Source organism: Nycticebus coucang, chromosome 9 (assembly GCF_027406575.1).
Source record: "Nycticebus coucang isolate mNycCou1 chromosome 9, mNycCou1.pri, whole genome shotgun sequence".
Lineage (NCBI taxonomy): Eukaryota > Metazoa > Chordata > Mammalia > Primates > Lorisidae > Nycticebus > Nycticebus coucang.
The window spans coordinates 81,445,173-81,656,384 of record NC_069788.1 but is presented as its reverse complement, the minus strand read 5'-3'; the positions used below and the strand labels follow the sequence as shown (position 1 = coordinate 81,656,384).

The 211,212-nt window shown below is 44.5% G+C and overlaps 3 protein-coding genes and 1 pseudogene across 3 annotated transcripts; 2 read left to right on the top strand and 2 right to left on the bottom strand.

The window, feature by feature from the left end:
• Nucleotides 1-40,463: 40,463 nt before the first annotated feature.
• Nucleotides 40,464-141,881, top strand: DYNC1H1 (dynein cytoplasmic 1 heavy chain 1). The gene is made up of 78 exons (XM_053603869.1): nucleotides 40,464-40,869; nucleotides 55,272-55,359; nucleotides 59,031-59,204; nucleotides 59,442-59,697; nucleotides 60,080-60,266; nucleotides 61,473-61,744; nucleotides 61,836-62,063; nucleotides 64,195-65,271; nucleotides 66,018-66,197; nucleotides 68,839-68,988; nucleotides 71,300-71,446; nucleotides 73,126-73,266; nucleotides 73,620-73,796; nucleotides 73,928-74,038; nucleotides 74,123-74,242; nucleotides 76,723-76,962; nucleotides 79,514-79,669; nucleotides 79,937-80,050; nucleotides 81,593-81,703; nucleotides 81,788-81,997; nucleotides 82,180-82,326; nucleotides 82,803-82,969; nucleotides 83,061-83,234; nucleotides 85,160-85,325; nucleotides 85,408-85,596; nucleotides 85,686-85,880; nucleotides 86,767-87,049; nucleotides 87,255-87,355; nucleotides 88,646-88,805; nucleotides 91,418-91,661; nucleotides 92,122-92,305; nucleotides 92,587-92,799; nucleotides 93,782-94,020; nucleotides 94,407-94,563; nucleotides 97,464-97,691; nucleotides 98,389-98,619; nucleotides 98,873-99,013; nucleotides 99,297-99,530; nucleotides 99,620-99,826; nucleotides 99,912-100,033; nucleotides 100,810-100,975; nucleotides 102,679-102,842; nucleotides 108,213-108,342; nucleotides 110,923-111,056; nucleotides 111,514-111,628; nucleotides 111,722-111,883; nucleotides 111,961-112,175; nucleotides 112,268-112,472; nucleotides 114,713-114,886; nucleotides 114,984-115,103; nucleotides 115,341-115,461; nucleotides 122,266-122,461; nucleotides 123,074-123,191; nucleotides 123,273-123,488; nucleotides 124,512-124,724; nucleotides 124,861-124,988; nucleotides 128,329-128,482; nucleotides 130,317-130,463; nucleotides 130,554-130,704; nucleotides 130,860-131,113; nucleotides 131,209-131,343; nucleotides 131,433-131,527; nucleotides 131,710-131,884; nucleotides 132,064-132,139; nucleotides 133,892-134,052; nucleotides 134,439-134,550; nucleotides 134,654-134,714; nucleotides 134,810-134,933; nucleotides 135,061-135,174; nucleotides 136,024-136,194; nucleotides 136,419-136,636; nucleotides 136,747-136,850; nucleotides 137,652-137,863; nucleotides 138,170-138,323; nucleotides 140,505-140,647; nucleotides 140,775-140,943; nucleotides 141,193-141,320; nucleotides 141,518-141,881. Exons 1-78 carry the CDS (start codon nucleotides 40,614-40,616, stop codon nucleotides 141,644-141,646), a joined length of 13,941 nt encoding a protein of 4,646 aa, XP_053459844.1. The 5' UTR covers nucleotides 40,464-40,613; the 3' UTR covers nucleotides 141,647-141,881.
• LOC128595252 (uncharacterized) lies at nucleotides 42,846-43,041 on the bottom strand (annotated as a pseudogene).
• Nucleotides 141,882-157,551: 15,670 nt separating the features above from the next.
• Nucleotides 157,552-157,972, top strand: LOC128594388 (immediate early response 3-interacting protein 1-like). Its single transcript, XM_053603143.1, has one exon. The coding sequence runs from the start codon at nucleotides 157,599-157,601 to the stop codon at nucleotides 157,845-157,847; it is 249 nt and encodes an 82-aa protein (XP_053459118.1). The 5' UTR covers nucleotides 157,552-157,598; the 3' UTR covers nucleotides 157,848-157,972.
• Nucleotides 157,973-185,133: 27,161 nt separating this feature from the next.
• Nucleotides 185,134-190,910, bottom strand: HSP90AA1 (heat shock protein 90 alpha family class A member 1). The gene is made up of 11 exons (XM_053603117.1): nucleotides 190,726-190,910; nucleotides 189,945-190,106; nucleotides 189,480-189,846; nucleotides 189,003-189,136; nucleotides 188,237-188,557; nucleotides 187,875-188,040; nucleotides 187,545-187,735; nucleotides 187,262-187,409; nucleotides 186,827-187,095; nucleotides 186,198-186,531; nucleotides 185,134-185,950 (listed from the first exon to the last, which is right to left on the bottom strand). The coding sequence occupies exons 2-11, from the start codon at nucleotides 190,104-190,106 to the stop codon at nucleotides 185,841-185,843; spliced, it is 2,202 nt and encodes a 733-aa protein (XP_053459092.1). The 5' UTR covers nucleotides 190,726-190,910; the 3' UTR covers nucleotides 185,134-185,840.
• Between the last annotated feature and the right edge of the window lie 20,302 nt (nucleotides 190,911-211,212).

Sequence of the window (211,212 nt, the reverse complement as noted above, 5' to 3'; positions counted from 1 at the left end):
GGAGTTTGGGGGAAAAAAAGAAGTGTGTTTGCTGAGGCCTAAAAAATGGGGGTCCCTGTCCAGCCCTGAATGGGAGAATCCTGTATTACCCTGTCCCTTTTGGAATTATTTTTTGTAACAAAAATCTACAAAATCATTCACAAGCCTAAGGCCAAGTAAGACAAAGGTTAAACCACACCAGCAGATCATCAATTTACTTAACAGATCTCTTGAGGTGGGGTATATGTCTGATGTCTGGTCTCTGATTAACAGACTCCTTAACTTGAACCATTCCAAACCTTTATGAAAGCACATATAATGAGAATAAGATGGAATCTGTCAGGCTAGAGCAGACATCACAAAACTAGTCTGGTCAGTTTAAGTCCTGCCTGACCTTCACCCTGGTTTCCCATTCTTACTGTTTTGTAAATTTAGCTCCCACTCTAAAGATGCCTATCTTAAGTAGTTTAGGTGGATTAATTGAGGAGATTAACTTTTAAATTAGAATATTGTTTATTGTTTGTAAGTCATGAGTTCTGCCAATTATTAAGAATTAACATAGTCTGGGTGGCACCTGTGGCTCAATGAGTAGGGCACCAGCCCCATATACTGAGGGTGGTGGGTTCAAACCCAGCCCAGGCCAAACTGCAACAAAAAATAGCCAGGCGTTGTGGCCGGTGCCTGTAGTCCCAGCTACTTGGCAGGCTGAGGCAAGAGAATTGCCTAAGCCCAGGAATTGGAGGTTGCTGTGAGCTGTGTGATGCCACAGCACTCTACCAAGGGCAATAAAGTGAGACTCTGTCTCTATAAAAAAAAACAAAACATAGTCTTCACTTTGAACTTAAAAGTATAAAACTGTAATGTTAAAAATGAAAGAACAGGGACAGTGTCTGTGGCTCAGTGGGTAGGGTGCCAGCGCCATATATGGAGGTTGGTGTGTTCAAACCCGGCCCCTGCCAAACTGCAACAAAGAATAGCCAGGCGTTGTGGTGGGCGCCCATAGTCCCAGCTACTCTGGAGGCTGAGGCAGGAGAATCACCTAAGCCCAGGAGTTGGAGGTTGCTGTGAGCTGTGTGACACCACGGCACTCTACCAAGGGTGATAAAGTAAAACTCTGTCTCAAAAAAAATGAAAGTACAGGGCCAGGTGTGGTGGCTCACCCCTATAATCCTAGCACTCTGAGAGGCTGAGGTGGGTGGATTGCCTGAGCCAGAGCAAGACCCCGTCTCTAAAACCAGCCAGGTGTTGTGGCAGGCACCTGTAATACCAGCCACTTGGGCGGCTGAGGCAAGAGAATAGCTTGGTTACATCCGAGAATCAAAATCCCCAATGACTATAGAAGAGAGCCAGACACCAATGCAAATCACACGAGGGCATTTATTCAGGCTAGAGCCAGGGGTGCCGGCGGCGTTCCCAGATGCAACTGGGGCCGAGAGCCCTGGGCTCCTCTCCCGTGGGGGTTTTATGGAGTCGTTATGGGGTGAGGGGCTGGGAAACAAAGCAAGGCCTTAGGTTCATTTATCTCTTATGCTGACACTAGAATTTAAGGCTGATAGGGTCCCATTATGCACTCGGGGAGATAGGGTCACATCCCGGGAGATAGGGAGGGGTGCGGTTTACTACCAAATGAAACAAAGGATTTTCAGGTTGCTTTTAAAATGGAGGACAAAAGCCTGAAATGATAAAAAGCCCAAAATGGCATCACTGGGTCCTTCAGCTTGAGCCCAAGAGTTAGCGGTTGCTGTGAGCTATGATGCCACAGCACTCTACCAAGGGCAACAAAGTAAGACTCTGTCTTAAAAATTAACAACAAAAAAGAAATAATAGAACAGAATAGTACTGGGGAGGCTACTGTCACTATTCTCCAGAATCCCAGCCTTCTGACAAAAGTTTCATACACCTATCCCCATCTCTGTGGATTAGCTGACAGTGACAAGCAGTCGGACCCTCTTCTTCAGGTAACATTTTGACAAAGCTTCATTTCTTTTTTTATTACTTTTTTTTATTTTTTCATTTATTTAACCAATTAAAATCAAAGACTCTTTAAAGCCATCTATAACCTATAAGCTACTGCTTCAAGATGTCCTGGCTTTTCAGGTCAAACCAATGTATGTCTTCCTTATACTGATTTTAACTTTATGTATAAGTCCCATCTCCCTGAAATGTATAAAACCAAACCGTAACCCAACCACACTTGAGACCACTTGTTCCAGGCTTCTTGGGCATGGCTCTCCCAGCTGCAATCACACATATTTGGTTTAGAATAAACCTCTTTAAATTATTTTACAGAGTTTGGGTTCTTTTTCATGGACTAATGAAAGAATGTGTCATAAAATGTTCAGGCAGAGAGATCATGATCCCAGGAGGGAGACCTGCAATCAAAAGTTGTGTGCAAATAACACCAAGTATTCCCATAAAAGTAGATAAAAATGCATGCAGCTGGTAACTGAAAGAAATAAATTCGCTTTCGCCTAATAAGCTCCTTTGGATATCTGTCCCAGGCCCTGTACTGATAAAGGGCACACAGAGGAACCAAGTAGGGCCCTGCTAGCCTGTGAAGGTACTCAGCATTTAGGTCTGATGAGTCACGCACTCCACCCCCAATCCACATAGGCACCTACACAACTGCGTGTAAAGTGAAAGCGGGGTGGAGAGGTCATCGCAGCTTAAACATTCCGCGTACGTGGGTAACGACCCAGTGCTTGGAGTGCAAGCTAGTCCGTGACACAAATAAGGAAAGAGCCAGGGGATCCAGAGGCGGTTGCAAGGACAGGACCTTAGAGACAGGGAAGGGACGTTGGTGGAAGGCCCAGGGGCCCACTATAGATGCTTTATTCTCCAGGCAAAAGAGAGCCGGTGACAAGCCTTATCAGGAGCAAATCCCTCATTTTCCGGCTGGCTCAGAAAGATGACGTGAGAGGCGCGGAGACTGCGCCAACGAGGGACTACCCTGCTAGTGCCCAGTACGCTGGCACCCGAAGGACCCCTAGTATCCCGAGAAAGCGAAATATGCCGAACACAGACAAGAGGATCAGGAAAGTCTGACACTCCCTCCTTGTACGAAATCCCGCCCCCTGCCCTGAATGAGCCAATCAAAATGTCTCTCCTTCCTGTATGTGGGGATTGGTCTGAGGGCACACCAGAGCAAAGAGGACTGCAGAACACATGACCATAGTGACCTCGGGTCGCGTGGCTAAACCTGTGTTGGGCTAGAGTGGGGTATTTAACTGCGGCCAAGAGACTGAGGCTCAAAATGGGTATTCTGAGACTGCCGGATGGAGGCACAAAACTGGTATTCCGCGACTGCAGGGATGAGGAAAGGACAAGTTGGACATGAGCATGGCTGTTGCTTCACTTGCCAAGTAAAGGGCCCGGTACTCCTACCAGAGTGACTTGGAATAAGTTACTCTTTGGGCCTCAGTTCCTTTGCGCGTGAAACGGACACTGATGCCTGAAAAACAAGATCACGCCGAGGCTTACGTGAGGCAGGGTGTGTGGAAATGCCCTGCCGTGCGTGGAGCGGGCGATGGCCTCGTGGGAAGCAGCAGACTGGGCAGCAGGCACCTGCTCCATCTGCTCGGAAAGCTGACTGTGGGTCAGGTTGTTAAGCGGTGCAGACCTCCCTCCTCAGCCAAATGTATGTGGCTGTGGACCCTACGCCAAGTGGTTCCTGCACCTTGAGAAGCGAGGGTGGGCAAGTCGACTGGGAGCATCAACCCCTTCTATGCGCAGCGGACTGACCCAATCCCCAGCGACACCCCTTTCCCCCTGCTTCCTGGCCAAGACATTGATGACCCTGGAGGATGGAGCTTGTGTTTCCCAGGCCCCTCTTCCCAGTGCATCAGAGCTACCTGGCTTCTTGATCCCTTTACATCAGGGGCAAGAGGGCCTCAGACCAGAGCCAGAAAAAGAAGCAAAGTAGAGGGAGGGAAAAACCTGAAAGGAGGAGGATGAGAAATGGGGAAAGACCTAAGGAGAAACAACCCCTCTCTTCCATGCTTAGTTCTTTTAATTCAGCAAATATCAGTTAGACAGCTGCTTGGTGTCAGGCACTTTTCTAGGCCTGGGCATCTTGCATTAAACAAAAGAGGCAAAAATCTCTACCCTCATAGAAGTTAACTTCCAGTACCTAGACACAAACAAGATAATCCATACTACTAATATGCTGAAGTCATTGAATGCTACAGGGAAAAAACTAAAGCTGGGAAGAGGGGTAGGAAAGGTAGGATTGGGAGAGATTTACACAAGGGGCAGGGAAGGCTTTTCTGAGATGGTGACTTTGAAGAAGGCGAGGGAAGAGCATTGCAGGCCAAGGATGGTGGGAGCTGTTGATCATGCAGTGGTGTGAGTGTGGGTTTGAGTGGTAGGCATGGTCAGAAAGGTAACAGGTGGCCACAAAAAGGACTCTCAGTGACATAAAGGCATTACAGGATTCTAAGGACTGACAAGATCTTCCCTGTACTCTGCTGCTCTGTTGAGAATAAATTCTCATTTACCAGGGCAAGAGCTGGAAGACCAGTTAAGGGGCTATACAGATAATACATTTCAGAGATGAAGGTGGTGTGGCCCACAGTGGATATTCTAAAGGTAGGAGTGGATGGATTATCAGGTTCAGATTGAGAGCCAAAGACCCACTATGCTGGAAAACTAACTCTTCCCCTTTGTAAAGGTGCTTCCACTTCATTTACACTTCAAGTGTCCATTTCACAGTCTTCCAGATTGCCTCCCTTCTGTTCCAGTGGTTCAGGCAACCAACCAGTTATGGTGGGTGGGGATGGAACTGGTTCCCTGATCACCCCTCCATCTGCTCTAGCATCTGCAGAGTCCACCTTACTCCATTCTGCTCCACATGTGATACAGCTTGTCCCACTCCATGTCCAGCCTCCCCTCAGCTGCTTCTGTGGCCTACTTTAGAACTGAGGAAACATGCAGCTGCTCTCAAACAGTTGGGTGGCCTCAGCCTCCTTTCCAGACAGTGTCCAGTGGCCTCTTTGCTGTTCTCACTGAGCTAAATCCCTCCAAACTCCACTCCAGAATAAGAAGGATCTATGCCATTTACCCACCACACTCAAAACTGTAAAGTCTGTCTTGCTCAGTAATGTTCCCAGCTCAGCTCTCTGAGCTCTAAGGCTGCCATACAGGGTTGTACAGGTCCTTAGGGAGCAGTGGGGTAAAATTGCCACCCTGAGTGTCCTGGCTTGGGGCTGAATAAAAAGGAGTTGAGGGGCACCTTTTCCAAATTTTCATGACAGTACCACTGAGCTACCATAGGCCTTGTGTGTATGCATAAATTACAAGTTCTTGCAACTCAGAATCACCTCTGGAAAGTCAACAGCAAAGGTTTGACTCACTCTGTTATGTTGTAACATAATTCTTCCTAAAAGGAATGGTCTAGCTGTCTAAATGAGCAGAAGTTAACAAAGGGAAATGATGCTGGTAAATAAATAAAATATTATCCTCTTTATTTGTTGAGAGGTCCCTGTGAAAGGGAAGGAATATTGCACCCTAGCACAATACCCATGACCTGGGCCTCCAGAGGCTTATCCATTACAGTTCAAGGTTGCAGAAGGGCCCCACCTGTTACTCTGTCCTCAGTTCTGAAATGGAGCTATATTTCCGTCATCAGACCAGTGTCTAGAAACTCTGGTGCTTCAAATCTCAAAAGGCCTGTGGTCTTCTGCGAGCATAATTAAAGAGCTGTAACTATCAGCCCAGGGATGTGATTATCATAGCCTGGGAGGGGCCTGCACTGTGGATTCTTCACGGCTACTTCTGAACCCCTTTCCCCAAGTCTGGAAGCCACCCATCAACCTGGTCAGGACTGGAAAGTCTGAGCCCCAAGATGAATGGCTGACAGCATTAGAACATCCCCTGATTTACCTTTTTTTAAAATAGACTTTTTTGGTAATAGTTTACAGAAAAATTGAGTAGAGTTCCCATCCTGCCACACACACAGTTTCTCATATTATTAATATCTTACATTAGCATGGTACATTTGCTACAATTAATAAAACAATGGTGATACAGTATTATTAACTAGAATCCATAGTTTGTTCAGATTTTCTTAGTTTTTCCTTTTTCTGTTCTAGTATCCCATGCAGGACAGACACCACATCACACTTAGTTGTGAAAGAAAATATTACCATGAGAATGTGACCACTTCTCACTCCCTACCATAGGAACGTGACCACCTCTCACTCCCTACCATAGGAATGTGACCACCTCTCACCCCCTACCATGAGAATGTGACCCTTTGTAACTGTTCCAGAAGATAGCCCCAGGCTGAAACAAATGTTTAACTGTTAATCTTGTCTTAAGACAGTTGAATAATGAACCAGAGTTCTTCTTATCTGGAAAGCCCCTGCTATGTCTGTTTCCCCTCCCTACTTTATGGTTAGAGCCCCTGCTATGTCTGCTCCCTCTCCCTACTTTATGGTTAGAGCCCCTGCTATGTCTGCTCCCTCTCCCTACTTTATGGTTAGAGCCCCTGCTATGTCTGCTCCCCCTCCCTACTCTGTGGTTTTTGCCTTTATAAGCTTGTAAAATCTGCTGTTCGGGGCTTAACTCCTCGGCTCCTGAGAGAGTCACGGGTTAGGCCCCAGCATGCTGGAATAAAAATAAAAAAAAAAAAAACCTCGTGCTGATTGCATCAAGTGTCGTCTCTTGCGGTTGATTGGGGGTCGTATTAACCCAGGACAGAGTGGGGGTCTTGTCCCAAGTCTTTCAGTTGTACACCTCACTTTTTAAATTGAGAAGGTGCAGTTTTGAGGGAGGCGATTAAAGAAGCATGTATTCGCTCAATGCTTCCTTAGCTGGGAAGGAATGCTAGGGATGGTGGCAACTGCTCAGAGCTGGTTTTGGTGTTCTGCCTGACAGTTGACAGCTGAGCAGGTGCTGCATCCTTGCATAAAGGCTTCACCCTCTGTAGTGTGGCTTCTCAGAACTGCCCTGCCTGTTGGGAATCATGGGAAGTTATTGGTTAGCAGGTAAAGAATTTCACGTGGGATGAAGAAAATGCCTGGGAATGGACGGTGGTAATGGTTCACAACTTTATGAATTTACTTAATGCCACTGAATTATACACTTAGAAGTGGTTAAAATAGTAAATTTTATGTGTAACTATGTAAATTATAATTTTTTTAACGCTGAAGAAATAAAGATGCAATTTATTTTATTTGAGATAGTGTCTCACTATGTCGCCCTGGTAGAGTACCGTGGCTTCACAGCTCACAGCAACCTCCAACTCTTGGGCTGAGGTGATTCTCTTGCCTCAACCTCCCGAGTAGCTGGGACTACAGGTACCCACCACAACATCTGACTATTTTTTTTTTGTTGCAGTTGTTTAGCTAGCCCAGGCCAGGTTTGAACCCGCCACCCTCAGCATATATGGCTGGCACTGTAACCACTGTGGTACAGGTGCCGAGCCTAAGAGGACTAAACAAGACTTCTGCCTTTTGCTTTTCAATAAAGAAAACCTGTTTATTTTTAATAACACAACAAAATGGCCACTTGGAGGCCTTACATTCTTCATGTAAGATTCATTCCCATACCAGGCATCAGTAATCAGTGCCTACAAAGCTAAAGCACCGTCACCATTACTATTACTCATAACAATAGGGTTAATAAAAAGCCTGCAGGCTAAGTGCCTTGGTTCACACCTGTACTCCCAGCGCTTTGGCAAAATGCCCATCTCTACAAAAAAAGAATAATAATAATTAGCTAGGCTTGGTGGTGTGTAGTTGTACTTGGGAGGCTGAAGCCAGAGGACCATTTGAGCCCAGGAGCTGGAAATTATAGTGAGCTTTGATTACCACTGCACTCCAACCTGGGCAACAGCAAGACCCCATCTCATTTATTCCTCATCCAGCCCCAGAGGCAGGTACACTCGTTAACTACTTGTAAAGAAAGGACTAGAGGGGTTAAGGGACTTACTTGTCCAAGGTCACACAGCTTGTGGTGGCAGCACTGGGATACCTCTAGAACCAGGGCTCTCTCTTACCACCTACCACATTGCCAGCAAATCATCCTAAACAACTCCAAAGCCATCTTCTTTTTGTTTGTTTTTCAGACAAAGGCTCTCTCTGTTGCCCAGGCTAGAGTGCCATGGCAGCAGTCTAGCTCACAGCAACCTCATACCCCTGGGTTCAAGTGATTCTCCTGCCTCAGTCTCCTGAGTAGGTGGGACTACAGTTTCCCACCACGACACCTGGCTAATTTTTCTATTTTTTGTAGAGGTGGGATCTCACTCTTGTTCAGAATGGTCTTGATCTCCTACCCTCAAGCAATGCTCCTGCCTTGGCCTCCCAAATTGTGAGGATTATAGGCGTCAATCACTGCCACTGGCCTAGAGTTGAAAAATTCTTTACGGTCGGTCAACAGTCATGTACCATCACCACATAGATTCTATGTTAATTTGTGATTTGCCCTAAGCTGCAGTATTACTGCAGTAGTTTTTTTAAGAGACAGAGTCTCACTTTGTCACCCTTGGTAGAGTGCCATGGCATCACAGCTCACAGCAACCTCCAGCTCTTGGGCTTAGGCGATTCTCTTGCCTCAGCTCCCAAGTAGCTGGGACTACAGGCACCCTCCACAATGCCCGGCTATTTTTTTGTTGCACTTTGACTGGGGCTGGGTTCGAACCTGCCACCCTCGGTATATGGGGCCGGCACCCTACTCAACTGAGCCACAGGTGCCATCCACTGCAATAGTTTTTCTTTTTTTAATTTCAGATTAATATGAGGATACGGACGATTAGGTTACATTGATTGTGTTTGTTAGGTAGAGTCCGTACTGCATTGTTTTCCTTTCTCCATCCATGGGAAGATTACATATCCTTATTCCATTTACATCATTCTTGACCATATGACTTGTTCTGACTGATGAAATGGGAGTGGAAGGGACAGGGGGCCAGCATGTGATTCTTCACACAGCTTATTTCCTTTTGCCATAAAATGGGTAACGCTCCTGAGAGAAGCTGTTGCATCAGCCTGGGTCTTGGAATAAGATGACCTGGAGCAAAGTTATAGCCAAACTTTGATGAAGATGCAGTGGAAGCAAGAAATGAACCTGAGTGTTCAAGAAATGAATGTGAGTGTCAGCAGAAGCACAGCCTAGCATCTTCTGATTGGCATTGTTACCCTTACACTCGTTGGTGCTCTGTGTTAGAATTTGCTGTACTTTGTTCTATACTAAAGGGCAAAGACCATATTAAAAACTTCTACCTCCTTATAACATTTATTGCTGTCACAAACAGATGGACAGAAAGAGAAGGCAGAGAGCAGAAATTTGTGTGCAAGGAAGCCATGAGTCACCATTCAGAAAGCCCCAGGGAGTTGGTAGAGGGATAGGCATCCCTGACCTGATAATCTGGTGAGTTCTTCAAGAGGGACAGAAGATGAAATCTTACAGTTTTGACCTGAAACTTCTGCAGTTGTCAGAGACACCTAGAAGATAAAGCCAACTTTGCAAATCCCTCACATTCAACAATAAGGCTATGTTCCATTTCAGTATAAAGATAATCACAGAATGTCTACATTAGGACACAATCAATACATTGTGATCACACAAGTAAGGATTTACCAAAAGTTTATAACTTTGTGCATATCAGACCCATCAGATTTTTGGCCCATTCTGTTTTATAGAGGGCACAGTGACAGACAGATTTGCCAGTCTTATAAGGACACTAGTTATTGGATTTAGGCCCCACCCTCATCCAAAATAACTTCTTTTTTATTTATTTATTTATTTATTTATTGAGATCCAGGAATGTAAGATTTTGTTTCTTTTTTTTAAGAGAGCGTCTCACTTTGTCACCTCCTGTAGAGTCCCCTAGCATCATAGCTCAGAGCAACCTCTAACTCTTGGGCTCAAGTGATTCTCTTGCTTCAGCCTCCCGAGTAGCTGGAACTATAGGCACCTGCCACAATACCCAGCTATTTTTCTTAAAGATGGGGTCTTGGTCTAGCTCAGACTGTCTCGAACTTGTGAGCTCAGTCAATCCACCCCCCTCGGCCTCCCAAAGTGCTTGAATTACAAGCGTGAGCTACTACACCTGGCCTTGCTTTTTTTTATTGTTGGGGATCCATTGAGGGTACAAAGAATCAGGTTACACTGATTGCATTTGTTAGGTAAAGTTCCTCTTATAATTGTGTACTACCCCCAAGAGGTGTGTCACACACTGTGACACCCCACCCCTCCCTCCTTCCCTCTCTCCGCTCTCTCATTCCCCCAACCCCCACCATGTACTAGGTGATCAATTGTCCTCATATCAGAGTTGAGTACATTGGATTCTTGCTTCTCCATTCTTGTGGTGCTTTACTAAGAAGAATGCATTCTGCCTCCATCCAGATTAATACAAAAGATGTAAAGTCTCCATCTTTTTTTTTTTTGGCCCGGGCTGAGTTTCAAAAAAACCAGCATATGGGGCCAGCACCCTACTCCTTTGAGCCACAGGCACCGCCCAGTCTCCATCTTTTTTAATGGCTGAATAATATTCCAAGGTATACATATACCTACAGCTTGTTAATCCATTCATGGATTCGTGAGCATTTAGGTTGTTTCCACAATTTGGCAATTATAAATTGAGCTGTGATAAACAGTCTAGTGCAAATGTTCTTATGATAAAATGATATTTTTTTTTCTTCTGGGTAGATACCCAGTAATTGGATTGCAGGATCAAATGGGAGGTCTAATTTGAATTCTTTGAGGATTCTCCATATTTTCTTCCAAAAAGGTTGTAAAAGTTTGCAGTCCTGGCTCGGCTCCCGTGGCTCAAGCGGCTAAGGCACCAGCCACATACACCTGAGCTGGCGGGTTTGAATCCAGCCTGGGCTGGCCAAATGACGACGGCTGCAACCAAAAAATAGCCGGGCGTTGTGGTGAGTGCCTGTAGTCCTAGCTACTTGGTAGGCGGAAGCAGGAGAATCGCTTGAGCCCAAGAGTTGGAGGTTGCTGTGAGCTGTGATACCATGGCATTCTACCCAGGGCGACAGCTTGAGGCTCTGTCTCAAAAAAAAAAAAAGTTTGCAGTCTCACCAGCAGTGTAAAAGTGTTCCCTTCTCTCCACATCCATGCCAGCATCTGCAGCTTTGAGATTTTGTGATGTCAGTCATTCTCACTAGGGTTAGGTGATATCTCAGGGTGGTTTGGGAGAATAACGTCATCTTAACTTGATTACATCTGCAAAGACCCTATTTCCAAATGAGGTCACATTTGTAGGCATCACATGTTAGGGCTTCAACATGTCTTTTGGGAGGAAACAATTCAACCCACAATGAATGGCCTCCCAAATTCCCAGATACTCCATCAAGTGACCCTTTTTAAGGATGCATCAAGAACCTTGCAATTGGCTAGGTGCCTGTAGCAAAGTGGTTACCGAGCCAGCCACATACCTAGCCTGGGCCAGCTAAACAACAATGACAACTGCAACAAAAATAAAATAAAATAGCCAGGCGTTGTCCCAGCTACTTGGGAGGTGGAAGCAAGAGAATTGCTTAATCCCAAGAGTTTGAGGTTTCTGTGAGCTATGATGCCACAGCACTCTACTGGGAACAACATAGTGAGACTCTGTCTCAAAAAAAAAAGAAAGAAAGAAAGAAAGGCTCGATGCCTATAGCACAGTGGTTACAGCACCAGCCACATATACAAAAGTTGGCAGGTTCAATCCCAGCCCGGGCCAGCTAAAACAACAATGACAACTGCAACCAAAAATAGCCGAGCGTTGTGGCAGGTGCCTGTAGTCCCAGCTACTTGGGAGGCTGGGGCAAGACAATCGCTTAAGCCCAAGAGTTTGAGGTTGCTGAGAGCTGTGATGCCACAGCACTCTACCAAGGGTGACATAGTGGAACTCTGGCCCCACCAAAAAAAAAACCAAAACCTTGCAATTTGTTGCCTTGTCTCAAAGTCTTGAGGAAATGAAGAAACACATTGTAGCCCCATAAACATTGCAAAGGCCTGGGAGAAATTAGGCAGGTTTAGCATGTAGGTGGTGTGAGTGGTGCTGATTGAACATTTGTGACATTGAAGAAATAAGATTAGGCAGCTCCTTCACAAATAGGTTTTGATGCATTTGTTTACTTAGTTACTGGGCAATACATTTTTTTTTTAATTCTGTTCATTTAGAATCACCCTGTGATTCACTGGTGGACAGAGAAGTACCCTGTTCCTACATTCAGGCCCTGGATAGTGACTCCCCACCCTCAACAAGCACGATACAGTTTTAAGCACTGGCATATGCTAAGATTTTGCAGTTAACCAAAGACCTCACCCTCATGGGATTACAATTTGGTTGAGGGACACCAACCATAAAAACAAGAAGCACAGGGCTGGGCACAGTGGCTCACACCTGTAATTATAGCACTCTGGGAGGCAAGGCAGGTGGATTGCTTGAGCTCATGAGTTTGAGGCCAGCCTGAGCAAGAATGAATCTCTAAAAAAAAAAAAATAGCCAGGCGGCTAAGGCAAGAAGATCACTTGAACCCAAGAGTTTTTTGCTATGAGCTATGATGCCACAGCACTCTACCCAGGGTGGCAAAGTGAGACTCTGTTTCAAAAACAAAAACAAAAAAACAAGAAGCATAAATATGTATCATGCACAGAAATGTGCTCAGAAGAAAAATAAAGCCTGGCAGGGAAGAGCAATGAGGGTGAACTACCAAAGTGGCAATGAAAATAATTTTATGGTTGGGGAGTCACCACAACATGAGGAACTGTATTAAAGGGTCGAGGCATTAGGAAGATTGAGAATAACTGCTTTAGAGGGTAAGCCAAGGACCTCTTCCCTCCAGGAGAAATAAGAAGCCCTGGGAACATCCAAGTACAGATCTGATGACTCAGACCTTTGTTCCCTCTGTTGTGCGGAGAACAGCCTGAGGGCAGCTCTTGCCACACCAGAAGGGTTTGAGCCAGGGTAGCAGTAGTGCAGGTGGGGAGAGATCGGGTTTTTAAAATATTCAGGGAGAACATTAGGGCTTGCTATTGCAGAATGAGAGGCATTGAGGGTAACACCAAGGGCTTTAGCCTAAACATCAGAGTGAGCAGTAATGGCTGGCTGAGACCAGAATTTCTGGGGGAAGAAGAGGGTGAGGGGAATCTAGAGTTCAATTCCAGACAGAGAACAGATAGGACAAATAGAAAATAAATAACAAGATGGAACACCCATCCATCCATAATCAATCTCCTCTCAAAAGTAGAGATAACCAGATACATTTTTTTTTAAATTGAGACAGAGTTTCACTTTGTCACCTTCGGGAGAGTGCTGTGGCATCATAGCTCACAGCAACCTCAAACTCTTGGGCTCAAGAGATTCTCTTGCCTCAGCCTCCCTAGTAGCTGGGATTACAGGTGCCCACCACAATGCCCAGCTATTTTTGTTTGTTTGTTTGTTTAGCAGGCCCAGGTTGATTAAAACCCACTGGCCCCAGAGCATGTGGCCTGCACCCTAACCACTGATCTATGCCCCCCCATACTTTTTTTTTTTTTTTTAAGCAAGAGTAGAAAATATGCTACCTTCAAGAAACCCACTTTAAATAAAAAAGTACAGGCCGAGCGCAGTGGATTACACCTGTAATCCCAGCTCTCTGGGAGGGCTAGGCGGGTGAATCACTTGAGCTGACAAGTTCAAGACCAGCCTGAGAAAGAGTGAGACCTGGTCTCTAAAAAATAGCTGGGTATTGTGGCAGGTGCCTGTAGTCCCAGCTACTTGGGAGGCTGAGCCAAGAGGATCACTTGAGCCCAAGAATTTGAGGTGTGAGCTATGATGCCATGGCACTCTAACAGGGGCAAGAAAGTGAGACTCGATGACCAGGAGGGTGGAGCAAGATGGCAGCCGAGTAACAGCTTCCTTGCATCTGGGCACCGTGAGTCTGGGGATATAGGACTCCAGGCATCTCTGGCTGGTGGGATCTGCCTATCATCACCCCTGAGAGGATACAGGGAGTCAGCGAGAGACTTCTGGACCCCAAGAGGAGGACTAAAACAGTGGAAAACCGGCAAGTGGTCGCGTGTGTTCAATCCGCCTAAACCCGCCCGCAACTGTAAGTTCAGTAGCAGCGAGACTGCAAACCAGAAAGGCCTTACCTGTGAACTGTTTTGGTGTCTTTGGACTTGGCACTCAGCTGAACTGCCTTGGGGAGAGCCTGAGCGGGAGTGCGGAGAACTCTGGCCTTTGTCTAGGGCCCCAGTCTGAGCCGCTGAGCCAGACGGAGCTAATAGAGTTTGGCTCTGGGTCACAGGCAGACATTGTGAGCGATCTGCCCTGGCAAGCTCCGCCCTCAGGGTCGCAGAGCTGGAATTGGGTGGGAGCTGGTAACCCAGCGACCAAGTAGCCTAAGGGCGGGGTCTGAGCTGCCTTGCAGCCCTAACCCTCGGGGGCAGAGGGAGACCAGTTTTGACACACAGGGTAAGTGGATAGCCACTTCAGCAGTGATTCCAGCAACAAGCACTTCCCTGAGAAAGCTTCTGCTCAGTAAGTGAACAAGTTCAAAGTGCCTTTTAAGTGGGCTGAAGAGAGATTTAGGGTGTCTACCTGCTGGGGTTCGAGAAACTAGCAGCCTCCAGTCGTATCAGAACTGTGATTAACATCTCATACCCCAGAAGACCACGTGTTGCCCAGACAATATTCAATTCCATATACATACTGCTTTGTTTTTGGTTGCGTGTGTGTCTTTTTTGTTTGTTTGTTTGTTTGGTTTTTTTTCTGGTTTGGTTTTTTTTTTTGTTTATTTTGACGTTCTAGATTGTTGTTTTGTTTTTTAAGTTCAACCTTTTCCATACAGATCCTTTTTCTTTCTCAATTTTTCTAGTTTAATTATAATTTCCCATTGCTGCCTATTTCAATAATCAGAACTTCATTTTTGTTAGTGTTTCTACCACTATTATTTGGTTTTTCCAGCCAATTTTATCCCGTAAAGTTTTCTGTTTGCTTGTTTTGGTTTGATTTATAGCATTTTTGTCTTTCCTCTCTACTTGGTGGAGGTGGAGTACTGTGTCTGATCAGGTTAGCAAAGAGCTGCTGAACTCAAGTGAACCACCCCACTTGGCACCCCCAGAAGGTGTTTTTTTTTTTAAGGTTGTATCAAAGTACCCTACTGTACACCTATATTGCTCTGTCTCCCTCTTTCTGTGCCTCTCTTCTTTTTGTCAATATTCCTTTCACCCAACCACTCTCCTTTCTCTATTTTTCTTTTTTTTCATTTTTTTTTTTTTTTCTCTTATCACTCGGTCCTCATTTCTTTCATCGTTTTTTGCTCTTAAACCTTCTCACCCTTCTGGTCCTGTAACCCTTAGTCCACAGGCACAAGAACTTAAAGAGCAAGAGGAATTGAAAGGAAAATTAGGGCAAGTAAACAGATAAAAGAAATCACCCATGAGGAAGAATCAGCAGAAAACTCCAGGCAACATGAAGAACCAGTCCAGAACTACCCCGCCAAGGGACCATGAGGTAGCTACTGCAGAGGATTCCACCTATACAGAAATGTTAGGAATGACAGAAAGGGAATTTAGAATACACATGTTGAAAACAATGAAGGAAATGATGGAAACAATGAAGGAAACTGTTAATAAAGTGGAAAATAACCAAAAGGAAATTCAAAAACAGAATCAAATAAGAGATGAACGATATGAAGAATATAAAAAGGATATAGCAGAGCTGAAGGAAATGAAACAGTCAATCAGGGAACTTAAAGATGCAATGGAAAGTATCAGCAACAGGTTAGACCATGCAGCAGAAAGAATTTCAGAGGTAGAAGACAAAGTTTTTGAGATAACTCAGATAGTAAAAGAGGCAGAAAAGAAGAGAGAGAAAGCAGAACGTTCACTGTCAGAATTATGGGACTTTATGAAGCGTTCCAACATACGAGTTATAGGAATTCCAGAAGGGGAAGAAGAATGCCCCAGAGGAATGGAAGCCATACTAGAGAATATTATAAAAGAAAATTTCCCAAATATCACCAAAGATTCTGACACACTGCTTTCAGAGGGATATCGGACCCCAGGTCGCCTCAACTCTAACCGAGCTTCTCCAAGACACATTGTGATGAACCTCTCCAAAGTCAAGACAAAAGAAAAGATTCTGCAAGCTGCCAGGAGTAAGCGCCAGTTGACCTACAGGGGCAAATCCATCAGATTGACCTCAGACTTCTCTAATGAAACTTTCCAAGCAAGAAGACAATGGTCATCTACCTTTAATCTACTTAAAGAGAACAATTTTCAGCCCAGAATTCTGTACCCTGCTAAGCTAAGCTTCAAAATTGACGGAGAAATCAAATCATTTACGGATATACAAACATTGAGGAAATTCGCCACAACAAGACCAGCTCTACAGGAAATACTTCAACCTGTTCTGCACACTGACCACCACAATGGATCAGCAGCAAAGTAAGAACTCAGAAATTAAAGGACAGAACCTAACCTCCACACTGATGCAAAAGATAAAACTAAGCAATGGACTCTCACAAAATAAGACGAATAGAATACTACCACACTTGTCAATTATCTCAATAAATGTTAATGGCTTGAATTCCCCACTGAAGAGACATAGATTGGTTGACTGGATTAAAAAACACAAGCCATCCATTTGCTGTCTGCAAGAAACACACCTGGCTTCAAAAGACAAATTAAAGCTCCGAGTCAAGGGTTGGAAGACAATTTTTCAGGCAAATGGAATTCAGAAGAAAAGAGGAGTTGCAATCTTATTTTCAGACACATGTGGATTTAAAGCAACTAAAGTCAAAAAAGACAAAGATGGTCACTTTATATTGGTCAAGGGAAAAATACAACAAGAAGACATTTCAATTCTAAATATTTATGCACCCAATTTAAATGCTCCCAGATTCTTGAAGCAGACCTTACTCAGTCTGAACAATATGATATCTGATAATACCATCATAACAGGGGACTTTAACACTCCTCTTACAGAGCTGGACAGATCCTCTAAACAGAAATTAAACAAGGATATAAGAGACTTAAATGAGACTCTAGAACAACTGTGCTTGATAGACGCATATAGAACACTCCACCCCAAAGATAAAGAATATACATTCTTCTCATCACCCCATGGAACATTCTCCAAAATTGATCATATCCTGGGACACAAAACAAATATCAACAGAATCAAAAGAATTGAAATTTTACCTTGTATCTTCTCAGACCATAAGGCACTAAAGGTGGAACTCAACTCTAACAAAAATGCTCGACCCCACCCAAAGGCATGGAAATTAAACAATCTTCTGTTGAATAACAGATGGGTGAAGGAAGAAATAAAACAGGAAATCATTAACTTCCTTGAGCATAACAACAATGAAGACACAAGCTACCAAAACCTGTGGGATACTGCAAAAGCAGTTTTGAGAGGAAAATTCATCGCTTTAGATGCCTACATTCGAAAAACTGAAAGAGAGCACATCAACAATCTCACAAGAGGTCTTACGGAATTGGAAAAAGAAGAACAATCTAAGCCTAAACTCAGTAGAAGAAAAGAAATATCCAAAATCAAATCAGAGATCAATGAAATTGAAAACAAAAGAATCATTCAGAAAATTAATGAAACAAGGAGTTGGTTTTTGAAAAAATAAATAAAATAGATAAACCATTGGCCAGACTAACGAGGAATAGAAAAGTAAAATCTCTAGTAACCTCAATCAGAAATGATAAAGGGGAAATAACAACTGATCCCACAGAGATACAAGAGATCGTCTCTGAATACTACCAGAAACTCTATGCCCAGAAATTTGACAATGTGAAAGAAATGGATCAATATTTGGAATCACACCCTCTCCCTAGACTCAGCCAGGAAGAAATAGAGCTCCTGAACAGACCAATTTCGAGCACTGAGATCAAAGAAACAATAAAAAAGCTTCCAACTAAAAAATGCCCTGGTCCAGATGGCTTCACTCCAGAATTCTATCAAACCTTCAAGGAAGAGCTTATTCCTGTACTGCAGAAATTATTCCAAAAAATTGAGGAAGAAGGAATCTTCCCCAACACATTCTATGAAGCAAACATCACCCTGATACCAAAACCAGGAAAAGACCCAAACAAAAAGGAGAATTTCAGACCAATCTCACTCATGAATATAGATGCAAAAATTCTCAACAAAATCCTAGCCAATAGATTACAGCTTATCATCAAAAAAGTCATTCATCATGATCAAGTAGGCTTCATCCCAGGGATGCAAGGCTGGTTTAACATACGCAAGTCCATAAACGTTATCCACCATATTAACAGAGGGAAAAATAAAGATCACATGATCCTCTCAATAGATGCAGAAAAAGCATTTGATAAAATCCAGCATCCTTTTCTAATTAGAACACTGAAGAGTATAGGCATAGGTGGCACATTTCTAAAACTGATTGAAGCTATCTATGACAAACCCACAGCCAATATTTTACTGAATTGAGTAAAACTGAAAGCTTTTCCTCTTAGAACTGGAACCAGACAAGGTTGTCCTCTGTCACCTTTACTATTCAACATAGTGCTGGAAGTTCTAGCCAATACAATTAGGCAAGACAAGGAAATAAAGGGAATCCAAATGGGAGGAGAGGAGGTCAAACTCTCCCTCTTTGCTGACGACATGATCTTATACTTAGAGAACCCCAAAGACTCAACCACAAGACTCCTAGAAGTCATCAAAAAATACAGTAATATTTCAGGATATAAAATCAATGTCCACAAGTCAGTAGCCTTTGTGTACACCAATAACAGTCAAGATGAGAAGCTAATTAAGGACACAACTCCCTTCACCATAGTTTCAAAGAAAATCAAATACCTAGGAATATACCTAACGAAGGAGGTGAAGGACCTCTATAAAGAAAACTATGAAATCCTCAGAAAGGAAATAGCAGAGGATATTAACAAATGGAAGAACTTACCATGCTCATGGATGGGAAGAATCAACATTGTTAAAATGTCCATACTTCCCAAAGCAATCTACCTATTCAATGCCATTCCTATCAAAATACCAACATCATACTTTCAAGATTTGGAAAAAATGATTCTGCGTTTTGTATGGAACTGGAAAAAACCCCGTATAGCTAAGGCAGTTCTCTGTAATAAAAATAAAGCTGGGGGCATCAGCATACCAGATTTTAGTCTGTACTACAAAGCCATAGTGCTCAAGACAGCATGGTACTGGCACAAAAACAGAGACATAGACACTTGGAATCGAATGGAAAACCAAGAAATGAAACTAACATCTTACAACCACCTAATCTTTGATAAACCAAACAAGAACATACCTTGGGGGAAAGACTCCCTATTCAATAAATGGTGTTGGGAGAACTGGATGTCTACATGTAAAAGACTGAAACTGGACCCACACCTTTCCCCACTCACAAAAATTGATTCAAGATGGATAAAGGACTTAAACTTAAGGCATGAAACAATAAAAACCCTCCAAGAAAGCATAGGAAAAACACTGGAAGATATTGGCCTGGGGAAAGACTTCATGAAGAAGACTGCCATGGCAATTGCAACAACAACAAAAATAAACAAATGGGACTTCATTAAACTGAAAAGCTTCTGTACTGCTAAGGAGACAATAACCAAAGCAAAGAGACAACCTACACAATGGGAAAGGATATTTGCATATTTTCAATCAGACAAAAGCTTGATAACTAGGATCTATAGAGAACTCAAAGTAATCCACATGAAAAAAGCCAACAATCCCTTATATCAATGGGCAAGAGACATGAATAGAACTTTCTCTAAAGACGACAGACGAATGGCTAACAAACACATGAAAAAATGTTCATCATCTCTATATATTAGAGAAATGCAAATCAAAACAACCCTGAGATATCATCTAACCCCAGTGAGAATGGCCCACATGACAAAATCTCAAAACTGCAGATGCTGGCGTGGATGTGGAGAGAAGGGAACACTTTTACACTGCTGGTGGGACTGCAAACTAGTACAACCTTTCTGGAAGGAAGTATGGAGAATCCTCAAAGCACTCAAGCTAGACCTCCCATTTGATCCTGCAATCCCACTACTGGGCATCTACCCAGAAGGAAAAAAATCCTTTTATCATAAGGACACTTGTACTAGACTGTTTATTGCAGCTCAATTTACAGTCGCCAAAATGTGGAAACAGCCTAAATGCCCACCAACCCAGGAATGGATTAACAAGCTGTGGTATATGTATACCATGGAATACTATTCAGCCATTAAAAAAAATGGAGACTTTACATCCTTCGTATTAACCTGGATGGACGTGGAAGATATTATTCTTAGTAAAGCATCACAAGAATGGAGAAGCATGAATCCTATGTACTCAATTTTGATATGAGGACAATTAACGACAATTATGGTTATGGGGGGGGAAACAGAAAGAGGGAAGGAGGGAGGTGGGTGGGGCCTTGGTGTGTGTCACACTTTATGGGGGCAAGACATGATTGCAAGAGGGACTTTACCTAACAATTGCAATCAGTGTAACCTGGCTTATTGTACCCTCAATGAATCCCCAACAATAAAAAAAAAAAAAAAAAGAAAGTGAGACTCTGTCTCAAAAAATAATAATAACCTTAAAAGTACCCTCTAAGAGGCCAGGTGGGAGGATCACCTGAGTTCAGGACTTCAAGCCCAGCCTGAAGAAGAGTGAGACCGCATCTCTATTAAAAATGAAAAAATTGGGATTAGAGCTACACCAAGAGAGAAGGTTGAAGAACGTACATCAACCCCGCTGAGGCAAGCTATGACCCCAAGGATACAAACAAAAGGTACAAAATCCATCACCAAGTGGATGTAAGTCCCCTCCCCCATGAGAACGGCTCGGAGTACCCCACAAACAAACAAGCAGAGTTCAAAGGTCCTTCCACTATACTCCATGGGAGAGACCCTCTAAAAACTGGACCTAACTCCCCTACTAGGGTGTCATGGCATTCTCCTGCCAGGCATAAAACTGTACAAAATTGTATATATATATAAATGTATAAAACTGTATATAGGAGAGGAGGAGCAAGATGGCGGCCGAGTAACAGCTTCCTTGCATCTGGGCACCGTGAGTCTGGGGAGATAGGACTCCAGGCATCTCTGGCTGGTGGGATCTGCTTATCATCACACCTCTGAGGATACAGGGAGTCAGCAAGAGACTTCTGGACCCCAAGAGGAGGACTAAATCAGTGGGAAAATGGCAAGTGGTCGCGTGTGTTCAATCTGTCTAAACCCGCCCACAACTGTAAGTTCAGTAGCAGTGAGACTGCAAACCAGAAAGGCCTTACCTGTGAACTGTTTTGGTGTCTTTGGACTTGGCACTCAGCTGAACTGCCTTGGGGAGAGCCTGAGCGGGAGTGCGGAGAATTTTGGCCGTTGTCTAGGGCCCCAGTCTGAGACGCTGAGCCAGACGGAGCTAATAGTATTTGGCTGTGGGTCACAGGGAGCCATTGTGAGCAATCTGCCCCAGCAAGCTCCGCATTTAGGGTCGCAGAGCTAGAATCAGGTGGGAGCTGGTAACCCAGCGACCAAGTAGCCTAACGGTGCGGTCTGAGCTGCCTTGCAGCCCTAACCCTCAGGGGCAGAGTGAGACCGGTTTTGGCACACTGGGTAAGTGGATAGCCACTTCAGCAGTGTTTCCAGCGACAACCACTTTCCTGGGAAAGCTTCTGCTCAGCAAGTTTACAAGTTCAAAGTGCCTTTTAAGTGGGCTGAAGAGAGATTTAGGGTGTCTACCTGTTGGGGTTTGAGAAATCAGCAGCCTCCAGTCCTATCAGAACTGTGATTAACATCTCATACCCCAGAAGACCACGTGTTCCCCAGACAATATTCAATACTGCTTTGTTTTTGGTGGTGCTTTTTTTTCTTTCTTTCTTTTTTTTTTTTTGTTTATTTTGATGTCGTTGATGTTGTTTTGTTTTTTAATTTCAACCTTTTCCATACAGATCCATTTTCTTTCTCAATTTTTCTAGTTTAATTATAATTTCCCATTGCTGCCTTTCTCAATAACTAGAACTTCATTTTTGCTAGTGTTTCTACTGCTATTATTTGGTTTTTCACCCAATTTTATCCCGTAAAGTTTTCTGTTTGCTTGTTTTGGTTTGATTTATAGCATTTTTGTCTTTCCTCTCTACTTGGTGGAGGTGGGGTACTCTGTCTGATCAGCTTAGCAAAGAGCTGCTGACCTCAAGGGAACCACCCAACTGGGCACCCCCAGAAGGTGGGGTTTTTTTAAGGTTGTGTCAAAGTACCCTACTGTACACCTATATTGCTCTGTCTCCCTCTTTCTGTGCCTCTCTTCTTTTTGTCAATATTCCTTTCACCCACCCCCTCTCCTTTCTCTATTTTTCTTTTTTTTTTTCTTATCACTCGGTCCTCCTTTCTTTCATCCCTTTTTTGCTCTTCAATCTTCTCACCCTTCTGCTCCTATAACCCTTAGTCCACGGCATGAGAACTTAAAGAGCAAGAGGAAGTGAAAGGAAAATTAGGGCAAGGAAACAGATAAAAGAAATCACTCATGAGGAAGAATCAGCAGAAAACTCCAGGCAACATGAAGAACCAGTCCAGAACAACCCCGCCAAGGGACCATGAGGTAGCTACTGCAGATGATTCCACATATAAAGAAATGTTAGGAATGACAGAAAGGGAATTTAGAATACACATGTTGAAAACAATGAAAGAAATGATGGAAACAATGAAGGAAACTGCTAATAAAGTGGAAAATAATCAAAAGGAAATCCAAAAACAGAATCAAATAAGAGATGAACGATATGAAGAATATAAAAAGGATATAGCAGAGCTGAAGGAACTGAAACAGTCAATTAGGGAACTTAAAGATGCAATGGAAAGTATCAGCAACAGGTTAGACCATGCAGAAGAAAGAATTTCAGAGGTAGAAGACAAAGTTCTTGAGATAACTCAGATAGTAAAAGACGCAGAAAAGAAGAGAGAGAAAGCAGAACGTTCACTGTCAGAATTATGGGACTTTATGAAGCGTTCCAACATACGAGTTATAGGAATTCCAGAAGGGAAAGAAGAATGCCCCAGAGGAATGGAAGCCATACTAGAGAATATTATAAAAGAAAATTTCCCAAATATCACCAAAGATTCTGACACACTGCTTTCAGACGGATATCAGACCCCAGGTCGCCCCAACTCTAACCAAGCTTCTCCAAGACACATTGTGATGAACCTGTCCAAAGTCAAGACAAAAGAAAAGATTCTGCAAGCTGCCAGGAGTAAGCGCCAGTTGACCTACAGGGGCAAATCCATCAGAGTGACCACAGACTTCTCTAATGAAACTTTCCAAGCAAGAAGACAATGGTCATCTACCTTTAATCTACTTAAACAGAACAATTTCCAGCCCAGAATTCTGTACCCTACTAAGCTAAGCTTAAAAATTGACAGAGAAATCAAATCATTTACGGATATAAAAACATTGAGGAAATTCGCCACAACAAGACCAGCTCTACAGGAAATACTTCAACCTGTTCTGCACACTGACCACCACAATGGATCAGCAGCAAAGCAAGAACTCAGAAATTAAAGGACAGAACCTAACCTCCACACTGATGCAAAAGATAAAACTAAGCAATGGACTCTCACAAAATAAGACGAATAGAATACTACCACACTTATCAATTATCTCAATAAATGTTAATGGCTTGAATTCCCCACTGAAGAGACATAGATTGGCTGACTGGATTAAAAAACACAAGCCATCCATTTGCTGTCTGCAAGAAACACACCTGGCTTCAAAAGACAAATTAAAGCTCCGAGTCAAGGGTTGGAAGACAATTTTTCAGGCAAATGGAATTCAGAAGAAAAGAGGAGTTGCAATCTTATTTTCAGATACATGTGGATTTAAAGCTACTAAAGTCAAAAAAGACAAAGATGGTCATTTTATATTGGTCAAGGGAAAAATACAACAAGAAGACATTTCAATTCTAAATATTTATGCACCCAATTTAAATGCTCCCAGATTTGTGAAACAGACCTTACTCAGTCTGAGCAGTATGATATCTGATAATACCATAATAACAGAGGACCTTAACACTCCTCTTACAGAGCTGGACAGATCCTCTAAACAGAAATTAAACAAAGATATAAAAGATTTAAATGAGACCCTAGAACAACTATGCTTGATAGACGCATATAGAACACTCCACCCCAAAGATAAAGAATATACATTCTTCTCATCACCCCATGGAACATTCTCCAAAATTGATCATATCCTGGGACACAAAACAAATATCAACAGAATCAAAAGAATTGAAATTTTATCTTGTATCTTCTCAGACCATAAGGCACTAAAGGTGGAACTCAACTCTAACAAAAATTGAAAATAAAAGAATCATTCAGAAAATTAATGAAACAAGGAGTTGGTTTTTTGAAAAAATAAAATAGATAAACCATTGGCCAGACTAACGAGGAACAGAAAATTAAAATCTCTAGTAACCTCAATCAGAAATGATAAAGGGGAAATAACAACTGATCCCACAGAGATACAAGAGATCATCTCCGAACACTACCAGAAACTCTATGCCCAGAAATTTGACAATGTGAAGGAAATGGATCAATATTTGGAATCACACCCTCTCCCTAGACTCAGCCAGGAAGAAATAGAGCTCCTGAACAGACCAATTTCAAGCACTGAGATCAAAGAAACAATAAAAAAGCTTCCAACCAAAAAATGCCCTGGTCCAGATGGCTTCACTCCAGAATTCTATCAAACCTTCAAGGAAGAGCTTATTCCTGTACTGCAGAAATTATTCCAAAAAATTGAGGAAGAAGGAAACTGCCCCAACACATTCTATGAAGCAAACATCAACCTGATACCAAAACCAGGAAAAGGCCCAAACACAAAGGAGAATTTCAGACCAATCTCACTCATGAATATAGATGCAAAAATTCTCAACAAAATCCTAGCCAATAGATTACAGCTTATCATCAAAAAAGTCATTCATCATGATCAAGTAGGCTTCATCCCAGGGATGCAAGGCTGGTTTAACATACGCAAGTCCATAAACGTTATCCACCATATTAACAGAGGGAAAAATAAAGATCACATGATCCTCTCAATAGATGCAGAAAAAGCATTTGATAAAATCCATCATCCTTTTCTAATTAGAACACTGAAGAGTATAGGCATAGGTGGCACATTTCTAAAACTGATTGAAGCTATCTATGACAAACCCACAGCCAATATTTTACTGAATGGAGTAAAACTGAAAGCTTTTCCTCTTAGAACTGGAACCAGACAAGGTTGTCCTCTGTCACCTTTTCTATTCAACGTAGTGCTGGAAGTTCTAGCCAATACAATTAGGCAAGACAAGGAAATAAAGGGAATCCAAATGGGAGCAGAGGAGGTCAAACTCTCCCTCTTTGCTGATGACATAATCTTAGAGAACCCCAGAGACTCAACCATAAGACTCCTAGAAGTCATCAAAAAATACAGTAATGTTTCAGGATATAAAATCAATGTCCACAAGTCAGTAACCTTTGTATACACCAATAACAGTCAAGATGAGAAGCTAATTAAGGACACAACTCCATTCACCATAGTTTCAAAGAAAATGAAATACCTAGGAATATACCTAACGAAGGAGGTGAAGGACCTCTATAAAGAAAACTATGAAATCCTCAGAAAGGAAATAGCAGAGGATATTAACAAATGGAAGAACATACCATGCTCATGGACGGGAAGAATCAACATTGTTAAAATGTCTATACTTCCAAAAGCAATCTACCTATTCAATGCCATTCCTATCAAAATACCAACATCGTACTTTCAAGATTTGGAAAAAATGATTCTGCGTTTTGTATGGAACCGGAAAAAACCCCGTATAGCTAAGGCAGTTCTTAGTAATAAAAATAAAGCTGGGGGCATCAGCATACCAGATTTTAGTCTGTACTACAAAGCCATAGTGCTCAAGACAGCATGGTACTGGCACAAAAACAGAGACATAGACACTTGGAATCGAATTGAAAACCAAGAAATGAAACTAACATCTTAGAACCACCTAATCTTTGATAAACCAAACAAGAACATACCGTGGGGGAAAGACTCCCTATTCAATGAATGGTGTTGGGAGAACTGGATGTCTACATGTAAAAGACTGAAACTGGACCCACACCTTTCCCCACTCACAAAAATTGATTCAAGATGGATAAAGGACTTAAATTTAAGGCATGAAACAATAAAAATCCTCAAAGAAAGCATAGGAAAAACACTGAAAGATAGTGGCCTGGGGAAAGACTTCATCAAGAAGACTGCCATGGCAATTGCAACAACAACAAAAATAAACAAATGGGACTTCATTAAACTGAAAAGCTTCTGTACAGCTAAGGACACAATAACCAAAGCAAAGAGACAACCTACACAATGGGAAAGGATATTTGCATATTTTCAATCAGACAAAAGCTTGATAACTAGGATCTATAGAAACTCAAATTAATCCATATAAAAAAGCCAACAATCCCATATATCTATGGGCAAGAGACATGAATAGAACTTTCTCTAAAGATGACAGACGAATGGCTAACAAACACATGAAAAAATGTTCATCATCTCTATATATTAGAGAAATGCAAATCAAAACAACCCTGAGATATCATCTAACCCCAGTGAGAATGGCCCACATCACAAAATCTCAAAACTGCAGATGCTGGCGTGGATGTGGAGAGAAGGGGACACTTTTACACTGCTGGTGGGACTGCAAACTAGTACAACCCTTCTGGAAGGAAGTGTGGAGAAACCTCAAAGCACTCAAGCTAGACCTCCCATTTGATCCTGCAATCCCATTACTGGGCATCTACCCAGAAGGAAAGAAATCCTTTAATCATAAGGACATTTGTACTAGACTGTTTATTGCAGCTCAATTTACAATCGCCAAAATGTGGAAACAGCCTAAATGCCCACCAACCCAGGAATGGATTAACAAACTGTGGTATATGTATACCATGGAATACTATTCAGCCATTAAAAAAAATGGAGACTTTACATCCTTTGTATTAACCTGGATGGAAGTGGAAGACATTATTCTTAGTAAAGCGTCACAAGAATTGAGAAGCATGAATCCTATGTACTCAATTTTGATATGAGGACAATTAATGACAATTAAGGTTATTGGGGGGGAAGCAGAAAGAGGGACGGAGGGAGGGGGTGGGGCCTTGGTGTGTGTCACACTTTATGGGGGCAAGACATGATTGCAAGGGGGACTTTACCTAACAATTGCAATCAGTGTAACCTGGCTTATTGTACCCTCAATGAATCCCCAACAATAAAAAAAAAAACTGTATATATTCTCTACCTGCAATTCTGTGCTCCCAGCACTCCCCTCCACTCTCACTCTGAGGTCTGGCGGCCTGTCCCCCAGGAGTCCAGATTCTTGGGTGATTTCTTGAGGGGTGTGGACAGGACCTGGACTGCAGCTGATCAGTGCTGATTCTGTGGCATGGGAGTAAGGAGAGGACAGTTGGCTGAGAGGGACCCACACCAGACCAGCAGTGCCCCGAGGCACAGAGCAGCAGCCATTTTTGGCAACAATAGGGCTCACCCCCGGATATTCCAAAGTCACATCCCCTGTCTCTCTGGGCAACCAGAGGAGGCCGGGCATCTTCTCAGGTGGCAACCATGATGGAACAGATCTGGAACGGAAATGAAGGCCCCATTTAGTAAAGGGTTTGCCTGTGGCGGTACCGGCCTGGGTGGACCATGGGGAATAGAAAACACATGTGCAGAGCCGGGAGATTCCCAGGGTTGGGCTGACCCAGAGGACCGCTTTACTGAACCTAAGACGCACCCGGCACTCAGGAGATCGTCATCCTACAGACAAAGGAAGGCAGGAAGATAGAACTGACAGCTAACTGTGCTGCGAATACAAACCTGCAGGAGCAAAGACAGGGCCTGAGGCCCAGGTTCTGGGAACTCAAAACAGCTTCTCTTCTGCAGGGGAATTTAGCATGGACAGAAACAAATTCCTGCAAAGTTGTTCTGATCTGTCAGTAACATCAATCATGGGCAGAGCTGGAACTGAGTGAACACCCCCCAGCCTCCATCTAGCACCAGAGGTTGTCAGGCTTCACCTCTCCCTGCTGGATAGAGGTAGAGAGCAGCAGCCTGCTTGAGCAGACATAGATTTCCTTGTGCTTCAGGCAGGTGCAAACCCCTGGAGTATCTGCTCATTGGAGGCAACTGGGTCACAGCCCTGCGGGGTTATCAGTGACTGGGTGTGAGAGAGGTGCAAGGTGGGGAAGGAGGCATCAACCTTCCCAGACTAATCTATTTTCTGGGTGGGTCCTCCTGACTTCACGGAGCACGGGAGCATGTCATATTTGAGTTGCCAGAGACCTTTTCAACTCTCCCACCTGAGACAGGTGCTCACTGAGACAATTGATTTGGACCTCTTGAACTGAGCCAATCTGAGGACTATCCAAGTGGTGCCCTGGGTGTGTGGTTGTAGGAAGGTTCGATTTTCCTTTTCCAATTGTTACCTGTGGGGGGCGGGGTGACTTCATTGCTGGTATTTCTCCACAGCTGAGACTTAAACCCACAGTAACTGTTTGACTAGGGTCAGACAGAGACCAGCTGAAAACAAGATAGAGCCACTTAGCCCCAATACACAAACAGGTCCCCAGTTTCTCAGGCCGTAGAACTGTACGGATCCTCGACAAAGCTCCAGGGTAAAAGTCAAATGGTGTAAAATAATCATGGAGCGGAATCAGTGGAAAAACTCTGGTAACATGAATAACCAGAATAGATCAACACCAACCCCCCAAGGAAAGATATGGCAGATGTAACTGAAGATCCCATTCATAAACAGCTGGCCAAAATGTCAGAAATCGAATTCAGAATTTAGATTGCAAACAAGATTAATAGAATGGAGGGAAATTTGGAATTAGAAATTCGAGGAGCAATTTAAAAGTTAGAATTAGAAATTCGAGGAGAAATTCAAAAGTTATATCAAAAATTTAACGAATTAAAAGACAGAACCACCAAAGATTTTGACACACTGAAGCAAGAATTTGAAGCCCTCAAAGATCTGAAAAATACAGTAGAATCCCTTGGTGACAGAGTGGAGCTAGCAGAAGAAAGGATTTCTGACATTGAAGACAAAGCTTTTTTTTTTTTTTTTCTTTTTTTGTAGAGACAGAGTCTGACTTTGTGGCCCTCGGTAGAGTGCCGTGGCCTCACACAGCTCACAGCAACCTCCAACTCCTGGGCTTAAGCGATTCTCTTGCCTCAGCCTCCCGAGTAGCTGGGACTACAGGCGCCCGCCACAAGAAGACAAAGCTTTTGAACGCTCTGAACGCTCCCAAATTCACAGAGTGGAGCAAGCAGAAGAAAAGATTTCTGACATTGAAGACAAAGATTTTGAATGCTGCCAAACTCTCAAAGAGGAAGAGAAATGGAGAGCAAAATTGATCATTCTCTCAGAGAGCTCTGGGATAATTCGAAAAAGGCTAATATCCGCCTCATTGGAATCCCTACAAGTGATGAAGTGGACTCGCAAGGCACAGAGGCCCTTCTCCATGAAATTATGAAAGAGAATTTTCCAGACATGCCAAGAGATTCTGAAATTCAGACAGCAGACAGTTGCAGAACCCCAGCTCAACCCTAATAAGACATCCCCCAGGCACATCATAATTAACTTCACTAAAGTTAATATGAAGGACAAAATTCTGAAAGCAGCCAGACGTAGGAAATCCATTACCTACAAAGGGAAGAATATTAGAATGACTGCGATCTCTCTGCTGAAACCTTTCAAGGAGAAGAGGGTGGTCATCGACTTTTAATCTCCTAAAACAAAATAACTTTCAACCCCAGATGCTGTATCCAACTAAACTGAGTTTCATTTATGATGGAGAAATTAAATACTTTAATGACATTCATATGTTGAAGAAATTTGCCATAACCAAAGCAGCTCTTCAGGATATTCTCAGACCTATCCTCCATAATGACCACCCCAATCCTCTACCACAAAAGTAAACTCACTCAGGAACTTTTGATCAAACTCCAACTTCCACAGTGGTGAAAGGATTAAAAATGTCCACTGGACTTTTGAAAAACTTGATACCCAAAATTTTACCAGACTTACCAATATTCTCCATTAATGTGAACGGCTTAACCTGTCCTCTAAAGAGGCACAGGTTGGCTGACTGGATACAAAGACTCAGGCCAGATATTTGCTGCATACAAGAATCACATCTTACCTTAAAAGATAAATATAGTCTCAGGGTTAAAGAATGGTCGTCCATATTCCAGGCAAATGGTAATCAGAAAAAAGCAGGTGTTGCAATTCTATTTGCAGACACAATAGGCTTTAAACCAACAAAAGTAAGGAAGGATAAGAATGGTCACTTCATATTTGTTAAGGGTAATACTCAATATGATGAGATCTCAATTATTAATATCTATGCACCCAACCAGAATACACCTCAATTTATAACAGAAACTCTAAGAGACATGAGCAACTTAATTTCCTCCAGCTCCATAATAGTCAGAGATTTCAACACTCCTTTGGCAGTGTTGGAGCGATCCTCCAATAAGAAGCTGAGCAAAGAAATTTTAGATTTAAACCTAACCATCCAACATTTCGATTTAGCAGACATCTACAGAACATTTCATCCCAACAAAACGGAATACACATACTTCTCATCAGCCCACAGAACATACTCCAAAATAGATCACATCTTAGGTCACAAGTCTAACATCAGTAAATTTAAAGGAATAGAAATTATTACTTGCATCTTCTCGGACCACCATGTAATAAAAGTTGAACTCAGTAACAACAGGAATCTGCATACTCATACAAAAACATGGACGTTAAATAACCTTATGCTGAATGATAGCTGGGTCAGAGATGAGATTAAGAAGAAAATTGCCAAATTTTTGGAACAAAATGACAATAAAGACACGAATTATCAGAACCTCTGGGATACCGCAAAGGCAATCCTAAGAGGGAAATTTATAGCACTGCAAGCCTTTCTCAAGAGAATGGAAAGAGAGGAAGTTAACAACTTAATGGGACATCTCAAGCAACTGGAAAAAGAAGACTATTCCAACCCCAAACCCAGTAGAAGAAAAGAAATAACCAAAATTAGAGCAGAATTAAATGAAATTGAAAACAAAAGAATTATACAACAGATCAATAAATCCAAAATTGGTTTTTTGAAAAGGTCAATAAAATAGATAAACCTTTAGCTAACCTAGTGAGGAAAAAAAGAGTAAAATCTCTGATTTCATCAATCAGAAACGACAAAGACGAAATAACAACAGACTCCTCAGAAATTTTAAAAAAACTTAATGAATATTACAAGAAATTTTATTCTCACAAATATGAAAATCTGAAGGAAATTGATCAATACTTGGAAGCACGTCACCTTCCAAGACTTAGCCAGAATCAAGTGGAAATGTTGAACGGGCCAATATCAAGTTCTGAAATAGCATCAACCATACAAAATCACCCCAAAAAGAAAAGCCTGGGACCAGATGGCTTCACGTCAGAATTCTACCAAACCTTTAAAGAGGAACTAGTACCTACATTACTCAACCTGTTCCAAAATATAGAAAAAGAAGGAAGACTACCCAACATGTTCTATGAAGCAAACATCACCCTGATCCCCAAACCAGGAAAAGACCCAACAAGAAAAGAAAATTATAGACCAATATCACTAATGAATATGGATGCAAAAATATTCAACAAGATCCTAACAAACAGAATCCAGCAACACATCAAAGTAATTATACATCATGACCAAGTTGTTTTTTTTTTTTTTTTTTTGTAGAGACAGAGTCTCACTTTATAGCCCTTGGTAGAGTGCCATGGCATCACACAGCTCACAGCAACCTCCAGCTCCTGGGTTTAAGCGATTCTCTTGCCTCAGCCTCCTGAGTAGCTGGGACTACAGGCGCCTGCCACAGCACCCAGCTATTTTTTTTGTTGTTGTTGTTGTTGCAGTTTGGCCAGGGCTGAGTTTGAACCCGCCACCCTCGGCATATGGGGCCGGTGCCCCACTCACTGAGCCACAGGCGCTGCCCGACCAAGTTGGTTTTATCCCAGGATCTCAAGGCTGGTTCAATATAATTCAGCACATAAACAAATTAAAAAACAAAGACCATATGAGTCTCTCAACTGATACAGAAAAAGCTTTTAATAATATCCATCATCCCTTCATGATCAGAACGCTTAAGAAAATTGGTATAGAAGGGACATTTCTTAAACTGACAGAGGCCATCTACAGCAAACCCACAGCCAATATTGTATTGAATGGAGTTAAATTGAAATCATTTCCACTTAGATCAGGAACCAGACAAGGCTGCCCATTGTCTCCACTGTTCTTTAACATTGTAATGGAAGTTTTAGCCATCGCAATTAGGGAAGAAAAGGTGATCAAGGGTATCCACATACGGTCAGAAGAGATCAAACTTTCGCTCTTCACCGATGATATGACTGTATATCTGGAAAACACCAGGGATTCTACTACAAAACTCTTAGAAGTGATCAAGGAATACAGTAGCATCTCAGGTTACAAAATCAACATTCATAAATCAGTAGCCTTTATATATACCAACAATAGTCAAGCTGAAAAAACAGTAAAGGACTCTATTCCATTCACAGTAGTGACAAAGAAGATGAAATATTTGGGAGTTTATTAATAAAGGACATGAAAGATCTCTATAAGGAGAACTATGAAACTCTAAGAAATAGCTGAAAGTGTTAACAAATGGAAAAACATACCATGCTCATGGCTGAGAAGAATCAACATTGTTAAAATGTCCATACTACCCAAAGCAATATACAATTTTAATGAAATGCCTATTAAAGCTCCACTGTCATACTTTAAAGATCTTGAACAAATAATACTTCATTTTATATGGAATCAGAAAAAAAACTCAAATAGCCAAGACATTACTCAGAAATAAAAACGAAGCAGGAGGAATCATGCTACCAGACTATACTATAAATTGATGGTGATCAAAACAGCATGGTACTGGCACAAAAACAGAGAGGTAGATGTGTGGAACAGAATAGAGAATCAAGAGATAAACCAGCTACTTACTGTTACTTGATCTCTGACAAGCCAATTAAAAACATTCAGTGGGGGGCGGCACCTGTGGCTCAGTTGGTAAGGCGCCGGCCCCATATACCAAGGGTGGTGGGTTCAAACCTGGCCCCGGCCAAACTGAAACCAAAAAATAGCCGGGCATTGTGGCGGGCACCTGTAGTCCCAGTTACTGGGGAGGCTGAGGCAAGAGAATCGCTTAAGCCCAGGAGTTAGAGGTTGCTATGAGCTGTGTGAGGCCACGGCACTCTACCGAGGGCCATAAAGTGAGACTCTGTCTCTACAAAAAAAAAAAAACATTCAGTGGGGAAAAAATTCCCTATTAATAAATGGTGCTGGGTGAACTGGCTGGCAACCTGTAGAAGACTGAAACTGGACCCACACCTTTCACTATTAACTAAGATAGACTCTCACTGGATTAAAGATTTAAACTTAAGACATGAAACTATAAAAATACTAGAAGAGAATGTAGGGAAAACACTTGAAGAAATCAGTCTGGGCGAATATTTTATGAGGAGGACCCCATGGGCAATTGAAGCAGCTTCAAAATTACACTACTGGGACCTGATCAAACTAAAAGGCTTCTGCACAGCCAAGAACACAGTAAGTAAAGCAAGCAAACAGCCTTCAGAATAGGAGAAGATATTTACAGGTTATGTCTCCGACAAAGGTTTAATAACCAGAATCCACAGAGAACTCAAACATATAAGCAAGAAAAGAACAAGTGATCCCATCGCAGGCTGGGCAAGGGACTTGAAGAGAAACTTCTCTGAAGAAGACACGTACACGGCCTACAGATACATGAAAAAATGCTCATCATCCTTTTTTTGTGTGTGTGGTTTTTTTTTTTTTGGCCGGGGGTGGGTTTGAACCCGCCACCTCTGGCATATGGGAGTGGCACCCGACTCCTTGAGCCACAGGCACCACCCAATGCTCATCATTTATCATCAGAGAAATGCAAATGAAAAGTACTTTGAGATATCATCTAACTCCAGTAAGATTAGCCCATATCACAAAATCCCAAGAGCAGAGATGTTGGCATGGATGTGGAGAAAAGGTAACAGTTCTACACTGTTGGTGGGAATGTAAATTAATACATTCCTTTTGGAAAGATGTTTGGAGAACACTTAGAAATCTGAAAATAGACCTGCCATTCAATCCTATAATTCCTCTACTAGGTTTATACCCAGAAGACCAAAAATCACATCATAACAAAGATATTTGTACCAGAATGTTTATTATAGCCCAATTCATAATTGCTAAGTCATGGAAAAAGCCCAAGTGCCCATCGATCCACGAATGGATTAATAAATTGTGATATATGTACACCATGGAATATTATAGCCATAAAGAAAGATGGAGACTTTACCTCTTTCATGTTTACATGGATGGAGCTGGAACATATTCTTCTTAGTAAAGTATCTCAAGAATGGAAGAGGGTGGCGCCTGTGGCTCAGTGAGTAGGGCGCCAGCTCCATATACCCAGGGTAGCGGGTTCAAACCTGGCCTCAGCCAAACTGCAACCAAAAACTAGTGGGGCATTGTGGTGGGCTCCTGTAGTCCCAGCTGCTCGGGAGGCTGAGACAAGAGAATCGTGTAAGCCCAAAAGCTGGAGGTTGCTGTGAGCCGTGTGATGTCATGGCACTCTACCGAGGGCAGTAAAATGAGACTCTGTCTCTACAAAAAAAAAGAATGGAAGAAAAAGTATCCAATGTACTCAGTCCTACTATGAAACTAATTTATGGCTTTCATATAAAAGCTATAACCCAGTTATAACCTAAGAATATGGGGAAGGGGGAGAAGGAGGGGAGAGAGGGGAGAGGATGGGCAGAGGGAGGGTGATTGGTAGGATTACACCTGTGGTGCATCTTACAAGGGTACATGTGAAACTTAGTAAATGTAGAATATAAATGTCTTAACACAATAACTAAGAAAATGCCAGAAAGGCTATGTTAACCAGTGTGATCAAAATGTGTCAAACTGTCTATAAAACTAGTGTATGATGCCCCATGATCGCATCAATGTACACAGCTATGATTTAATTAAAAAAAAATAGAAAAGGGTGGCACCTGTGGCTCAGTCCGTAGGGCGCCGGCCCCATATACGGAGGGTGGCAGGTTCAAACCCGGCCCCGGCCAAACTGCAACCAAAAAATAGCCGGGCGTTGTGGCGGGCGCCTGTGGTCCCAGCTGCTCTGGAGGCTGAGTCAAGAGAGTCGCTTGAGCCCAGGAGTTGGAGGTTGCTTTGAGCTGTGTGAGGCCACGGCACTCTACCGAGGGCCATAAAGTGAGTCTCTGTCTCTACAAAAAAAAAAAAAAAAAAGAATAGAAAAAAATTAGCCAGGTGGGGTGACATGTACCTGTAGTTCCAGCTACTCAGGAGACTGAGGCAGGAGGATTACTTGAGCCCACAAATTTGAGATTGCAGTGAGCTACGATGATGCCACTGCACCCTGACGCAGCAGAGTGAGACTGTCTCAAAAAAAATAATTAAAGAATGGAAAAAGAGAGATAGTATGCTAACACTGTTCCAAACAGAGCTGAAGTAGCTAAGTGACTATGAGGCAAAGTAGATTTTAGAGCAGACAGTGCCACCAGAAATAAAAAGGAACATTTCAAAATGATAAAGAGATCAATTCAGGACAAGGACACAACACTGATAAATGGATAAATGTTGATGTAGCCAATATCAAAGTTTCAAAACAGAGCAAAAATGTATTGATTTGCAAGGACAAATAAATAAATCCACAATTATAATTAGAGATTTCAACACCCCTCTCTCAATAAACGATAGAACGAGTACATAGAAAACTAGTAAGGAGGGCGGTGCCTGTGGCTCAGTGAGTAGGGCACCAGCCCCATATACTGAGGGTGGTGGGTTCCAACCCAGCCCCAGCCAAACTGCAAAATAATAGGCGGACCTTGTGGCAGGCGCCTGTAGTCCCAGCTACTTGGTGCTGAGGCAAGAGAATCGCCCAAGCCCAAGAGCTGGAGGTTGCTGTGAGCTGTGACGCCACTGCACTCTACTAGGGTGATAAAGTGAGACTCTGTCTCAAAAAAAAGAAAGAAAGAAAGAAAGAAAACTAGTAAGGATATAGAAGACTTGAACATTTTTAACTAACTTGACCTAATTGACATTTTTTTAGAATACTTCACCCAACAACAGCAGAACACAGCTTCTAAAGTGGGGATTCAGCAGGACAGTCAATGTCTGAGGCTGGCGGGGCGGATTCCTCAGACAGGAATGTCGATAGCAAAGGAGACAGAGAAGGGCAGCAGTGACTAGGTGGACCAGGAGAGCGTGGCTCCCAAGGGCGGGTGAGGAAAGTGTGTACAGGAAGAGTGCCCACCGCGCCCACCCTGTCCAGGTCAAGCAAGGCGAGTCTGAGAACTGATCACTGGATTTGGTCACGTGGAGGCTGCTGGTGACTTTGACTAGAGCACCAGCCCAAGAACATGGCATGAGGTTGGAAAGCCCATCTGTCTGTTCAAGGCGGAGGGAGAGGCAATGTCCAGGAGCTCCTATTTTCAAGGAGCTTTGCTGCAAAGGCAGCAAGTGATGGAGAGGTGCTAGCGTGGGTATGGCAGGGTCTCCTCCCCCCCTCCCCTTTTAAAGAAGGGATGCCGTTAGAGTAGGTCTGACATTGGTGGAAAGGATCCAGGAGGGAGAGAGAACATTTGGGAGCAAGGAGAGAATTTCAGAGGTGATATATGCTGAAATGGGATGGGGTCCCGGGCACGCATGGAGCAGCGATCTTGGCTGGAGACTCAGTCTTTGGTAAGAGAAAGGGTCACCAGAGAGGAGGGGCCCAGGCAGTGTCCGAATCCTCCCAGGGCCTGTGGCAGGCAGTTGCTCTTAATCCAGCGGTCAGGAGAGCCTGGTGTGAATTATCCTGTTAGAGACAAGCTTCACTGACGTCTTCCCCCTGGGCAGTGGGACGCGGGGTGGTATGTCCCTTCTGGTCACTGTTACTACCTTCTCTGTGACCCTAGACGAGGGACCCAGGTGACCTCGGGAAGAAAAGCCGGGCGATGCAGCCAGAACTGACCGGCAGTGGTATGGGGAGCAGGCGCCGGGGCGCAGGCTCCACCCGCGTGCGTCCTCCCCTCCCTCACTAGAGGGCGCCAAGACAAAAAGCTGTTCCCAGTCGGTAAACGCCAACCTGCAGGTCTCGACGCCTCCAGGAATCAGATTCGGTTTCAGCCTCGTCCTGAGGCTCTCTTGAGAGAACCAGGTAGAGAAGCGTTTCCATGAAACGCGCATCGTGGAAAAGTGTCTTGTAGCCCGTGAACCCCGGGAAGCTCCAGCCGAGCCCTCTAGCAGCGTCTTGGCAGCCCGAGTGATGTGGCGTGACTTAAAGCAGTGAGGAAGGTCCAAATCCAAACTGTACGCTGTGCTTCTTGGGCCCCATTCCTCGCAGGCCAGGCATTGATTTCACACCAATTAACAAGAGCCCGCTTTGGTCCAGGCCTGCTGGCTCTGAGAATCCTGAATTTAAATTTGAATTTCCTACTGCTAGAAGTGGGGGTGAAATTAACCTATGGAATGAGTGAGCCCCACGTGGAATTCTCAGGGAGACAAGGTCGCAGAGCCTGAAGGTGATGGGCCAGCAGGGGCTCCACTGAGGGTCCTGGTGCTGCCCCGGAGAGGGACCTGGAGAGTAAGGATGAGGCTAATACTGAGAACCCATCTTGGAAGTGAGGAGCCACCATGTGTGGTATTTTAAAGAGAGGGGTGGAGAATGGACACAATCTCATCCAAGACATTTCAGCCACTATCATCCCACATCAACGTAGAATGAATTCTGTCATCAGCACTCCCTGCCCACTACCAAATGAAAGCAGATTTTACTACCAACAGAAGAAAACCGGGATGCCCAAACAAGCAAGAGCATGGAAGAGGGCAGTTGTTGGTAGAGGGCCCCCATCCCCACCAAGGGTCAGCTTGGGATGTGACTGGGCCAGAGTCCTGTGCCAGGAGGCAGAAGGGGCACCTCAAAAGAAGCTCCCCTCACCCTTCAGCCCTGGGGCAGCCTAGCCAGCCTCTGGGATAATACACTTAGAGTGTGCAGCATCCTGTCAACAACAGGCACCCAATCAATGCTGACCATTCTTCTTATTATATGTTTAATACATGGCTCAGCACCCATAGCACAGTGGTTACTGCGCCAGCCACATACACTGAGGGTGGCGGGTTCAAACCCGGCCCGGGCCAGCTGAGCAAGGACAACTACAACACAAAATAGCCAGGTGTTGTGGTGGGCATCTGTAGTCCCAGCTACTTGGGAGGCTGAAGCAAGACAATCTCTTAAGCCCAAGAGTTTGAGGTTGCTTGGAGCTGTGATACCACGGCACTCTACCAAGGGCAACATAGTGAGACTCTGTCTCAAAAAAAAAAATGTTTAATATAATAAACATCTTTAAAAAAAAAAAAAAGAAAGAAAAGCAGCTGAGGGACGTGGCTCATGCTTGTAATCCTAGCCATTTGGGAGGCTGAGGTAGGAGGTTTCTTGAGCTCAGGAGTTCAAGACCAGTCTGAGCAAAAGCAAGACCCCCATCTCTAGTAAAAACAGAAACACAGAGTCATTTATTCAGTGAGAGAAGCTTGGGTGTCTGAAGCAGGAGGATTGATTGAGCCCAAGAGTTTGAAGTTACGTGAGGTATAATGCCATGGCACTCTACCCAGGGATACAGAGTGAGATTCTGTCTCAATCAATCAATCCATCAATAAAAGAAAACATAAAAGCAAGCATGTTGAATTTACAAATCTTCATAGACTGACAGTTCAGATTCCACCAATTTCCATCCCTTTAGGAGTAATGAACACTTTTAGTTTTCAGCCTATCATATGGGGCTTCAAATCTGGAGCCTGCTGTCTGTTCCCTTGGCTTCAGGCCAGATTGCAGATGCTTGAGTCCCTTGGATGCTTGAGTGGCTATGTCTCCCAAGCTCATGCTGACTCATGGTGCAGCCAGCATGCAGTTTTCTTCTCTGCTGGGTCTCTGCTGGTTTCTGAATCTCAGATGTTGCATGGCCTATTCAGAATTTACTGACCTGTACTAATATATTTTCCTCTTTGTCCCTGTTCCTACCCAAATAGGATATATGTAGGGAAACCCTTAGCATAATGCTTAGCATGAAGTGAGCAATCATGTTAGTGTTTTGGGGGTGTTTGTTATTATTCGTGATTATTATGATCATAGCACAAACTCATTGCAATTATTTTATTTTTTTCCTGGAAGATTATTAGAACTGCTTGGGAATATCACCTAAGGGTGGCCTGATGAAGGGCAGGAGGATGGGGTATTAATTTGTCTCCTTTTCCATAAGGTCCTTAAAACAAGAATCATCTGATTAGTCTCTGTGTTCCAGCAGCCCGTGGGGTTTGGCACCCAGTAATTAGGTAAGGAATAAGCATAATATATGTTCCACATTTTTCCAAAGATGATTTGGGAGAATCAAATCATACCATCATCATTCCACCAATCAGGGTTCAGCTGTCTGACAGTGCACTTTGATACTAAAAAACACCTTTGGCTCTCCTCCCTCTGCTCAATTTAGGAAGCAAGTTATGAGTTTAAACTTTCAAAGGCAAATTGGAAGAAACTGCCATCTCTAAAGTACAAATGTGGGCAGCTTGTTTTCTGGCCTTTATGTAGTCTTGGTGTCCAGGAGAAGGTCCTGGTGGAACATAACTAGGGGAAACCTTAGTGAGCAGGTAACTCAGGCCTTGCCTTATCATAAGGGACCCAGATGCTGAAGCACACAGAATAACAATGCCAGCTCTGGGCTGCTGGAGGAGCATCACTGTTGTAGGAAGATGCTCTCATGTAGGTCTCCCTCTTGGTCCTTAGCATCCTTGGTGGAAAAGATTTTGTCATTAGGAGCCAGGTCCCATCGCAGCTTGGTTTCACACGTCGTTTCAGGTTGTCATTCTTGGTTTAACCTCATACTTCTGCAGTTGGCGCCCCAGCCACAACTTGCAGGCCACTCTGCCTTTGCAGAGCTAGTTCTTCGGCCAGGAACCTCTCTCTTTCCAGCCCAGCAATGTGACCTTCCCCTTAGAAAAATAGTGTCGCTCCTGCTGTATATATCTAACAAACCATCTATCGTGCCTACATTTGGGACTTAATACGGAGTCATTCATTCAGTGAGAGAACACAGGCGAAGCGCCCAACACACGTCAACTCTCGTCATTTAACATCGCTCATTCGCTGTTTACGGAGTTTCTGGGGGCTCTGGGGTACTCGCTGCGTCTAACAGCAGTGAAAAAGTTGCACACGGTCCCCGACGGCCCCACATCTACCGGGTGTAGACTGAATCTGCACTTTCTGAGATAACCTTGCGGGGACTAAGGGCCCCGCCCCGCACTTGGACCACAAGTCCCAGAAGGCCGCGCGGCCGTGCCGGGACCGCCCCGCGCACGCGCGACGTCGTGACGGTACCGCGAGCGGGCGCCGGTGGCTGCGCCTGAGGCCGGCGGGCGGGCAGGGGCTGCCTTTAGGGCGGAGCCAGCTCCTGCTCACTCAGTCGGCCGTGAACTAGCGGACCGTCAGCCTTTCCGCGCCCGTTTCTCTCCCTAGCTCGCTCGCGCGCCTAGTTGCCTCTTCAGCGCTCCCTGCGGGTCCCGAGCACGGCGCCATGTCGGAGACCGGCGGCGGCGGCGGTGAGGACGGCTCGGCCGGCCTGGAAGTGTCGGCGGTGCAGAACGTGGCCGATGTGTCGGTGCTGCAGAAGCACCTGCGCAAGCTAGTGCCACTGTTGCTGGAGGATGGCGGCGAGGCGCCTGCCGCGCTGGAGGCAGCGCTGGAGGAGAAGAGCGCCCTGGAGCAGATGCGCAAGTTCCTCTCGGACCCGCAAGTCCACACAGTCCTAGTGGAGCGCTCCACCCTCAAAGGTGCGGGGCCAGGGCCCTGGGCGGCCTCCGGGGCTGCAGTCACCCACGGGAAGTGTTCCTGCAGAGGGCGGGGTCGGCAGGGTCCCCACGGAGGGCAAGAGTGGCCAGGTCCTCCAGGGCCGTAGATACCACGCGGGCCGGGCGCCTTGCGGCCGCACGCACCCACTGGGATGAAAAGAGTTCCTCACGTTCGCAGACACCCTACGGGAAGAGCCCCCGTGGCCACAGACACCCCAGCGGCTGGGTCCCTCACGGCTGCGCACGCCCCGCGAGCCAGGTGCCACACCCGGGCCTCCCTCTGGCCACACCCACTGCCAAGGCTGGACCCCCGCCCGGGGTGTTCCCTTTCTGGTCCGGAGAAGGGATGAAGGTCTCGCTGTCACCCAAAACAATGGGGTCGCTTTGTCTGCTCCGGCCGCTCAAGATGGCCGAGTTGGGTGGAGACAGCGTCTCCCTAGTCTTAGCGCAGGCGGAGGCCGCATCCCTGCCTTCAATGTCACATGAGCTTTTCGGTTTCGATTTGTGTATGGGCCAAACCGGGATCGGGAAGGATGTGTCAGGGGCAGAGCTGCGGAGTGGTGGGTGGCCTGGATTCTCGTTCTTAGGTCGTCTCTGTTTGGGGAAGAGGTCATGGTGGGTCGGAGGGGAACCTAGACGGGCAGGTGTCCCAGCCCCTGCCTTGTAGGGGTTCAGAGCCTGAGGCCCACAGAATGACAGTTCCTGCCCTGGTTGCTTGCGAAGCATCACTGTTGCACGTAAATGCTCTCACCTAGGTCTTCCTTTTGGTCCTCACAGCCTCCTTCCTGAATGGGTGTATCCCTGGATTTTATGTGTAAGGAAACTGAGGCTCGTGTTAGATGAGTCACTCAATGTCACTGGCTAATCCTAGTCCTTAGACTAGACACAGCAGCTCAGTTTCTAGTCTGTTGCTTGTCTTAACTGATCATCCCTTATGTTTGTGTAATGCTTATGATCCTAATGATAACCCTGTAATATTTTGCGTTTGATTTTTTAAAAAGATTCGGGTTAAGGAGGCAAAAGGTTTGCATTTTCCAGCTATCTCCTCAAATAGTAATGTCCACAAAGTAAGGCTAGATCCATCTTGAGAGTCTGGAACCGGTCTGGAAGGTTTCTCATTGATTCTTTCAAATCAGTTTGTAGCCAATATTGGGAGCCCATATAGGAATGATGTCAGAAGTAAATTTTAAGCTTAGCACCTAGGTAATGGATATTGTTTGAACATGCTTGCCAGTAAGTTGCTTCTTTTTTTTTTTTTTTTTTTGCAGTTTTTGGCTGGGGCCAGGTTTGAACCTGCCACCTCTGGTATATGGGGCTGGCGCCCTACTCCTTTGAGCCACAGGCGCCGCCCCAGTAAGCTTCTTATAATAAAAAAAAAAACTAACCTGAATGGTTCTGTCATTAAAAGCACCTATAATGTCTTAGCTCAAGCCTTAGCACACACACTTGTGTTTCTTTCTGATAGTTTGTTTCTTTCAAAGTCTGTGTTTACTCAGAAGATGCTTCACTGTAGCCTTAGTTTCTGCAGAGGTTAGGAAAGTGCACAAGAATATGTTTCTTAGATCCACATGGAATGCTCAAAGCAAATAAACCGTTCCAGCATCTTTAGAATATTAATGTTGTTTAGGGCTGTTTACTGTTATGTTTGGGATTATGTATTCCTGCATGGGAACCATTAAGTGTTCAAAAATTTATTTTTAACTGATCTCTTTTTTCCAAACAAAATACCCATTATAGAGAATTTATACAAATAAAATAAAAGTCACCTGGAATCCTGCAACCCAGATACAACCAGTGTCAACATTTTGGTATATGTCTTTCTGGTCATTTTTCTTTTTCTTTTTTTAATGTTTCAGTATTTTATTAGCCAATTTTTCAAACATACAGTACAGCTAAAAAGAATATACAGTGATCACCCATATACTCACCATATACATTTAAAATTTTTTTTCTTCTTCACATGTAGGGAATTGTTCATAGGGAGGCCACAAGTTTTGTGCCCCTTATGACCACAAATTCCTGTTGGGTGCATTGTGTTTCTGATCATTTTTCAGTGCTTATACAATATTGTATACTTTTTTTTTTTTTTTAGAGACAGTCTCATTTTGTCGCCCTCAGTACAGTGACATGGCATCACACAGCTCACAGCAACCTCCAGCTCTTGGGCTCAGGAGATTCTCTTGTCTCAGCCTCCCAAGTACCTGAGACTCCAGGCGCCTGCCACAACGCCCCACTATTTTTTCGTTGCAGTTTGGCCGGGCCGGGTTTGAACCCACCACCCTCAGTATATGGGGCCGGTGCCCTACTCACTGAGCCACGGCACCACCCCAGTATTGTATACATTTTAATCTGGATTTTTAAAGTTATTTTGAGTAGTTTGACCATGGCTAATTTTTTTTGTTGTTGTTGAAACAGAGTCTCATTATGTCACCCTTGGTAGAGTGCTATGGCATCACAGCCCACAGCAACCTCAAACTCTCGGGCTTAAGGGATTCTCTTGCCTCAGCCTCCCAAGTAGCTGGGACTACAAGTGCCTGCCACAACACCTGGCTATTTTTTTGTTATTGTTGTCATTGTTTAGCAGGCCCCAGCCAGGTTTGAACCCACCAGCCCCGGTGCATGTGGCCGGCGCCCTTACCCAGTGAGCTCTGGGCACCAAGCCACCATGGCTAATTCTTGATCATCTTTTTATCACACAGTTTATGTATTGAAATCAACGTTCTTGTTTTACCTTGGCTTGTAATTTTTTTTATGAAAAAAAGTTTTATTCTTCTAAAGTGATTAACAATAATTGACTTTTCTCAGACATCTTAGAATTGAACTTTATTAAAATTATTGGTAGGGGGTATATTTCTGTAATACACTGTCCAGTACAAATTATCTCTGTATTTTCTTTATGGGTATGTTCTCTTTTTTTCAGCAGAACAAATATCCAGGCATCAAAATCTTGGCTCCATAATGACTTGCACTTTTGAAAGTTGAGTAAGGAATGAGATTATCTTAAATTGAAGTCTTACCTCATTCTTATATTTATACAAATCCCTGAAGGGGCGGCAAAGGAGTAGGGTACCAGCCCATATGCCAGAGGTGGCAGATTCAAACCCAGCCCCGCCAAAAACTGCAAAAAAAAAAAAAGAAGAAAAATTCCTGAAATAGGCTCGGTGCCTGTAGCTCAAGTGGCTAGAGCACCAGCCATATACACCGGAGCTGGTGGGTTTGAATCCAGCCCGGGCCACCAAACAATGATGATAACTACAATCAAAAAGAAAAAAAAAAAAAAAAAAAAAAGCCAGGCGTTGTGGCGGGTGCCTGTAGTCCTGGCTACTTGGGAGGCTGAGGCAAGAGAATCGCTTAAGCCCAAGAGTTGGAGGTTGCTGTGAGCTGTGACGCAACTGCACTCTATGCAGGACGACAGCTTGAGGCTCTGTCTCAAAAAAAAAAAAAAAAAAAAAAAAACCCTGAAGTATTTCTAACATTTCAACTTGTCTACAATTAATTTTCATTTATAAAAATCTAAGAGAAGATTTAAAACCTAATCCAAGTTTATTTTATATATACTCTCATTGGTCTTATTAGCATCCTGGCTACACTAGGACCACTTAGTCCTTGGTAGGAGGGATTTCTTCTGTGTGGTTTTTATGAGTTAGCCTTATACATTAAATCAAATATGTACAACCGATAGTTAATTACAGTGAAAAGGTAGGCTTGCATTAATAGAGGAAACAGTTCTGAATTGTTTAAACTGAATAAAGACCAGCACCTAGCCAGGCATGGTGGTTCATGCCTATAATCCTAGCACTTTGGAAGGCTGAGGCAGGAGGGTCACTTGAGCAATGTGACCCTGGCTCTACCAAAAAAGAAAAAAAAAAAAAATATATATATATATATATGTATATACACATACACACATACATATATATGTAGAAAAATTAGCTTGGATTGCAAGAGGGACTTTACCTAACAATTGCAATCAGTGTAACCTGGCTTATTGTACCCTCAATGAATCCCCAACAATAAAAAAAAAAAAAAAAAAAGAAAAATTAGCTTGGTGTGGTGGCACATACCTTTAGTCCCTGCTACTTAGGAGACTGAAGCAGGAGGGTCACTTGAGCCCAAGAGTTTGAAGTTGCAGTAAGCCATGATGATGCCACAGCACTCAAAGCACTGGGCAAGAGGTTCTATCTGAAAAAAAAAAAAACAAAACAAAAAACCTATTACCAATGGTGAAGTCATGTGCTTTATTTAATAAACGGGAGAAACTACTTTTGCTTCTATTTATCCTCTAATACATTTTTAATGGAAAGACATTTCCAAACACTCATAATTGCATGTAGAATTATTTTTATATAAAGCTATATACATTATTTTTTTAAAGCTATACCAGCTAGTTGTAACCTTTTGGTAAAGTACAGCATTACAAGACCAGGCACCATGGCTCATACCTGTAATCCCAGCATTTTGGGATCCTATGGCTCAAGGATTACCTTGAGCCTAGGAGAGTTTGGGACCACCCTGGGCCATATAGCAGGACCCTGTCTCTATAAAAAATAGGAAAAATTAGCCAGACCTGGTGATATGTACCTGTAGTCCCAACTGCTTGGGAGGCTGGGCAGGAGAATTGTTTGAGCCCAGGAGTCTGAGGTTGCAGAGCGTTATGCTGCTGCTGCTTCTATACTCTAGCCAGGGCAATAGAGTGAGACCTTGTCTCAAAAAAAAAAAAAAAAAAGCATATTACTCAAGGCTGTACTTTTTTTTTTTTATTGAGACAGTCTCACTTTGTGGCCCTGGTAGTGTGCTGTGGTGTCATAGCTCACAGCAACCTCGAACTCTTGGGCTTAAGCCATTCTCTTGCCTCAGCCTCCCAAGTAGCTGGGACTACAGGCGCCCACCACAACGCCCGACTATTTTTATTTGTTTTTGTCGTTGCAGTTGTCATTGTTTAGCTGGCCCAGGGTGTATGTGTCCGGCACCCTACCCACCAAGCCACAGGTGCCACCCATATCAGCTCATTTTGATACTGAAGAATTAATTGTAGGGAGAGGGAATGTTGTATTACAGCTCCTCATTTTAAAAAGAGAACAAAACAAAACTTTGTCTCTAAAAAACTAATAAAATAATAAAAAGAAAAATGTCAACATTAATGTCAAGAAAGTTGGCATACAACCCCTCACTGCTAAATCTGACTAACTTAAAAAAAGAGTGAACTCTCCTTTCTGTAATCCCTGGCCTGTAGGAAATTACCTTCTTCCTAGTATACTTATAAAATTGTGACAAAATGGGTACTCCTTACTTAATTAGGCATTTTACAATGTTAATGACATTTTTGTAACACTTTTTACTTGAAATGCATTTTTTAGTTACATTTTATTACCAGGAGGGGTTGGGTGGTCTGTTCCTGTGGTAGGAACGTACAATGATAGATAGGCTTATATTCAGATTCGCAGCTGATGGGCTGACGGTTCCTTTGCTTGTCTGAGCTTCTTCAGCTTGTGAATGACCAAACTGGGACCAGGTCCTGAGTTGGCTGGTTTATTTGCATGAATGTGTGTTTTTTTCTTACACTCAGGTTTCTTAAGCTTGGAACTTTGCTTTATGACTGAAATTAGTGGCTTTGGTGAATGCTTACATTTGGAATTACTGTTTTTTTTCCCCTGAGATGGTAATTTAGGGATTTCATCTTCATAAGTGCAGAGATGGCAAAGGACTGGAATGTGAAAGAAAACTAGAGCAAGATACAGTATTCAATTTCATAGAGATATAGTGGTGTAGAAAATTTTATGAGGAATGTTTTGTGGGGGTTTTAAAATTATTTTACTGGCCATGCATAGTGGCTGAAGCCTATAATCCTAGCACTCTGGAAGGCCAAGGCAGGAGGATTGCTTGAGGTCAGGAGTTCAAGACCAGCCTGAGCAAAGCAAGATCCTGTCTCTACTAAAAATAAAAAAAATTAGCTGAGCATGGTGGTGCATGCCTGTAGTCCTAGCTTCTTGGGAGGCTGAGGCAGGAAGATTACATGAGCCAAGGAGTTTGAGGTTGCTGTGAGCTGAAGTAAAACTGTATCAAAAAAAAATTATTTTTCTAAAGATTTAATTTTCCTGAAGGGTGAAGGGAAGTAGACTGATGAATAAAAAGTTTAGTATTGGCCGGCACCTGTGGCTCAGTCGGTAAGGCGCCGGCCCCATGTGCCGAGGGTGGCGGGTTCAAGCCCGGCCCCGGCCAAACTGCAACCAAAAAATAGCCGGGCGTTGTGGCGGGCGCTTGTGGTCCCAGCTACTCGGGAGGCTGAGGCAAGAGAATCACTTAAGCCCAGGAGTTGGAGGTTGCTGTGAGCTGTGTGAGGCCACGGCACTCTACCGAGGGCCATAAAGTGAGACTCTGTCTCTACAACAAAAAAAAAAAAAAAGTTTAGTATTTATTTCTGGTTTTTGCTTCCCCCCCCCCATGAACAATAAAATGATTAACAGGACACATTTATCTTTTTCTTTTTTTCCTTTTCTTTTTTTTTTTTTGAGACAGAGTTTCACTATGTTGCCCTCGGTAGAGTGCCGTGGCATCACAGCTCACAGCACTTCAAACTCTTGGGCTTAAGTGATTCTTTTGCCTCAGCCTCTCAAATAGCTGGACTATAGGTGCCCGCTAAAACACCTGGCTATTTTTTGTTGTTGTAGTTGTTGTTGTTGTTGTTTAGCAGGCCCAGGCCGGGTTCAAACATTCCAGCCTGGGTGTATGTGACCAGTGCCGTAACCACTGAGCTACAGGCACCGAGCCAGGACACATTTTTCTATAAAACCATACTGTCTTATAACAGTAAGTACCTACTAACATAGATTCTCACCATCCCATGCTGTCATGCTATAGGTAGGACCCTACACCCTTTATAGGACAAACCAATCTGCAGCAAGATGAATGTGAATATACAGTATAACATAGTAAATAAAATTTATGTACAGCAAGGGGAAAACAGTAACTTTTTTTTTTTTTTGTAGAGACAGTCTCACTTTATCACCCTCAGTAGAATGCTGTGGTGTCACAACTCACAGCAACCTCCAACTCCTAGCCTGAGGTGATTCTCTTGCCTCAGCCTCCCGAGTAGCTGAGACTACAGGTGCCCACCATAACACCCAGCTATTTTGTTGTTGTTGTTGCAGTTTGGCTGGGGCCAGGTTTGAATTTGCCACCCTTGGTATATGGGGCCGCCTCCCTACCCACTGAGCCACAGGCGCCACCCTAGTAATCACTTCTTTCTAAAAAGTAAAGATGAGTCAGGCACAGTGGCACATGCCTATAGTCCCAGCTATTCAGGAGACTGAGGTGGGAGAATTACTTGAGCCCAGGAGTTTAAATTTGTAGTGAGCTATGATGGTACCTGTGAATAGCCATGCCACTCCAGCCTGGGCAACATAGCAAGACCCTATCCCTTAAAAAAAAAAAAGTGAAGGATAGAAAGACCCTATTCCTTAAAAAAAAAAAAAAAAAGTGAAGGATAGAAATTGTTGATCCGCAGTGTAGAATATTAGGTTGGAGGCAGCAGGAGAGATTGTCCAGCCCTCGCCTTTCATGAATGAGGAAACTGAAACCCCAGAATTTTAAGACACGGTTAGGAAAAAATGTTCTAAGGAAGATTCTGAAACCAAAATCTAATCTCCCTGCAGTTCCCTCATATCCATTAAAATGGGAGTGTTTGTTTTAATCTATTTTATATCAATTATTTCCTTTGAATTAGTGTTAACTTAAAAACTGCTAATCTGAAGTACTTGGGTAGTCATAACTTACTAGTTTTGTATTCCTTTTTTTCTGGAAATATCAAAGTGAATTCCATGTGATTGTACATTATGTACAGGTATTATATAGGGTTTAATGTTCCCTTTATGCTCCTAAAGAGAGTATACCAGGGACGTCTTTGGATTAAGGAGAAAATTCAAACTGTATAACCATGTTCTTAGCCTTGCACCTCAGCAGGCAGTGGTTGTAGCAGAGAAGTCATGGCTCCTTAGGAGGACAAAAGGCAAGTGACCTGGTGACAAGAGAAAGCACTAGAGACAGAAAAAGGGGAAAACCGAAGCAACCACATGAGGGAAATAAAAGAGGACATAGATGACAGTGATCAACCAAAATAATGTGGTATTAGTATGTTCTAGATTTTAACGGGGAAAAAGAAAATAAAAGATAAAAAAGAGAACCAGGAACACATAACAAGTAACCTGATTAGTGTATGTAGGCCACAGGAAACGAATGGGTTTGTCCTCAAGGTGGGGAAGAAACCTGCTCTGTGACTGGAAAGAAGTTGAGAAGGAAGAGTAAATGAGGGAAGGACCAGGTGCAAGAGCCAGCAGCCTCATTGGCCACCCCACCTGTGTGCTCTGTCCTTTCCGGATTGCTGCTCACCACACTTTGTGGAAGCATGAGGGTCTGCTCTGGAGAGGGTGGTGTAATTCTTAAGGTAATTGGACTTGCACCTTTTTAAATATTTCATTAAATAAGACATAATGCTCACTTAATTCACAGAGTAGTGATACAAATTGCTAGTAGTTTGAAATACATTAAACTGTCTTTCAAGAGAAGTATACACAGATTAGGCAGCTCCTGTGGCTCAGTGGGTAGGGCGCTGGCCCCATATACCCAGGTGGCGGGTTCAAGCCCGGCCCCAGCCAAACTGGAACAAAAAATAACTGGGCGTTGTGGCAGGCGACAGTAATCCCAGCTACTCTGTAGACTGAGGCAAAAAAATCACCTAAGTTCAGAAGTTGGAGATTGCTGTGAGCTGTGACGCAACGGCACTCTACTGAGGGCGTTAGAGTGAGACTCTATCTCTTAAAAAAAAAAGAAGTAGGGCGGCGCCTGTGGCTCAGTTGGTAAGGCACCGGCCCCATATACCGAGGGTGGCAGGTTCAAACCCAGCCCCGGCCAAATTGCAACAACAACAAAAAAAAATAGCTGGGCGTTGTGGCGGGCGCCTGTAGTCCCAGCTACTGGGGAGGCTGAGGCAAGAGAATCGCTTAAGTCCAGGAGTTGGAGGTTGCTGTGAGCTGTGTGAGGCCACGGCACTCTACCGAGGGCCATAAAGTGAGACTCTGTCTCTACAAAAAAAAAAAATAAATAATAATAATAATAAATAAATAAAGAAGTATACACAGATTGGTGCTACATCCCATTTTGAACATCTCTAGAAATTCGATAAATTCTCAGAAGTTAACCAAAGTGTCTGCAAGTCTTTGTAATGTGTATCAATATAGTTTGCAGAAAAGGAACTCATGAGATGGGCCCAATTCTTTCTGTACTGGTACTTTGATTCTTTAACGGTACGAACTATATTGGTCTATTATGTATCTAATAGCAGGAAACTGATTCATACTTTACTGAAAGTGATATTATCTGATAAAACATGCAGATTGTGTTTGTATATAAAGCTTTTAAGCACAACAGAATCAATAACCTTTGTTATTAAAAATTAACAATCAAGTATCTTCTCTAAGTAATTTTTAAAATGCTTCTATGGAAGTAGAATGTTAAATTACTATTATTTGGAAAATGTAACAACTTATAGAGATGTAATTTATAGAGGGGCAAAAGTTTAAATTATTTGATAGCAGTTTATATAATAATGTAATAAGTTATATGTGTAAAACATATATATGTAAAATTGGGAGTATAACTCCCAATAGGAGTATAACTATAAATGGGAGTCAAATATATTCCCATTTTTAAATACAGACTTCATCTGATCCCAGTATTTATAGAGAACATGCATAAAAAGACTAATCCAAAATGTATACTATGACTGATTAATAATAACTTCCATAAATTATTGTCATCAAGAAAAGTTAAAATTTAACAGAGCAGGAGGGAATATCTATTTGCATTATCATTGTCTGAGGATTATGTCACTGGGTGTGCCTTCCTTCGCCAAAGCAGCATTCTACTGCATTGCAGTATTTCTATTGCAGAACTGGAACATTTGCCACACAGCCATGACTCATCGCTTGGAATGATGCCTGGTTCCCTTAACCCTGTTTGCATTAGGAAGTGCAGGCAATATGCTTGGATGCCATGTCCAGACTGCAGGTTTTCTATGTGATTTCATTTGTGTTGATGGATGAGTCTTTATCTGGGGGGGAAGAAATGATTTGAAGCTAACATATCATAGCTGTGTGCCCACAGTCCTAACTACTTGGGAGCATTGCTTGAGCCACAAGAGTTTGAGATCAGCCTAGGCAACAGAGGGAGACTCTGCAGGAGAAATCAAATGATTTCTTTTGGTGATAATAGATTGTTACTTTTTTATATATTGTGTGGGTATTATTTCTGTAACATTTTATGTAAATCATAGAATAACAGTATTATTGAATGTTCAGAAAATTTAGAGAGAAAATATTTCAGTCTCACAACCCTGACAGCTATTTCAATTTGGGAATATTTCTTTATGCTTTTTATCCATATGTTTGTATTTTACAAATTGCAATCATAATGTGTGACTGATTTCAGGCAGTATGATTTCTCTTGTGATGTGACCATATTTGAGTGTTCAGAAAAATAAATTGAGGGCGGCACCTGTGGCACAAAGGAGTGGGGCGCCGGCCCCATATACCGGAGGTGATGGGTTAAAACCCGGCCCTGGCCAAAAACTGCAAAAAAAAGAAAAATCAATTGATTTGTTTAGGAGTTTTTGACAGGCATTTACAAAAATAGGAAGTACTGGAATGTTCTGCCACCTAGTCCTTTTCTTTCGTAAAATCATACCAAGGAGAATTGTTGTCATTGTAATAGATACACAATGTAATATTTTATGCTTGTTAGTATGAATTTTGTATTTATCTCTTATGAAAACTATTAATAACAAAGCAAATAACAGCTTTTGCTCAGGCCCTATACATCCAGATTTCATTGTTTTTAGTGCTTTTTTTTTTTTTTTTTTTTTTTTTGTAGACACAGAGTCTCACTTTATGGCCCTCGGTAGAGTGCCGTGGCCTCACACAGCTCACAGCAACCTCCAACTCCTGGGCCTAAGCGATTCTCTTGCCTCAGCCTCCCGAGTAGTTGGGACTACAGACGCCCGCCACAACGCCTGGCTATTTTTTGGTTGCAGTTTGGCCAGGGCCGGGTTTGAACCTGCCACCCTCGGTATATGGGGCCGGCGCCTTACCGACTGAGCCATAGGCGCCGCCCTGTTTTTAGTGCTTAAAGAAATATTTTAAATCGCCTAATTCAGTATTCTACCCCCTCTTTACTGCCCATTTTTATTTTTTTACTTTATTTATTTAGGGACAGTTTCAGTTTGTCGCCCTCTGTAGAGTGCTGTGGCATCACAGCAACCCCCCCAGCTCTTGGCCTTGGGAGATGCTCTTGCCTCAGCCTCCCGAGTAGCTGGGACTACTAGTGCCTGCCACAATGCCTGGCTATTTTTTGTTGCAGTTTGGCTGGGGCCGGGTTCGAACCCACCACCCTTGGTATATGGGGCTGGCGCCTTACTCACTGAGCCACAGGCACTGTCCTACTGCCCATTTGAAGCCCAGTGGAAGAAAAATTGCTTTCCCAAGGTCACTTAGCTCCTAAGTGATACGACTTGATCCCAGGTTTTCTGACTGTAAAAGCTGCCCATTTCTATTATGTCATGACTTTACAGTGAAGATGAACCATGTATAAAATAATCACATTAAATTAATCCATAGATTGGGTGGCATCTGTAGCTCAAGCGACTATGGCACCAGCCACATACACCAGACCTGGCGAGTTCAAATCCAGCCCAGGCCTGCCAAACAATGACAACTACAACCAAAAAATACCCAGGCGTTGTGGTGGGCACCTGTAGTCCCAGCTACTCGGGAGGCTGAAGCAAGAGAATCACTTAAGGCCAGGAGTTGGAGGTTACTATGAGCTATGACACCATGGTATCTACCCAGGGTAATAGCTTGAAGCTCTGTGTCAAAAAAAAAAAAAAAATTAAATTAATCCATAGATTAGCCAGGCATTGTGGTGGGTGCCTGTAGTCCCAGCTAGTCGGGAGGCTGAAGCAAGAGAATCACTTAAGCACAGGAGTTTGAGGTTGCTGTGAGCTGTGACAATACAGCACTCTACTGAGGGCAACGTAGTGAGACTGTGTCTCAAAAAATTAAAAAATCTATAGATTATAATTTTGGCTAACACACATATTTCCTACAGTATGTCATTACAAAGATAATTTGATTACGTTTAGGCACCTGGTGAATTAGTACTAGATGTAGAGGTTTGGATCATTTTCCTTTGTTGCACATTTTTAATTTTAATTTTGATTTTTTTTTTTTAGAGTCAGAGTCTCACTTTGTCCCCCTCAGTAGAGTGCTATGGCATCACAGCTCACAGCAACCTCTAGCTCTATGTGAGGGGTTAGGTGATTCTCTTGCCTCAGCCTCCCGAGTAGCTGGTACTACAGGTGCCCGCCACAACACCTGGCTATTTTTTTTGTTGTAGTTTGGCTGAGGCCAGATTTGAACCCACCACCCTTGGTATATGGGGCTGGCGCCCTACTCACTGAGCCACAGGTGCCGCCTGACTATTTTTTTTTTTTTTGAAACAGAGTCTGACTCTGTGACCTGAATAGAGTACCATGGCATACTAGCTTACAGAAACCTTAAACTCTTGGGCTCAAGCAATCCCCTTGCCTCAGCCTCCCAAGTGTCTGGGACTATAGGCTCCTACCGTCTTAGTAGAGATAAGGTCTTGATTTTATTCAAATTGGTTTCAAACTCCTGAGCTCAGGTGATCCACCTACCTTAGTCTCCTAGAGGGCTAGGATTACAGGTGTGAGCCACCATGCCCAAACTTTATTTTAATTTTGATTTTTAATTATTTAGAAATTTGGGCTGGGTGCAGTGGCTCATGCCTATAATCCTAACACTCTGAGAGGCTGAGATGGGTGGATTGTGTGAGCTCAGGAGTTCGAGACCAGCCTGAGCTAAAGTGAGACCTCATCTTTAAAAAAAATAGCCAGGCATTGTGGTGGGCGCCTGCAGTCCCAGATACTTGGGAGGCTGAGGCAGGATAATCACTTGAGCCCAAGAGTTTGAAGTTGCTGTGAGCTGTGATGTCACAGCACTCTACCAAGGGCAACTCTACCAAAGTGAGACTGTCTCAAAAAAGAAATTTGATTCACATGCATCTTAAGCGTATTTTATCAAATTCCAGTAAGTTTTTATTTACTTTTTCCCTTTGGCCCCCAAATTCCAGTAAGTTTTTAAAAATAACTACTATGTGCAGAGTGTTGTGCTGTGTGGAGTCTAGCATGGTTCCTGCCTCCTGAAAGGTCAGGGAGCAGACTCTGACAAATACTGTAACAGAGCAGGGGGGAACGCTATGGGAATGCCTTTCAGTGACCCTGGGTGTGTTTCTCAGTAGCAGTTTTTTTGATTGAGGTTTGCTCTGAACCTGGCTCTAAAGAACACAGGCCAAACTACATACTAGTGAGGAGCTTGGACTTTTGAATTCTGTTATACTTTGTTGCTTTCCACCCAAGTGTATGTGAGCAATTTACTTACAGTCTTACCTCAAAAACAGGGATAATAATAGTCATTCCCAACCCTTACAGTTAAATGTATGATATATATATATAGAGAGAGAGAGAGAGAGAGAAAAGGAGTGTGTGTGTGTGTGTGTGTTAAGACAGTCTTACTTTGTTGCCCTCCATAGAGTGCTATGGCATCATAGCTCACAGCAACCTTAAACTCTTGGGCTTAAGCAAGTCTCTTACTTCAGCCTCCGAGTAGCTGGAACTACAGATGCCTGCCACAACACCCAGGTATTTTTAGAGACAGAGTCTCGTTCTTGCTCAGGCTGGTCTCAAACCCATGGGCTGAGGCAGTCTACCACCTTGGCCTCCAAGAGTGCCAGGATTAGAAGCATGAGCCACTGTACCCAGCCCTTAATGTTGATACATGTAATGTGCTTAGTAAAATGCCTGTCACACATTCAGTGAACAACAAAGCAGAATATACTTGGGGGCAGGGGTGGAAAGTGACTTTATGTGTTCAGAGCACAGGGGATGATACTACTGGGATGATGAGAACATAGCCATAGCCAGCACAAGCTAACACTGCACAGCCAGGCCCTATTCCAGATGTCACATGTGTCAACTCAGTCATCCTTCCAGCAACCCCTAGGTATGCCAATACCACCCTGTTTTCCAGACAAGGAAATGGAAGTGCAGAGAATTAACCACCTTGCCCAGGATCACATGGCAAATAAGTGACCGAGTCAGAAGGGGTAGTAATGGGTAGGAAGGGAAAAATAGGGAGCCCCAAGTTGTATAGGGGTTTAAATGGGGGGGGTGAAGAATATAATTCTCTAAGCAGTTGATAAATAAGAAATTGGAAATATTGATATGAATTTGACATAATATTTATTATGATTTTTAGAGGATGTTGGCGATGAAGGAGAAGAAGAAAAAGAATTCATTTCCTATAACATCAACATAGACATTCATTATGGAGTTAAGTCCAATAGGTGAGTCATGAATATGCCACATCTCAGATTATAAATTTGTGAGAATTAATGTGAATCTTAATTGACTCAGACAAACACATTAAGAAAATACTCAAAAGCTTTCTGCTCTTTAAATTTAGTATCTTATCTTTGATTTCATGTCTTCAAATTAGGAAGATTTTCGAGTCAATATAAATTTTGAAATATTTTTCTTTTAATGGCCGTATCATAGCATCTACCTTATGTTTAAGCTATAATGTACTTAACATATCTAATAATTCTCTCAGATTATGGTTGGCTCTCTGTATCCAAGGGTTCTGTATCTAAGAATCAACCATGGATAGGAAATACTCAGGAAAAAAAAACAGTAAAAATAACAACAACAACAACAAAAATAACAGTATGATAATAGAAAATAATACAAATATAGTATAACAGCTATTTATATGGCATTTACATTGTAGTGGGTATTTTAAGTAGAGATGATTAAAGTATATGCAAGGATGTGTATAGGTTGTATGCAAATATTGTGCCATTTTATATAAGGGACTGAAGCATCTTTAGATTTGGGTATCCCAAAGGAGTACTGGTACCATTCTCTTGATGATACTGAAGGATGACTGCACATCTGATTTTTATTATTACAAGTAACTAGTAAACGTTCTATATACAGGTCTGATTCTTTTTTTTTTTTTTTTCTTTTTTTTGAGACAGAGTCCCTCTATGTCACCCTTGGTGCAGTGCTGTGGCATCTCAGCTCACAGCAACCTCAAACTCCTGGGCTTAAGCGATTCTCTTGCCTCAGCCTCCCAGGTAGCTGGGACTACAGGCACCCACCACAGTGCCTGACTATTTTTTGTTGCAGTTGTCGTCGTTTAGCTGGCCCGGGCTGGATTTGAACCTGCCAGCCTCGGTGTATGTGGCTGGCACCGTAACCACTGTGCTATGGATGCCAAGCCCTCTGATTCTTTTTTGTGTAACTCCTAAAGATAGCATTACTAGTTCAGATGCAAAGCATCAGTATGGTTTTTAATGCATGTTGTCAGATTTCTCACCTTCTAGACAGGTTGTACCAATTTATATGTCAGTGGACATATCCAGATTTACATATGTGAACATTATAATTGATTCTGCATTTTTTTCTTTAAACTTTTTGAGAGATAATTGCAAAGTTGTAGAGGAATTACATGAACAGTATATAGAAGTCACAGATATCAGTAGTTTACATGTGGTACTTTACATTGTCATTTCCCCAGTTGAGTGTAGGCATCATGTTTCTTTATCCCTAAAATACTTCAGTGTATATTTCCTAAGAACAAAGACATTCTAATTCATAGCCTCAGTATTATTATTAATTTAGGAAATGTAATATTGCTCTATTATTCTCTAATTACGGTACGTGTTCAAATTGTCTTAATAATGCCCTTCATAGCAATTTCTCCTGATTCAGAATCTAATCCAGGATCACACTTTGCCTTTAGTTTTCCTATCTTCCTAATCTTCTTTAATCTGTAGCAGTAATTCAGCCTTATTTTTGACAAGTACAAATCAGAGGGGGTTTTTTGTTTTATTTTTTATTTCAGATTAATATGAAGGTGCTATATAATTTACACATGAAAGATTAAAGTCAGAGTTGTAGCCTTGTCCTACATCCAGGGAGCTTACACATCTCCATCCTTTGTACCCATTGAGTGGAAAGCTACCAAACTCCCTCCCTGCATCCCCCTTTCTCTGTGTGAGTCTGTGATTGTTAATCTCCTAGTTTCAAATTGGTATTAAGTACATGTGATGCTTCTTTTTCCAATGTTAGGTGAATGTTCTCTAAATTTATGCAGGTTGTTAAAAAGGATGGAAAATCTCCATTTTTTATGGTTGAATAGGATTTCATGGCGTGTGTGTATTAATCCATTCTTGTGTTAATGGGCGCTTGGGTTGTTTTCACATCTTTGTGATTGTTCAGCTAAGAACATTCAAGTACAAATGTCTCTGTTGTAAAATGTCTGTTTTTCATTTGGGTAAATGCCTAGTAATGGGATTACAAGATCAGATAGTAGGCCTACTTTTAGTTCTTTTTTTTTTTTTTTTTTTTTTTTGAGGCAGAGTCTCAAGCTGTCCCCCAGGTAGAGTTCCATGGCCTTACAGCTCACAGCTCACAGCAAACTCAAACTCTTGGGCCCAGGAGATTCTCTTGCCTCAGCCTCCCAAGTAGCTGGGACTCCAGGCCCGCTCCACAACGCCTGGCTATCTTTTGGTTGCAGTTGTCATTGTTGTTTAGCAGGCCCCGGCCAGGCTCGAAACCGCCACCTTCAGTATATGTGGCTGGCACTCTAGCCACCGAGCCACGTGCACCGCCTGCTGTTAGTTCTTTGAGAAATCTTCATAGGTCTTTCCATAGAAGCCATACTAGTTTGCAGTCCCACCAACAGTGCATGAGTATTCCTTCTGTCTGTGCCAGTCAATTGTTGCTTTAGGACCCTGCGATATGGGCCATTCTCACTGGGGTTAGGTGATAAAGTTTTGATTTGCATTTCTTTGATAATTAGAGATGACGAGTATTTTTTCACATGTTTGTTGGCTAGTCTTCTGTCTTCCAAACCACTGGTCTTATGGAACATCCCCCAGTCTGTCTGTCTGGTATTTTTCCATGATGAGATTCAGGGTATACGTTTTTTAGCAAGAATACTATTGTAACTTGGTTTCTTCTCAATGTTTCACATCAGAAAGCTTCATTGACTTTTTAGAGTAATATAAAGTATTATATATAAAGTACTGACTGGCAAACTGGGAAATTAAAATATTAATTATCTTGAAGCCGTTGATTTAACCAACTTTGAGTGCCTATCATGTGCAAGGTACGGCAGTTGATACAGAGTGATATCCAAAGAAATAAAATCTGGTTCCTGTTCCCAGGAAGATTATGGTCTCTTATGGAGAATGATTGACAGGTACACAATTAACTATAATAGTTGGCAAAATACCATGGAAGCGTGGAGATTGGAGAGATTACAGAAGACTCATGAAGAGATCACCTGGAATTGAGTTTTAAGGGTTAGAATTTCAGCAAATGAATATGGATTTCTGTTGTTGTTGTTTTTTTTAATTTCAGGTTAATGTGAGGGTAAAGACAACTAGTTTACAATATTTGCATTTGTTAGGGAGAGTGCCTCTTGAAGTTGTGTCCCACACCCAAGAAGAATATGGATTTCTTAAGCAGAGATACAAAGCACACGTTTAGGTCATAGGACATCTAATTTAAGTGTTTTCTTGGGGTGGGGAAGAAGGTACCATGTTGAGGAGGGCCTGGAATGCCCTCTTCTCATTCTGATCTGTGAGCAACTTCTATTTAATGAAACTGATATCTGACTTAGTGCAATAAATAAGTGGTGCAAATTAGTATAAGATTTAAGTCCTTTGTGGCTTGTAAGTTACTAGGGCAGATTAGTTTTAGGTAAAGATTATTTATTAGACCCCCATGTGAGACAAGTTAACTTTTCTTGATTTCATGGTCACATGCTACAGCCATAACATCGATACACTAGTTCTCACATAGTAAGTAAAGACAGACCAGCAGTTCATTTCCCTAGTAGAAAAGCAAGCAAAAATTTAGTCTTTCTTAATACGATTTTTAAAATGAAAAGATGACTTAAGAATGAGATTCTTTGTTCTGATTTCTTCTTTTGCTTTCTTTTTAGCTTGGCATTCATTAAACGTACTCCTGTAATTGATGCAGACAAACCAGTATCTTCTCAACTTCGAGTCCTCACACTCAGTGAAGATTCGCCCTATGAAACGTTGCACTCTTTCATTAGCAATGCGGTGGCTCCTTTTTTTAAGTCCTATATCAGAGAGTCTGGCAAGGCAGACAGGTAAAAACCATTTTTCTTTCTATGGTTTGAACATCATGTTTCACTCAGTGTTCACAAGATAGTATGGAGGGTGATTATAAGCCTTCAGAATCAGAAAGGGAGTAGTAAACCAAGAGGATATAAATCCTTTGAGCCCGTGAATATGTACATTATTAATACTTGACAGACAATATTAATAGAATTTCTTTGGAGACCAATATAGTACATTAAATTTTGAGGTATTTCATATCTTTTTAGGGATGGTGATAAAATGGCTCCTTCAGTTGAAAAAAAGATTGCAGAACTTGAAATGGGACTCCTTCACTTGCAGCAAAATATTGAAATTCCAGAGATCAGCCTGCCAATTCATCCAATTATTACAAATGTTGCAAAACAGTGTTATGAACGTGGAGAAAAACCAAAAGTCACAGACTTTGGAGATAAGGTTGAAGACCCAACTTTTCTCAATCAGTTACAATCTGGAGTTAACCGCTGGATCCGAGAAATTCAAAAAGTAAGAGCACAGGATTGAAAGTTATCATGTAAAATATGTTACTTTTTAATGTCTTTGGGAACATTGGTCTGAGTTTTTGTCAGTGAGACAAATTCTATGGTAACTTGTTAGTGATATTTCTTCTTGGTCCTGGGATTGCTCAGTGTAAGACAAGTACTGATCTAGGTAGAATGGTCAGGATACAATTTGAGATTAAACATTACACTTAATTGAACATTAATCTTAGCAGTCTCATGCCTTTAATTTCAAATTAAACCACTTTTTATTTACAGGGCAGGAAATCTTGAAATATGAAAATTAATTTATAATGCATATGTTTAGTTAATCATACTTTCACCTTTGTTAAAAAGTGATACCCTTAGATGTCATTTTATCTTCAAAGGTGACCAAACTTGATCGAGATCCTGCATCTGGAACGGCCTTACAGGAAATTAGTTTTTGGCTGAACTTGGAACGTGCATTATATCGCATCCAAGAAAAACGAGAGAGCCCAGAAGTTCTCCTGACTCTGGATATCTTGAAACATGGCAAGCGTTTCCATGCCACCGTCAGTTTTGACACTGACACAGGTAACAACTAGAACTAATAATCTGATCAGTAAGTTATGAGATCTTATTTGATAATTTAGATGAAAACTAGTAGGTGTACTATCCTGTTTACTTCCTCTCTTGCATCATGTCTCATCTTTCCCTCAGTTCTTGGTAATGAAAATTATTTTCCCACCTACCTACCTTTCCCCTGAGAGGTTTTGAGAACATAAAATAGTTTTTGGACATGAGTATAGTGAGCCCTCAGCGTTTCCCTCCCATTTCACAATTGCTTGGTTCCTTGGGTAGGCTGTGCTTTTTTGGTATAAAGTCAAGTGTGCTTTTGACAGTCCAGGTGGGAAGCTGGTTTAGTTTAGGCAGAAGTTATTTGCCCACAGGGCTGTGGCAGGAGAGCTGATCAGTACTGCTTTCTCTTCCTTTTTTTCACTAGCCCCTTTCTTCTTCTCTGTCTTCCTCCCTTTTCTGATAAGTGGTCGAAATAAATTTAGTTTTGTGAGTGGGGAACAGTGTAAGTGATGTTGCATTAGCATGTACTAAGCACACAAATATTTGAATACCAGGCATTGTTAATTGTTGGGCATTTCTGTACAGCTCTATGCCCACAGGAGACATGTTAGAATAAGTACTTAAGATGTAATAGTTGTCATATATTATCTGTCCTCCCCAAAAAAGTGCGAGAAGATTCCAAGGAAAAGTCTTTGATCACAATTGTACATATTACCTGGCATTCCCTATGTTGAAATGCATACTTTTATTTTGTTAAACACCTCCAAAACATTTATTTCTTTCCTAATATGTATTTTATTTTATCTTATGTCATAGGAAGTCAGGAAATAGAATAAGACCCAATTACTTTTATGATTCCATGCCCATAGTAACACATTCACCCAACTAGAAGTTGGGTATAAAATTTAAATTTTGGCGTTCTCAAGGATAAAATTGTAATTTTCCTAAACATATTATTTAAAATATTTATATAATATAGAAGCCAAATAACCCCAAAATCTATGAGGCTACCACCCCCTCGCCTTTAGAGTGTATATGAATTGTCCCATAGTCTCACAGTGCAAAAATGGGGCTACACTTGGGTTATCAAGATGTTCTTTTTTCAATATCATAAAGTTTCTATGTCCCTAGGTCTTTTAGAACTTCAAAATATTCCACTGTGATGATGCATTTAAATTTATTATTATGTGAAAACCATAAACTATTTCTCTGTTAATATAGGTCTAAAACAGGCTTTAGAAACTGTGAATGACTACAATCCTCTGATGAAAGATTTCCCTCTGAATGATTTGCTGTCTGCCACTGAGCTGGACAAAATAAGGCAGGCGCTTGTTGCAATTTTCACTCATTTGAGAAAGATCCGAAACACAAAATACCCCATTCAGAGGGCACTGCGTTTGGTGGAGGCAATTTCAAGAGACTTGAGTTCTCAATTACTGAAAGTATTGGGAACCAGAAAATTGATGCATGTTGCTTATGAAGAATTTGAAAAAGTAAGTTCTAATATTTTAGAAAATCAGCCTCAAGGCACTAAGGTGAAAGTATGCTTTAATAATAAGCTTCCTGTCTTAAATTATATCCTAGGTTATGGTAGCATGCTTTGAAGTTTTTCAGACTTGGGATGATGAGTATGAGAAACTTCAGGTGTTGTTGAGAGACATTGTCAAAAGAAAAAGGGAAGAAAATCTGAAGATGGTGTGGCGTATCAATCCTGCTCATAGGAAGCTTCAGGCTCGCCTTGACCAGATGAGAAAATTTAGACGTCAGCATGAACAGCTGAGAGCCGTCATTGTTAGGGTCCTGAGGCCACAGGTGTGACTGCATTCTAAAAATTTGTACTTGCATTGTTTTAATACCTTTTGTTTTTTAAGCACTAACTACTATCTATGTTGCACTGCTGAGTACTTCCTTAGTTCCATTTTTGTCTTGATACTATCTTTAAGATCTAGGGATTCTGTATTATAGCATTTCAGTTCAAATCTTCAGTGTTCTCCATACATTCATCCCTTCTCCCATTTTGCGTGGAACCTAGAGCCAGACTTCCTGGGTTTTAGTATTTTTATTCATTTATTTATTTATAGAGACAGTGTCTCTCTGTGTCACCCTGGGTAGAGTGCAGTGATGTCGTCTTAGCTCACTGTAGCCTCAAACTTCCTGGGCTCAATTTCTCCTGCCACAGCTTCTCTAGTAGCTGAAACTATAAGTGTATGCTGCCATGCCCAGATAATTTTTTTTCTTTTTTTGGGGGGGGAGGGGGCAGAGTCTTACTGTGTAGCCCTTGGTAGAGTACTGTGGCATCACAGCTCACAGCAACCTCAAACTCTTGGGCTTAAGCGATTCTCTTGCCTTAGCCTCCCAAGTAGCTGGGAGTATAGGCACCCACCACAACACCCGGCTATTATTTGGTTGCAGTTGTCATTGTTGTTTAGCAGGCTTGGGCTGGGTTCAAACCTGCCAGTCTCGGTGTGTGTGGCTAGTGCCCAAACTACAGAGTTGCGGGCACCAAGCCTCTATTTTGTTGTTGTTGTTGTTGTTTTTGTTTTTGTTTAGCAGGCCTGGAGCAGGTTCGACCCAACCACCTCTGGTGCATGGGTCTGGTGCTCTAACCATTGAGCCATGGGCACCCAGCTTTTTTTTCTATTTTTAATCTATAAAGTATGGGTAATAATTGTATATGCCTGAGGTTTATTAAAGAATTAAATGATTTCCTTTTTGTACATACTTTTTTCTCTTCTTAATTTGTTCTTTATTCTTCACCAACTCCTTTCTTTGAAAAACCTAGTCCAACAAAATTATATGGTTAGATAACCTTTATAGTACAGAATTAAAATATACCCAGTATTTTATTTGGCTTTGTTGAGTTGTAGTTATAAAATGTTTGACTAAAAGTTTAAAAAACCTGTATTGCTGACTGGTAATTTTTGTGTGGCATATGCAACAAAATAAAAACCTTCATTTGATAAACATTTTTTTTTTTTATTAAATCATAGCTGTGTACATTAATGCGATCATGGGACACCATACACTGGTTTTATAGACCATTTGACATATTTTCATCACAATGGTTAACATAGCCTTCCTGGCATTTTCTTAGTTATTGTGTTAAGACATTTATATTCTACATTTACTAAGTTTCACATGTACCCTTATAAGATGCACTGTAGGTGTAATCCCACCGATCACCCTCCCTCCACCCATGCTCCCCCCTCCCCTCCCCTCCCTCTCCCCCTTCCCCATATTCTTAGGTTATAACTGGGTTATAGCTTTCATGTGAAAGCCATAAATTAGTTTCATAGTAGGACTGAGTACATTGGATACTTTTTCTTCCATTCTTGAGATACTTTACTAAGAAGAATATGTTTCAGCTCCATCCATGCAACATGAAAGAGGTAAAGTCTCCATCTTTCTTTAAGACTGCATAATATTCCACGGTGTACATATACCACAATTTATTAATGCATTCGTGGATCGATGGGCACTTTGGCTTCTTCCATGACTTAGCAATTATGAATTGGGCTGCAATAAACATTCTGGTACAAATACCTTTTGTTATAATGTGATTTTTGGTCTTCTGGGTATATACCTAGTAGAGGAATTATAGGATTGAATGGCAGGTCTATTTTTAGATCTCTAAGTGTTCTCCAAACATCTTTCCAAAAGGAATGTATTAATTTGCATTCCCACCAGCAGTGTAGAAGTGTTCCCTTTTCTCCACATTCATGCCAATATCTCTGGTCTTGGGATTTTGTGATATGGGCTAATCTTAACTGCAGTTAGATGAGATAAGCATTTTTTTAAATTAAATCATAGCTGTGTACATTAATGCGATCATGGGGCACCATACACTGGTTTTATAGACCATTTGACATATTTTCATCACACTGGTTAACATAGCCTTCCTGGTGAGATAAACAGTTTTTTATGACAAATTTTTCTTTTTTAGGTCACAGCAGTTGCACAACAGAATCAAGGAGAGGTGCCTGAACCCCAAGATATGAAAGTAGCTGAGGTTCTCTTTGATGCAGCTGATGCAAATGCTATTGAAGAAGTAAACCTTGCTTATGAGAATGTTAAAGAAGTAGATGGGTTGGATGTTTCCAAAGAAGGCACAGAGGCCTGGGAAGCTGCCATGAAGAGATATGATGAGAGGATTGACAGAGTGGAGACCCGGATCACTGCTCGCCTTCGAGATCAACTTGGCACAGCCAAGAATGCCAATGAGATGTTCAGGATTTTCTCCAGGTTCAATGCGCTGTTTGTCAGGCCTCACATCCGGGGAGCCATTCGTGAATACCAGACCCAGCTGATCCAGCGTGTGAAAGATGATATCGAATCTCTGCATGACAAGTTCAAGGTCCAGTACCCACAAAGTCAGGCCTGTAAGATGAGTCATGTTCGTGATTTGCCCCCTGTGTCAGGTTCTATCATCTGGGCTAAACAGATCGACAGGCAGCTGACTGCCTACATGAAACGTGTGGAGGATGTCCTGGGCAAAGGTTGGGAGAACCACGTGGAGGGGCAGAAGCTGAAGCAGGATGGAGACAGCTTCCGCATGAAGCTCAACACACAAGAAATCTTTGATGACTGGGCGAGGAAGGTACAGCAGCGCAATCTCGGCGTCTCAGGGCGCATTTTCACCATCGAAAGTACTCGAGTTCGGGGCCGAACTGGAAATGTCCTTAAACTAAAAGTTAACTTTCTACCTGAGATCATCACACTTTCAAAAGAAGTCCGAAACCTCAAGTGGCTTGGTTTCAGAGTCCCTCTGGCGATTGTGAACAAGGCTCATCAGGCAAACCAGCTCTACCCATTTGCTATCTCACTGATCGAAAGTGTCCGTACTTATGAGAGGACCTGCGAGAAAGTGGAGGAGCGAAACACCATTTCCTTATTGGTAGCTGGCTTGAAAAAGGAAGTGCAGGCTTTGATTGCAGAAGGCATTGCATTAGTGTGGGAGTCCTACAAACTTGATCCATACGTACAGCGCTTAGCGGAGACTGTCTTCAACTTCCAAGAAAAGGTGTGTTCTAGTCTAATTAAATGCCCTAGTAATGAATCAGGCATAGTTCAAATGTTACTTCTTCCATAGAGGGCATGCATAATTGATGTAGCATAAGGCCTTATGAGCTGAGAGGGAGAAGGAACTGTCTTGCTCACTATGGCATTGTTGGTGCTGGGGCTTCAAAGAGCCAGTAAGTGATACCCTGAGTTTAGAAACCAATGGAGGATGTGGGCATCCTCCATTGGTTTCTAAAAGAAAGAAAGAAACTAGTGGAGGCTGAAGGACGCTAAAGTATGACAGACCAAAATGAGAGCTTTGTTACAAATATAGCTGAATGGGAGCATGGCTCAAAGTCTGCTGCCACGAGCCCTTGCAGTGATGTACTCAGGACTTAGACGTCTTCCCAGTCTTTAACACAACTGGTCAATTGTAGACCAGCAGGCCAGAGTGTGTGCTTCTGTGAGACTTGTTCCCAGGGCTGGGAGGAACACACTTACTTCCTTTCCCTAGACTTACCAGCCAGAGGCCACCCTTCCCATGAGCAGGAGTGAGTAAGGGGAGAGAAACTGATGATGTTCCTTACATTTCCCTTCTCATTGTGGGGACACAGAACTAGGGGGTCAGTGTTCTCACCTCAACATCTATGATTACCTGTTTATGGAGAACTTCTCTGCCTCGAAGCATTTGTTAATTATCTGAGAAAAAAGTGTAAAATAAATCAACAGTGAGTGGGTGTTTTAAATATCAAATATTCTTTCCTTCAGGTGGACGATCTGCTTATTATTGAAGAAAAGATAGATCTGGAAGTCCGTTCCTTGGAAACCTGTATGTATGATCATAAAACTTTCTCAGAGATCCTGAACAGAGTCCAGAAAGCGGTAGATGACTTGAATCTTCATTCCTATTCCAACTTGCCCATCTGGGTCAACAAGCTGGACATGGAGGTGAGGGATGGGATTTTGAGTATGTTTCCTTTTTCTTCTACTGACCATTGGAGTGGACCATGTTCAGTAAGTTTCTTAGTCACTAAAAAGGATTTTTTCTTAGGAATTCTCTGTAATAGGCTGGGCGTGGTGGCTCACGCCTGTAATTCTAGCACTCTGGGAAGCTGAGGTGGGTGGATTGCTTGAGCTCACGAGTTCAAGACCAGCCTGAGCAAGAGTGAGATCCTGTCTCTACTAAAATAGAAAAACTGAGGTAAGAAGATCACTTAAACCTAAGAGTTGGAGGTTGCTGTGAGCTATGATACCATTGTACTCTACCTAGGGCAACAGCTTGAGACTCTGTCTCAAAAAAGAAAGGGAAATTATCTGTGATAGTTTCACTTCCCCTCCAGAACTTCTAACCAATGCACAGCTGATCTGTGGTCCTCAGTCCAGTTCTAAGTTGGACAAAGGAAGCTATGGGGGAGGAGAAAGTGGTCCTTTTCTTTGCTGGATATTTGACAACTTCTGATTTGGCCTTCCCTGCTCCTCTTATGATTGAGGTTGCCTTTCATAGCCCTCTGGGGTCCTCCTAACAACCCTGCCCCTTCCCGCCACTAGCATTAGAAAGGAGTCCTCAGCTGCAGAACACTCTCATTCCTGATGTGGAGAACCCTGGCTCAGCCCTGGAAAGGGGTAGGGAGGAGGTGGAGAGAGTGTATGTGGCGCAAGTGCACATCTTGGAAAAGAGGATTGTTTTATAGCAAAGGTTTCAGGTTATGCTTGGTCAGTTCCCAAACTGTTCAGGGTTTCTTTCCTTTTCTCTTTTCAAATGGAAAAATTAGTTGTAGTATATCCACATAATGAGTGAAAGTTAACAAACCCCACTTTCCTGAACCCAGAAATGGTCTGAAAGCCCCTGATTTTGTTCAGCAGCCCTCACCAAGTTCCCAGGATTGTTGATGGTGACTTCAGGCAGACTGTTAACAAGGGCTTACAGATAATCCTGTTTGTAGGATCAGAGAGAAGGTTTTATTTATTCATTTTTTTCTTGATACAGAATCTTACTGTCACCCCCGGTAGAGTGCTATGGCATCACAGCTCACAACAACCTCAAACTCTTGGGCTTAAGCGATTCTCTTGCCTCAGCCTTCCTGGGACTACAGGCGCACAACGCCTGGCTATTTTTGGTTGCAGTTGTCGTTGTTTAGCAGGCCCTGGCTGGGTTCGAACCCGCCAGCCTCGGTGTATATGGCTGGCACCCTACCCACTGAGCTATGGGCACCGCCAGAAGGCTTTTTTTTTTTTTTTTTTCTTTGAGACAGAGCCTCAAGCTGTCACCCTGGGTAGAGCGCTGTGGCATCACAGCTCACAGCAACCTCTAACTCCAGGTCTTAAGCGAGTCTCTTGCCTCTGCCTCCCAAGTAGCTAGGACTACAGGCACCCACTACAACACCTGACTATTTTTTGGTTGCAGCCATCATTGTTGTTTGGTGGGCCAGGGCTGGATTTGAACCTGCTAGCTCAGCTATATATGGTTGAGCCTTAGCTGTTTGAGCCACAGGCGCCGAGCCAGAAGGCTTTATTCATGTTAAAATAAAATGGCTTCATAGCCAGGCATTGTGGCAGGTGCCTGTAGTCCCAGCTACTTGGGAGGCTGAGGCAAGAGAATCGCTTAAGCCCAAGAGTTGGAGATTGCTGTGAGCTGTGACACCACAGCACTCTACTGAGGGCAACCTAATAAGACTCTGTCTCCAAAAAATAAATAAAATACAGTAAAATAAAATGACTTCATCTCCAAATTATAGTTTTTTCAGTTTTATCTCTGAGACTGCCATGAAAAGAATTTTGTCTATTTCCTACTATTTTAACAAACACCAAGACCTTCACTGCATCTGCTGCATTTGTATTAGTTTTTCCTTGCCGCTTACAATTCGGAAGCTTAGTGATTCACTTATTCCAAAGATGGAGAAAACACAGTCAGCCCAACTGTGGCAAGTTATCTGAGATGGGAAGAGGTGATGAAACAAGACTCTGAGAATGGGTTTGAATCCACAGCCTGGGCCTGCCAAACAACAATGACAACTACAATCAAAAAAATAGCTGAGAGTTGTTGCAGGCGCCTATAGTCCCAGCTACTTGGGAGGCTGAGGCACGAGAATCGCTTAAGCCCAGGAGTTGAAGGTTGCTGTGACCTGTGATACCATGGCACTCTACCTAGGGTGACAGCTTGAGGCTCTGTCTAAAAAAAAAAAAACACAGGGCGGCGCCTGTGGCTCAGTGAGTAGGGCGCCAGCCCCATATGCCGAGGGTGGCGGGTTCAAACCCAGCCCCGGCCAAACTGCAACCAAAAAATAGCCAGGCGTTGTGGCGGGCGCCTGTAGTCCCTGCTGCTTGGGAGGCTGAGGCAAGAGAATCGCGTAAGCCCAAGAGTTAAGAGGTTGCTGTGAGCCGTGTGACGCCACGGCACTCTACCTGAGGGCGGTACAGTGAGACTCGGTCTCTACAAAAAAAAAAAAAAGAACAGACTCTGAGAATGAAGAGATGAAGGATCATAGTAACTTTTATCTTTGACCTGAAACACCTACTGCTTTCTAATTAACATGCTTTGTGAGTTAACTTGTGGAAGAAATACTGTTCTGTGACACTACTCTTTCTATAGATTGAGAGAATATTGGGCGTTCGTCTACAAGCTGGCCTAAGAGCTTGGACGCAGGTTCTTCTTGGACAAGCTGAAGATAAAGCAGAAGTTGACATGGATACAGATGCCCCACAAGTCAGTCACAAGCCTGGTGGAGAGCCAAAAATCAAAGTGAGTATCTCCTATGGCATCTTATTTGCTAGTAAGTGATATAAATTCTTCCTGTAGGAAGTACTTGTGAAAAAGTCACTTTACAGTGGAAGAAGCTAACAGATACCTTGTTAACATCACCAGTGTGGTGGCGTATCATGTACTACCCCCTGTTATCATCTGATGAGAATGCACTTCACCTCTGTGGTCTTTTCCCTAGAATCCCTCAGTCTCCTTTCTAATCGTAAGAAAAACATGAACACACAGAGTGAGGGTCATTTTACAAAATACCTGACCAGTACTCTTCCAGAATGTCAGAATCATAAAAGACTAGGAAAAACCGAGAAAGTGTCACAGATTGGAAGGAATTTAAGGAAATGTGATAACCAAATATAATTTGGTATCTTGAATTAGATCCTGTGAATCTGACTGATGTCTGTATCTTAGCTAATAGAACTGTGTCCGTGTTTTCATCATACCCTGTTTCCCCGAAAATAAGACAGTGTCTTATTTTAAGATGTGCTCCCAAAGATGAGCTAGGTCTTATTTTCAGGGGACATCTTATCTTTCCTGTGAGTAGGTCTTATTTTTGGGGAAACAGGGTATTATGTAAGATGTTAATGTTAGAGAAAGTTGGTGAAGGGTATGTGGAAACTTTTTGTACTTTCTTTGCAGGTCTCCTACAAGTCTAAAATAATGTCAAAAAAAAGAAGTCTTAAAAAATGAAAAATAAATTTTAGGAAAAAGCCTACACAGAAGGAAAAAAACTATTTACCAAACATATATGCAGTAAATTATTTTTAAAACTAAATATAGTCTAAAACTAAATACAAAAAAAAAAAATGTTCAACCCATGACACTAAAATGTATTCCACTATTTTAACAAAAGTCCAAATCTAAGTCTTGGAGAAGAGTGTGATAGCCCTGTGGTCAGTGTGCTGGTGGGCAGCAGTTTGTGTCTCCAAAGCTGTCTGCTTCCCATTTGTATCAAGGATTAGTCAGCTGGAGCTTAGCAAGCTTTCTAGAGGATTCAGTAATTCTGTTAAATAGAACTGTCCAAGTAGGTCCTGTCTGCTGCCATGGATGATGCTTACAAAGATGTCCACCTTACGGTTTAGTAAGCCATGCATTTTTGTTATATTTGTATTAGTGTTTGTGTCATATTTAAAGGCTTCACGAACAGAAGCCTGAAAGAACTGTGCAGGTGTAAACAATGATCTGGGAGAAGTAATTGACATTTTTCTTTTCCTACCCAGACTTTACCTTTTTCTTTTTTTTCCCCTAATGCTTAGAAAATGTTTTCTCTTGAATGTTACTGGTTTCACTTTTGAATATTATCATGAGGTATTCATCACAGAACATACTTTTTAAAATACTGAGTCCCTAACTACAACTCAGACTTTGGACTTGACTTTACGAATGTAAGGTTACAAATATTAACCCAAAATTTTTTCCAAAAGGGCACTTTTAAAGGATTAATCAGAGAAGGCAGGAAGGAAAGCAATAAGGGTAGACGGTAGGTTTCATGTTGTAAATAAAATTTAAAAATTTAAAATACCGAATCCCAGGAAGCAAATTGAGTGTTTCTAAGTTGATACACTTACAGTCTTGTGCTTTTTATGACATTTTGGTCAGCAGTAGACTGCATATATGATGGTGGTCCCACAAAATTATAATACCGTATTTTTCCTGTACCATTTTTACATCTGAATATTCTAAATACACAAATTTACCATTGTTTATAATTGCCTATAGCATTCAGTACAGTAATATGTTGCATTCAGTACATTCAGTACAGTGCAGGTATGTGGCCAGTGAGCAATAGACTATAGTTAGATTATGCGTGTGTAATAGGCTCTGCTATCCAGGTTTATATAAGTACACTATGTGATGTTTGCACAAGGGCAAGATCACCAAACACTGCATTTCTCAAACTGTGTACCTTTATCTAGTAGAGACTGAATTGGAATTCTTGATTAGCTTAAAGCCCTAGCAGATGGTACAGACTTACCTCAGCTTAGTCTTCAGTCAGTACTAATGTGTGCCCAGTAGCTGATACTGATCATTTGTTGCTGCAGCAGTGTGCCGGTATTTCAGGTCTCAAAGTTGTTGTAACCAGAAATCCACATGTATATGGTCAGATTAGACGGTGCTTCCTTCACTGGGCACAAATGACAGCATGAAATTATACAAGACAATTCCTAATAATAAGTGACAGACTCTGTAGTCCAGACTTAAGTAGTTTAATAATTTAGGGACAGAAGGTGTTAAGTATCAAAACCATTTTATTGAAATAGATTGCCAAGTAAAAAATGAAACCTTTCTTTCACAGAATGTCATTCATGAGCTAAGAATAACTAATCAGGTAATCTATTTGAATCCGCCAATTGAAGAGTGCAGATACAAGCTGTATCAGGAAATGTTTGCCTGGAAGATGGTCGTACTTTCTCTCCCCAGGATCCAGAGTCAGAGGTACCAGGTAAGCCTTTGGGGACTCAAGGCACTCCTCTTCTAACCAGGCATCTCCTAGGTCTCTATGACACTTCTCCATGGTGCCTCTTTAAATCAGGTCTTGATGTGTCTTTTCAAACTCCAGACTCTTGTTTAACATCCTAAGGAAAGTTAGAGGAGGCCTTGTGTGACCTTTTTTCCCAATTTAGTGACTTGGCATTTGTAGCTTGTCTCAATAGTCTTCTTAGACATTCTCTCCATAAGTTTCTTTGGAAATCTTAATTCCTGCTTCTCCATTCCTTCTCCCTTTTTAGTAGGGGAGTTTTTTGTTTGTTTTTTGTTTTTTTTTTAAGAGACAGAGTCTCACTTTATCACCCTTGGTAGAGTGCTGTGGCATCACAGCTCACAGCAACCTCCAGCTCTTGGGCTTAGGCGATTGTCTTGCCTCAGCCTCCTGAGTAGCTGGAACTATAGGCACCTGCCACAATGCCCAGCTATTTTTTTTTGTTGTTGCAGTTTGGTCAAGGCCGGGTTCAAACCCGCCATCCTCGGGTTTGTATATGGGGCTGGCACCCTACTCACTGAGCTACAGGCACCACCCAAGGGGAATTTTTAAACATACACAAAGTAGAGAGAATCACATGAGCCCAGCTTTCTTTATCAACACATGGCTAATTTTATTTCATTTGTATTTTCTTCCTAGTTTCCTACCCCCACCAGATTGTTTTAATGCAAAGCCCCGATAATTATATAATAAAGCAAATGCCCAGATTACTACTAAGGCAGTCCCCAGCTTATGAATAAGATAAGATTCTATAGGCATTTTTTTTTTTTTTTTTTTGAGACAGAGCCTCAGGCTGTCACCCTGGGTAGAGTCCTGTGACATCACAGCTCACAGCAACCTCCAACTCCTGGGCTCAAGCAAGTCTCCTGTCTCCGCCTCCCAAGCAGCTGGGACTATAGGTGCCCGTCACAACGCCCAGCTATTTTTTGGTTGTAGTTGTCATTGTTGTTTGGTGGGCCCAGGCTGGATTCATACCTGCCAGCTCTGGCGTATGTGGCCTTAGCTGCTTGAGTTACAGGCGTCGAGGTTTTACTTTCTATTTGTAATAAAGATGGTGTCTTGCTCTTGCTCAGGCTGGTCTCAAACTCCTGAGCTCAGATGGTCTACCTGCCTCAGCCTCCCAGAGTGCTAGGATTACATGCGTGAACCTCCATGCCCAGCATAGTTTTTCTATTTTTAGTGGAGATGTGGTCTTATTCTTGCTTAGGCTGGTCTCAAACTCCTCAGCTCAAGTGATCTTTCTGCCTTGGCCTACCAGAGTGCTAGGATTACAGATGTGAGCCACCTTGCCCAGCCTTCAGTTCATTTTAATTAAGTAAAAGGTGATGCTAAGATTACCATTTCTCTTTTTTTCTTTTTTTTCAGATAGAGTTTCACTTTGTCACCCTTGGTAGAGTGCCGTGGCGTCACAGCTCACAGCAACCTCCAGCTCTCGGGCTTAGGCAATTCTCTTGCCTCAACCTCCCGAGTAGCTGGGATTATAGGCGCCCGGCTATTTTTTGTTGCAGTTTGGCTGGGGCTGGGTTCAAACCCACCACCCTCAGTATATGGGGCCAGCATCCTACTCACTGAGCCACAGGCGCCACCAAAGATTGACATTTTCACACACAGTACTTACATTCTTTTTGGCTTTGGTTGACTAGGTGGGTGTACATTATGAATTGACTGAAGAAGAGAAATTCTATCGGAATGCTTTAACACGGATGCCTGATGGTCCCGTTGCCCTGGAAGAGTCATATTCTGCTGTCATGGGCATCGTAACTGAAGTTGAGCAGTATGTCAAGGTAACAACTTCCTAATTTTGTTCAAATATGTTAGTTTACCCTAGGCAAGAGTACAAGATATAAAGAATATGGAGTTGGAAGATCTTGACAATATACTATTATAAAAATGTATAAAACTAATTCACTAAAAAATGCGCTTACTTAAAAACAGTGAACGATAGGACAAATCTTTTCGGGTTTTAACTACGGTTTTTGAGAACAGTAAATTTTATTTTGTTGATAACATTCTTATACTCTGAAGTGACAGTGTTTCTAATTGTGATCAAAGAACATTAACCTTTTTAATAGAATATGAATATAGTATATGATAACATACAAAATGAAAAATGGTTATTTGTATTCATCATTTGCAGGTTTGGCTTCAGTATCAATGTTTATGGGATATGCAAGCTGAGAACATCTATAACAGACTCGGGGAGGATCTCAACAAATGGCAAGCTCTCTTGGTCCAAATAAGGAAGGCCAGGGGGACTTTTGACAATGCAGAAACCAAGAAAGAGTTTGGACCAGTAGTTATAGATTATGGCAAGGTGAGCTCTGCTATCTTATTGAAGGGTGTCAGGGTAGCTTTTAAAGGAACATTTCTGACTCAAATTCAGCTGAAGTATAACTGTGGCAGCAGGAAAGGACTAATGATGTGTTTGTGCTGCTTCACCTACAGGTACAATCTAAGGTGAACTTGAAGTATGACTCTTGGCATAAGGAGGTTCTCAGCAAATTTGGGCAAATGCTAGGATCCAACATGACAGAATTCCACTCCCAGATCTCAAAGGTGAGGAGGTAGGATTCTGTCAAGGTAACCAGTCTATTGGTAAACTTCAGCTCCTTAATAAAGTATTCCCCTTCCTCTGAACAGTCTCGACAAGAGTTGGAGCAGCACTCAGTGGACACGGCCAGCACCTCTGATGCAGTGACTTTCATCACCTATGTGCAGTCTTTGAAAAGAAAGATCAAGCAGTTTGAGAAGCAAGTTGAGGTGAGCTCCATGAATATTTAAAATTTACACTAGACTTCTAGTTTAATTTGGCTTTTGTAATATTTTACATTCTGAGGCAGTGCTCTAACTCAATCTCTAAGGTATTATTTTCTTAGAGTAGGGGACTACCTCTGTTATAAACATTCTTTAAAATTCAGGACAAATGGGCATCTGCATTTTTAAAATTCTGCAGGTGATTCTGTTTTGAGATAGAGTCTCACTTTGTCACCCTTGGTAGAGTGTTATGGCATTATAACAGCAACTTCAAAATCTTGGCCTTAAGTGAATCTCTTGCCTCAGCCTCCCAAGTAGCTGGGACTACAGGTGCCCGCCACAATGCCCTGCTATTTTTAGAGATGGGGTCTCTCTCTGGCTCAGGTCTCAAACCTATGAGCTCAGGCAGTCCACTTGCCTTGGCCTCCCAAGTGCTGGGATTACAGGCGTGAGCCATCACACCAGGCTGCTGGTGATTCTTATGCACAGCCAAGGTAGAAAGCCATTGTTTCTGCCTTTTACAATCTTCCAAGTGGGGGCGGTGCCTGTGGCTCAAGGAGTAGGGCGCCGGTCCCATATGCCAGAGGTGGCGGGTTCAAACCCAGCCCCGGCCAAAAAGAAAAAATCTTCCAAGTGGGAGCCACAGGGCGCAAACTCAGCCCTGGCCAAATTGCAATAAAAAAGTAGCCAGGCATTGTGGTGGGCACCTGTAGTCCCAGCTGCTCAGGAGGCTGAGGCAAGAGAATCGCCTAAGCCAAGGAGTTGGAGGTTGATGTAAGCTGTGTGACACCATGGCACTCTACCGAGGGCAGTAAAATAAGACTCTGTCTCTACAAAAAAAATAAAATAAAATGAAATCTTCCAAGTAAATTTTAGGTTGAATATTATGGCTCACACTTATAAGCCGAGTGCCGTGGTAGGATTGCTGAGGCCAGGAGTTTGAGACCAACCTGAAGAACATAATAAGACTCAGTCTCTTTGTCTTTATCCTCCCCCCCATTTTTTTCTTTTTTTTTTCTTTTTTTGAGACAGAGTCTTACATTGTCACTCTTGGTAGAGTGCCGTGGCGTCATAGCTAATAGCAACTTTAAACTCTTGGGCTTAAGCAGTTCTCTTGCCCTCAGCCTCCCAAGTAGCTGGGACTACAGGACTCTGCTATAACACCTGGCTATTTTTTCTTTTTTAGAGACAGAGTCTCACTTTGTCACCCTCAGTAGAGTGCCGTGGCGTCACACAGCTCACAGCAACCTCCAACTCCTGGGCTTAGGCGATTCTCTTGCCTCAGCCTCCTGAGTAGGTGGGACTACAGGCACCTGCCACAATGCCCGGCTATTTTTTTTTGTTGTAGTTTGGCCGGGACTGGATTTGAACCCGCCACCCTCGGTATATGGGGCAGGCACCCTACTCACTGAGCCACAGGCGCCACCCTATTTTTTTTTTTTTTTTTTTTTTAAGAGATGAAGTCTTGCTCTGGCTTAGGCTGATCTCAAACCTGTAAGCTCAGGCAGTCCATCTGCCTAGGCCTCTCAGAGTAGTAGGATTATAGGCGTGAGCCTCCTGGCCCCCAAAATGTTTTAATTTAAAAAAAAAAAAAATTTTTTTTTGACTTGGCCCCTGTGACTAAAGCTGCTAAGGTGCCAGCCACATATACCTGAGCTGGCTGGTTTGAATCCAGCCCTGGCCTGCCAAACAACAATGATGGCTGGAACCAAAAAAAAAAATAATAGCTGGGCATTGTGACGGGCGCCTGTAGTCCCAACTACTTGGGAGGCGGAGGCAAGAGAATCACTTGAGCCCAGGACTTGGAAGTTGCTGTGAGCTGTGATGCCACAGCACTCTACCCAGGGTGACAGCTTGAGGCTCTGTCTCAAAAGAAAAAAAAATTCTTTTTTTTTTTTTTTTTTTTAAATAAAATCTTTGGCCCAACGCAGTGGTTTATATCTGTAATCCTAAGACCTTGAGAGGCCAAGGCAGAAGGATCACTTGAGTTTAGGAATTCAAGAGCAGGTCTGCACAAAATAGTCAGATCCCATTTCTACATTAAAAAAAAAAAAATTAATCAGGATGGTGATCCACACTGATAGTCCCAGCTTTGGGAGGCTGAGGCAGGAGGAACTCTGGAGTCCAGGAGTTTGAGGTTGCTGTGAGCTATGATGATGCCACTACAATCTAGCCTCAGGCAACCTAGCAAGACCCTATCTCAAAACCAACTTTTTTTACATTAGTTGTTTTCAAGTCATCAAACTTGAATAAGATGGAATGAAAGGGTGAATTTATATCCTTTTCAGAGCATCTGGATGCACCAGTCTGTAACTCTCCTAGTCATATTGGACTCTCAGAGTCCACAGATTACCACAGTAATCCTTAGAAGAAAAGCAAGTGTACTGATCTGTAGCCATAAAGTGCCTTCTATCTCATGGGGCTCTCATAATAGTTTCAATTATTGTTGTAGAAGAAAAATTCCGATTAATTTTTGACTTTCAAAGCTCTACCGCAACGGTCAGCGATTGCTAGAAAAGCAAAGGTTCCAGTTCCCGCCTTCCTGGCTTTATATTGACAACATTGAAGGAGAGTGGGGTGCCTTCAATGATATCATGCGGCGGAAGGACTCTGCTATTCAACAGCAGGTGGCAAACCTGCAAATGAAGATTGTCCAGGAGGATCGAGCCGTGGAGAGCCGCACCACTGACCTTCTAGCAGACTGGGAAAAAACCAAGCCTGTCACGGTAAGTCTCACCTGCTGTGCTCCAAGAGATTCCTAACCCTTCAGTGTAAGTTAGTGGACTTTCTTTCAGGCTTACAAAGCCTTGCTGTAACTTAGCTTTACAATATTGAAGACTTTTTTTTTTCTAATTAAAAAAGTAGTACTTGTATACAGCAAATATGAAGCCAACTTAGATCTCTTTTTACCCAGGATGGCAATCATTTAAGTCAGGAGATGGTTTTATGGTTTTGTGGAATAAAGTTTTTCTGTTCTTAGATTACTCTCTTATTTAGGCATACTTAAAAATTATACTTTTTTAAAAAATTATGCTTTAATTTCTTATAGACACAGGCCAAGCCTCATACTGCTACTGCTAGTTTTATATATTGTGGGGAGGCAACGTTGTCATCGTTATTGTAGCTATGAAACCTTCCTGTACCCAGCACCTACCTTATAACCACTTTTCTTCATTCATTCAAGTATTTATTGAGCACTGACCAAGCCCTCCTGGAATCAGGCTCCAGTAGGGAGAGACAAAATAAAAACAAATAAGAAAGGCATGTATTTTGAGTCAGATGGTGATAGTGCTGTAGACAAAAGTAAATGGGAAGGTGCTGGCTAGGGTGAAAGAGGGTGTTGGAATTACTACTGTGTCTGGGAAGGCGACACTGAATGGAAGAGCTGGCAGATCATACTGATGACAGCAGCACAGGTGAAAGCAAGTAGGTAATTTGGTCTACTAGGAGCGGAATTCCATATTTTATTCATTTAGACAGATGGGTGTAGACAAGAAAAATGGAATGGATGATAAAATATTTTGAATGTTAATGTGGTTTTCTGATTTGGGGATGTAAGTTTCCACAGTAGGCCTGGTGGCTGAGTTGTCCTCCCATGATGCTCTACTAGCTAGTGTTCTGTCCTACCCACTTCTGTGTTTGTGCTGCAGTTGAGCCCTTCAGGTTCTTCTTATGTTTTATTTTGGCTCAGTGGTCCTTATTTTTAAAAAGTCTCTGCTTTTGGCTTGGTGCCTGTGGCTCAAGCGGCTAAGGCGCCAGCCACAAACACCTGAGCTGGTGAGTTTTAATCCAGCCAGGGCCCGCCAAACAACAATGATGGCAGCAACCAGAAAAATAGCTGGGCGTTGTGGCAGGTGCCTGTAGACCCAGCTACTTACTTGGGAGGCGGAGGCAGGAGAATCACTTGAGCCCTGGAGTTGGAGGTTGCTGTGAGCTGTGATACCATGGCACTCTACCGAGGGCAACAGCATCTCTGCTTTTACTATTGCTTAGGTTGTGAGCGCTCACTCCAACAGGGGAATGAGTGTTAATCAATAGCAAGATTCTGCTCACCAAAATTTGAGTATTTTTTTCTCACTTCACCTTGGTACCAGTAATGTGTCATAACTAAAGTAAATTGTAAGACGGCTCCTGTGGTTCAGTGGGTAGGGCGCCGGCCCCTTATACCAAGGGTGGCGGGTTTGAACCCAGCCCTGGCCAAACTGCAACAAAAAAATAGCTAGGTGTTGTGGCAGGTGCATATTAGTCCCAGCTACCTGGGAGGCTGATGCAAGAGCGCCTAAGCCCAGGAGTTGGAGGTTGCTATGAGATATGACACCAGGGCACTCTACCGAGGGCGATAAAGTAAGACTCTGTCTCTAAAAAAAATAAAAACTAGGGCAGTGCCTGTGGCTCAAAGGAGTAGGGCACTGGAGGTGGTGGGTTCAGAACCCAGCCCTGGCCTCCCACCCCCAAAAGAAAACTGCAACAAAAAAATAAAAAATAAAAATGTTAATTGTATTTTGCTTTGGTAGAAAACGGTAACATTTTATGTAGTTCTCAAAAGTCATTAAAATGGAAGTGTGTAAATAGAAATTTAATGCTGAAGTAGAGTCCATTTCCGATGATTTTTCTTTTTTTTTTTTTTGTGGTAGAGACAAAGTCTCACTTTATCACCCTCGATAGAGTGCCATGATGTCACACGGCTCACTGCAACCTCCAGCTCTTGGGCTTATGCGATTCTCTTGCCTTAGCCTCCCAAGCAGCTGGGACTATAGGCACCTGCCACAACGCCCAGCTATTTTTTGGTTGCAGTTTGGCCGAGGCCAGGTTTGAACCCGCTACCCTGGGTATATGGGGCCGGCGCCCTACTCACTGAGCCACAGGTGCCACCCTGATTTTTCATTCTTCCCCTGAGTGACTGATATGACAACTGTGTGTGGCTGGCAAGCTCACAGAGCTTTGTCCTCTTGGACGTTCAGAGTGTCCACCTGAGACCAAGACTATGCTGACTTTTCTCTGCCCACCTCCTGGGGTACCAGGTGAGACAAAGGCTGAATCAGGAGATGGTTCACCATCGTGAGACTTTTATTTATGTGAATTATTGACATAAAACTTACACTCAGCACTGTGAATGCATTCTAAGTACACATCCTATGGAATGTTCCCATATGAAGATATGTTCAAGGAATCAAAAATTTCCAGAAGCCCAGCAGGCCCCCTCCACTATTTTAGAGCCCAAGTATTCCCTTCTTGCAGAGACTGCACTGAAATTCTCTGTGCTTGGATTGCTTTCAGGGCAACCTTCGCCCAGAAGAAGCACTTCAGGCTCTCACCATATATGAAGGTAAGTTTGGCAGGCTGAAGGACGACAGAGAGAAGTGTGCAAAGGCCAAGGAAGCTCTGGAGCTGACAGACACGGGCCTGCTCAGCGGCAGTGAGGAGCGTGTACAGGTGAGAGCCACTTTAAGCAAGAGAATTGCTTAAGCCCAAGAGTTTGAGGTTGCTATGGTACTCTACCCAGGGCAGTAGCTTGAGACTCTGTCAAAAAAAAAAAAAAATAGTTACAGACTTTAGGAACTCTGGTAATAAAGATAGAGGACATCGGGAATCCTCCCCATCCTGTCTGTGCTGTCAACTTGAGTCATATCCAGTGGCCTGCCAGTTTCTAAAGTGACTTCTGTTTCCAAAGCTAAACTGCTTTGCTATTCTCAATCACAGGTGGCCTTAGAAGAATTACAGGACCTTAAAGGCGTTTGGTCAGAACTTTCTAAGGTTTGGGAGCAAATTGATCAAATGAAGGAGCAGCCCTGGGTTTCAGTACAGCCCCGAAAGGTACATCTTATAAAAAATAGATGCTTGTGTATATTCATGCATTAATAGTTACAGATTTGAGGCCAGGAGTAGTGGCTCGTGCTTGTAATCCTAGTATTTTGGGAACCTGAGGCAGGAGGATCATTTAATGTCAGGAGTTCAAGACCAGCCTGAGCAAAGCAAGACCCCGTCTCTACTAAAAATAGAACAGAACTGGGCGGCGCCTGTGGCTCAGTCAGTAAGGCGCCGGCCCCATATACCGAGGGTGACGGGTTCAAACTCAGCCCTGGCCAAACTGCAACCAAAAAATAGCCGGGTGTTGTGGCGGGTGCCTGTAGTTCCAGCTACTTGGGAGGCTAAGGCAAGAAAATCGCTTAAGCCCAGGAGTTGGAGGTTGCTGTGAGCTGTGTGAGGCCACGGCACTCTACCGAGGGCTCTGTCTCTACAAAAACAAACAAACAAACAAAAAAAAAAACGAACAAAAATAGAACAGAACTTAGCCAGGTATGATGGCACAAGCCTGTAGTCTCAGCTACTTGGGAGGTTGAGGCAGGAGGATCTCTTGAGCCCAAGAGTTTGAGGTTGCTGTGAGCTAGGCTAAGGTGACACAGTGAGACTCTGTCTTTAAAAAAAAAAATAGGCGGCACCTGTAGCTCAGTGGGTAGGGTCAGCCTCATACACTGAGGCTCTCAGGTTCGAACCCATTCAGGACCAGAATCAACAATGACAGCTGCAACAAAAAAAAATAGCCAGACGTTGTGGTGGGCGCCTGTAGTTCCAGCTACTTGGGGAGGCTGAGGCAAGAGAATGGCTTAAGCCCAAGAGTTTGAGGTTGCTGTGAGCTGTGACATGATGGCACTCTACCCAGGGCAACAGCTTTTGACTCTGTCTCAAAAAAAAAAATACAGATTTTGGGCGGCGCCTGTGGCTCAAGGAGTAGGGCGCTGGTCCCATATGCCAGAGGTGGCGGGTTCAAACCCAGCCCCGGCCAAAAACCACACACAAAAAAAAAAGATTAAAAATAAAGCATTATTTAAAAAAAAAAAAAAAAAATACAGATTTTAGGAACTCTGTAAATAAAGTTGGTTTATTTGTGTTGAGTTCACAAGGTATCACTTAATGTCCTGTATGTCATTTCCATTATTCATTATTCTTAATAATAGAAATGACATACAGGACATTATTCTTTAAGAATAATGGAAAATTTATTTTAAAATATTTTGTCACTTAGACTCATTGCCTATAGCATAGTGATTACGGTGCCAGCCACATACACTGAGGCTGGCGGGTTCAAACCTCGCCCAGTCCAGCTAAACAACAATGACAACTGCAACAAAAAATAGCTGGGCGTTGTGGTGGGCACCTGTAGTCCCAGGTACTTGGGAGGCTGAGACAAGAGAATTGCTTAAGCCTAGGAGTTTGAGATTCCTGTGAGTTGTGACGCCATGACACTCTACCAAGGGTGACATAATAAGACTCTGTCTCCAAAAAAAACAAACATTTTTTTTCATCATTTAAAGGAATGTTGATAAAGTAAATAATATCTTCTGTTTCTCTTTGCAGCTTCGACAAAATTTAGATGGCCTCTTGAACCAGCTGAAAAACTTCCCTGCCCGATTGCGGCAGTACGCATCCTATGAATTTGTTCAGAGGCTTCTGAAAGGTTACATGAAGGTAGGTGAGCAGTGCTGCATAGTGTGAATGTACATTAGAAATACACCTGCACAGATGATTTTGTTCACTTTATTTTCTCCACAGATAAATATGTTGGTGATTGAATTGAAATCTGAAGCACTTAAAGATCGCCATTGGAAACAGCTGATGAAAAGGCTTCATGTTAATTGGGTTGTTTCTGAGCTAACCCTTGGCCAAATCTGGGATGTTGACTTACAGAAAAATGAAGCTATTGTCAAGGATGTACTGCTTGTGGCACAAGGAGAGATGGCTTTGGAAGAATTTTTGAAGCAGGCAAGTTAATAGGACTGGATGGCCACTTTTATGTAGTGCTTTGGGATGTTATATAGATCTGAGTTATGTAGAAATGGAGGCTTTTCATCCTGGTCCTTTTTGTTCCCATAATGCAGGGTCCCTTTCTCACCCCCCTGGATGTCCATATATAGATAACATGCCCGGTTTTTATTTCAATTCAGATAAGAGAAGTGTGGAATACTTATGAACTAGACTTGGTTAACTATCAGAACAAATGCCGCTTGATTCGCGGCTGGGACGATCTCTTCAACAAGGTCAAAGAGCACATCAACAGCGTGTCTGCCATGAAGCTCTCTCCATACTACAAGGTACCATTGTTGGGGAGACTGATCAGAACATTCTCTTGCACTTTCACTATAATGACTCTCACTGACAGTTACTAGATGTCTGTTCTTTAAAATGTGATTCAAGGCTCGGCGCCTGTGGCTCAAGTGGCTAAGGCACCAGCCAAATATACCTGAGCTGGCGGGTTCGAATCCAGCCCTCCCCACCAAACAATAATGACGGCTACAACCAAAAAATAGCCAGGCGTTGTGGGGGGCGCCTGTAGTCCCAGCTTCTTGGAGGTAGAGGCAGGAGAATCGCTTGAGCCCAGGAGTTAGAGGTTGCTGTGAGCTGTGATGCCATGACACTCTACCCAGGGCAATAGCTTGAGGCTCTGTCTCAAAAATAAATAAATAAAATGTGATTCAAATCCTAAACTGTATTTTTTCAGTGAGTTTGAATTTGAGTTTTTCAGTGAAAAGGTTAGCAGTTGACTTCTGCCCTGTCATTTACCCACCAGGTTTTTGAAGAGGATGCACTAAGCTGGGAAGATAAACTGAACCGTATCATGGCTCTCTTTGATGTATGGATCGACGTACAAAGGCGGTGGGTCTACCTGGAAGGCATCTTCACAGGTAGTGCAGATATCAAGCACCTGCTGCCAGTGGAAACCCAGCGGTTCCAGAGGTATGGCCTCTAGCCAGGGAGACAGAGATTGACAGTGGCATGTAACCACTGTTTTCACAGAGGCTGATAGATGTTTTAATTTGTTTTGTAGTATCAGCACGGAGTTTTTGGCTCTAATGAAAAAAGTATCCAAATCTCCCCTTGTTATGGATGTTTTGAACATTCAGGGGGTACAGAGGTCACTGGAAAGACTGGCAGACCTGCTGGGAAAAATCCAGAAAGCACTGGGAGAATACTTGGAAAGAGAGCGATCATCTTTCCCCAGGTAAGATACTTGTTTTGAGTTGGCCTAAAATAAAGCTGAATTTCAGTTGTGCTTTGTTTCAGCCATCTTCTCTCCCTACTGGATCTGTGTGTTGGTCAGTTCTGACATCAAGATTGTGTTAGCCAATAATCATGTTAATGAATACCATTTCTTTGTCATACATTGATTCTTTTTTTTTTTTGAGACAAAGTCTCACTATGTTGCCCTCGGTAGAGTGCCATAGCATCACAGCTCACAGCAACCTTCAACTCTTGGGCTTAAGCGATTCTCTTGTCTCAGCCTCCCAAGTATCTGGGACTACAGGTTCCTGCCACAACACCCAGCCATTTTTTGGTTGTAGTTGTCATTGTTGTTTGGCCGGCCCCAGCTGGATTTGAACCCTCCAGCTCCGGTGTATGTGGCTGTTGCCCTAGCCGCTGAGCTACACGCCCTGAGCCCACATACATTGATTGTTAATTGTACCTACTAATTCTTAAGTTTTCTACGTGGGATTTAGTAAGCATAATTTTTTAATTTTATTTATTTATTTTTGAGACAGTCTCACTTTGTCACCTTCAGTAGAGTGCCATGGAGTTCTAGCTCACAGCAACCTCAAACTCTTGGGCTCAAGTGATTCTCTTGCTCAGCCTCCCAAGTAGGTGGGACTACAGGTACTTGCCACAATGCCCAGCTATTTTTAGAGACAGGGTCTCCTTCTTGCTCAGGCTGGTCTCGAACATGTGAACTCTAGGTAATCCATCTGCCTCGGCCTCTAGTGAGCTTTATTAACACTATCATCCATTCTCCGAGGGACCTTGCATCTCTTTAATATTTAGCGCTCTCTTTTTTTTTCTTTAAGTGGCATTTCTTCCTTTCTGAATAGTTTGCTCTGATTGATTAAATCTGTTGTTTTTAAAACGACTTAATGGTCGGGCACCGGCCAGGTACACCGAGGCTGGTGGGTTCAAACCCAGCCCAGGACAGCTAAAACAACAATGACAACTGCAACAACAACAACAAAAAATAGTTGGGTGTTGTGGTGGGCACCTATAGTCCCAGCTACTTGGGAGGCTGAGGCAAAAGAATCGCTTAAGCCCAAGAGTTTGAGGTTGCTGTGAGCTGTGACGCCACAGCACTCTACCCTGGGCCACAGCTTGAAACTCTGTCTCAAAAAAATAAAAAAGAGTTAATGGGCCAGGTGCAATAGCTCATGCTGTAATCCTAGCACTCTGGGAGGCTGAGGCAGGTGGATTGCTTAAGTTTAGGAGTTTGAGACCAGCCTGAGCATGAGGGAGACCCCCGTCTCTAAAAAATAGTTAAACATTGTGGTGGACACCTATAGTCCCAGCTACTTGGGAGGCTGAGACAAGGGGATCGCTTGAGCCCAAGAGTTTGAGGTTACTGTGAGCTGTGATGCCATGGCATTCTACTGAGGGTGACAAAGTGAGACTCTGTCTCCAAAGGAAACAAAAAAAAGTTAATGACATGAATGACCATAAATTTTATTGAATTCTTACCTCAAGATCTTGTAGGCTCAGTGCCTATAGTGCAGGGGCTGGGGCACCAGCCACATACACTGGAGCTGGCGGGTTCGAATCCAGCCTGGGCCTGCCAAACAACAATGACAAGTACAACCAAAAAATGGCCAGGCATTGTGGTGGGCTCCTGTAGTCCCAGCTACTTGGGAAGGCTGAGGCTGGAGAATCACTTAAGCTCAAGAGGTTGAGGTTGCTGTGAGCTGTGACACCACAGCACTTTACCGAGGGAACATAGTAAAACTCTGTCTCAAAAAAAAGATCTTGTAGTCTAATTGTGTATCTTTTGCCAGTGGCTGGAAGAAATGGGGATGTGATCTGAATTCAAACTAGAGAGTGTACAATTTTGCCTTGATTCACCTCACTTGTGTGTATGAAATTTTAACAATTTGAATACTGTTTTCATTTTAGATTCTATTTTGTGGGTGATGAAGATTTGCTTGAAATCATTGGAAATAGCAAGAATGTAGCTAAATTACAGAAACACTTCAAGAAAATGTTTGCTGGAGTTTCAAGCATCATCTTAAATGAGGATAACTCTGTTGTCCTGGGTATTTCATCTCGGGAAGGAGAAGAGGTAGTGAAATTTATGTTTGTAACTCAGAAAATGTCTCTCATATTTTTACACATCTTAATTCTTAAAATTTTATTTATTTTAGGTTATATTTAAAACTCCTGTGTCAATTACTGAACATCCCAAAATCAATGAGTGGCTCACACTGGTAGAAAAGGAGATGAGAGTCACCCTGGCTAAACTTCTTGCTGAGTCTGTTACAGAAGTTGAAATTTTTGGTAAAGCAACTTCAATTGACCCAAACACCTACATCACTTGGATTGATAAATATCAGGTAATCTACAGTAGAAATAGATGGGCTAAAAATGAATGCATTCGACTAATCTGTAAGATGATCCTTTGGGATTTTGTCATGTCTTTCAGGCCCAACTTGTGGTTTTGTCAGCCCAGATAGCCTGGTCTGAAAATGTGGAGACTGCTCTGGGCAACATGGGTGGAGGTGGTGACTCTGCACCCCTGCACTCTGTGCTGAGCAATGTGGAGGTCACCCTCAATGTGTTAGCAGACTCTGTTCTCATGGAGCAGCCCCCACTCCGAAGACGGAAACTGGAACATTTGGTTAGTCTCATGCCTGCCTCCTTCCTCACCAGTTAGGCTTTTATACCTTCCACTCAAGGAGTTAATGGAATTCATGCTTGAAGAATGTTTCAGTTAACATAAAGGGGAAATGTAGATGGCATATGGGTATCTTCTGAGGACAGGTATTTGACTCTCTCTCCCTGTTGAAAGGTAATCTTAGTGGCATATAAAAATTATGCATCATTGTAGAAAGAAAGGGACCAACCTTGATTAGAGTCTCCTGCTCTTTCTGAGCTTCTCCTCAAAGAGGTAGCCATAGCAGTGTGGGCAGCCCCAGCTCCAGGCCCCCAGTGGGCACCAGGCCGTTAGGATAGACATCAGAAAGCCCAATCTTCGATCACATTTTACAATAGATGCAGAATTTTTATTTAAAGTGAGGTGTTTGCTTTTGCTGCATGCAGCTCCTGATTCTGTGCAATACCATCCCATGAGTAACATTTCTGTTGTCTCTCGAAGTGAATTTGTGTTTTGCAATATTTACTGAAAGCCATTACAACTGGACTTAGAATCTCAATTTAATGGGCAGTGCCTGTGGCTGAGTGAGTAGGGTGCCAGCCCCATATAACGAGGGTGGCAGGTTCAAACCCGGCCCCCCACCAAACTGCAATAACAAAACAAAGAGCTGGGCATTGTGGCGGGTGCCTGTAGTCTCAGCTACTCGGGAAGCTGAGGCAAGAGAATCGCCTAAGCCCGGGAGCTGGAGGTTGCTGTGAGCTGTGATGTGACAGCACTCTACTGAAGGCAACAAAGTGAGACTATCTCTAAAAAAAAGAATCCGAATTTAAGTTTAACAATGCATGAACCAGAGAATACACTGTATTGGTTTAGCTTCTGATAAAGTTTTAAAGTGATTCTCTTTCTTCAGATTACAGAGTTGGTTCACCAGAGAGATGTTACAAGGTCCTTGATCAAAAGCAAGATTGACAATGCCAAATCTTTTGAATGGCTCAGCCAGATGAGATTTTACTTTGACCCGAAGCAAACTGATGTGTTACAGCAGTTATCAATTCAAATGGCAAATGCCAAATTTAACTATGGCTTTGAGTACCTTGGTGTTCAGGACAAGCTGGTCCAGACCCCTCTCACCGACCGCTGCTATTTGACAATGACACAGGCTTTGGAGGCCAGGCTGGGGGGTTCCCCATTTGGTAAGATACTCCAAAAACTTAGATAAATGGAACCATGTTAATAAAAACTCAAAAAAGATTAAGCTAATGATTTGCAATATTACACAGTATTAAATTTACTTTGATTTTTGAAATAGTTGCTTTTCAGAGTTCTTTTGAAGCTAAAGATAATGTTCTTAATTAGATAATGGACTCAAATACTCAATTACTTTCCTTTAATTAATAGGGCCCGCTGGAACTGGGAAAACAGAGTCTGTCAAAGCCCTTGGCCATCAACTTGGACGGTTTGTTTTAGTTTTCAACTGTGATGAAACCTTTGATTTCCAGGTGAGAAGTGTTATGGGCTCTTCTTAAAATATACTGACCTTAAGGGGCCGGTTGGGAATATCAAGTTTGCACTGGTCTCAGAGACATCAGCCTCACAGCTTATCTGGTTTATCTGGCCTTCTGAGTCTTTGCAGGCATTATTGTGAACTGTTGGAGGCATCCAACAAATGTACTTTGAAGTTGATTTTAATTTCATATTTTCAAAGTTAAATCGTCAGTATAATATGTCATTTTTCTAAAATATCAATACTTTGTTGGAAGTGATGGCTCATGCTTATAATCCTAGTACTTTGGGAGGATGAGGCAGGAGGATTGCTTGAGCTCAGGAACTTGAGACCAGCCTGCATAACATGGCAAGACCCTGTCTTTACAAAAAAGCAAAAATATCGAGGTTGCTGTGAGCTGTGATGCCACAGCACTCTACCAAGGGTGACATAGTGAGACTCCTTGGTGAAAAAAAAAAAAGTCAAAAATAAAACTAGGCATAGTGGTACATGTTTATAGTCTCAGCGACTAGGGAGATTGAGGTCCCTTGAGCCTAGTAGTTCCAGTTTGCAGTGAACTTTGATGATGCCACTGTGCTCCAACCTTGGAGACAGACCGAGGCCATATCTCTATTTGAAAAAAGAAATCGACTTGGTGCCTGTGGCTCAAGCAACTAAAGTGCCAACCACATACATGTGAGCTGGCAGGTTCGAATCCAACCCGGGCCCACCAAACAACAATGACGGCTGCAACCAAAAAATAGCCGGGCATTGTGAGAGGTGCCTGTAGTCCCAGCTACTTAGGAGGCAGAGGCAGGAGAATCGCTTGAGCCCAGAAGTTGGAGGTTGCTATGAGCTATGATACTACAGCACTCTACCCAGGGCAACAGCTTGAGGCTCTGTCTCAAGGTTGCTGTGAGACCTTATCTCAAAAAACAGGAGCAGGGTGGAAGTATTTTCTTATAGTCCTGGAGGCTGGGAAGTGACAATGTGCCAGCAGGGTCCAGTTTCTGGTGAGGGTTCTCTTCCTGGTTGCAGAACCTGCATTGCCCTCACATGGCCTTTTCTGAGAACATGTGGAGAGACAAAGCACTGGATCTCTCTATGTTCTTGTAAGGGCACCAGTACTATGGGATCAGGGTCCCATGCTTTTGACCTCCTTTAACCTTAATTACCCCCATTATAGTCTCTATCTCCAAATATAGCCCCAGGAGCATTTGGGTATCAACATAGGAATTTGGGGCAGGAGGGGATACCTTCAGTCTATAATAAGTGGTTTTAGCTTCTTTCTTCCTCTCCATTTCAGGCAATGGGACGTATCTTTGTGGGGCTATGCCAGGTGGGTGCATGGGGCTGCTTCGACGAGTTTAACCGCCTGGAGGAGCGGATGCTTTCAGCTGTGTCACAGCAGGTGCAATGCATACAGGAAGCACTACGTGAACATTCTAACCCCAACTATGACAAGAGTAAGATTGCTTTTTCACTTTAAAAATTTCTTAGAGAACGTAGAGAGATTCCATCATGAACTAATTTTCTTTCTTTCTTTGTTTTTTGTTGTTTTTTTTTTTTGAGACAGAGCCTCACTTTATGCCCCTGGGTTGAGTGCCATGACGTCATATCTCACAGCAACCTCCAACTCCTGGGCTCAAGAAGATCCTCTTGCCTCAACCTCTCAAGAAGCTGGGACAACAGGCGCCTGCCACAATATCCAGCTATTTTTTAGAGACAGGGTCTGCTCAGGCTGGTCTTGAACTCTTGAGCTCAACCTGCCTTGGCCTCCCAGAGTGCTAGGATTACAAATGGGAGCCACTACACCCAGTCCATGAACCAATTTTCTATCTCTTTGAGGTAAATGGCAGGTTTGGTGGCTCAGGTGCCATAATCCTAGCACTCTGAAAGGCCAAAGTGGGAGGATCCCTTGTCAATAGTTCAAGACCATCCTGAGCAAGAGCAAGACCCTGTAGCTACTAAAAATAGGAAAATTAGCCAGGCATTGTGGCAGGTGCTTGTAGTCCCATCTACCTGGGAGGCTGAGATAGGGCTCTTGAGCTTCAGGGTTTGAGGTAGCTATGAGCTATGATGATGCCACAGCACTCTAGCCTGGGCAATGGAGTGAATCTCTCTCTCAAAAAAAAAAAAAAAAAGAAAGAAAGGGCTGGGCGCAGTGGCCAATGCTTGTAATCCTAGTACTTTATTTTATCTGTACTCCTTAACCACGACTCAGTATACTGGGTTATGTACTGAGGATTTAGCTCACAGGAACTCCCTGTTGCAGGCTGTGTACTGAGTCATGGTTAAAGACTAAAGATAAGAGGCCCAGGATAAATGTTGCATCAGCATTTGTGAGCTTGAGCTCACAGGTTCGAGCCTGGGCAAGAGTGAGACCCCCATCTCTAAAAATAGCCTGGTGTTGTGGTAGGTGCCCATAGTCCTAGCTACTTGGGAGGCTGAGGCAAGAGAATCGCTTACGCCCAAGAGTGTGCCCAAGAGTTTAAGGTTGCTGTGAGCTATGACACCACAACACTCTACCAAGGGCGAAAAAAAAAAAGTGAGGATTTAGCTCACAGGAATTCCCTATTCCAGGCAGTGTACTGAGTCGTGGTTAAATACTAAAGATAAGGCTCGGCACCCTTAGCACAGTGGTTATGGCACCAGCCACATACAGATGGGAGCTACTACACCCAGCCATGAGGCCAGTGGGTGTGAAACTGGCCCAGGCCAGCTGAGGCAACAATGACAACTGTAACAAAAAATAGCCGGGCATTGTGGTAGGTGCCTGTAGTCCCAGCTGCTTGGGAGGCTGAGGCAAGAGAATCACTTAAGCCCAAGAGTTTGAGGTTGCTGTGAGCCGTGATTCCATGGCACTCTACTAAGGGCAACATAGTGAGACCCTGTCTCAAAAAAAAAGAAAAAGAAAAAAAGACTAAAGATAAGAGGCCCAGGGTAAAGTAGCATCAGCATTTGTAGTCCTCATTCTAGGGCAGCACTGTGCAGGTTCCTAATGCTTAGAACAGCCAACAGCCTGTGCAGTTTTTCTTCAGCTAGACTAGTAGTTCTCAACCTTCCTAATGCTGCGATGTATTTTCATTGTTCCAAAGGGATCCCGACCCACAGATTAAGAACCACTGAGCTAGACAAAGCCCAGTACTCCCTTATGCATCTATGCCCTCCACGGATTTTACTGCAGTGAGGGTTTCAGCTGGTGTGGGCCCTCAGTACCTCCTTTCTTTCCTGCATCATCTGAGAGCCACCCTCTCCAGCCATCCCTGTGGCCAGACTGTTCTGACATCTGGTTTTTGGAAGGAACCCTCTATCACAATAGGAATAGCTTTTCTGGGAGGCTCCAAGGGCTATTCTCCTGCCTTGTACAACACCCAGTCCCAGGCATGGCGGGGGGGCAGCAGTAGGTGCTAGAGGAAATAAATACGACAATGTTGCATAGGTGTGAAATTCTGTCTTATGTGCACACTTTTATTTCCTGTTATTCCATAATAGTAGTAACTTGTTACTTTTACTGTTCTTTTATTTCCTTTTATTCCATAATAGTAGTAACTCGTTTTAAGTGAATTCCCCATGCTTCCTGAATAAAACCAAAGGAGTGTCAAAGAAAGCAGCATCTGTGTCTGTAATAAGTACTCTCTTATAGAATGAATACACTTTGTTCTGAAGTAGTTCAGAGGGAGTTGAAGGGCTTTTGGGTTTTGTTTTTGCTGTTCCTAGAAAAGATGATTCTCTTGATCTAAGCCAGTTATGTGGCACTGCTTCGTTTTATTTTTGTACCATTATTGGACAGCATCTCTGTTTTTGACTTGCCCTAGTGATATTGAATGTTGTATTACACCAAGAGAATAGTAGCCCCTGCTTCTGATAGCTTAATCTGTGACACATTTCATGTACATGAGGTTTATGAGACCAGGTCTGCCTGGTGGGCCCTTTAGAAAGGCCAGAGAGCAGCCCCTCCAGGAAACCTTCTCTTCTGTTCTCCAGGAGGGGAACAGGTATTTTATCTATCATTTAGAAAAATTTTAGAATGGTTTTTCCAACATCTTGAGTTTTAATGCCATCATCTCATTTTCAGCCTCTGCCCCCATTACTTGTGAGCTGCTAAATAAACAAGTCAAGGTGAGCCCGGACATGGCCATCTTCATCACCATGAACCCTGGCTATGCAGGCAGGTCAAACCTTCCTGACAACTTGAAGAAGCTCTTCCGGAGCTTGGCAATGACCAAGCCTGACCGGCAGTTAATTGCCCAAGTCATGCTGTATTCACAGGGCTTCCGGACTGCTGAAGTGCTTGCCAACAAAATTGTCCCTTTCTTTAAGTAAGTAATAATTTTGTTTGTAACATATGTTAAATGTGCTCATTTAACCTTTAAATTTTTCATTGTAATTATGACACATCTTTCAAAATACCCATCATTTCTCGATGCTGCTGTTTATAGCACATTATTTTTAAAGAAAACCTTCTTTGGCCAGGTGCGGTGGCTCATGCCTATAATACCAGTACTCTGGAAGGAGGCTGAGGCAGGTGGATCACCTGAGCTCACAAGTTTGAGACCAGCCTGAGCTAGAGTGGGCTAGCTAAAAATAGCTGGGCATTGTGGCAGGTGCCTATAGTTCCAGCTACTTGGGAGGCTGAGGCAAGAGGATCACTTAGCCCAAGAGTTTTGAGGTTGCTGTGAGCTATGACGTCATAGCACTCTACTGAGGGTGACCAAATGAGACTCTGTCTCAAAAAAAAAAGAAAGAAAGAAAGCCTTTTTTTTTTTTTTTCTTTTCTAGACTATGTGATGAGCAGCTGTCCTCTCAAAGTCATTATGACTTTGGTCTTCGGGCTTTGAAGAGTGTACTTGTAAGTGCAGGCAATGTGAAGAGGGAGAGAATTCAGAAGATCAAAAGGGAGAAAGAAGAACGAGGGGAAGCAGTTGATGAAGGAGAAATTGCTGAAAATCTCCCTGAACAAGAGGTTTGCATACATTCTTTTGATCTTTCAAACTCTTCACATTACTTAAATTTACCTTCCAACAATGAAGTCATGCCATATGTATGAGTTCTCATTGTGTTTCTGTGTCCTGGGGTGACCAGAAGAGACTGATATTAACCCAGTAAGTCAAGTGCACGGATGTGGGCGAGTGATGGATCACACACTCTTGTTCACTAGCAGTTACTGATCATGCCTCCTGGAGGTGGGGCAGGAAGTTTGTGAGCTGTGCTCCACCTCCTGCAGCTCAGTCCTCTCCCCTGTAGATTCTCATACAGAGCGTCTGTGAGACAATGGTGCCAAAGCTGGTGGCAGAGGACATCCCACTGCTCTTCAGCCTCCTGTCAGATGTGTTCCCTGGAGTCCAGTATCACCGGGGTGAGATGACTGCCCTTCGAGAAGAACTGAAAAAAGTATGTCAAGAGATGTACTTGACATATGGTGATGGAGAAGAAGTTGGCGGAATGTGGGTTGAAAAGGTAACTGGATCGTTCTGTTGGCTGCTGCCCTTACAGACCCTGCTGGCATTCGTGTTCAGTAAAGGCAGCTGTGGGCTGTTTTATGAAACTTTGTCCACAAAGGCCAGGGAGCTGCATAAGGTGGCTCATGAAGATTTGCTCAAAGCCTGTGCGAATCTTTCCTTTATTTAAAGGTAGAGATAGCAAAACTTACCTAAAATTTGTACTTACATGGTAGAGATGATACTCTGAAAATGCTAACTAGAGACATGGTTATAGTGGACTTCGTTAATGCTGGTAAAACCTCTGTTTACAAGACTTTCCAATACCATAGATTAAAAATCTAAATTGATAAGTATATGGTTTATATTTTATATTGGTTTCTTTCCTTTCTCTATGTGATTCATTTAAGAAAATTTATTATTCATGCAAACTGTATCCCATTTGGTCTCTTCTTGTCCTTTTTTTTTTTGAAGCAGAGTCTCACTTTATCACCCTCAGTAGATTGTCGTGGCATCATAGCTCACAGCAACCTCAAACTCTTGAACTCAAATGATTGTCTTGCCTCAGCCTCCTAGGTAGCTGGGACTACAGGTGCCAGCCACAATGCCAGGCTATTTTTAGAGAGGGGATCTCACTTTGGCTCAGGCTGGTTTTGAAATCCTGAGCTTAAGCAATCCACCTGCCATGGCCTCGCAGAGTGCTAGAACTACAGGTGTGAGCCACGGCACCCAACCCTGATTGTCCTTATTGAGGCTGCTCAGTACCTATTTCCTGCTCCACTGGCTCTAGCTTTCCTGACTTATTGAAGAACTCCCCACAGTTGAGAGACTTTTGTTTTAGGTGTGGCCTATGTAATGTCTCTCCAATTGGAGAATTGTAGTGTTTACCTGTAAGACTCCATAGAACATATTTCTTTTTCTCCTCATCACAAGATGTAGCTAAAGAGCCTTTTCATTCTTTCTTTGAGATGGTCACTTTGTTGGTCTGTTGGACCCTGCAGGTTCTCCAGCTCTATCAAATCACCCAGATCAATCATGGCCTAATGATGGTGGGGCCCTCAGGAAGTGGGAAGAGCATGGCCTGGCGCGTTCTTCTGAAGGCTTTGGAGAGGCTTGAGGGTGTAGAAGGGGTTGCCCATATCATCGACCCTAAGGCCATCAGCAAAGACCACCTCTATGGAACCCTGGACCCCAACACCAGGGAATGGACAGATGGGCTCTTCACACATGTGCTGAGAAAGTACGTCTGCTTTGATAAGTATTTGCATCCTACTGACCATGGGGCCTAGGCACTCTATTCTCACAAGAGCAGGACAGTTATTTTTCTAACCAATACCTAAACGAGTTAAAGGTCGGTTCAGAAACCTTTATAGGGTGAACATTTTTTAATTTTAAAACCTTGATTTTGTAGCCGGGCGTTGTGGCGGGCGCCTGTAGTCCCAGCTGCTCGGGAGGCTGAGGCAGGAGAATCGCTTAAGCCCAGGAGTTGGAGGTTGCTGTGAGCTGTGTGAGGCCACGGCACTCTACAGAGGGCCATAAAGTGAGACTCTGTCTCTACAAAAAAAAAAAAAAAAAAAAAAAAACCTTGATTTTGTTGACAGTTGTTTTAAAATTCTTCCAAACCAGGATTATAGACAATGTGAGAGGTGAGCTGCAGAAGCGCCAGTGGATTGTCTTTGATGGTGATGTCGATCCTGAGTGGGTTGAGAATTTGAACTCTGTGTTGGATGACAACAAGCTCCTGACTCTACCAAATGGAGAGCGCCTCAGCCTTCCACCCAATGTAAATAGCCTGACCTTGTGCCTGGGGGTTAAATGTTCTGTTCTAGTCAACTAAGATTCATGTGCTAGCAAAGTGCAGGTCTGGGAAGAGTGTCCACATTGTAGCAGTTAGCTATGTAAGTAACTCTCAGGTAGAATCGCAACTACTAGGTTTTTTTTCTCATTCCCTTGACTAATACTTTAATAGGTTTTTGTTTTGTTTTGTTTTGTTGTTTTTTTTTTTTTGTAGAGACAGAGTCTCACTGTACCGCCCTCGGGTAGAGTGCCGTGGCATCACATGGCTCACAGCAACCTCCAGCTCTTGGGCTTACGTGATTCTCTTGCCTCAGCCTCCCGAGCAGCTGAGACTACAGGCGCCTGCCAGAACGCCCAGCTATTTTTTTTTGTTGTTGTTATTGTTGCAGTTTGGCCGGGGCTGGGTTTGAACCCGCCACCCTCGGCATATGGGGCCGGCGCCCTACTCACTGAGCCACAGGCGCCGTCCACTTTAATAGGTTTTATTATCCATTAGGCTTTCTGTCATTCATTGAGTATTAAGCACACTCTATAATTATCAGTTAACCCTTCCTATAACCCTGTGAGGTGGGATTGTAGTTAGGATTTCCTGAGTTATTATTCATCAAGGAGCTGGCAAAATGAAGGCTTTAGAATGGAGCTTTCAAGACTATCCATTGATACAGGTGCCTGAGCACGCCACCTAGTAGACCAGTAGGCATGGCCAGGCCTAGTGTGGATTTGCATTCGGCCAGACCCTGTTCTAGAAGCTGAGAACACAACAATAGGCAAACAAAATAGACAAGTCCTTTGCTCTTGGTGGGACTTGTTTACAGTCTGATGTACAAGATGGAAAAACTAAAGAAATAGTGATTTAGTGCTAAGGAGGAAAAAATAACCTAGAAGAAAGCTATCAAGTGTTGGTGAGGGGTGGGGGTTGGGATTCTGGAAGGGAAGGGCTTCCCTGAGGTGGTGGTGGTTTGAGTGGAGACTTGAGGGAGCTAAGGGGCAAGCCCGGGGCTCCTGAGTATTCCAGGCAAAGGAACAAACAGCAGTAGTAGCAAGTCTGGGGAAATGGTGCTTGGTATGCATGAGGAGAGCAGGGGGCAGTTGGCTGGAGTGGAGAGAACTGGAGATAAAAAGTTGAGGGTGAGACCAGAGAGGAAGGGGCCAGGTCAGGGCCTCTAGAGGTCACTGTGAGGGCTGGCCTATGTACACTGTATGAGCTAGAGCCAAAGGAGAGTCTCAGATAGGAGTGACATACCCTGGTTTCTGCACAAAAGTCCCTCTGGCTGTAGGTTAGAGAAGGAAGAGGGCAGGGTGGAAGCAAGGAGGCCAGTGGAGCCTACCTCAGTTCTCCAGCACCAGCAGTGGGACTGGGGTGGGAGACCAGCAGTAGCACAGGTACTGAGAAGTAGATGATGTGACTGCAGTTTAAAGGTTGTGTCGGGCGGCACCTTTGGCTCAGTGGGTAGGGCGCCAGCCCCATATACTGAGGGTGGTGGGTTCGAACCTGGCCCCAGCCAAACTGGAACAAAACAAAGCCAGGCATTGTGGTGGGCGCCTGTAGTCCCAGCTTCTCAAGAGGCTGAGGCAAAAGAATCGCCTAAGCCCAGGAGTTGGAGGTTGCTGTGAGCTTTAACGTAACGGCACTCTACTGTGGGTGATAAAGTGAAACTCTGTCTCTAAAAAAGTAAATTAATTAAAATAAAGGTTACGTCGATGGGATTTGCTGATGGACTAGATGTGGGTAGGAAGGAAAGGATGACAGCAAGCTTTTTGGCCTGAGCAAGTAATGAACATGAGCCTTTATCATGAAGGGTCATAATTGGTGTTTATCATCGCTTTCCAGAAACCAGCTGTGTATTCTTAGTACTGTCTGGAAATGTGCGCTTACCCAGACTCATCAAATTCTTTTTTTTTTTTTTTTGCAGTTTTTGGCCGGGGCTGGGTTTGAACCCCCCACATCCGGCATATGGAGCTGGTACCCTACTTCTTTGAGCCACAGGCGCCGCCCTCATCAAATTATTTTTTCATAGCTGATTATCCTTTACATTCTAACTTTTGTTACATGGGAATCAATTGCCTCATGTAGCAATTAGAACGCCAAGGTTAAGGCTTTGGGATCCACAGATGGAGGCAGTAAACTGCTTGTAAATGTTTACCCAGACTCATGAAATTCTTTTTTCATAGCTGATTATCCGTTATATTCTAACCTTTTTTTTTTTTTTCCATTTTTTGGCTGGGGCTGGGTTTGAACCCGCCACCTCCAGCATATGGGGCTGGTGCCCTACTCCTTAAGCTACAGGAGCCGCCCTACATACTTTTGTCATATGGGAATCGATTGCCTCATGCAGCAATTAGAGCACCAAGGTTAAAGCTTTGGGATCCATAGATAGGAGCAGTAAACTACTGCTAGTAAGTGCTGGTCTGAACCTCAGCCGTAGCACTTTCTAGCAGTAGTTTACTGCCCCCATCTGTGAAATGGAAATAACAGCATGCCAGTTGTTGTGGTGAGACCTGAGCAGTCCAGGCACGTGAGACATTAGAACAGTACCTAGCCTGTGAGAAGCACCCAGTACATGTCCCCTGCTAATGTCACCCTAGGAAGACAATATTGCTTCCATCCTCCAAGAGCTCTTCTCACTGTGGGAATGTGAAACTTTATGGTCTGACCTGCTTTTCTCCTTACCACTCACATTTTTCCTGCCCAGATTCTTGTGAGAGAGGGTAGTGGAAATTGTAGTGAAGTAAACTGTACAGATGGTAGATACAGATTTTTAATGTAAGTGAAGTGCATGAAAGGGTATATACACACCCTTTCAGTATGTATATAGGTAAAAGAATTTTACTATCCATGTTTCTACCAGAACTACTTCATTAAGTCTCTTCGTGTTTTCTTTTGAGGTGCGAATAATGTTTGAAGTGCAGGACTTGAAATATGCAACCTTGGCCACAGTGTCGCGCTGTGGCATGGTCTGGTTCAGTGAGGATGTGCTGAGCACTGATATGATCTTCAACAACTTCCTGGCCCGGCTGCGCAGCATCCCACTGGACGAGGGGGAGGATGAGGCACAGCGGCGGCGCAAGGGCAAAGAGGATGAGGGTGAAGAGGCTGCGTCCCCAATGCTACAGGTACCAGGGCTGCACACACAAGCAGGATATACCAGTCAGCACCTGAGCAGTGAGGTTAGACTGCTCCATTCCACAAGAACATGGGTGGCATAGTGCTGTCCATAAATGGTCACTCACCACTTGTCTGGTCCAACTGGACACTTAATTGGGTTCTGTATAATCAGTGTTGTCTTCCACAGGCCTCTAAAGAAGCCCAGCTACAGCTGCTGCAAAAGTTAAAAGACACGTATGGGAAAATATAAAGAATACTTTTTGTTATTTTTTCTCTGTAAATTGTTGAAAAATTATCCTTTTCTGTGTTCAGTGATGAAAACCAAAGTTCCTAGAAAGCACAGGTTTGGGGAACCACCAGGGTGAAGGAATGGGGGTTGGTCGTTGAAGCTTCATCCAAAATTATTTTCCCAGACAAGATGCAGTGGCTTATGCCTATAATCCTAGCACTCTAAGAAGCCAAGGCATGAAATTGCTAGAGCTCAGGAGTTCAAGACCAGCCTCAGCAAGAGCAAGACCCTATCTCTGCTAAAAATAGAATAATTAGCTGAGCAAGGCTGAGGCAGAAGGTTGCAGTGAGCTATGATGCCACTGCACTCTACAGAGGGTGACAGAGTAAGCCTCTGTCTTTTTAAAAAAAAATTTTTTTAATTTTTCTCCCAGCTTTTCAAAATAATAATTAAGCACTACTTATTCCCTTTTCTAGATCCAAAGAGATGCAGCAACAATCATGCAGCCATACTTCACATCCAATGGCCTGGTCATCAAGGCCCTTGAGCACGCCTTCCAGCTGGAGCACATCATGGACCTGACACGCCTGCGCTGCCTGGGCTCTCTCTTCTCCATGCTACACCAGGCCTGCCGCAACGTTGCACAGTACAATGCCAACCACCCCGACTTCCCCATGCAGATCGAGCAGCTGGAGCGCTACATTCAGGTCAGGGAGAGGCACAGGGCTCACAACTGAGGTGGTCCACAGGTGGCCTTGGGGTTCTCTGATCCTCCAATGTCATGACCACATGGGTGTGTTCTCTTCCCTGGACAGGGTCAAACTTTGTGAGGGTCTGGGAAACGTGGAGGGTGTCTGTGATCCAGGACCACTGAAACCACTGTCTTCAAGGTTAAGTCTGTCAGGGTGTGTCTTCTGTTGAAATTTTGTAAAAATGAAACTTTGATTCCTCTTTTAATAGCGATATCTGGTTTATGCCATACTCTGGTCCTTGTCTGGAGACAGCCGGCTAAAAATGAGAGCAGAGCTGGGTGAATACATCAGAAGAATCACAACTGTACCACTGCCCACTGCCCCCAACATACCAATTATTGACTATGAAGTAAGTGTGTGTGTATTGCAGCCTTTGTTTCTTGATACTTGCCATGTTGGTTCAGTTCATTCTGGGGCAGTCTGACTTTGTCTTTGGACTTTCACTTTGTCTTTTCATTTCATATAAGGATTTTATGCTTTAATCTTTATATGATAACAAGGAATGCAGATTAATTTAACCATCCATCCTTATTTTGAAAGTTCTGGTTTAACTGGTGTTGAAGTGAGCAAATCTTGTAAGTAAGGAAGTGTTTTGGCCCCAAAATGACCTGTGCCTCCTTTTCTGTGTATAGGTGTCCATCAGTGGAGAATGGTCTCCATGGCAGGCCAAGGTGCCTCAGATTGAAGTGGAGACACACAAGGTGGCAGCCCCTGATGTCGTTGTGCCAACTCTGGACACAGTCCGCCATGAAGCCCTCTTGTACACTTGGCTGGCCGAACACAAGCCATTGGTCTTATGCGGCCCTCCTGGGTCTGGCAAGACCATGACACTCTTCAGTGCCCTCCGGGCCTTGCCTGACATGGAGGTAAAGAGTCTGGGAGGTGGACACAGACCTTTAGGCATTGAAATAAGGGATTTGTCTTAAAACTTCATTTTGTATCTTCCCTTCCAAAGGTGGTGGGTCTTAACTTCTCAAGTGCTACTACCCCAGAGCTCCTTCTGAAGACTTTTGATCACTATTGTGAGTACAGGCGCACACCCAATGGAGTTGTTTTGGCTCCTGTTCAACTTGGAAAGTGGCTAGTATTGTTCTGTGATGAAATCAACTTGCCAGATATGGACAAATATGGAACACAGAGGGTCATATCCTTCATCAGACAGGTTTGTTTATATCCAGCAGGTCCCTCCTCCCCCACGTTTCTTGTTTGTATTTTGCTCCTAACATGTTACATGTCTTTTCCTTTAGATGGTGGAGCATGGAGGCTTTTACCGTACCTCAGATCAAACATGGGTAAAGCTGGAGAGAATCCAGTTTGTTGGGGCCTGTAATCCCCCCACTGACCCTGGAAGGAAACCCCTCTCACACAGGTAAATGCCACTCTATAGACTCCTGGCTTCACTCACACACACTTAGTTCCGGGAATGCTGTACTTACAGCACAGCAAAAACTTGTTTTAATTATAACATTACCAAAATACTGCTGATTTTAGGGTTCTCCCTAAAGTGGGTTACTTGCACTTGTGCTGTATTATAGGAAAACACATTAAAAGCATTACCTTTTGGATAGTAGTGAACACCTCCAGACCCATCAGTAGGACCAAGATAAAGCTGAAATACACCTGACTTATTTTCCCACTTTTTTTTTTTTTTTTTTAAATAGACAGGGTCTTCTGTTGTCACCCAGCAAGCTGGGTGCAGTGGTGCAATCACAACTCACTGTAACCTGGAACTGTTGGGCTCAAGCAGTTTTCTGGCCTCAGCTTCTCAAGCAGTTGGGACTACAGGCACACACCACCACTCTCGACTAATTTTTTAAAATATTTTGTTGCCCAGCCTGGTCTCAAACTCCTGGCCTCAAGTGAGAGGAGAGGGGCTCTCAAAATGCTGGGATTATCAGTGTGAGCCACCATGCCTAGCCTATTGTCTCATCTCATTCTTTTTCAAGTATTTTGAGTCTTCTGCTGTGTATCTGAACACAGGCCTGAGTAGTATGTTGTGATCTCAGTTAATCTTGATGTCAAGCCTGTGTGTTAGGAAGTGGCCTCCAATTAGAGCCCAGGCCAGAGTGACTGTGTACAGGCACACTGCCCCTTCCTGGAGCCACTGTTAGAGAAGAGGTACTGAGCTGGGCTGTCTCTGCACAGGTTCTTGCGTCATGTCCCTGTCGTGTATGTGGATTACCCAGGACCTGCCTCCCTAACACAGATCTATGGCACCTTCAACCGAGCCATGCTGAGGCTCATTCCATCCCTTCGGACATATGCAGAGCCACTCACTGCTGCCATGGTGGAGTTCTATACCATGTCTCAGGTACACAGACTTCTTTACTACTGCAGAAATTGTTTTCCCCTAGTAATTGAAGCACTCAGTTGAAAGATTGGGCTTTCTTCAGAGCTCTTGAACTAAGAGACTTTCTCCAAAGTCCCTTATTAAAATCATTTGTCTAACTAGGTACTACAGTAGCTCACGTTCTTGTTGCTATTCCTATTCTATAATCTTATACATATATTATAAAAATAGGACTATATTACACAGTTTCTGAAAGGATATGTTCACTTTTCACATATCAAGTGTCTGCTCTTGTGCAACATATGTAATTGCTACATATTTGCCAAATTCCTCTCAGTGGGCTTGGACCAGACATACGCACACCAGCCAGTGCCTCTTTCCCCGTACTCTCAAATCAACATTTAAGAAGTGGCTCAGTGAGTAGGGCGCCGGCCCCATGCCAAGGGTGGCGGGTTCAAACCCAGCCCCGGCCAAACTGCAACAAAAAATAGCCGGGCGTTGTGGCGGGCGCCTGTAGTCCCAGCTGCTTGGGAGGCTGAGGCAAGAGAATCGTGTAAGCCCAAGAGTTAGAGGTTGCTGTGAGCCGTGTGACGCCACGGCACTCTACCCGAGGGCGGTACAGTGAGACTCTGTCTCTACAAAAAAAAAAAAAAAGAAGTACTCATTAAAAAATAATCTATGAAAAAAAGTAATCTCTGCCCATTTGATGAGAAGTGATTCCCATAGTTTTGATTTGCATTGCTCTGTTAAGCCTCCCATGTTAGCCCTTTTACTGAGAAAGTTGCCACTTTTCCTGTTGACATATCTGTTAATGTTCTTTGTAAGAATTTGCCTTTCATGGATTGCAAATTTCTTTCCCAGTATTTAATTGTCTTTTTAGTATTTTCAGAGGATTTTTTTGTAGTTTCATTGTTTTAAACTTTTAAATCTTTAAATAAAATTTATTTCAGCATAAAATGAACAACTTGGCTTTAGCTCTGTTCTAGACAGTTGTTCTAATTTTTGTTTTGTTGAGAAAAAGTTTTGCTCTGTTACCTAAGCTGGAGTGCAGTGTCATCATAGCTCATTGCAACCTCAAACTCCTGGGCTCAGGTGATCTTCCTGCCTCAGCCTCCCAAGTAGTTAGGACTATAAGCGTGGGCCACCACATGTGACTAATTTTTCTTTTTCTTTTCTTTTTTTTTTTTTTTGATACAGTCTTGCTTTGTAGCCCTCGGTAAAGTGCAATGGCATCACAGCTCACAGCAACCTCAAACTCTTGGGCTTAAGTGATTCTCTTGCCTCAGCCTCTCAAGGAGCTGGGATGACAGGCGCCTGCCACAATGCCTGGCTATTTTTAGAGATGAGGTCTCGCTCTTGCTCAAGCTGGTCTCAAACCTGTGAGCTCAGACAATCCACCCACCTTGGCCTCCCAAGTGCTGAGATTACAGGCATGAGCCACAGCGCCCGGCCTAATTTTTCTTTTTAATTTTTGTAGAGGCAAGGTCTACTGTGTTGCCCAGATCACTGTTGCCAGTGATCCTCCCACCTTAGCCTCCCAAAGTGCTGGGATTACAGACATGAGCCACTGTGTCCAGCCCCAACATTATTTTACTAATTCATCCTTAAATATTCCAGGGTCTAGACTCTGTAATGTAAAAATGTTTTATAGCATTTTACCTCTTAACCACTTTTCTATGTCTTAAAATATTTACCTGTAACTTCTACTTTTCCCTTTCCCGCAGGAGAGATTCACTCAGGATACACAACCCCACTATATCTATTCACCCCGTGAAATGACTAGGTGGGTAAGAGGGATCTTTGAAGCACTGAGACCCCTGGAGACTCTGCCTGTTGAAGGCCTCATTCGGATTTGGGCACATGAAGCCCTCCGCCTCTTCCAAGATAGGTAAGGGAAGCCAAGGATACATTTAGTTACATTCTTTCCTACTTTGAGATCTTACAAACTCCAAACTAGGATCTGGGCTGCCCAGATTTGAACCAGGCCAGGCTGGTAGTAGAAGGTAGTGGAGGCAGTCAGGCAGCCTTGCATCTTGACAATGATCACAGCCACCCCCAATATGACAGGGCTGCAGTGCGCTGGGAATGCCTGCCACTGTTTGGTTACTTAGGTGTGGCTCTTTACTGTCTAGTAGGACAATGCAAGGTAACAACAGAGCACGGTTCACTAGTGAATGAAGACGCCTTCCAACAATTACTTAGTGTGTGGTTTCCATAACCACCACTCCTCTTCCTTATTCTCAGTCTGTACTCTCATCACAGGGTTTGCAGCTGTATCTCTGGGATCTGTATCTTTTTATTTTGTTGGCCACTTGCATCAATTCTTGCCACTTCAGTTTTCTACTTAAGTGATTAATCCTTAGGAGAAGGAATTACTGGTGGCCAAACGATCAGCGTTGCTAGAAGGTTTTGTGGTTTCAGTCACAGTCTCACAGTAAACAACAGTCTTTTTACTTCTCAAGGAATCTCCAAGATTAATTGACCTTTTTTTTATTAGTACCTTTTCTTGCATTCTTCATAGTTCGGTACAATCTTTGTTTTACAATAAAATTATTAATTTTTCATTTTTCTTATATATTTAATTTCACCTATTTTAGTATTATAGTTCTTCATTATATTTTGGGCTCATTTTTACGTTAGTGACTAGTTAAATTTATGTGTTTTAACTCCAAACTTCAAATGAACACTAAATCTCGATTTACTGTTTAATGCAGCAGTTTTTTTTGTTTGTTTTTGAGATAGAATCTCACTTTAGCGCCTCCAGCCTAGTGCCCTGGTGTCATAGCTCACAGCAACCTCTAATTCTTGGGCTCAAGCAATTTTCTTGCCTCAGCCTCCCTAGTAGCTGGGATTTAAGACACTCGCCACAATGCCTGGCTATCTGGGGTCTTGATAGCCAAGCGTTGTGGCGGGTACCTGTAGTCCCAGCTACTTGGGAGGCTGAGGCAAAAGAATCGCTTAAGCCCAAGAATTTGAGGTTGTCGTGAGCTGTGACGCAACGGCATTCTACCCAGGGCCACATAGTGAGACTCTGTCTCAAAAAAATAAGTAAATAAAAGAAATGGGGTCTTGCTCTAGCCCAGGCTGGTCTCAAACTCCTGAGCTAAGGAGATCTGCCCACTTTGGCTTCCCAAGCTGCTGGAATTACAGGTGTGAGCCACCATGCCCGGCCTTGTTTGTTTGTTTGTTTGTTTGTTTGTTTGTTTGTTTTTGAGACAGAGTCTTACTTTGTTACCCCGGGTAGAGTGCCATGGTATCATAGCTCATAGCTACCTCAAACTCTTGGGCTTAAGCGATTCTCTTGCCTCAGCCTCCCAAGTAGCTGGGACTACAGGCGCCCACCACAGTACCCAGTGGGTCTCACTCTTGCTCAGGCTGATTTCAAACTCCTGAGATCAAGCAGTTCACCTGCCTCAGCCTCCCAGAGTTCTAGGATTACCAAGTGAGCCACCAGGCTTGGCCTTAATGCAGCAAGTTATCTGGAGCAATGCTCTGCCTATGAACCAGGTTACTCAGAACAGCAGGAGGAGCTGCAGAGCAGGAGGTGGGTAGGGGAGGGCTTGTGATGGCAGGGCAGGGGTCCTCACTCCTGAGGGAGTGGGAGTGTGCCACTCTAGGAGATAGCCCATCTACAGGAGATATGGTCCTCATGGGACAAATTCCTCTGGCCATTTGTAGTCTCAGTTTTAGGTAGTTGGTACAGTTAGTTAATAGATATTCTCCCAGAAGATGTTAAGACAGTGGTTCTCTCCAGGCTAAGAAATATGTGTTTGGCAATTGTGCCTCTGGACCAGTTATTCCGGCAACTTTTCTGGTCTGTGCTACACAGAGAATTTCAGAATATTGCCTAGTTGTACATCACTGGTTTTCAGACCAGACTTTATGGAGTTCCTGGGTTTCACCTATGTACCTCACAAAGAGCTGCTGCAAGAAATGAATGAGGCTTGACAGACTATTGAGCCCCCTTTTTTTTTTTTCTTTTTGCAGTTTCTGGCCGGAGCTGGGTTTGAACCCACCACCTCGGGCATATGGGGCGGGTACCCTACTCCTTTGAGCCACAGGTGCCGCCCAAACCCTGTTTTTATTACATATTAGAGTTCTGTTTATAAAAGTTCTTTTGGGAGAGTTGGGGGGTTGTGAGCTACCTTTACTCCCTCTTTTTTTTTTAGAGACAAGAGTTTCACTTTGTCGCCCTCGGTAGAGTGCTATGGCATTACAGCTCACAGCAACCTCCAGCTCTTGGGCTTAGGTGATTCTCTTGCCTCAGGCTCCCAAGCAGCTGGGACTACAGGCACCCGCCACAACGGCTGGCTATTTTTTTGTTGCAGTTTGGCTGGGGCCAGGTTTTAACTCAATACCCTCAGTATATGGGGCCCATGCCCTACTCACTGAGCCACAAGCACCACCCTACTCACTCTTTTTTAATGAAAAAACTGAGCCATGGAGGCGCCAAGCCTAAAATATATTTTAGAAGAGTGTAAAAGTGTATTCTGTTGGCTTGGCACCCATAGCACAGTGATTAAGGCACCAGCCACATACACTGAGGGTGGTGGGTTCAAACCCAGCCAAGGCCAGCTAAAAAACAACAATAGTGACAACTGCAATAATAAAATAGCCAGTATGGTGGCCGTCTCCTGTGTCCCAGGCTGAGGCAAGAGAATCGCTTAAGCCCAAAAGTTGGAGGTTGCTGTGAGCTGTGACGCTATGGCACTCTACCGAGGGCGACATAATAAAACTCTGTCTCAGAAAACAAAAAATGTATTCTGCTTATTTATTCTTGATAACTATAACCATAGCTCATATTTCTATAGAAAATAGCAATAGTTTCTCTCAGTTTTTTCCATGGTTAATTTTATTTTTGATGTTAATAGAGGTGAAGGTTTTAGGAGAACTTTTCCTTTTTAGATGCATCTAAAATATAATGGTATGATTTTTTTTTTTTTGGAATAATAGAAAACATTCTAAAGTCGGATAGTGGTTGATGGTTGCCTTACTATGTGAATGTACTAAAAACTATTGAATTGTACACTTTAAATTGGTAAGCTTTATAGTATGTGGATTATATTCCAAAAAAGTTATTAAAATTTAATGATATCATAGATTTATTGGCCCTTTATTCCCTATTTCCTCTCTGATAATTGAACTATTTGGTATGTTGCATGATTTTGAGAAACTAATAATAACTCAAATCCCTTAGAACTTGGGCCATTTTTCCTCAGTTTTTCTGATTAAAATGGAGTATTAAATAGATGTAGGTTTAGGTGTTTATTTCCTTATAGTGGCTAAAAACTTTTCAAAGAAATACTGAGTTATCTTGATACTTATACAAGCAGGCAACAGTAGATTCTAATATTTCAGTTTTTGAAATAGTCCTTTCTTCTGGGTTCATGTTAGTAACTGAATTGTCTCCACCTAACAGTAGAGACAAAACTCTTTTAGCAAAAATATTATATCTATCACTCGGACTGCTTTGGGCAATTTTTTATAAAGAATATATTTTCTGAGTCATTGATTATATATATAGAGAGAGAATTTTATCACTTTTTTATCTCAGATTGACTTAAAAATTTTTGACTGATATAAATTTTAAGAAATTTCTTCCCTTTTACTAGCAGATGTCATTGAAGTCCATGAAAAAAGAGCTATGAGAATGGGTAATCATTTTAACTTGTTTCTGAAGACCTAAGAAATAAAAGTCACATAGTGGATCTCCCACAAAATGGAAAATCACTTCAGTCTCCATACGTTAAATATAAATATATATAAAATAATGACACTTTATGCTTTCATTTTATCTGAAATTCTGGAAAATACAAACTCATCTATAATGACAATGCACATCAGTGATTGCCTGTGGCCAGGGTAGAGGAGAGAATCAAACTGCCTAGGGGCATGAGGAAGTTTTTGGGATGACTGATGGATAGGACTGTCTGGATTATATTTTGTTACATAGGTATATAATTGTCAAAACTCATAAACTATGCACTTAAATGGACATAGTTTATTGTACGTAAATTATATCAGTAATGTTGACTAAAAAGAAAATTAAGACAGAGAAAAAAATTAAGCCACACGCCACCCTGTGGCTCAGTGGGTAGGGTGCTGGCCCCATGTACCGAGGGGGTTCGGTATATATAGTAGGTTTGAACCCAGCCCTGGCCAAACTGCAAAAAAAATAGCCAGGTGGTGTGGCAGGCGCCTGTAGTCCCAGCTACTCGGGAGGCTGAGGCAAGAGAATCGTCTAAGCCCAGGAGTTAGAGGTTGCTGTGAGCTGTGATGCCACGGCACTCTACCAAGGGCGAAAAAGTGAGACTCTCTGTCTCTACAAAAAAAAAAAAAAACACTGAGCCACAGGCCAGGCACAGTGGCTCACGCCTGTAATCTAGCACTCTGGGAGGCCGAGGCAGATGGATTGCCTGAGTTCACGAGTTCAAGACCAGCCTGAGCAAGCGCAAGACCCTGGCTCTAAAAATAGCCAATGTTGTGGCAGGCACCTATCGTCCCAGCTACTTGGGAGTCTGAGGCAAGAGACTAGCTTAAGCCTAGGAGTTTTTGAGGTTGCCATGAACTGTGATGCCACGGCACTCTACCAAGGGCTACATAGTGAGACTCTGTCTCAAAAAGAAAAAAAACTGAGCCACAATATACTTTTTACAGATTTCCTATAAGTAGCAGAGGAAATTTAGTTAGATTCAAATGTAGCAATAACAGTTATGCTTGCAAGTTCATCTTGGCTTCAGGAACCCTGTAGCTGTCTTTATTGGACCTTCACATGGTAGCCTGCATAGTCATTCATTCATATTGTCACCTTCTCAGAAGATACCCCCATGTGTCAGTACAGTTACAGTCTTGTCTGTTTGCTTTTTGGTTTTCTTTATAAGCCCTGTATCTCCAAAATTTCCATATTGCAGTTTCCTGTTTTTGTTCCCTTAATGCCCCCATAATATTTGGAGCATTTACATTAAGCAAACTTAGAAACCAGAATTATATTTTCATTTTTTAAATCAATATAATTAAACATTTTTAGAGGAGTTTTTAATTGCCAAGATGCCATAGTTCTGAGAGTTTTTGTATATTTAATATCAAAATTTCAGATTGCTTAAATTGTTGTGAGTTCAGCTTTTTGGTTCTTCCATTAGTAGAAAAGGAAAATGTGTAATAATGCAGCCCTCGAGTCACCCATAACACCCACCAACATGGTGCTCTCTCCCCATGGCCTCTGTTTACTCTAATACTTGGCTGCTCTCCTTCCGAACAGACTTGTGGAGGATGAGGAGAGGCGTTGGACTGACGAAAATATTGACATGGTTGCTCTGAAGCACTTTCCTAACATAGACAAAGAGAAAGCAATGAGCCGGCCAATCTTGTATAGCAACTGGTTATCAAAGGTAATAACAAATTTGCATTGTTTCAGAAACATTTCCTTTTCTTCTATCCTTTTCTTAGAATTATCTCCTAATTAATAAATCTTTGCCCTTAGCCGGGCGTTGTGGCGGGCACCTGTAGTCCCAGCTACTCGGGAAGCTGAGGCAAGAGAATCGCCTAAGCCCAAGAGTTGGAGGTTGCTGTGAGCTATGACACCACAACACTCTACCGAGGACGACAGAGTAAGACTCTGTCTCTTAAAAAAAAAAAAATCTAAAGTGCACTGTGAATGAAGCTGTGGTTTCAGCAATGAGGCACTAAAAATTTACAATCATGGAAATTTAGAGCATAAAATTCGAGGAGTATAGGTGCCAGTACCGTGATTCTTCTGCCCGATGGCTACTCCAAGGGCAATGAATGGATTTCTGGCTTTGGAAGATGTTGCTTCCACATGTCTGCAGAGAAAGACATTTTGCTTCATAGATTTGCTTTCACTTTCCTTGTGATGAATATGGAGCAGTTGTGAATAATTTGTGTGAAAATATTTTATACACTAAAATACTAGATGGAGCTGACATTTCCAGCATAGCTGTGAGTTGTCCTATTTCTGAAAAAGATGGGGAAGTTACTAAGTTAGAATCTTGATGATGCATTTCATTCAGAAGACTTTAGAGATCAAAAGGTACTTGAGGCCGGGCACAATGACTCAGACCTGTAATTCTAGCACTCTGGATTGCTTGAGCTCAGGAGTTTGAGACCAGCCTGAATAAGAGCCAGGTGCTGTCTCAAAAAAAAAGAAAAAAAGGTGTTGTGGCAGGTGCCTATAGTCCCAGCTACTCAGGAGGCTGAGGCAAGAGGATCACTTGAGCCCAGGGGTAGGAGGTTGCTGTGAGCAGTGTGACGCAACGGCACTCTACCAAGGGCCATAGAGTAAGACTCTGTCTCTACAAAAAAAAAAAAAAGGTTTATCATGTCTGAGAGCCTTAGAAGCTAGAAATAGCAAGGAAAGTTTGTTCAGGGCAGCACCTGTGGCTCAAGGAGTAGGGCACTGGCCCCAAATAACGGGGGTGGCAGGTTGAAGCCCAGCCCCAGCTAAAACTGCAAAAAAAAAAAATTTTTTTAAAAAGAAAGTTTATTCAGTGTTACTAGAATTTTCTGTATATTCTACACTCTAGATATCCATCCTTTCTCTCCTATAAGAAACATCTCACAGTGGCTTATCTCTTCACTCTCTTTATAGGACTTTTGAAGAACGAATGTTCTTAGTCCATTTCTAATTAGCGTGTATATGGAATGAACTATGGGTTCACTTGCAGTTTTTTCCTGTGGGTGTCTATCTCAGCACTGTTTATTATACATCTCTTTACTCTGCGGTGTTACTTTGTCATTGCAGGCTTCCCTATGTGCTTGGGTCCATTTAAAGGCTTTGTCCTATTGATCTGTTTGTCACTTTCTGTGCCACAGCCACATGGACCTGTGATAAGTCTGTTGATAGGACAGGCTTTCACATTGCTGCTTCTTTCCTCTTCCAGAGAAAATTTAGAATTGGCTTGTCAAATTACACCAAGACAATACCCACCGTTCACCACTGAGATTTTTTAGTAGAATCGTTTTTTTTTCTTTTTTTTTTTTTTAATTAAATCATAGCTGTGTACATTAATACTACTGAGATTTTGATAGGGACTACTTAAACCTATGTATCAGTATGGGTAGAACTGATTTTTTTTTTTTTGCAGTTTTTGGCGGGGGCTGGGTTTGAACCCGCCACCTCCAGCATTTGGGGCTGGCGCCCTACTCCGTTGAGCCACAGGCGCCACCCTCTTTTTTCTTTTTTATTAAGTCATAACTGTGTACATTGATGCATTTATGGAGTTCAGTGTACTGCTTTGATATACAGTGTAAAATGTTTACATTGAACTAAGTAACATCCATCACAATTATATTCATTTCATAATAGTTTTGAAATGTACCATTGGATCATGTACATTAGGTGAGGTCCCCCCAAATACTCTCCCTTCTCCCATATTCCCCCTCTCTCTCCTTTTCCCTTCTACTTTCTGGACTATAGTTATGGGTTGCCATTCATATGAGTGTGTAGGTGGTTATATATTGATTTCATAGTAGTATTGAGTACATTGGATACCTTTTTTTTCCATTCTTAAGATACTTTACTAAGATGGAACTGACTTTTAATAATAGCGTGGTTTTTCTTTATGGGGGCAAGACATGATTGCAAGAGGGACTTTACCTAACAATTGCAATCAGTGTAACCTGGCTTATTGTACCCTCAATGAATCCCCAACAATAAAAAAATAAAAAATAATAGTGTGGTTTTTGCTCAGTGATCACAGTCTGTCTCATATTTAGGTCTTCTCTGATTCTGATTTTCAAAGTTCAGCTTTCTCTATAAAAATTTCTTATGCTTTTAGATGCATTCTTAGCTAATTTATATTTGTGTTGCTATGTTGTAAATGGTATCTTTTTTTGCTGGGTTTTTCAACAGTTTATAGTACATGGAAATACGGTTGACTTATGTGTAATAACTAAGGTCATTTTTTTCCTAAGTAATTTGTGTATTACCTTTTTTTTTTTTTTTTTTGTAGGATTACATCCCTGTAGACCAAGAAGAGTTAAGAGATTATGTCAAAGCTAGGCTAAAAGTTTTCTATGAAGAAGAACTTGATGTTCCTCTGGTCCTGTTTAATGAAGTACTAGACCATGTGCTCAGGATTGACAGGTGGGCTTTTTTGTTGTTGCAGCCTAAGCTGCTTTCGAATTGGTGTGTGGTGTGTGGATGGGCCTGTGCATCCTCCTGCTCTTGCACTTTAATCTTCTCTGCCGAGCAGCTTCCCCTTTCTCTTCAAAGTTCAACTTAAGTGTCCTAAGCTTTGATCTCAAGCAAAACTTCATTTTTCCTCCCTCAGCACTATCTACCTATCATAGTTACAGGTCTGCTAGAACTGGGTCCATCTCTTTTTTCATCAGAGAATTCAGTGGGCAGGACCATGTCTTCTTGATCTTTGCATTTCTACTAGATCTGGCAAATAATAGTAGCTCAGCAAATGTTTAATAACAAATTCAAGTTAATACATATTCAAAATATAGACACAGTCCTAAAAACTTTAGCACTTGAGTGTCAAAAGGGGAATGAGGCATATAAGCCTTAAAATTTATCAGTTCTGGTAATGTTTCAGAATATTCCGTCAACCTCAAGGCCACTTACTTCTGATTGGTGTTAGTGGAGCAGGAAAAACTACCCTGTCACGGTTTGTTGCCTGGATGAATGGTTTAAGTGTCTACCAGATTAAGGTAGGTTTGGTCGGTAGCTTCTTAATCTCAGCAATAGATTCTTGATGTGTGCACATAGCTCACTGATGAGAATGGGTCCAACTGCTTCTATAGGTCCACAGAAAGTACACAGGAGAAGACTTTGATGAAGATCTTCGGACAGTATTGAGACGTTCTGGCTGCAAAAATGAAAAGATAGCATTTATAATGGATGAATCCAATGTATTAGATTCTGGATTCCTAGAGCGAATGAATACTCTTCTGGCCAACGGAGAGGTAATTAAGTGACATGTTGCAGCATATTACATGTGATACCAGTATCAGTGAATCACAGCAATATGCTGCTTCCGTAGGTCCCTGGTCTCTTTGAAGGAGATGAGTATGCCACATTGATGACTCAGTGTAAGGAGGGGGCACAGAAGGAAGGTCTGATGCTAGACTCCCATGAGGAGCTCTATAAGTGGTTCACCAGCCAGGTCATCCGCAACCTCCATGTTGTGTTCACCATGAACCCATCCTCAGAGGGGCTCAAGGACCGGGCAGCCACTTCACCAGCGCTTTTCAACAGGTACCCTGCCATCCCCTGAGTCAGAACAGTGTCCTCCCAAGGGGGAAAACCCTACTCTTGGTAGCTCTTCTGAAATGTGGCATAATTTTCAGGTGTGTGTTGAATTGGTTTGGTGACTGGTCCACTGAAGCACTGTATCAAGTTGGCAAGGAATTCACAAGTAAAATGGATCTAGAGAAGCCAAATTATATCGTGCCGGATTACATGCCGGTCGTGTATGATAAACTGCCACAGCCGCCATCACATCGGGAAGCTATTGTAAACAGCTGTGTGTTTGTTCATCAGACTCTTCACCAGGTGGGTTCAGTTTTAGATCAATATGTAAAAAAGCAAAACTAACCAAAATGCTAATGTAAAAAAATTGATAGAAAATTAAACTATGGTACTTTTTATTTGACATTATACTATTACTGCAAAAGAAATTCTTACTTCTAATTTTCTTATCTGTTTAATGATTTGATGACATTTCATTCTTATCACTAGTCTGAAGATTGTAGAGCCATCTATAACCCTTTTTTCTTTGGTAGAGACAGTCTCACTCTGTCGCCCTCGATAGAGTGCTTGGCGTCACAGCTCACAGCAACCTCCAACTCCTGGGCTTTAGGCGATTCTCCTGCCTCAGCCTCCCAAGTAGCTGGGACTACAGGCACCCACCACAACGACCAGCTATTCTTTTGTTGCAGTTTGGCCAGGGCTGGGTTCGAACCTGCCACCCTCGGTATATGGGGCTGGCGCCTTATTCACTGAGCCACAGGTGCCACCCTTTATTTATTTATTTATTTTTTGTGTGTGTGAAACAAGGTCTTTCTCTGTTGCCCAGGCTGAATTGCACTGGTGTGATCATAGCTCACTGCAACCTCAAACTCTTGAGCTTAAGCATTCCTCCTTCCTTAGTAGTCCTGAGTAACTGGGACTACAAGCATGCCCAACTAATTTTTTCTTTTTTTTTTTTTTTTTTTTTGGATAGTGAGGTCCCACTGTGTTGCTCAAGCTAACCTCAAACTCCTAGCCTCAAGCCTTCCTCCTGTCTCAGCCTTTCAAATTGCTGGGATTACAGGCATGAGCCACCATACGCAGTTAATGCTTTACTTTAAAGCAATCGTCTCTGCCTTTCTGTTCCTACTGCCACTATGTGTTCAGATCTTTGTTCTATTCTCTAAACTAGAGATCAGCATACTTTCTCTTTAAAGGGTCAGACTGTGACTGTTTTAAACTTTGTAGACCAGAAAGGTCTTAGTACAACTTCTTAGCACTTCCGTTGTAGTGCAAAACCTCCAAAGACCATATATGTAAGCGAATGGGTGTGGCTTTTGCCAGTGAAATTTCATTACAGAAACATGCAGCAGGTAGGGTTTGGCTACTGGTCCATCTACTCCTGCCTCCCAGAAAAGCTTTGTAAAACCCACTTTGAGCTTGTGGGTGTCCTATTTCCCAGTGCTCAGGCAGACTGTCTCTATTGCCCCTAGAGTATAGTCCAGCTCTGGTTTCCTTTGGTAGTCCAACCATTGTCCTGCTTCATACATCTTCCTTCTAGCCAGAGAGAACCAGACCAGAGCTTTATCACATAAAGCTGCCCTTGCCCCTCTCTTGCTTGTGTTGTTTCTTACTTTAGTATCCATTGAAAATAAGCAATATGGCCAAGTGTGGTGGCTCATACCTGTAATCCTAGCCCTCTGGGAGACTGAGGCAGGAGGATCCCTTGTGGTCAGGAGTTTGAGACCAGCCTGAATAAGAGTGAGATCCCATCTCTACAAAAAATAAAAAATTAGCTGGGCAGGGTGGCACATGCTTGTAGTTCCAGTTACTAAGCTACTAGGGAGGCTGAGGCAAGAGAATTGCTTGAGCCCAGGGTTTGAGCTATTATGATGCTGCTGTATTCTAGCTAGGGCAACAGAGAGAGACCCTGTCTCAAAAAAAAAAAAAAAATGTGGGCCAGGTGCCATGGCTCACGCCTATAATCCTAACACTGGGAGGCTGAGGCGGGTGGATTGCCTGAGCTCACAGGTTTGAGACCAACCTGAGCAAGAGCGAGAGCCCATCTCTAAAAATAGCTGTGGCAGGCATCTGTAGTCCCAGCTACTTGGGAGGCTGCAGCAATAGAATCACTTGAGCCCAGAGTTTGAGGTTGCTGTGAGCTATGATGCCATGGCACTCTACCAAAAGTGTCAAAGTAAGACTGTCTCAAAAATAAAAATGTGGACCAAAAAAAGTATAGAAGCAGGCATAATGTTAGTTACATTTACATAGTAATTAGCAATTTACAGAGCCTTTTCATATAAAGAACATCTCTAAGGTTGGCATAATCACCAACCTCAGTGTAGAGAAGTTTAAGGCTTTGAGAAGCTTAGAGGCTCAGGGGCTACTTGTGAGTACAGATTGGTTAAACTAAGGCCCAGCTCGAGTGTTCTGGCTTCTGAGGGCTTGGTTCCTTCTACCACATCACACTGTGGTCTGCCACGGCAGAATAGGTAAGAGTTTTTTGAGGTTCAGTTTCATTTTCCTGAAGAGTGAAAAGATTTAACTTTATTTTCTGAAAGGCTAATGCTCGGCTGGCAAAGCGAGGAGGCAGAACGATGGCCATCACACCCCGCCACTACCTGGACTTCATCAACCACTATGCCAACCTATTCCACGAGAAACGGAGTGAGCTAGAGGAGCAGCAGATGCACTTGAATGTCGGGCTCCGAAAGATCAAGGAGACAGTTGACCAGGTATACCTTGAGCACCCATTCCGTTGCATGAGGGAGGACCCCTTTCAAGGTAATTTCCACACATTTCTACTTTACTAATGTGGATTTTGCTCTTTAGGTAGAAGAACTGCGCCGTGACCTGAGGATAAAGAGCCAAGAGCTTGAGGTAAAGAATGCAGCAGCCAATGACAAGCTGAAAAAGATGGTGAAAGACCAACAGGAGGCTGAAAAGAAGAAGGTACTGTCTTTCTTTGATTTCAGGGAACTGTGGTGTGTATGGACTGAACACTTTTAGTCTCTAATGAGAGAGTAGGAAATTTAGTTTGAGTGGTAGTCAGAGTTTAACAGGTGTGTGTATGTGTGTTGGCAGAGTTGTTTAGGAGAACACTGCCAACACATGTAAAGAGTGTTGATTAGGATTCACTTGGCAAATTAACCAGTGTTTAATCATACTTACGTTATTCTTCCTTTCTAGGTCATGAGCCAAGAAATTCAGGAACAGCTGCATAAGCAGCAGGAAGTAATTGCAGACAAGCAAATGAGTGTCAAAGAAGATCTTGATAAAGTGGAACCTGCCGTCATAGAGGCCCAGAATGGTATGAAGGTGTTGAAAGGGGGTTGACTTTCTAGAAAGAATGCTGTCCCTCAATATCTCTGTAGAGTCAAGGTGACTGAATGTGGCTTCCCTCAAAGGTTTCAGTCACATACATTTACAAAAGTACTATTAGTAAATATTTGAAGCCTTTTTTAAATACTTAAAATTGTCTTCATTTTCTTTTTAATTAATTCATAACTGTGTACATTAATGCAATTATGGGGTACAATGTGCTGGTTTTATATACAATTTGAAATATTTCCATCAAACTGGTTAACATAGCCTTCATGGCATTTTCTTAGTTATTGTGTTAAGACATTTATTTATATTCTACACTTAGTAAATTTCGCACATACCCTTGTAAGATGCACCAATTACTCTCCGTCCATCTATCCTGCCTCCTTCCCTCTCTTTTCTCTCCCCTTTCCCGTTCTTCTTGGGCTATAATTGGGTTATAGCTTTCATAGGAAAGCTATAAATTGGTTTCATAGTAGGGCTGAGTACATTGGATACTTTTTCTTCCATTCTTGAGATACTTTGCTAAGAAGAATATGTTCCAGCTCCATCCATGTAAACATGAAAGAGGTAAAGTCTCCATCTTTCTTTAAGGCTGCATAATATTCCATGGTGTACATACACCACAATTTATTAATCCATTCATGGGTCAATGGGCACTTGGGCTTCTTCCATGACTTAGCACTTATGAATTGGGCTACAGTAAACAGTCTGGTACAAATATCTTTGTTATAATGTGATTTTTGGTCTTTTGGATATATACCTAGTAGAGGAATTATAGGATCGAATGGCAGGTCTATTTTTAGATACCTAAGTGTTCTTCAAACATCTTTCCAAAAGGAACAATGTTTGCATTCCCACCAGCATTATAGAAGTGTTCCTTCTCTCCACATCCACGCCAACATCTGTAGTTTTGGGATTTTGTCATGTGGGCTAATCTTACTGGAGTTAGATGATATCTCAAAGTAGTTTTGATTTGCATTTCTCTGATGATTAAGGATATAATGAGCACTTTTTCATATGTCTGTATGCCATGCACCTGTCATCTTCAGAGAAGTTTCTCTTCAAGTCCCTTGCCCACCCTGAAATGGGATCACTTGTTCTTTTCTTGCTAATACATTTGAGTTCTCTGTGGATTCTGGTTATTAAACCTTTGTTGGAGACATAACCTGCAAATATCTTCTCCCATTCAGAGGGCTGTCTGCTTGCTTTACTTACTGTGTTCTTTGCTATGCAGAAGCTTTTTAGTTTGATCAGGTCCCAGTAATGTATTTTCAGTGTTGCTTCAATTGCTCAGGGGGGTCCTCCTCATAAAATATTCTCACAGGCCGATTTCTTCAAGTATTTTCCCTGCACTTTCTTCTAGTATTTTTATAGTTTCATGTCTTAGGTTTAAATCTTTAATCCAGTGAGAGTCTATCTTAGTTAATGGTGAAAGGTTTGGGTCCAGTTTCAGTCTTTTACAGGTTGCCAGCCAGTTCACCCAGCACCATCTGTTAAATAGGGAATCTTTTCCCCACTGAATGTTTTTAATTGGCTTGTCAAAGATCAAATAACAGTAAGTAGCTGGGTTAATCTCTTGATTCTCTATTCTGTTCCATACATCTACCTCTCTGTTTTTGTGCCAGGACCATGCTGTTTTGATTACTATCGATTTATAGTTTAGTTTGAGGTCCAGTAGTGTGATTCTTCCTGCTTTGTTTTTATTTCTGAGTAATGTCTTGGCTATTTGAGGTTTTTCCTGATTTCATATAAAACGAGGTATTTTTTCAAGATCTTTAAAGTATGATAGTGGAGCTTTAATAGGGATTGAATTAAAATTGTATATTGCTTGTCTTCATCTCTTAAAGTAAAGTTCCCTATAAAGCTAGTCTATTTATTACCATGGTAAAACCCCTCTCATAAGAGAAAATTGACAAAATAAGCTTTGTGTTGATACACAGTTTTCAAGGATCTGTTATAATTATATCACTATCAATGCCACATTGTTGTGCTGAATTTCACCAAGAAATACCATAAAGCATTCAGTATTGCCATTGTGTAATTATTTCTAAAAGTATTCTGGTCATGGCCAGTGGCTATTAATGTAAGTATTGAAAACAGTTGTGTCTCTCTCTTTTCCCATTCCTTACATGTCTATGAAATGCTATAGAATGGGTGGTCACCTGTTATTCTATTTTAGTTTGTAATTTATGCAGTGACTAAGAGCATTCTCCTTGCCCACTGGTGTTTAAACTGTTCCATGTAATCTAATTATTTGTAGTTTTATTTATTTATTTTTTTTTGTAGAGACAGAGTCTCACTTTATGGCTCTCGGTAGAGTGCCGTGGCCTCACACAGCTCACAGCAACCTCCAACTCCTGGGCTTAAGCGATTCTCTTGCCTCAGCCTCCCGAGTAGCTGGGACTACAGGCACCCGCCACAACACCTGGCTATTTTTTTGGTTGCAGTTTAGCCGGGGCCAGGTTTGAACCCGCCACCTTCGGTATATGGGGCCGGCGACTGAGCCACAGGCACCGCCCCGACAACTTCTGTATTATAGCAAATCTAGAATGTCTTTGTTGAAATGGTATAAAATGGTGCTTGATAGACGCATATAGAACACTCCATCCCAAAGATAAAGAATATACATTCTTCTCATCACCCCATGGAACATTCTCCAAAATTGATCATATCCTGGGACACAAAACAAATATCAACAGAATCAAAAGAATTGAAATTTTACCTTGTATCTTCTCAGACCATAAGGCACTAAAGGTGGAACTCAACTCTAACAAAAATGCTCGACCCCACCCAAAGGCATGGAAATTAAACAATCTTCTGTTGAATAACAGATGGGTGAAGGAAGAAATAAAACAAGAAATCATTAACTTCCTTGAGCATAACAACAATGAAGACACAAGCTACCAAAACCTGTGGGATACTGCAAAAGCAGTTTTGAGAGGAAAATTCATCGCTTTAGATGCCTACATTCGAAAAACAGAAAGAGAGCACATCAACAATCTCACAAGAGATCTTATGGAATTGGAAAAAGAAGAACAATCTAAGCCTAAACTCAGTAGAAGAAAAGAAATCTCCAAAATCAAATCAGAGATCAATGAAATTGAAAACAAAAGAATCGTTCAGAAAATTAATGAAACAAGGAGTTGGTTTTTTGAAAAAATAAATAAAATAGATAAACCATTGGCCAGACTAACGAGGAATAGAAAAGTAAAATCTCTAGTAACCTCAATCAGAAATGATAAAAGGGGGCGGCGCCTGTGGCTCAAGGAGTAGGGCGCCGGTCCCATATGCCGGAGGTGGTGGGTTCAAACCCAGCCCTGGCCAAAAAACCAAAAAAAAAAAAAAAAGAAATGATAAAGGGGAAATAACAACTGATCCCACAGAGATACAAGAGATCATCTCTGAATACTACCAGAAACTCTATGCCCAGAAATTTGACAATGTGAAAGAAATGGATCAATATTTGGAATCACACCCTCTCCCTAGACTCAGCCAGGAAGAAATAGAGCTCCTGAACAGACCAATTTCAAGCACTGAGATCAAAGAAACAATAAAAAATCTTCCGACCAAAAAATGCCCTGGTCCAGATGGCTTCACCCCAGAATTCTATCAAACCTTCAAGGAAGAGCTTATTCCTGTACTGCAGAAATTATTCCAAAAAATTGAGGAAGAAGGAATCTTCCCCAACATATTCTACGAAGCAAACATCAACCTGATACCAAAACCAGGAAAAGACCCAAACACAAAGGAGAATTTCAGACCAATCTCACTCATGAACATAGACGCAAAAATTCTCAACAAAATCCTAGCCAATAGATTACAGCTTATCATCAAAAAAGTCATTCATCATGATCAAGTAGGCTTCATCCCAGGGATGCAAGGCTGGTTTAACATACGCAAGTCCATAAACGTTATCCACCATATTAACAGAGGCAAAAATAAAGATCACATGATCCTCTCAATAGATGCAGAAAAAGCATTTGATAAAATCCAGCATCCTTTTCTAATTAGAACACTGAAGAGTATAGGCATAGGTGGCACATTTCTAAAACTGATTGAAGCTATCTATGACAAACCCACAGCCAATATTCTACTGAATGGAGTAAAACTGAAAGCTTTTCCTCTTAAAACTGGAACCAGACAAGGTTGTCCTCTGTCACCTTTACTATTCAACGTAGTGCTGGAAGTTCTAGCCAATACAATTAGGCAAGACAAGGAAATAAAGGGAATCCAAATGAGAGCAGAGGAGGTCAAACTCTCCTTCTTTGCTGACGACATGATCTTATACTTAGAGAACCCCAAAGACTCAACCACAAGACTCCTAGAAGTCATCAAAAAATACAGTAATGTTTCAGGATATAAAATCAATGTCCACAAGTCAGTAGCCTTTGTGTACACCAATAACAGTCAGGATGAGAAGCTAATTAAGGACACAACTCCCTTCACCATAGTCTCAAAGAAAATGAAATACCTAGGAATATACCTAACGAAGGAGGTGAAGGACCTCTATAAAGAAAATTATGAAATCCTCAGAAGGGAAATAGCAGAGGATATTAACAAATGGAAGAACATACCATGCTCATGGATGGGAAGAATCAACATTGTTAAAATGTCTATACTTCCCAAAGCAATCTACCTATTCAGTGCCATTCCTATCAAAATACCAGCATCGTACTTTCAAGATTTGGAAAAAATGATTCTGCGTTTTGTATGGAACCAGAAAAAACCCCGTATAGCTAAGGCAGTTCTCTGTAACAAAAATAAAGCTGGGGGCATCAGCATACCAGATTTTAGTCTGTACTACAAAGCCATAGTGCTCAAGACAGCATGGTACTGGCACAAAAACAGAGACATAGACACTTGGAATCGAATTGAAAACCAAGAAATGAAACTAACATTTTACAACCATCTAATCTTTGATAAACCAAACAAGAACATACCTTGGGGGAAAGACTCCCTATTCAATAAATGGTGTTGGGAGAACTGGATGTCTACATGTAAAAGACTGAAACTGGACCCACACCTTTCCCCACTCACAAAAATTGATTCAAGATGGATAAAGGACTTAAACTTAAGGCATGAAACAATAAAAATCCTCCAAGAAAGCATAGGAAAAACACTGGAAGATATTGGCCCGGGGAAAGACTTCATGAAGAAGACTGCCATGGCAATTCCAACAACAACAAAAATAAACAAATGGGACTTCATTAAACTGAAAAGCTTCTGTACAGCTAAGGAGACAATAACCAAAGCAAAGAGACAACCTACACAATGGGAAAGGATATTTGCATATTTTCAATCCAACAAAAGCTTGATAACTAGGATCTATAGAGAACTCAAATTAATCCGCATGAAAAAAGCCAACAATCCCTTATATCAATGGGCAAGAGACATGAATAGAACTTTCTCTAAAGATGACAGACGAATGGCTAACAAACACATGAAAAAATGTTCATCATCTCTATATATTAGAGAAATGCAAATCAAAACAACCCTGAGATATCATCTAACCCCAGTGAGAATGGCCCACATCACAAATTCTCAAAACTGCAGATGCTGGCATGGATGTGGAGAGAAGGGAACACTTTTACACTGCTGGTGGGACTGCAAACTAGTACAACCTTTCTGGAAGGAAGTATGGAGAAACCTCAAAGCACTCAAGCTAGACCTCCCATTTGATCCTGCAATCCCATTACTGGGCATCTACCCAGAAGGAAAGAAATCCTTTTATCATAAGGACACTTGTACTAGACTGTTTATTGCAGCTCAATTTACAATCGCCAAAATGTGGAAACAGCCTAAATGCCCACCAACCCAGGAATGGATTAACAAGCTGTGGTATATGTATACCATGGAATACTATTCAGCCATTAAAAAAAATGGAGACTTTACATCCTTCGTATTAACCTGGATGGACGTGGAAGACATTATTCTTAGTAAAGCATCACAAGAATGGAGAAGCATGAATCCTATGTACTCAATTTTGATATGAGGACAATTAATGACAATTATGGTTATGGGGGGGAAAACAGAAAGAGGGAAGGAGGGAGGTGGGTGGGGCCTTGGTGTGTGTCACACTTTATGGGGGCAAGACATGATTGCAAGAGGGACTTTACCTAACAATTGCAATCAGTGTAACCTGGCTTATTGTACCCTCAATGAATCCCCAACAATAAAAAAAAAAAAGAAAAAAAGTTATTGTAAATGCCTAAATTAAAAATTATGAAAAAATGAAAAAAAAAAAAAAAAGAAATGGTACAAAATGAACCGGGTATGATAGCTCACACCTGTAATCCTAGCATTCTGGGAGGCTGAGAAGGGTAGATTGCCTGAGCTTGCAGGTTCAAGACCAGTCTGAGCCAGAGTGAGACCTGGTATTGTGGCGGGCACCTGTAGTCCCAGCTACTTGGGCGGCTGAGGCAAGAGAATTGCTTGAGCCCAAGAGTTTGAGGTTGCTATGAGGCCATGGCACCATACCAAAGGCAACAATGTGAGACCATCTCAAAAAAACGTGGGGGGGGGGATTAATGAGGACTTGTGAAGCATTTGAAAGGTAATTGCCTGCTTTTTAAGGAATGCTTGTGGTTTATACTTAATACTGTAAGATCTTTATAGTTATTTAAAATTCCGCTACTTCTGCCACTGTAGAAGGTTTAATACAGAAATCACACATTTCTCAGCTCTGCTGGGCATCTGTCCCTTCTCTCCTTAGAGTTGGAGGTTGCAGCTGTGTTTGGTTCACTAACTACATTTTGCTCTGTCTTCTTCCACTCCTGTTTCTGACCAGCTGTGAAGTCCATCAAGAAGCAGCACTTGGTGGAGGTACGGTCCATGGCCAACCCACCTGCCGCCGTGAAGCTGGCACTCGAGTCCATCTGCCTGTTGCTGGGGGAGAGCACCACGGACTGGAAGCAAATCCGCTCCATCATCATGCGGGAGAACTTCATCCCGACCATTGTCAACTTCTCCGCAGAAGAGATCAGGTGAGTGAGTGAAATCCAAGGCTATTGCCAGGAATGAAAGAAATTGTCGAGAGTGTTGAAGCCCTGCGAGGTGGCTCACGCCTGTAATCCTAGCACTCTGCAAGGCCAAGGCGGGTGGATTGCCTGAGCTCACAGGTTCAAGACCAGCTGAGCCAGAGTGAGACCTCATCTCTAAAAATAGCCAGGCATTGTGGTGGGTGCCTGTAGTCCTAGCTACTAGGGAGGCTGAAGTAAGAGAATCGCTTAGGCCCAAGAGTTGGAGGTTGCTGTGAGCTATGACAGCATGGTACTCTACCAAGGGTAAGAAAGTGAGACTCTCTCTCAAAAAAAAAAAAAACAGTGTTAGGGCAGTGCCTATGGCTCAGAGGAGTAGGGCACTAGCCCCATATGCCAGAGGTGGCGGGTTCAAACCCAGCCCCGGCCAGAAAATGCAAAAAACAAAAACCAGTGTTGAGAGCAGCATTTTCAGCTTTCACCTAAGCTGAGGGTCAGTTTGGCTCATGTCCAGGGGCCATTGGGGCAACAAGTGGGGTGCTGACTCTAGTCCTGTACATTTGTTTCTCCTTTATTCTTGTCCTGCAAATGTTTACAAATGTAATTTCTCTTTTCCAGTGATGCCATAAGGGAGAAGATGAAGAAGAACTACATGTCCAACCCAAGTTATAATTATGAAATTGTCAATCGGGCTTCCCTGGCTTGTGGCCCTATGGTGAAATGGGCAATCGCACAGGTGATGAGCATGGCCGGGAGCTGCCCGGTAAAGGGTGACCTCTTTTTCTGTTGCTAACAGCATTGGATTTGCCCTTCCCAGCTTAACTATGCAGACATGTTGAAGAGAGTGGAGCCCCTACGTAATGAGCTGCAGAAGCTGGAGGATGACGCCAAAGACAACCAGCAGAAGGCCAACGAGGTGGAGCAAATGATCCGAGACCTGGAAGCCAGCATTGCTCGCTACAAGGAGGAATACGCTGTCCTGATCTCAGAGGCCCAGGCCATTAAAGCAGACCTGGCAGCTGTCGAAGCCAAAGTAAGATCATCAGAGACAATCTGATGTCTGTCCTGCCAGCCCAGAAATCCTGTCTATCAGAGTCATTAACATGATGTGCTTCTTGGCTTCATTCGGTGGAAGCCAAGGTGAACACACTTTTATGGACTGCATGGACCATACCGGTCTCAGTGAATTAGCTCTCTCTCTCTCTTTTTTTTTTTTTGTTTGAGACAAGAGTCTCACTATGTTGCCCTCTGTAGAATGCCATGGCATCACAGCTCACAGCAACTCAAACTCCTGGGCTTAAGAGATTCTCTTTCCTCAGCCTCCCAGACAGTTGGGACTACAAGTGCCCGGCACAATGCCCAGCCATTTTTTTATTGCAGTTGTTTAGCTGGCCAGGGCCGAGCTCGAACCCACCATCTCGGTGTATGTGGTTGGCACCTCAACCACTATGGGCTATGGACGCCGAGCCTGAATTAGCTCTCTTATCTTTTAAGGCCCTGATGACATTTTTCCTGGAAAATATTAAATACTGAGTGTTATTAATAAGTGGTGTTAATTAGGATAGCTCAATGGCAGCTGGACAGACATGAATTATCCCACCCAACGCCCTGCTGTCTGCTCTAAACCTGCTTGTTCCCTGGCTTTGAGGGCCACTGTGTCAGTGTCCTCTGTCCTCTGACTACTGTCAGGCTCACTCAGGCCCACGCTGTCTCATCCTCATGACAGGCTCTTTTATCTTTTGTCACTGGTGTCTCTTCCTTTCAGCCTCATCCAGATGTCCTTCCACCTCAGAGGCCTTTTCTTTCTACTCCCCTCTTTCTGCTCATGCAGATGCCTCAAGGCCAGAAGAGAATTATATGTTCCCAGCTTCTGCCTGATGAGACCCTAAGATGTGTGTGTTCATTAATTGTATATGATTTGGGTCTCATGCCATTGGGGTGTGAGCAACTTGAACACATTTCTAGCCCACCCAAAGCCCTGCACATGATGTGGATGAACAGACTTGGAGCATTCAAAGTGCTGGTCCCTGAGCATCTTGTTTAATGTTCCTTTTAGGTAAATAGGAGCACTGCTCTTCTGAAGAGTTTGTCCGCTGAACGTGAACGATGGGAAAAAACAAGTGAGACTTTCAAAAACCAGATGTCCACCATTGCTGGGGACTGTCTCTTGTCAGCTGCATTTATTGCATATGCAGGTTACTTTGACCAGCAGATGCGTCAGAACTTGTTTACTACCTGGTCCCATCACTTACAGCAAGCCAATATCCAGGTAACAATCCATAGAGAACTCTAAAAATATGCACTAACGGTATGAGCCAAACTGATGTTTAGTAAACTGTCACAAAGTCTTCTTGAGAAGAGCCTCCATTGGTAGTTCTGGAAAGATAACCAACCTTGCCTTTCAGTTCCGCACAGATATTGCAAGAACAGAGTACCTTTCCAATGCTGATGAGCGCCTTCGCTGGCAAGCCAGCTCCTTGCCTGCTGATGACCTGTGCACAGAAAACGCAATCATGCTGAAACGGTTCAATAGGTATGTACCGGGCACCAAAAAGAGGCAGTGGGAGATTTTTATGTGTGGTGATCCCAACTTTATTTTTTTCAAAATACACCTTGTTTGAATAAAGGAATAGGAAATGGGAGTGGACATGCAGTGCTGCGGGTTAGTGCTTGTCTCTGTGGTAGGGAATGTGCCATTCTCGTCTGAATTATTCTGCAGTGAATACTTCTTGTTGGAACCTTCTAAAATTGATTGGCATGATTATGGGTAGGGGTGAACATTAAAACAATCCTCTTGGGCAGCACCTGTGGCTCAAGGAGTAGGGCGCCAGCGCCATATACTGGAGGTAGCGGGTTCAAACCCAGCCCCAGCCAAAAACTGCAAAAAAATAAAAATAAAAAAAAACAGCCGGGCGTTGTGGCAGGCACCTGTGGCACCAGCTACTCAGGAGGCTGAGGCAAGAGAATCACTTAAGCCCAGGAGCTAGAGGTTGCTGTGAGCTGTGTGATGCCGCAGCACTCTACTGAGGGCGATAAAGTGAGACTCTGTATCTACAAAAAAATTAATAATAAAACAATCTTCTTTTTGTTGTCATACCATATTACAACTGAAAGAATACAAAAAAATCTCAAAACATTACAAGAACTGAAAATACTTAACTAGTTATGGGGGAAATTGCTACCTGATTTTCTGTTTAAGAAGGCCAGAATAAGAAGTGAAATGTGGGCTTGGCGCCCATAGCACAGTGATTACGGCACCAGCCACATACACCAAAGTTGGCAGGTTCGAACCCAGCCGGGGCCAGCTGAAAAACAACAACAACCGTAACAAAAAATAGCCGGGCATTGTGGCGGGCGCCTGTAGTCCCAGCTACTTGGGAAGCTGAAGCAAGAGAATTGTGTAAGCCCAAAAGTTTGAGGTTGCTGTGAGCTGTGACACAACAGCACTCTACCGAGGGCAACATAATAAGACTGTTGTCTCAAAAAATAAAACAGAAATGAGATGTGACCGCTAGCGAAGGTGGGCTAGGTGCTGACATCTAAGGTGCATCCTCAGGACCTACCCATGTACAAGGCACCTCACTTTCTAGAGCTTAGGTTTCCTCCATAGCGCTCTTCAACCTGGCACCCTGGGTGCTTTTTCCTTTCTCTCTTTTTTTGTTAATTGAGACAGTCTCACTTTGTCACCCTTGGTAGAGTGCTGTGGCATCATAGCTCATAGCAACCTCCAACTCTTAGTCTCAAGCAATTCTCTTGCCTCAGCCTCCCAAGTAGGTGGGACTATAGCCACAACGCCCGGCTATTTTTTTTTGGTTGCAGTTTGGCCAGGGCTGGGTTCGAACCCACCACCCTCAGTATACAGGGCCGGCGCCCTACTCATTGAGCCACAGGCATCGCCTTTTATTTGATTGTTTGTTTAGCAGGCCCAAGCCGGGTTTGAACCCACCATCCCTGAAGCATGTGGCTGGTGCCCTAAGTACTGAGCTTATGGGCGCCAAGTCTCCTTTTTGTCTTTTTAAAAACATGTCCCAATGGGCCAGGCGAGGGAGCTCACTCCCGTAATCCTAGTACTCTAGGAGGCTGAGGTGGGTGGATTGCGTGAGCTCACGAGTTCAAGACCAGCCTGAGCAAAAGCGAGACCCTGTCTCTACTGAAAAATAGGAAAACTGGGCGGCGCCAGTGGCTCAAGGAGTAGGGCGCCGGTCCCATATGCCGGAGGTGGCCGGTTCAAACCCAGCCCCGCCCAAAAACCACCAAAAAAAAAAAAGAAAAGAAAAATAGGAAAACTGAGGCAAGAGGATCACTTGAACCCAAGTTGGAGATTGCTGTGAGCTATGATACCATGGCACTCTACCCAGGGCAACAGCTTGAGACTCTGTCTCAAAAAAAAAAAAAATTTTCCCAAATTTCTTCCTAAGCTCATCTAAACATCTTAAAACCTTTAGCGTACCCTGCTGTATACCACTGTCTAAAGGACACGAAGATGACAGAGACTTTACCAGATGCTGTTTGACGTTAATGGGCAAACTCTCAATCCCATACCTGGACCAAAGGGTCTCAGTGTCTTGCCGGGCAGTACTGATGACAATGTTGATGAATCAGTACAATCTGTGTGCAGGGCTAGACCTATCTGAATTTAATCTAGGTTTTTAATCGATAGTAGCCTGGCACACGTGAAAAATGGTGACTCCAAGATGAAATGTGTACCAGCAAAAGACTGAGAATAACTCAGATGTACCCCACTAAGAGTCAGCTAACAGATGGGTGCTGGGTCATCTTTGCAGGACCTTTAAATAGAAGTGAGCTGCAAATGGCAGGTGCGTAGCGGAGGGGTGCCCCTCTCCCAGCATACTGTGCTCACACACATCCGGTAAAACACCTGAACTTTCTCTGTAAGATACCCTAGAAACTGGTGAAGGGAATTTGGTGACCAAGGAATGGGGTCAGGAAGGCAGGGGCCAGGTTATTCTTCTAAGCATGTACCCTTTTATAGCTTCTGAAATTTTTAGAAGCTTATGTGTTATATTGCTCGTTTTAATTGTTCTTAATCAGTTAGACCCTGGGCAAATCACAGTAGCCTCCCTGTGCCTCCATTTGCTCATTTATAAAATGTGTCTGTCTCGTAGGGTTATTGTGAACATTGAATGAGATATACCTATACCTTCACAGCATCCCTGGCAATTCACTCTTTATAATATTTGTTCTTTTTTTTTTGTTGTAGAGACAGAGTTTCACTTTATTGCCCTTGGTAGAGTGCCGTAGCGTCACACAGCTCACAGCAACCTCCAACTCCTAGGCTTAGGCGATTCTCCTGCCTCAGCCTCCCGAGTAGCTGGGACTACAGGCGCCCGCCACAACGCCCGGCTATTTTTTTTTTTGTTGCAGTTTGGCCGGGGCTGGGTTTGAACCCACCACCCTCGGTATATGGGGCCGGCGCCCTTACTCACTGAGCCACAAGCGCCACCCTATAATATTTGTTCTTGATGCCACTGTGGTATTGGTGTCAGTACCTACTCTCTAGGAGTAGTGTCTAGAAAGGTCATGACACACGGAAGCGTAATAATTCTGTCATAACATAATGTGGTTGGCATGTGCAGTATGCTGTGAGAGAGAACATTTGTCCCATAGGGAAAAGGATTTTTAACTATGGCCTATGTAAGGAAGTATGTGGCCTGGAAGTGCTTCACAAAGATGACTCAATGTGAGCATTGAGCATTTAAGTCATTTTTGTCTTTGTTGGTAAATCTGGAAATGTCTCTCGGAACCACTCTTGGATAGCTGCAGTGACCTTCCCATCTGTCTTGTCAGTGACTTTGCCAAGCATCTTCTTTTGCTTTCCCTCTTGGATATTTCAATTATGGCCTCATCCTCAGGTATCCACTGATCATCGACCCCTCTGGCCAGGCAACAGAGTTCATTATGAATGAATACAAGGATCGTAAGATCACACGGACCAGCTTTCTGGATGATGCCTTCAGGAAGAATTTAGAGAGTGCACTGAGATTTGGGAACCCCCTTCTGGTCCAGGTTTGTGTTTGCCCTTGAATTCTTCAAACACTGTCCATAAGCCAGGCTCATGCCTGTAATCCTAGCACTTTGGGAGGCTGAGATGAGTAGATTGCTTCAGCTTAGGAGTTCGCAACCAACCTGAGCAAGAGCAAGACCCCAGGTTCATAAAAAATAGAATAACTGGACTCAGCGCCTGTGGTTCAAGCGGCTAAGGCGCCAGCCACATACACCTGAGCTAGAGGGTTCGAATCCAGCCCGGGCCTGCCAAACAACAATGACGGCTGCAACCAAAAAATAGCCGGGTGTTGTGGCAGGCGCCTGTAGTCCCAGCTACTTGGAAGGTAGAGGCAGGCGAATCGCCTGAGCCCACGAGTTGGAGGTTGCTGTGAGCTATAATGTCACGGCACTCTACCCACAGGGACACTTGAGGCTCTGTCTCAAAATAAAAATAGAAGAACTAGCTAGGCATTGTGGTGGATGCCTATAGTCCCAGTTACTTGGTAGGCTGAGGCGGAAGGTCACTTAAGCCCAAAAGTTTGAAGTTGATGCCACTGTACTCTACCCAGGGCAACAGAAAGAGATTATATCAAAAAAAAAAAAAACACATACTACTCAGGAGTGAATTCCTTTTAGGATTGCATTTAGTTTTTTTTTTAACATAGTGGACATGAAAAAAACTAATTTATAAGACTTCAATATCAAAATAAGAATAAAGCTTTGAGATTGTTCTAGAAGGAATAAATTCAACAAATCAGCATTTGCATTTAGAATTCTAATTAGAGGGTCTAGATCAGCACTATCCACCAGAACTTTCTGCAAGGGTAAGACTGTCTTATGATTTGCATTGTTCAGTGTGGTAGCCACTAGCTACAGGTGGCCATTGAGCACTTCCTATGGCTAGTGTAACCAAGAACTGAATTTGTTTTGTTTTGTTTTGTTTTTGAGACATAGTCTCACTTTGTAGCCCTCAGTAGAGTGCGATGGCGTCACAGCTCACAGCAACCTCAAACTCTTGGGCTCAAGCGAACTTTTTGCCTCAACCTCCAAGTTGCTGGGACTATAGGTACCCACCACAATACCTGGCTATTTTTAGAGATGAGGTCTTCCTCTTGCTCAGGCTGGTCTTGAACCTGTGAGCTGAGGCAAACCACCCACCTCAGCCTTCCAGAGTGCTGGGATAATGGGCGTGAGTCACCATGCCCAGCCTAAGAACTGAATTTTTTTTTTTTTTTTTTTTTGGACTTTCAATGACATATATTTATTTTACCTTGAAGTAGGTTTTACTTTCTAAAACATGTGTTCAAGTGCCTCATGGTAGTTTTATTTATTTATTTATCTGAATTAATTTAAATCCAAGGAAAGGCCAGGTGCAGGGGCTCATGTCTATAACCCTAGCACTCTGGGAGGCCAAGGCAGGAGAATCACTTGAGCTGAGAAATTCAAGACCAGCCTGAGCAAGACCAAGACACACTTCACTAAAAATAGAAAAATTAGCTGGGCATTGTAGCAGGTGCCTATTGCCCCAGCTACTTGGGAGGCTGAGGCTGGAGGATCACTTATACCCAAGAGTTGGGGGTTGCTGTGAGCTAAGCTGATGCCACAGCATGCTTGCCTGGGGCAGCAGAGTGAAACTCTGTCATAAATAATAAATTTATTCATTCAAGTAGGCAACATGTGGAGGCCGTATTGGACAGTGCAGGTCTAAATGGCAAGGTACCTCCCGGGTGTATTTATCTAAAGTAGGACAACAAAAAGGCAAACAAAAAAAGTAAAGTAGGAACCAGCATGCTGTTTGGGTGAGGATAAATGTTGGAAAACCCTAACCTTTAGATTCTACCCATGTGTCATACAGGATGTAGAAAGCTATGATCCAGTTTTGAACCCAGTACTGAACCGTGAAGTTCGGCGAACAGGGGGGAGAGTGCTGATCACTCTTGGCGACCAGGACATAGACCTGTCACCATCATTTGTCATCTTCCTGTCCACCCGGGATCCAACTGTAAGGAATGGGACACTTCCCACAGGGAAATGTAGCACAATTTGGTTTTATAGCCAAATTAACAAAACAGACTGTTCTCTGTTTTGGCAGGTTGAGTTTCCACCAGATCTCTGTTCCCGGGTTACTTTTGTAAACTTCACGGTCACCCGTAGCAGTTTACAAAGCCAGTGTCTAAATGAAGTTCTCAAAGCAGAAAGACCTGATGTGGACGAAAAACGGTCTGATCTTCTTAAACTTCAAGGTACTATCTGTGGCTCTTAGATTTTAGATGGTTGGTGCAGGTCGAGGCTGAACGTCTAAGGGACTAAGATGTTCCAGGTTCATGCAAACACTTCAGAAAGCTTTCCTTTTGAATCACAGCATTAGGGCAAACTCTGGATGTTTTGTTTATTTAAGGGGAATTTCAGCTACGTCTACGTCAGCTTGAAAAATCTCTACTACAAGCTCTGAACGAGGTGAAAGGACGCATTTTGGATGATGACACTATCATAACGACTCTGGAGAACCTGAAGAGAGAGGCTGCTGAGGTCACCAGAAAAGTAGAGGAGACAGACATCGTCATGCAGGAAGTGGAGACTGTGTCCCAGCAGTACCTCCCCCTCTCCACTGCCTGCAGCAGCATCTACTTCACCATGGAGTCTCTCAAACAGGTGAGCACCCCTGGCTGCAGGGAACAGTTCATGGGCTCACTTTTATTGGGTTTGCCCGGGTGATTGCCTAACGGCTACTCGCTGCTTCCTTTCAGATACACTTCTTGTATCAGTACTCACTCCAGTTTTTCCTGGACATTTATCACAATGTCTTATATGAGAACCCGAATCTAAAGGGCATCACTGATCACACACAGCGCCTCTCCATCATCACGAAAGACCTCTTCCAGGTAGACAGCAAAGCTCTCAACTGTTTCTGGGTGTAGGAGGTGGGGGCAGAATATTTTGAGGGGAACAATGTTTCCTGCTTTTATCCCAGGTGGCATTTAACCGAGTGGCTAGAGGCATGCTGCATCAAGACCACATTACCTTTGCTATGCTTTTGGCAAGAATCAAGCTAAAGGGCACGGTGGGGTAAGGTTGCCGCCGTATTCTTATCTCTGCAATAAAATATGATCAATTTGCAGGTTTTCTACTCATGTTGTATGATAGGATACATTCTATTATTTTTTGTTTTTCTTTAAATTGTGACTGTTATTTTAGTGGCAGTGAAATGAAAATAAGAGACCCTGGCTAACCTGTTGCACCCTTTCCAGGGAGCCCACCTACGATGCTGAATTCCAGCACTTCTTGAGAGGGAAGGAGATCGTTCTGAGTGCTGGTTCAACCCCCAAAATCCAGGGCCTGACTGTAGAGCAGGCAGAAGCAGTTGTAAGGTTGAGCTGTCTTCCTGCATTTAAAGATCTCATCGCAAAGGTTCAGGCAGATGAGGTAATTATTCTTTTGAATGTTCCCAGTGAAAAATATTGGCTTTATCCCAGGAAACTGGCAATGAGGAATTGCATGTTATGTAAAACCCAGAACATTGTATCTGCTGTCATGTCAGGCATGGGTCAACCTCTGCCCCTGAGGCCAGCCCTGCTCCAAGGATCCCACTGTTGTCTCCCCAGCAATTTGGCATCTGGCTGGACAGCAGCTCCCCAGAGCAGACGGTGCCTTACCTCTGGAATGAAGAAACACCTGCAAGTAAGCGCACATCCAGCCCTCTCCCCACCACTCCCCTCTCTTGTTTTCTCTCTAGACCTGAATGTAATGTTGGCTTTTGCTACTTAAAGGAACACTTCCAAAAAATAAAGTTACCGATTCCCAAAATAAGTATTTCACTATTAAAACTTTTTTTTTTTTTTTGAGACGGAGTCTCACTATGTCACCCTCAGTAGAGGGCTGCAACGTCACAGCTCACAGCAACCTCTAACTCTTGGGCTCAAGCAATTCTCTTGCCTCAGCCTCCCAAGTAGCTGGGACTCAGGCACCCACAACAACACTCGCCTATTTTTTTATTGTAGTTGTCATTGTTTAGCAGGCCCAGGGTGGGTTCAAACCCACCTGCTTTGGTGCCCTAACCACTGAGCTATAGGCCCTGAGCTGGGTTTGAACCTGCCACCTCTGGCATATGGGACCACACCCCACTCCTTTGAGCCACAGGCGCTGCCCACCCCAACCTTTTTTTTTTGAGACAGTCTCACTTTGACACCCCCGGTAGAGTGCTATCCTAGTTCACAGCAACCTCAAACTCTTGGGCTCAAGCAATTCTCTTGCCTAAGCCTCCTGAGTAGCTGGGGCTACAGGCACCCGCCATAATGCTAGCTAGTTTTTAGAGATAGGGTCTCGCTCTTGCTCAAGCTGGTCTCAAGCTCATGAGCTTAGGTGATCTGCCCACCTCGGCCTTCCAGAGTGCTGCGTTTACAGGCATGAGCCACCTTACCTGGCCGTATTGAAACTTTTTAGGAGGGCAGCGCCTGTGGCTTAGTGAGTAGGGCACCATCCCCACATACCAAGGGTGGTGGGTTCAAACCCGGCCCCGGCCAAACTGCAACAACAAAAAAAAAAATACTTGGCAGCGCCTGTGGCTCAAGGAATAGGGCACTGGTCCCATATGCCGGAGGTGGCGGGTTCAAACCTAGCCCCAGCCAAAAACCAAAAAAAAATAATAATAATACTTTTTTGAAAACCACTGGCTTCTAGGTATAAGTTGGCTTTGTAGAAGGTCAAAAAAATCCTAATTCCTTTTTCAACTCATGCTTAAACACCAAAAGAGAAAGTTAAAGTAAGTTAAAAATCAGGAAATGGGCTGAGCGTGGTGGCTCATTCCTGTAATCCTAGCGTTCTGCGAGGCCGAGGAGGGTGGATTGCCCTGAGCTCAGAGCTTCAAGATCAGCCTGAGCCAGAGTGAGACCCCGTCTCTACCAAAAAAAAGCCAGGCATTGTGGCTGGTGCCTGTAGTCCCAGCTACTTGGGAGGCTGAGGCAAGAGGGTTGCTTGAGCCCAAGAGTTTGAGGTTGCTGTGAGCTATGATGCAATGGCACTCTGCCGAGGGCCACAAAGTAAGACTCTATCTCAATTAAAAAAAAAAAAAAAAAAAGAATAAATAAAAAAAAATCCTTTCAAACTAAGACAATTGTGAGCAAAATTCAAAAAATGAAAATAAAAATAAATAAAAATCAGGAAATGGCACCTTGTCCTATGGAGACATCCAGGTGGTAAAGGGTTGTCATAGGTGTGTCTAGAGAGTTTAAGGAAGGCATAGGAGGTAGTGGCAGATTCTCCTGGATCAGAGAGAACCAGAAGGGACATTGCGATTTCCTAGATGTGGTTTGAGCTGAGCCCTGAACACTAACTTTTTGCCAAGTGGATGTAGTGGGAAGAATAGTTCAGGCAGGGGAGGGGCACTTCCAAGTCTCTGTTTTTACTATTGTTTCTTTACACACCTCGTTTCAGCACCCATCGGGCAGGCCATCCACCGCCTGCTCCTGATCCAGGCTTTCCGGCCCGACCGCCTACTAGCCATGGCCCACATGTTTGTTTCAACAAACCTCGGAGAGTCCTTCATGTCCATCATGGAGCAGCCACTCGACCTGACCCACATCGTGGGCACGGAGGTAACAAACACTCCCAGTAGCATTCTGCAGGAGCCCTGGCATCTGCTCTTCCTCCTGGCTGCATGACTCTTCGCAGGCTAAGAACCCGCTGTGGATTCTGAATCTGCCCAGCTCCACGGTACCCACACTCAGAATGTCTTGTCAGGGCCATCATTCAGGGCACTCTTTTTTTTTAGATGATGTATTTCTTTCTTTCTTTCTTTATTTTTTTTTTTTTTGCAGTTTTTGGCTGAGGCTGGGTTTGAACCCGCCACCTCCGGCATATGGGGCCAGCGCCTTACTCCTTTGAGCCACAGGCGCTGCCCCCATTCAGGGCACTCTTAATCTTGACAGGCATAAACTGGCTGCTGCCTGGCATCTGACTTTTCTGCCTTCTTCATTTGCAGGTGAAGCCAAACACCCCTGTCCTGATGTGCTCTGTTCCTGGTTATGATGCCAGTGGGCATGTGGAGGACCTGGCTGCGGAGCAGAACACACAGATCACTTCAATTGCAATTGGTAAGGGAACTTGATGGGTTACATGGGCTGAAACCTCCCAGAGTCCATGGTAGCCATTGAAGTCCAGGGCTGCTGTTGCTAACTCTGGGCTTCCTTATTTTAGGCTCAGCAGAAGGCTTCAACCAAGCAGACAAGGCAATAAACACTGCTGTGAAGTCAGGCAGGTAGGCCTGTTTACTTTTGTTTTTAGAAAGGCTTACTCCCCAGCATTCAGGCAGGAAGCTTGCCATATTGTGCAGCTTTCACTTTGTGTGTGCAGATGGGTGATGCTGAAGAACGTGCACCTGGCCCCAGGGTGGCTGATGCAGCTGGAGAAGAAGTTGCATTCTCTGCAACCTCATGCCTGCTTCAGACTCTTCCTCACCATGGAGATCAACCCCAAGGTGGGTGGGTAAAGAGGGTGGATGATGTTAAAGGCTGGTGTGACTTGTGTTTAGCTTGTGTATATGTGTAGCAGAGCAGACCCAGTGTCTGAACCAGAGCAGTGACAGAAGCCACATTCTCCTTTAGGTGCCTGTGAATCTGCTCCGGGCGGGCCGCATCTTCGTATTTGAGCCACCCCCAGGGGTGAAGGCCAACATGCTAAGGACCTTCAGCAGTATTCCTGTGTCACGGATATGCAAGGTAAAGGTCTTGTGCTTAGCTGGGCACAGTGACTCACACCTACAATCCTAGCACCGTGGGTGGCCAAGGCAGGTGGATCACTTGGGGTCAGGAGTTCAAGACTAGTCTGGGCAATAGCCTGACCCTTTCTCTATAAAAAATGGAAAAATCAGCCAAGTAAGGGGTCTAGCTCCTATAGTCCCAGCTACTCAGGAGGTGAGGCAGGAGAATCCCTTAAGCCCAGGAGTTTGAGGATGTAGTGAGCTATTGCACTCCAGTCTGAGTGATAGAGCGAAGCACTCATGCTCCTGGTGTTCTGTATATAAATCCATAAGACATCACGAGGTGGTTTTACTTTCTAGCTGTAGGCTAAATTTCCTTCTTGTGAACAGCTTGAAAGATAAAAGCCCATGTGTGTAGAGTTTGGTCCCAGATGAGCAGAGACACCCACAGTGAAGCTAGAACTCAGAGTTGTGCCCCAAGAACATGGCAGGTTCTCTCCTCCCAAGCACAGCAAGGCCAAGCAGAGCCCTCCCAGATGCCAAGTGAAGACTAAGGTACTTGGGCAGGAGGAAAGGGATTGTGGCCTCCTGTATTTTTGCCTCAGTTCTATCTGTATTTCCTAGGTACTATTTCATGGTGTGCCGTAGTCCACCTTTTCTTTTCTGAAATCTGTCCTCTCCTATTTCACTTTATATTGGCTGAATAAATTTTCTCAACTCTGTCATTGGATCATAACGCTACCAATAGGAAAATCAGCATCAGAGAGCTCTTTCTAGGCTTAGACTCTGATGTGGCATCTACGCCGTTGTCTGAGAGGGAAAGGGCTGCTGCTTCTGATGACTGTCCTTGGTCACTTTCCTCACCTAGTCTCCCAACGAGCGTGCTCGCTTGTATTTCCTGCTGGCCTGGTTCCATGCCATCATCCAGGAACGCTTACGGTATGCACCGCTGGGATGGTCAAAGAAATATGAGTTTGGAGAATCTGACCTACGGTCAGCCTGCGACACAGTGGACACATGGCTGGACGACACAGCCAAGGCAAGTGTGTGCTATGCCCCGGCAGTGAGCATGTACTTAGGGAGGAAAACTCCAGGTTATGGCGATAGGAAATGGACTTAGGAGCAGCCATGGGGCTGTGGACAGTTGGGGATCCCATGATGGACATGTGAGGGGGATATCTGTGCCTCCTACAAGGAGTTGCGAGAAACTGCTGGGGCTTCCCTTTGACTGCACACATGTAACCCAGCCTTTCCTCACCCCAGGGCAGGCAGAACATCTCTCCAGATAAGATCCCATGGTCCGCACTGAAGACTTTGATGGCTCAGTCCATTTATGGTGGGCGTGTGGACAATGAATTTGACCAGCGTCTGCTCAACACTTTCCTAGAGCGTCTGTTCACAACGAAGAGTTTTGATAGCGAGTTCAAGCTGGCATGCAAGGTCGACGGGCATAAAGACATTCAAATGCCAGACGGCATCAGGTATATAGCTCCCTGCCAGGACTGCAGGAGCCGTGACACCTGGACCATCTATTGTCAGTCATTCCTAGTACTGTCCCTAATGCCCTTTTCCAAATGTGCTGGTTTTCCAGGAGAGAGGAGTTTGTGCAGTGGGTGGAGCTGCTCCCTGACACCCAGACGCCCTCCTGGCTGGGCCTGCCCAACAATGCTGAGAGAGTCCTCCTCACCACCCAGGGTGGGTAGATATGCTGCCCCTCGGGAGCCCTTTCTCTGCCCTGTGGCTTAGTGGGCCTCGTGTCCATCTCCCCAAGACCACCAGCTTTCTTCGCCACTTACCAGCTGTTCCCAGCACCACTCCTGAGGTGGGCAGAGAAAATGAGTATCTTCTGCAACATCATCTCAGTTCTGGAGAAAAGTCTTACTATTTATATAAATAAGTTTGGAAGTTGTATTTAGATTTTCATCTTCTTTTCAGAAATAGTGACCTTTTTTTTTTCAGCAGTTAAAGTACCTGGTATTAAGTGATATTTTAAAACCATTAGTCTCTTTCCTAGAATATATTTTTAGTAGGTTTTTTTCCCTTTTTTTTTTTTACTTATGAGGTGTTTTTCTCTTCAAGATTATTCATGTACTTTGAGCCAGAAGGCAGCTGAGAGATTAATTAATCGGTGGTTCTCCAAATGTGGTTCCCTAGACCAGCAGCATCAGCCTCACCTAGAACTTCTTAGAAATGCAGGTTCTCAGGCCCCACCCTCAGTCAGAACTGGGGATGGGCCCAGCAAGCTGTTCAGTCTCATCCACCAGGTGATTGCACCCCTGCCACACATCCCCACATCCCTGCAGAACTGTTTCTAAACTAAACTTCTCTTATGGGAAAAAGGCCCAGAAAAGACAAGGGATTTGCTGAAGTCCATACAGCTAGTTAATAAAACAGAATCAAAGAAATCATTTCAGGCCGTCTCTCCAATTTAAGTCCTTCTTTTCCTCTTTGCTGTCATGCTTGTCCCCTGCCTCCATGCTATGGATCACGGCCTAGGCGTGGACATGATCAGCAAAATGCTGAAGATGCAGATGCTGGAGGATGAGGATGACCTGGCCTACGCAGAGACCGAGAAGAAGACAAGGACAGACTCCACGTCTGACGGGCGCCCAGCCTGGATGCGCACGCTGCACACCACCGCGTCCAACTGGCTCCACCTCATCCCCCAGACACTCAGCCATCTCAAGCGCACTGTGGAGAACATCAAGGTAGCCAGGGAAGGCGGGTGGGCAGCAGGCGGCCCAGTGCATCCCCATGAGATAGGTAATTGATTCCAGAAGGAAGCAGCAGGCGCCCTTCCTCTTCAGAGTGTTGTCGAGAGCTGTGGGGTCAGGCAGGGCCATAGGAGGCCTCAGACCAGCTCTGGTTCACATACGGTCTGGTTCCAGATCAGGCTCAGGAGTGTTAATAATTTGGGGCAGGGTGTGAATTCTGGGCTCTGCCCCAAGGCTGAATGCTGAAAAAAGGACCTCTTCCTTAATTCCTGTCCTTCTCTTCTCTTTGAATGATTTTAGGATCCTTTGTTCAGATTCTTTGAAAGGGAGGTGAAGATGGGAGCTAAACTACTTCAAGATGTTCGCCAGGATCTTGCAGATGTTGTTCAAGTGTGTGAAGGGAAGAAAAAACAGACCAACTACTTGCGTACACTTATCAATGAACTGGTGAAAGGTATTTCAGAAATTAGGACTCCTCTAGGCACCTGAGAGCTCAGGCCAGCAAGGCCAGGTCTTCCTTCACCTGGGGCCATAATCTATCCTCCAGCCACCCCCCCACCCGTGCTGCACCTCCCTCACTGCTTAGAGCAGGACAGGCTCCTGAATGTTGATGAAGTCTGTAAACACCACGTGGTAGCAGCCCCTGGCCAGGCCTGGCACTAGTATCCCTGTGAAGGCTTCCCTCTGAGAGCAGTTCAGTGCTCTTACCGTTAGGATATGAGGAGGGGTCCTTAGAAATGTCTAATAAGACTCATTTTCTTTCATACTGGTTCACTGAACATTGACTAAAATCTTTATGCAACTTCTGTGATTAAGGACTTCCTGGACAGTGAATGGGCAATGTGGTTGCTCTTGCCCAGTGAGGACTGGTGGAGTGTTGGGCCCATAAAGAACAGGCATGGACCAGGGCAGGAGAGGTGAAGGAGGGTTGAATCACAACTGTGGAGAGCCCTCAGGATCTTCCCATGTGCCCCAAGAATCTAAATTGTCAGGAACACTGAACCATTTGTGTGATTGGAGTTTTTAGTTTTAGACATGATTATAGACCTCTAAACATTCACACACAGACTAATTTGACCCTAGGAATTGTACTAGGCGGGGCATGGTGACTCACACCTGTAATCCTGGCACTCAGGCAGGCCGAGGCAAGTAGATTGCTTGACCGCAGGAATTTGAGACCAGCCTAAACAAGAGCCAGACCTCATCTCTACTAAAAATAGAAAAACTGAGACAAAGGATTTGTTGAATCCAAGACTTGGAGGTTGCTGTGAGCTATGATGGCACAGCACTCTTACCCAGGGTGAAAGCTTGAGACTGTCTCAAAAAAGAAAAGAAAAATTAGCTGGGTGTCATGGCAGGTGCCTATAGTCCCAGCTACTGAGGACGCTGAGACATGAGAATCACTTGAGTCCAGGAGTTTGAGGTTTCTATGAGCTATGATGTCATGATATTTAACCCCAGGGCGACAAATTAAGACTGTCTCAAAAAAAAAAAGGGACCAGGCACAGTGGCCCACGCCTATAATCCTAGCACTCTGGGAGACTGAGGTGGGTGGATTGCCTGGGTTCACAGATTGGAGGCCAAACTGAGCAGGAGTGAGACCCCAAGCTCGGTGCCTATGGCTCAAGCAGCTAAGGCATCAGCCACATACACCTGAGCTGCTAGGTTCGAATTCAGCCGAGGCCCACCAAACAACAATGATGGCTGCAGCCAAAAAATAGCCAGGTGTTGTGTTGGGCACCTGTAGTCCCAGCTACTTAGGAGGTGGAGGCAGGAGAATCGCTTGAGCCCAAGAGTTGGAGGATGCTGTGAGCTATGATGCCACGGCATTCTACCCAGGGCGACAGCTTGAGAGACCCCCATCTCTAAAAAATAGCCAGGCATTGTGGTGGGCACCTGTTGTCTCAGCTACTTGGGAGGATCACTTGAGCCCAAGAGTTTGAGGTTGTTGTGAGCTATAACATCATGGCACTCTACCAAGGGTGATGAAAAAAGAAAAGTAAAAGAAAAAAGGCTTGGCGTCTATAGCTCAGTGGTTATGGCGCCAACCACATACACCAAGGCGGGTTCAAATCCAGCCCAGACCAGCTAAACAACGATAACTGCAACAAAAAAAATCAGGTGGTGTGGCGGGTACCTATAGTCCTAGCTACTTGGGAGGCTGGAGCAAAAGAATTGCTTAAGTCCAAGAGCTTGAGGTTGCTGTGAGCTGTGACGCCACGGCACTCTACCAGGGTGACATAGTGCGACTCTGTCTCAAAAAAAATAAAATTAAAATAGCCAGGTGTTGTATCCTGTAGTCCCAGCTACTTGGGAAGCTGAGGCAAGAGAATCGCTTAAGCCCAAGAGTTGGAGGTTGCTCTGAGCTGTGACACCACGGCACTATGTCTCAAAAAAAAAAGAAAAGAAATTGCACTATACTGAGACACATTCTGGACCATCTTGAGGGTAGAACAGATACAGAGGTGATGACAGCCTGTCCAGGGCATATGGTGCAACCAGAGAAGGGAGGTGGGTGGGGCATGCATGCGGGCATGGTTTGGTGTGCACAGGCACTCACAGATCGGCCCCTATCTGTGCTGGGGGAGTTGTCAGAACTTAGGCTGGGCCTGGGATCTCTTTGCCTTGCTTTCAGGAATCTTGCCTCGAAGCTGGTCACACTACACGGTGCCTGCTGGCATGACCGTCATCCAGTGGGTGTCTGACTTCAGTGAGCGGATCAAACAGCTACAGAACATCTCATTGGCAGCTGCATCTGGTGGTGCCAAGGAGCTAAAGGTAGTGAAAGTCCTGAGAAGCCTGGGGGTGGTTAGCCGCTGTACTGGGCTTAGGTGGGGCAGCCAGGGGACAACACAAGGACTAGATCTGATCCAAACTGCCTCCCTGGGGCTGCTGCTTCCCACAGAACATCCATGTGTGTTTGGGTGGCCTGTTCGTGCCCGAGGCCTATATCACTGCCACCAGGCAGTATGTGGCCCAGGCCAACAGCTGGTCCCTGGAAGAGCTCTGCCTGGAAGTTAATGTCACCACCTCACAGAGTGCCACCCTCGATGCCTGCAGCTTTGGGGTCACAGGTGAGTTGGAGCCTCACAAAAAATAGTGCTTCTTCTCTTACGTTCAACTCCCCTGCACCTGGGCCTCCAGTTTGGCCAACCTGCCTACCTGCAGGGGACTTTGGTTGTCTGCGCATGCTCCCAGATGAATGTATTTAAGGTGACCAGCTGGTAATGGTAGAGCTATCCAGTTTGCCTGCGATTGCCTCATGACCAGGGATTTGTGGAGCTGCTGTCCCATCAGACTGGGTTTTGACTTCTGCCCCACAGGTCTGAAGCTTCAGGGGGCCACATGCAATAACAACAAGCTGTCCTTGTCCAGTGCCATCTCCACCGTGCTCCCTCTGACTCAGCTGCGCTGGGTCAAACAAACAAACGCAGAGAAAAAGGCTAGTGTGGTAAGTGCTTCCCCTGCCCTGTGTGGTCAGGGGGATATGCAGCAGGACTGCTGTTAGTGGACGAGGTCATCTCTCCATTTCCATACCTGGAGTTCTGCTTGTAATTGGGAATCAGCTTCCTAAAAGAAGCCACTTCCTCTTGTATAAACCCTTCTGCTGCTCGAGACACCATCAATCCTTTATTGCTTTTTTTGCAGGTCACCCTACCTGTCTACCTGAACTTTACCCGTGCAGACCTTATCTTCACTGTCGACTTTGAAATTGCTACAAAGGAAGATCCTCGCAGCTTCTACGAACGTGGTGTTGCAGTCTTGTGCACAGAGTAAAACTGAACTTTTCTAGCTTCCCCTTTCTGTAATAGTAAAAGTCAATATTTAACATTTATTCATTATTAAAACATTTGGAATGTATGAACTTGTGAAAAGAAAGTGATTGGCTTGAGGTTGGAGGAAATGAATGGAATCTGACGGTTGGGAATGGTGGAAATTGGAAAGATATAAGTATGGGTTTTTAGAGGGCTGACAGCATGGCTTGTTTTATGAAATAAAACACTAAGCATGACCTGGCTCTGCCTCTTCTGTCTCGAGCACTGGAGCCCCTCTGAGGGCTGGAGTGGTGACCTCTGCAACCGGTGGGCCAGGGCTCTAGTTCCTGCAGAGGGCAGCTGGCCTGGCTGTGCCCAGCCCTCCTCACTCTTGTCATGAGCACTTCGAGTACAGAGTACGTCATGCTCCAAAGTGACTGAAGTGCCCACAAATCAAGAACCGCTTCACAGACACAGAAATAGGTGTCAACTAAAAAAACTCTGGGCTGTCCCCACTCCCTAAGCAATCGTTCCTGACTCAAGCTGCTCGTGTTCTTGGCCAGGGTGCTGGACTCAGCTCAGCCCCTCACGGTGCAGCCTCTCATACAGTCAAAGGTATGAATTCCATCTCTATGCTGGCACATTCAATCCCTCTCAACCCTAGGATGGTAATGTGGCAGGCCCATATGGCACACTGCTTACTTTCCATATTCAGGTGGCAGGGGTGATGGGTGGTGGCTGTGATAGCAAGTTTCTGGTCTTCCCAGCACTCCTAGGATCAGTTGGGGATAGGCCCAGGCTCAGCACAGGCCCTGAAGGGCTGCCACAGCCCACCACCACATGAGTGGTCACTAGCAGAGAGCCCCACTTCTAACTGGACACTCTGACCCCACCTCAACCTCAGATGGTTTCCATGGAGCTGCCAGATTAGAGTCAGCACCTTCTTCCCACCTGGTGCTGAAACTTACATAGGAGATCCTTGATGGCTTGATCAAAAATTGGGGCCCACCCCTTTGAAATGGTTGCCTCTGAACCCATAAGTAAGGATCCTGCAGGCTCCCACCTGAGAAGAGCTGGAACTGTGCCCTGGTAGTAGCAAGGACAGTTCACAAAAGATACGACCATGCAAACATGTTTTCACCCAAACTTAGATCCCACCCCATAGACAGGTGACAGTCCCAGAAGCTAACACAGGGAAAGAATGAGGATTCCAGAGTGCTGTCCTTTGAACCCTAAGGCCCTCTACTTCTAGGGCAGTATGGTGAGACAAAGAGCTCCTAATACAAGGAGGAGTTGACTCCAGCTTAGAGGTCAATGAGTAGAAGCATCCTTGGCCACCAGACCCCAGCAAGGGACATTTGAGGGGAGGGGCCCGGTCACCCAGACTCAGTACTGAGCCGCCTCCAAGGTGAGGACTTCCATGGTGACTCACCAGGGGCACCTGAGGCTTTTCCTCCCAACCTAACATCCCACTTGACTGAGCCCTAGTCCTGGGACCTCACAGAGTCACCCCAGGAGTAAGAGGTTCACGCCACCTCCTTGGCTGGGGCTCCACCTCCTCGCCCTATGGTCAGGAGGGACAAGCTAGGCAGTTGCCACCACTCTACCCGCGTGGCCTAGCAGTGGTGTCTAGGCCCAAAGGGCAATCAAGCGGCCTGAACTGAGCACTTGCCAGGTCCCCATTACCAATCCACCAGGATGAATGAGTGGCTCCTTGTGGTGATGGTCCCTTTTATTGGCAGTCAGGAAATATGGTCCCAGGGACTTGCTGAGGGTACTGGATTTAGAGCAGAGGACATGACCCACCCAGCATGAGTACCAGACTTGCTCTGTGCTCTCACCTGCTAGGAAATAAAGTTCAGTGAACAAACACACAGAAATGGGATAAAAGTAAAAGAATTGTCACCACCCCATTATTTTTAGGTATTACTACATTGAGACCATGATTATCCCGACTGAGCCAAAACTAACTGCTCATATCTCTGACTCTTCAATAGTATGAATGAGGGATATAAATAAAAATATAGTGGGAGGAAGCTGTTTCACCCACAGAGAATCAGCTGTAAATGGGATGCCAGTTCTGTGCCCTGCCCACACCTCCCCATCAACCAGGCCCAGGGGAGACCTCTCCTCTGGCTCCTGTTTGGTTTCAAATACTCCTTTACAGACTTGGTCTTGTCATCAACTCCCAGAGCTGACCCCACCTGAAGGTGACTGTGTAAAGCGTGGGTGCAAAGGTTATAGCAACAAGTCAATTTAGTTGGAGAATAACAGACCCCGGTGTCAGAGTTTCCCAAAAGAACACTAGTTTAAGGATAAATAAATGTAGTAAAAGTAAAGAAATTCTCTGGGATTCGGGGAAGGTAGAGTCAGTGAGGGCCATACAGGACCTGCTCTGAATTGGAAAGCCATGTCAATCTCAGCAGTTGAGTCTCTGTTTATTATTAAGATATATAAATGGGGCGGCACCTGTGGCTCAGTGAGTAGGGCGTTGGCCCCATATACCCAGGGTGGAGGGTTCGAACCTGGCCCCAGCCAAACTGCAACAAAAAAAATAGCTGGGCGTTGTGGCAGGTGCCTGTACTCCCAGCTATGCGGAAGCTGAGGCAAGGGAATCACCTAAACCCAATAGCTGGAGGTTGCTGAGAGCTGTGACGCCACAGCACTCTACCGAGGGCGACAAAATGAGACTCTGTCTCTGGGAAAAAAAAAAAAAAAAAAGACATATAAATGTTCACTAAAAATATTTCCTTTATGTTCACCAACATTAGCTTTGGTAACTAAGTCCCTGCTCCTGGCCTGGCTCCAACCCTGCCCTAAATGGAACCTGCTTGCTCACCTTGGATTAGGCCACAAACTGCTTCTTTCTCTTGTTTTTTTCAGGCTCTCCAAGTAAAAGCTCCATTTTTCTCTTGGAGAGTGAGACTCTGGGCCCTTTGTCCCTCTCACTCCCAAGTCTAGGTGGTGGCCGTGTCCCTCTGGCTCGGCTAGGCCCCTGTCTGCCACTTTCAGGGGGCTCCATGGGAGCAAGGAGGGACTCGGCTGCCTGGGGCATCAGGTCTTCCTCCATCATCCTCAAGTCCTCAGGCTGCATGTCCACGTCATTGGCTTCCAGAGACTCAGGGGCCAAGCTGGCAGCTTTTATGACAAGGTCTGGAATTTTTGATGAGAGAGAATCTTCTAGATTAACTTCCTCTGGACTCTTTGACTTCAACGTGCACGAAGCTATCTTACAGCTCATATCACCCAGAGAACAGTAATTGAAGCTATAGTTGGAATGACTAGGGATGTCTTCTGAATCACCATCCAAAGGATCTAAGAGCTGATGACAAAAGTGTAACTGAGCCCATTAGCTATTTCTAGCAGTAGGATTTAACAACACACGTGCAATTTCTCCCATCACCAATGTTGGGAAAGTTTGCATGATCTGCCTTGCAAATGTATTTTTTAATGCATTAGATCAATATTCCAGAGCACCCAAAAAAGCCTGAGAGTCCACCGTAGCTGAACGCAGCCAGACCTTGTATTGGAAGGCCCTGGCCCCAGGGGCTCTAGCAGAAAACATCTCCAGAACAAATCAAAGTCCCCTGGGACTAGTAAAAGTTGCTATATTGGTTTCATTTCCTGAGGTTAAAGGCAGGGGAACTGCACTTTTAGGAATGTCCAGTGCTGTGTGGGAACACCCTTGTGAATATGCTAAGAGTCCCCCCCCCATCCCATGAAGACCCATTAACCAAATTAGAGTACTTAGTGTCCACTACGTGCAGTTACCCTCCAGTTACCCTCCCCAGTGAACACAGTGGCTGCGATCACATACACTTGTGCATGTAGAGGGAGAGGCCTCCCCTGCCTCCAGCGTTTCACTTGGACAGTGAAAACCTTCTCAGAGAGCTCATTTCCTCTTTAACAGTTGACACTGTTATTTAGTCCAAAAACAGGAAAAAATTATGCAAATGACAGTAGTTCTGGTCTGCTGGTCTGTTCTATCACATACCTCTCTCCAGATCCCTTCAACAAAGTCCATGTGATTCTTTTTGTGATTGACCTGGAAAAAAGCAGGCTTGGATGCACCTTTGTATCAGGGCAGGTGGACATAAGCATAATATTCAAAGGCAAGGAATCCGGGGTGCCCACGGTTCCTGCCACACCAGATGCGCCAAGATAGTGGCCGTAGCAAAAGGGGCAGATGACACCAAAGGCCTCCCACCGCTCCCACCCTGCCCCCATGTGCACTCAGAGAGAAAGGGCAACCAGCAAGAAAGCACCTTGAGATGGTAGCGCATGTTTCTCTGCCTCCTCTTGAAACCAGCCCTAGCGCTGGCTAGGCTGAATGCTGCCCTGATGCAGTGGGGTCGGCTGTGCCTCAGGCTGGCCATGGCTCAGGGAGCAAGGTCTGGACTTGTCACTTAACTAAAAAAGATTAAGTTTATAGGAGACAAAGCACAGATCAGTGTTTGCCACGGGGTTGGGGAGGAGTGGGCCACAAAAGGTCATGGGGGAGTTTTCTGGAGCTGTTTCTATCTTGATTGTGCTGGTGGTTGCTCAATAGGATACATTTGTCAACACCCAGAGCTGTGCCCCCCAAGGGGTGGTTTTTACTGTAACTAAATTATACCTCTGTAAGATTAATGGAAGGATAACACAATAACTAAGAAAATGGGGTGGCGCCTGTGGCTCAAGGAGTAGGGCGCCTGTCCCATATGCTGGAGGTGGCTGGTTCAAACCCAGCCCCGGCCAAAAACCACAAAAAAAACAAAAAAAAAATAACTAAGAAAATGCCATGAAGGCTATGTTAACCAGTTTGATGAAAATATTTCAAATTGTATATAAAACCAGCAAGCACTTTTTTTTTTTTTTTGTGATTTTTGGCCGGGGCTGGGTTTGAACCCACCACCTCCGGCATATGGGACCGGCGCCCTACTCCTTGAGCCACAGGTGCCGCCCCCAGCAAGCACATTGTACCCCATGATTGCATTAATGTACATAGCTATAATTTAATTTAAAAAAAATCTATCAGGTGGCGCCTGTGGCTCAAAGGAGTAGGGCGCCGGCCCCATATGCCAGAGGTAGCAGGTTCAAACCCAGCCCCGGCCAAAAACTGCAAAAAAAAAAAAAAAAATCTAGGGCGGCACCTGTGGCTCAAGGAGTAGGGCGCCGGTCCCATATGCCGGAGGTGGCGGGTTCAAACCCAGCCCCAGCCAAAAGAGACAAAAAAAAAAAAAAATCTATCAACAAAAAAACTTTTTCTGCAAAAAAAAAAAAAAAAATAGATTAATGAAAGGAGTTTACAAAAACTTTTTTAGGCCAGGTGCGGTGACTCACTCCTGTAATCCTAGCACTGTGGGAGGCCAGGCGGGAGGATTGCCTGAGCTCAGGAATTCAAGGAGACCAACCTGAGCAAGAGCCAGACCCCATCTCTAAAAATAGCCAGGCTTGTGGCAGCTGCCAGCTACTTGGGAGGCTGAGGCAAGAGAATTGCTTGAGTCCAGGAGTTTGAGGTTGCTATGAACTATGACGCCAGAGCACTCTACCAAGGGCAACAAAGTGAGACTCTGTCTCAAAAAATATGTATATACCTTTTAGTATTAACTGAAGTCCATATTTTATTCAGATTTTATTAGTTTTTTAGTTTTCACCTAATACCTTTTTGTCTCAAGATCCCATCCAGGTTCCCACATGATATTTAGTCCTCACGTCTCCTTAGGCTCTTCTTGATTGTGACAAATGCTCAGATTTTGTTTTTAATGACCTTGACAGTTTTGAGGAGTTTGGCTGAGTATTTTATAAGATGTCCCTCAACTGGGATTTTTCCTCCTAAATAAATTGGGACTTTGGGTCTGGAAGACCACAAAGCTGAAGAGCCATCCTCATATCATCATGGCAAGGATGAGTCCTGGCAACATGACTCTCACTGTTGCTGGCAACTGTGATCTCCTGGCTGAGGCAGTGTCTGTCTTTCTCCACTGTAAAGTGCCACCCCCAAGACTGTTCTTTTTGGATGGGTATCACTAAGACAGCCCACACTTGAGGAGCAGGAGTTATGTCCCTGGAGGATGGGGCATCTACATAAATTCTTCTGCCTGGGAAAGTTCTCTCTTCCCATTTTTTTTTTTTCTTGTTTTGGGACAGTCTCAAGCTATCACCCTGGGTAGAGTGCTGTGGCATCATAGCTCACAGCAACCTCCAACTCTTGGGCTCGAGCGATCCTTTTGCCTCAGTTTTTCTATGTTTAGTAGAAACAGGGTCTCACTTTTGCTCAGGCTGGCCTCGAGCCTGTGAGCTCAAGCAATCCACCTGCCTCCACCTCCCAAAGTACTAGGAATATAGACGTCAGCCACCGCACCGGGTGCCCATTTTTTTTTTTTTTTTTTTTTAAGATAAAGTCTCACTCTGTTGCCCTGGGTAGAGTGCTGTGGCATCAAAACTCATAACAATCTCAAATTTTTGGGCTTGAGTGATCCTCTTGCCTCAGCCTCCCCAGTAGCTGGGACTACAGGCACCCACCACAACACCGACTAGTTTTAGAGCTGGGGTCTTTAGCTCAGGCAATCCACCCACCTCACTCGGCCTCCTAGAGTTCTGGGATACAGGCATGAGCCACCGAGCCCAGCCTACTTCCCATCTATTTATTTAATCTATCTTGCCATTTATGTCAGTATGGACTCACTTTTATTTCATACTTTGGTTTAATAATACAACACTGTGTTATTCTGTTCCAACTTTGGCTCCTGTCCCTTTGAAATGCTGGAAGGAAACACATCTTTTGAGTTACTTTAGTGCTCTTCCTAGGCCAAGTTTAGACAAAAGTACCCCCAAAATTGGAAATCTAACAAGTATAGGAGTCTGGTCACCCCTCTCCTCACTTCCCCAGGCTTCACTCTTTCTCAGCCCTAGTCAGAGGGTCAGTACTGGCCCCATGTTCGCTAGATCAGCTGGTTGGATAAAGGACTTCTTTTTTTTTTTTTTTTTTTTTTGTAGGGACAGAGTCTCACTTTATGGCCCTCGGTAGAGTGCCGTGGCCTCACACAGCTCACAGCAACCTCCCCAACTCCTGGGCTTAAGCGATTCTCTTGCCTCAGCCTCCCGAGTAGCTGGGACTACAGGCGCCCGCCACAACGCCCGGCTAGGATAAAGGACTTCTTACATGTGCTTTGTAATCAAAAGATATTTCAGGGTGGCGCCTGTGCTCAATGGGTAAGGTGCTGACCCCATATACTAAGGGTGGCGGGTTCGAACACAGCCCTGGCCAAACTGCAACAAAAAATAGCCAAGCGTTGTGGCAGGCACCTGTAGTCCCAGCTACTCAGGAGGCTGAGGCAAGAGAATCACCTAAGCCCAGGAGTTGGAGGTTGCTGTGAGCTGTGACACATGGCACTCTATCAAGGGCAACAAAATGAGACTCTGTCTCTAAAAAAAAAAAAAGATATTTCATGCACCAGGTTAAAAAAACAATCTAAAAGTACATGCTCTACCCACCCTTGCAGTCTGCTGTACGGAAGCTCTACACAGCCCCCTCTGTAAACATTCACCTCAGTATTTCACATTCAGACAAGCAGAAAACTATTCTATAAAGTATTCCCAAGACAGGAAATAAGACTTAATGGGGGGCCAAGTGAGGTGACTCATGCTTATAATCCCAACATTTGGGGAGGCTAAAGTGGGAGGATCTCTTGAGCCCAGGAGTTTGAGATTAGCCTGGGTTAACAGAGCAAAACCCTAACTCTACAAAAAATTTTTCAAATTAGTCAGTGTGGTGGTATGGTCCCGTGATCCCAGCTACCCAGGGAGACTGAGGCAAGAGGATCGCTTGAGTCCAGGAGTTTGAAGATGTGGCGAGCTATGATCATACCACTGCACTACAGCCTAGATGACAGAGCATCCCTAAAAAGGAAGGGAAGGGAAGGGAAGGGAAGGGCAGACTTGGTTCCCTTGGCCTATCTAGACAATCTAGAAGCATCTCACTTTCAGAGCTTGGAAGGATGGCTGCTGGGCACAGGGTTTGGGGTCACATTGGATTGGATTCTCAGAGTTATTGCACCAGACCATCACTCTCACTAGTTATGTGGGTGAGATAAACAAAATGATATCAGCTTGGGCTCTAGTACTGTTTTTTTTGTTTTGCTTTGAGATAGTCTCACTATGTCACCCTTGGTAGAGTGCTGTGCTGTCACAGCTCACAGCAACCCCTAACTCTTGGGCTTAAGCAATTCTCTTGCCTCAGCCTCCCAAGTAGCTGGGACTATAGGCACCTGTCACAATGCCCAGCTAGTTTTTTGTTGCAGTTGTCATTGTTGTTCAGCTGGCCCAGGCAGAGTTCCAACCCACCAGCCTCGGTGTATGTGGCTGGCGCCCACCCACTGAGCTATGGACACTGAACCTGTTTGTTTTTTTGAGACAGAGTCTCACTTTGTTGCCCTCAATAGAGTGCTATGGCATCATAGCTAATAGCAACCTCAAACTCTTGGGCTCAAGCAATTCTTTTGCCTCAGCCTCCCGAATAGCTGGGACTACAGGTGCCTGCCGCAACACCCAGCTATTATTAGAGACAGGGTCTCACTCTGGCTCAGGCTGGTCTTGAACCTGTGAGCTCAGGCAATCCACCTGCCTCGGCCTCCCAAGGGCTGGGATTACAGGCATGAGCCACTGCGCCAGCTTTGCCTGGCTGTTTTTAGATGTCTCACTCTGGCTCAGGCTGGTCTCGAACTTGTGAGCTCAGGTACTCCACCCGTGTTGGCCTTGAAGAGTGCTAGGATTATAGGCATGAGCCACCGTGCTCAGCCTTCTTCTACTGTTTGATGCTTAATGGGAATTCAATTAATGGATAGAAGCTTGTGAAAATGTCAGATATTTTATAGCGGGGAAACTAAGGCTAAGAATGTTGGCTTTGATCAGAGGCACAGCTCCATACCTGCCCTGTGGCCACCCTCAGTACCCCTCTCTGCCCTTCCACGGTGATAGGGGCCCCCACACCCAGGCACCGTCCTCTCAGCCTCTGCCCTCCCCAGGTCTAGCTAGGCAGAGAGACAAGCTAGGACCTGCCCTGACCTCTTCCCCTCCACCCTGTCCCTTCCTGCTCACCATCCTCAAAAAGTTACCCAAAAAGCCCTTGTCATGCAGATTTGTGGGAGGATGCTTTGAAATCAATCCTATTATTATTATTATTGAGACAGAGTATCAAGCTGTCACCCTGGGTAGAGTACCGTGCTGTCATAGCTCACAGCAACCTCCAACTCTTGGGCTCAAGGGATCCTCTTGCCTCAGTTTTTCTATTTTTAGTAGACACAGGGGTCTTGCTTTTGCTCATGCTGATCTCAAACTCCTGAGCTCAAGCAAACCACCTGCCTGGGCCTCCCAGGGTGCTAGGATTACAGGCATGAGCCACCTCACCTGGCCTTGAAATCAACCCCTATAATTATTATTAAAGTCACCTTGTTACACACAAAGCACTGAGATTCTTCCTGAGCACTCCTACTGGACTTTTCTTTCTAGCCAAGGCCAAGGAGGGTCCCTTCTCCCCGCTCTTGTTCTCTCTCCTCCATCTCTGGAAGTTGGTTTTCTGACCCTAGAATCTCTTCTGCCCCTTTAGGCTCAGGCCATTAGTCCCTTAAAAGACAAATCCAACTTACACTTTGTAGCCATCATCTGCCCCTCCTGCCTCTCAGCCTCAGGGTGCGCTGAGCCAAGCTCACACCCAACTGGATAATCCCAGGTGAGCACTGAAGGTGGAAGCATGCCCTGGCTATGGTGGATAAAGCCTTTGAGAGGGACACCCACAAGCTGCAGGCAGGGTGCTGAAGCAGAATAGGCTGGGTGGCTGGAAGAATTATGAATTATATAACATTCTCTTCTGATGCTTGTTTAAAAACAGCCTAATGAAAAATGTGGAAGTGTGGGCGGCGCCTGTGGCTCAGTGAGTGGGGCGCGGGCCCCATATGCCGAGGGTGGCGGGTTCGGACCCAGCCCCGGCCAAACTGCAACAGAAAAATAGCCGGGCGTTGTGGCGCGTGCCTGTAGCCCAGCTGCTCGGGAGGCTGAGGCAAGAGAATCGCATAAGCCCAAGAGTTAGAGGTTGCTGTGAGCCGTGTGAGACCAGGGCACTCTACCCGAGGGCGGTACAGTGAAACTCTGTCTCTACAAAAAAAAAAGAAAAGAAAAATGTGAAAGTCACTGCCTCTGTCCCACAGCCACGAAACCTCTACCTCCAAGCAAATCCTGTCTATTAAGCTCTTATGCTGTGTTCCCACTGCCCATGGATGTCTGTCCGGGCACCTCCCAGACTGGCCCCAGAGCCCTATGGCCCAGGCCCTGTTGGGGTCTCTGAAGGATCCCTCCATTTCCACCCATCTCCTACTGTGGTTGTCAGTGCTCACTGGAGTTGGGGGAACCTCCCTGCATGTTGTTGCTCAGGATCAACACTGCACACCACCCTGGTTGGTTAGCAGGTAGCACAATTCTACCTTCAATATGTGTCCAAAATTTATCCGCCCTCTTCTCTCCACTTCCTCTGCATTGCCCTGGGCCTAGCCCATTTCCTCCCGGCTCCTCACTACCTTCCCCACCAGCCCTGAGCCCATCCATCCTGGGATCAAAGTGATGCTGTTAAATCCCGCCGCATCTCAGGGCTCCCCAGACTCTCAGAGAGAGATGGGGAGAACCGCACCCTTCCTCTTCACCCAACCCACCTTCCAGCACTTGGTGTCCTCCCACCTCAAGGTGTTTCTGGACAAAGAGGGTCTGGCCATCTGTCAGTATGAAGAGAAGGGGATAGGTCCACCCAAGTTTGTCAGAAGGATGGGATTCTGCAGAGCAGTAGCCTCTCCAAGACTGTTCTGTTCTTCCATTTCCAAAAATCACAGTTTTGTGGGGGTTTTTGGTGTTTTTTTTGAGACAGAGTCTCACTTTGTGGCCCTTGGTAGAGTGCCATGGCATCATAGCTCATAGCAACCTCAGACTCCTGGGCTCAAGCAGTTCTCTTGCCTCAGCCTCCCAAGTAGCTAAGTAGCTGGGACTACAGACGTCCACCACAATGCCCGGCTATTTTTTTTTTTTTTTTGCAGTTTTTTTTTGGCCAGGGCTGGATTTGAACCTGCCACCTCCGGCATATGAGGCTGGCGCCCTACTCCTTTGAGCCACAGGTGCCGCCCTATTTTTTTTTTTTTAAGAGATGGGGTCTTGGCTCGGTGCCTGTGGCTCAAGCGGCTAAGGCGCCAGCCACATACACCTGAGCTGGCAGGTTCGAATCCAGCCTGGGCCCGCCAAACAGCAATGACGGCTGCAACCAAAAAATAGCCGGGTGTTGTGGTGGGCGCCTGTAGTCCCAGCTACTTGGGAGGCGAAGACAGGAGACTCTCTTGAGCCCAGGAGTTTGAGGTTGCTGTGAGCTATGATGCCCACAGCACTCTACCCAGGGCAACAGCTTGAGGCTCTGTCTCAAAAAAAAAGAGACGGGATCTTGGTCAGGCTGGTCTTGAATTTGTGAGCTTAAGCAATCCACCTGCCTTGGCCTCCCAGGGTGCTGGGATTACAGGCCTGAACCACCGTGCCCAGCCCCAAATCACAGCTTTATACATGAAAGTTCAAAGCAAAAACCATGTTAACCCTTATCTTAAACAATAATAATCAGCATAACCCACCACCCAAACAAGATTTCTTTTTTTTTTTTGAGACTGTCTCAATTTTGTTGCCCTTGGTAGACGCTGTGATGTCATAGCTCACAGCATCTGAAAACACATGTAGTGAGAATAAGATGGAGTCAGTCAGGCTGGGGCCAACATGACACAGCTGGTCTGGTCGGTTCAGGTCCCAAGTGACCTTTACCTCCTGTCTCCCATTCTTACTGTTTTGTAAATTTAGCTCCGACCTTAATCAAAAGATAGGAGAGATCTTTTCCCTCTCCTTGGTCCTTATTTGTCCACAACTCCTGCTACACCCTCCTCCATCATGGTTCTTGTCCAGTCCTTTTCAACTGACTTTGGCTCCATTGCCTAGGGGTTTGAATTTGCCCCTAGCTGTGTCCCCAAAGCCAATGCAGTTGACATTAATATATATTTGCTGGATGAGTAAACGTATGTATATTCCACCAGAGGCCTCTCATCTAGTATGTCCCAACTTAAATACATTTTTCCCAAAAACATGCCCCTCCACTTGCATTATCTATTGTAATTAAAGTAATCCCACCCTCCACTCAGACCCCTGAGGCAGAAACTACAAAGATTCCATTAGAGGCTAAATAGCCAACAGGTCTAGAACCAGACTTCCTGGGTCCAAACACCACATCAGTTACCAATCCACTTGCATGAAGTTGACATTGGCTACTCCAAGATGGACATTTCATCTTTTTTTTTTTTTTTAGAGACAGAGTCTCACTTTATCGCCCTCAGTAGAGTGCTATGGCGTCACAGCTCACAGCAACCTCAAACTCTTGGGCTTAAGCGATTCCTTTTTTTTTTTTTGTAGAGACAGAGTCTCACTTTATGGCCCTTGGTAGAGTGCCGTGGCCTCACACAGCTCACAGCAACCTCCAACTCCTGGGCTTAAGCGATTCTCTTGCCTCAGCCTCCCAATCAGCTGGGACTACAGGCACCCGCCACAACGCCCAGCTAACTTAAGCGATTCTTTTGCCTCAGCCTCCTGAGTAGCTGGGACTACAGGCGCCTGCCACAATGCCTGGCTATTTTTGTTGTTGTTGTTGTTGCAGTTTGGCCGGGACGGGGTTCAAACCCACCACCTTCAGTATATAGGGCCGGAGCCCTACTCACTGAGCCATAGGCGCTGCTCAGACATTTCATCTCAACTTCCCACTCCCACAAAAACCTACCTCCCGAGAGAGAGTGTGGCCACTGGTAATTCATATTTATCTATTTTTTTGAGATAGAATCTCATTCTGTCACCCTGGGGAGAGTACCGTAACATCATAGCTCACAGCAAACTCAAACTCCTAGGCTTAAGCAATCCTCATGCCTTCACCTTCAAAGTAGCTAGGATTACAGCCACCTGCCACATGCCCAGCTAATTTTTCTATCTTTAGTGGAGATGGGGGTCTCGCTCTTGCTCAGGGTGGTCTCAAACTAATGAGCTCAGGTGATTCACCTGCCTCGGCCTACCAGAGTGCTAGGATTACAGGTGTGAGCCACTCACTGCACCTGGCCTGGTAAAACACACTTTAAATAAGAACATCACAGGGGCGGTGCCTGTGGCTCAAGGAGTAGGGCGCCAGCCCCATATACGGGGAGTGGCGGGTTTAAGCCTGGCCCCGGCCAAAATTGCAAATAAATAAATAAGCACATCACTGTCCACCAAAATGGTGGAAGTCTGCACACCGCAGTATACTCTACTTTGATGGGAAGGTCACATCAAAAATTCTTAAAAGAAGCCCTGTACAGTGGGTTGGTAACCCCTAAAAATATGTATCTACATCCTACTCCCCAGAACTTGTAAATGTGACCTTTTTTTAGAAATAGGATCTTTGCCAATGTAATTAAGTATCTCAAGAAGAGTTTATCCTGGATTTAGGGCAAACCTAATCCAGTGACAGGTGTCATTACAAGAGACAGGCAGCAGGGAATTTGAAGCACGCATACAGGGAAGAGGATATGAAAATAAAGGCAAAGTGGGCGGCGCCTGTGGCTCAGTCGGTAAGGCGCCGGCCCCATATGCCGAGGGTGGCGGGTTCAAACCCAGCCCCGGCCAAACTGCAACAAAAAATAAAAATAGCTGGGCGTTGTGGCGGGCGCCTGTAGTCCCAGCTACTCGGGAGGCTGAGGCAAGAGAATCGCTTAAGCCCAGGAGTTGGAGGTTGCTGTGAGCCGTGTGAGGCCACGGCACTCTACCGAGGGCCATAAAGTGAGACTCTGTCTCTATAAAAAAAAAAAAAAAAAAAAAAAAAGAAAATAAAGGCAAAGAAGAGGGACCTGTGCTATCCACAAGCCCAGGAGCTCCAAGGATTGCCAGGAAGCACTAGAAGCCAGGAGAGGGGTGTGGAGCAGATTCTCCTGGAGAGGCTACAGGGGAAACCAACCTTAGTGACATCTGATGTCAGACTTTCTGCCTCCCGAACTATGAAGCAATCTGTTTTTATTGTATTAAACCACCAGCTGTGGTAATTTGTCATGGGAAGAACTGGTACTCAAGAAAAATGACATCTGAAAGAACACTGTCCTCCTTATTTGGACTTCAAAAAACAAGTGCAGCCGATGCTGCTGTTTCTCTGTGAGGAATGAGAAACATCAGACTGGGCTGGAGACATCTTTAGTCAAACATTTAAGTACCTATAATGGGCAAAAGACCATGTTAGATACCTAATCATCGTGAATTCAAGTTTGATTGCCACCAGACCATCAGTCATTTAAAGTGGTATCATTTCTGGCTCGGCACCTGTAGCCCAGTGGTTATGGCGCCAGCCACATACACTGAAGGTGGCAGGTTTGAACCCATCCCAGGCCAGCTAAACAACTGCAACAAAAATAGCTGGGTGTTGTGGCAGGCACCTGTAGTCTCAGCTACTCAGGAGGCTGAGGCAAGAGAATCGCTTAAGCCCAAGAGTTTGAGGTTGCTGTGAACTGTGATGCCGTGGCTCTCTACTGAGGGCGACATAGTGAAACTCTGTCTCAAAAAAATAAATAAAAATAAAGTGGTATCATTTCCCATAAGTAGAGAAATACCCCCACTGGTAGGGAACACAGAGGAAAGGGCTGGGAAAATTTGAGTGCAACTATGGTGACTTTTCCTTGAACATTCAAAAGGAAAAAAGAGGCGCCAGTGGCTCAGTGAGGATAATAAAGTGATCTGATCATAGGACTAAGAGACTGGCCAAAAGTATAGAGTTAAATACAGTGGTCATATATGCTCCAATTTGTTTTTTCTTTCTGCTTCTTAGTCCTGAGATAACATATTGAGTTGTTTGGTTTTTTTAGAGACAGAGTCTCATTTTATTGCCCTCGGTAGAGTGCTGTGGCATCACAGCTCACAGCAACATCCAGATCAGTTTGGTTAAACAGCTATGTGTCATTTTATAAGCTGGCATTGCAGATAAGACTGGCATCTAATACAGGAGGGTCATAATTTCTTTATTTTTGAACCATGTTTTTCTCCGTCTAATTTTATTTTTTTTGAGACAGTCTCATTACATCGCCTTTGGTAGAGTGCTGTGGTATCACAGCTCACAGCAACCTCCAACACTTGGGCTTAAATGATTCTCTTGCCTCAGCCTCCCAAGTAGCTGGGACTATAGGCACCCGAGACTCTGTCTCAAAAAAAAAAAAAAAAAAAAGAAAGAGAGAAATCAAGGAGAGAGAAAAATGTTTCAAATTTTGTTTACAAGTACATACATTACTGAAAGCTATAATTAGCTCAAAAGACAGAAAAGAGTTTTCTTGACTTCTAGAAAATAGAACACAGAAAGAATTAGTAATTTTTTTTGAGACTTTCATTATGTGGTCCTTGGCAGAGTGCTGTGGCGTCACCGCTCACAGCAACCTCAAACTGTTGGGCTTAAGCAATTGTCTTGCCTCAGCCTCACAAGTAGGTGGGACTACAGAGGCCTGCCACAACATCTGGCTATTTAAAGACAGGGGCCTCGCTCTTGCTGAGGGTGGTCTCAAACTCGTAAGCTCAAGCCATCCACCCACCTTGGCCTCCCAGAGTGCTAGAGTTACAGGTGTGAGCCACCACACCTGGCTGAATCAGCAATGTTTTAGACAAAACGTCATAAAAAAATTAGTTCAGTCTTGTGTAATTAATTTCTGTTCTGTGTTAGCTTTCTAATGAAAGTCCTGGAAAAGTTTTTACTCTAAGAGTATATGATCTCCAAGGTTATCAGAAATTTGTATTCAAGAGAATTTGTCAACCTTTTCATTACTTTCCTTGAAGGATAAACTTTGGACTTAGCCAGTTACAAAAAACCAGTCCTCTGGGGTGGTGGCGGCAGCGGCGAGAGAGGAATCGGGGAATTAAGCTTTGGGCAGCTCCAGACAACCATGGCCTTCACCCTGTACTCCCTGCTGCAGGCAGCCCTACTCTGCGTCGACGCCATCGCTGTGCTACACGAGAAGCAATTCCTTAAGAACATTGGCTGGGGAACAGACCAGGGAATTGGTGGTTTCGGAGAGGAGCCAGGAATTAAATCTCAGCTGGTGAACCTTATTCGGTCTGTAAGAACCGTGATGAGAGTGCCATTGATAATAGTAAACTCAATTGCAACTGTATTACTTTTATTATTTGGGTAAACATCAGTGGAGGAAATGGAGACTCAGAAGAAGTGTTGGCAGAAGTTACTACTTCAGTCATTGGAATATTCGTATTTTAGCAGGCTGACCTTGCACTTGACAAAAATGTAAAGCAGACAATAAAACCAGAGTTCCTTTATATCTTATTTTTTTTTGATGTTGCACTTGCACTTTCATTATAAAAAGATCAGATCACCAGATGCAGTAACTTTCGAGGACTGGAATACATTTGGTTGCTGACTGTTAATAATAGTTAATGCTCTGGTAAAGATTACTAAAAGGGTGCAGGACTGTTCCTTCTGTTTTGTTTAGAAATTTTTCTATCTCTTGGGCGGCGCCTGTGGCTCAAGGAGTAGGGCGCCGGTCCCATATGCCGGAGGTGGCGGGTTCAAACCCAGCCCCGGCCAAAAAGAAATTTTTCTATCTCTCACTTCTCAGGGATGAATTTTTTTTTTTTTTTTTGTAGAGACAGAGTCTCACTTTATGGCCCTCAGTAGAGTGCCGTGGCCTCACACAGCTCACAGCAACCTCCAACTCCTGGGCTTAAGCGATTCTCTTGCCTCAGCCTCCCGAGTAGCTGGGACTACAGGTGCCCGCCACACGCCCAGCTATTTTTTTTGTTTGTTTGTTTTTGTTATAGTTCAGCTGGGGCTGGGTTTGAACCCGCCACCCTCGATATATGGGGCCGGCGCCTTACTGACTGAGCCACAGACGCCGCCCCGAAGCATGTTCATGCTGGATAAGTTGTTTATTTTGTTTTGTTTTTATGCCTTAGACCATCTTGTGAGATTACTTGCCCAGCCCATAATACAGTTTTATGCAGAAAGGTTAAAACTATGTAAATGGATTTTGTGGAAATTTTCAGTTATAATATTTTAAAGAGGTTGAATGGCATCTTTATTTGTAAATAAAATTGGATTTCCAAGTCAAGCACTTGAGTACCTTAAAAAAAAAAAAAAGAAAAAAAAACTTTTTCTGAGATGCATCAAACATTATTACTGATGGTGGCACCCATCAGTGGATAGGATGCTGGCAACATGTACCGGGGCTGGTGGGTTCGAACCCAGCCCCAGCCTTCTAAAACAAAAAAATAACCGACATTGGCTCGGCGCCTGGGCTCAACTGGCTAAGGCGCCAGCCACATACACCTGAGCTGGCAGGTTCGAATCCAGCCCAGGGCCCTCCAAACAACAATGACAGCTGCAACCAAAAGATAGCCGGGCATTGTGGTGGGCGCCTGTGGTCCCAGCTACTTGGGAGGTGGAGGCAGGAGAATTGCTTGAGCCCAGGAGTTTGAGGTTGCTGTGAGCTGTGATGCCATGGCACTCTACCCAGGGCGATGGCTTGAGGCTCTGTCTCAATAAATAAATAAATAACTGACATTATGGCATGTGCCTGCAGTCCCAGCTATTAAAGAGCTGAGGCAAGAGAATCTCTTGAGCCCAAAAGTTTGAGGTTGCTGTGAGCTGTGATGCCACTCTACCAAGGGCAACAAAGTGAGGCTCTGTCTCAATTTAAAAATATTATTACTGGGCGGCGCCTGTGGCTCAAGGAGTAGGGTGCCGGTCCCATATGCCGGAGGTGGTGGGTTCAAACCCAGCCCTGGCCAAAAACCACAAAAAAAATATATATATATATTATTACTGACAACAAATACTAAGACAGACTGATATTTTATAATATTAGAACATATGTGTATATATAAACATAATCCACAGAAAACTAATCACCATTTCATATGTGACAATATTTCCTATACAGCTTTTTTTTTTAGGACACATTAAAATTTGCTTTAATACTTCTTTGGGGAAAAAATATCACACTTTTAGTGAATGAACAAGAAACATTTTTACGGTAGCAGTAGGCTATTATTTTTATCTACCATGCCATGAATTCATAGGGAAGAGGTTCTAGTAGCTCAGGGAGGCACCTTGCCATTGAATACGACAAAGTGTTGATTGACTTTTGAATTCATGGAAAATAGGTTCCAGTACCTTGTATCACTGTTACATGGGGACTATTGGTTATCCTGTGTGCTGTGCTGTACACCTATTATGCCTTGAGCTCATGAGGAATACATAGGTTCTTGCACCTAAAAACATGGGTCCACTGGTACTCCTGTGGGCTATGTTATATGCTTATTATGCCACGAATTCATGGGGAATGGGTTCCAGGAGCTCAGGCTCCTTTCGGTTAGTTCTCACAAAGTGGGTTTCTCTGGGTGGCGCAGGCTGGCGCTTCAGTTGAACCCAGGTACCTTTCTCTTTGGCTTCCTTTTTTTTCTGATCATTTTCCTTTATGTGTTTCAGGAAGCTATCTCTGCTCTTAAGAGTGCATAATATGCTCCATACAAACATTAATCCTCTTGGCAAAAATCTTGCCCTTAGCTTGTTTGTTTACAACAATGCCAACAGCATGCTGGGTAACACTGTAGACCTTCCAGTTTTGCCATGGTAACATCTGTGTGGCATGCCTTTTTGAACAGTACCCATTCTATTGATGTCTACAATATCTCTTTTCTTGTAGAGTCTCATATATATATGGCCAAAGGAACAACTCCATGTTTTCTAAAGGCCTAGAGAACACATATTGGGTGCCTCCCCTCTTTCCTTCTGTGTTTGCCATTTTGGTGAATTACTGGAAGATGGCGTCTCCAGCCGAAAGGAAGCTTCTTATTCCTATACAGTTTTAACACACCAAATAAGCCTAACATGTCTTTCTCAGACTTTCAGTAGTCTTAATATTTCAAAAAGACCAAACTTAGAGATTTTATTTTAGAAGGTTTGTCAAATACCAAAGGCTTAATAGGATCACAAGTCAAAAGATTCCAAAGGCAAGTTAAAGGGATGTAGGTGTAAACCTTAATACTTTTAAAGTTCAGTCTTCTCTAGTTAGCCAAAACCCAAATACAAACAACACAGGGTCGGTTGTTTTTTTTTTCAGGCCAGTTACTAAAAAAAGGTAAAAAAAAAAAAAAAAAAAAAAAAAACAACAACAAAAAAAACTTCCTGTGATGTGATTTTTTATTTTTATTTTTATTTTTTTGAGACAAATTCTCACTTTGTCACTCCTGGTAGAGTGCTACGATGTCATAGCTCACAGCAACCTCAAACTCTTGGGCTCAAGCAATTCCCTTGCCAAGTAGCTGGGACTACAGGCACCTGCCACAACACCTATTCTTAGAGGCAATTTAGAGCTATCTTTAGAGGCAAGGGTCTTGCTCTGCCTCAGGCAGGTCTGGAACCTGTGAGCTCAGACAATCCACCAGCCTTGGCCTCCCAGAGTGCTGGGATTACAGGCGTGAGCCACCTCACCCAGTCTGTAGTCAGTGTGATTTTTTTTTTTTTTGAGACAGAGTCTCAAGCTGTCTCCCTAGGTAGAGTGCCCTAGCATCACAGCTCACAGCAACTTCCAATTTTGGGGCTCAAGCAATTCTCTTGCCTCAGCCTCCCAAGTAGCTGGGACTACAGGCGCCCGCCACAATGCCCAGTTATTTTTTGTTGTTGTTCTTTTTTTTTTTTTGTAGAGACAAGAGTCTCACTGTACCGCCCTTGGTAGAGGTAGAGTGCCATGATGTCACAGGACTCACAGCAACCTCCAGCTCTTGGGCTTACGTGATTCTCTTGCCTCAGCCTCCCGAGCAGCTGGGACTACAGGCGCCCGCCACAACGCCTGGCTATTTTTTGGTTGCAGTTTGGCCGGGGCCGGATTCAAACCCACCACCCTCGGCATATGGGGCCGGCGCCCTACTCACTGAGCCACAGGTGCCGCCCTTTGTTGTTGTTCTTGTTGCAGTTGTCGTTGTTGTTTTAGCAGGCCAAGTCTGGGTTCAAACCTGCCAGCCTCAGTGTATGTGGCCAGCACCCTACCCACTGAGCTACAGGCACTGCCTATAGTGTGCTTTATTTTTATTTATTTATTTATTTTTGAGACAGTCTCACTATGTCGCCCTCAGTAGAGTGATATGGTGTCACAGCTCACAGCAACGTCAAACTCTTGGGCTTAAGGGATTCTCTTGCTTCAGCCTCCCAAGTAGCTGGGACGACAGGTGCCCACCACTATGCCCAGCTATTTTTGTTGTTATTGTTGTTGCACTTGTCATTGTTTAGCTGGCCCAGGCGGGGTTCGAACTCACCAGCCTAGGTATATATAGCTGGCGATGTAACCACTGTGATTCAGGCACCGCCTGTAGTGTGATTTTTATTATTTATTTATTTATTTATTTATTGTTTAGAGACAGAGTCTCACTTTGTCACCCTCGGTAGAGTACCGTGGTGTCACAGCTCACAGCAAACTCCAGCTCTTGGGCTTAGGGGATTCTCTTGCCTCAGCCTCCCGAGTAGCTAGACTGCAGGCGCCCACCACAACGCCTGGCTATTTTTTTTTGTTGCAGTTTGGCTGGGGCCGGGTTCGAACCTACCGCCCTTGGTGCCCTACTCACTGACCCACAGGCACCGCCCTGTAGTGTGATTTTTTTTTTCTTTTTTTTTTGTAGAGACAGAGTCTCTACGGCCTTCAGTAGAGTGCCATGATGTCACAGGACTCACAGCAACCTCTAGCTCTTGGGCTTCCGCGATTCTCCTGCCTCAGCCCTCCAAGCAGCTGGGATTACAGGCGCCCGCCACAACGCCGGGCTATTTTTTGGTTGCAGTTCAGCTGGGGCTGGGTTTGAACCCGTCACCCTCGGAATATGGGGCCGGCGCCTTACTCACTGAGCCACAGGCACCGCCCTGTAGTGTGATTTTTTAATTAAAGGAAACAGATAACTAAATTTTATAAATCATAGCCAACTGCACATTCCTTTACAAATTTCCTTTTATTAGTTCTATTCAACCTGCACAGATAATCTACAAGCATGCTAAACTTTCTGTTTGGGGGGCGCAACCTCCAGCTCCTGGGCTTAAGTGATTCTCTTGCCTCGGCCTCCCGAGTAGCTGGGATTACAGGCGCCCACCACAACACCCAACTATTTTTTGTTGCAGTTGTCATTGTCGTTTTAGCAGGTCCAAGCTGGGCTTGAACCCACCAGCCGTGTACGTGGCCAGTGCCATAACTACTGAGCTATAGGTGCCAAGTCTCTCTTTCTTTCTTTCTTTCTTTATTAGAAACGGGGTTCTCACTTTTGCTCAGGCTGGTCTTGAACTTGTGAGCTCAAGCTATCCACCTGCCTCAGCCTCCCAAGGTGCTAGGATTACACGCATGAGCCACTATGCCGGCCTCACTGTATTGCCCTGGGTAAAGTGCCCTGGCATTGTCATAGCTCACAGCAACCTCAAACTCTTGGGCTCAAGTGATCCTCTTGCCTCAGCCTCCTGAGGAGCTGGAACCACAGGCATCCACCACAACCCCAGCTAGTTTTCTATTATTTCTTTTCTTTTTTTTTTGAAACAGTCTCACTGTCACCCTTGGTAGAGTGCCATGGCATCATAGCTCAGAGCAACCTCAAACTCTTGGGCTTAAGCAATTCTCTTGCCTCAGGCTCCCAAGTAGCTGGGACTACAGGTGCCCGCCACAACACCTGGCTATTTTTTTTTGCTCAAGCTGGTCTTGAACCTGTGAGCTCAGGCAATCCACCTGCCTCGGCCTCCCAGAGTGCTAGGATTATAGGCATGAGGCACCTCGTCTAGTTTTTCCTATTTTTTTGGTTGCAGTTCAGCCAGGGCCGGGTTTGAACCTGCCACCCTCAGTATATGGGGCTGGCGCCCTACCGACTGAGCCACAGGCACCGCCCAGTTTTTCCTATTTTTTAGTAGAGATGGGATCTTGTCTTGCTCAGGCTGGTCTAGAACTCCTGAGTTTTTTTTTTTTATTGTTGCTCTCAGTAGGGTGCTGTGGCATCACAGCTCACAACAACTTCCAGTTCTTGGGCTAGGGCAATTCTCTTGCCTCAGCCTCCCGAGTACCTGGGACTACAGGCACCCGCCACAACGCCCGGCTATTTTTGTTGTGGTTGCCACTGCTGTTTTTAGCTGGCGGAGGCTGGGTTCGAACCTATCACCCTTGGTATATGGGGCCAGCATCCTACCCACTGAGCCACAGGCGCCACCCTAGAACTGCTATGTTTTAATCAATCCTCCCACCTTGGTCTCCCAGACTGCTAGGAATCCAGGTGTGAGCCATTGACCTAGATAGCTTATTTTTTCTATTTTGCAATTTCCTATCCACGATGCCACCTGACGAAAAAGTCAAAACATAATTCAAGACAGTGCTGACTAAGCTTCAAAGGGACAAACACATTTCAGACGTAGCTACTGAAAGTCTCTCACCTTAGAGAACATCATTTTACCTTATATACCTCAGAGCCTAAGTCTTTAATCAGAATCCGTCAGATAGTGAAGTTCTACAATCAAAAAGAACAGCAAAGGGATGCTGCAGAGAAGCCTGAGAACTGGACAAGTGGGACTTGTTTCTTATTTTAAATCATTTGAATCTAGAGGAAACTACTTCCGGTCAAAATAAGAGAAAAAAACGTGTAGCTTTGCATGTAGATGCTAGTTAATCCCAGGTTAATTTCCAGGTGTCCTAGAATTCTCCTGTGGGTTTAAGTAGTTGGGGAGGGATGTGTCCACACTCCCCAGGCAGAGGCTCCTGCTGTCAGAGAACAAAGCAAGGCCAACCTGGGCCGCCCTCCTATGCTCAACTTGGGCAGAGCTGGCCCAGGCCATCCTACTTGAGGGTGTCATCAACCTCCCCCATATGAACCTCCACCTCATACCAAATTCTCCCACCCTGCAGGCCTGTATCTGTGAGTGACACATTTACTCCCATGGAGCAGGGAACCCCTACAAACTTTTTTTTTTTGAGACAGTCTTACTATGTCGCCCTGGTAGAATTAAGTGGCATCACAGCTCACAGCAACCTCCAACTCTTGGGCTTAAGCTATTCTCTTGCCTTAGCCTCCCAAGTAGCTGGGAATAGAGGCACCCGCCACAACGCCTGGCTATTTTTGTTGTTGTTGCAGTTGTTTTAGCTGACCCAGGCTGGTTTAGAACCCGCCAGCCTCGGTATATGTTGCCAGCTCCCTACCCACTGAGCTATGGGCACCGCTGAACCCCTACAATCTTGGGAGGGTCATGACCACCCTCTCACAGGGCAGGGACCCCCACCCTCGGAGAGATGTCCTTGTGCCCCAGGACAGAGACACTCCCCCAACTCTAAGTGGGTGGAGAGGGTCCTCACTCTACAGCACAAGGACTCCCAAGTAATACCTGGGCTGGATTGCCTTGGGCCGATATGGTAGCTGGGGCCTCTTCCATGGGTGGAGACTATGCTCCCACCTGGGCCCTGCCCTCAAAGTCCTATGCTGCCCACATGGCTTTAAGGAGGGCACCTCGGAGACAGCAGCTCCAGGGCAAGGTACCATAGGTGGCAACACCTCCTATGGGCTGGGGCACCTGACCAACAGCACCTGGACACATCCACATCTCATATCTCCACACCCACTTACACCGAGACTCAGGCTGGAGCAGATGGCTCCAGCTTCCTCTATTTCCAGAAAAGTGGCCTGGTGTAGTAAAGAATTGGTCCCTGAGGGGTGATTATGAGCAGGGCTTGTTGTTACTCAAGTTAGGGCCCTGGCAAATCCCATTCACAATAAGCTTGGCCCTGGGGGTGATATTTTAAATAGCTGAGGCCATCTTGGGACCTGTGGGCCTGCTGGAAACAGGATTCTAAAAGGCAAATATGTCTGGAAGGCTGTGATCCAAGGCCATTTTTGCTGGCTATGAGGGGGTTTCTAGAGAGAGTGCACAGCTCTTAAAATTAAAGGTATTTATGCCTAAGATGAAAGTGATTTCTATTTGGGCAAGAGATGTCATTATGTATACAAAGCAAAAGAACACACAGTGACTCCTGGTGGCAAACCAAACAAAACCAGAGTAATGTGGGGAAAGGTAACTGGGTGCAGAGGGTGCAGAAACAGTGGCATGGTTTGTGCCAAATTCCAAAGCAACCTTCCCGCTAACGCCATTGGATACAGAATCTGTATGATACTATACCCCTCAAGGATAAACTAATGAAAAGTAAATAAATAAAAGTGGATTTGTGCTCTTGTAAAAATAAAATAAAATAAAATAAAATAGCTGAGGCCAAGGTCCCAGGGTTTGGTTGCTAAGGGTGCAGGACAGACGCTCCAGACTTACCTCCTGGATGGGATGTCCATTTTGTTTCCAGAGTAATCACCTATGAGTTAGGAAGGGAGGCAGGTGTCTTGCAGTCTGGACCTATGTGATGTCACAGGTATCTCCATGGCAACCCAGTGTCTGGAGCTGAGGCACATGGCCAGGGCAGCATCTTTGGGAAAGGCCCACATGCCCTCCTGATCCCGCCATCTCTTCCTTTCCCTCACCTCCCTCGGGTCCCAGTCCTCTCTGATTACTCCAGCTTCCTCCTACCAGATCCTGCCTGCCCTGCCCAGCGCCCCAGTCCTGGCACACCTCCTCGGATTCTTTCCCTATGCATTCTTCATGCTTCACTCACAGCCAGAGAGGTCTTTGTAAGGATATAGTCTTGCCACAAAATCTTGGAGGATTCCCTTGTGTCCCTAGATGACATCCAAACCCTTTTTTTTTTTTAGAGACACTCTCACTTTGTCTCGCTTGGTAGAGTGCTATGGTGTCACAGCTCACAGCATCCTCCAGCTCTTGGGCTTAGGTGATTCTCCTGCCTCAGCCTCCCAAGTATCTGGGACTACAGGTGCTCGCTAGAACGCTGGGCTATTTTTTTTGTTGTTGTTGCAGTTTGGCTGGGGCTGGGTTCAAACCCACCACCCTCAGTATAAGGGTCCGGCACCCTACTCACTGAGCCACAGGCACCACCCGAAACCCTTTAATATGGCCACAAGGCCCCACACCTTCCTCCAGCAGCGAGCACCCTTTACTGTCCCTACAGAGATCTGCTCTGCCCATGACTGCAGCCCCTGGTACCTTCTATCATTTCTCATTCCGGGAGGCACCAAGCCGCATCCCCTCCCAGCCACCCATAGCTCTTTCTTCTGCCATTAATGCTCCCATCGTTTTCACCCCTGCCTCTGGCTCTTTCCTACTTAAATTTTGGGTTTGGTACCTCCTCCAGGAAGCCTTCCTTGACCTTCCAAGTGGTTTGTTTGTTTGTTTGTTTGTTTGAGACAGAGTACAGAGTCTCACTATGTTGCCCTGGTAGAGTGCTATGGTGTCACAGCTCACAGCAACCTCAAACTCTTGGACTTAAGTGATTCTCTTGCCTCAGCTTCCCATGTGATTCTCTTGCCTCAGCTCCCACCCCTCCACAACGCCCGTCTATTTTGTGCAGTTGCCATTGCTGTTTAGCAGGCCCAAGTCAAACACGAACCCGCCAGCCTTGGTGTATGTGGATGGCACCATAACCACTGTGCTACGGGCCCTGAGCCAACCTTCCAAGTCTTGATTAGGAGCTGCTCCTTGGTGCTACTGCAGCAGGCCAGACCATCCTGTGTAGAAGGTATCTGTTAATTTCTATTCTACTCACTAGATTGTTATCCTCTGAGCCTAGGGACTTTGAAGCCTAAGCTCCTACCTAGCACAGTGTCTGGCAGAGTAACCACTCAAAAATATATTTTGAATGAATGATGAGAGGAATTGTCATAAATCATGTTAACCGCTAACCTGCATTTTGTTTGTTTGTTTGTTTTTGAGACAGTCTCACTTTGTCACCCTGGGTATAGTGCTGTGGCATCACAGCTCACAGCAACCTCAAACTCATCGGCTTAAGCGATTCTCTTGCTTCAGCCTCCCAAGTAGCTGGGACTACAGGCACCTGCCACACCACCCGGCTATTTTTTGGTTATGGTTGCCATTGTTGTTTGGCAGGCGTGGGCTGGATTCGAACCCACCAGCTCTGGTGTATCTGGCTGGCACCCTAGCCACTGAGCTACAGGTGCAGAGCCATCTTGTGTTTTGTTTTTTTATTTTTTGAGGCAGAGTCTCACTTTGTCACCCCGGGTAGAGTGCTGTGCCATGGCGTTATAGCTCACAGCAACCTGAAACTCTTGGGCTCAGGTGATTCTCTTGCCTCAGTCTGCCAAGTAGCTGGGACTATAGGCACCCACCACAACACCCAGCTATTTTTACAGACAAGGTCTTGCTCTGGCTCAGGGGCTGGTCTCGAACCTGTGAGCTCAGCCAATCCATTCACCTTGGCCTGCCAAATTTTGGGATTACACTGAGTGGCTGCTCCTGGTAGTTTTGGGTGTTTTTGTTTGGAGACAATGGAGACAGAGTCTCTATTGCCCTGGGTAGAGTACCAGAGCAGTCTTAGCTCACAGCAACCTCAAACTCTTAGGCTCAAGCCATCCTTCTTCCTCAGCTTCCCAAGTAGCTGGGACCACAGGCACCTGCCACACCATAACACCCTTCTAGTTTTTCTATTTTTAGTAGAGATGAGGTCTTGCTCTTGTTCAGGCTGGTCTCGAACTCCTAAGCTCAAGCAATCTGTCTGTCTTGGCCTCCCAGAGAGCTAGGATTACAGGCATGAGCCATCCTGCCAAACTGTTTTGTTTTGTTGCAGTAATTTTTATTTTATTTTATTTGTTTATTTATTTATTTAGAGACAGAGTCTCACTTTGTCACCCTCAATAGAGTGCCATGGCATCACAGCTCACAGCAAGCTGCAGCTTTTGGGCTTAGGCAAGTCTCTTACCTCAGCCTTCCACTGGGACTACAGGTGCCCACCACAATGCCCAGCTATTTTTTTGTTGCAGTTCGGCCAGGGCCGGGTTCAAACCCACCACCCTCGGTATAGGGGCCGGTGCCTTACTCACTGAGCCACAGGCACTGCCCTTTTGTTGTATTTTTTTTTTTTTTTTTTTTTTTTCAGTTTTTGTCCAGGGCCGGGTTTGAACCCGCCACCTCCGGTATATGGGGCCGGCACCCTACTCCTTGGAGCCACAGGCACTGCCCCTTTTATTGTAATTTTTAAAGTCAGGAAGTGTGAGTCCTCAAACTTTGTCCTTCTTTTTCAAAATTGTTTGGTTCTTCTAGGTTTTTTGCATTCCCATATCAATTTTAGGATCAGGTTGACAATTTTTACAAAAAAAAAAAAATGCCAGCTGGGATTTTATTTTATTATTATTATTTTTCTTTTTTTTTTTTGAGACAGAGTCTCGCCTTGGGTAGAGTGCTGTGGTATCACAGCTCACAGCAACCTCCACTTCCTGGGCTTAGGTAATTCCCTTGCCTCACCCTCCTAAGGAGCTGGGACTACAGGTGCCTGCCACAACGCCTGGCTATTTTTTTGTTGCAGTTTGGCCAGGGCTGGGTTTGAACCCACCACCCTTGGTATATGAGGCCGGCACCCTACCCACTAAGCCACAGGCACCTCTCTATTTATTCTTTTGAGACAAAGTCTCACTCTGTTGCTCTGGATAGAGTCCGTGGCCTCATAACTCACAGCAACCTCCTCTTGCCTCAGCCTCCTGTGTAGGCAGACTACAGGTGCCTGCCACAACAACCTGGCTCATTTTTCTATTTTTAGTAAAGATGGGGTCTCACTCTTGTTCAGATTTGTCTCGAACACCCAAGGTCAAGCAATTCTTCTGCCTCAGCCTCCCAGAGTGCTAGGTTTACAGGCATACATAAGCCACCTTGCCCAGCCACCAGCTGACATTTTTTTTTTTTTTGTAGAGACAGAGTCTCACTTTATGGCCCTCGGTAGAGTGCCGTGGCCTCACACAGCTCACAGCAACCTCCAACTCCTGGGCTTAAGCAATTCTCTTGTCTCAGCCTCCCGAGTAGCTGGGACTACAGGCGCCTGCCACAACGCCCGGCTATTTTTTGGTTGCAGTTTGGCTGGGGCCGGGTTTGAACCCGCCACCCTTGGTATATGGGGCGGGCGCCTTACTGACTGAGCCACAGGCGCCGCCCCACCAGCTGACATTTTAATAGAGATTTTGTTGAATCTGTAATCACTTTGGATAGTATTGCCGTCCTCACAATATTAAGTCTTCCAGTCTGTAAATATGTGGTATCTTTCCATTTTAAGTTGTCTTTGATTTCTTTCTTTCTTTTTTTTTTTTTTTTTTGTAGAGACAGAGTCTCACTTTACCGCCCTCGGTAGAGTGCCATGAGGTCACACGGCTCACAGCAACCTCCAGCTCTTGGGCTTAGGCGATTCTCCTGCCTCAGCCTCCTGAGCAGCTGGGACTACAGGCACCCGCCACAAAGCCCGGCTATTTCTTTGTCATAGTTTGGCCAGGGCCGGGTTTGAACCCGCTACGCTCAGTATATGGGGCCGGCATCTTATTGAGCCACAGGTGCCGCCCTGTCTTTGGTTTATTTGAACAGTGTCCTACAATTTTCAGTGTATAGTATAAGTTTTACATTTCTTTTGTTAAATTTATTTAGTTAGTTAATTAGTTTTGGAGGTAGAATCTCACTCTCTCACCCTGGGTAGAATGCCATGGCATCACAGCTCCCAGCAACCTCAAACTCTTGGGCTCAAATGACCCTCTTGCCTCAGCCTCCCGAGCAGCTGGGACTACAGGTGCCCACCACAAGGCCCAGTTAATTTTCCTGTTTTTAGTAGAGATGGGATCTCACTCTTGCTGGATCTCACTCTTGCTGAGGCTGGTCTTGAACTCCTAAGCTTAAGGGATCCACAAGCCTTGGCCTCCCAGATTGCTAGGATTACAAGGCGTGAGCCACTGCACTTGGCCAGTAAATTTAAGTATTTTATTCTTTTTGATGCTTTGTATAAATAGAATTGTTAACTTTGCTTTTGGATTATTCATTGTTACTACATATAAATACAGTTGGTTTTTGTATATTAATCTTGTATCCTGAAACCTTGCCAGATTCATTTATTAGTTCTAATAAATACATGTTTGTGTTTGTAATCCTTAAGAGTTTCTATATATAAGTTCTTGTCATCTATAAACATAGATAGACCTTATGACTTCCTGTCCAATCAGGATACCTTTTACTTTTTTTTTTGAGACAGAGTCTTATTTTGTCGCCCTCGGTAGAGTGATGTGGCATCATAGTTCACAGCAGCCTCAAACTCTTGGGCGTAAGTGATTTTCTTGCTCAGCCTCCCAAGTAGCTGGGACTATAGACACCCACCACAACACCCAGCTACTTTTTTTGCTCAGGCTGGTCTCAAACCTTTAAGATCGGGCAATCCATCTACCTCAGCCTCCCAAGTGCTGGGATTACAGGCATGAGCTACCTCACCCAGCCCTACTTCTTTTTCTTGATCAAATGACCCCGCTAGAACCTTCAGTACAATGTTAAAGTGATGAGAAAGAATATCCTTTTCTCTTGTTCAGTTACTTGTTTAATTGTGCATTTGATTGTAGTACCAAGGATGTTGAGTGCGTTTAAATACAGAGCTATATTAAGAAAAAGCTGAGATATTTATGGATGAAATAATATAATGAAATACTGGAATCGCCTCAGACTAGCTTGGAGGAAGGGGGGAGACGGCATACAGTATGGATGTGTGGGTGTCAGCTGGTGTTTGGGGATAGTGATAATCACATGGGGTTCCATACTCTTCTACTTTTTTTTCTCAGAAAGAAACATTTGATAGGTACTTATGAACTGAAGCCATGTCTCAGGCAGCTGCGAGATGAGCTGAGATGAGACTGTTGATCTCCGCCCTATTCTGTCTACTTTTGTGTACCTTTGAAATTCACAGCAGAAAATGAAAAAGTAAAATAAGAAATATGTAGAGCCCAAAAGAAAGAACTAAGGAAAAAAGGACTAGAACATTATGGGAAATAAAAGGTCCATTGAGGAATTTGAGCCCTGGGCAAGAATGCTGGTAGAAACACAGCTGGGCCACCCCATTCCCCACCTCCCTCACTGGACTCACGGTGCCCACAGGCCTTTAAGCTGCAGTTGGTCGTTGTGTCTCTTAAATTTCTTTTGAGAACAGTTGTTGGTTTTAAATAGCATTTATTTGTGGAAGAGACCAACCCAAATATCCCACAGATATTCTGGATTTCTCCAGATTCTACCTCATAGTGTTATATAGCATGTCCCTTTATTCCTTGTATTTCCTTTTTTATTCCCCCCTCTTTTTTTTTTTGAGACAGAGCCTCAAGCTGTCACCCTGGGTAGAGTGCCGTGGCAATCCAGCTCACAGCAACTCCAACTCCTGTGTTCAAGCGATTCTCCTGCCTCCACCTCCCAAGTAGCTGGGATTACAAGTGCCTGCCACAACACCTATTTTTTTGGTTGCAGCCGTCATTGTTGTTTGGCGGGCTCAGGCTGGATTTGAACCCACTAGCTCAGGTGTATGTGGCTGGTGCCTTAGCCGCTTGAGCCACAGGCGCTGAGCCTTATTCCCCCTTCTTTAGAGACAGACTCTTACTGTTTTGCTCAGGCTGGACGGTAATGGCATTTTCATAGCTCACAGCTACCGCAAACTCCTGGGCTTAAGTGATCCTCCTGCCTCAGCCCAATGGATAGCTGGGACTATAGGCTCACAGACACTGCGCCTAGCTTTTTTTTTTCTTTGAGACAAAGTCTCCCTATGTCACCCTCAGTAGAGTGCTGTAACGTCACGGCTCACAGCAATCTCAAACTCTTGGGCTTAGGCGATTCTCTTGCTTCAGCCTCCCAAGTAGCTGGGACTACAGATGCCTGCCACAAGGCCTGGCTACTTTTTGGTTGCAATTATTGTTGTTTAGCAGGCCCAGACTGGGGTCAAACCTGCCAACTTCGGTGTATGTGGCTGGCGCCCTATGAGCTACAAGTGCTGAGCCAGCTTTTTGTTTGTTTGTTTGTTTTGCAGTTTTTATGGTTTTATTTAAACACAAATAAAATGTGCACATGAGCTGTCTATTCATTTTCTTCACTGTGCAACCTGGCATTGGAATTGGCAACTCTGAAGGCCAGCTGGGCTAGTCTTTCCACAATGGCTTTGAGGTTCTTAGAGGAAACACTGTGAGCAATCCCTGCACAGTAAGATTTGTTGCACATTCAGCAGCACTTCCAGCTTCTTGACTATGGACAAAGAACTTCCAGAAACCACTGGGTAACATATGCTTTGTTTTCATGTTGCTCCTGTGACCAATGCTGGGCATCAAGATCTGGCCCTTGAATCTTCTCCAAACCCTGTTGTCAATACCTCTGGGTTTCTAACAGTTACACTTAATTTTGACATATCAGTCTGACTGGTGCCAGATAAATTTCTTGGTCCTTTTTTTGAGGATCATCGGCATTACAAGGGGTCTGAGGGTAGCCATGATGCCACATAGAAGATGGCTGCCACCTCCACAGGTATTGTCAAAGAAGAGTGCATTTTATATTGATTTTCTTTCTTTTTTTCTTTGTTTTGAGACAGAGCCTCAAGCTGTCGCCCTGGGTAAATTGCTGTGGCATCACAGCTCACAGCAACCTCCAACTTCTGGATTCAAGTGATTCTCTTGCCTCTGCCTCCCAAGTAGCTGGGACTACGGGCGCCTGCCACAACACCTGGCTATTTTTTGCTGCAGCCGTCGTCGTTTGGCGGGCCTGGGCTGGATTTGAACCCATCAGCTCAGGTGTATGTGGCTGGCGCCTTAGCTGCTTGAACCACAGGCGCCAAGACTTTTTTTGAGACAGAGTCTCGGCTTGGTGCCTGTGGCTTAAGCCACTAAGGTGCCAGCCACATACACCTGAGCTGGTAGGTTCGAATCCAGCCCAGGCCCGCCAAACAACAATGACGGCTGCAACCAAAAAATAGCCAGGAATTGTGGCAGGCACCTAAAGTCCCAGCTACTTGGGAGGTGTAGGTAGGAGAATTGCTTAAGCCCAGGAGTTGGAGGTTGCTGTGAGCTGTGATGCCACAGCACTCTACCAAGGCAACAGCTTGAGGCTCTGTCTCAAAAAAAAAAAAAAAGAGAGAGACAGAGTCTTACTTTGTCACCCTTGGTAGAGTTCTGTGGTGTCACAACTCACAGCAACCTCAAACTCTTGGGCTCAAGCGATATCTCAGCCTCCCAAGTAGCTGGGTCTATGGGTACCCACCACAATGCCTGGCAATTTTTTTTTTTGGTTTTTGGCCGGGGCTAGGTTTGAACATGCCACCTCCAGCATATGGGACCAGCACCCTACTCCTTGAGCCACAGGCGCTGTGCAGCCTGGCAATTTTTTTAGAGACAAGGTCTTGCTCTTGCTGAGACCGGTCTCAAACCTGTGAGCTCTGGGCAATCTATCCACCTTGGCCTCCCAGATTGCCAGGATTTATTTGTTTTTGCATGTTTGTTTGTTTGTTTGTTTTTGAGATAGTTTCATTTTCCTGCTGTGGCATCATAGCTCATAGCAACCTCAAATTCTTGGGCTTAAGCAATCCTCTTGCCTCAGCCTTCCAAGTAGCTGAGATTACAGGTGTAAGCCACTATGCCTGAACTGTGTTAGGAATTACCAGTATGTTCTCTTTTTTTTTTTTTTTTTTGAGACAGAGCCTCAAGCTGTTGCCCTGGGCAGAGTGCCATTGCATCATAGCTCACAGCAATCTCAAACTCCTGGGCTCAAGCGATTCTCCTGTCTCCGCCTCCCAAGTAGCTGGGACTACAGGCGCCTGCCACAACGCCCAGCTATTTTTTTTTGGTTGCAGCCGTCATTGTTGTTTGGCGGGCCCGGGTTGGATTCGAACCTGCCAGCTCAGGTGTATGTGGCTGGCACCTTAGCCGCTTGTTTTTTTTAGAGACAGAGTCTCACTTTATTGCCCTCAGTAGAATGCTGTGGCTTCACAGCTCACAGCAACATCCAATTCCTGGGCTTAGGCGATTCTCTTGCCTTAGCCTCCCAAGTAGCTGGGATTACAGGCACCTGCCACAACGCCCAGCTATTTTTTGTTGCAGTTTGGCCAGGGCCAGGTTTGAAACTGCCACCCTCAGTGTATGGGGCTGGTGCCCCACTCACGGAGCCATGGGCGCCACCTGTATCTTCAAATTTTCCACACTACAATATTGTAGAGAACATTCTGGTACATTTCTCCTCATGCAACTGGGCAAGTCTTTCTCTCGTATATACCAGGAAGTAGTTCAGGGTAAGTTCTTCAACTTCATTAGATGTGGCAAATTGCTCTTCAGAGTAAGTGTATTGATTCACACCTCCCCCAGGGGTATATGACAGTTTCTGCTTTCCAGAGCCTAGCCAACATTTGGCATTGTCCTACTTAAATTTCTACCACTTGGGTTAGTGGTAAAACACATCTCCTTATGCTTATCATTTTCTTTCTTTCTTTCTTTCTTTTTTTTTTTTTGAGACAGAGTCTCAAGCTGTTGCCCCGGTAGAGCACCATAGCATCATAGCTCACAGCAACCTCCAATTCTTGGGCTCAAGCCATCTCCTGCCTCAGTTTTTTTTTTTTTAATAATTTTTTTGTAGAGACAGAGTCTCACTTAATGCCTTCGGTAGAGTGCCATGATGTCACAGGATTCACAGCAACCTCTAGCTCTTGGGCTTCCGCGATTCTCCTGCCTCAGCCTCCCGAGGCAGCTGGGACTACAGGCACCTGCCACAATCCACTTGCCTCAGCCTCCCAGAGTGCTAGGATTACAGGCGTGAGCCAACACGCCCGGCCATTTTCTTTCTTTTTTTTTTTTTTTAAGACAGAGTCTCACTCTTTTACCCTGGGTATAGTGCCATAGTGTTCATCATAGCTCACAGCAACCTCAAACTCTTGTACTCAAGCGACCCTCTTGCCTCAGCTTCCCAAGTAGCTGGGACCATAGGCACCTGGTACAGTGCCTGGCACAATGCTATTTTTTTTTTTTTTTTTTAGAGACCTGGTCTTGCTCTGGCTCAGGCTTGTCTGAACTCATGAGCTCAAGCAATCCACCTGCTTCAAACTCCAGAGTGCTAGGATTACCGGAATAAGCCACTTGACCCAGGTCAAGTGATCCTCTTGCTTCAGCCTCCCGAGTAGCTGGGACTAAAGGTGCCTACCACACACACAGGTAGTTTTAGAGATGGGGTCTCTCTCTCTGCTTAAGGTGGTCTCAAACTCCTGAGCTAAAGCAGTCCACCAACTTTAGCCTCCCAGAGCGCTAGGACTGTAGGCGTGAGCCACCACACCTGGCCCCTTATGCTCATCTTCTCTTTCCCTATCCACAGTGAGGCTGAGCATCTTCTCATGTGTCTGCTTACCTTTCAGAGTAAGGAAGGGGACTGAGAAAGCCGAAGACATGGGCAAGGTGCAATAGTTAAAGCCTATAATCCTAGCACTCTGGGACGCCTAGGCAGGGGGATTGCTCTTCAGGAGTTTGAGAACAGCCTGAGCAAGACCCTGTCTCTAAAAGTAGCCAGCCATTGTGGCAGGCGCCTGTAGTCCCAGCTACTTGGGAGGCTGAGGCAAGAGAATCACTTGAGCCCAAGAGTTTGAGGTTACCATGAGCTATGACTGTCAGTGGCATTCACCACTCATCAGGGCCTGAGACGGTTGGTCTCTGGCCCTGGCTTATGTAGATTCCAGACACCGCTATGCTGTTATCTTGCTCAGGAACAATTGCTCTTAGAGAGAGAGAGAGAGAGAGAGAGAGTGTCTTTGAGGGTGAAGTAGTCTTACAATAGATCTTAGTCTTTAGCTGAGTTTAGTGATCTTCAGCAGAGTCGCTGTGCTGGCGTTCTGCAGGCAGGAGAAGCAACAGTCAGAATGAGCGGGTCCGTGATAGAATGCACACACTCCCAACTGCTCTCTCCTTCAGCCTAATATAGGCTGATCTCGTGGCTCTCAACACCACAGATGTAGAGACTACCAAGTTACCAATGCTCTCATCTTGTGAAAGCCACCACACCCGGCCATTTTCTCCTGCTTGTTACCAGAGCTAAATCCCTCCCCATGCCCTTGTCACCAAGGTGTTACATTATTGAGCTATACAGTTGTTACCTACAACTCTCACTACTAGCTATAGGCTATACGGGCTGCTACACCATGGCATTCTACCGAGGGCAGAGTGAAACTGCCTCAAAAAAATAAAAAGGAAGGGTGGGCAGGATGTGGTGGTTCATGCCTATAATCCTAGCCCTCTGGGAGGCTGAGTTGGGAGGATTGCTTGAGCTTCAGAGTTTGTGGCCAGCCTGAGCAAAAGGAAGACCCCAGTTTTACTAAACATAGAAAAATTAGCCAGGTGGCATGGCCTGTGCCTGTAGTCCCTGAGGTAAGAGGATCACTTGAAACCAGGAGGTGGAGGTTGCAGTAAGCTCTGATAACCCCACTGCACTCTAGCTGGGTGACAGAAGGAGACTGCAAAATAGCATAATTTTCTACACCCACACTGAATGGTATTCAAATGTTGAATGTTTCATTGATTTTCATTCTGATTTTTTTTTTTCAATTTTAATCTGGAATTTAAAAAACAATGTTTTTCAAGCCCTAGAACTTTAACTGGTCAAGTGTTGAGGCTTTAAAGTGCTTTTATAAGATGATGTTCCAAGCAAACAGATACAATTGGCAGACAGTATGCACAGCATATTGTCTTGTTGGCTCTGCAATAACATAATGCAATCTTTGTTCAGATTTTGATGGTGCTATTAATATACCATGACTCACTAAAAACCCAGCTTCCTGCAATGTTCTTCTCAGGGAGGTGATGTGATATTCCCTTCTTTGAAATTGTAATCACAATGTCAAAGGTTTGAGCAGATTTTGAAGGCGTAGAAAGGGGAACACCAGCTTCCTAAATCGTACAGAATTATTCCAGTAAATTGCCATGCACACAGGAAATGGAAAAACATCAGTTATTCATTCAGTTAACAAATATGGATCAGGGCCTGCTATGTGCACCAAGTTAGACTCAGACCTTCCCTTCCCTCCTGGGCAGAGAGGCACCAGAGACACAGGGAGGCAGACCTGAAACTACAATCATTTTATTACAGTTGTATAATGCTACAAAGATAAGTAGAGGATACCAAGAGAGCCCTATGCAAGGGCTTAAGACAAGAAAGATTATGAAGAGAGAGATATACAAATGGATGCCAGGTAGCAGCAGGATTCAGTCTGGTGCAGAGAACATGAGAAGCAGCCCAGGTAAGGAATTGCTTAACGGGTACAAGGTTGTTTAGGGAAATGACAAAGTTTTGGAAATAGTGGTGATGGTTACACAACATTTTGAAGGCAGTTAATGCCACTGACTTATGTACTTAGAAACAGTTAAAATGGAGCCAGGCATGGTGGCTCATGCCCTAAGCAGGAGGATCCTTTGAGCTCAGGAGTTCAAGACCAGCCTGAGCAATAGTGAAACCCCTTTTCCACTAAAAGTAGAAAAATTAGCTAGGCGTTGTGGCAGTTACCTGTAGTCTCAGCTACGTGGGAGACTGGGGCAGGAGGATCACTTGAACGCAGGAGTTTGAGGTTGCTGTAAGCTAGGCTGACAATGGTACTCTAGCCTGGGGCAACAAAGCGAGACTCTTGTCTCAACAAAAAAATGGTTAAAATGGCAATTTTTCTTTTTTTTGAAACAGAATCTATGTTGCCCTCCGCAGAGTGCTGTAGCATCACTGCTCATGGCAACCTCAAACTCTTTTGGGCTTAAGCAATTCTCCTGCATCAGCCTCCCAAGTAGCTGGGACTACAGGCGCTCCCCCCACCCCCCACAACACCCAGCTATTTTTTGGCTGTAGTTGTCATTGTTGTTTGGCAGGCCCGGCCTGGGCTTGAACCCGCCACCTCCAGTGTATGTGGTGGCTCCCTAGCCGGTTGAGCTACAGGCACTGAGCTGCCTATTTTTTTTTTTTTTTTGAGACAGTCTCAAGCTGTCACCCTAGGTAGAGTGCTGTTGCGTCACAGCTCACAGCAACCTCAAAATCCAGCACAAGCGATCCTCTTGCCTCAGTTTTTCTATTTTTAGTAGAGATAGTGGTCTCGATTTTTGCTCAGGCTGGTCTTGAACCTGTGAGCTCAAGCTATCCACCCACCTTGGCCTTCCAGAGTGCTAGGCGTGAGCCACAGCGCCCAGCCATAAAATGGTAAATTTTATGTTATGTACATTTTACCACCATGGAAGAATACAAAAAAAGAAAAAAGGCCGTTCTAGGCAGAGAAGCTCTGATGTAAGGGCTTGTCGGTTTTGAGCTGTCCATCTTTGAATACCCACTGCCTACTTTCTGGAAACACTCCGACCTCACAAGGTTGCTGGGAGGCAAAAAGTGATGAAAAGACAAGACACTTGTTTTCCAGCTAAATGGGCTCAATCATACACTTTGGGGCACCTGGTGAGAATCCTTTGGAAAGAGAGCGCAGTCTGTGGCATACTTTTGGCCACCTTGTGTGGCCATTCTGAGCTTTGGTTTCCTGTCTATCAAAAGGGATACCTTCCTGGTAAGATTCCAAACTTGCTCTTTCACATCCTCACTTCTGAAGTGACAAGGAAAAGGAACAACAGTCATCCAAAAAGGGCCGTGGCCATGTGCAGCCTATTCACTGCATGAACTGCACCTGATACATGCCCCAAGACAAAAGTTTAACAAAGTTTGTCATTCGGAACCTAGTGGAGACTGCAGCTGTCAGGGACATTTCTAAAGCAAGTGTCTTCAATGCCATGTGCATCTCAGGCTATACGTGACACTACATTACTGTGTGAGCTGTGCTATTCACAGCAGGTAGTCAGAAGGCATTCTTTTGAAAACAATAAAGACCAAACCACCCCACCCGGATTTAAACCTGCAGGCGCCACCCCACGATTTCCACCAAACCCCAGGGAAAGAGTTGTGTCCTTGAACACTGAAGAAAAACTATCCTTTGGGAAAACAAAGTGGAAATACTTAAAAATAAGATTCCAGCTGGGCGCAGGTCTCATGCCTATAATCCTAGCACTCTGGGAGGCCGAGGCAGTGGATAGTTTGAGGCTGGGTTCGAGACCAGCCTGAGCAAAAAGCAAGACCCCGTCTCTACTAAAAATAGGAAAAAAAAAAAAAAAAAAGTAAGGCAAGAGGATCGCTTGAGCCCAAGAGTTGGAGGTTGCTGTGAAGCTATGATGCCACAACACTCTACCCAGGGCGACAGCTTGAAAATCTGCCTCAAAAAAAACAAAAAAAAAAGATTCCAAACTCAAATGAGATTCCATAACAGTTCCTGAAGCTGGCCAATTGGAGTTGGCTTATAAAACAATTCCTTCTACCGTGTATCAAAGACAAAATTTACCATTTTCTGAAATAGCATGGCTTCTATAGGTAAAAAAAATGATTTAAACCAATTTAAAATGTACAGTTCAGTGGCAACTATATTCACATTGTAGCCTCCTGAGTAGCTGGGACTACAGGAGCACACTACCACACTTGGTTACTTTTTTCTTTTTTTTTTTGAGACAGTGTCACTATGTCCTCCTTGGTAGAGTGCCATGGTGTCACAGCTCCCGACAACCTCAAACTCTTGGGTTCAAGTGATTCTCTTGTCTCAGCCTCCTGAGTAGCTGGGACTACAGGTGCCCACCACAACACCCAGATATTTTTGATTGTAGTTATCATTTAGCAGGTCCCAGCTAGGCTCAAACCCGCCAGCCTCGGTGTATGTGGCCAGCACCTTCTCACTGAGCTACAGGCATCAAGCTCACCCACGCCTGGCTACTTTTAAAAAACAATTTTTTTTTTAAGACAGTTTCACTTTGTTGCCCTCAGTATAGTGCTGTGGTCACAGTTCACAGCAACCTCAAATTCTTGGGCTCAAGCAATTAATTCTCTTGCCTCAGCCTCCCAAGTAGCTGGGACTACAGGCACCCTCCACGATGCTTGGTTATTTTTTTAATGATGAAGTCTTGCTCTGGCTCAGGCTGGTCTCCAGCCTGTGAGCTCAGGCAATCCATGGGCCTGGGCCTCCCAAGTGCCAGGATTGCTGGCGTGAGCCACTGCACCTGGCCCTAATTTTTTTGAAGGCCTAATGCAGTGGCTCACACCTATAATCCTAGCACTCTGGGAGGCAGAGCTCAGGAGTTTGAGACCAACCTGAGCAAAAAGCAAGAGCCTCAGCAAGACCCCATCTCTACTAAATATGGAAACATTAGCTGGGCATCATGGCCATGACACCTGTAGTCCATGCTACTTGGGAGGCTGAGGCAAGAGGATCACTTAAGTCCCAAGAAAATGAGGTTGCTGTGAGCTATGATGATGCCATGGCACCCTACCTAAGATAACCGAGTGAAGACTCTCAAAAACAAAATTTTTGTTTGTAGTGTCTATGTAGCCCAGGCTAGGTTCAAACTGCCAGCCACAATCTTCTCACTTTGGCCTCCCAAAGCTGGCTTGAGCCCCCACATCTACTGAATTTCAATATATATTGCTGTGCTATTGCCACCTGATCTAGTTCCAGCACTTCCATTGGCCCCAGAAGTTCCCTATTACTTCCACTCTTCTGGCCCAAGCAACCAATGATATGCCTTTTGCATTTGCCTTTTCACTTTTTTAGACAGTCTATGTCACCCTCAGTAGAGTGCCTGTGGCATCACAGCTCACAGCAACCTCAAACTCTTGTGCTCAAGTGATTCTCTTGTCTCAGCCTCCAGAGCAGCTGGGACTACAGGTGCCCACCATAATGCCTAGCTATTTTACGAGACTGGGTCTCACTCTTGCTCAGGCTGGTCTCATGAACTCCTTAGCTCAGGCAATCCATCTGCCTCAGCCTCCAAGAGTGCTAGGATTACAGGTGTTGAGTCTTGAAAAGCAACATCTTTTTTTGAGTCTCACTATGCAGCCCTCGGTGGAGAGCTATGGCATCACAGCTCACAGCAACCGGAAACTCTTGGGCTTACGTGATTTTCTTGTATTAGCCTCCAAAGTAGCTGGGACTACAGACACCTGCCACAACACCCGGCTATTTTGTTGCAGTTGTCATTGTTTAGCTGTCCTGGGCCAGGTTTGAACCTGACACCCCAAGGTGTTATATGGCTGGCACTATAACCACTGTGCTACTGGCACTGAGCCAGAAAAGGCAACATCTTAACATGTATCTCCTCATACATCTAGGTCTTTAAGCAATGCCTTGCTTTCAGTATATGGGTTTCCAAAATCTTTAGTAAAATTTCTTTTGTATGTTTTTGTTTCTTTTTTTTTTTTTTTATTTTTTTTTTATTTTTTGGCCGGGGCTGGGTTTGAACCTGCCACCTTCGGCATATGGGACCGGCACCCTACTCACTGAGCCACAGGTGCCGCCCTCTTTTGTATGTTTTTATAAATTTTAACAATTTGTTCGTTTTTCTCTATTTCTCTATTTTGTATATCGAACTTCTGTGACTATTAAAACTATTCTAGGCTGGGCGTGGTGGCTCACATCTGTAGTCCCAGCGCTGTGGGAGGCTGAGGCGGGTGGATTGCCTGAGCTCAGAGGTTCGAGACCTGTATGAACAGCAGTGAGCCAGAATATGACCCCGTCTCTACTAACGTCAAAAAAAAACAAAACAACGAGATGTTGTAGTGGGCGTCTGTAATCCCAGCTACTGGGGAGACAAGGGAACAGAACATCGCCAGAGGAAGAACATCTAAAAAAGAAGAAAGAAAATGAACATTAAGGGCGGCGCCTGTGGCTCAGTCGGTAAGGCGCCGGCCCCATATACCGAGGGTGACGGGTTCAAACCCGGCCCCGGCCAAACTGCAACCAAAAAATAGCCGGGTGTTGTGGTGGGCGCCTGTAATCCCAGCTACTTGGGAGGCTGAGGCAAGAGAATCACTTAAGCCCAGGAGTTGGAGGTTGCTGTGAGCTGTGTGAGGCCACGGCACTCTACCGAGGGCCATAAAGTGAGACTCTGTCTCTACCAAAAAAAAAAAGAAAATGAACATTAAAAAAAAAAAAAGTACTTCAAACAAAGAATGAACAAGCAAGCTGAAATTAAAAATTAAAAAAAAACAAACCCAAAAACTATTCCAGTACTGTTTTGGTGGATTCCTGATGTCCTGCCTGCATGGACAATCATGTCATCTATGAAGTCTTTATCCTTTCCAGTCCAGACTTTTTGTACTTTTCTTCCCTTTGGCAGGCTAGGAACTAGATTTTTGAGGCCTAGTCAGGCAAAGACTCTCTTTGAGCTTGTCTGGCTCAACTTTCTACACAGTAGGCTAGGCTGCTCTTTTAATGATCCAGTTGCCAACAAATGGGTCATAGTTCCATATGCATAGCTAAGTAATCATCTACTTTGCCATCATGTTCTTTCCCCGAACGCCTCTTTTTGAGTGCAAATTTTAATATTCACAGTGTGATGGGGGTGTAACCCTTTGCCCTTAAATCATTCACTTCCTGGCTTGCCGCTGGTAGCACAGTGGTTGGGGTGCCAGCCACATACGCCAAGGGTAGTGGGTTCGAGGCTGGCCCCAGCCAGCTAAACTGCAACAAAAAAATAGCAGGGAGTTGTGGTGGGCATCTGTAGTCCCACCTACTTGGGAGGCTGAGCCAAGAGAATTGCTTGGGCCCAAGAGTTTGAGGTTGCTGTGAGCTGGGATGCCACAGCTCTCTACCAAGGGCAAAATAGTGAGCTGTCTGAAAAATCAAAAAAACCCATTTACTTCACAGTTCAACATTATAGACCTCAACCTCTTTTTCAATGCAAGTTTAATATTCTAGACAATGTGATGGGGGTGTAACCCTTGGCCCTTAAACCATCCACTTTCTAGTTCAACATTATAAAACCTCAGTTGCTAACACTGTCCACTATCTTAGCAAAGAGATGGGCACTCAAGTTAAATTGCTTAGTTGTTGAACCCAAGGTTACAAATTTTTTTTCCAGTTTACAAATTTTTTTTTCCAGTCTCACTTTGTCACCCTTTGCAGCTCACAGCAACCTCAAACTCTTGGGCTCAAGTGATTCTCTTGCCTCAGCTGCTCAAGAAGCTGGGAATATAGCTGCCTGCCGCCAACACCCAGCTATTTTTTTGGAGATGGGGTCTCGCTCCAACTCAAGCTGATCTCGAACACCTGAGCTCAGGCAATCTACCCACCTCGGCCTCCCAGAGTGCTAGGATTACAGGCATGAGATATAGCGCCTGGCCCTAAACCCAAGTTCATTATATACAGAGAAACACTCAGCATTTGGGTGGCACCTGTGGCTCAAGGGGCAGGGCGCTGGCCCCATACAGAGCATGGCGGGTTCAAACCCAGCCCTGGCCAACTGCAACAAAAAAATAGCCAGGCATTGTAGCAGGCCACCTGTAGTCCCAGCTACTCGGGAGGCTGAGGCAAGGGAACCTGTCTAAGCCCAGGAGCAGGATGTTGCTGTGAGCTGTGTGATGCCCCAGCACAACACTCTAGGCACTCTACCGAGGGCGACAAACTGAGACTCTTAAAAAAAAAAAAAAAAAAACCCCACCTCAGGATTTGAGATTAAATAATTGCCATTTGATGGGCACTTAGCACCTTCTTCCTAAGACCAAACCCTCTCCCCTTGCCTCTTTCCACACTTCCCACCAATGAGTCATTGTCACATATTCAAGCCCCTGTGACTTTATGCTCAAGGTCCATATTCTCCATACTGTTTTCTTTATAGAATCTCAATTTCAGGATTGAGGGCTTTTGTTTAGCCCCTTCCATCCCCAATTTAACTTTTGAGAAACTTTACCCTATGGGTTGTTGACTCCTGCCCACCTTCTTACAACTCAGTTATTCCCTCCTGTGCCTACTGGAAAAAAAAAAAGTCCAGTTAAGGACTAAAGTATGGGCCAGGCATGGTGGGTCATTCCTGTAATCCTAGCACTCTGGGAGGCCAAGGCAGATGGACTGCTTGAGTTCAGAGACCAGCAAAAAAGAAGAGACCTTTTTTTTTGGGGGGGGGGGGTTGCGACACACAGGTTGAGAACCACTACTTCAGACCAAGAATTAAGGAACAGTACCTAGAACATGGAAACATTTGAACCAAAACCCTCAAAAAGTAGTTTGCAAACAAAAAGGAAAGGAAGGAAATACCTGTGTAAGGAAATAGCACACAGGTATTCCTGCAATACAGGAAAACTCATGTTGCCTATGTTTCCGTTCTCGTCACATCTGCCATCTCAATTGGAAAGATCATGTCAAGATTTAAAGCAGCATGGCTTGGCGCCCATAGCTCTGTGGGTAGGGCCATACAATGAAGCTGATGGGTTCGAGGCCAGCACAAGCCAGCTAAATACAACTGCAACAGAAACAAATAGCTGGGTATTGTGTCGGGCACCTGTAATCCCAGCTACTAGGGAGGCAGAGACAAGAGAATTGCTTGAGTCCAAGAGTTGGAGGTTGCTGTGAGGCCACGGCACTCTACCAGGGCAACATCTTGTCTCAAAAAAAAAAAAAAAGGCAGCTTTGTGTGACTAACGCTGGTTTGGGGGAGGGATTTAAGGCACCCAATTGTTTACCATCTTCCTGTACTGAGTTAATACTCTAGCACATCCCCATTGCTCCAAATAAGACACTTTCACAACACAACTTTTAAACTTAAGTATATTTGTTACAACCCTTTTTAAGTAGATTGTGACTTGGGCACTACACATTTCCATTCACAAGCCTCACTTTTCAGATAGCTTTATAACACACATGGGTAGGCTTCTAATTTTGCTCCTCTAAACAGTAACTTTTCTTTGGAAACAAGCCCTGTGTAGTTTCATCAAGTTGCTTCACTTTATATTTCTAAAGTACCAGTACATGCAAAAACTACAAGGGGGTGAAAAGTTTAAAAAGTAGAGCCTAGAAGATAAACTTAAGTCATTTGAACAAATGGTTTTCTTCTTCTAAACATCAAGTTATGTTCTGAATACTCAATGACAAAAAGATTTGGTCTACCAAGGAATCTGGCTTGATAGCTAAATACTCTAGGCCACAACATTAACGTAGGTTACATACATCTTACGGCACTTTACCTCAATCTCTTAAAATAAGTCAATGTGAACCAAAAAAGCATTACTAGCTCTGCTTCAGTGCCTAAGGTATCACAGTATCACACTTAGATGTAGAAAGAAATCTTATCTTTCCTTTAAAGTATTTTATATCATGCCATATAGAATTTTTAAACATTAAAAACAAACAAACAAAAAATACTTGAAAATGTATTATCAGAGGGAATGAAGTATTGAACACGTATACAAGTAATTTGTCAGGGAAAGCTTAGTCTACTTCTTCCATGCGTGATGTATCATCATCTCCTTCAAGAGGTGGCATCTCTTCAGTTACAGCAGCATTGGTATCGTCAGCAGTAGGGTCATCTTCATCAATACCTTTTTTGGAAATAAAACTCATTAGATTTCTGTAAGCCAGGTAGCTAGCGTAACATTGCTGGTTTATGCCCATTACAAGACTTAGTACATCTGAATTTCACATCTTAGTTCCTATAGGATGAGAAGATCCCACTCATCCCTATGAAAGGGCTTTAATTCATGTTCTCCTAAACCAGAACGAGACAAACCACTATCCCTTTGTGTTGTCACGTTTCTTTATTAACATGATACAGTAAAAAACGCTTACCCAAACCAAGTTTGATCATCCTGTAGATTCTGTTAGCATGTGTCTGGGGATCTTCCAGACTGAAGCCAGAAGACAGGAGTGCAGTTTCATAAAGCAAGATGACCAGATCTTTCACTGACTTGTCGTTCTTATCAGCCTCTGCCTTTTGCCTTAAGGTCTCAATGATGGAATGGTCAGGATTTATCTCCAAGTGTTTCTTTGCTGCCATGTAACCCATTGTTGAGTTGTCTCTGAGGGCTTGAGCTTTCATGATTCTTTCCATGTTTGCTGTCCAGCCATATGTACTTGTCACAATACAGCACGGGGATGTAACCAATCGGTTTGACACAACCACCTGTAATCAAAAAAAATTAATGACTTGAGGTCTAGAAAGAGTTTACTATTTTAATCTCAACTTTCACTGAGATGAAAACTTCCTTTCAAATGAAATGTAAGGAAACCAAATATCTATGGATCAGGCATACTATTTTACAGATATCCAGAGAGCCACCCCCAAATGTACATAATTGTGTATGTAGGTTTTGTAAGAGAACTTGCAAAGAAAAAAAACCTATGCATGTCTAAGTTTGAAGAATACCTTACAAATGTCAATAATCAAGCAATGTAGATAAAAACAATGTATTCATAACCTTTTCAACTTTTTTCTCCAGGATATCTTTCATGATTTTGCAGAGGTTTTCAAACTTTGTTTTTTTCTCTTCCTGTTTCTTTTTCTCTTCTTCATCTTCTGGAAGTTCCAAGCCCTCTTTGGTGACTGACACTAAAGTTTTCCCCTCAAATTCTTTCAGCTGTTGGACACAGTACTCATCAATCGGCTCGATCATATATATCACCTCTAAGCCATGCTTCCGAAGACGTTCCACGAAGGCTGAGTTAGCTACCTGGTCCTTGGTCTCACCTGAGAAATTATAGTTATTTTTAGAACCATCAATGGCTTCATCTAGTTTTACTTATCAAATACAGGATGCATATTACCTCGTTTATTCAAAGTATCTTGCCCACTGTCCCCTGCAAGGCTACAAAAACAAGTGATGTGATTATAACATGTACCATCTATTTACTACCTGTGATATAGTAGATATGTTTCTGGTTTTCCTTCATTCTGGTACAGTAGTCCTTGAGAGAAACCATCTCATCACCTGAAGCAGAAGTGTAGTATCGCAATAGCTCTGAAAGCTTCTTTCGATTTTGAGAATCTTCATGTATTCCAAGCTGAAACACAACATGAGCTTTCCAATACTCTGCATTGAAAATTTATCTTCACCCAAATTTCCTGACTAGTCATAAAAAAAACAAACACCCCCACCAATTTGAAACTATCAATGGCTAAATTGTGTCTATACCAACCTTTATGTTTTTAGAGAACTGCTCATAAAACTTTTTGTAGTTCTCCTTATCTTCTGCCAGTTCAGTAAAGAGCTCTAAGCATTTTTTGACCAAATTCTTTCTGATAACTTTCAAAATTTTGCTTTGCTGCAACATTTCACGGGAAATATTTAGAGGGAGATCCTCAGAGTCCACCACTCCTCTGATGAAATCTGAAAAAACAAAGACCAAATACATGCAGTCACTGCAAGGCCTTTAAGATGTGAAACCAAAAAAACAGATAAAAACAATCTGGAGGTGACAGTTCATTGAACCAGTTATAGAAATACCCTTCTTCCTATCTATACTTACTCAAATATTCAGGGATTAACTCCTCACAGTTATCCATGATAAAAACTCTGCGGACATACAACTTAATGTTGTTCTTTTTCTTTCTGTTTTCAAATAGGTCAAAAGGAGCACGTCTCGGGACAAAAAGCAGAGCTCTGAATTCCAACTGTCCTTCAACTGAAAAGTGCTGTAAAGAAACACACAAAGTGCCAATGGACCATGCAAACAGTTTTCACGGAAAGCTATTTAATCTGCTAGATTAACACTTGTACCCATGCAACAGCACTTGGGATGAATGAGGAAGAGAGCAGAAAGCTGACAGTACCAACTCTCAAAGTTAATTTTTGGACTACCTGTGAATGAAGCACTCAGTAGTTACTCACCTTCACTGCCAAGTGATCTTCCCAGTCATTGGTCAAGCTCTTATAGAATTCTCCATACTCCTCATTAGTTATATCATCAGGATTTCTGGTCCAAATAGGCTTTGTTTTGTTGAGCTCTTCATGATCAATGTACTTTTCCTTAATCTTCTTCTTCTTCTTCTTGTCACCATCTTTCTTCTCCTCCTCTTCTTCATCAGAACCAACATCTTCTATTTCAGGTTTGTCATCAGACTCCTTTTCTTCTTTTTCTTTCTCCTCCTCCTTGTCTTCCTTTTCTTCTGCCTCATCATCGCTGACTTCTTTATCACGTTCCTTCTCCACCTTCAAAAAAAAAAAAAAACCCACCTCTGCACTCTGCATTCTAACCTGAAAGACAGGCTGAAAGGAGTGGCACACTAACCTAAATAAACCAGAAACTTCTCCTCAAAATTTGATAGATCTAGTGCTTAATACCCCTTGGTACCTTTACAATGTAAACAGATTAGATTCCAAAGAGGCCTCAGTCTACTCTAATGTTGTGTCCTTTCCTTAATAGGGGTAAGGAATAAGGATTTAGTTCATTTACATAAGAAGCAACACAAAACAATTCATTCTGCAATTTCAGTAGAACCTCTGTAAGTTGACCAAATGACTGTAACAAATTGGTCAACATAAGGAACTAGACTTACTATACTGATGCATACATGGTACATGTGGTGGTGCACAATCTTAGGTCAAGTTAAGGAGACCATCAACTATGAAGATTCTACTGTACATGACAACTTACAAAGAGAGTAATGGGATAGCCAATGAACTGAGAATGCTTCTTCACAATCTCCTTTATTCTTCGTTCCTCCAAGTACTCAGTTTGGTCTTCTTTTAGATGGAGAATAACCTTTGTTCCACGACCCATAGGTTCACCTGAAAATAAAAAAGGTGAAATGGACTTAAGTTTTAATTTAAATAGCCAAATCAAAATCAATAAAATACAGTTAGTTTAGCTCAATACCATTCCTAACCCTCTTTGGAACAAGTCTTATTTATTAAGTGAGATTTACCATCACAGATTAACAGACTCCCACAGCAGGTGTAAGTGCCTTCTTGCTAAGATACATAACCCCCATGTCATGCTATTACATTAACCAAAGGCTCACTAGCTTGATCCTGAGTTGTTGGGCAAATACAAGTTTTATCTTACAGTGTCTTCAGCACCCCACCCTCCAGTAACCGCCTTTACTAGGAACTTTTTCTATTAGGTGCCTACCAGTGTCAGTCCTAACTGTGAATGATCCTCCTGCAGAGGACTCCCAGGCATACTGCTCATCATCATTATGTTTGGTGATCACAGTTACTTTCTCAGCAACCAAATATGCAGAATAAAAACCAACACCAAACTGGCCAATCATAGATATATCTGCACCAGCCTGCAGAGCTTCCATGAACGCTTTGGTTCCAGACTTGGCAATAGTACCAAGGTTATTGATCAAGTCAGCCTTGGTCATTCCAATGCCAGTATCCACAATAGTAAGGGTTCGATCTTGTTTGTTTGGTATGAGATTAATGTGCAGCTCCTTCCCAGAGTCTAGTTTACTGGGATCTGTCAAACTTTCATATCTGATTTTGTCCAAAGCCTATTAATAAAAGATAAAAATTGTCAAGCACACACCACCAAGATTAACCTCATGATGAAACCAAAACCAACCCCATTTTCAATTAGTAAGAAACTCACATCTGATGAGTTTGAAATGAGCTCTCTCAGAAAGATCTCTTTGTTGGAGTAGAAGGTATTGATGATCAATGACATCAACTGGGCAATTTCTGCCTGAAAGGCAAACGTCTCAACCTCCTCCTCCTCCATCGGTTGGTCTTGGGTCTGGGTTTCCTCAGGCATCTACAAACGACACCCCAACCGTATAAACACCGCATTCTCCAACATTTTTTTAGAGACGGATTTTAGAGATGTGCAAAATTTTAGTAAGCCGCACAGAAAGCCGCTGACAAAGGGATGACCTCATTTCGAGTCGCGGTAGTCGCGAGGAGCGTGTGCACGCTTCCCGGAGGCCGTTCGCGACCCGAGCCGGGCGGCCCAGCGCCCTCCTAACGGCCTCCCCCAGCCCTGCCCTCGCGGCGGGCGGCGGCTGCGCCATGGCGGCCTCCTCCGCTGCGCCCCCCGGAGGCCCAGGGCCCGGGAGCGACGCCTCCAAAGGGCCAGCACCGAACGGCCCACGCGCCCCGCGGCGCTCCGGGCGCGTCCGGCCCCTCCTGCCCGGTCACCTCTCCGCACATCCCGGCACACCCCAGACCGTCTGGCCCGTTCCTAAAGGAGGGTGAGAGGCCGCCGCAGGCCCGAGGCCCGCAGGCTAGCGACCATGGCCACCCTGGGCCCCATAACCCGACGATGTTCAAGAGCGGACCCCGGGAACCCCCGCTTCGCTCTGCGCCTGTCCCCAGAAACCTTTACCCGTCAGAGCGCCCCCCCCCCAAAAAAAAAAAAAAAAAAAAACCCTCACCTTGGCTAATGGACCACACAGGACCCGCACTACAGCAGCACCCGGACGCTGAAGCAACTGGCGCGCCGCCCCCGCGCCGCCCTTATATAGCGGCGGGCCCGCCCAGCGCGCGGCGCCTTTTCCAGAAGCCTCCCGAACCTTCCGGAAGAACCCTCCCCAACCGCCGCCGCGGCCGCGCGCCTGCGCCTGCGCCCTGGCTGCGGCCCGCTCCCGGGCACGCGCAGATTTCGCACAGAGCCTGGCCAGGGCGCCCCTCCCCCAGCAGCCGCCGCGGGTTCCCGCGCCGACCCCAGTACGCCTGCGCAGCGTGGAACTCTCGGGAAGGTCTCGGCTTCATCCGAGGCCGGGCGGCGGGTTCCCGGGGCTTCAGGGTCATGTACTGGGTTCCTACGCTCGGGTATTGGTGAAACCTGCAAAAATAAAGTTTTAATTCTTGGAAGAGTGTCCGCGTATTGTGGACCAGGTCTGGGTGCCGCTGGGCGGGGGGGTCGAGGGGCTCGGGCGTGTGGACGCTGGGCAGGAGACGGGGCCGCCCCCTGGTTTGCGGGGAGGAGGCCGTGCGAGGGGCAGAGAGCGCGCCAGGGTAGGAAAGGGGGCGGCTGCCCGCGGTGGGGCCCCAGCTGGGCCGGGCCTCGGCCTTCCCAAGCTCCCCTCCCCGCGGTGACTTGCAATCCCATGGCGGTTTCTCCCTGCCTTTGATTCGCCTTAAGATCGTGCCCTTCGCGCTTCCAGGGCCCCTTAGTCTGGGATTCCAGGATTTGTGGAACAAAATTAACGCTTACCCTGTTATATCCACTATATTTGGTAAAGCTCACAGTTTTTGCTTACTACTTCATTTGAAGTTTCCGTATTAAGTGTCTACTATTGGGGTGAACTTGCCCCCAAAGTCAGTTTCTAAATGAGAATTTTAAGTGTTCTGAACCATGCCACGTCACGCCCGTGAGGACCGTGGGGGACTCAGGTTCCTCCGACTACCTCGAGGGTAACCCCGGGGTTCCCGGCCCTTGCCGACTCCTCCTGGTCTCTAGCTCCTCCCACTATTAACCTTCCTTTTTTCGAGACTAGCTGCCGGGCCCTCGGGAATAATATGGAAGCTCCTTACCTTGTAAACAAACTTGATGGAACATCGACTCCACTTCCTTTTTTGGCAGATAAACCAGCGTCCCTAGGAACTGGCGTTTTTCAAACTGGGGCCTCATGAGCGTTTGAAATAAGAGTCTTGACTAACATTAAAAAGGGGGGAAATAGAATGGAAACTATCAGCCCCAAGGCATGGACTGTTCTGCGTGTTTGGTCATATTGTAATTTTTTTTTTTCTTTTTTGAGACAGCCGCAAGCTGTTGCCCTGAGTAGAGTGCAGTGACCGTCCCAGCTCACAGCAACCTCCAACTCCTGGCTTAAGCGATCCTCTTGCCTCAGCCTCCAAGTAGCTGGGACTACAGGCGTCCGCCACGACACCCAGCTAATTTTTGGTTGTAGTTGTCATTGTGGTTTGGCGGGCCCGGGCTGGATTCGAACCCTCCAGCTCCAGTGTATATGGCTGACGCCCTAGCCGCTTGAGCTATATTTGCCAAGCCGTCATGTAAATATTTAATAGCCCGGGTGAATGCTCTGGGCCCCGGATTTCCCTGCATTCTGGAGAGAAAACAGGTGGAATGGGGAAGGAGGGAGGGCAAGTCCCCTGTTGCTGCTTTCTGCAGCGTGAAGAGGTGGGGACTGGCAGCGGTGAGCCCCTGCACGTATGTCTTGGTTACCTACCAGCCAGCCATACCTCAGTCTCCTAACTTGCAGGCCTCTTCCCTTTCTACCCCAGTGTCTGCTTGTCTCAGGAAGTTTAGCTTTTCTTGTAGATGAGCCATCTGATGCCCTACCTCTGACATTGTTTGCTCTGTTTTTGAGGCCTTCACGTTCCCTCTTCCCCAGTTAATTTACCCCAAGGCCATTTCTTGGATCTGAGTGTCACTGAGAAGATTGTTTCTGACCAGGCTCAAACTTTAATGTCCCTTTCTCCTTCCCCAGCATCCTGTCCTGGCTTTCTCCCGCCTCAGTTACTATCTACAAGGACATTTTGAGTCCAGTTCCTCTTGATCTTTAGGTAACATCGCACACTGTCACCTGCCATTCTCCTCCTTAAGCTCTCTGCTACATTTCCACCATCAACATGCCATGATGTTCCTCCTGCTCCCTGGTTGTTCCTTGTCTCCTCTCCAAAGTCATCCCCCTTGCCCTATCACTTGAACTCCTTGGAAGTGGGTCTAAGACCCCCACAATATCTTGTCTAGCACTCTCACTTGCCAATAATAGCTATGTGCAGGCGAATCACGAAGAGCCCTGGCCAGGACTCTTTGAGCTCATGAGCTTCCTCCACCTGTCTGGCCCTCTTCAAGGGCTTGGTAGCCAGGTGACCAACTATCCTACCATCTTCCAGAAACCAAAGCTTCTGCACAGGGGATCTGGCATTCAGTCCTGCCGTTTTTGCCTTTTTTTTTGTTTGTTTTTTTTGTAGAGACAGAGTCTCACTTTATGGTCCTCGGTAGAGGGCCGTGGCCTCACACAGCTCACAGCAACCTCCAACTCCTGGGCCCAAGCCATTCTCTTGGCCTCAGCCTCCTGAGTAGCTGGGACTACAGGCGCCCGCCACAACACCTGGCTATTTTTTGGTTGCAGTTTTGGCCAGGGCCGGGTTTGAACCCGCCACCCTCGGTATATGGGGCCAGTGCCCTACCGACTGAGCCACAGGCACCACCCTTTGCCTTTTTTTGACAGAGTCTCACTATGTGGCCCTTGGTAGAGTGTCATGGCGTCGCAGCTCACAGCAACCTCCATCTCTTGGGCTTAAGCAATTCTCTTGCCTCAGCCTCCCAAGTAGCTGGGACTACAGGCACCCACCACAACACCTGGCTATTTTTTTTTGGTTGTAGGTATCATTTGGCAGGCCCAGGCCGGATTCGAACCCACCAGCTCCCATGTATGTGGCTGGTGCCTTAGCCCCTGAGCCACAGGTGCCGAGCCCATTTTTGCCTTTAAAAACCCTCAAAATCCAGCCACTTCCTTCCATTTTCATCTGCCATCTCTCCTCCTTCAGGTTCCCGCCATACATAAACAACCGTCAGCTCCTTGCATCTGATCTAGTCTTGTTCCAATCTGTAGCCAAGATGAGCTTTAAGAACACAGATCTGAGGCTGGATGTGGTGGCTCACACCTGGAATCTCAGCACTTTGGGAGGTGGGAGGATCACTTGAGGCCAGGAGTTTGAGATCAGCCTGGGCAACATAACAAAACCCCATCTTTAAAAAAATTTTTTTTAATTAGTGGGTGTAGTGGTGCACCCTTGTAGTCCCAACTACTCAGGAGGCTGCAGCAGGAGGACCATTTGAGTTCAGGAGTTCTGGGCTGTAGGGTACTATGTCAGTCAGGTGTCTGCACTAAGTTGAGCATCAATATGGTGACCTCCTCAGAGTGGGGAAATTACCAGTTTGTCTAAGAAAGCAGGGCGGCACCATATGCCGGAGGTGGCGGGTTCAAACCCAGCCCTGGCCAAAAACTGCAAAAAAAAAGAAAGCACAGCTAACCAGTCCAGGTCAGAAACAGAGCAGGTCAGAACTCCTATGCTGATCAGTAGCAGGACCACTCCTGTGAATAACCACTGCATTCCAACCTTGGCTTTCTTGCTGTTTCTGGGTAACATAGCAAGACTAGCAAGACTGTGTTTCTTAAGCATAGCTCTGACCCTATGAATCCCCTTCTCTACACAGTCCTCAAATCCTCAGTGATTTCACGTCACTCCTAGGAGAAAGACCAAGCTCTTTAAACAGGCGAGTGAGGAAGTGTTTTTGGAAATGACCCAGGACAGGGCCTGATACACAGTAACTACTATGTATGTCTATGTTAAAGTATATAGGCCCTGCTGGGATCTACCCCAGCCTTCTCTTATAGCAATATATGTCCCTTTACATGCCTACCAGGTAGTGGGCTAGTCACTTTGCATGCAGTTTCTCAGTTAATCTTCTCAACCCTCCAGTAGATGGCTTTGGTCCCATTGTATAGATGAGAACACTGAATTAGGAAAGTCCTTTATGCAGGGATCACTCACAAGAGAGTCTTCCAGAATAATCACAGGCAAATCTGGCTCACTGATACTTTTTCTTTCTTTTTTTTTTTCAGAGACGGAGTCTGACTTTGGTTCAGGCTAATCTCGAACCTGTGAGCTCAGGCAATCCACCTGCCTCGGCCTCCCAGAGTACTAGGATTACAGGTGTGAGCCATCGTGCTAGGTCGCCACTGATACATTTTTTAAAAATACGGTTCAATGGATGCAGTGACTCAGGCGGAGCGGGTGGATTGCTTGAGCTCGTGAGTTTGAGACCAGCCTGAGCAAAAGCAAGACCCCTGTCTCTACTAAAAATAGAAAAACTGAGGCAAGAGGATTTGCTTAAGCCCAAATTGGAGGTTGATGTGAGCTATAACACCACAGCACTCTATCCAGAAGCACAGTTTGAGACTATCTCAAAAAAAAAAAGGGCAGTGCTTGTGGCTCAAAGGAGTAGAGCGCTAGCCCCATAAGCGGAGGTGGCCGGTTCAAACCCGGCCCCAGCCAAAACCTGCAAAAAAAAAAAAAAATATATATATATAGAGAGAGAGAGAGAGAGAGAACAGAAACAGATACAGAGAGAAGAATAGAACGGGAAATGGGGGTATATGTGTGGGGGGGGGATGCACCAAGAATGTACTGCTGCACCCTCTTTTGTTCCACTCTCTTTTCTCCCCTCTCTTTTTTTTTAACTTTTTTTTTTTTTTTTTTTGGATTTTGGCCGGGGCTAGGTTCGAACCCGCCACCTCTGGCATATGGGACCGGCGCCCTACTCCTTGAGCCACGGGCGCCACCCCTTCTCTTTTTCTTTAGAGACAGAGTTTTATTTTGTCGCCCTCGGTAGAGTGCTATGGCGTCACAGCTCACAGCAACCTCCAGCTCTTGGGCTTAGGCGATTCTCCTGCCTCAGCCTCCTGAGTAGCTGGGACCACAGGCGCCCACCACAATGCCCACTATTTTTGTTGCAATTTGTCCGGGGCTGGGTTTGAACCCGCCACCCTCAGCATATGGGGCCAGCACCCTACTCACTGAGCCACAGGCACCGCCTCTCCTCTTCTCTTGAGTTCAAGGTGGCGCTGCTGAATTCTCTCACCTCTTCTCCCGTCCTCCTTAGGCAGTGGGAAGGATGGCACTAAATACATGTCAGGGCCTATCACTCTCAGATTCAACATCTTCATGGCACTCTCTTTTGCTCATATTATTATAGCAGCTCAAAGGCTTTATTGACTGGCCCTGACCTTCTTTCCCAACCCCTTCTCTCTCTATTCTAGGCCATTCCCAAAATGCACCTAGAGCAGTTCTGCTTCTTTGAATGCACTTCTCTTCTCTAGGCAAACACTTGTCTACTGAGCTCAGCTTGGAAATCACCTCCTCTGACCACATTTACTCTAGATGCCTCCTCCACAGCTCTTAGCCCATGTGGCTGAAGTAAAATTACATTTTGTCTTTCTTATCTCTTTTTTTTTTTTTTTTTGAGACAAATGTCTTGCTTTGTTACTGCAGGTAAAGTGCAATGGTGTTGGCCATCATAGCTCACTGCAACCTCAAACTCCTGGGCTCAAGCAGTCCTCATGTCTCAGCCTCCAGCCTCTAGCCTCCAAAGTAGCTGGGACTACAGGTGCATGCCACCATGCCTGGTTACTTTTTCTATTTTTTGTAGAAACGGGGACTTCCTCTTGCTCAGAGCTGGTCTTAAACTCCTGACCTCAAGTGGTCTTTCCATCTTGGCACCCAGAGTGCTAGGATCACAGGCATGAGCCACTGTGCCTGGTTTCTCATCTCTATCCTACAAACCCATATCAAGACTCGGCACATGGCCAGCCACCTATATGTACAGAACGAATAACTGAATGTGTGTTTGAATTGTACCAAATTGGAGGATTTTAGCCCTAATGTGTGATTAACCTTTGGCGCCATCTACTGGACAGGTAATTAGCTGTGTTTGGGGCTTCCAGTTGGAGGCTTTGAAGGAAGCAGAGGAACTAGGAAAGTGAGAATTACTTGAGCTCCACTCTAGGTCACCATCATTAATGTGTCATTCTGAAAAGTTTATGGGAAAGCTTCCAGCCTTTCACAGGGTAGAAATGAGACTGCTTGTATTTGTAAGTGAAGAGAAGGAAGCAGTTCTTTGAAAGAAGAAAAACTGAAGGATAAAACCCTCCAAAATTGAAACAAGCTGAAACTGAAGCTGGAGCGAGATAGAGACTGTGTCCAGCCCTCCTTGCAACCTCTCCAGGATCTCTTTTGTAACCTCAGAAAGACAGTCACAAAGTTAGGGTATGGTGCAATCTGGCTCCGTACTCCACTGCTGCCTCCTTTTTTATCTTGGCCAACACAAGGGCAGAAGCCTTTGAGACCCACCCAAACCTCTTGTTCAGCCAGTGAAAGAGCAGGCCCAGCTGGTCCAACAGGCAATAGTGTGTGGGTGGGAGAGAGTAAGGGGATGACTAGCCTCAGATACTCTCCCCGCCCCAGGTTGGGTCAGAAATTGAAAGTGAAAGAGGAGTGAGCAGGTATGATGTGTCTGGCTGGCCTAGGAGCTAATAATTCATTTCTATTTATACTTAGCCTGGGGTCACCTGCTGTCAGGAATCTGCTCATGTGGCCAGTTGACCAGTTGGTAAGCACCTCGATCTAGTCACCTTGTCACAAATGGAGTTGTCATTTTTTTTTTTGAGACAGTCTCACTTTGTCACCCTTGGTAGAGTGCTGTGGCGTCATAGCGCACAGCAACCTCAAACTCTTAGGCTCAAGCAATTCTCTTGCTTTAGCCTCCCAAGTAGCTGGGACTATAGATGCCTGCCACAACGCCTGGCTTTTTGTTGTTGTTGTTGTTGCAGTTTGGCCGGGGCCGGGTTTGAACCTGCCGCCCTCAGTATATGGGGCTGGTGCCCTACCCACTGAGCCACAGGCACCACCCACACTTGACTTATTTTTAGAGATGGGGTCTTGCTATTGCTCAGGCTGGTTTTGAACCCGTAAGCTGAGGCAATGCACCCACCCCAGCCTCCCAGAGTGCTAGGATTACAGGCATGAGCCACCATGCCCAGGCCTTGTTTTTTTGTTTGTTTGCTTTTTTGAGACAGAGTCTCACTCTGTCACCCTGGGTAGAGTGCCGTGGTCTTCATCATAGCTCACAGCAACCTCAAAATCTTGGGCTCAAGTGAGCCTCTTACCTTAGCCTCCCAAGTAGCTGGGAGGCCCCACCACAATGCTCAGTTACTTTTTACATTTTAGGCAGAAATGGGATCTTGTTCTGGCTCAGGCTGGTCTTGAACTCATGAGCTCAAGCAATCCACGTGCCTCAGCCTCCCAGAGTGCTAGGATTACAGACATGAGCTACTGTGCCTGGCCATAAGGTTTTGGTACACTTCTTTTTACGTAAATCCCATTACTAAGAACAATTAATTATACATAGGATGGTTGTTTGGACCACGTGGCTGGAAAAGGCAGTTTCTCATCTAGTACATCTAGTATTTGTTTGGTCTTCAGTGTCCCCATCTTTGATCCGAAGGGTTTAAACTAATTCCATCCCTCGGAATCAGCCGTTACACTCTCCCATGCCCCCTCTTCTGATAGAACCTGGATGCAGAGGGAGGATGTATGTAATCTTAGTAGCAGGGCCTTGGCAGTCAGTGAATATGAGGTTGGGCCCTGGGGGATTCAATAGTTTTAAATCCAGAAGATACCGGGTAAGCTTGCTATTTACTCTAAACTTATCATGATTCTGGAAAACAAAGCAAGAGAATCAGTAATATTTTAAATAAAAATTTATAAAAAATTAGTTCAGACCCATACAATTTCTGTTGTGTTTGGGTTGAGTTAGCAATACTCATGGATGTATTAGCTTCCTAACTGAAGTCCTGAAGTTTGCTTTTAGTCCAATGGTATTGATCTCAAAGCTGTCAGAAATCTGTATTCAAGAGAACTTGTCACTCTTTTCCATGACTTTCCTTAAAGGAACAAACTTTGGACTTACCCAGTCTTTTTTTTTTTTTGAGACAGAGTCTCATTATGTTACCCCCCCCATAGATTTCCATTGCGTCACAGCTCATAGCAACCTCCAACTCTTGTGCTTAAACGATTCTCTTGCTTCAACTTTCCAAGTAGCTGGACTACAGGGACCCACCACAATGCTGGCTATTTTTCGTTGCAGTTGTCATTGTTGCTTTAGCTGGCCCAGGCCAGATTCGAACCTCCAGCCTTGGTGTTTGTGGCTGGCGCCCTACCCACAGAGCTACGGGTGCCGCCTGGACTTAGTTAGTTTTAAAAAAACACTTTCTGGGGCGGCGCCTGTGGCTCAGTGAGTAGGCTGCCGGCCCTATATGCCGAGGCCAAACCCAGCCCCGGCCAAACTGCAACAACAAAAAAAAATAGCCGGGCGTTGTGGCGGGTGCCTGTAATCCCAGCTGCTTGGGAGGCTGAGGCAAGAGAATGGCTCTAAGCTCAAGAGTAGAGGTTGCTGTGAGCTGTGTCGCCACGGCACTCTAACGAGGGCAGTACAGTAAGACTCTGTCTCTAAAAAAAAAAAAAAAAAAAAAAACACTTCCTGGGGCGGCGCCTGTGGCTCAGTGAGTAGGGCACCGGCCCCATATGCCGAGGGTGGCGGGTTCAAACCCAGCCCGGCCCAAACTGCAACAACAACAAAAAAAAATAGCCGGGCTTTGTGGCGGGCACCTGTAGTCCCAGCTGTTTTGGAGGCTGAGGCAAGAGAATCACGTAAGCCCAAGAGTTAGAGGTTGCTGTGAGCCGTGTGACGCCACGGCACTCTACCCGAGGGCGGTACAGTGAGACTCTGTCTCTACAAAAAAAATAAAAAAAAAAGAAAAAACACTTTCTGGGATGAATCAAAGTGAAATAATACTATGAATGACGGAAGTCTTAGAATAGCCATGGTTAAGGAGATAATTGACAAAGTTGATTACTTTTGTGACATACAACAATTAACATTATAACCATAATTATTAATGATAACATACACCAAGACATACCAATATTTTATAATATTGGAACTTTTTTTTTGAGACAGAATGTCAGGCTGTCACCTTGGATAGAATGCTGTGACATCCCAGCTCACAACAACCTTCAACTCTTGAGCTTAAGTGATTCTCTTGTCTCAGCCTCCCAACTAGCTGGGATTACAGGTGCCTGCCACACACTCCGCTATTTTTTTGTTGCAGTTGTCATTGTTGTTTAACTGGCCCAGGTCTGATTCGAATCCGCCAGCCTTGGCCTATGTGGCTAGTGCCCTACCCACTAAGCTATGGGTGCCGCCTGCAACATTTTATTAATAATGTGTTTGTAGGCCAGGCATGGTGGCTCACATCTGTAATCATAGCACTTTGGGAGGCTGAGGTGAATGGATTGCCCTGAGCTCAGAGGTTCCAGACCAGCCTGAGCCAGAGTGAGACCCCATCTCTACAAAAAAAAAGCTGGGCGTTGGGGCAGGTGCCTGTAGTCCCAGCTACTTGGGAGGCCGAGGCAAGAGAATTTCTTGAGCCCAAGAGTTGAAGATTGCTGTGAGCTATAATGCCACAGCACTCTACCAAGGGGCACAAAGTGAGACTCTGTCTCAATAAAAAAAAAATAATAATATGTTTGTACAAATATAATTCAAAGAAAGTTAAGCACCATTCATATTTGACAATGTCTCTTTCTTTCTTTTTTTGTTTTTTTTTTTGGTGGTTTTTTGGCCGGGGCTGGGTTTGGACCTGCCACCTCCGGCATATGGGACTGGCGCCCTACTCCTTGAGCCACAGGTACCGCCTCTTTTTTTTTTTGTAGAGACAGAGTCTCACTTTGTCGCCCTTGGTAGAGTGCTATGGCGTCACAGCTCACAGCAACCTCAGACTCTTGGGCTTAGGCAATTCTCATGCCTCAGCCTCCTGAGTAGCTGGGACTACAGGCACCCGCCACAACACCTGGCTATTTTTTTGTTGCAGTTTGGCCAGGGCCGGGTTTGAACCCGCTACCCTCGGTATATGGGGCCGGCACCCTACCCACTGAGCCACAGGGCCACCCTAACAATGTTTCTTGAATAGTTTTAAGATACTAAATAAGCCTAATATGTCTCTCTTGGACTTTTCAGTGGCCCTGATATTTAAAAAGGTAGTTTGGACTGGATGTGGTGGCTCACGCCTGTAATCCTAGTACTCTGATAGGCTGAGGCAGGTGGATTGCGTGAGCAATCCAAAAGTAACAACTCCATTTGGTCTCAAGTTTGAGACCAGACTGAGCAAAAGCGAGACCCTCATCTCTACTAAAAATAGGTTAACTGGGGCAAGAGGATCGCATGAGCCCAAGTTGGAGGTTGCTGTGAGCTGTGACACCACAACACTCTACCCAGGGTGACAACTTGAGACTCTGTCTCAAAAAAAAAAAGAAAAAAATAATAATAATAAAATAAAAAGCTAGTTTGAGGGCTGGGTGCAGTGGTTCACACCTATAATCCTAGCACTCTGGGAGGCCAAGGTAGATGGATTGCTTGAGTGCAAGAGTTCTAAACCAGCCTGAGCAAGAGCAAGGTCCCGTCTCTACTGAAAATAGAAAAACTAGCTGGGTATAGTGGCACACATCTGTAGTCCTAGCTACTTAGGAGGCTGAGGCAAGAGCATCGCTTGAACCCAAGAGTTTGAGGTTGCTGTGAGCTATGACACCATGGCACTGTACCCAGGGTCACTGAGTGAGACTCAGTCTCAAAACAAAACAAAAATCTTACTTTTTTTTTTTTTTTTTTTGGTTTTTGGCCGGGGCTAGGTTTGAACCCGCCACCTCCGGCACATGGGACCAGTGCCCCACTCCTTGAGCCACAGGTGCCGCCCAAATCTTACTTTTTTTATAGAGAGGAGACTCATTTTCCCAAATAGTCATAAGATATAATATAGATAAACTGAAATGCAAATTAGTGAGGAGGCAAACTGAAACTGTCTCTCCTTCCCCACCCCTTGCAGTTTATCCACTTTGTCACCCTCAGTAGAGGGCCGTGGAGTCACAGTTTCACAGCAACTTCAAACTCTTGGACTTAAGTGATTCTTTTGCCTCAGTCCCCCGAATAGCTGGCACTACAGGCACCTGCCACAATGCCCGGCTAGTTTTTAGAGTGGTCTCACTCTGGCTCAGGCTGGTCTTGAACTCATGAGCTCAGGCAATCTATCTGCCTCAGCCTCCCAAAGTGCTAGGATTACAGGCGCAAGTCACCACACCTGGTAAAAAAATATATAAACCTTTTATAAATCTTTTTATAACGTTTATTTTTAACTGTAAGTCCATTTAGTTTTAATAATTAGTTGTTTAATTTAGAACAGTTTTTTTTGAGACAGAGTCTCAAGCTGTCGTCCTGGATAGAACGCTATGGTGTCACAGCTCACAGCAACCTCAAACTCTTGGTCACAGCAACCCCCTCCCCCGCTCCCCTAAAGAAATGCTTCAGGGCCAGTGTTCCTGGCAAGCATCAGGATCTCCTACTCTGATCCTGACTGGCACTAGAGATAAGACCTGCGTGCAAGATTGATACCTTTTGTGGAAGGCAGTAATTCTAAAATCAGTCTTGAACACAGCATATTTCACTCTGCAGGAAAGATGACATCCCTCACATCTTATGACCCCATCCCACATTCCAACTACACTAATAAAAGTCCCTTGAAACTGTGTGAGCTGAGCTGACTTCTGGTCAGATTCCACTCTGCTCCTTTAAAATAAAGCCTATTCTTAATCCCTGGACTGGCCTCTCTCCTTCTTGTGGACTGTTGCAGGACTCTATCCCTAAACCTGTCAGTCAACTCTTAGAAAAACCCAGGAAGTTAAAATAACTTTGACCTGTTATCAATCAAATTTTATTAACACTCACAAATATATTTAATTTCTATCTCATATAAAAATAAGATGTCAAAATATATAAACTTAATATTTTAGCTTTTTTTTTTTTTTGAGACAGAGCCTCAAGCCATCGCCCTGGGTAGAGTGCTATGGCATCACAGCTCACAGCAACCTCAAACTCCTGGGCTCAAGTGATTCTTCTGCCTCTGCCTCCCAAGTAGCTTGGACTATAGACACCCACCACAAGGCCTGGCTATTTTTTAGTTGCAGCCATCATTGTTATTTGGCGGACCCAGGCTGGATTTGAACCAGCCACCTCAGGTGTATGTGGCTGGCACCTTAGCTGCTTGAGCCACAGGTGCCGAACCATACCTGGCTATTTTTTAGGGACTGGGTCTTGCTCTGGCTCAGGCTGGTTTCAAACCTGTGAGCTCAGGCAATCCATCCTCCTCGGCTTCCCAAGTGCTGGGATTATACGCACAAGCCACTGTGCCCAGCCTAGTTTTTCTATTTTTAGTAGAGAGGAAGTCTCACTTTCCTCAGGCTGGTCTCAAACTCCTGAGGTCCTGTGGTCCATCTGCCTCAGCCACCCAGAGTCCTAGGATTACAGCCGTGAGCCACTGTAACTGGCCAACTGACATTCTTTTCATGTCTTTACTGGCCCTGGGTTTGAGTCCCTGCTGCATCAGCAGTCTATCTGACCTTGGGCAGGCTTACGTGTCTCAGTTTCCTCATCAGTAAAATTTCTCTTTAAGAGAAATTGACCAGCATCTGAGACTTACAGACTCTGATACTGCATTGAAAAGTGGGTGTCCTCCAATAAAATTGCTGGGTCCTTACCCATTAATCACAAAACTTCCAGTCAGTATTTTAGTACCTTCCTTCCTCACTCAAATATTACCACATGCTAGACACTGCACTGGCTAGGGGCTTGTGGAAAGGGCAGTCACTGCCTATTCATCTGCTCCTGGGAGTCAAAATTTAGTTCACTTCTCTCTCCTGCTGCTTTTACTCTTTTGTTCTCTGGCTGTATGAGATACACACATAATCATTGCTACCATATTAGTGGGACTCCAGAAAGAGCAGAGATGAATACACTACACCTACTCTATCTAACCAGAGTTCAGAGAGACCTTCTAAGGCATCGATTGTGACTCTGTCACTCCTTAACTCCTCCCATAGTTCCTTTTTTTCATTTATGGATCGTGGTTCATTTTGACTTTAGGGTCTAATTCAAACTACTCGGGACAGCCTGCCCCACTCATCACTTGCCACCATCACTCCCCTTAGAACCAGTCATTCATTCCTTGGCCAGGCATGGTGGCTTACACGTGTAATCCTGGCACTCTGGGAGGCGGAGGTCGGTAGATAGCTTGAGCTCATGAGTTCAAGACTAGCCCAAGCAAAATTGAGACTCCTATCTCTACTAAAATAAAAAAACTGGCTCAGTGCCTGTGGCTCAAGTGGCTAAGGCACCGGCCACATACACCTGAGCTGGTGGGTTCGAATCCAGCCCAGGCCTGCCAAACAACAATGACAGCTGCAACCAAAAATAGCCAGGCAATAGCCGGGCGTTGTGGCGGGCGCCTGTAGTCCCAGCTACTCGGGAGGCTGAGGCAAGAGAATCACTTAAGCCCAGGAGTTGGAGGTTGCTGTGAGCTGTGTGAGGCCACGGCACTCTACCGAGGGCCATAAAGTGAGACTCTGTCTCTACAAAAAAAAAAAAAAATAGCCAGGCATTGTGGCAGGCACCTGTAGTCCTAGCTACTTGGGAGGCAGAGGCAGGAGAATTGCTTGAGCCCAGGAGTTTGAGGTTGCTGTGAGCTGTGATGCCACAGCACTCTACCCAGGGCGAGAGCTTGAGACTCTGTCTCAGAAAAAAAAAAAAAAAATAGATCCCATCATTCCGGCTCAGTGCCCGTGATTAGGCCACATACACCGAAGGTGGTGGGTTTGACCCCGCCTGCACCTGCTAAACAACAATGACAATTGCAACAAAAAAAATAGCCAGGCATTGTGGCAGGTACCTGTAGTCCCAGCTACTCGTGAGGCTAAGGCAAGAGGATCACTTAAGCTCAAGAATTTGAGGTTGTGGGGCGGCGCCTGTGGCTCAGGGAGTGGGGCACCGGTCCCATATGCCAGAGGTGGAGGGTTCGAGCCCAGCCTTGGCCAAAAACCACAAAAAAAAAAAAAAAAAAAAAGAATTTGAGGTTGCTGTGAGCTGAGATGCCACAGCACTCTATGGGTGACATAGTGAGACTCTGTCTCAAAAAAAAGATCCTGTCATTCCAAACTCTATTGCCTCCTTCTGCACAACCCTCCCACCCACTTTCTTGTATGCAAGATGTGACCCGTAAACTACCTCTTCTGGGAGCCAAGGGAATTGTGCTGTCTTTCTCCCATGGTGCTTTTTCATATATGTGCAATACCCCTGTATTGAGAGGATTTATTACATGCACTGTAGGCAGGCATCTGGGACCCTCCTGGGTCTATAATTGACCCTCAGGAGGTGTCAGTACAATGAATAGGTGGACAGGGAATAAACAATAAAGATAATGACATTGTTTTTACCATTCTGTGACCCTCACCATGGGAGGGTTGGATGGTTGTTTTATGTTAGCTAGATCTTCGTTCACTTACCATTAGCCTAAACAATATAAACAGATATAGATCCTCATAGAACTTTTTCCTTGTGCCTTGGCTCCTTTTGAAGTCCAGTGAGGCAGGAATGTGGAATGCAGAGATCTGGAAGAGGTGTTTCTAGAGTTTGTCAGTCCATCTTGTGCTGCAATAAAGGAATGCTTGGGGCTGGGTAATTTGTAAAGAAGAGAAGTTTATTTGACTCATGGATCTGCAGGCTATACAAGAAGGATGCTGCCAGCATTTTGTTTTTTGCTACTTACTGAATTGTTGGAGTGCTTTATATATTCTGGTTATTAATCCCTGTCAGATGGATAGTTTGAAAATATTTCCTCCCATTTTGTAAGTTGTCTCTTCATTTTGTTCATTGCTTCCTTTGCTGTGCAGAAGATTTTTAGCTTGACCTAATCCTATTTATCTCCATTTTTGCTCTTGTTGCCTAATTATGAACAAAGTTGTTGCTGTAAATTAAGCCACTATAATAGGGTGGGATTTTCTTGAAAGGAATGGAAAACCACATGGAGCAGAAAATGGAGCCCACCTCCAGACTAGGAGAGGAAGAGATGGTGTTTGCTCTGGGGGCCCAACAAGAGATTCCTGGTTAGGGTGTGGCTCTTGGCACAGCAAGTGGCTATGGGTCACACCTTGGGAGAAAAGGGCAGCATATATGCAGGTCAAGAGATCTGTCCATGGGGGAGCCAAGGGAGATTGGGGTGTGAGTGGCCCCAGGCTTAGCATGACCACAGATGGAGCATGGCTGCCAGTAAAACTGTGCCTTTGACACGTGCTGAGGAATCACATGGAGAGCTGAGGACAGATCTTTGCTAAGCAGCCCTGAACTAGTCTCTGCAGCATGCTACATGCTTTGTCTTCCTTCTGAAGGCTCCATATGGGGCCTTCTCACCCTCCAATTTTACTAGCTGTTTGTGTTTCAGTGGCATGGTGAGGGGGCAGAGGAAATGAGCTGCGGAGAGAGAAGCCTAGGATTAAGCCATCTGCCAGCACATAGACAGCTATTGTTGCCCAGTGTTTGTTCCTGCCTTTTCTTATGGTGTCAGTGCCATTGCTCCTTTGGGGGCATGCTCCTTATTCATCCTATCCTAGTGACTCTGGTGGGTGACTAATTTTAGTACCTCACCCCCCTCACAGGGCGGGTACCTGTCCCAGTAGGGCTAAGTGCAGTACTCTATTCCCTAGCCATGGACAGGATCAGATGGAGATCAGACCAATCAGAGTCCTTCCTTGGGACTTTTCTAATTAGAGTTGACAGGGAAAAGCTTTCTTTTATCTCCAGGTTCAAGGTTATAAGGGTGTAAGTCTAAAGCCATTGAAGCTTCATGGGGAATGAAGCCGACAGAGAGAATCAAAGAGATGGCTAGTAAGAGGCTTTCAAGACCTAGTGGCCTAGAAGCCAAACTCCTTCCCCTGCATCTCCTATGGTTTGGCCAATAGCCCTTTTTTAAAAATTTAGGCTAATGAGAGTGAGGTTCCTGTTATTCGAAACCAAAGGAGTTCTCAGTGGCACACTGTATAAGCATCTTTCAGCATTCCCAGGGCTTTGCTGTTGGGTGGGGGCGGACCTCAAAAGAAAAATTAATTTCCTTTTATAAATAGAGCTCAGTGTCTTGCAAATTGAAGAGATGGAACCTTATTTGATAGGGAGGCAGGACTCTTGGGTCATATAAGTAAAGAACCTAATTAATGTCTGTTAACTGCTATTTGCATTCTGTGGCAGACACCCTTGGTTGTCTAATCAGTCATTTCCAACAGCCTCTTTCTTGGCACTTCCCACTATGAAGACTGAACAGTATACTTGCTTTCCCAGTCTCTAATGCAGTCAGAGGGGGGCAGGTAACCCAGTCCTGGTCAATAAGATATAAGAAGTAATCTATTAAAGGTGAGGGTGCTTGATTTAATAGTTTAATATTTTTTTCTTTTCTTTTTTTGGGGGGGCGGGGACAGAGTCTCATTTTGTCCCATAGTGTCCTAGCTCACAGCAATCACAAACTCTTGGGCTCAAGGAATCCTCTTGCCTCAGGTTTCAAAGTAGCTTAGGAGTACAGGCGTCCACCACACCAGGCTATTTTTAGAGACAGTCTTGCTCTAGCTCAGGCTGGTCTGGAACTCTTGAGCTCAAGCAATCCACCCACTTTGGCCTCCCAGAGTGCTAGGATTACAGGTGTGAGTCACCATGCCCAGCCTCAATATATTTTCTTTTATTACAAGTTACTGCAAATAATTTTTTGGTGGGGTGGGAGGTACATATAAATAAATGAAAAAATTAAATAATGGATATTTTGGTTATAAAAATGTCATTTCTTTCTGGATAAAGAAATGAGAACAAGTATTTCTTTTTTTTTTTTTTTGAAACAGAGTCTTACTTTGTCATTCCCATTAGAGTTTCCTGGCATCATAGCTCACAGCAACCTCAGACTCCTGGGCTCAAGTGATTCTCTTGCCTTAGCCTCCCTAATAGCTGGGATTACAAGTGCCTGCCACAAGTCCTGGCTAGATTTTTTTTTAGAGGCAGGGGTCTTGCTGTTGCTTAGGTTGGTCTTAAATTCCTGAGCTCAGGCAATCCACCCACCTCGGCCTCTCGGAGTGCTAGGTTTACAGGAGCGAGCCACCTTGCCTGGCCAAGAAAAAGTATTTCAAACTTTCCAAAATAATTTATAAAGTAGATTAAAGAATAGAGAATAAGCATGGCTAATATGTGATGTTCCTCAAGACAAAGTTTCATTCAACTTTCATTTAACAAATGAAATTTCAAATGAAAATCAAAAACAAATCTGATTTCCCATGCACCAGAGACTTTGCTAGGTCTGGGAATTCAAAGATCCACAAGATCCAGTTTTTGGTCCTGGGAGCTCATTGTTGGGAAGACAACACAGGAATAGCTAATTGTATACCCTGACATAAGTGCAATGATAAAATAGATTCTGCATGTTACAGGGGGACAGTGAGGAGCAGGGAAGGCTTTCTAATGGCAAGTTACACCTGAGCTCTGTACTAAGAAATAATTTGGGTGGAAGAAAGGATGCCAGAGGCTGGGCACGGTGGCTCACACCTGTAATCCCAGTAGCCTGGGAGGCCAAGGTGGGCGGATTGCTTGAGCTCAGTAGTTTGAGACTAGCTTGAGCAAAGCAAGAACCCCCCCTCCATCTCTACAATTAGTCAAGTGTTGTGACTGGTGCCTGTAGTCCCAGGTTCTTGCTACCTGGAAGGATGAGACAAGAGGATCACTTGAGCCCAAGAGTTGAGGTTACTATGAGATACAATGCCATGGCACGCTACCAAGGGTGATTAAATGAAACTCTTGTTTCCAAAAAAAAAAAAAAAAAACAAAGAAAGAAAAAGAAAGGATGCCAGATGAAAGGGAGTGGATGTATAAAGGTATAAAGGGAAGAAGCAGTGTGGTGGGTGTTGGCTGGGGCTAGAGCCCAGCTGGTAGGGATAGAGCTGTGCAGGAAAGAGGACTGTAAGGGAGGCAGGGGCTCACATCTGGAAGGCCTGGTTTTGCCAGTGGGGAGTGTGATCTTTATCCTATAGGATGCAGCACAGAGTAGAGAAGGCTGTGCATTCTCAGATTAATGTTTTAGGTAGATCTTGGCGGTTGAGTGGAGTCTCAATTTGAAGGACACAAGCCTGGACAAAGACAGACAATAAGAAAGATGATGTTGGGTGGCACCTGTGGCTCAGTGAGTAGGGCGCCGGTCCCATATGCCGGAGGTGGCGGGTTCAAACCCAGCCCCGGCCAAAAAAAAAAAAAAAGAAAGATGATGTTGGGGCCTGGCCTGGTGGCTCACGCCTGTAATCCTAGCACTCTGGGAGGCTGAGGCGGTTGTATTGCTTGAGCTCTATAATTCAAGACCAGCCTGAGCAAGAGTGAGACCCCATATCTACTAAAAATAGAAAATAAAAATAAAATAGCAAGGGGGGCGGTCCCTGTGTCTCAGTGAGTAGGGCACGAGCCCCATATACCGAGGGTGGCGGGTTCGAACCTGGCCCCAGCCAAACTGCAGCAAAAAAATAGCTGGGCATTGTGGCGGGTGCCTGTGGTCCCAGCTACTCGGGAAGCTGAGGCAGGAGAATCTCCTAGACCCAGGAGTTGGTGCTGTGAGCTATGTTGCCACCGCTCTCTACCGAGGGTGATAAAATGAGACTGTCTCTTAAAAAAAAAAAAAAAAAACAAAACTAGCAAGGTATTGTAGTGGGTACCTGTAGTCCCAGCTACTCCAGAGGCTCAGACAAGAGGATTGCTCAAATTCAGAAGTTTGAGGTTACTGTGAGCTATGATGCCATGGCACCCTACCCAGTGCAACAGATTGAAATTCTTATCTCAAAAAAAAAAAAAAAAAAAAAGAGGAAAGAAAGATGTTGGAAAAGTCCAGGGCAGAGGAGGGGACAGTTCTGTAAAAGTAGATGCCTGGCAGTGTGATTCATTTGTGTACACATTTATGCACAGGCAGAGCCTGGTCTCTCCAGATTTTTTTCAGAAACAGCCCTCTCAATGATTTTTTTTTTTTTGAGACGGTAGAGTGCCGTGCCATCATAGCTCACGGCAACCTCTATCTTGTGCCTCAGCCTCCCAAGTAGCTGGGACTACAGGCATCTGCCACAGTGTCTGGCTATTTTTAGAGGTGGGGTCTCACTCTGAGTCAGGCTGGTCTGGAACCTGTGAGCTAAGGCAATCCACCTGCCTTGGCTTCCCAGAATGCTGGGATAATAGGGGTGAGGCACCTTGCCTGGCCCTTCTTTCTTTTTTTGAGACAGTGTAAATTTGTTGCCCTGGATTGAGTGCTGTGGCATCTTCATAGCTCACACCAACCTCATAATCTTGGGCTCAAGTGATCCTTTTGCCTCTGAATGCTGAGAAGCTGAGACTACAGGCACCTGCCACAATGCCCAGCTAATTTTTCTATTTTTAGTAGACACGGGGTCTCACTCTTACTCAGGCTGATCTTGAACTCATGCTTCAGACTCCCAGAGTACTAGGAGTACAGGCATAAGCGACTGCTCCTGACCCTTTCAATGATTCTTTTTTTTTTTTTTTTGTAGAGACAGAGTCTCACTTTATGGCCCTTGGTAGAGTGCCGTGGCCTCACACAGCTCACAACAACCTTCAACTCCTGGGCCCAAGCGATTCTCCTGCCTCAGCCTCCCGAGCAGCTGGGACCACAGGCGCCCGCCACAATGCCCAGCCATTTCTTGGTTGCAGTTCAGCTGGGGCCGGGTTTGAACCCGCCACCCTCGGTATATGGGGCTGGCGCCTTACCAACTGAGCCACAGGCGCCGCCCCTCTCAATGATTCTTGATCTCTAAAAGCATCTGCCTACAAAACTACTCCTTTGCTCTTGTAGGTTGTTCACCATTTTCATGGCAATGAATATGAAAATCCATTTTTTTTTTTTAGAGACAGAGTCTCACTGTACCGCTCTCGGGTAGAGTGCCGTGGCGTCACACGGCTCACAGCAGCCTCCAACTCCTGGGCTTACGCGATTCTCTTGCCTCAGCCTCCCGAGCAGCTGGGACAACAGGCGCCCGCCACAGCCCGGCTATGAAAATCCATTTTTTGATAGAAGTATTTTACTAATTTTTGGGTTTCAGTGAGTGGGACATAGGCATCATTTAATCAAGAACCTTTTGTTCTGTTAGCTAGTATCAAGTAGGGAGTTTCTTTAAAGAGAAATCTTGGGCGGCACCTGTTGCTCAAGGAGTAGGGAGCCGGTCCCATATGCCGGAGGTGGCGAGTTCAAACCCACCCCCGGCCAAAAACCACAAAAAAAAAAAAGAAATCTTAAGGTTCGGCACCTGTAGCTCAAGCGGCTAAGACGCCAGCCACATACACCAGAGCTGGCAGGTTTGAATCTGGCCCGGGCCTGCCAAACAATGACAACTACAACCAAAAAATAGCAGGGCACTGTGGCGGGTGACTGTAGTCT

What these genes read in the sequence shown, in the direction of transcription:
- DYNC1H1 (XM_053603869.1), top strand. Translation starts at nt 40,614, where the DNA reads ATGTCGGAGACCGGCGGCGGCGGCGGTGAGGACGGCTCGGCCGGCCTG. An exon ending in CTGCGTCCCCAATGCTACAG is followed by an intron (nt 97,692 to 98,388) that starts GTACCAGGGCTG and finishes TCCCTTTTCTAG; the next exon opens with ATCCAAAGAGATGCAGCAAC. An exon ending in AGCTGGAGCGCTACATTCAG is followed by an intron (nt 98,620 to 98,872) that starts GTCAGGGAGAGG and finishes CTCTTTTAATAG; the next exon opens with CGATATCTGGTTTATGCCAT.
- LOC128594388 (XM_053603143.1), top strand. Translation starts at nt 157,599, where the DNA reads ATGGCCTTCACCCTGTACTCCCTGCTGCAGGCAGCCCTACTCTGCGTC.
- HSP90AA1 (XM_053603117.1), bottom strand. Translation starts at nt 190,106, where the DNA reads ATGCCTGAGGAAACCCAGACCCAAGACCAACCGATGGAGGAGGAGGAG. An exon ending in GCTATCCCATTACTCTCTTT is followed by an intron (nt 188,558 to 189,002) that starts GTAAGTTGTCAT and finishes TTTTTTTTGAAG; the next exon opens with GTGGAGAAGGAACGTGATAA. An exon ending in TGGAGAAAAAAGTTGAAAAG is followed by an intron (nt 186,532 to 186,826) that starts GTTATGAATACA and finishes TTTTGATTACAG; the next exon opens with GTGGTTGTGTCAAACCGATT.